The 219418-nt window shown below is 46.7% G+C and overlaps 1 protein-coding gene across 1 annotated transcript; it reads left to right on the top strand.

Annotated features, from left to right (window-relative positions):
• The first annotated feature begins 18028 nt into the window (after window positions 1-18028).
• EXT1 (exostosin glycosyltransferase 1) lies at window positions 18029-181820 on the top strand. Its single transcript, XM_082753389.1, has 11 exons — window positions 18029-19504; window positions 156792-156885; window positions 159587-159694; window positions 163481-163600; window positions 168466-168598; window positions 169917-170035; window positions 170765-170860; window positions 173609-173698; window positions 177338-177498; window positions 178458-178629; window positions 181061-181820. Exons 1-11 carry the CDS (start codon window positions 18549-18551, stop codon window positions 181244-181246), a joined length of 2235 nt encoding a protein of 744 aa, XP_082609515.1. The 5' UTR covers window positions 18029-18548; the 3' UTR covers window positions 181247-181820.
• The last annotated feature ends 37598 nt before the right edge of the window (window positions 181821-219418 follow it).

Raw genomic sequence — 219418 nt, 5'->3', positions numbered from 1 at the left:
GTCCTCCAGAGCTTGCTGTACCTCTGGGCAGCAGCTGCAGGTCACAGCCCTGGCCATGCTGCTTGGCCCCTTGGCTCCAAAGTCACCTCCAAATGCTGGGTTCCTGAATCGAGACCCAGTAACTGAGCCAGTCTGTGCTCAGTTGGAGCAAAGCCTTACACGGTGAGCAAATGCCCTTAGACCACAGTGAAGTCCAGAGAAAGGAGTCCAACCCCAGAAAACACAGGTGATGCCCCCAGCCCACCACTAACATGCTGTCTGGCAAAGAACACATTCCCTCTCCACCTCTTCTCATTCCACCTCCTGACCCATAAAATGGGAGCTGTATTGACCTCGAACAGAGAAACTACAAGTCTGCCAAGAAGCTGCTGCTGCAAAGATTGTAATGCAAGTGGGGTTGATCTGAATGGACCAGGCATTTTCGTACAAATGTAATGTGCTTTATTTGGGGAGCAAGAATTTCCCACCCACACCCCGGGCTTAACTGACGTTCAGGTCTCGCTGCAACCATGCTCTGGCCTGTCAGGGTCTCAGTGCAGGTTGTGATGCTCCAGAAGCATTTCTGTGGCTTTCCTATCAGTCTGGCCTTGGTTTGTCTGAGGTTAATTTCTCCTCTGAATGTTCCTTCGCTTCATTCATGTCATTGCTTTGTCATTGCCTTCCCCTTGCTTTCTGCTCCTAGTGTGATTCCTCGCCTTCCACTGCTGTTAGCATCGAGTGGGAAGTGCACCGAATTACTGCACATGGGAAACATGCTTTCAAGTGAAGTGGTTCTGCTTTAACCTAAATGGCACCGAGGCACTGGCCTTAGGAGGAGATAAAATGGAGACAGACTGCTACAGGTACATTATAGGGCAGCAAGGGCATTCATCTCTTCCTCATACCCATGTTGGAGCGAGAAGCTGAAATGGCAGCAAGAATGATTCTGGCTGGATGTCAGTCAAAGCTTTCCAGGAATAGGGATGCTGAAGCATTGGGAGAGAGCCTGGAGAGATGGAGAACTGCTCAGCCATGGGGAATCCTGACCCTGTGCTGCGGCAGGAGGATGAACTAAGTGCTCTCCTGGTGTTTCTTTCAGACCGATTTTTCTGCAGGTATGACTTGAATGGGAAGCGAAGAGTTAACTTTATTAATTATCATTACTTTGCATTTCAGCTGGAACCGAATTTAGCTCTTCTTTTTTTACCTCTTGGAGGTAGAAGCCTACTACTCTGTAGCTATGAGTAATTCCAGACATGCTCTGGCTCATTTAAGTCAATTCATCAGGCTGTCAGCCGGGAAACTGGGACACGTCCACCGCTCCTGCCGCCCCGGGCGCAGGGGCAGAGCACGGGGTGGCTGCGGGGAGCAGGGCTCCCATCCAGTGTGGTTTGTCCTAGTAAAGGAGAGAAATTATTTACAGGGAGGACAATCAATCACCAGAACAACCTCCCCAGGGACATGGTAGAGCCCCCATCACTGGAGGTTTTCAAGATGCGATTGGACAGGGTGCTAGATAACCTCATCTAGGTTCCCTTTTCCCATAACAGGGTGGACTCGATGATCTTTCGAGGTCCCATCCAACCTGGGCTGTTCTTTAGTTCTGGGATTTTGGCATCATGGTGAGGATCCTGGTTGAGACCACCTCCAAGATCCAGGTTTTCATCTGCTCTTTGCAGGGCATGACCAGGGGATTTGGGGCAAGGTTGGCAAGAGGCTTGGGAGAAGAGGGGTAGATAGAAATGGAGGAGAAAAAAAAAAAAAAAAAAAAAAAGAAAAAAAAATAAAGGGGAAAAATATGTTTTAGCCCATCCACAAGGCAGAAAAGGGGCAACATTTTATAGCCAATGGTCCAAAGCCTTGAAGGATTCATCCATCGTTATCCTTGGCAGATGGCAGGTTGGAGGTGCATGTGGTCACCTCCACCCCCACCAAAGGCTGTAGGTGTAGCCTCTCCTTCACAGGGAGTTTTAAGGCAGAGAAATGAGGTGCTCCAGGGCATGCAGCAGGTCTCGGCTTGAGCATCCTGCTCTGGCACTTTGCAGGGAGAGCCCAGGGGGAGGTGGTCTGTGCTACACGCCCGACGCATGGCCCCAGGGCACTTCAGCTCTCCCTGCTGCGGGAAGGGAAGGAGAGGCTGACAACGTGGGAGGCAGATTGTTTTATGGAAAGTATCGGGAACCATTGTGCTAAGCTGATTAACTCATTTAAACAATTTTATTTAGCTGCAGAAGTTGCCCCGTATGAAAGTGCAGCTGTAAGCGTTTGCACAATGAAATGCTCCCACATGCAGGAAAGCCAGATAAGCCCCTGCCTGTCATTGTTACAGCCAGAAATTGTAGCACTTTGGGGAAAATGAAGGGTTTTTTTCTGCCTTTGTTTAAGTTTTAATGCAGAGCATGAAGAATACAGTCCTGCTAACTGCATGTCCCTCAGTCCCAGCCTCAGCCCGGCGTTGGCAGTTCTTGGCCAGAAGCCTCAGCACTTGGGAGAGCCTGGGGCTCTGAGCACCTAACTCCTCCTGGCGATAACAACTGCCCCTTCCTGCCTTCTGGGAGCAGCTCTTCTTCCCTCCCTCTGCCTCCCGGAGATGTGTATCAAGGGTCGAGGAAATGAGGGTCAAGGAAATGAGGCTCTCTTCATGCTTTCTCTTTCTCTTCGTTATTAGTCTCTGTTATTAGGCTGCCTCTTAATCCCAAAACATGGACCTTTTTTGACAGTGTTCTGCTAATCCCAGGAGGGGCAAGGCAACCGAGAGGAAAACCAAGATTGTCTGGAATATTACCCAAATGTGCTGGACCGAGGACCACCCTCAGTTTTTCTCTTGGGCCGCCAGTCACAAAACCCTCCCCATTAGGCTTAAATTAAAACCACCATAAAAGCAGTATGGTTTCAAGCAGTCAGCAGGGCATTTATATGGGATCTTCAGCCTGAGACTTCTCCACAGGCCATGGTTTGGGACCCCCTGAGAGTAGGATATTGTCTCGAAATATTCTCCGAAAGCCAACGAGAGGCAATGGTATCCGACCACAAAAATAATTGCTCTCTGCTCTACCATCTCTGAAAGCTGTAAGGCAGCGTTACCTCCTCTGTTTGCTCTGCTCACTGCCAATGCTTGGCTCTGGTTTTCCTGGGTTCCCATTGCAGACTTGGAGAGGCAGCAGACCTTCATCACAAAGAGGTGGCCTTGCCTGCACATCTCCTGCCATGGTGCAGACAGAAAACGTGGTCAGCCGTGTCCGTGGCAGTAGGTGCTTGGGAAGCATCTGAGAGATGCTGGGGGCTATGCTCTGCTGTTTGCTTTGTGTTGAGAGGCAGCACTGTAAAAAAAAAAAAATCAATATGTCCCATTTTAAATGGATTAGGAGGCAGTTAAACAACAGGTCTCAGAAGAGGAGTTGCAAATGAAGAGTGATCCCATGGGAGTTTTCATAAAGGGAATATTCAGGAAGCTCTCCATGGCTGCTTACTTTAGGGGTTGTGATGGATAAACAACCGAATACAAGGTCCCGATGTGATGCTTTTGCTAAAGGGGCTAATATGACCCTAGCATGTATAAATGGGAATATTGAGTGTAAGGAAATGTATTAGCTCTATATCTGGCATTAATGAGACAAAACTAGTCCCGTTCAGCTGTCAACACTTAAAAATCACATTGAAAAACTGAGAAAGGTTGGGAGAAGAACTGTAAGACTGATCGAAAGCATATCTTATGATGACCCAAAGGAGCACAATCCATTTATATTATCAAAGAGAAGCATGAGAGATGAATTGACCAAGATCTGTAAGTATCCACACATGGAGGAGCAGTGCTGCATCGGAGGATTACTTACTCCTGCAGACAATGGCATGCAAGCTGGGAAGACTGGAGCTAAAAAAAAAAAAATTGGGTTGAAAATGAGGCATATTTTTCTCCTTAATAGCCTTGTAATTAATCACTGGAGGAGCTGACGTGGGATATGGTAGATTCTCCATCACCCAAAAAGATCTTTAAATTAAGTGTGGATGTCTTTCTACATGATGTAGCTCATGTACTGGTGTGGGAATTGCTGGGCGAAGCTCCACGGTGTGCATTATGCAGGAGGGCAGAGGAAACCACCGCAGTGGTGCTTCCCGGCCATGAAAGCTCTGAAACTATCAAAGCCATGACGTCTGCATCGCACCCGACAGCACACAGCCTGTTTATGCAACACGTGGCATGAAAAGACTCTTTTAGGGATATTTAAAGGGCTTTAAATATTTTATTAGGTAGGGGTTTTTTTTGATAGCTGCTGCCTGTAAAACCAGGTAGATGAAGTAAACCTTAAAAAAAAAAAAAAAAAAAAAAGCCAACTCCAACTCCTGAAATAGATTTCCTATACCCCCAAATCCCAGTATTAAAGGCCAATATCTCAGGATACTCGGGGCTTTCAAAGTGATGCTCCAAGGACTCAGTCCTTCATCGTGGTTTAAAGCTCCTATTTCACAGATTTATAGATGCTGAAGTCGGAAGGGACCACAGTGATTATCTAATCTGACCTTGCACATAACGGAGGCCATGGAGCAGCCCTCAATTACTTCCAGGCTCTGCTGAAGCCTTCCAGACCCTTCCTCCACACCGCTGTCGAGACACAGCCTCTCCCCTCCATCCACACAGCTCAACTTGGCATCGCCTCACGTCTCACCGCAACATCCTTTCCCTGGCACGTGTCCATGCAGATTGCTGCTGCAAAGCTCATCCGCCGTTCCCACCTCCCCCCTGGGACCCACCTCGCCACCTTTTGGGAAGAGAGAGAGGAACCGGGAGGGAAGCTTGTGGCAGATCATCTTCCGGGCAGCCCCATTTGGTTTTCTGGCTGTTGCAGGATTTATGAGTGCTAAGGTAGGTCCTGGGAAGATGGAGCACTAGGAAATGATGGTCATAGACATGTAAGACGTGTGTTCGTGCTTCGTTATCTTACTGCAGAGACATCACCTCCAGCCTTCAGCTGTTTGAGACCAAATCCTCAACTGGTGCATGTGACTGAACCAAAATCAAGGTGCAGATCCTGGTGTGGGGGGAGATCAGTCATGAATTAATTACTAAACGCCTGCACACATTCCCATGCATGTAACAGCATGGTACAGTTTGCATCCAGACAAAACCTAAGAATTTGACGGCTCCTTAACTTTCTAAAGGAACCCAGCTTGGTAAGCTCATGACCAGGAGGTTGGTGCCATTGAGCTCGCACCATGAATAAGGGGAAACTGAGTCAAGGAGCAGGAGGAGTGGGCTGTGTGGGAGAAGTCAGCCCACCAGCAGTCCCAGATGTTGCTTTCTGGAGAGCAGCTCCTTGCTTTTTGTGTGCAAGTAACACTATGTCTTGGGGGAGTAGGGACAGGAGGAGGAAGGATACACATACACGACTGACTGCTTTCACTGCTGCTCTTCTATGGGAGATGAAAAATACCCTCTTTCAAAAGGCCTTAGCATGATGACTTTTTTAACCTAATATTAATACACACAATTGCCAAACCTGTCACCATCTGAACTCAGAATGTGTTTGTTGTGTGCAGGGTTTAATCCTTCTGGAGTTAAATGGCACAAAGTTGCCAAAAGTTTCTGCACATCTCTGCTCGGCGTTGCCTACTGCTGAGCATGCAGCCCTGGACAAAACGAGAGGCAGATATCTGGCAGTAGGTGCTAATGAGACCATCGCATGTAGCAGGCGAGACCAGACCAGCTCAGCAAGATCAGGCAAAATCCGTGCTCTCATCGGGTGTTCACAGCCGCCTCCCACTGTGCTCAGCTGGCTGGGAGCCACTCGCACACGTCCCTCCTTGCATGGATATTTGATGGGTTTTAGACTGCAAATCTGACCTTGCAAGCCCACCTGTCAAAGTAGAGCTTTGGACAGTCCCTTACAGGTGAAAACAGAGCAGTGTTAAAGGATATTGCAAGCATCCTTTTCTCTGAGCCAGCACAGTCCAAGCATGGAGCTGGAAGTGCTGATTTTTTTTAGCAATGAGTTGCAAAATTCAATGCCCCATCACCTTTAAGTCATCCTGGTTCTGTGCCCATTGTGCAGGAAGTCCTGGGCAGCTTCAGCCTTCCTAACTGCCGGCAGTCACAAATGCCTTTGAGCAGTGGTGAGGTAAAGCAAAGGGAAGGCAGGGGAAAAAGGGAGAGAAGGGAAGCAGTAATTTGCAAAGAAATTTTTCATTTAATTAGCTGATTATTTACATCTCGCTATACAAAGCAGAGCTAAGTATATCCACCCAAGCCAATATCTATGATTCACAGTTTGTCAAATGGATATTCTGGAAGTGAGAAGTTACAGAAATAAAAGTCACGAAGCACCAGTTGTTTTTTATGCTCATGGACAGCATCTTTTATTACATGTAAATTCAATTTATAACTATCACAAACAGAAAAAATAGCTAAAGCCAAGTTTGCATGGATAGAAAAGTGATTTAGCTTTGAGAACAACAAATTGCAAGACTAAGGATGGGTTCTAACAAGGTGTTTTAGAGGGATTCACCTGACCAGCAGTCAACATCCGCAGTGTCTTTGTATGGGCTCTGCTGGAGCAATCTCCATCCTGGCCTAGAGCAGCCAGCAAAGATGGCAAAGCTCACCTTAACACCGTTGTTTCCCCTCTGCTGACCATGAGAGGAGGCTCAGAAACTAGCTCAGATAAAGCCTGTGGCTGACTGAAGTTAGGTGAAGCGAACCCTACTTGCTGATGCTCTTTGAAGCCATTTTTATAGACAAGTCCCTAATCATTTTGAGAATTTCTGGTGAGATACCTGGCATGATCCGCGAGCCCTTCCTCACAGGATGCTGAGCTCCTGCGGCACTACCCGACAAGGATAAAAGCTGCAAAACCCTCCCCATGCACACCTTTAGAAGTCGTGCTGCAGAATCTGAGGCTGAATGGCCAAAAAGAAATGGCTCTGCTGTAACGTGGGCTATGTCCTGTGCCCGTTTCAAGAGAGAGGAATCTGCTGCCAAGCCAGGTTTCCTGCAGGGATAACTCAGCCCCCTGACATGTTACCTGGAGTTCCTCAGGTGCTTTTGCCACGGCTGGGAGGACACACACATGAGTTAATTTGCAGAAGTAGGAAGCACATCTCCGGATGTTTCTTTAGCATGTCAAGAAAAGGCAAGGGTTTGGGCAGGCTGCTGGGTGGCAAACAGAGCCCCAAACACCTCAGGCGGTGTGCCCGGCACGAGCAACTCCTGTGCTGTCTCTCTCCTCTGAAGATGCACCAGGCAGGAGGGCTATACCACATATCTTTGGTTCTCTGGAGCATACCTGTAGAGGCAATGAACCAGCAGCCATAAAGCTGGCTGTTTAACTGACTGGATGGTTTATAAATTTAATAAACAAATGTAAATACCTGTAGGTATCTGAAAAGTAGTGTTTCACTTTTTATCTGAGGCAGCACAATGAATGGGGAGCAATATTCAAGCACCAAAAGTTAGCAGACTAGGGACGAAAATATACCGGTTGCTAGGAGATGGCATTTAATCTAGAACTTTAGGCACTAAATAAAAACAAAGTTATAAGAAGAAACACTGTTTAGGACAGAAATCAGCACTAAGCAAGTGGTTGTTTGTGACAGGAACCGAAGCTGCCACGGCTGCTGTTGAGCAAGGCTGGGGTGAACGGGAAGGTTATCGGCCGTGGAAACAAAACCTGGGCCTGTGAAAGGCACCACGGGCAAAAATCGGACCTTGCCAGGGCTGCTGGGAGGTGGGACCCTAAGGCAGATAGGGTTTGTGCTTCCAAATATCCCCTCGGTCTGTGATGGAAGCACCACCAGGACCTGAAAGGTTGTGAAACTCAGCTCGTGCCCTCCAGTTGTGAGAGTGACAGCGCGGCAAAAGTGACCTGCTTGTGACGCTGAACCCTGAGTCCACCCGCCTTTCTCCATGGAGATCCTTCATTTCTTAATAGAATTAAAAATTATATATATATATATATATACATATTTATTTATTTATTTTGAGACGGGTGAACCCATAGCCTAGTCCAGCTGATTGTAAGCAGCTACATCTTGTGAGGACTTGCAGGCAACCCTCTTCTGCTTCTTGTACGAAAGAAACTTACAGGCAGGTCTGAGAAACAACGTTCCTTCAGCACCACGCCAGGGTAATTTCCATCTCAGAGTTCCCCTTGACCAAGGGTGGTAAGCACTTCTGTAATATTTGGTCACGGTGATTGCATTAATTAGTAGGACCAAACTGTAGGGGTCTCAGGGGCTACATGGAAATTCAGACCTTTCATAACTTCAATATTACCCAAAATCCTGAATGCTGGAGCACAACCTGCATGGATTTGCTTAGGATAGTGTTTGTTGGATTGATTAATAATGTTCTCTGGGCAGCAGCCAAAGATCAGAGTCCATGCTGACGCCAGCAATCTGCCAGAGGGCTTGGGTATTATCAACAGTTGATATGGTCAGGCTTGGATAACCGCTGGTGGAGTGGATATGAAGCCCTCTCTCAGCAGAGCCATAGGACCATCCTGTCTGCTGGCCTAGTGTGTCTTCTGAAGGTTAACAACTGCTGTCTTTGGTCTCTCTAGGTAGCCCCGCGTGAGCACGGGGCTTGGACCAGGTGTCCTCCTCTTCCAGCCTCAGCCGGGCTGTGACACTGTGACTTTTACACCAGAAACGATTCCAAAAAGGGGCTGGAGGGAGTGGGGGCAGAAACAGGCCACTATCCTCAAAGGCCTTAAAGGTCCCAAAGGCCCCAAAGGCCTCAAAGGTCTCAAAGACCTAAAAGGCCGCTAGATATCCAACTAGATGTCCAAAGGGAATGGCTTAAACTGCCTGTGTGTGCCTGCGGCTCCCTCCAGCCCCATGTGTGTGCTGAACGAGGCTCTGAGGGAAAGGGAAATGTCAAAGATGCATGCGGGAACTGCATAATTTTTCAGTTTATTTTAGCAGAAGGTGTTCCTCGGCTTCCGGAGGGCAGCGAGAGTGTTTTGTATGTTGGGAGCTGATCACAAATCAGGAGAGGAGCCCGGTGTACCATTACTACTCAGTTTTTAGCCATTTGATTTTTAAGTCCTATTCTGATCTGGGGGCAGGCTATGAACCCGTAAATCAGCATTACGTCTCCTACGAGGCCTGGGAAGAAACTTCTGCTTATTTTTTTGATATCTTGGGCTAAAAACAAAGAACAGCCTGGTAAGATAAGCGCCCTCCAATTCCAGGGACCAGTACACAGACCACAGCAGCCAGCAGGACCCGCAGCCACCCGGGGCTCAGGGCTGAGCGGCAGCTTTCAAACATTAACTGCGATGTTTATCTGCCATCAGAGGAGCTCATGTCCTGAACGCATGGGCTATCAGGTGGGACAATCAATAGGCAAAGCCTGCTGGAGCTGGGTGCCTTATGCAAGCTCAATAAAGCCGGAGTGAGTGCTGCTTTTCGGCATCAGCTGAAGAAGGAAGTAAAACCACAGGGTATTCGTGGGGGGTCTGATGCCAGGACCATGTGAGTTGTAAGAAATAGGAGCCTGTTAGTGTTTCCCTTGTTTCTTATCCCTTGTTTTAAGATTCAAGGTAGATGAGATACATCCTGCTGCAACTGTAATTAAACATGAAAGTCTGGAGGAAGGAGGGGAACGGGGAAACGCCAAGTCTGCTCTTCATGGGAAGAGAAGTTAGGGGAACAGCATAAAACATTTCTGAGATCAGCTAATGGCAGTAGCCAGGGGGATCCTGAACACCCGAGGTTTTCGGAGGTGCTGGTGCATCTTTCCTTCTTTCCCCATCTTTCCTTCTGAAGCAGAGCTGCAGGAGCCAGATATCCTCACGCTGCCAGGAGGCCTCCCCACCAGGGCCATGCCCATGGAATCAGGACCAGCTCCAGGCTCCCCTGCTGCAGCAGCACTGCTCACCCCATTTTGGGGAATCTCCCCTTCCTTGGCTGAGCTTAAGGCTTCCTCTCATTTCCCTTGAAGCAGAAGAGGGATGTGCAACCAGATGCAGAAGCGGGATTGTGATCACCACCGACCCACGCAGGTGGGAACGGGGACTGGCACCTGCTCGCGCCACGGAGGAGCAGGAGCACTTTCATCTCTGCGATTGTGTTTTACCTTTTGATGCCCTGGATGTTTTTTGCTTTATCATGTATTAATTATTGGCATTCTCTAGGCTTCCTTCTATCTTAATCTGATTTAAAACAGACATTTGCATTTGAAAAGTAGCTAGCATGTATAGCAAATCCTTTCCCTTGGTTTCCTATTAATGCGCCCAGCTTTGATGTATTATATTAATGCCATTTGCCAGGGGTGAAATTAGCACACCACCTAGGGAGAGCCACTTCCTTGGCGAGCCTACTGCTTTTACCCACAGGCAAAGCATCTGCCTGCCCTGGCACTAACGCCGGATCCTGACAGCAGCAGCGCGGACACGCAGCTGCTCCTCTCCCCATCACCTCTGCAACCGCTGCGTCCTTCCTACTGCACAGGGAGCTCTGTGCACACCCCAGCCCTCCGACCTGGGGCCAGAAGGATCCACAGGAGCACAGAGGTCTGTGGCCATGGAGCAACAAGAGCTGAGCACGATGAGGTGCACCTCTCTGGTGATGGAGGGCTGGGCAAGGAGAGGTTGTGGAGGGGGGCAGAGGGTTGCGTGGTCAGGGGGGTAGGCGAGATGTGGGGTTTGCCTTGTGATCTTCTCAGGGGTGTAAGCAGAGAGGCTGACAGGCATGTGGACTTCTCACAGCCTCAAAATGATCTATTTAACCCTCCTGTCGCACTATCATGGTCAGTTTGGGAACAGAACAAACCATTCCTCTGGTGAGCTCAGTACCATCATTACTCCCTCCACTTTTTTTTTTTTTTTTGGCTTGCACTGCATAGCTTGCATAATTTAGATCTTTTGTGAAGTTTCCCTGAGCCTGATTGATCTGTTTAAATTGGAGCAAAGGGCCTGCGGGGGTCACGGGAGCAACTGGTTGGTGTTGACTTAGCTGAAAGGACGAGCGGTGGGCATGGGACTGGCTGACCAAAGGTGTGCTCAGAGCTGCTGACCTTAGCGAAACCAAGCTTAGGCAACCAGCCCCAACCCACCTCGGGTGCTTGTAGCTGCTGGGAGGCTTTGCCAGCCTGGATCAGATCCCAGAACCGGCAAGGCTGCAATGTCCCTGCGTGGCACTGCCGTAAGGAGTAAGGAGCAGTGCTGGGGCTGGAGACGTGGCCCTCCCAAAACAGCCCTCTGATCCCTGCCCAGGTTGAGAAGGGGCAGCTCAAAGTGAGCTTGCTTCCTTGCATGGAGTTTTGTGGCAGGCTGAGTTGGTTTTAACAGCATTTACGTTAAAATGATCACAACTTCAGCCCATGGACAAGAGTTCGAGCAGTTTCCAGAGCTCATTTACAAAAGGGGTTGGAAAAGTTATTCCAAGTTAACAGCCTACATTACAGTAGCAGTTATTTGAACAGGTGGGGACTGGGGGAAGTAGGGACATTAGCCAAATGGTGAATCATAAGCTAATCAGATTGCCACCCATATTTGCACCGAAAGGAGGGGAAAAAAAAAGTGGTGCACGAAAATCCCGCACACCGCCAGCTTCAGAACTGACTCAGCAATGGCCCAAACTTTTATTGAGCTTCACTGGGCCGCCTGCTGTGCTCCCACTTGGTACAGGCATGGGCTGTCTCCGGGAGCCACTGGAGAGCCTTGCTGTGCCCCGATGGCCTGTGGCTTGTTTGTTCTCTGTGTTGCCCTCTGCATTTCTGCTCCCCACAAGCAGGGATGAGTCTGGGGCAGCTGCAGCCTCCATCTCCTGCACCCAGCAGAGCTGTGCCGGTGCCAGAGGAAGCCTTTGGCCATCAGGGGACAGGCAGGTGATGGAGCCGGTCCCTGCCTCTTCCAAAAGGCAGGGGAAGAAGAACGACGCTGGGGCCCAGGGCTGCTCTGCACCACTCACCTTCATCCTCAAGGAGTGCAGCCACCGGGGACCCCCTGGAGCAGTAAATAAATAAATAAGCGGAGACGTAAGTGGATTAAAAATAAAATAATGAAATAAAAGAACAATCACATCGCTGCAACTCCGCTGATGTCAATGGGATTCCTCACGCCTTGCAGCAGCGAGCAGAGAATCAGATCTAAAGTGCTGAGGCTGCTGGCAGCTGCTTGCCTGTTTGTGTGTGCAGTGGAGAAAAGTACTTGTTTGGTGCTGATTGCAGACTACGGAATAAGAGCAATTTCTCATCCCACCTCCACAGAAGCTATTTAAATAGTTCTACACCCACTTTGAAAGATGCTCAGTTAGAAAGGGAGTAAATCTGGAAGTTGTTACTCCTCGAAGGAGGAAGAACCAACAACCAGGCTCTGCGGCCGGCGAAGCCCCAGGGCTGGAAAGCCAAAGCCTTATGCAGAGCCCTGATGTGCAAAGCCATTGTGAAACACTGGGGATGGGTCTGTGCCAGCCTCTCCCCTCCTTGGGGATTCGCTTACATCCACGGGCAAGGAGGGCAGCATTTGCTGGCTCTTTCCCACACCGGTGATGGAGATTTAAGCCACGGCACAGGAGCTCAGCCAGGGGCTGAGGATGAGGGCGATGCACTTAGGATTTAAAAGCCTCTGGTTTTTACTAGCTGCTTAATGTCACGGTACATCAGGGCCTGAACAGCTGCCCTTCCACCCCACCTGAAACCCTCACCTCCTTGGGAAAGGGCAGCGATGTTTTTTTCTTCAAAATAAACTAATTATAAAACCGAAGTCAGTTTCTCACATTTAAATAGCCTCTGTAGCAACCAATTATTTCCGAGGACACGAGGAACAGCTGTTGCAGTGCTGTAGCTCAAGCCGTTACATCTTGGCTATTTAAATGGATAAGAGTTGATAGTTTTATTCCCCTGTGATATTACTAAGACATGATAAACAACCATAGTGTTAGTATTAATTTGTGGAGTAAAGATCGCTTTAATTTGCTTCAAGCCGAGGAACAATTTTAATGCAGCATTATCATGCCACAAATTACTGTTCTGTCTTTCCCTCCTTTTTCCCCACTTCCCTTATTTATTTTTATTTTTTTGGATGAAGCAATACAACCCGGGGCAAAGGCGACGTTAAGGCAGAGCTGGTTTGTAAGCCAGCCTTCAATCTTTGCAGACCAGGAAAGCTTTCCAAAGGGGAACCTGGTGCCTTGCCTGGGGACCTTCTCAGCTCCTGTTAGAAGGTGGGGAAATATCACATTTGGCCATGGAAAGGTGAATCTGTGGCATGAAGGCTGGCAGTCAGAGCTCAGTAAGCAACAGGTGACAGTGCTTAATGCACACGTGCCTGTCAAGCCTTTCCAAGTATCCTGGCTGCTCTGTGTTTTTATGCTGTGTTTCTTCCTAGGATCATGACACACTCAACAGCGGTGATAAATCAGCTCTCGTGATGTCCTGTTAGCCAGGGAAATATTATTGACCCCGTTTAGTGAGAAATCTGAGGCCCACAGATGGCCTAATGGTGTCATTACCCCAGGTTGGGCTTCCCATGGCTTCAGCAAGTCCAAGACAGAGCTCAGCACTTCTTGAGGTAGAAAAGAAAGAGAGAAAGAGAGAAAGAGAGAAAGAAAGAGAGAAAGAAAGAGAGAAAGAAAGGAAGAAAGGAAGAAAGGAAGAAAGGAAGAAAGGAAGAAAGGAAGAAAGGAAGAAAGGAAGAAAGGAAGAAAGGAAGAAAGAAAGAAAGAAAGAAAGAAAGAAAGAAAGAAAGAAAGAAAGAAAGAAAGAAAGAAAGAAAGAAAGAAAGAAAGGAAGAAGGAGAGAAAGAGAGAAAGAGAGAAAGAGAGAAAGAAAGAAATGGGTCAGATCAGTGAGATCTGTGTACTCAAACAAGTCAAAAACCCCACAGAGGGTTGGATTCACCACAAGGTTTAGGTGCCACGTACCTCTCATGGGACAGTAAGGTACCAGGGAGCAATGCATGTAGATGCTCAGCAGCTTTCAGGAAAGCTCTGTAGCCTCTTCCCTGAGGTGTGGAAGGCTTTTCCTACCGAAGGCTCACTGTGGTCCTGCCAAAATCAGACCCCAGGCACGCTCATGATGCTGTGGTGAGTGCAACATGGGGCTTGAAGCCAGGGCGCTTGCCTGATGTGGCTCCTCTGGCCACGGCTTAGTAAAAGAGTGATGCATTGAGAGGTGAACTTAGATGAAGGAAATTTCCTTACTGGAAGCTGCCCAAATGACGAAGGTGCTTGCATCACGCCAGGATGTTAACAAGGACCCAGAACGGAGATGTTTTTTAGAAGGGGTGTCCCACAGCTCAGCCTGGGAGGATGCTGTCCTGCGAGGCATGAGGGTGATTCCTGGTCTGCTGCTTGGAAAAACACTTCAAAACAAAGGGGTTGAGGACAGGTGAAAGTGTGGCAGCATGTTATCTTACGTTTTATGTAGATTTCAATCCAAGGAGTACATTCTGAGGCCCAGGATTGAGCCCTGTAGGCAAAGTAGATAGAGGAACATCCAATGCTGAGGGGGTCAGTCAAGGACTTTACCCAACAGCATCAAAATGAAGCTGCACCCAAGCATGTAGAGCAATAAGGACTTTTTCACATGAAAAAATGTTCTGTGGGCTTCCTGCTCAGCCAGAGCAGGGAACTCTGAGTAATTAGGTTTTGGAGGCGCTGTGAGCCGCAGTTGGGCACCACAAGGAAGACCCCAAGGGAGGAGTCGGTGCTGATCCACCTCTTTAAATCTGGCCCCGAGCGACTTGCATGGGTCGGACAGGTGTTAAGAGGCAAGGCCAGAAATAGAAAACCGATTCCCGCTCCTGGCCTTTCGTTTGAAGGCTTGGATGGGTTCCCAGACAACTGCCAGCCCCATGAAGGTACAAATTACTCGGAAGGGTGCAAAAGGGTAATGGACCGGGGTCAAAAGCCACCGCTGGCTTGCAGGCCCTGAGCAGGCAACGTCGGCCACAGTGAACGTGGGGTTCAGCCTTGATGGAGAGTACACGAACAGCTCCTCCTCTCCTCTGAGCTGGGTTTCTCTGTGCTGGTTTGCTCCCCACCTGCCTGACAGCAGAAGCAGGCAGATTTATTTCCTCCGAGGAAGGCAGGCTTGCATCGCCGGAGCACTCTGCTGCCTGGCGGGCAGCTCCCCACCAGCCCCAGTGCCGTCCGCGGGGTCTGAGCGCTGCTGAAAAATGGGCTGGGGAAGGCTGATTTTGTGCTGTTACCCAGGGAAATGACAAACAGCAGCCAGCAGCTGGCTTCTAAAGGCAGTCTTCAGAGTGATAATCGATCGCCGGGGCTGCACAGCTCGGGTAGGGGCACGCACCCTGCCCCTCAGGGAGCCCTGCCCAGCACAACGCGATGGCAGCGGCCGTACCGCACGTCGGGCACGGCAGCGCTGATCCGCAGAGCTTCGTTTCCCTGCCCCGCAACGTGATGTCATTGCTGCCTGTGCCTGGACCCAGGCATTTTAAAGCTTAAGTATTTATTGCTGCTGCTGCTGAGAAGCTGGGGGTGGCCCTGGTTCCTCCAGCGTGCCGCAGTCCTGCTGGAAACCCAGCTGCTTTCGCTTCCTTCCAGCGCCTCTCTGCTGTGGGGAGGCATTTTCATGCCATGGGCTCGCTAGCACCCGATCCTCAAAATCGGCTTGCGACAGCTACCGTCCTTGGCACAGACAGCAAAGCTCGCAGGCTTCCTCTTCTGTTTGAAACTGGTCCCCAGAGGCTTAATTTGCAGACAGTAATGGGATTCCATCTTCCTGTGCTTGACAGAAGGTGCCTCTGCGAGCAGCCTTGGTTCACCTTTCAAGAAGCTGACCTCTTTTTCTTGAACAGCATCCCAGTTTTGGTATGTGGGCTGTGACAAATGTTTCAGGGAAGGATTACAGGGTTAATTAACACATTAATATTTAATCCTGCTTCCTTGCTTTCACGTCCCGGGCCAAAATTTCTGCCCCCGGACCCAAATCTACGGCAGCCATAAGTATCACTTTCGACTAGGAACCTGAAATTTCCATGTTATTACTCTCACTCTTTTCTTCTGCGTGAAACCCCGGCCTCCTTCCTTCAGCTGTCCTCCCTACAGTCAAATTGTTTGTATGGGAATTGTCTTCTCTTGGCGCCAGCCACGAGATCAACCCTCATTTCCCGTCGGTACCGCGTCCTCCTCTGCTAGGCTCTCCTCTGCTGAGGAGGCACGATGTCTTCACGCCTGTTATCTTCACATTTCTTCTTCTCAGCTCCACAGAAGTGGAGGGAGGTGAGGAGGAGACATGACAGGAACCCCAAGGGCATGGAAGAGCATGGGGATGGGCACACTTTTTGTCAAGACAGGGGTTGTGGCCTTCAGCTGGCTTGACCCAACTCAGCTCCAGCACAGCATCAGGAGGGTGGGAGATGGGATTGCAGCAGGGGCAGGCCCACCCGTTACGGCTTTAACACCGGTATGAGCAGCAGAACAAGAGGCTGGCACAGGTTTTTCCATGGGATGGTTCCTTGGTACCTACAGCTTGTGCAACCAGCTTGAAGCCCGCCCCATCCCATTCCACCACCCTCAATTACTGAGCTAGGAAGGCCTGACACCCGTACACCGACACATCTGTGGTGTTGTCGCCCCTCGCAGAGCCGTGTGTGCGCAGGCACTGCTGCCACATGTTCTGCTGCTCTCCTGCCACCTCCTGCAGCCTGGCCATGCCTTTGGGTTCGCCACCCAGCCAGCAGCACGGCTCCCTCCAGCAAACCAGGCTGCTGGTTACGGAGTTAAAACACCGAGGAGCGGGTGAGATCAAGCACAACTCCTAGCCCAAGGGATGTCTGGGTGCTGTGGGAGCTCCCTGCAGCAGCACCCGAACTGGCAGCTGCTCCCCAGCCAGCCTCATGAGGTTTGGGGTGCTCATTCCGGAGCACTCATTGTAGAATCACAGAATCACTAAGGTTAGAAAAGCCCTCCAAGATCACCTGGTCCAACCACCCCCCTACCACCAATGTCACCCACTAAACCATGTCCCCAGCCACCACGTCCAACCTCTCCTTGAACACCCCCAGGGACGGGGACTCCACCACCTCCCTGGGCAACCCGTCCCAGTGCCTGACTGAAAAGTCTTTTCTGAGCAGAAATGTCTCCTCATTTCCAACCTGAACCTCCCCAGGCACAGCTTGAGGCCATTCCCTCTGGTCCTATCACTGGTTACCTGTGAGAAGAGGCCAACCCCCAGCTCCCCACACCTTCCTTTCAGGTAGCTGTAGAGAGCAAGAAGGTCTCCGTTGAGCCTCCTTTTTATTTTATTTTATTTTATTTTATTTTATTTTATTTTATTTTATTTTATTTTATTTTATTTTATTATTTTTTTCTCCCATTTTTGAGGTTTAATTTCTTGTTTTTACAAAATCAAAGTATAGTGGCATGTAACAGGAGGCGGCCGTGGGCAACCACATCTCCAGGGTGGCATCCACCCCTGCCTGTGCTGGCGGGACAAGAAGATCTTCAGGTTTCCTTCCAACCTGAGTCTTTCTGTGGTTCTACAGTACGTTTTACTGTTAGAAAACCCTTTATCCTAGCGGGTTACCCTACCGACCCGTGCAATAAGAGCCAGCTCAGCGGGTGACACGGGTGGCAGGGAGCACGGCTGCATAAAGAACCTCAAGAAGAGCAACCAGGCGTTGGAACCGGCTGCACCGGGGGATGGTGGAGATGGTGGAGCCCCTGTTCCTGGCGTAAAATCGCTCGGTGACACGATTTGAGACACGATTTAGCAGCACCAAGCCCGGATCGCGATGCACAGCACCCTGCACCGCGAGCTCCGGGCGCGCCCCGCCGGCGCCGCAGCGCCCCCCGCGCCCGGCAGCTTTATGAATGGGCGCAGCGGAAGCCCCGCCCCCCCGGACGTGACGCCCAGCCAATGGGGGCGCGGGGCTGCGTGGCTGGGTGAGGTCAGCGCGGCGGGGCCGGGGCCGGGGCCGGGCCGGGGGCGGCGGCGGCGGCGGCGGCGGCGGCAGCGGGCGGGGGGGGGGCGGCGGCGGCGGCGGCGGAGCCGGGAGGGGGGCGCGGGGGGACGAGGGCGAGGAAGAGGAGGAGGAGGAAGAAGAGAAGGGAGGAGGAGGAGGAGGAGGAGCAGGGGGCTGCCGCCGGTCCCCGCCGCCGTTCCGCGGAGGGCAGCTCGGGGCGATGCAGGGCTTCGTCAGGCTGTGAGCGCCCCGCCGCCGGCAGCCCGAGCAGCAGCAGCAGTGGGAGCAGCAGCAGCAGCAGGAGGAGGAGGAGGAGGAGGAGGAGGAGGAAGGGGAGGGAGCGTGGCGGAGCGCCGCGCCGCGAAGGCGGGAGCGGGGCTGCCCCGGTGCCCGCCCCGCGCGGGGGGCCGGCCCCTGAGTGCATGCGGGGCGCCCCGCCGGGCCGCCGCCGGCCCGCTGCCGCCCGCCGCTGAGAGCCCGGCGGCGAGCAAGTCCCGGGCGGGCGGTCGCCCACATGCGCGGCCCCAGCCCGCGGCTTGGGGAACGGCGCCGAGCGGAGGCGGGCGAGGGGAGCTGGAAGCGGCCGGCAACGACGGCAGCGAGAAGATGGCGGAGCGGTGGAGGAGCTGAGAGCGGCGCCCGGAGCAGTGGGGCCGCCCCCGCAGCCTTCCTCCGCAGCCCCCCGGACCCCCCGGCGGCCACATGCAGGCCAAAAAACGCTACTTGACGCTGCTCTCCGCCGCCACCTGTCTCGCCCTGCTGCTCTACCTCGGAGGCGTGCAGCTGCGGGCAGCCCGCGCCCCGCCGCCCGCCGGCCGGCATGGGGCTGCCCCGCGGCCCGGCAGCGAGCAGCGGCCCTGGCCCCGCTTCCCCGACGCCCTCCGCTCCTTCGGCGAGCCGGAGGGGGCCGGGGGGGGCGGCGGGGCCGGCCGGGTGTCGCCCCGGCAGCGGCGGGACGGCAGCGCCGGGCTGTACCGCGGGCGGCGGTGCCGCATGGAGTCCTGCTTCGACTTCGCCCTTTGCCAGAAAAACGGCTTCAAGGTCTACGTGTACCCGCAGCAGAAAGGGGAGAAGATCGCCGAGAGCTACCAGAACGTGCTGGCGGCCATCGAGGGCTCCCGCTTCTACACCTCCGACCCCAGCCAGGCGTGTCTCTTCGTCCTCAGCCTGGACACGCTGGACCGGGACCAGCTCTCCCCGCAGTACGTGCACAACCTCCGCTCCAAAGTGCAGAGCCTCCACTTGTGGAACAATGGTCGCAATCACTTGATTTTTAATTTATATTCCGGCACCTGGCCCGACTACACCGAGGACGTGGGCTTCGACATCGGCCAGGCCATGCTGGCCAAAGCCAGCATCAGTACTGAAAACTTCAGACCCAATTTTGATGTTTCTATTCCGCTCTTTTCTAAGGATCATCCTAGGACAGGAGGGGAGAAGGGATTTTTGCGGTTTAACACCATCCCTCCTCTCAGGAAGTACATGTTGGTATTCAAGGGGAAAAGGTACCTGACAGGGATAGGGTCAGACACCAGGAATGCCTTATATCACGTCCATAACGGGGAGGATGTTGTCCTCTTGACCACCTGCAAGCATGGCAAAGACTGGCAAAAGCACAAGGATTCGCGCTGCGATAAAGACAACACCGAATACGAAAAGTAAGTCAGCGCGCGGCTCCGGGGCCACGGCACCGGTGGCAGCCCTCGGGACAGGGAAGAGGCTCCGTGTACCCCTCTGGCTGGCCCCGAGCGATGCTTTGGGTCGGGGAGCAGGGAGGGAGGCGGTGGAAGGGGCCACGGGGGACGTGGCTGTGGCTCGCATCGCCTGGGGACCGGCGGAGCGCTGGTGCCCTCGGCTCGGCGGGCGAGGATGCTGCTGGAGGATGCTCGAGCACCTCAGGCTATCCTGCATCCCCGTCCTGCCTCTCTGGGTAAATGCTGTGCCCGAGACAAAGTTTGAGGAGGGCTGGAGTTGGTGATAGCGGTGGTTGGGATGGTGTCCGAAAGCACTGCCTGCTGCCCGGGTGGTTTACCCGAGGCAGCAGCTTGCCTCGCGGGCTGGTTTCCCCTTGGCTCGAGCTGATAAAACATCAGAAGAACAAGGAGGAAAAAGAAACGCTCTCTGTGTGAATGCCTCGCGTTGGAGTTCCTGATTTTTGTGTGTGAGGGAACACGTCCGTGGTGTGAGCACAGCTCGCGTTTCCCTTAACGCTCCTGGCTTCCCCCGATACTTATTATTTGTATTTGCTGGCGCCGTCAGGTTGCTGCGCTGTTACCTTCCCGGCGCGCTTCTCAGGTCTGTACAAAGAGCTGCCGGGCAAATCGCTTCCTGGGAATTACCTCCGGAGCTGCGCTGCTGATGAAGCTGTTTGCAGCCCGTTGAAATGCTGACCACCACTGCATCTCCTGCAGGGTGGACGTACGCGAAGTTTTTAGCATGGGAATGTGCCCTGTGGAGCCAGGCGCTGAGTTAAAACAGAGCAGCCTCGCGCCGTGGAAGCTGCCGAGGGCTAGAGGAAGGGGTTTGCAGCGCATAGGGAACGTGGGTGGGAAAATACTCCTGGGGAGGAGCGGTGGAGAAACCACGGTGCCATTAACGCTGATCAGAATTTGCAGTTGGCTGCCTGGTTCCCCACCGAAAGTAGCCACGGGGCTTTGAGAGGGATCGGCCAGGTTAGCACCAAAACACCAGGAGGGCTGCGTGTTCCTGGGTGAACTTGGTTCGCCTTCCCGTTCCTGTAAATTCCCCCTAAAGGGGGAGAAGTCGGCAATGCAAATACTTTGTACGCTTTTCATGCCATTCACTTTCGGGAAACTGGTGATGGAGTGATGAAATGGTGCAAAAAAAATCCAGCGGAGGTACCAAATGATGAGAAATCCAGCAGAGGTGCTAAGCTAAACTCACACTGCTGCTGGTGACCTGGGAGTCCCTTTGGCTGTCCTGTAGGGCACGGTTATAGGGACCCAGGCTGTGGCGGAGAAGAAGGCAGACCTGGCACATTTCTCCAGGTCATGCTGTTGTCTGACAGGGCTTGGAGTAATTTGAGCTAGTTTAAAGATCTGAAAAGTCTTGATTATTTGTTCTGTTGTGCAGAACGTGTGTTGTCAAGTTGTCATAAAGCAAACACCAGCCGGTTGCTTGACGTGAGTATGGCCTTTTTTTTTTTTCCTTTTTTTCCCAGTTACAGCATTTGGCCTAGTAAAAGACAGATCTCTCCTCATATTTTTTGGCCTTCCTAAAATGCCTTTGCAGCTTGTTTCGTAGGGAAGAGCGTACATAACCCTCCTTCGTGCAAAAACCAGTCTGGCTCCGAGATGCAGCTGTATCTGGGGTGGTGCCTGGTGACTTCAGCATTCCCTCACGCTGCTACCTTTTAAGACAGAAGGTAATACAATGATGATTCCAAGCAAATAAGGTTACATGATGAATTGAGGCAGGCCGAATTTGTGGCCAGGCTACCGAGGGAGCCGGCGGGCAGCTCAGTGCGGGTGCCGAAGCTCCTTAACCTCGCATCCGATCCCAGAGAGCACCTGGCAGTGTGCTGCTGCCCCTCGCGCCCGTGGCTCGGAGCTGATTTACAGCGAAGTATGCCATCTGCTGATTCTCCAGGACTGCTTCCTCCTGTGTCCTGCCTCTTCTCTTCCTCTCGTTCGGATGCTGACCGTGCCTGATGCTCAGCTGGCTTCACAAAACCTGACAAGGTCGCGTCCTGAGGGTAGGGTGACCGGTCAGCTGGTGGAGGTGCGTGTGTGTGAGGTCTGCAGGATGCGTTCCTTCCCCGCCAGGAGAGGTGACCTTACCTGTGGGAAGTGCAGGAGTGCCTCACCACGTCGGGAGCAAGGTGGGAAGGGCATGTGTGTGTTAAACTCCATCTCCAAATTGTATTGAGGGATCTGTCTGTGTGTTAACAGCTAATTAATTTGCATCCCGGTTACGCATCTCGGCAGATAAAGCTGATGCAGACGAAAATGAATTGCATTATCACTCTTTGACTACTAGCAAACAGGATTTCAGGGAAAACAAAGAAAATCCCTGGTTTCTCTGCGGTGCCTTTGGCTTGTCAAAGTTGGCCTTTGCCACCGGACCTGCTGAGCTCCTGTTCAGTAGGATTTTAGCACGGAGGTTTCCTTCTCACAAAGGGTTAAGCAGGCAAACTGCTGCTGAAGTTTGAAGACAGCCTCTTAAATATTTAATGACAGTCTAAATATATACATATGTACAAAGTGCTTTAAACAAAGGCAGAATTCATGTACAGGCCTAACTGGTTCCAAATAATTGCTTTTTGGAAGGTAACACAAGTGGCTATGGATACCGAAAGAAATGCAGGAATGCAGCGTTTCAGTACAGCCAGATGCAGAGGAGAGATCTGCACCACAACGGGGATCTTTCTAGGAAAGTCGGTGGTGTTGTCTGTGGTGTTTCCCCCGATGGGTGAACAACCCTGCCTCCAGAAGATGGAGCGAGCAGCAGTGATGGTATCCAAAAATGCCAGGTCTCATCGGAAGCCCATTCGAGTGTTCCCTGCTCTTACCTGTGCAGGATAGCTGAGGTTGGTGTTGGTAATGAAACGTTGGTGGGGGAGGACGCGGCTAACGAGCAGAGTCAAAGAAAGGAGGAAAGAAAAGGGGGAAGTGAGCAAAAAAATGTGGTTTCGGGCAGATGTGATTTTTTTTCTTGTGGTGGAGGGCAGCCAGTGTACGGCACCTTGGCGGGACATGGGGTAGCTGCTGTGGGTTCGTGTGGGAAGGCTCCCAGCTGAACACGTTGCGGGTGCTTTCGGTGATCCCTGGTGCCCTGTGGGCTTACCTGGTGTGCACTCTGCTGGTGGAACGGGTGTCAGCTGCTGCTGCACCTCCTGCCATGGAAGTAGTGTCCTGGGCAAAGGGTACAGGGATGTGTGCTGAGCACGGGCTGGGAAGAAAAGTGACTTTCAGTTTTGTTTCCTTCCCCACCAGGAGTAAAATACACATATAGAGAAAAAAAAAGAAGTGGTAGACACTAGGGGTGAGTTTGCCGCTCACAAGGCTGGCAGGAAAACACGAAGTGAGGCTGAGGCATGCCCGCCGAGCATGTGATGATAATCTAGATGTTGCACGCGCGTGTACGTGCATGTTCTGAGCAAGAAATTCTTGGGTTTTCAGCATCTCGAGCTTCAGCGTGTTGTAGTAAAGCATAAATGCCCCCTTTAATCACTTAAAGCATTATTTTCAGAATTATTTAGAAGGTTTTCTGAGTTAGCAGCTATTTAGGACAGGGCTGAGAAGTCATCCATCATCCACGGTCGTGGTAGCTGATGTCCAGGACAGATCTGTTCCCGAATCCGGCGAGCTGCGCTGAGCCGGGAACCGGCCCACGGATCCGAAATATCACCAGGCCGCTGCTGGAGCTTGGATGCAGCTCAAGAACTACTGAGAGAGCTTGGGCATTTTCCCAGAGTATCTTGGCTCCTGCAGAGACCAGTCCCCATCAGCCTGCTTTTTTATTTTAATATCAATTTTCAAGGATCTGGAGACTTGCCTGTTCTCACAAGGCATTTATTCCAGAGCACAGGGAGCAGGTAAGTATCGACGTGCTCCCCTGCACCTGAAATGTGCTGCACTGCCTTCCTCCCCCTGCTCTCTGTACCGATCTCAGCATCCTCGTGTGCAGGTGGGGAAAGATTCTAGGTTCCCACAGAGGATGGAGCTGCCTGGCGGCCCCGAAAGGCACCAAAGGGACGTGGGTGCTGGCTGTCCACATGTGGCGTGGCTGCAGCTGCCCTGCCCGTGGCCAGCCTCCCTCCTAACCTCAACTCCTTTTCTTGTGGGGCGAGGTGTTGTTATAATCACTTGCTCCAGGCTTTTCGGCATCTCTTCTGCCCAGCATCTAATCCGAGGCTCTGCGGTGACAACAAATTGCAGTGGATGGCTGGCTGGTCCAGCCCCTTCTTTCCTGTAGGCAGAAATGTAGGTGAGAACTGCTTTTACTTTTTGAAGAGAATCGTTCTGGGGTAATTTATTGGTAAATAATCACCGTGTTTGGCAGCACTCGAACCCAAAAGTGGTTATAGCCATCGTTTTCACATTTAGCAGAATTAAATCCCAAACAGGCGAGTTGGAAGCACTCTGAACCCCGAGCAAAGCCAAGCCAAAAGCTGTGTTTGCCTCCTGCTGTCCAGCCACGACTGAGACCTGCTGTGCCCCTGCCTTCTCGCCCTGTGGGGCACATCTGCTGGCTTGGGTTAGTTTGAGTAAGGCCTTAGCGATGTGTCCTCGAGGTTTTGATCAGTAAATAAGGATAAACGTGCTCTCCGAGATGTGTATGATTGCATATCCACGTAGTGTTGGGAAAGTCATTTGAGGTTTGAGTTTGACTGCTGGAAATAATCCTCTTCTCCCATATTCAGCCCACTGGAAAGGCGAACGGCAGGCATCTGTGAGCAGGAAGTGAATGAAGCTGGTGGGCACGGAGCGCGTATTTGCTCAGCAGATGTGAGTCGGGAGACTGCGCCGTAATCTGGTGATTTCTGCAGTATTACCTGCGACTCTTTTCCCGTCCTTGATGCAGGGTTTCTTTTCAGCAAATCCACAGCGTTTTGTGGTCTTGGGTAAACAAACCATTTTGCTAACCCGAGCGAAGTAGTCGGTGGGTACACAGACAGCCGGCTCCGAAGGAAGTTAAGCGACGTGCTGCGAGGGTGGCTGATTTCCCAAGGACTTGGCTGTGGCTGGAGGATGATGCAAGCTGCATCCTCCTGTCCCTGCTTGCACGGAGAGGCGTTCAGCGCTCAGGAATGCGTAACTTTAGGTTACGGTTAAGGTCCTGCAGCTTTCCAGGTTGCTGGGGATTTGGGGCCGTAGGGGTGTCCTGGCCAGAGCGCTCCCTGAAGGAGTGAATCGAAAATGAGAACAAAAGAGAGGAGATTTGTTTCACTTGAGAAAAGGGAAGTAATGCTTCAAGAAATGAAGGCCCTGGCTCAGCAAAATTTTGTGCCTAGCTGCTTTGCGGAGAAAGGAGCGTGTGCAGTTAGATGGCTTTCCAAATGGGATGTGACTTTCTGAAACAGTGTCATGTATTGGAAGTAAGGAAACACAAGTTTCAGCCAGCCACGGGGTTAGGGCTCCTCAGTAATGGGAGGAAAGCAATGCCATTTTCTGTAAACACTGCATTTCCCCTGCTCGTCTCTCCCACCCCTTCTTGCTGAGGTGTAGCCTCGGTTTCTCAGGTGCTATAGTGCCGCCTTCTTGGAGAGGGTGCAGATCTGGAGGTAAGCAGGTGCTGACCTGGAAGATGCCCCTGTGGGGGTGTTTATGCTGGCCAGGTGGGGCTCCTGGTTCATGATGCAGTAGGAAAGGCTTCCCAGTGCTCCTGCAGTCCTGTTGGTGGCTGCTATGGGACCTCCTTCTCTTCCCATGGGCAGCTGCCATCCATGGCCAGCTTTGCCCCTGACCAAGGCATCGCGTTTCCATCCCCCTTCAAAATGGGGAAGAACGCTTTGCTTCCCATGAGCATTTTTGGAGATTACTTTAGAGGGTTTTAGAGGAAGTGTTGCATAAAACTGAAATGCAGTTCATTAATATTTACCATGTCCCCTTCTCAGAAAACATCTGAATTGTGACTTCCCAATAAAAAGGGATGGTCATCCGAGGGAGATGTTGTCTGTGCTGGTGAGTGGCAGTCCCCACAAGAACTTACTTAGGGTTTTTTGGTTTTCATAGATGGGGATGAATGGCCATTTGTAATTTATGAATCATTTGTCTCTCCTCACCTCACTCAGACCTGCCCCACATCTCTGCTCATCCTGGTGCCTCTCCTGAGGGCTCCTGTGCTGAAGCTGCTGTTACTGCTATGGACTTTCATCCCCATGATGGTTTCTGGTTCAGAAATACACGAAAACGAAATAATTCCTGGGTTCCTAAGTGAATTTCCTGTTTGTTCACTTTTTTCCCTCTAATATACTCTTTGTGTTTGTGAATGAAACAGAATTAGGGCTAATTTAGTTGATTGGCTGCAAAACAAAAGTATTCAGCGCGAAGAATGGGAAATGAGAAGGCCTTTCTGCAGTGTTACTTCTTTGCATAATTGTAATGGATTATAATTATACAGTTGGGCGTCGAGCCGTGGGTTTGCCGTAAACACGGGCATGTGAAATGTCTGCCTGCTCCCTCCTGCCGGCTCGAGGCCTGGTTTGGCCCTGCTGATGGCTGCTCCAGGATCTCCAGCATCTCCAGCACCTCCAACATCTCCAGGATCTCCAGCCGTGTCCTCTCCTCCAGCAGGGTGGCGTGGTAGCGGTGGCGCCGCCACCTTCGCTCCCCTTCCCGGCTCCTCCCACAAAATTACCGCCGGTCGATGCGGCCATGTCAGGCTGTTGACACAAATCAATGGGATCAATCACTCCTCAGCTCCTACACGGAGCCGAGAGCTCTGTTTTCCCTTCAGCAAGCACCCCAGCAGTGCTTGCTGAAGGGAAAACATGTGCCACAGTGGTTTAGGGGTAGACAAGGGGACTCTGTCCTGCGAAGGATCAGTTCTCCAAGGCTGTAAAAACAGCATGGTGTATGTATGTGTGGTATAAATGTTTCTTTGCTTCTGCCAAATGCACCTTTTCCTGCGTTTGCAGCTGGATGTGAGTGCTGGGAGCGGGCTGGCGAGGTTCCCCTGCCCGTAGCAGCGGGCTGGTGCGTCCCTTGGGCGTGCAAGGTTAAGGCAGTGGAGCTCATTTTTATTTCATTCACGCGGCCATGGGGCAAGTGTAGTTGCAAATCCTCATTTTCTTCTCTTCTCTTAGAAGATCGTAACTTCTGATCCGTTTTTTTTGCTCTGCAAATGATGGCAGACTTTTATCACAATCCCAGAATTACTGGTGCCATCGTGTAGTTGAGCATGACTGCTAGAAAGCCCATCAAAACCCTACTTGCTGCAGCCTACAAGAAGGAAATCAGAGGCTGCTTCTGGAAGTCAGGACCTTCATCCGAAGGGGAGGACAAATCTTTGGGCTGATGTCTGCTTCTGTATCCGAGAAGGCTTGCTTGGGTGTGCCTGCTCATGGGCTCAATCAGCTGCTGTGGGAAGATAAACACATAAATGTTTCATCCACTCGATTTGCCACCAACCATTGTGCTGGGTGCTAGCAGATTTTTTTAATTAAATATAATTTATCTAATCCTAGTGAGAAACATAATTACAGGATTTATTTTGTATACAGCGAATTTAGAATTACTTAATAAAGAAGAGTAACACTTCCCCCTCAAGGGCTGTTTAAAAACGAACAAACAAAATCAAAAAACAAACTGCACTTCGCTAAAAGTAATAAATCTCAGGCAGGAAGCAAAGAACGGCATCTAATATGTTGGAGCTGCAATAAAGCCGAAAATTAATAATCGGTAAGTTGGTGCTGCAAGAGAGCGACTGCGCTATGGATTTGAGGAAATGCCTACAGTTTACTGAGTGGCAGCAAAAAGTTTTGCATAAGCAGGAGAAAGCCCTGATCAGAAAATGTAAAACCATGCGATCCTCAGCCTGAAGAGCCAGTGCCACAGAGGATGTGGAGCTGTGTGCGCGGCTGAAACGTAAGAAGGTGCTTTGCAAGATCAGGGGCTGAAATTGCATGCTAAACTTCTTTAGTTTCTGCTCAGAGGGGTTTAAGCGTTGCAGGAAGGCACGGCTGGAGTCTCGGGGAGAGATTTAGTGTGCTGTGAAACCCTCACACAGGAAGGTTCCTGTGGCTGTTTAAAATCATGTAAAACAAATAGCAGCCCTCCACCCTCCCGCTCTCCCTCACGCTTTCCTTTCCCCCTGAAACCGAAAGGTAAGGCTACTCCTTGAGTTGCAATGGAATAATATATCAAGTGAGTGATCGCATCAGGCATGGACACTTACCAAATCACAGTGAGATAACTGTGAATAACTTTCTAGTTTCAACAATTTGCATGGCCATTAACAATTGATGGGCTTCCCTCAGAACCGCATTATCTGTGGCAGCAGGATCTATTCCCGTGGACGGCTCCTGCATGCTAAGTGCCAGGGAATTGCTCCAGAGAAGGGCTAATAAAAATCTGACGGCAGCAAGGTGAGCGGAACAGGTAGGGATTTAAGGGTGACATTTTCTTGAAGGCGGGGAAGGATTTCGGGCAGTTGTTCATTTCGCTCTCTCCCCTCCCCAGCTGCTTTTTCAAATACAGCTCTGCAAATCTTCGTGCAGGCTTCTGTGAGCTTTCCCTTGGCTGCTTGGCGTGTTCCTGGGCTGCATGGCTGGCTTTGGCACGTGGATCAGTTTAAGACACGTTTTAACAAACATTTTGGTTTAGGTTTGGATTGGCCACGTGTCTTGAGCAGCTTTCAGGCATATTTGACAAAAAGATGAAGCCGGGGTAAATTTAGCAGCGCTGGGTTGCTAGATGGCTCTTTTATGGGAGCGCTTTTGAGGAGGTGTCAAAAATGTGTTTTCCTTGTGAGAATCGTGCCACCCTTTCAGTGAGCATGCTGCGAGCCCTGCGCTCTGTGCTTTCATCTCCAGCTTGCAGTATGTCAGCTCTTGCCAGATCCCTCTGTCAAGTTGACTTTTGCAGCCCCAAACCTCATCTCTTCTCTCTTTTTCCTTCTCTTGAGCACGCTCTCCCTGCTCCCCCTTTCCTTTTCACGGCTGTTGATGCAAGAGCAAAGAGCAAAGTGGTGGAGGGGAAGCGTGACCCGTCGCAGCGGTGAGCCCCTGGGGCTCATGGAGGAGGTTGGGGATGCACCAGAGCCCGTGGTGCCGGCACAAATAATAAAACCTTACATGTGTTTCGTATAAAATGCCTTCTGCAGGTGTGCCACGTTGCAGTGCTGCACAAGGAGTGCTCATTCCCTCGGAGATGATAAAACCACAGCTCTCCGAGGGGCTTCGTTAAACTCCGCGTGTGTCTCTTGGTGCAGAGCTCCTGATGCCTGCTCCTACTCTGAAGTCTTGGTTCTCAACGTGTTGAAAAACGATTGCATCTTGCACTTGACAGCCTTCACAGGACTCTTCATCACCACCTCCAGCCTTCTGATGGCCGCTTTGGTTCGTGCTGCTGCAAACCAAAATAATAACAACGATAATAATAACAAATGCAGCAATTAGGACCTGTGTCCTTTGGCTTTGGGCTTAGAAATAACTTCCAACTTTAATAACAACTGGTTTTCAGCTTTTGTTCTGTTAGTCGTTCCTGGTGGCCTGTAATAATCCTTTCTAGCAAAAAAAAAAAGTTTCATATTCTTTCATTTTTAATGAAAATTTTTCTGCCACAGGTCATGCTCAATTAATTAGCAGTGAGATCTGTGTTGCATGTGTCTAGAACTGGAGAGTGGAGGATTTAGAGGTAGTGGTGTGGTCCCAGATTGCTCTGACCCTTTGGTTACTGGTTAGAACAAAGCCTCGTTACTTCACCTTTATTCTCGGGATGACCGTCTTTCACAATAATCAATGCACTGATTGCTGTAATTGCCTTTTGTGGTACTGTGGGCTTACAATTAACTGGCTGGGCTAATAAAGTGTGGAATGTAATGAATATTTGTAAACAAACTTCATTAGGAAGAAGCTTAGGTTGAGAATAGGCACTGGTGGAGAGGAGCCCTGTCCTTTGTATTAGTAATTACAGCATACGGAAACCTGGAAATGGACAGGTCAACGTGGAAACCATTCCTCTGTTACATATCTGGCATTTACTGCTGCACAGAGCCTTTAAAATCCCTATATTAAAAATAAATAAATAAATATATATATTTCTAGGAGAAGATTCCCCTGGAATGAGATCCTGCTACAGACTGGAGTTGCGTTTGCAGGATATTAACATTAAAGCTGTGTTGGGCGCGATGCTGAAAGCTGGACCGACAGCATAGGGCTGGCAGTGGCCTTAAGAAAGAAGAGCCCATTGTCCCCCCACGATTGGATCTTAATGCAATTAAAGTGAAAAAGGAAACCACCATTGAAAATAGGAAATGGATTTCCTAGCGGTGCCTCCGCGGGGGTGGATGGCTGACATCTGGCTGTTGCTGAGAAATTGGATGGCTTTTATTTTGCTTGAGGAGCTGCGTCCGATTCTTGCCTTTGTGTTCATGCGTGCTCTGCGTGCCTCCCTCCAGTTGTCCTCCCTGCGTTTCGGATGCACGTTCCTGGTCCCAGGCGTGGGCTTTGGTCCTGCACACTTCTGTAAGACTTGAGTCTAGCGAGCGAAGAGCTGAGGAATCCCTCCCACTTTGGAGTGTCAGCGCTGCCACTTTGGCTGGTAGCTTTATGTTAAGGTTGCCAGAAATCCCTTTACACCTCCTTGCCTTCTCCTGTGCCATCGTTTGAGCTCACAGCCTCATTTTTAAGCTGTTTTGCTGTTTGTTTTTTTTTTTTTTTTTGATAAGCATGGGTTTTCTTGGTTGAGCCTATGTGTCATTTTAGCAGCAGTAGCATTAAATTCCTCACCCTCCTTTTTTAAGCTTTTGGATTTCTGTGGAGTTAGTTATTGCCTTTTTTTTAATGTATTTTTTCCAGAAAAATTCCCATCTAAAGAGCCTATTTTGCAGAGCGCTGGCACAAGGCCCTGCGTGTTAGGCTGGGGGCTGGCTCTTCTTGCCGTGAGAGCTTGGGGGCAAGAGGGTCTTTCAGCAGCAGCAGTTCATACATTTGCTTCCTACCTGCTGGTTTCAAACAGTATTAATTTTTATGCGTTTATTGTGTTTAATTAAAAGCAGTGCTGCTTACGGCAGTGCTCCTGGAGACTCATCCCTCCCCCCTTGCCCCCCAATGAAACAAATAGGCATCTGGTATTTGTTTTGTATAACACAATCCTCATAAAACGAAGAGTAATAAAACATAATTATCTGTAAAGGCTGGTTTTATAAGCCTAAGAATGAGCTCGTTTCTGCCTCATTTTGCTCTGTTTGTAAGATAAAGGGTCTCTTTGTATGGCTTTAGCCCCTCTCCAGGTTAGGAGAGCATCAGTAACAATAGGGTTTTAAAATCCTCGGGGAAGGGTGCAAGTCAGTGGGAGCACGTACACAGGAGAAGGCACCAACATATCTGCAGGGCTGGAGGAGATGCTTTTTGTGTTCCTTTTGGAAAAATTCCCTTCCAGACAATGGGTTTTACTTGAAAGCTGTGGTAAAGTAGGGGGAGAAATCTGTAGACCGTGACGATGAGGAATAAAGGTCAAAGTTTCTGTGTGCCCTTTTGCTTTGCTTTGCCTCGCTGTAACCCCGCAAAAACACTTTCCACCACCAAAACCAGCCAGGCAGGGGGATTTTGTGAACTGCCCCTTAATTGTGTCTGTGCCCAAGGGACTGGGGCTCTTGAGCATCCTCCTCACTGGTTCTCAGCTCTGTGTCCCCTGGAGAGGAGGTGACACCAGGCCTGGGTCTGGTGCTTGGGGTGAGGAGCAGCAGATGGGGCAGTCCCACTGCAGCGAGTGGTTCTGCTGGTGCTGTAACATGCTCCTGGGGTGTTGCAGGGTCTGGTATGCAATGTCAACCTGCTCCTCGGTGTGTTTTTTGTTTGTTTTTTTTCTGGGTAAAAGTGGAACTGGATCATTTAAGCCCATTAGATATTAAAGTGGAATGTGCTAATGGTTCGGGACTGTTCTGAAGGTAAAGTGTGTGTGGAAAAATCCTTTTAGAAAATTCAGTCTGAGCCTGTTTATTTTTCTTTAAAATAATAATGACCAAAATGTCATGTGTTTGTGATGAAAACTAAAAGCTGTGGGGCTGCAAGGCACCTTCAACTCAGGTGTACTTTGCAATACGTTGTCTTAGGCCCTATTCTCATTTACACGATTAATTAGAGCAATAGAAGAGGAAATAAAGCCTCTCAGCTTTTCAGTGAATTGTAGCCTCCTCAGAAGCAGCTACGACTTCGGTATTGCTTTCTCTCTGCAAGGTGAGCCTTGTAATTTTGCATCTTGATTAGCAGCTGCTTTTGTTCTTCCGTGATGCTCAGGATCAACGGGGTTGGGAGTGTGCCCCGAATTGCTGGGCGATTCCCTCACCGACAGGGATGGCACAGCTTGGCTCGAGGCACCTCGGTGCCTGCCAGATAGAGGCTGATGTGGAAACTTGTCGTTTTGCAGCACAGCCTCATGTCACGCGTGAGCTAAATGTGCTGTGGGTGTCAGAGGCTGCAGAGTCCAGTTCCATTTACAAGTCAAATGGTCCGGGATGTTTGACCCCCTCCCATAATACGTAATGTGCCACTTGCATTCCAGACCTCTGATGGAAACTATCTTCCTTTATTTTCTTTCTGGGGTGTTGCTTCTCTCACTGCAGATACCTCCCTGGAAAGTGTGCTGGTCCTTAATTAATTAATATCTACAAAATGCTCTGAGACCAGCGTTGCTTTGCATTCACAACAACAGAATAACATTTGAAAGCTGAGGTAGCTTCTGATTTAACCTCCTCATGTCTCCAGAGTAAATGGGTGTTACTTTACCAGTGTATGGGGGGAAGCCCCCATGCCGTTATCTTCACTCGTGCTATCAGCATGACACGGCCTCTCTTATTTATTCTCTTTCTCATTGCCTATAAAGTGGTAACGCTGGGTGCGTTTTCTTTTAAACATGACATAAAGTGAAATCCTGTTATTTGCACACATTCTGTGGCACTCATCTTCAGAGTATCCAGGCAACCTTTATGTAGATGACACTTTAACTCAAACTCTTCCATTGTTAGGAACGTGGACCTGTGAAGACAAGTAGGGTGGAAAAGGGAGGGAAGAAAGAGCTGGCTTGAACTCACGTTGGGCACCCTGAGTCACCTGGGGGACTCTTTGTGGAAAGTGCAATGCATTGAAGAGCTCTGCTGCCGGGTACTTAAACCCTCCACTTTAAGGTATTGCAGGCTTTTTCCTTGGCAGTGGGCAGGTGGAGCTGGCAGCTGAGCTCCTGTGGTGGAGCTACCAGGAAAGGGGATCTCATCGCTTCTCCAACCTCCTGTCATGCAGGTAACAGGATCACGGAATTGTAGGGGTTGGAAGGGACCTCAAAATCATCAGGTCCAACCCCCCTGCCAAAGCAGGTTCTCTAGAGCTGGCTGCCCAGGTAGGCATCCAGACAGGCCTTGAATATCTCCGGAGAAGGAGACCCCACAACCTCCCTGGGCAGCCTGTCCCAGTGCTCCGTCACCCTCACCGTGAAGAAGTTCTTTCACATGTTGGTGCAGAACTTCCTGGGCTCCGTTTTGTGGCCATCGCCTCTTGTCCTGTCCCCACAAACCACTGAAAAGAGGTTGGCCAAATCCCTCTGTCCCCCACACCTCAGGTATTTATACACACTGATGAGATCCTCTCTCTGTCTTTTCTCCAGGCTGAACAGCCCCAGGTCTCTCAGCCTTTCCCCATAGGGGAGATGCTCCAGGCCCCGTATCATCTTTGTGGCCCTCCACTGGACTCTTTCCAGGAGATCCCTGTCTTTTTTGTACTGGGAACTTCCTTGCCAGGTTCTTGATTTCAGGCCCAGGAGGACGAGTGCTCCAACAAGCCTGCAGCTGCAGCTGTTTTGAGTTCAGCTGCGCTGCCCAGAAATTAAGAGCCCCAGGAAAGGGAACGGGAAGCCCTAAAGACAAGCCCTAAAGACTTGAAGAGGAAGCCACCGGTGCTCTGTTAGTCTGCTGTGACCCCATCTGGGGGGGGGGAGAGGTTAGGTGTGTGACCTCTGGTTGGGAATTGGTTTCTGAAGCCATCATCGAGGGAAGTGTGATTTGTGAGCTCACACCTGGTCTTAATCCGTCCAGTGTAGGCTGGAGGATGACCACGAAGAGTGGGCCCTTGGAGGAGGCTGTGGTGGGGGACAGGGGCAGTGCCTCGGTGTCCCCAGCCAAGGCCAGGTAAGGCTGGCAGGTGTTTGCCAGCCAGGGCTAGGTGAGTTGAATCCTGGTCTTCATCAAAGGGAAAGTTGTAGGAAAAATCCTTCATGTTGATAGGCCAGGATCAATTGCCTGCTTACATATTTTACGATAGATTAATTGCGGTCCTTTAGCTTGACTTGTAGCTTTTTGCTTTAAATCTGTGGGCTAAGCCCATGGCAAGGGTGAGAGAAGATTATTTTTTTTTTGCCACTGCTTTCAGATGGAGAAGCCACGGCTTGTTCCTGGAGCCTTCCTTTAATGGCACAACTCAACTCATGTCCAGACATTCCTGGCTGCCTTGAAGCTGCCACCTTGATCATGTAATCAGCGTGGGCTGTGGCTGATATTTGTGTAACACCGAGTATCAAGTCCTGCATTTTCTCTAATTACCCCATTGCTTTCTTAGAAAAAACAACCACCAAAACCAAACCCCACTAAAACTGATGTCCCCCAAGCCCTCAGCATGCAGCACAGCACATCCCTGCTCAGCCTTCGCACCCTGGCCTGGTGCTTTTCAATCTCTGTGTGACATCTTCCCCACCCAGCCCTAAAAGGTTGGGGCTTTCGGAAGATGGGGTCTGTGCCTGGGGAGATAAGGGGCTGGGTGTCAGGGCTGTACGTTTGCTGGGAGGTTGTTCCCTTGTGCACACATTGCACTCACTGGGTCAGCCCAGATCTTTTTGACCACGATTGACCACAATGCATGTCAGTCTGGAGAACTGATTTATGGTGGTGTTGGTGTTGTTTCTTTATTTTGTTCCCTTTTTTTTTTTATTTTTTTATTTGTTTTTGGAAAGGGGGAAACCTTGCCCAGGGAGCCTGTGCAGCACAGGAATCGAAACTCACACTTCTGACTGCAGTTGCCCTTTCTACCCTTCTTCACCATTCTGGTTTTTATCAATAGCTGAGCCTGAACGTTTAGCAATAGCAGGATGGTGACGGTAGCTGTCTTATCAACTACAGAAAGGGAGGGGACGGGGATGGTTTAGGCAAATATTTAAAAGTGTGGGGAGGCAGACCAATCTTTTCCAGTTATCTGTGTGTGAATGCTTTGGGCTGTAAACAAAAGCTTCCTGTCATAAGGCAAGACAATTGCATTTGTAGCCAAAGGTGTGTGTTTTGTTGTTTTTTTTTTTTCCTTCTGCTGTGCTTAACCGTGATTCCTCATGAGACTTGCTGGGGTAGCAGGGAGGAATTGCATGCAGTAAAATGAAAATTGTGCTGTAATTTGATACAGTGCATGGCGTTGCTGGTAATGTACGCGTAAATAGAGACTCCAGCGCTCAGCTCTTCAGTGGAAGACAGGTCTTCTATATTTATCAGTTTTGGCTATTTTTGCAGCATGCCCTGTTACGCTGTTGTTTAAAAAAAAATCCATATCGGTTCCAAAGTGTTATTGTTTCCTCATTCTGGGATCAATTGTACCAGACCTTTCTCATCGACTCTGACCTCATTGCATTTAAATAGCTGGAAATTACAAGTATTTCTTGTCTGTGGGAGCGGAGGAACAGTTCCATCTGAGTTTCTGCTAATCATCTCCTGTTCTATAGGATCGCTTTCCTCTGCTCGGAGGAGGTTTTCTGCTCCTGCTGAAGCCGATGGAAGCAGCTGCTGTTACGGATTCCCAGTAGGATCGGGGCTGGAGTCCGTGGTGGCCTGTTAACAGGGGCAGCTCGCTGTGCAGGCACCCGTGCAGCTCGATTGATTCTGGTGAAGCTGGCAGGGTCAATTAGCAGAGAAAAGAAGTCCATGGGGTCTGAAATGAAAGAAAAGAAAAAGTATTTTCAGAAATGCAATCTTTTAAAATAGTGCTGATCTGGTAAAAAGGGGAAGAGTTTCTAATATCTTATAGAGACAGCACCAAAGTGAGGAAAGAAAGACAGAAATCTGTAGTGCAGTGTGGTGTAGTAAGCAGAGCCCTGGGTTTTGTTTTCTCCAGCCCTTTTGGTTGAGTAATTTTGCTGTTTCTTTGCAGAGCTGGCATAGTGGATTTTTAGAAGCGCTTTGTGAGCCTCAGATAAAAGGTATCCCATGGAGCTATTTCTCTTGCTTGACGTGGGGTTTTGGTACTCCTTTAGAGGTGTGTGACGCTCCCTTTCACAGGGTCGGGGCACATCAGTGGTGGCAGTGGTCAGGGAGGGCACGGCCAGGTTTAGCTTGGGGGGCACCAGCCTGTCCCTGCCTGCCAGGAACGTGCCATGGGGTATTTCCGAGGTCTTTCTTCAAGAGATGTGTCATCTTTCTGTGGCCACAACCAGAGCTGTTCACAAGTGGCATTTGTGGTTAGTTACGACGAAAAGCTAGAATTTTTCTGGGCAGACTGGTTGTCGAGTGCTGGGAGGTAAGAACAGAAAGGTGGTGGTGGTGAGAAGGGAAGGCAGTGCCTGATGGTCCAAGGCCAGATTAGATGGGGTTTGGGCAACCTGATCTAGTGGGAGGTGTCCCTGCCCATGGCAGGTGTAGGACTAGATGATCTTTAAGGTCCCTTCCAACCCAAACCGTTCTATGAGTCTTACTATGGATAGCCTGGGTGTATATATAGATAATCTTGACTTCATTTCTCTACTACAAACAACAAAAGCAGCTTGGACACCTCACCCCAAGATTAATGACAGCTTTGCCCATGATGAGGACATGCTGGTTATTATCCCCATGCACAACTATTTCTTCACTTGACCTCATGCCCGTGGGTTGGTCACGAAAGCTGAGATGGACACGGACTGCTCTGGTCTCGACTATTTGCTTAATTGGAGCGCAGTAAGAATCAAGTGGATAATATTTCGGGTGGTTGGTGTGGAGAATAAAGCGAGAGGGTAAACTGAGCCCTGGTAGTTCATTTGGGACAGTGCAGTGGATTGTTAGTCCATTATAGTGGGAGAGGCTGCCAAGCAAATAGTACTGTACAATTAAATGGGGCTGTTAGCGGCATGACTGAGCCAATTCATTAATGACAATGGCGTATTCTTGTATCCGCTTTCCCTTACAACTCCTGGGTGAGGATACTCGGGGGAAAAAAGACAAATGGGAAGAAGGGGAGGGGGAAGCCAGAGTGCTCCTGGCGTGACGTCCTCGCGTAGGTGCTGTTTCTGTGTGTCATCTTGGCAAGAAGTGGAGGAAAGGAGCAGGTCACTTCTGTCACGTGAAGGCATCGGAGCGGAGGGACTGAAATAGTTCCTTAGGTATAGTCAAACCTGTTGTCTGACCCATTTCTTTCTATGCTTATCAGTTTCTTTGTTAGGAGTTAAAGTTAGTTCCTGGATCTCTTAATATTTGGAGCTATGGGAAGAAGACCCTGAAATAATCTGCTGTAACGGAGGAGTGGTTTAAAGAAAAAAATCAACACACACTTTACTTTCAACACTAAGATAAGCCCCTGCAGTAATGAGAACATCGGGAGATCAGTGATGCTCTTGGTTGGCGGCCTCCCCGACCACATACATGAAGGTCTGTGCTGCTTGCTGTGCAAAAGCATCGCTGGTCCAGCAGTGGCAGGGTGTGTGGGGTGGCCTCTGCCCTGCCGGGTGGGCACCAGCTCTGCTGGGCATCCTGAGGAGCAGCACGAGCTTCCCGGAGCCAGCGCTGGTTGCCTGGGTCCCAAGGTGGGTATGAATAAAATGCAGTGCTGCAGAGCTGGCTGAACTTTGGCTTGCTGGGTTTTCTTCCTTTGAAGGGCTTTAGGAGATTTAGAGCTACTCGGTGTCATATATTGGCCCAGATTATGTGCTAATGATGGTTTTCTCTGTTTAAGGCTCCTGGAATAGAAGATAAACATTGTGCGTGAAAGCCTGAGGATGGAAGGAGGAAGAGAATTGAGAATTTGCAAAGCAGCAGCGACCCTCAGTGCAGGAGCTTTTTCTTCCCTCCCAGCTCAGTTTGTTTCCTCCTGTATTTGCTAGAAGCAGGGTTATGCTGTTTTGATTTGGGCAGTGGGGAGGTTACCCTCGGTTTTTAATTCAAGCTACAAACTGTAAACCTCCTTGAGGCAGCCAGATCCTGAAAATAAATGTGAAGTGGAGGTGCTCACCTGGCTTAAAGCATATCAATGTCGAAGTGGAGGGTTGCTGGCGTGGAGGCATTTGTGTGTGGCACCTCCATTCAGCAATCAAATAAACCGAGTTTGAGAGTTCCCAGCACCGGATGGTGCAGCACAGGCACCATCCAGCAAAGCACACATCTGCTCTGCTCCACTGATTCACATTTCCTTTAAAAAATATATAAAATCCCCAAAGACTGATGGGTTGACGTAGATCCTGCAGGGTTTCTGCTGAACCACATATCTGCCAGGCTGTCCTAATGTGGCTCAGGTGCCATGTCATCCCCTGAAACCAGTGTCAAACCAGCAGAACAGAGTTTGTCTCACGTCCCTTTGTTGGAGAGCTTAGATGTATGTAATGACTTGATTTAACCAGTCTTATTTTCTATCTTCCTGCTATTATGCAAATTTTCCATTATGTGCCTGGGTGGTTAACTTTATATTGTATTTTTTACAAAGACTCTAGCATGGGTCAGCTTAGCAGCAGGTTTTGCAGTGGTGTGGGCATCACAAGGCAAGGCAAGGGGGACCTGCAGCCTCTATGTGCTCCTGTCCCTGGGATGAGGTGCAGCTCACTGCTGTGCCAAACAGTTAATGGTGGTTAAAACTTCACCATAAATGATATCTTCAAGGGAAGGTTTAAAAGACGAGGCATTTCCTGCTTCGAATCTTTGTATAAGAGAGCAAATTAGGCGAGCAGCCTGACCTCTGAACTTCCTGAGGCTGAAACATCAAAAGGGTTTTATCTCCTCTAGTATTAAGCAGCAATGCTTGAAAGTGTCTCACGACACCTCTGTTTGTTAAATGCCTCAGCTGGAGGACACTGGGAAGCGCTGAGTAATCTAGAAATGTGTGTTTCTGTAACGGAGCACAAATGGGATGGTTTTAAAATATTTTTTTCTCTTTTGTGGAGACAGTTTGTGTGTGTGTGCATGTGTTTGGATGCTCAGTTTGACAAGCAGTGACTTTTTTTCTTCCTAATGACACATAATGTCTGTGTTCTTACTCCACTTTTCTCTTTTTCTTTTTTTTTTTTCAACATTGCACAGGCTGATCCGGTATGCGGTGCACGCTTTCTCTGTTAAATTACACCCTGAAAGTGTTGACCTCTAGCATTTCATAGGAGCTTATAAATTATGTATGGAAATGTTCTGTATTGTTCCTGTATGAACTCCATCGAGGAGGAACGTCTGAGGTGCTCCATTTGTTCCTGAGCTTGGGAAGGTTTCCCTGTTCCTCCCCAAACTAGCCCTGATCTACACTTGCCTATTGCACTGAAGCTAACTTTTGTCTGCACATGCAGGAAACCTGGAGTTGCTCCTAGCCAGATTAAAATAATGGATCACTTGAAAGAATATTGCCTAGTATTTATTGCTGTTCACCGGAGGATAATTTCAATAAGAATTTATCATATTTATTCAGCAGAAGACTAATAAATTCAGATTTGTTTAAACAAAGACTCGAGGAAGAAAATGCTAAACGCTTATGGTTTTATTCATTGCAGACATAAGCTACTCCATTTCACTCAGTGTACTTTTACCTGCTTATGTCACCAATTAATTTGGCTCTTAATATCTCATTTTCAGCACTTTTCTCTCTTTCCTTTGGGTACTGCAAGTCATGTTCACTCCCAGTGCAAGTCTGTTGAGGATAATGGCATCTCTGATGCTTTCTGGCTTTATATGGGTTTGATTTATTGGTGTGGCAAAGTCTAGATAAATAAAAACACTTTTGCAGGAAAGTGTGATCTAATATGCTGAACTTCATCCAGGAACATCTTGAATACGAATTCTCCTATACTGTGCTTGTGGCTTTGATTAGTTCACCAGTTCTTTTTTTCTCCTTATTTAAAAATATGCACTATGCTTAGCAGGTGAAAGGCGTTGCTGTTTAGTATCTATAAGATACAGTGTAGGGGAAGTGTGTGCAAGGGCATTAGTAGTTTGAGATTTTTCTTGAGAAATACCTTAAAAACAAACCAGAAAAGAAATTGGTGGCCAAATGGTGAACAGGAGCTCATGAGGAATGGGTGAGGGGCACATATATCCATGAGCATGGTATCCATGAGCATAAAGCTAAGGGACCTTCTCGTATTCTTTATTCTGCTGGTGTTGGGCATCAGTGCAAGAAACCAGGTAGATGGTTTTAAAAATAAGCTTTCACCCAATCTGAGATTTCTTCTGTCAAAGTTAAATGGGCAAAGGTGTCCCCTGTTTGTGAATGAGCAACTCCAAGGTGCTGGAGTATGTCATGCCAGGCAGCTTCTTCTTTTTTCTGTGTTTGGGGTAATTTTTGTGTGTGGGGACAGGTTTGATAGTGGTGTGTTGACTAGCAGAGTTTAGGGCACAGAGAAAACTTGGACAGTTTGGAAAGCTGCGATGGTTTCTGCCTGATTTGAGGAAGTTTGGTGTTGGGGCCTGCAGAATAGAGAGGGTTAATGATGCTTAGGAAGGAAAAGGGCTGGTGACCTTTTCTATGTAAAATAAGGTTGAGGAATGCCATGCATGTTAACCTAAAAAGGCCAGTAACAGTTGTTGGCTTTCTAGGAAATGTTTGCATGTGTTGGTGGTTTCTTTTCCAGCAGAAGTGAATTCTTCTGTGTCCTAGGAGTGAATCACAATGTGTTTTTCCCACTCCATTTTTTAAAATTAAGAATAAAAGGTAGCAAACCTTTCTATACAAGTGGTTGGAAAGCTGATCAAGCCCTAGGAGATAAATAAAACGGTGAAGATTTACTGAACCAGGTAACAGAAACGACGAATCCCTGTGCCTTCAAATCCTTGATAAAAATGCATTAATACGACTAACAGGTTGGTTTCTTAGTGTGATCTGCTCCTGCATTGCGAACGACTTCACGTGGGCGCTGTGCTTTCTGAAATCCAGAGCAGAACAAAGCAAGGGGTGTCTTGATTTGATCTTTGCGTTAGAAAACGAGGTAAAAACGCTCTGCTGATGCAGTAGGACCTGCTGCTACTATACCTTCAAGCCTTCCTATATGTGTGTTAAGCAGCTGGGTACGCTCACCTGTGTGATTTTAGGGCCGTAAGCAGGGGTAGGGCTTGTGGCCTGCCTGCGGCCCTCACCTTGCACCCTGAAAGCTGCCCGCGCGGTCAGGAGTCATCACGTGGATGTTACGGGCTTTTAATTGCTTTTGTGTCTGGGTTGGTGGCAGTGCTCTCTGATTTATCATCCTTATTATTTGTATGACATTAACGCCAGGAGATGCCCACTGGGACTGAAACGCTGCTGTGCCGAGGCTCCGTGAGGGTGAGGCGGTCGTAGAAGGCTGCTGTGGGCAGGGCAAGAGGCGAAGCGCTGTGTTACAGCGGGTGCTTTTTATTCAAACTACTGTGATGCTGGAGCATCTCACACACTTTTCTTTCTTACTAGCCAGAGGCAGCTTGAAATTACACTTCCCTGCATTGTCAAGAGGGAGTAAACAACTAAAGCCTGGTAGAAATCCCCCACAGACACGCGCTCCAAAGCAGGCCGCGCTGCCCGCTGCCATGGGGCCCGGCCGCGTGACAGGAACGTCCATGCTGTCAATAAAATATAATGCCATAAAATAACGGTGGAAAGGGCCAAAACTGGGGAGCGAGAGGCTCTCGGTGTGTGGCAGCAGGTTTGTTTGGAGGAGAAGGGCTGGGAGCGAGGAACAGAGCTCTGGCACAGCGCGGTTTTACGGGCTGGCTACCCGGTGTAGTGTTAATGAGCATTTATAACCTTTCTCGGTGCCTTCAGCTGTTTTGGTTTCAGTGCGGTAAACGCACAGCTTTTTAGCGCTCTTTTGAAAGGGGACAAACTATTTTTGTCCGATGGCTCCCAATTTGCTCCGAGCGTGCCGTGACCTCTGCCAGTCTCCGTGCATTAACAAAGTTTTTAAAGGCTTTACGGACACTTTCCATTATCCATGCCGTAGCTGCTTCCATGAATGTTTAATGTCAAGAGCGGTACTTTTTATTATTATTAGTTTCTTCAGTCACTCCACTTCGATAAAAGCAACCCCTTTCACCCTCAGAGCCTCAGCAGGCAGCGCCACAGCTCACGTCTTCCTCTGCATCCCTCCCCATTTTGAGCTGTAGCTGTGAGAAAGTTTACCCTAATGCCATTGTGGTCTTGTTTTTTATTATTATTATTTGTATTTTCTCTTTTTCCCTCCTTTTTATCTGCAGTTTGGCAAGGTCTAAACCCTTCCTTCTCTTTCTTTTACTTTTTCTCCTCCTCCTCCTTCCTCAGCCCCTGCTGAGCCGCCTCCTGGTGCTTTTCTGACGGGATTTGGGGCTGAACTCCTCTCCAGCACAATAGCTGCCCGGCATCACCATCCCCTTTCTGTCTGCAGCAGAAGCAAAGGGATGGCAGCAAGGCTGCTGGGGGGCACTCACACATTCACCCCGACTGGGGCAACCTCTCATTTTTTCTGCTGAAGAAAACGCTTTTTTCTGATTCCTAGCCCAGTCCTCTTCCTCCTTTATTCGATGAATATTTGTCCCTTATCCTCCCCTATCCATGAAGGCTGTGTCTTCTACCAGGAGGCAGAGAAAGGCATGCCCAAGATGCCCAGCTGCTTCATGTATACTGGTGGTGCTTCAGCATGAGAATAAGTTCTGCTAAATGGCATCTCAGCTTGCTCCAAACACCAACTGGGGAATTTTTATTGTTTTTAAGTTGCCACGAGCCAACAAGAAGAGTGTACCCCCAAAGCAAATTGGGTTGAGGAGGGCTTTTTTTAGGTGCAACCTCTAAAAATAATGAAGTGGAAACTTATCAATCCATTATGCATGCTGAACACGCCTCTTCATTGTGACTCCTTGTGCTTGGGCTTGTTTTACTTGATTTGTAGACCCAGATACACCCCCCATAAATCACATGGCCTCATTGTTTAGCATCTGCGCTATCTTGAATTTGTGCGGTCTGTAACAGGGAGCACTGGAAACACATCCAAAAGGCAAAGCTGCCACCGTTGGTTTTGGCTCTTGGTATAGATTTCCTTTAATACAAGTGTGGGGGTGAAGCCTGTGAGTTCATTCTGTGTGAACTGCAGTCGCTGACTGATTTCTGCATGTGTGCATCCTGCTTGACGTGTAGGTGCCCAGATAAGGGAGAGGAAAAGGAAAGCCCCAGCTGGCCCTTCTGGCAGAAGTGGGTTCCCCACCGCTGCTGCATTGTATTTGTGTGTATGGGAGCATCTTGCACATCCTTGGGTTTCTGAGGTTTGAGAGAAACTGGACTGCATGCCATCATTATTTCAACCGTGCACGTGGTTATTCCAGCCACGATCTGTTGGGGGTGAGAATGCAGATCTGATGTTGATCTGCGTGGAGAAGCAGAAGCATTGTTCTGGTTAAAGGCATCTTTCTGCTGGAAGGTCTGTTTATTTATTTATTTAGTTATTTATTTTTTTAATTTACTAATCCAGTTACAACTCAGCCTCCAGAGGCCTGGCCAGCCTAACCACATGCCCCGAGTTTGGTGTTAGGGTGGGATTGAATGATGCTAGCAGATTTTTGTGATCGGAGAAAGGCTTGAAGGCAAGAGGCTTTTCCCTTCAATGTGTTCCCGGTGACTGGAGCAGCCGGAAGGCTTTATTCTCCAAATCCCACTGCAAGCCCTCATCCTTTGTGTCTCCTGCTTTTGAAGCCGTGCTCCATTTGATCCACAGAGAGTTTGAAAACTCTTGTTTTGCAAATTGGTTCCTGGAGCCTGCGATCGCAGTCCTGACATTACGGGAGCCGTAACGGCAGGAGCCGTATCTGCCAAATGTCTCTCGCAGGCTGCTGCGCTGGGATGTGAGAATTGAAATGTTCACTTCTGGCTTCGGGAGCCAGCCAGCAGCTCGACCTGCGCACGCCGGAGGGCTGCAGCTGGAGAGGCGGCAGCTCTGCAAATCGAAATCTCCCTGGGATGAGGCTAGACTGAGAGAGAGCTGATTGAGACTGTGCTCTGCAAAAGCCACTTGCAATTTCCCAATTCGCTCCGCAGGTAAGGAATAGCTCCGCAGCAGCAAATGCATTTCTCCTGGCTCCCTCAGATCCGGAAACAGCTGCTGCCCGTGCAGACCCACCAGGCTGGCAGCCGCTCATCCCTGCGGGTGCAGATGTGCATCGGTGGGTGCACTGCTGGTGTCCCCCTGTGCCTCTGGGTGGGGAGGGAGGGAAGGACGCGTCTGCAGGCCCCTTTGCAGCTTCACGAGGGAAGTGCTGGCGGTGTCCTGCAGGCAAGAAGAAGTACACTGAAGCACAAGCCTGTCTAAGCTGTATTGCAGGTGAATATTTAACTATGGCTTCAGGTTTTTCTTTCTAAAAATAAAGGCAAAAATGCTTCTTGGGCAGAGAGCTGTTAAGTGCAAAGCATTACTGGAAAGTGGGTGGTGGTTGGAGCTTGCTTTCTTCATGCAGCCAGCCTTTGTCTCTGTGCAGGGTTCCCCCATCACCCGAGGTTTGCCTCTGTGTCAGATCAAACCGATGCAAGTCGTCACTTCTCTTGAAATTAGGGAGCAAAAGCCCGTGGCTTCTCTCTGCCTCCCTCTCTGTGCTGAGGCAGGGATGGGACCTGGGTGCAGTTTACCAAGGGGCTGCCTCCTGGCAGTTGGCAGCACTGCACTATTAACCCAGCATCTCTGACTTGGACTTGAATGACAAAAACATGCTAACAAGCTCCTCTTTTTAATTACATTGATACGACACGCACTGGAAACAGCGAGGCTTCCCCACTCTTCCGTGCCCTGTCCCTGGGGGGAGAACGTCTCCAATTGCTTCAAGTTGGTTTTCCCTAAATGAGAGTTTCCTAGCAATTGGGACACTTCCTTCATTGTTCGGGCCTTTTATTTGAGATAATATTAAGAGACATCATAACATCACAGTGTCAGAGCAAACAAAGCACTATGTAATTTTATCCCATATTAATGCAGAGTGTCGCAGATGGTGCTATCATTAGACAGCAATCTATAAAAATGGCCCATGAGACAAAGCCCTGGCACAATTATTTATTCTTCAATTATTTATTCAGCCCTTTAGGATGTGTAATACTGACAGACAGCACGGAGCGTACTGCCTACCAATTTGCAGATCTTGACTGACTGAGCCCTCCATCATCTATGGAATAAAACATTTAGAGGGGAGGGGGCCGTATCACGGCCCTGGATTTTATTTTCTGCCTGTTTCCCTGCTTACTGACTGGTTTCAAGGTTGCCTTTCCAAGCAACCTCCACCCCGATTTTCACCTTTTTTCTTTTAGCTTATTGCGAGGAAGGCTTTAAGGAGCCCGGCCTGAGCTTGCCAGCCCCTGGTGGCTTTGGGACCAGGGAGTCACCACTGCCCCTGCATCCAGGGAGCTCTGCCCTCGCTGCCGATTGATTTTTTGGGATGGATTCCGCCCGACGGGAAGCAGGATCAGACCTGCTGACTTCCCGTCAGATTAATGTGCGGGGATGCGGGCTCTTTTGGTTAAGACTGTAAAGCTTGAGACATTGTCTGCTCCTGACAGCTATTACTGTTGCAGCAGCATTTGGGGAGAGGAATTTATTGCCTGCCAAATTTTTACTGTCACTTTACCGTCAAAATGATGTCAGTGCCATCAAAAGGAACGCGTCTGCCTCTGCCTCTACCTTGGCCTCCCCTGTGATAAGACAAATATTGCCGTGGCTGCCCGGTGAACCAGAACTGGGAGCCGATCTCGTTTGAGGCTAATGATGTTGTTACTGGTTTGGTTTTAGGCTTCAGGTGGCTGTGGAGCTGCTCAAGTGTCATTGTCCAAAGGGGCTCGGATTCATCTGGAAAAATCCTCCCAAGCAACTGCATTATATTGTGCTGTACTAACGGGAACTTGAATTCTGTAGGGTTTCAGAGACCCCCTGAAATGCAAACTGATCTGTCACCAGCGTGTCCTGTCCCTAATGTGTTGGTTAGGTTTGTCCCTTCAGTGTGTGCACTGTCACAGCTCCTGCCCCTGGGCACACCTGAATCTACTGTCCCAAAGGTACCTTCCCTTTTGTTTAATTTTATTTTTTTAAATAAATTACAGCCTCCCTTGTCTTTCCCATAGCACTTCTCCCCACACCTGTGATAAAGCCGAGCGATGGCCCTTCCACTCAGAGACACGGTTTTGGTTATTTACAGACCATCCTAACTGCATGTCTTTACAACTAAACTCCAACCCTGCCCTTTTTTTTGCCCTTTTTTTTGCTGGTGAGTCATCCTGGCAGGTCCTTTGCATTAAGCTGCTCAATTGTGGGCCAGTGGAAGCAACCTCCCTGTTGTTTTTTTTTAATTTACTGGGAAATCTATAACGAGTAGCTTGTAACTGACAAGATAAAGGCTCTAATTAGATTAGTTTCTAATTTCTAAAGTGCTCGGTTTAGAGGGCTAAGTTAGCTCGTTTTGTTCCCGATGAGATAGGATCTGGCGGTCGTTCTCTTTAATTTCAGCCAGCCCTTAGGTCCCTTCCAGCCCAAACCATTCTCCAATGAAATTTGCAAGCTGCCTTGGTCTGAAAAGTGGATGGGGAATGTGTTTGTTCCCCGGACAAATGCTGGAGTTTGGGATGGAGATTTTCCTGTTCTGGGAAGCCCCTACCACATTAGTTGCCCACTTCTTCATGTTCTCACCTATTTAAAGAGTGACTCGATGAATTCAGTGGATTCTCGTGACATACCCGCAACTTCAGCTCACGCTGACTCTGTTTTTGGCACGAGTGCCCCCAGGAGAGCTCTGCCCATCCCCAGGTCCCCTCCTCCCACCCCACAGCCAGGTCCTTGGGCCGTGACACTGCTCAGTCCCGCTTCGTGCCCACGCTGGAGGGGTGGCTGGGATTTTATGAGGCGGTTCGTGCCGAATTCACGGCTGTTGGGGAGGACAACTGTAAAACCACGCATGGAAAGCCGGGAGCGTGTGTTTGCACTCGATCCCCGTTAGGCGTTCATCTCATGTTCGAATATATCCGAGTAGCTTGACTTAAGCAAAGAAACTCATGGTGAAGCCTGAAAATCTCTGCTGACACACAGGCTTTAACCCAGGCGGTTGTGCCAAAGGAGCCAGAACAGGCTGAATGGCCGGAGATAATGCCTCGGTGTCAGCATGCATTTTCAGCCTTGGCTGTGAATTTCCTGGCTTTTGTGTACTGCAGCTAAACCCTGATGTTAGCAGCCCACCACCCCCTCCAAGTGAGTCCCCTCGCACAAAGAGACGAGCAAATCCCAGCAGTTTGCACCCTGCTGGGTGATCCCAAGGGACGCGGGGAGCAGTGGCATGGTCTGGGAGCCTCTGTGAAACCTGCCCTGCTTTGGGTCCATGGGGGCGTTCCTGGCCAGCAATTCCCAGAACCAGAAATGTACTTTGCGGATCGATGGCTGGAGCTAACGAGGCTCTGGGACTCAGAGTCGCTGATTATCTTGGTGCTCTTGCCAATAGCAAAACATCCACGTGCGCTAAAAATCGCTCTTGGAGCTCGTTTGGTTGTGTTTTAATAAATGCAGGTGGCGACCGACCAATTTCCTATTTGTGTCAACTGCCCGATCTAATTACTCTAGCAGCTGACCTGTTCCTATAAACCTATTCCTATAACCCGAACCTATTCCTGTAACCATTCACCTGCTAAAAAGGCAGCATCATTTTGACAGCAGCAAAACAAGAAGACGAATATTGGAAAGAACAGCAAAGATACCTCGCAAGATTTGAGCAATAGTGGGATTTGGTTTTGAGGCTCTGATCCTGTGCTGGAATTCGTTTGGTCTGATCCCCGGGTGTCCCACTGACTCAATCTCCTTTAACAAGAAACGTTCAAGAGAAAGGAAAGGGAAATCTCCCTCTTGAACTCGGAGTTGTAGCTGGCGTGCGAGGGAATCCTTCTAATCCAGCAAAGCGGGGGCAGAGAGCAGGGTTTATCGTCTGCCCCGTCTCAGTGTCTGCAGCGAGAAAAGCCGTGCACAAGCATCGTGTTCATGGTAAGCCTCATGTGCCGGGACAGGGTATCAGTTCTGCAGGCTGAATAAGGTCAAGAAGCAGACCTATTGGGTCAAAGCAGACCTGTTTCGAACAAGGTGGGTTGTCTGGATGCAGGAGAGGAGCGAGCGCTCCAGCGTGCGCTTCTTCCCATCCCGACGTGGCATTAAAAGCAGGTCAGATGACTCAGACCTCAAGGCTTGACCGTGAGCCCTGCGGGGAGTCGAGATGGCACGCCGAGATTGTGGTTGTTGGAGGAGGATGCGAACGGTACCTGGATTACACGGGTTTGAGCATGGGGTTTTTTTTGGGCTTGTGCTTGAAACCAGACTAGGCAGAGGTGGTGCTTTCATGGAAGAACAAATATTTCCATTTCTACCGCCTGTGGAAAAGCCGCCTGCTGAGTGTGTCTGGAAAATGAGCGGCTTGCCCTGTTGCTTATTTTGGATGCCAGACTGGGGCAAAGTTCAGAGGTGCCAGTTTTTGTTCTTTCACCATCGCAGATTTCCCGCAGTGGCTTTGCCTTTGTCCCACCCTTGCGGCGGGCGAGCACACCCGTGTGCGTGTAGGACCCTCCGTCTGTCCTCTCCCTTGAAAATGCCATCGTGTCCTCATTATGGCTTTGTGGAAAAGGCCTGTAGGCTTGAGAGCGGGGCCATGAATGTGGTGCAAGTCCCAGGCTCTGCGAGCACGCTGATTTATGGATCTGATCTCTGAAAAGTGCTGACGGCAGCGGTTGCTTACTGCTCGCTGTTACGAGTGATGCAGTCCAGAGTGGGGAATACAGATGGGACAGCACCCACTGAAATTACAGCACAGGAGATTAATCTTCCCTAATTTCAGTAAGCCTCGAATAGTGTGTGAATGATCTCTGCTGTGGTACCGGAGGTACAAGGAGGAAATCCTCAGTTTGGAGGAGCTGGAAGGCGTGCAGCCTACCCATGGCAGCAGGAGTGGAGGAGGAGAGGGAATGGGGCATTTTCCTGCTCCCTGCTCCTTGGGGAGCCTGATGCAAACCTCTTCTTTCACCTTTCAGACAGAAATGGGTAAAATATAAATGAATACTTGGTGCTGTTACTGAGTCAAGCAATCAGCATTTGTTTTTTTCTCCAGTGGGCCTCCAGCATCTGGGCAGTGGGATGTGAGAGAGATTGCACATAGCTGCTGTGCATATGTATAGGTCAGGGAAACCAGAATACTCTAAATTTGAAAGTGAAGTTTATTTCAGGTTACTCCGTTTATGTGAGGTTCCTTGGAAAGCAGAATTTGCCCATTCTTTCATTTTTTAAAGAAGTGGAATATCCATCACCCACTTGCCTCACTTCTCTTCAAATACTACAGATATATAAACCAGCTGAAATAAGGAGAAAGTGTCATCAGTCTACAAGACTTATATTTTTTACAGAAAAAGAAAAGCAGACACATTGGGTGAAGCTCTTGCCTTTGAAGATTTTGCTGCAGAGCTGTGGTTTCTGCAGTTGGCTTCTGCCGTGTGTGGCTCATTCTTCTCGAGGCGGTGGTGGACGGAGGCCATGCCGACTGCTCCAGGCCATGGCTGGTGGCCTGCCTGAGAGCCAGCTCCAGACTGAGCAGAGAGGGGCTGCATCACCTAAATGTGTACCTAAATCCTAATAATAGTAACAATAATAATAATAATACAGGACAGCAAATGAAGATGAGATTTTAAAGAGGACATGCAAGGAGGCAGAATGAGGCCATTTTCCCTTTCAAAGGTAAGGAGAGGAGCTCAGTTTCTCTCTTGGTAGGGTTCCTTGGGATTGTGCATCCTGATGGAGAAAAAAAAAATGCTGTTTTTAACAGGGATAATATGACAGAGCCTTGAGGATGAACTGGGGCGTGCTGCTGGGTTTTGTCGGACAGCTACAAGTCTTCATTCTGGAGAGCAGTGCTTCTGGCCCACGCAGGGAAACAGCGAATAAAGGTTTCAATCTGTGGGAAGCTGAATTTCCCCCGTGTCGTGTGAGGCCTAAACATCACTTAAATCCCATGTATCTGCCAAAATACTTCTTAGGTGGCTTGGAGGAGCATCTCGGCTTCTTGGTGACCCCCTGTGCTGGGGAGGATTCTTTCCCTGGGAAGCAAGCCAGACCTGAGGGAGCAGAAACGTTAAGTGTCTTTGTTTCACTTGGCCAGTCACTTGCCTTTCCATAGCATCTTTTTCCAGGCCTCTACAACGGTAAATCAGGAAAAAAATCCATCTGCAGCTGATGTCTCAGGGGCTGGCTGCATGCAGAGCACGCGGGCTCCTCTCCTTGCCGTAGGAGCTGAGCCCTGTGGGGCAGGATGGTCTCAAGCAGCTGGGGGCAGCGAGGAGATAAGGGCTTGGAGCAGTTGGGTATCAAGCCAGGGTTTGCTCAGCAAAATTACTTGGTGCTTGCAGCTTGCCATGTGCGCAGACCTCTCTGCCTCTCCCAGGGTGAGCACAGCTTCGGTGTCTCTGAAATGAGAGGAAAAAAGGTCTGGTATGTTGTGTTCGTGTTCCTCGCTGAAGCTGTTTTACAGTAGTCCTGCTAAAGGTTTTAGCACCAGAGAGAAAATGGGAATGATTCAATGCTCTTTACAAGGATAGTTTATTTGTATTAATTCTTTTGTGTTACACTGAAGGAAATTTCCTGGCAAAATGTCATTTGAAAGGATTATTTTAGAGTTTAAATGTGTTTTGCCAATCACTTCTTTCTTTTCCTCACCTCCAAGAAAAGGAGGGGAATATATGCTGAAATAAATTTTGGCTTCCTAGCCACTCAGGGCCATAGGAGCAAAAATTAATGCAAAATAAATAAATAAATAAAACATTTGCTCCCGCAGTTCATTGCAGCTGCAGCGATGTGTTATGTTTACATCTCCACTTCACAGTTTTGGTTTCAGGTGCTAGGACACGGGTTTACAGCCAGAAAATGGCAGAAGCTTGGCTTGGATGCTGTTCTTTATTATCCAGTCTTGTCCAGTTCTCGCTTCTTTCCTTGTCCAGAGCCCTGTAGTTCTGTTCATGGAGATTTGGGCGTATGAAAATTCTGCAAACCAACGATGAGTTGAAACGGAATAATAATTTTGCAGTTTGATTTTGAGTTGTTCCTTGACACACTGAAATTAGACTTTTATTGCATTCTATTTTTAATATATTTTAAAAGGAAAGGAAAATAATGACTGTTACTCACCGAATTTCATAAATGGCTTTATAACTATTATTGGTTCCCAAATGAAATAAGCTTGACTTGAGGTATAACAGAAACTATTTTATCGCTTTGGGCAGAAGACAAACAGTACTGCAAGATGTACTTTTCCCAGATGCTGCAGTCCGAGCAAAACTTTGCCATAGCCCATCCCTAATTTCTTGTCTGCTTGTGGTCTTCTACTAATTGCTTACGAAGAGATGGAGCAGTCGGGATTATTGGTGTTTTCTGTTGTGACTTGGTGGGTATGCTTGGTTGGGATTTAGTACCCTTAACCTGCTGGCTCTGCAAACCTAATGCTTTGCTTTAGGGAGTTGCAGCTCCACGGTTGGGGTTGCCCAGTTTTGTGAAGTCAATTGTTGGTTTTGCCACTGTCCTCAGTAGCCAGGGATTGAGGACATGCTTGTGTGACACATTTGTTTCTTAAAAAAAATACTTTAAGCTTGCTTCTTTATGGGGTTTTACCTCTGATAACTTTTGGCCTTGCAGTGGAGCTGCAGCAAGGGCCTACAGGAGTTCTGGTGGGAGAAGCAGTAGGAGACAGTCCTTGCTCTGGTAAGGTCCTGGTGTCCTTCAGACATAGGTGAAGCTCCTGTCCTACCAAAAGAAGGTAGGACATGTCGTGAACATGGTATCGCCATGTTCACGACAGGTTTCCTGTGTAGGATATCGCCTAAGATTTACATCTGGTCCTGTCAGCCAGGTAAGGTGTCTTGTGCAGCATGGCCACACATCTGCTTTGCCAAAATTGATGACTTTGAGACTTAAAGCCAGTTGACAGATAAGTTAATTTGGCTATCTTCTTCAAAAGCGCTCTTTTTCTCTGATGCAATATATAATTATTTTCTCCGCAACATGAGGATTGCAGACACAAATACAAAAATGTGCTCGTTGTTGGTACAGATGTGGGACTATTGGCTAATGTCAAGGAGTGCAATGGGTTTACATGGCAAGGTTTTGGTAGCAGAGGGTTGCAGGGGTGGTCTCTGTGAGCAGAACCCAGCAGCTGCCCCGTGTCAGAGCAGAGACAGCTCCAGCTGCTCCAAAAGGGACCTGCTGCTGGCCAGAGCCGAGCCAGGGAGTGATGCTGGTAGGGCCTCTGGGAGAGCAGTTTGAAGAAAGGGAAAAAACCTGCTGTGCTATCACAGCTGGGAGAGAGGAGTGAGAGAAGCGGCCCTGAAGCTCCAAGGTCAGTGCAGAAGGAGGGCTGGAGGTGCTCTAGGCGCCAGAGCTGAAGTTCCTCTGCAGCCTGTGCTGTACCACATGGAACAGATCTCCACGCTGCAGCCCCCCCATGGGTGGAGGAGCCCCCGGTGGAGCAGGTGGATGTGGCCTGGAGGAGGCTGCGGCCCATGGAGAGCCCCCGCAGGAGCAGGCCCCGGGCCGGAGCTGCAGCCCGTGGAGAGGAGCCCACGCAGGAGCAGGGGGTCTGGGGGGAGCTGCCGCCACCCGTGGGGGACCCGTGCTGGAGCAGTTTGCTCCTGGGGGATGGACCCCGTGGGACAGAGCCGTGTGGGAGCAGTTCCTGAAGAGCTGCTGCCTGTGGGCAGCCCCCGCAGGCTCAGTTCGGGAAGGATGGCATCCCGTGGGAGGGACCCCACGGGGAGTAGAGGCAGAGAGGGACTGTGAGGGAGCAGCGGAGACGAAGTGTCAGGGACTGAGCGCAGCCCCCATTCCCTGTTCCGCTGTGCTGCTCGGGGGAAGAAGGTAGAAGAGGGTGGGTAGGGGGAAGGTGTTTTTGGTTTGCTTTTAGTTCTCACTGCTCTAGGCTGTTAGTAATAGATAATAAATTCTATTAATCTGACTATGTTGTCTGTTTCACCCATGATAGTAATCAGTGAGTGATCTCCCTGTCCTTATCTCAACCCTAGAGCCCTTTTCCATTGTACTTGCTCCCCTTTGAGGAGGGAGAACGAGAGAGCGGTGTGGTGAAGCTCAGCGGCCCGTCAGGGTGAAACCACCACAAGCAGATAGCACACTATCTGTTTTGCTTGTGATTTTCAGGAAATACTTCCTCAGCGCCGAGAGAGAGTGAAAGTACAGCTTGGAAAGTCTGCAGCCTGCCCCGAGGCGCTGCTGGTCCAGCAGCCACCTTGCTGAAGCACAAGGGTCAGATGCTTCTTCTGCGGGGTCAGGTCTGTGCAAGGTGGTGCTGGGACCCATACATCAAGGTTATTCAGTAATGGTGTGGCTGCGAAACTCCATCAGGCTTTCATTGTGCATTTATCAGAAAGAGCCATATAGAGCTGAATAAACAAAAAGAATCCTTAATTTTAGGAGCGATTATTTATATTATTAAAAAAAAAGGGAAAGGAAAGAAAAGCAAACCAAAGGAAAACTGTGCAAAATACGTTTTTGTTTCCAAGGGAAACAGTAATGAGAAAGAGTTAGGTCATTGTGGAAAAAAAAAAAAAACAAAACAAAACAAAAAAAAAAAAAACACATAGAAAACCCTTTTTTTAGTGAGGACATGGAAACAGAGCTTATCTTTTTGGGCAGCTTTGCCTGACAGATAAGGCCCTGGATTAGAAGTGGTTTCAAATCCCAGCTCTGCTGGAGAACTTTTGTCAGTTTAGGCCTATCGTTTTATGCCCTTCTAATTTCTTGTTGTGAAGAGAATACATGTTGTCCTCCCAGAAGTGGTTCGCAGTGAAGATGAGGGCCTGATGTGGCCCCTGTGGTAGCGCCCATCTCTGATGATCCCAAAGACTTGAGGCCTACATGTGGCAGGTTGCCCTGCTCACCATGAGGTCCTGCCTGAGATACCACTTTATTTCTCACCCTCCCCTAAGGAGACTGTTGTCATCTGTATATACATGGCACCTATACACCTATAATATACATGTATATACATGGCAGCGCTCTTGGAGATGCCATACATCACCAAATGCCTCCCCTCCTCACCCCCACCTTCTGAGAAGCCCAGTGCCTATATCGGTTGCCTCAGCACCTGTGGGCCAAGGAGCAGATGCTGATTAATTTAGCCTTGCAGCAAACTTTGGAAATGGCTAAGTATGATCCCAGCTTTTTGGGACGTGAATTAAGCATGGGCAGCCATGTGCTGTCTAGAGCACAACCCCAAACGTGGCTTGCTTGATATTCCTCCCTCTGTCTGAGGGACAAGCTGTAACGTATTGCACACTGCCAGCCCCAGCATTGAGGGGTTAGGTCAGCGTTAAAATAAGGCTTATCAAAGAGCTGGGGAACTGGAAGTGATACGGGGGCTCTGCTTTCTGAATCAGCTGTCTTCAAAACCACAGAAGAAGAAATCCTCAGTGTTTGGTGTTACGAAAGCAGAAGCTTTGCTGAGCCAAACCCAAAGTGATGACTACAACAGGTGCTTGCTTTTCAGTTCTCAGTATGATGCTGCAATCTGTGTCCTTTTTTATTTTCCTGGTATGCATTGTATTCTGCAAGCAGCAGAACAGCTATGGTGTCATGGCATAGCAGTGGCAGAAATCCACGCCCTGACAATGTCGCAGGTACGTTTTTAAAATGCCTGAGGTCCCTGAAGTTCATGGTGATGTTGGACGAGGTAGTGGAGAACTCCTCTTAGAAACAGCCCAGGCACACACTGGTGGACCAGGCTTGTTACCACAGCAGTAAGCCATGGGAGAGTACAAACAATGCCATGAGAGCATCCAAAATTTGTTAAACCAAGTTTAAGTTCAGCATTTAAAGAATTCTCACAAGGAGCGAACCCAAAGCAATGCAACACCTCAAAGCCTTTGGATAAAATGAAGGTGTCTTTAAGACTCACATTTTAGCATCCCACTGGAGAAAACCAGATTTCTTTAGGAAAGATGATTTTCTTCAGAAAATTTCTTTAGAGAGCTAAGGTAAATATTAACTGAGAGACCACAGGGCTGCTCCTCTCCCCCACACCCCCTGGTCTTCCAGGCCGCTTAAATCTCCTAAAGGGACAGAGAGGAATAGTTGATGTATTGAAAAATAAAATTACTAGATAAATAACTTCCTTTTCAGGTATTTTAAGGTTGTCCACCAGTTATTTGTAGTACCAGAAGCACCTGCCACGGGTTTGTCCCTACCCCTGCAGCCCCACGTTCACTTATGCGTGTCTGCTTAATGAGCTGGAAACCATTAAAGGGTGCCCGGGTTCCTCCTGGACTTCTAGCTGTGGTAAATCAAAGCCCAGCTGAGGCTTGGTGAGCTCTAAGCATCTTTTCATTTTCAAGTAGTGGTGCTGGATTGTTGATAGTTATCTTTTTGCTGATAGCATTGTTTTTAAAAAGTGTAATTGCTGTTTAGCTTGTAAGTGAGAGCTGTGGTTGAAATCAGCCTGCTCTGAAGGGAAGAGTGTAAATACTGCTCATTCATCTGTCAGTGAAGACTGACAAAAAGGGACGTGGTTCCATTTCAGAGCCTTGTAATGCCCTGGTTAACCAGCACAGTCCAAAACAAAACCTGACCAAGGCCTGCCTGTTTATATTGGCCACAGCTTTTGGTGTCATCGGAGTATGGGAAAAAATATTTCATACTGACCCTTGTGGAAAAGCCAATGGTTAAGCTGCGGGCGATTTCAAAATGCAGTTACTCCCTACATAAAAAATGTACAGCAGAAAATAGCAGGTCAGCCATGTGGAGAAATAAAGCCAGAAGAGAGAGTATATTTTCAGTAGCAATTTAGTGCATGATTGATCTTACTGGTAGTGTTAGTGTAGTGTTCATAGCCGAGTAAGCCCACTAGCAACAACTTGCTTGTAATGTGTGTGCTGGAAAAATGCAAAGAAAATAAATTAAGTTTTAAGTAAAATTTACATTTGTATTAGAAAATCAACATGTTAGAGTTTAGCATGCTTCACGTTTTATGAGAGCTAATTCCCTTTCCCGAATTGCCCTGTTTATGTGTTTGTTTTGCTCTTTCCTTTGACTCTCCTCCGTGGCTGCTTGTTTGTCTTGATATCTGTACTGAGTATAAATATATATTTTTATTAACACCTGAAAGGCAAAAACAATTATTTCAGGTGCAGTTAACTTTGCCCCCGTATATTTGTTTTCTTATTAAATTCCCCGTAATGCTTCTTCTGATACTTCCTCCCTTCCCACCAACCTCTCTGATAAGACAGCTGATTGTCCTGCGTCATTTTTGCCCCAGGGATGCCCCAAAGCAGATTTCTCTCTTCTTCAACAAATACAGCAGCTCCTGTCTGGAAAACATGGACCAGAAAACCCTGCAGAGATGCGAAGGTGAGGCGTGCAGCGTAGTGGAAGAGTGGTCACACCTCCAGAGACACGATGCGCCTGTGGCGGGGATGGCGCTGAAGCGAGGTGTTGGTTTAAAGGGCTGCAGCCACGAGATGTCAGGGTCTGGTTTTGCTCTCGTCATGCTCTGTGGTCGAGTTCTGCTTTAGGTGTTTGCAAGCGAAGGCTCTTTCCCTCTTGTGGAGGGAAGCTTTCAAGCCGAAGTCTCTTCTTACCCTGTGGAAATCTGAATATGAAAGCTTTCAAAATCACCTGGCAGCGGATGAGATTTCCCTTCTCACCCTGACCTTTCTTTTATAATAACTGAACTTTCGCATAGTCTTTCTGAGCAGTGAAAGTAATCGTGAGGACCGTGTTCAGAAAGGCAGTGGCAGAGGTGGGCAGCCTCCACTGATGCCTTCTCTTTTCCAGCCTGTCCTTGAGTTTCTCCCTTTGTAGCACGGGTGCTCGGGGCAGCTGCCAGCCGGGAACAGTGTAAAACCAGCATTTTTGCGTTGGCTGAGCCTTTTCGTGGTGTGCTCAGCCTTTTTTGTGTGTGTGTCCTGTTTGGCCGAAGGCATGCTGGCAGTTATCTTTTCCTCCCTCTTTGGGCTTTCATGTGCCCCTGAGATTTGGTACATCTTGCTGCAGCTTTTTCAGATGTTACCACCATCAGCTGTTTACAGCTCTGCTTCAGGAGTGATTTTTAGCAAGTTGGGGAACCCCTTGGGTGCACCTGTATTTCATCAGGGCTTTGGGGTTACTGCCCTAAATATTAGTTTAACCCACTAGTAAAAACAGATTTGCTTCCAAATCCAGACAGTAGGATGGAGAGGCCAAGGCACAGCGCAAGGCAATAAGGCAACAAGAACAGAAAGCATCCGGGTCACTGGATGGAGGTCATGCTCACTTTTGATCCTCGTTTGTAGGTACAACAAAAATTCAAAGGCTGAAATAATGATGACGGTGTCTTGGTGCACAGAATGGACCCAGTGTTACCGAATCATAGACTCATTCGGGTTGGAAAAGCCCTCCAAGATCATCTGGTCCAACCATCCCCCTACCACCACCGTCACCCACTAAACCATGTCCCTAAGCACCACATCCAGCCTGTATCTAGATCCAGGCAGCCTGAAGTTTGGAATAGCTTTTTGTATTTTCCCCATTTGCTTATATTCAGCTATTGTTTATTTTACTAAACTTCAGGTTTTGATCTGTTTTATGCCAGGGCTTTTATTTTTCTTTTGTATGCCTACTGTAGTTGAGCTGGGATCTCTAGATAAATAACAGTGCTTCAGTATTTGCATAAGGGCCTTATATATTTCAGTTCCACTTGGGAGAAAGTGGAGATCTAGCTTTTGAGCAAGTATTAAAATATCATTGTGGGTTATAAATTGTTGTTATAGGCTGTTCACATAGCGCCTCGGATTTGCATGCCCTAGACTGAGAAATAAAATGAGTGATCATGTTCTGAGTAAATTTATCATTATCTTACTACTGTTCTTTCGCAAAAGGGCAGGCCTGATGTTGTATGTTGAGTTGTGTATGCATGGTGTGTGCAGCTAATCTCGTTTCATAATAACTCCCTTTAGAGTCATTCTATGGCCGGGTGTTATCTCGAGGCCTTGAAACAGCAGGTGGGTGGTTTCAGCTCGCTCAGCCCAGTGGCAGTAGTTCTCCCAGACAGCCCGCTCAGGTTGAAATCCACGCTTTGCACAATGGGCTCTAGGCTGTGCTCAATTCTTTTTGTGTTATTTCCTCTCTCTTTTACTCATTCATGACTGCCACATCATTTTTCCGCGGTGAAGAAGAAAGTGAGTTATTTCCTTGGGGAAGCATCTTCCGGCACATAAAAAAAGTGAATTTCAGTCGTTCTGTTTCCTGCTGCTACGCTTCCATCGCCAGATCAGCTCCTATTTTGCTTGTGCAGTCTCCTTTTTCAGATGTGCCAAATAGGGCATTGGTGAGCTGTAGAGAATATTATAGGACATGCTCCTCCATGCCTGTTCTGGAGCATAGGGAGGACATAAACCTGCTGCATCTGGCTGACAGACCTGGGGATGTGGTGGCTGGGTGCCACTGACACGTCATGAAAGCAGGGTGCCCTGGTGAGTGTTATTTCCATTGGTAATTTCTTTCAGCATCAGTATATTACGGAGAGAGGCTGAGGGAGTTGGGGTTGTTCAGCCTGGAGAAGAGGAGGCTCCAGGGAGACCTTACAGTGGCCTGCCAGTACCGAAAGGGGCCTACAGGAAAGCTGGGGAGGGACTCTGTCAGGAGTGTAGGGATAGGACAAGGAGTAATGGCTTTAAACTGAAACAGGCTACATTCAGATTAGATGTTAGGAAGAAATTCTTCATTCAGAGGGTGGTGAGGCCCTGGCACAGGCTGCCCAGAGAAGCTGTGGATGCCTCATCCCTGAAGGTGCTCAAGGCCAGGCTGGATGGGGCTTTAGGCAGCCTGGTCTGGTGGGAGGTGTCCCTGCCCATGGCAGGGGGTTGGAACTGGGTGATCTTTAAAGTCCCTTCCAACCTGAGCCGTTCTGTGCTTGTATGATACAAGATGTGCCGAGATGTGTACATGAAAGTGTGTCTCATCTCTGTATGACATGTATGAAGTGCCGGCATTTAGAGGGGACTTTGGTGCTGGGTTAGTCTTCTGGAATGTGAATGTCAGGATTTGTCTGTCCTGTGTCCAGGAGGGCCAACGAAACTCCTCTTCTGGGCAGTAAAAAAAGAGCAGGTCACTGTGGCCATGGACAGATGGAATAAACTGGATTTGGGGGAACACATCCCTTTCTACTCTGCCTCTGTAGCTGGCTTTCAGCTGATGCCTGGCTTTGAGGAAGCTGAAATGAGGTGGCAGAAGAGCCGTGGTGACTGCCTCACTCCAGCAACAGGCCCCTAATGAAGTTACAGGATTTTATTTAACAACTTTGTCCCTCATCAGATTGTTTTTATGTATAAACTCTGGGTATTGTGACTGTAATTGTGTTTTGTCTTTATAATGTGTTACTTTGAGGCAATGTTAAGTACTTTTTTCTCTTGCCCAGCCTGGTTGCATCTACATATGCTTGCTGTGTTCAGTGGAGCTTTTCTTAGAGGAGCACATCGAGAATGTGTGGAGCATCTCAGAAAGCGAACAGAAGGAGATTCCTAAAATGTCTGTTGTGAAGGGAAAGAGGAGCATTTTCTGCAGCAAAAATTAACAGACCTAAAGCAAATTACCATCTGAAATGTGCTGCTTTGGAGAGTTTTCTAAAGACCAAAGGAGATCATGGAAAACAAATCATTCTGCTAATGTAGGACGCAGCTTAGTCTATGAAAGTTATTAGTTTTTGGAAAGTTTTTGTAATCATATAAAACTCTTTCCTAAATCATCTGGGGCTTTTTTCCTTTCTTGGCTCACTTAGCATGTGTAGCCTCTTTTATTTGGCGTGGATAGCTGGGTGGCTGAAAGGAAAGGCTTATTCCAGGGAAGGCAAGGGAGGCCTTTTCCAGAGATAAATTTCACGGAGGGAAAGGGGCGGTGGAGTTTTGCCCCACTCTGGGAAATTGCGTAACCACACGCTGATGTGGCAAGGAGTGAAGGAGGGAGAAACAATCCAGCTAAATCAGCTGCAGGTGCAAGGAGATGGTTGAACTTTGCCCGGAGAGTCATTGCCATGAGTCATGTGTATGTGTCTGCCTCCTAGCAGCCTGAACTAACGAACTTTAAAAACTATTATCTAATTAAGATAACAAGGCATTTGAGGAAGGATCTCTCCCATCTGGATGATTTTATTGGATCAGCTAAATTGTATGGCTTTGTTAGCTGGAGTCTGCCTCGATTTCAAGCTACAGCTGGTGGAACAAGATGGAAGAGGGGGCCTGGAGTGAGCTCCAAATTGCACAATTTCACTCCAGATCTCTTCCACTTCTGAAATGAGCCTGGGCACATGCCCGATCAGGGTGTTTCGCTTGTTTGAAAGCGTGTTTCTCGTTCCTCCGGTGCTGTTGGCTGGTTCGAGAAGCATCTTGCCTTGAAGTGTCTGGGTTCTCTTCTGCAGATGACGAATGTCAGGGGGAGAATGATGGAGGGGAAATTATTCACTGTGTCCAGAGCTCGTATGGATCAACGTTGTGGGTACGTATGCGCTTTCTCCTGAGGAGAAGTCAGATTTCACGTCACGTGCTGTGGGGAAGAGGCACCACAGGGGCCGAGAGGCAGCGAATATCAATACACTGAATATATATCGACAAAAGCATTCGGCGTGCCAGTCAGAAGGCAGCGTTCTCCCCAAGACAGAGGGCAGCTGTCTGCTGCTGACTCGAGAGGTGTTTATGAGCAAATAAATCTTTGTCTTCTTTCCATCTGCTAATGCGGTTGTGCTAAATCAGTGGAAAGAAATAGGAGGAAGGTGTGAGGCCCTACCTGCCAATCGTGGTGCTTTGCCCAGATCCTTTTCTCTTCAGGACTGTTTTTCTTACTGCTTATGTAACGCAGTTAAAATACCCAGAAAAGGGAAAGTTTTATTTCTAGATACCGAGTCAAAGTATGATCTCTGTAGCACATTTTTAAGGCAATTAACCTAGCGTGGTCCTAGTCACCAATGGAAAGGCAGACACGCTTGCCAGGGAAGTTTTTGCCTTGTCTGTCCTGCGGTTTGTGGTCTGCTAATTAGGTCAGTTGGTTTATTTGAACTAGACAGAGATTTGTTAAAGTGCGTGCCTGTAAAAGAAGGCATGGCCGTTTCCTTGCAATGAGGTGGCAATTCTGAGTCAAATGTTGCTCTTCCCTGGTGGTGTTTTCACAAGGCCAAACAACGCACGCTGGGTACCTTCTTAAAGACCTGTGTTACTTCTGATGAATACCACAAGGCAAGTGTAGGAAACTAACACACTCACAAGCTTGCAGCTAATTTTGGGTGGAATGTGTACTGTTGCTTTCAGAGAAAGCAGATATTTAAGAGATTATTGCAATTAAAATATCCATTGTTTTGCTTTTCCTTTTGTATTGGAATATTGGAGTATGTTCTGTTGAAGTTCCCCTTAGCCACTTGAGCAGAAATATATCTAATTTTTCCTTCTGCATCGCTCCTCACTGCTGGTTACCTGTGGATCTCCAGTGGCTAACACTATGTACAGTTAAGAATTTACCTGCATTATTCTGGAGCTTTTTTTTTTTTTTTTTTTTTTTTTTTTTTTTTTTTTTTTTCCTCCCAAAGGTCTAAATAGGCCATGTTTTCATCAGTTTAGATGCAAAAAGAAAAATTACAGTCATTAGCTAGGTCTCTTTCTAAGCTGAGGACCAGGGGGCCATGGTCTGGCCACATTCCCTCGCTCCTTTTTGTATCCCTCCATCTAAAACAAAACCCAGTGCATTCTTGCTGACAGGCAAATTTAATTCCTTGGCATTCCGGGAGGCTCCTTCCTCCCTCTGCCGGCTGTTCAGAAAGTAGTTCAGCATTTAGGACGTCCGTGTTATATGGTCCTTGGCTGTGTTACTAATTTCCCATAATCTCTGCTAAGAACCGGCATTGTCTGATTTGGGATGCATTGCTTAAAACATTAAGAAGCCGTTCCCTCCAGGGCTGCACAAGAGGGAGAACGCCGTGCCCAGTGGCCGGGGTTTATATGATCGGTATAAAGGTTTGAAAGTTCCTTTTGTGCATTTACTGCACAAATTTATTTTGCTCTTGGAATCCCTCTATTATTCTTAAAAGCACATGAAGAATTTATTTTACACTAATTAAAAGCATACTACATCGTTTTGGACCAAGCCAACTAATGTAAGCTTTTTTTTAAACTGGTATTTCGCAAATGTTTTTCAGCTGTTTGTGAGAAAGAAGATAGGTAAAAAGGAAATACTCATTTTTGTTGCTTTTTCCCCCCTCTCAGAACTTTGACTACAATTTTTTCAAGTGTTTTAAGTGATTTTTTTTTGTTTTTGTTTATTTTTTTATATAAAGGAAAAAAATCTGTGTTGTCTTGTTACAAAAAAATAATCTATTATAATTACTAGATAGGAGTTTGTGTAGCAAAAATACTAATCTCTGAGAACTTCTATTTGGAGAAACTGGGAAAGAAATGTCTTATTTCTTATGGAAAGTAAAGACAGCAGTAAGGGTTGTTTTGGGTTGTAAGATGTTATGTATCTCTTAACTTGTTTTCATCGTTAATTTAACCTTAATTCTTTAACTTCTGTTAACAGTTTTAAGACTAAATGTAACATTAATACAGTAAAAAAACACAAAACCAAATTTTGCAGTATTGGCAGCAGATTGCAGATAGACTATCAAATAGAAATGCAAAATTAATTTTTTGCTGTGTAGTTGCTTTGGTTTTCTGATGACAGTGCTGCCAAACGCTGAAGGTGATGGAAGTTTAAAGCTCTTATCACCCCCTTAGACCTTGATTAATCTGAATTTATGCTCAAGCTGTGCCTTATATCCTTGTTTCAAATGAATTTCTGGAGCACAAAATTTTCTGAGGCTGTCCATTTGAGCCTCTTCTGGCTTTTCTGAGGGCTCAGCCCTGAGTGAAGTGACCGTGACAAAATCCGTCCTCTGGGGGCTGGGGGTGGAAAGGAGCCTGGGCTACTTGTGCAATGAAAAGGAATTCAGTGAGGGGTTCCGAGTTCTCTCCCAGGAGTTCGTTACATTTCCTAGCAAAGGCCAGATACTTGTTCCTAAAAACTGTTAATTGGATTTCATATGCTTGCAAACAATCACGGAGCTGATAACAAAGAACTGATGGAGCGGATGGACAATGCCTGGTGCTGAGTTTCAGGATAAGTGACAGTCCCGCGCTCATTATGAACTGCTGGGGTGTTCCTCCGTAGTTAAGGTTGCAACTAGTTCCCCATTGTATTTCATTTCATCAGGTTATTTGTTTTGCTGTATGAGAAAACTTGGATTCGAGGATGTCTTTTGTCAGCTAACTTTATTTTAACAAAGCGTTTCTTGTGTGTTTTCAGTGCTAATTGAAGTCCATCAGTGGCTATATGATTTAATGGTCTTAATAGGAATCTCTGAGCACAAACAAAACAGAACACTGTAAATCACAGCATGTACACAGAAACGTAATTCTCTCTCTATGGAGAGGTAAACAGCAAAATTACTGAGCTGTATTATATTGGGTTCCCTGCAGGTCATCCAAAGAAGCGGGATTTCAGCTTTATCCACTTTTGTAAAATAATGTCGCATAAACAGACTAAAGTATAAATATCAGTGACTTCTTTTGTTTCCTTTGTGTGACCATAACCAGTGCTGCTACTGTTGAAGAGTTACAGCTGCTTACCATGCTCCTGCGAGCTTACACATAGGTACGTGGCTGATGATCTAACTGAGCACGTTTTTTGGCAAATACTGTTTTAAAATAATTGAAGATATGCTGTTTTAAAAATACTCACCTGCCTATGATGCTGGTAACCAAGGTAACTTGCACATGATATTATATGCAGATGTCTTACTGGGACAGCCTATTTTTTGTTTCATTGTCAAGTAGGTGGCAACCATGCAGAAATTTTTACTTGAAGAACTGCTGCGTGATTACTAGTCATGCTGGGCATGTGAAATATAGCTCTACAATCAGTTTTTAAATGTCCTGTATTTTACTTATGGACTACAATATCTATCCTTTTCTCCTACTAGTAATACAAGTTTATGATTTAAATAAGAAGCAGAGCAAACATATTCACAGGCGTATGCCAGCAATGGTTGCAGTTGAATAGGTGTTATTTTCCATCTTTTCTCTTTTGACCTTGTTAGCTAGAAAATCTAGGATGCCATCTCAGACTAATTGTACTGCTGGAGTGTGTGCATTGTACCTGGCTGAGGGATGTCTTTTGATGTACAGAGAGATTTAATTATCAATATATCTCTTGACAGCATTTCAAGAATGGTAGAGAACAGAACAAGTGTGCTATTTTTAAAGCTATCATTGACATCTTCAAAGTCCATGGGATATTGACAAAGCATGATATTAAATAAAATTCCATGGTGTGATATTGAGAGCTACTATTAGACTGAATAAGAAAAAATATATATTACAGAAGCAAGGAAAGACGCTGTGGATGGCAGATTATTCCTTCTTGGAATAATGTGTCAAGGTGTGTATTTTATTGCTGCTCCTTGTGTCTTTCTGTTACCTTATATACAGAACAACCTACTGTGTCGTGTGCCATTCCCTCCTGAAGGGAAACCCATACCTTGTTTATCTGATGCTGAAGCTGGTCAGCTGCTAACCAGTTAGTCCACATGCTGTTTCTTTCTCTATACTGGGGGATTTATGGAAAAGGGAATCAGTTAGTTGCTGCAATGGGAGTAATGCAGAGTGCCCTGTGCCAAATGTTTAAGAGCAGTTCCACCTCTGGGTGGGATCAGCTCTGGAGAATGTACATGAGGTGATCAGGGCTTCCTTTATTGAAGAAAAAAAACAATACTTTTATCTTCAAGTAGATTGCAGTTTGTTTCCTTGGTTATATATTTGTGGTAGGAAGAAATGCAATTTCATATTAATGATGTTATAAATTCATATCTGGAATAATTTAGGAGGAGCTGAAGGAGACACAAGTTAAAAAACCAAACAAACAAAAAAAACACAACACCAACAAAATAAACTAAACTAGGACATTTCCAGTTACGAATGCAGAACCAAAACCTAACACTTGAAAACAGCAAATTACAATTGCTCTCACTTACGTGCTCTTAACTTTTCATGTGCTGTAATGTCACACGTACAGTCCTTGAAACAAAATGCAATAAACTTTCTGCCTCATTTCTTTTGTTCCACTAACGTAGTAAACCATTTAGGATTAACATTTGTAATCTAATGTTACTTCCTTGATTGAAGTGTTGCTGCCTAAAACATGCGTGTTTACTGTTATTCCTCCCTACTTACATGCAAGTTTCAACCTTCATTTGTTGGCGTGCGTCTTGTGACCTGCCTTTGTGCTGCCTTTGTGTGGACGTGAAATTCCTCTGCTTCATTTGCAAATATTTCAGTTTTATGCCACCAAAATATAACCCTTTTTTTTTTTTCACTGAAATGCTTTGATATGGTAATAATCAAAATATGGTGTGATTCCAAATGAGGTATACAAACTTTCTTGTTCTTGGCATGAAAATATTACTCTCTGGAAACACCTTCTGTGTCAAATGATGGATATGTTCCTGTGATTTATGTAAGTGATTGTCAGGAGGTTTTGTGGTTCATCCAATTTTAGCAGTCAAGTACTCTTTCCTTGTCACTTCTGACATACTTGATGAATTTCCATGATTAGCTAACGTGCTTCATAATTGTCAAAACTTTGCAATGGTATTCCTTAGAAATATTGAGAAAGGGGAAATCAGTTCTACCTCCCAGTTTTTCTGAACAGGCTTTTTTTTTTTTTTTTTTTTTTCCTTCAGTTCTCTCCAGTACATTTATCCTCTCCAGTAATCTTCTGCAAACCTCTCAGTTTGCTTTGCTGAATACTCTCTCAGATACATATTTTGTCTGTTTAATGATGAACAATCGTGCTATTCTTTACTTGGGTGCAGTAATACCTGACTGCATGAATACTCCAGTTGTTTTTAATGGGACTATTCTGGTAGTAAGATGCTGTGATACTGAAAATGCGACACAGGACTTTTCTATCTGCTGCTTTATAACTCGGATTTTCTAGAAAAGTCCTTACACGAGGTTTTTTTTCCCCTACATCCAACACTTTCAGACACCCTTGGCCTCCATTTTGAGTGGGCACGCATCTCTCTGCTGCGCTACCCAGGTCATCAGTGCAGATGCTTAAAGACTGCTGGAGTATGTCCTTCCTGTCACTGTAAAGGTGGAGTTGTTTATGGTGCCTTTTCTAATTCTTTATATTTGCAATTCAGTGATTTCTGGCTTCGCGGCTCGTGTGGCCCTTAATAGCCAACCTCCGCCCCATGCGCCATGGCTCTGGGAAGGACCCCGCCATTACGGGCAGCAAGGCCAGCACCTCACTGCCACTTTCCACCCCCTGTCACTTATCTGTCTGCCATGCCTGGTGTTAATTACAGTGCGGGAAACTGAAAAGGAAGGGGAAATGCAAAGGAGCCTCACAGCCCTGCTTTCAGGTCTCTGATGCTCTCAGGAAAGGCGGAGAGGGCACTGCTGGGGCTTACGTGGCTGGTGGTGCTGGCTGATGGAGGCAGTGAGCAGCACAGAAATGATTCACGCCCGTATATTCGGCTTATGGGGTACTGTGAAGTGCAGCCATGCTCGCCTGGGGCTGGGGAAATAAGAGCAGGGAGACTGTGAAGGCTGCTGTGAGGAGACTGTAATGATTTAGAATAAAAGCAGGGAAGACTGGTGAGGAAACTGCTGTAAATCAAGTATAGGGTGATTTTTGGAAAGGAAGAGGAGCAAGGGAGACAATTCCTTTGTCCCTTCACAGTTACTCCACCACCCCATCAAAGCAAAAAGCTGGGGCTTGGTGGAGAAAGCTAGGTCCTGGACACGTGTGGGGAGGGCAGGGCCCAGCTGGGGGCTCCTGCAGCTGAGGGAAATGCTGCTCAATGCCCCTTTCTAAAACAGGGAGACGTCTACGCATATTCCTTAAGCAAAGCCACCTCTGAGAGTGGCAGGATTATTCCCTAAAAATAGCAGGATGTCAGTGTGTCCTGGGCCTGGTGTGGGTACAAGTACTCTCCCTCATCAGTGCAGTGTGAGTGGCTGTAATGGTGCCTCTGCCTGGCTCTGACATTTGCAGCTCCAGTGTGCAAATGTTTGGAGATCCCCATTCAGATATAGTACTTGTGTTTGAGGTGAGAACGTATAAACTGCATCCTGGAAGGTTCTGCGGGTGTATTTTATCGGTCGTTTTTCCTCCTGCCTTCCGTTGCAAACCTTTCTGTGAACTCGAGTCCTCCCTCCAATTTGCCTGAAGGAAATGTGAGTCGACTTTTCTTCTGTCTCATTATTGACTCCTTGTTGCAGCAGGAGTGTTTCATCTTCCGGAGGCAGCGGCTGTGGGTGCCTGGGGGAGGATGCCATGCAGCGCGGGCAGCTCAGCATCCATCAGGAGCTCTGTAAATGTGAGACAAAACAGTAAATGCTGCTGTCATAATATAGCTGACCTGGGCCCCTCTGTGTGCCAGAGATGCCAAGAAGTTACCTGCGTGAGCAAGCGGTGCAGTGCTTTTTGTAGCTGGAATAATTTTATGGGGTTTTTATCTTTTGTGCTTTTCTTTTCCTGGGTAAAGCACTGGAATTGAAACCTTTGTCCTTGAAAAGTCCCCACAAAATAAAATCTCTCTGAGATGAGAAACCAGTAAATGTGCTTTCTGAATTGCTTACATAAATAACTAGAAAACTCATTTTCTTGTCTCTTCAAAACATTGCAGTTCAGTATATCAGAGGCTGTGTGGTATTCCAGTCTTTCCCCCATGGCCGTGCAAAGGTCGGTGTGTAATTATGCCAGTTTGTTGCAGGAAAGTTGTGATGACGAGACCTTTAAAACAGTTTGTGAATGAGAGAAAATATTTCTTCTGCTGGACTCTGCACTACTTCGCCCTGTCTGCAAGGTGTAGCTTCGTTGAATATTCAGAAAAAAATAAATAAAAATTCGGATGTTTTCACTGGGAAAATGGCACCTTTGCAAATTAGACCAACCAAAGCAGAGCTGCACTCTGACGTTGCTTGCTCTGTGAAGAAGGGGCACCGAAATGTTTTTAAAACTTTGAAAATGAATATTTGCAATGAAATTTGGAAATAAATATTCATAGTTGAAGTTTCTCACCATTGTTAATTCCTAGAGGACTGCTGATCAAAGGCCTTGAAGTATTTGCTGTTGATTTAAGCAGGGATGAGTTTATGGCAGAGCAGACTCCTTTTGAAAACCCAGCCCAGCGGTAGCTATGACATTACAGGACATAACAATGTAAAAGTGAAGAGGGATGGGAAGTATTTTAAAGAATGTAAAACAAATACCACCGAACAAATAAAGGCTGTCTAAAACCCAGCAAATGAAGCTTGCTTTTGATGTACCTTGCTGCAGATGACATTTTGAAAGCTGTCATTTTAGCAGAGGAAGGGAACCAAGTCCTTGTAGATGAGTTTGTCATCAAAATTGATTTGAGAAGAACTTAAAATGAAATAAAGAGAATTTCTTGTTTTGCTATTAAAAGGCTTGGCCATACTAACAAAGCGGTCTGACAGCTCTGTAGTAGGTGGTAGGTGCCCACTGAAATGTATCCCATGCGCTGCATCAAAGCCTTTCTGTTCTGCCCTGGCTGCGAGCCCCCCAGGCCACGAGGAGAGGACGGCGCCCCGGCACAGGCATCTGTCACCTTGGCATTTAGGCAGGTCACTCACTGGCTGCTGTGAGACTTCAGAGGGAGCTTTCTGGCTGCCTCTGCATTCCTTGATAATTCCTAAAAAGTCCACTCCCCCGGGCAATTGATCACAGGGCTGCTATCAAGCGAATTCCTGGATGACACCCGGTGTCAGCTTTCCCCGCACGTTTCCTCCCTGCCCCAGCACGAAGGCCGGCCAGGGGCCATGCCGCTGCCTGCAGGCTGCGATGGCTCCGCAGCCGGTCCATGAGGGCCAGGAGCAGGTGGCCCGCGGCTGCCATGCCTCACGTTGCCACCTCAGACCTGGCGGCCGTGTTGGCGAGAGCGGTGGTTGTGCCAAGATGGGGTAGCTGCCGCCAGTCGTGTTTGCGATAAGAACTGCAGCCTGGGCAGCCCTCGGCCTTTCCACCCACTGCAGGCACGGGTGCCTGTGCGTACATGTATGTGTATGCACGTACTAATCTCCAAAGTAGTAATTTCCAGCGGAGCCGTAATCTGCAGTTTCCTTTGTAAAAAGCTGTCTGTCTGGAGAGTAAATTTGAGCCTTTTTTTTCAGTAGGTCACCTGCAGGGCAGGCAGCCAGGGTGAATTTTCCTAGGCCTGCTATGCAGGTGACCTAAATCTTTTCACCTGACTGGGTTTTCCTTCTCAGCAGTGACACATCTGGGAGCCATCCCTGCTCAAGCCTAGATCTCTCCCTTGAACAGACACTATCAAATTTGTCTGAGTGGTAGCTTTTACGCCGGTGCCTGTTCAGCAGCATGGACCATAGCTCCTCGGGGACTGGGCCGGGACCGGCAGCACTGTCTTTGTTTGTTCTGTGTGGATGGTGCTCAATCTACTGCTGTTACTCCACTGGACTTCCCCCTTCTACTCACATTCTGCATTGTTTGATCTTATATTACATGAATTGCAGTCTATATTAAAATACCTAAGTGCTTTATGCTGGCAAATGTTACATTATAGGCTGTGGCCGTACAAGGAGTTGGAAGTTTTCCTCAGTGCTCGTAATAGTGAAATTGGCCCTGGAAGGCGATTTTGCCCAGCACGGCCACCACAGCAGATGATAAGGCTGTGTGCAACGTTTTGTGAGAATGATAGCATTGTCAAGAGTAGGACTGTTGCAGAGTATTTTTTCCCAAGTACATGATACAAAGGGAGGTTAAAGCTAAGTGAGATTCTGGCCAGCACAAGAAAAATGTGGATCACAAGAAGGTCAGCGACCAGCTTTTAAGAGTGACGTTCGCTGCTGGAAAATCTTGGTAAGCAAACCAGTTAGTACTTAGGAAAGAAATAAATAAGATTTTTGTAACGTAGATGAAATTAATTTGATTTTTCTGATGCTTACAGAGTCAGCTTCCTAAATGATATTAATCAACATTGCATAGGAGAACTGCTCGGTTTTCCTGATAATTAAAACAGCTGGGACGTGGGCCACAGCACCGAGTTAGTGGGGTGTAAGAGCTGGAGGAGGATGGGGGCAGTGCTGTGCTCCTCCAGGTGAGACCATAATGTTCTTTGCTGGGAGCTAAGTGTGAAGGGATGAGGTTTCTGCTGCTGAAAATACTTGTAAATAACAGCAGGGCTTCACTGGTATCTGTAGTTCCTCCCCCGCCATCGCCTTCTCCTGTTATTTAACTGTGCCCAGGTGTAGAGGGTTGAGGTAAAAGTTGTGATGTGTAAAACTGAATGCCCCTGTTTTGAAACTTTCTGTTGGGTTCAGAAGGCAGTATTTCCTATCTTGTTTATTGCTCAATTAGCTTGAAGGAATCTTCTGGATTTCTTTTCCACTGAAGTGTGTTAAAGTTGCCTTTCTTCCTTGTCCTCGGAAGAAGTTTTGGATTCTGTCATTCTCTGTGGTTCTCAACATCTCTGTCTTTCAACCCTCACTTGCAAAATTCCTCCGGGCTAACCAGATGGTGTTACCTGGGTTTGCCCTGGGGATCCTTGCATGTGAAAGGATCCTTGCTGGGTCCCTTGCTGGGCAGTGTCAGCCTGCCCTGGGACTCCTTCAGCTAGAGCAGCCAGGAAAGGGAAGGCAAATCAACTCTAGTCGGTGAGGTCAAAGCACGTAAATTAAAATGTGAATGGTTTCACCCAGGTGTGAAAAGGCCTTCAGGAGGAAGTGGTGGGAATTTGGCTTCACATCCTGGAGGGCTGTCAGTTAGTGCCTTTTCCAAGTCTCTCTTAAACCTTGTTTTACATGGAGATGGCTGAAATCTTAATAGTCAAGTCTTAACACCCCTAAGTAAATACCTATTTACGTTGCCAAGTTAAATGCATGAACTGAAGAACATGCAGTAGAGAAAAATCTGAATAATGGTAAAGAGGGCTTGGGTCTCTGTGCTAATGGTTATTCAGTGGTTCAGCTGGGAGCCCCTTGATATGGGGAATTGAGGTGTTGCATTTGGGGCCTGGACGAGCTGGTCCCCTGGGAGGGGAAGGCGGTCTGGGACTGACCGGGTGGTGCAGCAGAGCCGGGGGTCCGGGCGGTCGGGGTGCCCGTTCTGCTGCAAGTTAATGACCATCTGCTACAAGAAAGGCTCGAGAGGTGGTATCCACAGTGACAGTTTACATTCAGGAAGTTCTCACCAATTAAGGCCTTTCTTCTTAATGAAAGTTTGCTTTTGCACAGTGAATGATTTATGGCAGGGTTTTAAATGTATTGCTTTGACTATGCCTATACACTTTGAACACCCTAAATAAAATCAGAAACCTTTGAAACAAACTCATAAATATTGTCTGAGCATTCAGAATATATTGCTTTCTGGAGGATGTGTAATGTAGTTTATCACCCAGCAGTTACAGGAAGATATTTAAACTATGTAGAGGTTGTTGCTTGAGCCCCCAGTAATATAATTATTCCATTAGTTACCGAATCCTGAAGTAACCTCAAGCCCCTGAGATCTGAAGTAGTTAATGCCAAGGGGCACATGTATTTTAGACAAAGCAAGCTATTTTAAACAGGGATTAGTTGCTTGTCTTTTGTCTAAAGCTTTGCAGTCGTATATTTGGAGGAAAAAAAAAAAAAAAGATTAATATTTTTCTGTCTGCTGGATTAATGAAGTGAAATTTTCTTGTTGGATTTTTGTAACCGTAGTAATTTCTAATGAAACACGGGAAAAGGAGAAGCTTCCCCCCTCCACCCATGCCCCCTCCAAATCATCTGAAATCCTCAAATCTTTAGTCACAGATATGTCAGCCTAAACCAAATCTGGCATGCAGCAACCAAATGGGTGGGCAAGACAGGTAAGGTTTTATCTGCACGGGAGGGGTGGGTGAATAGCGGCTGGGTGCTCTCAGCTCCTTAAAATGTGCTAGAGGACTTCATCAAAAGCTTGGGGCTGAGCTGCTTCCAGGCCTTTGTTTGGCAGATACTCTTTATAGTGGGTAATGACAAAGCGGTATTCCACCGGGGAGTCCTTACAGAGTTTCGTCCTTTATCCCAAATTAATTATTGTTGTGAGAGAAGGGACAACAGTAAGAGAGGACTTATTTCGTAGGGGAATTATCATCTTCTTAAATATTCTCATTGTAGACTGTAATTTTCTTTTACTTTGAGCACTGGCTAAGTAACTTTATATCAAGCATTGATCCTATTTTGTTGAAACATTTACATGGTCCATTGCTTTTGATTTGTGCAATAGCATATTTGAAGTCCTGTCAAGCACACCCATTCAGCAAAGCCGTGCCAGCCATTCATAATTTTACTTGATATTAAATGGTACGAGTTGGCTTTGAAAAAAGCAGCTTGTAGGCCTGTGTTCTCTGTGATTCTTTTGAGTCTCTTCCAGAACTACACTTTAAAGGTATTTCAGGTCCTACCTGAAATTTTAACTCCGTGACATTTGCATTCAAAAGCCTTTTTGTGAGACGAGGCTCCGTGTGCTACTGGAACATCCTGAAACCAAAGAGTTAATAGCATAGCTCTGTTTCCTTCTAAACCTATGCATCTTGGGGTGTTTGGCTACATTTTTCTTAATGAGTTCTGACAAGAGGTTGAAAACTTCCCAGTAGTCTGAGTTCACCTCAGTAACTAAAAGTTCTGTGTGACTAACTAAATTAATTTCTTTTTTTTTTTTTTTTACATTAAAGGGAAACAATCTGATAAGCAGAGCATAAACAAGTGCCCAGGTGGAAGACAGCTATTTTCTTATGTTCTTGCATTCTTCTCGGAGATTGAAAGCGCATTCAGATGCCTCCGATGTCAGGTATTAGAACATGTATGTGCAAGATACTGATGGAGGAGACAAACCAAATGAGGACTGGGAACTGTTGCATTGCCAATTATTTCTTCCTTTGATTCTTTGCTGTCTCTCACTGTATAGACTGAGACATCATGAATTAAGATCCTGGAGATAAATATTTCTTTGGCAAGCTGAGAGAAATTAATTTTAAATGTAGAAATGAAACATTCTTATTAAACAAATTTCTCTTTATTCTTATTCCATGCCGTTTTCTGTGTCTGTCTTTTGAACAGTATGATTTTTGTTTGGGACATTTATTTTTTATTTTTATTTATTATTTTTGCAGTTAATGCAGTTTTACATATGACCAGAATCAGGCCTCAGCAAGCATTTCACACTCCAGTGATGATTTGCTTGCTACTAGACCAAACTCTCTTAAGTGCACAGTGCCACAGTGCAGCTGGAAACCTTTTCTAAACCAAAGTGCTTGTGGGTGGAGGTGGTTATTTTTTATCCTCGACTTGTCTGGAGTTGTGGGGTTGTTGTTAAACACTTTCATTTCCTTTAGGTGTAGAGGACTAAACCACGACAGCACCACAGTCCTACAGGAATTAACAGACCTTTTCCCAAAGAGCTTCTTGTCTTAGTCTCAAAATTTAAAGCCTTTTTTCTTTCTTTTTTAAGTGAGAGGAATCTCTCCTTTCCTTCCTTCCCCACCCCACTCTAGGTACTGTCCATTGTTTTTTGTTCATCTTAATAAACTGCAATGAATTGTAATGAAGATAAACACTCCTGCCCTTAGTAATGTAGCTTGTCTTTCTTTGTGTGAAATATTTCTGCCTCCTGTAGCAAAGTGCTGCTTTGATGCCTTGGGATCTGCCACTGCTTTCCAGTGGGTTTCTCATTGCTGGCAGTGAGCACGCAATGGTTTGATGTCCTTTTTTCTTTTTTTCTTTTTCTTTTTCTTTTTTTTTAAAGACGGGATGAGAATCCTGATTTCAAAGCTCAGAGCATCTGCCTGTGCGAGGGGGCAGCTCACATTTTGTGTCTGAAAAATTCAGTACTACGCCAAATGAATATTTGGCATTGGGGATGGCTGTTACCTGTGCCGCTTTGCGTGTTGTGTTGCCATACAAAATATATATTCATAATCTGTGGTTTGAGAGCTAGTAATTATTGAGCAGATGCGGCATACGATGATAGTGAGGATTTTAAGCAGCTTAGTGATATCGCAGTTTAAAGAATGTTTACTGGCTATGGTCACATTACTTCTGGTTGCCTGTCTTAATTCATTTCAGATTAATCTGTCTTATAGGAGGAAGGGAAATGAATTGAGTCAGTAACTTCAAGAGTTATGTAAAATCTGTACGGTGCTAAATAATTGTGCGGTTTTATGTATGCTGCTGAAATTGGAATGTCATTTTGACACAAATTTGCCCAAACAGAATGCTGGATGATCTGATCTCTTCCTCAAATAAAAGCCTTGAAACTTCTATTTATGTACTGCTCGAGAGTTTAGCAATCTCATTGTCTTCTTTTACAGGATGTCTTGGGCATATTAGTTTTTCCATATGGCAATTATCTAAATCTGCCCTCGTTTGTGTGTGTGAGCACAGGGGAGGTTTGGATGTGTGTGTTCTGGAGTGTGATGCTTGGAGGGCTTTGGGAGCAGGCACACAAATAGTGAACCCCATTCCATAACACTCATGTTGAACAAATATCTAACTGAATCAGATAAGGATATGACAAAACAGAAACATATAATTGTATCAAAAGCAAACAGACTAAAAATGACTAAATATTTTGGCAGGGAGCCCTGCTGAGGAAACTAGATTAAGTCTATCTGTTACATTATGTGGGAAGGAAGAGGAGGTCTGGATTCTCCCCTGCTCCAAAACTCTTAAGCCCAAAATATGATTCTCTTTGACTGTTTAGAGCTATTGAAAAATTAGTGAAAGGCAAGCCAGAACTGGATGAAGGACTCCAGTGCCAGCTATTAGAATTAGGAGTTTGGAACCCCTGGCTAAATCCATTTGGTTGTTGAACTCTCTATAGCTTGTGACTGTTGGTTAGTTTTTCCTATTTATTTTAGAAATAGGCCAGTGGGAAAAGTCTGGGCTCCCCGCCCTAAACAAAATAAATTGTGATTTCATCGTGCTTTGGCCTTATCTCTGTTGTTCTTTATTCATCGCAGGCAAATCCGTCCTGAGTGATCGCTGGTTCTCCTCTTTCACTGCATCCAGCTGGAGCTTTGAAAACGTGGCACAGGGTTTTTTTCAATGTGTGTTATCAGCTGCTCTATATCAAGCTTCATCCTGTTTCGTTAGTCACTTGGTTCCTCTGAAACTTACGACTTTCTAAGTTACTGAAGGAAGAATATCTTCTTTTCCTTTGATGCCCCTCCACCCCCTCAGTGGTTAGCGTGAGATGCTGGGATCAGTAAATGCAGAGAATCTCAAATTAGAGGTGTGGTAATCCTCTGGGTCTGCTGCAGACTTAGGGCTTTGTGTCCATCATCGTCTCTGTGAGCATGGCTTCCAGAGCCACGGAGTCCCAGAGGACGAAGGTTTGTGCGTGATTGCTGAATGCAAAGCAAGTGACTGGATAAATTCATTTACATTTTGATATGCACAGGATTGTGTTGCACATAATTATTACCTCTTTTTTATCATTAGTTTCTTTAATATTTTTTTGGGTGGAAGCATCTCTTTGAGTTTTTTTTTGTATCCCTTTGTCTCCCTCACTGCTACAATAAGCAAAAAGGCAAGCTTTGGTGCAGTACTCAGTACCCAATGCGTTAAATCACATCGTCATCAAAAGAGTAAAGGGCTGCTTTGTTGTTCATCTGCTGCTACCGGTGACACTTCACAAGAAAAATTCCTTTACCTCAAAGGCCACGAGTGTGACTTCATTCTCCCTGCCTTAGGACAGCATTATGCTGTGGGTAACTGGGTGTACAGACAGCAGCTCTGTCCTAGGAGCTGAATAATTTGGGGAAATGATGCTTAGCATTCAGTTGCTCCATTGTCTGCCGTATTTGACCTTAGTTTGTAAACTGAGAGGAATGGCATGAAACACGCCGCTGTCTCGGCCTGGTGGAGCCCCAAGCTGATTTCTGCGTGGCGGTGCAGGCTGAGTGGGAGCAGAAGGTCCAGTCGGCAGGCTGAGGGGCTCTCTGGGAGGATGGGGGCTGTGGCAGGGAGAGAAAGAAGCCGTCTGGTTTTCAGATCGGTCTTAGGATAAAGGAAGCCAGAGAGCATGAAGAGGAAACCTGCTCCTTTGGGAATCGGGGCTCGGTGTGAATGGCTGTTTCTGTGTGAACCTGCCTTAGGACCTGACTCTTCCCCCTCCTTGGTTTCTGACAAAGTCTGCCACTCGCACGGCTCCTGCTTCCGTGACCTTGACCTCTGCAAAGATCTTTCCAGAAAGGAAAGAAATAACCATTATGCTGTTTCTTTCCCAAGCTGGATATTTACTCGCAAAAGAAAAAGCGTTGAATAACATGTGCCACCTGGAAAAGTCTCTCTGTAAGTATGTGCTTGCGAACACAAATAACATGTATTATGATAATAATACATCACCTAGAAAGCAGCACTTCAGTGCTTCTCTCTGTCTGCTAGGACATGAATTAGAATGAAGCAACGAAGATTGGGGGGAGCATCCTGTGGGAGGAAAATACACCACTTTCTGCCTTCTCACAGGAGAATTGAGATTTACATTTGAAAACACTTGGTTCATCAGCTTTTGTGTCTCTATTTTGCCGTTGAAAAAGTAGGTGAAAGGAGATAGGTTGGCTGTGAAAAAAGCAGAAATACAGAAAGCCAGCCCAGCCAACATTTGTTTTTGGTTTGTTAAAGCAGATCGTCCAGATGTATGTGCAGGAGTGCCAAAAGAGTAACTCTCAGCAAAGTTTAAGATTTTCAAACTCTTTGACAAACCCTAGCACTGACTTGGTATTACCTTAGGATAGAAAGCTCACTTTAATGAAGCACCAGAGACTTTCTGTAGCACATTGTAACATTTGTAAAAGCATTTAGTCTGGATGCTTGACCTGTCCTGAACCTGCCCAGCTTGCGAGACCTAATGAGGATGGATGCACGTGGGATGGGTGAAGGTGGGAGCGATCAGACGGGCGTGGATAGGGAGTGCAGGAGGGAGCCCTGCACTTCTCAAAGATACGTTTTTCTGCGTTTCTTGGCGATTAGGTCATGAAACCAGCATTAGTGCTGATGGGAATTTGCGTGGCTTAATCTTCATAAACAGCATTAACATGCACCCCGCAGCACTTAACGTGTTAACGGATGGGAACGCTGGCTTTCAGCTCGCGCATTTGAAAGAGGCAAGATGGGGTTTCGGAGGTCATTATTACCACACATTAAAGTAAAATTTATGTTGCACAACTCAAAACTCTCGAACAGATGGAGCTGGAATGGCTCCCAGCATCTGGTCAGAACGCCAGGGCTCGCTCGAGAAGGGGGAGAAGCGCGCTAAGAGTTCAGGCCAGCCCCTCCGCACCTCAGCAAGCCCCAGCCGTGCGTCTCCTGTTAAGGGAGGAAACTGTTGTGCAAAAAAAATCCTTTCTTTGCTACCTGGCACGTCAGGTTTTGTCATTTCTGGGGGATTTCAAGTGAGCAGGACAGTCTCCAGGCTGCACGCGTGCTGGGGTGTCTGGCAAAGCCGCGATGCTGCGGGGCAGGCAGGGTGAAGCCTCCAGTCTCGTGCTTGCTGTCTGCTGCCATCCCCGTCTGCCAGAGGAGCAGTCCTGAGGTGTAAGGAGATGAGGGACTTGAGGTCTTTATTCAGCAGCAGGAAAGCGACGTGTTGGGCCAAGTTAAAGGTGGAGAGGCACGACAGGAGTCTAGTTTCAGTTGTAAATCTGGAAGCATGTCATTCCTCACCCGACCCCGAAGGAAAAGGGCTTTGAGGCAAGGCGCTTGCACAGGAGTTCTCCAGGCTTTTTTCCCTGACGTTAAAGATGTGCTGAGTACAGCAAGTGATGTATAAACTGCTGCTAACCTGGGCAGCTGGGAGTTCCTGCCATGGGTTGATACCTGAAGAGCCAGGCTGGCTTTTCTTCCCATGAAGGACAGCAAGTTACCTTTCTACACAAACCCTTGCTTCTGTTTCTGCTCCCTCTTGATACCCAGGTACAGCTTTTCATGTGGTAAGCCTCAGTGTGAATATAAAAACTCGGGGAGAATGATGCCCGTGGCATTTTTTAACTTAGAGGTAAAATTACTGTAGCCTTTACTACAGGTGATTTAAAATCTCACTCTTCATGCCTCAATGTGCATTTTAACCCCATCGTGGTCCCCTGCTCACAGACAGCATCTTCACAGGGAAGGGCCACAAGCGTTACCTATTAAGCCAGGAATTTTTGTAGTCCCTACACCACATTGCAACTTCTAGCCCGGCCATGTAAATAGAAAAAGGCCTGCTACCCATAATTAGCACTGTATTTAGAGCCCGGGCTGCTTGCATGCCATTGAAAGAATTTAAGAGAAATGAATTTCATCTGTCTTTCATCTTTACTTTCTTTGTAAGTAGAGAGTAAACCAAAAGGAATTTCCTGGGATTGTTGCATGTATTAGATCTGAAGAGCGTTTGGGGTGGTGGTGCGTTTAAAATGCTGTGAAAAGTGAACTTCAGGCACAAAAATTGAGGTCATTTGGATTTTTTTTTCTTCTGAGAAATGATCGCATATGTACCAAAGAAATGAACTTATCTGGATATCTGCCATTACCTCCTACCTCACCCTTCGTCGAAAGTATTTTCTTCCAAACATAGCAGAATGGGAACTAATGGCTTAGAAGAGCCTCGTGGTTTAGATTCCTCTAAAATCACCATGCAGACGGGGGAAAAAGATGCTTAAAATTCTTCATTTTTGACCAAGATCCTGTTACGTAATTCAGGGGCTCTTACAGAAAATGTGAAACAGCTTTAAAAAAAAAAAAACAGCTGCCAAAAGCTGCGTTATATGGGAGTGATGCTGTGTTCATGAGGCCGAAGGCTAGGGAAGAAGCTTCAGGATTAACACACGTTTAATCTTAATTTCTAATTATTCCTTTTTTCTTGGTGAAAAGCTCAGGTAGCAGAGGAGCCTGAGCTAACACCATGCTACTCCTTGTGTGCAGGACTTACTCTAGCGGCAGAAATGAGGGCTCTCCTTGTTGAAGTGGCCCGATGGCCTGCCCACTCCTACACTATTAATGGCACTGGAGGATCTGTGTGCTAGTAGCCTTGGGCTCTTGTTAGTTCTGCTCTTTGGTGTACTATAAAATATACTTCCACGGGTTATAATTAGTAGAAGCCCCCCCAAATAATTAAATGGCATCTGCTTTCCATCAAAGTCAGGCTTAGTTAACCCCAGCGCCGTCGTTCTCCACGGGCTCTCCACAGACGCCCAGGATGCACGGAGGGGACTGTGCAAATTGCTCGCTGCGGCCCATCAGTGCCCGAGAAGATTAATGGAAATTCAGAGTCCTGAGTTGGTTGCTTTGGCAGTAAAGATGTGGAAAGTGGCATCTGCAGAGCAGCTGCTGGCTCTCTGGCTTCTATTAATGCAGCGCAGATTGCCTCCGAGCCGGCATTTTTTCCCTTTGTGCAGGAAGGCGACCTTCTGGGCCCATCGTTTCCCCCTGGCGTTTGGGGGTGGGTTTTTTCCCCTTATCTCCTCTTTAACAAGCCTCGTTTCAGGCCATGGAGGTCCTTCTGCATCATGACGTGTTTGTGCAGACTCAGTGAGTGTGGGCTCACGGGGAAAGGGCTTGCATGCCGTGAGCCTGCGGGTCCACAGCGTCCTGCTCCCATTAGCCACTCTCCGTTCTCGCCTCTGTCCCCAGGAGCTTGTTAGACCCCAGCCCTCTGATGCATGACGAGAGGACGTCTGCCCAAGGCTTATTTCGGAGAAGGAGGCAGAGAGCAGCTGCTGCTGAATCTGTCCTGGAAGTGCAACCGGGCAGTCTTGCTGCTTTCAGGCAAGCTTGCAAGCCAGTTCATCAGAACTCCCACAGATTTCGTCTGGCCCCAGTGGTTTTGCTCTTATCAGCTTTGTTCCCTAATCAAAAAAAAAAAAAAAAAATCTCATTTGGATGGAATTACAATGCAACATCTGTCTGAAAAGCAAACAGCGCTTGCGAACGTTATGGTTATGAAACAGTTGCTCCTAAACAGAAACCAAATACAGAACAAAACAAAGAAAAACCCACAACTTCTGTGGTTTTGCTCCCTAGGTGTAGGATATTTTGGGGAAGGGAAGAAGAGGGTAAACCTAGATGGAAAGGAATGCAGCTCAAAAGTAACCCGCTTCTTTAGCTGAAGAATTTTTCTCATTACTGTTGCCTAGCTGGAAATAGCTTTGAGGATTACGTCCACATGATCTCTGCCGGCTTCATTCAAACTACTTTTTCTAACCAGGTATTTCTTTTCCCTGGAAATGAAGTTCGTCTTGCTGCTTTCTTGCATCGTGTAACCATTTTGCACAGGGAGTGTTTAAATGGAGTTTAATGAGGAATGCTTTTGGCTTTCTTCCCTGCAGATATCAATGTGGGTCTGTCCCCTTCTCCCCCTCCATCTTTTTTTTTTTTTTTTTCTTGGCGGGGGTGGAGGGGAATTACTTAAATTGCTTCAACTTTTATTGCACCACGGAGCTGTTTCTCCTTCACAGCCTGCTCCAAGAGTGCTGGGAAGGCAGAGACCCCATGTGCTGAGCACGAGAAGCAGAAGGCAGATTAGGGATTAATTTTTCTGGATTCTCCTGTAGTCGCTGAAGAACTGTCACCATTTTTGCCACAACTGAAAACTCCAGAGCCCTCCGTCAGTCCCGATCACTTGCAGGAAAAAGCTGAGTGTATATATATAGGGAGATTTTACTTCTGTTTTCCAGGGTTTTGCATTCGTAGGTTGTAAGTGTTTTCAGCTGGCTTTGAGATGTGAAAAAACTTTACTTTGGATCAGAAGAAAGATATGTATGCTGTCATTTTAAATACACTAGGGAAATTACATTAAAGTAGCATTTCCATACAGAAAAAATAATCCATCAAAGTATTGATGTGTTTTTTTTTTTTTCTTCCAAATGTGCTGAGTACTTGTAGATGCTGCTGCTGACTCCAGTAGCACTCGAAGGCTCTGCAGTTTGGGAAATTAATCCCATTTGTACTTCACCTTCAGCGTTGATTTTAGGTGTTTTTTTCCACTTATTTGCATAACTAATCACCTGAGTGAACAGCTCTGCTCTCCTGCCAGGCACGCCTAGGGACCAAAACAAGGTGGCCCTGGGTTTTGGGGAGCCAGCAGGGAATGCACGGCCAGGAGCAGCTCTGATTTAATGCTAAATGCTCCTGTAAGGCATCCTGTTAGAGCAGGCTGACGGGCAGCCTTCTTTTGTTAAGCCCCGGGATAAAACACCACACCGGTTTGCTTGCTTTGTCTCGTTGGGGCCGTGCCTTTCTGGCAGCCCAGCGCAGGAGTCACAGTGCTCCCTGCCCCCAGGGGAGCAGGAAAGAAGCTCAGGGAGCTTCCAGCCTTGGGATTTTATTTTTGGGTGAAAAAATGCAATGTGGAAAGATTACTCTGTGAGCATGCACTGCTGGAGGAGTGCAGAACAACCGCTTTGGGGCTGAGCCTCACGTAGTGACCAAAAATTAGGCAAACCTCGGATGCCTACAGCAGTGGAGCGGGGGAAACATTTGGCACATCCAAGGCATCTTCTTACCCACGGGGCTGCAGCAGTGCAGTGGGGGATAGCAGGATTAACTCCTTGGTGAAGACTGTAGGGCCTCCCGCCTGCAGCCTTGGGTTAATCTGGGTGTTTCACCTCACCTTATGCTCGGTGGTTGAGAGCTTAGACCGTTTGGTGGGAAGGCAAGGGAATAAAAATATCTGTGCGTGCCAGTTGTGTTTGCAAAATCAGACGCTGCCTTTCCCACTCGCTCTTAAACCGAACTGATACCTCCCACAAGGAAAGTGGCAGATCCGAGAGCTGGTCCCAACCCTGTTACATGTGGCAGACCGAAATAAAGCCGCCAACGCGAGGGGTGGTGTGAAGAAGGGAGGAAGCGAGAAAGCCCCCGACTTCAACACGAAGCCCTGCTTGCTTAGAGGGAAATAGATGCCAGCTGCCACCGAGACCCAGTTTCTTGCCCCTGCTTTGACCAGGAATGTCTGTGCACTTCATCAAGGACTTGATTTTTTTTAGCTCTCTCTATATATTCAGTAATGTTTTTCTTAATTTGAACTCATACTTTGGTATGAGACAGATTTTAGTGCCATGGAAAAAGACAACTAACGAAGAATTAAGTAGGGGACTTTTTATGTTCTATATTCTATTCTAGAAAACAGAAGAGAAGGGAAATACTTCTTCATATAAACTAAGCCTAACTAGCCAAGTGGTACCAAAAATCGAATATTTCTAAATTGATATAATGAGGAAGTGATCCTCAAAGTATTGTTTTCAGGTATGCAGGTTATCACTCGGTCTTTTCCTTTGATCAAGAATAATGCAGACACGTTTTAAAGGGAATTTAAAATACGATGTAATTGCTGGTGTGTTACTTTTTCCCAAGGTTCTGCATTTTGGGGTTCATGGGAAGAGAAAATCAAAGGGGAGAGGGAGAAATGACCGATGCCAATGGGAGTGAGTCAGAAATTAAGCGTGATTGCTGCGAGTGTGGGCTTTCCACATTAGCAACCGACGTCTCTGTTCTGTTGGGAGAACGAGGCAGTCCTGAAGCCATCTCGGATGCTTGTTAGTCATGTTTTCCAGCAGCGGAGGAGAATTTTCCCAGTCTCCATGTGCTTCTCTTTCCATCCTGGAAAACTTGAAACCAGAGCGTGCATGGAAGGAGGAGGTGGGGGAAGGTGGACGGGGGGATCGGCCGCTCCGTCCTGCGCTGCGTGGTTTTGGCACCTGGGAAGACGATGGTCCCCTGTGACCAAGGGCTGGAGGGAGACTGCGTGTTTACAGAATGGTATCCAAATGCAAAACAAATACTGGGGATTTGATCTAACGGAGGTCAGAAGGCTTTAATAGGTTTCAGATGGGAACAAATTGTTGAACTTAATTATTTGTATTGGGCAGCTGACAAAGAAACAAAAAAACAACAAACTCTGAGTTTTCAAGAAATAAACTATCTGTACTGAGTGGGTGGGGGGAAAACCCCATTTGCAAGCAGAGAGCTTCTCTACACTGCTATGGCTTACACTTTGTGTAGGTGCTTTTATTTATTTGTTCTCCTTTGTGTATCTTCTGTCATGTAGCATATCTTTAGACAGCCTCTTTCCCTCTCAGAGTCCTGCACAAAAACATTTAATTGAAAATGAATGTAGAAACATCTGATGTTCAGTGGTGCTCAGATTTTGGATTCAGCCCGTCTGCTGAGCTCTGCGTTACGCCAGTGGAAAAATGCTGGCTGTGTTTCATCACATCTGACTGTTGACTAAGTTAGATGCATTTTAGCCATTGCCAGATGCACAAGATACAGTAAAATGAGCATTTCCTGTAGCAAATTAAGACTTGTTGGCTCGGTGACGATATTGGCTAAAACTGCTCGTTTGCACTGGGGATTTGGCCAGATTGTGCTGGTCAATACCGACAATAAAGTGAGTTAGCAGAGGAGCTCTCCTGATCCAGCCTGAATTCTTATTATTCTTCAAATTAGTTGAGTTTGGGAATCGCAGGCTTCTCTTGTCATTACTGTCTGTTGAATGGGTTCTAGATACACCCACCATCAAGCCTGGCCAAATGCCTTGCAACGTTGCTTCGCCAGACTGAACCGGTGGAGATAAACCTCCCTGGAAAGGGGATGCTGGATGAAGTGACCGGGGGAGCCTGTTTCCTGGGCCAAACCCTGGGCTGCTGCAAACCGAGGTGTTGTGGAGTGAGGAACACATCGTGTTGCTTTGGCACAGCGCCTGGAGGCTCCTTGGGTTGCAGACAAGCTGCCCTTGGGTTTTGGCAGGCAGGGAGGAGATCAGTGGCCGGCTGCAGCCTTCCCTGTAAGCTGCTGAGGGATGGGGTGCCAGCCGGACTGTATTTTTGGTCCCAGTGTCTTTCTTCATCGTGCTCGCTGATTTCCAGGAGCAGGAGCTGTGTGCTGTCTGGGTGGGGGGGATCTTGTCCTTCAGCTGTTGGCCTGTACACGAAGGGACACATTTTATTTGGGGTCCCACAGGGACCTGGGGTTTGCTTTTCTCTGTCCCTGCAAGCACTTATCGAGGAGATGGTGCCTGCCACATGTGGCTGCAGTGGGTATGAGAAGTGAATGAAGCAAATGCCATATTAAAACAAAGTTGGTGATGGAAACAGTAAGTAAGAATTGCAGGGAGAGAAGAGGAGCTGGGTTAAGGCAATTCTGTCTCTCCTCTTGGAGCTGACTTGGAATTTTCTGTTTTAAAAGCTTTCGAGTGCTGGAAGGGGCAGGCAAAAAAAGAAGTTTCTTGTGTATAAGCCCTGGTTATGGTTGAGTGTCCGCATCAGAGAGGCCTTAGAAACTTGAGAGGGGTGACGCCATTCTGAATACCTGACATTTAGTGAGCCTTAAGGGGGAAAGTTATCTGCCTCAACAACAACAACAAAAACTTACTCGCCCAGCCACCCACCTTTCAGAGCTGGAGCAAAGGGAATTTTGTTTTGAGCTGGTAGGGCATTAAAAATGCTGCCAGCCTGAAAATGGCTTTAAAAGCACCTTGATGAGGGAGAGGGTGGGTCGCAGCACTACTAGGCTAATCTCACTGCATTTAGATATCCTAACAAGAACCATCCCTGAATCCACTATTGGTGCAGAAATGGAGTGGTCTTTGAGGGGACTGTTTAATCCCTGTCATGCAGACACAGATTTGAGGTGGGGGAGCACACAGGGCTGGTCCTGTGAAACCCCAGGCACTGCGAGACCTGTCCAGGGATGAAAGATTGTGACACAAAGGCAGCAAGGGCCTGTATGTATGTAAGAGAACAGCCAGGCTCCACAAGGTGTCTACGTGAGGAGCCTTCACGCAAGCCCAGACCTTTGATAACTCCTCAAGTGAAGCTTAATTGCCCAAATCCTCCATGCTCGTTGCTCACCTTCAGCTAAGCACAAGGTGTACAGGAACCGTGGAATTTCTCCTCTTCTCATTCAGCTGATGTTGTGTGTGCAGAAAAATAGCTGTATTGCTAAAGTAAATGCAATCCTAAATTGGATTTGTACCCATGAAGCAGAGAGGGACCGATCCCCCCGCCCCACTGCAGCAGTTGCTGAAAGATGAAGGTGCTGTAGATGTGAAATTTTGAGCTTCACAGCATGACAGGAGAGACGCTGAATCCTCCTTTTTCTCTCTGACAGCGCTGATGCTGTCATGCAAAATGGGGGAATGCCAGAAAGTTGAAATTTGGAGACTGGAGGTCTACAGCTGTCTCTCCTCGTGTCACCGAGCCCTGTGCGGCGGTGGCGCAGTGGAAGGCAGACAGCCCCGCGCCACAGCCACCCGAGTGGCTGCGTGGAAGGGAAGTTATCTGCCTGGCACTGATTATCTTGTCATAAGACAAAGGGGCTACAAAGTAGGTGCATGTGAAGTGTCAACAGCGGCTCTGCGGGGAACGGAGAGCTCAGAAAGCCCAAGAAGAAGACGCTGTGCTAATAATGTATGAGGCGCGTAAGCTGTGCCTTGTTTAAAAAAGATGCATGGGTCCCTGAGGAGTGGAGTAAACGGGGCAAAGGGAGGGCTAGGGCCAAGCTGTGCTATTGCTGTATCTGTCTCCTTCAGAAGTGTTAACTAGTCTGAAGAAAGTAGCCCTTTAGAGAATACCTTCAAAAAAAAACCACAATAATTTTCAAACAGTTATCTACCATAGCCAGATCTCTTGGCTATGCAAACCAAAGCTTAAGATTTACAGTAGTGAAACAACTCTGTTATTTAAAAAGAAAGAAATTAAAAAAATATATAAAAATAGTTGTATTGTGTAGGGTCTTTGCAGGGAGGGTATCTCTCTGTCACATTTGTTGACCTGTATGAACACGATATCAGCAGCGCTCGACGTTCAGCCAACGGGGGACTTCATCGATATCTCACCCAAAAGCCCCAAATCCAGTTTTAGATCCCTTTTACCCCTGGAAATAATCCCATGCAAATCAATTTACTTTCATGAGTAGACTAAACAGGATTTGCCTGTAATTAGCATGAAGTGGAACAGATTGCAGGCATGCTTATCTCCCAACGTGGAGGTGCAGCCGGCGCAGGCCCGGCGCTGCCGCCGCCTTGCAGGCCTGCGCCCACCAGGCAGCTTGGGCCATGAGGAGGCTCCTGGCCCCACGTTGTCATTGATTCCCCGCTAAACGCCGGGAAGACAAACACCTCGGAGTGGTTTGCCAGGCTGAGACTGAGATAAAACCTCACATGGGATTAAAATCTGGCCTTTTTACTTTTCCCTGTTGCAGCACTGAAGCCGGAGATTAATGCTATCTCGGTTGTTCTTAGTTGTGTTGTGTTTTTTCAGATTAAAGGCAGCGTGGTTCTTCTGACTGAAACTGTGAAGCATATTTCATCTTTAATTTATTACTTCTAATATGTTATTATTTAATATTTGATCCCCCTATTGGCTTCAAGTAGCTTCTCTCTAATACTTGAATCCCCCAAGTGGTAACAGTTTACTTGCTGGGTAATTCTTCATTTGTTCTCCTTATGCTGTCAGGATGAGGACAACTTTATTTCACAGTTCATGACGGCAACCCTCGTCCAAAATTATCTTCAGATGGGGCTGTTCTTCCGCCTGCTGGGCAAATGTGAGGTGACAATGGCCCCGCCACACAAACCATCACACCAAGTGGGTTATATTGAACATCCCAGTGTATGTCCACATGGAATTGTGCCCCTGGGCGGATTGGGGTAGGTTTCAGTGCCTGCAGTGAAACTTCTTGTGTTGGCAGGATCTGAGAGGACAAGAGGCACCTTGCGTGTGGATGTGGTCTTCGCTTTTGAGGTGGCTTCCTGCTGTTGCGTGTTGTATATTTGGTTATGCTCCCTCACAATGAACATTTTCTTCCCCTCTGGAGGTTAGGCTGGGGCTTTTGGTTCATTGAGCATCTCCTAGTCGCATGCCTGCTTTGACAGGGATGCTAGCTGCCATGTACAGAGAGGGATTTCCCTCTCGCCTGACCCAGATTGGAGGTGACTTGTAGCCTTTTACACTGAAGGTGGTAAAATGCTTTAATAATCTTTATTTCTATTTATAATACTTCAGTAAAGCCTGTTATATGATGGATTCCAGCAGCTGTCCCGGTAAAGGTGCAGTGCCATTGCCCATGCAAGTGAAAACCATCAGAGCCAGGGGCAGCTCAGGTATGATGGAATTCAGGAGCCAGGTCAGTAGAACAGCATTAAATTTACTCATGCAAAACCACCAGGAAATTTTGGCCTTTACAAAGGTTAGTTTTTGCTAGCAAATGCACAGGGAATAGATGGATAACGGTAGCACTTTATGTCACTTTTCACTTCCACTGTTTGGCGAAAGCTATAGTTTCGATGTTTAACTCAGGACATAAAAAGCCTTGGACTTTTCTTTTGCCCTGAATGAAATTAGTAGTGAAATGATACAGAATTTAGCAGGAGTTAAATTTGGTCAGGGATGAGTAAACATACATTTTCATTTCTGGTTTGGGAGCTGCTGGCTCTAAAGCTGGGCTTTTAAACAAACAGAAATGGAATGGCAATGTTACGAGATTTATTTAGGCAGTACATGCAGCGAGCTGCTAACTGAGTTGGTTGAAACCAAGCAAACAAAATTGGATATGTTTGATATATTGGTATAAATAAAGAAAAACAAATCTGCTTGATGAGTTGAGTACTGATGTTTATATCAACTGCATGCGTGCACAGAGGGGTCTGACAGTCACCAGCCTGCCCAGGTTCGCTGCGGGGCAGAAGAACACCTCGTGCTATAGTTGGCATAAACTTTGATACCCTCTGATAGAGAAAATCGAATAGATGTGATGTGATAGCTCGCATTTTGGGGAAGAGTTGTCACTGAGGCAGGAAATGACCCAGCACTTAATATCCGGGCCTGACCTTGGGATTGGTTCTTGGTTTTTCAATGCTGGTAATAATGAGCACTTAATATTCACAGCTAAACCTGTGAATAACAGAAAGGAAATTACAGGCAAATTTCAAATCTGCGTGCAGAAATGAGCAAAACAAAATTTTCATGCCTCATACCGGATAACATAAATATTTTATTTAGCTTTAAGAAATAACCTTTGAAGTGAAAAGTGACAGCTAGCTGAGAAATGGCCTGGAGCTTGGAGCTGAAAGACTTGTATTTGCAGTAGATTTTTAGGGATTTTTTCATTAGGGTCACTTCATATTTTCCAAATACAAACACTCCTGGTCATGTTTGTTGGCTCCCAGATATCTGTACATCTATCTATACAATGCTGGGCAGGGCCTGCCAGCAGCTCAGCTCTTTTCACCAGTTTGGAAGTATCCAAGCAACAGGACAGGCATTGCATCGCTTACGCCTTTCTCACCCCAAATCCCAAAACATCCAGGAGAAGCTTTTCAGGCCGGGGCTGGTGCAGCCCCTGCCTCCTCCCGCATCCATTACTCCCGGGGCTGCTTGGCCTCACAAAAGCTGATAAGACCAGCGATAAAAGCGATTTAAAGAAAAGCCGGGTACCACAATGGAGCCGTTTTGAAATGAATGCAAAACAGATGCCTCCCAATAGCAGGAAGGTTGTGCCACAGCCAGAAGCCAAGCAGCCCGGGCTGCAGACAATGCAGCCGATTCAGCCAGCATCCCGCTAGCCCTAAATTCATTGCAGTGCTAAAGAAAAGGGGGGAAGCAGGGGAGTGTGAACTGAGTGGCCTCTCGGGCTTCACTGGCCTGGCTCTTCTTGTGCTGTTGTGTTGTGGGTTTGGTTTTTTTTTGCAGCTTCTTGTTAATAATAAATGAAGTGGAGGTTCATGGAGCTGCTCTGGAGTGCCTGGGTTTGAAGGCAGCTGGGCTGGTGCTTGCTCCCCGGGCAAATGTTCCTCTCGCATTGCTCAGGTGGGAAGAGCAGCCAGCGGAGAAGATTGGGCAATGCAGAGGTTTGCTTTTCAGATGCCTGTGGCTTTTGTCACCGGTCCCCTGCTCATGTGTAGACAAATGGCCCCTTCCAATGGGGACTGCCACGTGAGAGGCACTCGGGTGCTGTGTCCCTGACATGATAACCTGCCTTGCACAGGGCCACACGAGTGCAGGGACATCAGCAAAAGCTGCCACTGTGGTAAGAGCCTCTCTTCTCGTAGGAAATAGCCATCCACACTTTTATCCCAATTACCAGCGTCTTCATTGCCATGAAAACCTCGGCACTGTTGCCCTTGTCAGAGGCTGGCAGACCTGCTGTAACATTTGATCAGTGGATCAGGAAATGATATTTGTGCCGATGCGTGTTTAGAGCTATCTGTCAGATCTAGATTAATTCTGTAATCGCTACTGCAGGGTTCAAAGCTGCTTCCTTTTTAATTGCATTGAGACAGCTGTAAACTCTGTGAAAACAGCTGTAAACTTCTGAGACCAAGACCAGCACCGCTTAGCACAGGAACGAGTTATTTACTGACATACTCAGTTCTACAGTGTTAGCCAAATCTGTCCTGTTTTGCCGAAATCCAAAACCGAGGAGCAAATGGGAAAATGTCCACATTTACCAGCCCATCTTGCCCTGTTTCTCATGGCATGCAGATGCTCAGAAAGCTGCTTGCTCTGTCCGTCTGTCCGGCAGTGTCCAGGATGCTTGCAGGCAGCAGTGCAGCTCTGCACACCGATGCACTCCTCAACAAAATTTCTCATCCAGGTTTCCACGCCCTCGGACTGAGGCTTAAAACTGGAATTTCTGAACAGCCCCAGCGATGTCTGAACGGCGCCTCTGTCCTAATAGGGAACCTGCAGACAACTGCTCCTTCTGCTGTTGTGCGCTGCGCTGCATGGGGCTGCCCTCTCAGCAGGACCATGTGTCTGTGCAGGCTATAATGAGACGTGGCCCTGCCTGGTTTTGTTTATGAGTGAAGGGCAGGGCTTGGAAAAAAAAAAGTCCGCTTGCTTGAGGTGAGGAAAGCTACGTTGTTTGACCAGAAAGGGAGATTAAGGCATAAATTCACTCTGCTTTTTTTTTTTTCTTCTTCTTCTCTTTTTTTAAGTTTTAATTAAAAAGAGGAAGGTCTGGCCTTTGTGAGCCAAGGCAGCCTTTCAAATTAATTTAAAAGGCATTAGTGAGTTGTGCTAAGGTCTACACGTAGATGACTCTTCTGTCACCACTGCTACTCATTCTGTTCCCCAAAAGCAGGAACGCTAAACTGATAAAATGCTGCCATCTGATAGAGCTTTGAAGCCTAGAATTTAACAGGACATTTATTAGCTAAGCAAAAAATAAATAAAAAAGGCCTTGTTAAAGCTGTAGACATAACAATTTGAATTTGGACTGTCATAGGAACTCTGCATGGGGTCAGAAGCGCAGGGTGGGTTTCCACAGTGATCCCCCAGAAGTTGCTCTAAAGAAGTAGAAGACCAGCGATGCAGTTCTGGCTTTGGTTTTTATCTCATTTTTAGGACGTGCATCTTACTGGAGTGGGTGAAGCAATCCCATGCCATGGGAGTAGCTCCCAGATTGCTTTTCCTTTCCAGCAACTGGATAAAGAGTCATTTTATAGAGGCCTTTTCCCTAATAAATAGCAAAGCAATCTCATAAAGAAAGTAACGTGCTTTTTAGACTCAGTAACCATATTGAATTAAATGTTAGGCACACTGTAATTGCATTTGCCTGTCAGTCGTATTAATGTGAACTTCCTTGATTAATTTTTCAAGTTAGTTGGCATTAAGTGAGCAGGAAGCTGAAGGTCCCCCCTGGACTTCCTGTGCCAGCGCCTCGTGGGCCGCGCGAGGAGATGAGCAGCATCGGTGCCACGTCATTAACTCGTCTGCTTCAGTAAGTGCCTGGGAACCTGGTTTTTGGGTTTGCAGAGCGTGCATCGGTGCAGTGTAAGGAGCACTGCAGCGATGGTGGGACGTGGGTGCCCAAAGCCATGTGTGCCTGTGGGTTTTTGTACACCCTGGTGATGGGGCTGAGCCTCTGGCCGGGCTGCCCGCGATGCTCAAAGCGTGCTGCACCCGCAGATCTCACGCCACCCAGCACCGAGCATCTTGAAACCAGGGGATGTTGATGTGCAAGCCCGACCTTCCCCGAATGAATAAAATACTTGCAGCTATTTTAGCGGGGATGCTGGTGGGGGGCTGTGCGTTACAGCTGGGCTGCTCTCTGCTTGGTGTCTGCTCCCGATTTATCTCCCAAACATCTGTGTTAGCTCAGGGGGCTCGGGGAGCCCTGCTGCAAGTGTGAAGTAGGAATGAACTGAAGCAAGCTCACCTAAATAGGGACCCTTCTCCTTGTGTAAATCAGCCTGGATTAGAGTGATCCAAATAAACAATCATGTGGATGCATACCTCCTGCAGCACTCTGTTTCTATTACACAGCTCTTGGGAGATGAGAAGAGTCTGTTTAGTATCTGCTCAGGAGGAAGAAATGGGAGCAGGGCTGTGGAAAAATTTTTCAAGATTGGGAGTCTGTTTCATGTTCTAGTGGGCTGCCAGATCTGATACAAAATTTCTTAAATATTGGTGCCCGTGTACAGCTGACCAGCAGTTAGCACACGTAAAGCCCTGGGATGCATTTTATTCCCAACGCATGCAGCTTTTGCTCTCAGTTCCTAAAGGCCAGCATTTTAGAGCAGTTTGGGAAAACGTGCAAAACCAAATATAAAGGATCAAGTACGAAGAGAATTGGGCAGAATTGGAGTTGCTGTGCAAGAAGATCCTTCCTGGCTGGCCTGAGGCCATGCCGTGCCATGCCATGCCACGCCACATGTTGTCACCCACACACCTTCTGGCCTGGTTAAATAATAGGATAAATGTAGTGGAGCCATGTGTGTACCCAGAGCTAAGGAATTGCCACCTAAGTCTTTCCTTCTGGAAAATGGGAACATTCATAATTTCTGGACATGATTACTAGGGGTCACATGAGTAACTGTCTGAGCAGTGAGACCGGGATTGCTTGGCTCCGTCATGCCTAATGAGACAAGCACGGGTTTCAGTAGCTGCAGCGTAGGGTGGGATGCTGAGTGGGAGCACAGCCAAAGGGACAGAGGGGCTGGATCCTCCCAGGAGCAGTTTTGTCTTTAAAGTTATAGCAAAATCTCTTTTACTTTTCTAAACAGCCTAAATCTGTTCTTTGGGCCAACTGCTGTCTTTCCTTCATCGGGAAAAAAAAAAAAAAAAAAAAAAAAAAAAACGGAATTGGCCCTGGTCCACTTTGAAGGGGAAGAAAAAGTTCTGGGGGGAAATCCACTCGCCCCAGGGATCGAATGAGTTGAAACCATTTTGAAAAACCTGTGATTTAGATTGTAATGAATGCTAATGCCTGTAGTGAAAAGGTCTTCCAACGCCTCAAGCAGGTAGGGTTGTTGGCAGGTGGTGCAGGCAATAGCAGGTCGTGCCTGGCTGCCTCCACACCTACTTTGGGGAGCCCGGGGTGCACAGCGTGAGAACCAGCCGGGACTGCTGCATGGAAACAAAGGGAAACCTCATGGGAAACGGCCTTGCAGGGGCTGGGCCGCTCTCCAGTCCTCGTTTTTTGTAGGTGCTGGCTGGATAGCACTCGGATAGCCGTCTTCGGGTTGGATCCAGACCATAGCTCTTGCGTTCTTGGGAAGTAAATGCAGGCATGCAGTCAGAGGCTGTAGGAAAAGCTGAGTTATTCGGGCAGCAATGTGCCTTTAGAAAAGGGCTGCAGCATTTTCTTGGGGAAAGTCTGATTCATCACTTGTCTGCATGCCTGGACAAGAAGAGGGTCATATTTCTGCTAGGCACCAGTGCGGGGGGAGGGTGCTTCCAACTTGATTTATCAACTCGTGGAGATGAATTAGAACCCTCAGGGGAGGGAAAACTTCACAGAAACTGAAATATTTTTACATTGCAGATGATTGCGGCCTCCAGACTTTTTCTTGTATGGCATTTATGCAAGCACACATTCCAAAACAAAATTAGACAAACAGTCCCTTGAAGACTCCTAATTAGCCACTTTGCTCGATACTCAATTAGAATAACCGGGTAGGTAAAATATGACTGCAGTGCGGAGACTTTCATTTGAAGTCGCAGGCCGTAAGTGATGTTGGGGAAGGAGTGAGAGAGTTCATCAATGAGTGCGTTTTGCTCGGAGCAAGTTCGGCACTACAAACAGGCGGCAGGAGGGGAGGGCGAGATGCTATAAACCTGACGAAGTCTTGTAATTTAAAGCAGAGGCCTAGAGTTCAGAAGAGCTGGAAAGATCGTGCCTCTGCCAGAAACCTTGATGTGACCTCAGGCGAGTCGCTTCACCTCGCTGTGCCTTATCTCAATAAATATCTCTGTTTCCTATCTGCAAAATGAAGATAATGCCTCATACGTGTTCTGAAACTTGAATGTTAATAAAGTACACAGAAGTTATCAGGTAGGAAGTCCTCCAGAAGAGCAGATTCTGTGAGTCGTATATGTTTGTACAGTACTCGATAGCTGCAGGTTTCTTTTTTTTTTCAGGCCACTTGCAAATACTTACTCTGGTTAGGCTTATTTGGCTTATTCTCCTGGTGAGGAGGACAGACCTGGACCATACATTTGGATTCAAACCCTGTGAAAACCTGAGGGAGAACAGCTGGTTTCTCCAGATCTCGAATGGACTTGGGGTGTCAGCTGCACAGCAAGAACGTGCTGCTCGGAGCCTCACGCCAGAGCCGAGCTCTGATGTGAGAATTTGTGGCTAAAACCCATCTGTATCAAAAAGCATGATAAAGAGCATTAAACAACTTCCCGCTACTTAGAAACTGCCACCTCTGTATGTCTAGTTTTGTTTCCACGAAAGGACACAACTCTCAGAACTAGCAAATTATGTAGTTTCTATTGATATCATCTATGCTCTGCAAGTAGCTAGTGATTTTAGCTGACAGTTTTTCGTAGTACAGAGAGAACTGCCTAGAAGTGCTAACAAAGTAGATTTGTCTTCTCCCCACCCCACATCTCCAGCCCCTCCTGTGGTCACATTACAGTGTCTGCTTTATTCTTGCTTACATTTACTAACTGTTATGAAAACTTAAGGCTTTGCCCAGGGATTCCTCCTTAGAAAGACAGCTCAACAAGAGATAAGTTCGTTTCTGAAATGGTATGTCCCAGGTGAGGTAAAATTCAGAACATTCAGGAAAAGATTAGAGAGCCTCAACACTTCTGGAGAAAAGGCAAGTAAAGTTTAATGCACTTCTGTTGAGGTGTGTTAAAGTCACGGTTTAGCTTTGGTATTAAAGTATTAATACCATCATTTTAGAAGAGATAACATTTAAAGAATCATTTATCATTATACTTTATATATATTATGCATACATATATAAATATCTATATAAAGTGCTATCTTGATTAATTATACAACCCAAGGTTTTAAAAACACTTCTTTGAAAAGCACTGGAGAATTTTAGATCTAGCTCAGATGTTCACTTCACTTGGGGCAGTATCTTTTATTTGTCTTCCTAGGCAATTGTAATTATTAAGACACCTTGAAGACTAAGTTCTTCTTGAAAGTAACCTGCAGTACAGCTCTTGACTTTGATCATGTGTTTCTTCATGTGGATTGACCGACAGAAGCCAAAGGCTGCAGAAGGACTGAAGCCACAAAGACTGGAAGCGCAGGTTTGCAAGGGCTGTTTGAGCACATTCAGGTGTTTGCATTGTTCACAGTGCAGGGACACTGGATAGTCCCTAAAATCCCTTAGTTTAAATTCAAAAGCAACGTAATGATTCTTGAAGACTTCAGTATCATCTGAAAGGCTCTTCTCCAAGGTTGGGTGCACAGGATTTGGGAAACTGAGTCACTTTATAGCGTCCTGGATTTGGGACAAAAAAAAAAAAAAAAAGGAAAAAAAAAAAAGAAACAAACGTCAGAACAATCCAAAGTCATGAAGAAAGTGAAAATTTAGACCTTTATCCATTCTTTATAGTAAATGTAGTAAATGGGAAGGGAGAGTTCATAACTTGTAACAGTTGGAAATCAAATTAAATGTTTTGTACTTTTCCTACCTCTATTTGTAAAACTTAAATCAGGTATTCTACATGCAGAGACCTTCAAACATGTCATTAGGAAAAAAAAAAGCGGTTATGAATCAATTTATTATAAATTTTAATTTAAAATTGCACTTGCGTAATTTTCCAAATGGGTTGGAGCCTTTATAAACTTCAATCACTTTTTTTTTTTTTTTTCCCAAAAGAAGTCAGGTGATATATCTTTTCTTATCTTCCCGATTAAATCTCTCCATGCTGGAGAGAATTATCATTTCCTTCCCAACCTTTCCTTGTCTTTTGAAAAGACCAATAGGTAATTTTACCAACTTAGATAAGGAATTCCATTATAACTGGAAGCCAATTATCTGTCAAGACATTACTGCAATATTATTAGAAAACTGGATACTTAAGCAGCAGGCAGTTTTTTGGGTGTTCCTTTTTTTTTTGTATTTCCTGCCTAACTGTCATGCCCTGTGTTTTGATTAGATCCTAATGATACCAAGAATGTTTTAAACAAATACTCAGCCCATGCAAATGAAAAACATTTTGCTTCTTCAGTTGCACTTGTGCGGCAATGGTAATTAATACGTCTTGGGATATTCAGACTATATCTGATTAAATCAAGGTGCACCGAAGAGGGCTTTATAAATAATCTTCCCAAGAACCCCGCTGTGAGAGAACTAGGAGGAAAAAGGGATTGTGTTAGGCGGCATCATTGTGACTAAAGGTGTCACATCTCCTGATTCCTGTGCCCATAGCCCTGGTTCTGCCCTGGACCACCCCTGGTGGATGGCACAGACCTGATTTTACATAGTTTTTATGACAATAACAGGCTTTGCAGCCACGGGCCCAGCAGACTGGAGGAATGCTATTGAAAAGTGACTGGCGTGGTTTACCCAGCAGTGATGTGGCTTGGCCTGGCAGAGGACAGCATCTCCAAAAGAGCAGTCCCAACACCAGAGCACCTACATGCCCAGCTTTCTGCCCCAGTGTGACCCTCATGGGTCGGTACTAGTCCTCTGCTCTGCTGTAGGTTTGTCTTATGGCATACAGCATAAAGGATATGCCAAGGAGCTTGGAGTCAGCTACCCTGAGGAGCTGTCCCGTGAGGACCAGCACCCAAAGCTTACTTCCAAGTAGCCTCCGGGATCAAAGAACCTGAACTCCTGGCCTCCCGTGGTTAGTTGTAGTATTGCCAATCCCTTACCTCAGTGATGTAATGTTTGCAAGCCAGAAGGAGAAGTTTGTTTGGGTTTTGAATTAAACATGTTCTGACTCCGCCAGCGCCCGTTCTGCAGGCCGCGATCAAGGCCCCGGTAAAAGACGGGATGCGGCCGGCCCAGAGCAGCAGCAGCGAGTCCTGGTGCTGTGCTGTGCTGTGTTTTTTCCCCCGTTCCTCTTTTACAGGAATTTCTTGTGACTGCATGAGTGTAGTGGAAAGACACGGCTGTTTTTCAGCTGATTTATTTCACGTTTGTCAGCCAGCTTTGCTCTTTCGCTGGTGTCGTCAGCTTCCCCTTGTTGTTTGCATAGGTCTTTCCTATAGCTCCAGGAAGCAGGTTCTTAAAAATAGGAAAATATGATGTTAAAACGACAAAAAAGTTGGCAAGGGAGCTGAGGGGCAGGGGACACGAGATGGACGTTGGGGTGGCTGAGGTCTGTGTGTTTGTGTAGAGCCATCTGCTCTCCCTCTCAGCGCTGGGTCGTGGCTGGGTGTTAGCAAGCCCTAGCCTCACACGCCGTGCAGTTGCAAAATCTCCTTTTCTGTGTGTGTTTGGGCATGTTAGCAGGCCTTTGAAGTTTTATTAATAACACCTCTTTTAAAGAGGTACTTTCAGTTCCTGGATTAGATTAGGGAGTGGCCCGTTTACCTCTGCACCACCCGTATCTAACTGTCTCAGCCAAGCCGCTCCAACACCTTTTGTAACAAAACTGCCGAAAACTGACACCAAATCCCCCCTCGATGACAAGCCGTGCAGAAGAGCATCCGTTCAGCAGGCCCCGTGTCAGGCTGCACGCGAGCTGATGCATGCCGTGTGCACAGGACCTGCAACCCACCTCTTCGGTGCGTGCTGCAGAGCTGCAGATCCACCACAGGATAAAGCTTTGGGGTTTGAGGTCTTGGGAGGCCAATGCCCTGCTGTTTTGGCTTTGCTAGGCTTCTCCACCCGCTTGTCTGGAGCACCAGAATGAGCACCTAGTGCTTGTGATTTATTTTTTTCCTTTTGAGAACTCTAAGGCATATTAAGGAGGGCAAAGCATTACAGTAAGTCAACACTGGTTGGACCAGAACATCTCTCTGTAGATAGGGAAAGAAAGAGGCTTGACTGAATTTAGAAGACTCAGTTTAGATGTAGTTTAATAATTCATTGTTAATCAAGCACAATCAGCACTCTTGATAACTCCTCCTTCGTGAAAAACAGTAAAAAAGGAACAACAGAGATGGAAGGGTGCTAAAATACCACCGAAGTGCTGGGCATTAAGCCCAAGTGGTACCTTCTCGGGTCTGGTCCCCATGTTTGTGGTTTCCACAAAGTGTAAAAGTCTTGGATCTCTTTGGATTTTCTGTGGGAAAATAGCTGGGACCTCAGACATAGACAATTTTTTTTAATTATAGCCCGTGGCAATCACAGCTTCACGGAGGGAATTTCATGGGGAGGTTTGGCTACAACTGCCAGTTCTGGCCATCAGTGTAATTAATTTACATTTTAAAAAATATTTTGATTGTGGTTAAATAACTGGTAATCATGTGCAGGTGCTAGATTTTGAGTGTGATCTTCATTACTTCTGGCAGGGAAGGGAAAAGCTATCTTCATGAATAAATACTTCTTTCCTGAACCTAAATACTGAGATTCCATCTTTGTGGGAAAGAGAATTTCTTTTCTCAGTCCATAGTTCATATCTCTGACTTGCCCTTTTTGGGACACACACACTAAACACACTTTTAATCTCACAATATGCCCAGGTGTTCATTTTCTTCTTTTTCTCTCCGTTCTGGAGCTATAAGTAATTCTGGACTCATTCCATCCACCTGGTTGAGTGCTTTTTTCTATTCTTGATTTCTATTTTTCTCCTTCTCATTCCCCATCTCTCTCGTGTTTCATTTCCTAAGCTTTTCTGCCAGAACAGCTTTTTATTTCAATCACCTCCGGGAATGGAGTGGACATAATGAATTGGGTATTTTATATGGGCTCTGTGGGGGAATCAGGTGTGGCAAGGAGTGAGATTAGGCACCGCTGGAGCAGCGCCCCGAGCCCGTGCCTGTGGGCACAGGGCAGCTGCCTTGCAGCGCGGTGCAGCCAGGAGGTGGAAATCTGTGACTTTTGCAATCGCTTATGGTCCATAAAGCAAACAGGGACCCACAATACAACTTTCCTGCAGTTTGGTTGGGGATTATTTTTATTTTTTTCAGGAACTGATATGTATCTGCAGCAGAGATCTGTGCTCTTCCATCTTTGCTAATCAAGACTGCCGATGAAACATTTATTTGTCAGGTCTGGCTGTTTAGCTAAATATAGGAATACACTTCTGCAGTGTGAAGATGAACATCAAGGATCTTGGCATGGGGTAGCGTCAGTGAATTGGCAGTGCAATGAATGTCTCTTGTGAGACACAAACTATTATCCTGGCCAGGATCTGAAGAGGTGCTGCGTGATTCATTATTGTTTGATTGTTTGTGTGTTCTGCCCTGGGCTGTTGCTACCTGTATTACTGCTCCATTCTCAGCCTCCATTCTGGAGCAGGACTCTATTTTAGTAAAAATCCCAAAGCAGCGACACACATTTGCAAGAAATGATCCAGTCTCTGGCACTGGGACAAGAAAAAGTCTTGCCCTGATCTCATTTGTCTAAGCTGCTGTTGAAAACTTCCATGAAGTTAATATTGCAGTGGGTTTAGGAAGCCTTTTTCCAGTGTTCACTACCCTTAATATTGAGTTATTTTTCCCTTGGTATCCAACAAAAATGTGTTTTGTTGCAATTGTAGATGGTTTTGTTTGTCCACTGTTGGACATAGAAATCTTCCACTTTTTTATATATTTAAATTCAATTTCTCTTTATCTTATCTTCTATATTTTGCAGTTCTCTCTTATATTAGACTATGTACATCTAATTCTATTATCCTTTTGTCATCAGTTACATTTCTTAAATCTCTTGTGACTTTTATTCTTCTGTTCAGGGGCTGGGCCATTTTAAATTTGTCTGCTGCTGTATCTATGTGAAAGCGCATTGTCTGAGCCTGGACTCAGGAATGCGACTAAGTAATTAACTCCCATTTTTTATGTATGCCACTCATTTTCCTAAAAATCAGGATTTTGTTTGTTTTTTGGAACGGCATTACTTTGTTGACTCATGTTTATGTTGTGATTCTCCATGACCCCCAGATTCTCGTTCCTTGTTTTGTGTTTGTGCGTCAGTGTTTGCTTCCAGAGTATGTTATTTAGCTTGTTAATTAGCTCTTCTGAGTGTACCGAGTTCTTTGGATTCAAGAGGAGCTCATATTTTCCCGTGTGAAGTTTTTTTTTTCCTCTTTACCCCTGCAATTTCTTCTGTTGCTATGTGAAAGACAACACACAGAAAACAAAGAAACTGCCAGATATTCAGAAGAAATGTGGAAGCAGAGTATATACAAAATAGGCTGAGAAGAGAGACAATTGTTTGTCTTTTTCAGCTGTGGTAATTTTATCTGCATTCCTAAGAATTTCAGGGGAAACAGATATCAAACATACAATTTTTAAGAAATCAAGTGTAAATTGAGTGAATGCATTAAAAAACAAAGTTACAGATGAGCCAGAAAAAGCTGGAAGGCGCTATTAGATATATTGCTTTGTATATCTAGGGATGATGTTGTGATTTAGCCAGCTAAAAATGGTCATAGCTGCTTTTGTAAATATGATGGATAGTAGAATAATTCAGGGTTGACTTTCATTTTTCAATTCCAATATGTTTGCACATGAATTACCGTTTGGCCTGGGTATATTAAAACATCATCTTCCTGGATAAATAGATAGATCAATGCATTCAATGTTAATCATGTCTTCAAATTTATTTTAACCAGGAATCATGGAGCTGAAGCCTTCTAAACACACACATTTCTCGGTAATTTTCTTCTTTAATTCAGCCAGGAAACAGAGAGTTAAAGGAGACGGCTAATACAATGTTATCAGAAAGAAAAATTGGGGTGGGATGAGCTGATTCCAGTCCAGACGTTTTGAAATTCCAACCCGAATGGATGGGCGTCCTCAGCAAGCATCGTCTGATACCGCAGTATCAGCGTTATCGGCCAATATAAGCTCTTCAGACATCTTGCAATGCAAATAAATTCTTTTTACTGGGAAAAATGTAGGAAAGAATAGCTCGGGCTTTCATGCCAAGGTAAATGGTTCACTTTCAGCCTAAATCTGTAATGGGAGAGTTCCTAGGAGCCGTTTGCAAACCGCCAAGCTTGCCTCCAGCCCTTGTCTGGGGATCAGCCGTGGGTGGAGCGGGTGCATTTTGGGAGGGCTTGTCTGTCTGAGATGTCCCCCGAAGGGGAAGGGGGGCAGCAACCGTCTCGACTTGTGGGGTTTTTCTCTGGAAGGACCAGGAAGGCCTCAGAGCTGCTGGCTGGTGGCCGAGTCCTTCATGGGCTCGGCAGAGCCCCTGTGTGAGGCGGCCATGGCGGGGAAGGCCCGAGAGCATGGCACATGGGGCCAAGCAGCCTTGGGGATGGGCTGGAGGCAGCTGTGGGGTGCTGAGTCCCTCAGTCCCTCCATTTTCATCTTGTCTTCCTCTTCTCATGCCTCTGGCTACTGAGTGAAGCTTGTGTTGTGACCCCAAGCTGCCACTGCCATTTACCCTTTTGTTGCCCTCCTTTCTCTTCACGCGAGGAATTTATGGATGCGGCAGCAAGCATCAGGAAGAGAGGTCATCCAAAGTTTGGAGGGCTGCTAATTAGCTTTTTTTTTCTTCATTAATTAGTCAAAGCTAATTAGCGTCTGTCTTTGCGGAGGTTCCGATGCGAACACAAGAAGGGAGCCGCCAAGTCAGGCCTTTCAAAGCACCCTCACGCTCACAGCAGTGCCCGTGGACACTAGGAGCCCTCCTGCCCAGCTTCAGGTGACGAGCCAGGCACCTGGATGTTCCCGAGCCTAACAACGTGTCTAAACCACCACTCGAGCCAGGCACCATAGCAATTCCTCCCATTTACGTGTTGGGGACAGCTTTGTGTCAGGACAAAGGAGTCTGGGGCTGACATGGGGCTGGCTTTGAACCCCGTCCCCGCTCCCTTTTCACCCCTCAGGATGACCTGGCCGTAACGTGTCGGCCTGGCTGGAGACCAAGGCCTGCAGACACAGCATGCGGATGGCTCTCCCTGGGTACCCGGGGCCCTCAGGCTCAGGGAAGGATCTATCTGGGTTGCTGGTACAGAAGAGAGGGTGGCCACGATCCCACTGCCATCCCCTGGCAGCCTTCAGGGGACGGGTTCAGAAAATGAATTGATTTCCAGACACTCCTGTCGCATAGGGCAAGGCTCTGCTGCTGTTCGTCAGTGTGAAAGGAAATAAGGATTTACAGCATTTTACCTCATACTTTTACGGGGGGGGGGGGGGAAATGTCAGAATTTTAAATCACCCCGTTGGGAATCATTTTCCATTTTTAATTAAGAATTAGTATGCAAATGGTCCAAAGTCACTTTGGCTGCTGTTGTAAACTGCAACGCACCGAAAAAGCTCCCTCTGATTGCTTAAGTGATGAAAACACATAGGAACTGCTCCGTAACTGCTCACCGAGGGGAACACGGGACGGAGGGTGAAGGGCTGAGCTTCCTCACAGCTCTGAGGTCTCACGGCACAGCAGACACCCTTTCAGTTTCATCGCCCATGCAACAAACATGTTGGTGTGCCCATTAGTGGTGAGGGCACTGGCATCTATCTGGGGGATGCTCAGGATTTTGCCCTCCCCGTGCCTGTTAACCTCTGGGCACCCAACAGGAGGCACGAGGAAGAAGAGGAAGAGGAAGAGGAAGAGAACCCACATTACTGCTTAGTGGTCAAAGGCAGAACTCCACCTGGCTTCTTTGTTCAGCACAAGGGCGTAGCAACCCTTCCCTCTTCCCCAGGATTAATTATTGATCACAAGAAGCCTTTTTTTTATTATTATTTTAAACACAGGGAGCATTCTGTAATCACTGTTACTTTTATACGCTGCGCTCTTCTGTCTTACTTCTGGCTTCTGGACTGTTGCTGTCACAAAGGTTGTCACATCAGGAAGATGGCTGTCTACAGCTGTCAGCTGAGAGAGACCATTTTAATTACATTTTTTCGTTCCAGATTCAAGTCACAGTTTTAGACATGCTGAGATTTGCTTCTCGGCACGTGAACTTGGAGATTGCTTGTGCGGTGGGGAGCGCCTCCCCGTCGGTGGAGGGCTGTCGGATTTTGTGCCTCCGCTAGAGCTCAATGAGCTGTGACAGAGGTAGATGTTATCATTTTGATACACACGGTATTAAAAATTAGCTGTGAGTATTAAATACCCACTACTCCTGAAACTTTCTAATGTACTCTTTACTCTTTGGCACTGATGATGTTTGAACTGTACCTATCTGTAAAAGGTCTTTTTGTTGAGAACGGCTGATTTTTAATGAGCAAAATGTTCGGGAACATTAACCTAAGCACCAGATTATCAGGAATATTAGCCTTCAAAGTTCCTCCACCGCTCTGCCTGAATATGGATGACAGTCTCTGAGAAACTTCCTCACGGTTATTTAATGAATTGAATGGTGTAGTTTCGTGTTGGACATCTACCGACTGGGAGGAGGGTCGCATTGGATTGGAAATGTTCTTTGTGCTTACAGTTCATCCCCGATGGAAGGTGCTGATTCAGGATCAGCAGAGTGCAGGCTGTGAAAAGTTGCTGGGGAGGCAGGCGGATAGGTGGTGTAACGCCCACAAACAGCCACACCGCTGGCTCGTGGCTCTGTGTCGCTCCAGGAGGGTTCTTGTAAGCCAAAACAGTTCTCCTCAGCCAGTGTGCATCCCCTAGGAATGGGCCTTCCCAGTTTCTGTTCTCCATGCCTCTCACATATTCAGCTGGAGGTAAAAGGCCAGATGCTGATCTCCAAGCCCGGTGTAAGTCTGGAGCACTGTTCCCTTTGAAGTCAGTGGTGTTTCCTCTACATTTGTGTCTCTGCAACCGAGATCTGAATCCGGTACAAGGTGATGGGAGCTTTTTTGCCCCTTTTTTGTGGTTTTTGTTACTGGAGTGTTGCTACTTATAGAACGCATTTCGGTTTCACTGATACCTAAATCAACACAGATGTTTTCCTGCACAGAATTTTCCATTATGGGCTGAAGTTTACAAGATTTCATAACTCAGATATCTCTGAGTCATTTTGGGTTTTTCTGTTTACAAGGGATTCTTGTAAAATCATAAAATATCCCCAGCCACCCCTCTAAGAGGCTTTAATACGAATGCATTATAATGTGCTGCCGAGCTCCCCCTGCCCTCTTCCTCTCCCACCACTTCCTAGATCTTAAAAAAAGCTTCAAGAGCTCTTGATACCTATTGAAAAAGTTCCTGGTGAGATTTTACAGCAAGAGGCTTATTTTTTTTTAATGTGTGTGCTTTTCCTCTTTGTGCCCTGCCGAGTTCTCGCTGCTCAGTTTGCCATGCTGGAAGGAGACAGGCATCTGGAGGAAAGCAGGCTCCGGGGCTGGCGGATCTGGTGGTGGGATCTGGTGGAGAGGCTGGACTGCTTTCTGGCCGCGTGTTTCGAAAACCTAATGCTAATAGCTGGCTAACTGGATGAGATCACTTCGGTATCTAATCCCAGTAGCCTTATCTTGCTGAGATCAGTTTGCAATTATAACAAAACGTGAGTTAATGGAGGCACGGTTAAGCGCGTTAAACCTCTCAGATGGTTTAGGTCCTCGGTGGGAGTCCCCCACATGGCAGCTGCAGGCTCGTCCCTACCCCTTGGGCAGCTCCAAGTGTCCCACCACGGTGTCCCACCTCCTGGGAGGAGGGGCTGGGAGAGCTGGCACTTTCTGGCCGGGAGAACAGGAGGCTTGGGGATCTCTTGGGGATCCCAAGAAGAGGGGTACCAGCGCTGGGGAGGCCTCCTGGGAGCTGGTAGGGGCTGCAGAGCAAAGCCCCTTTCCCACCCATTGCACTTTGCTGGCCGGGCAGCGCACGGCTCAGGCAGAAGGAGCTGATTAATCCCTTTGGATGCCTAAGTCTAGACAGGAGCAGAAGCATTTTAGGCATGTTCTGTTTTGCTGATGTTTTGTTTTTTTTTTAATCCCAAGGAGTGTAAGCTGAGGCTGTGTTCTGTGGTAACAAACTCTTGCTGGTTCTCCCTGCTGGAGCAGAGCAGAACAAGGATGCCCTCCTCGTGGTTTCATGCTTGCTCAGCCCTGCTTGGCTTTCACAAACGCACCTGACACCTTTTTTCTGTGTTTTTTGTTTGTTTGTTTGTTTTGTTTTGTTTTTCTGTTTTGTTTTTGTTTTGAACAGAGCTTTTTTTTTACATATTCCACAGTTCTGTTCTGTTTTTGTGTCTCTGTGTCTCTGTTTTCTTCCTGCTTTTGCCTTTCTGTGATGCCTGCATGGCAGCCTTCAGCAGAGAAGACGTAGAAGCACTTCAAGCCCAGCCTTCCTGAGGTGCAGACACATCTGGCCTGGAGAACCATGAACTGGCAGGGCAGAAATAGGAAATTTTAGGCCAAAGCCAAGGCCCCCAAAATAAATGCCAGCACTCACAGTCCCAGCGTGGGAGCATGTCATGTCCTTAAACACTTATTTAGCTGAGACTTTTGGAGGACATTGCCTAGCTTCAAATAGACCAGAAGTTGAACCGTTGGGCACCTCATTCCCAAAATGCCTACAGAACCCCAAAATTTTCCATGACAAGCTCCTGGTTTTTGTTTTCCAAGCCGAAGAGTGGTCGCTGTGAGGTGCCTGGCCCTGGACCAGGTCCTGTCCCCAGCTGTTGCTTTGCTGCATGGAGCAGCTCGCATGAAGCAGGTGAAGCAAGCAGGAACAGCAATTTCTAAGAGATGGGTTCTGGTTCTGAATTTTCCTGGTTCCTTCCTCTGCCCACCACCTCCCCCTTACCACGGGTCCTGGGCGCATGAAAGTCCTTTGTGGGTTTGAGATTACCCCTCCTAATCTTTGCCAGAGCAGACCTCCTTATTTAAAGCGCCTCGCGTGCTTATTTGAAAGGCAAATAAGGACCAAATAATAGAGGGCCTTTTTTTTTTAAGGAAAAAAAAAAAAGCCATGGCTTGTGTGCATGAAAGAAATCACAAAGCAGCCTGCCTCGCGCTGTTTATACAACCTGGTGTGAGATCTAAACACGAACCCAGAAGTGTCAGTGCCCATACATGGGGCGGGCTAGCGCACAGCTGTGTTATATGGGGGAAGTTAAAGCGGAGCTCACTGAAGCGAGTCTCATAATCCTCTAAGAAGTGAATGACTAGCAGCTGCTTAAGGCGTTATTCCTATTCATGCTGCCCGTGGAAGTGCACTTGAAGCTGGTTACCCTTTCTGGAGACACGAGGCAGAAAACGCATAAACAGCCCAGGGAGGGAGAAAAGCAGGGAGCTTGGGCCCAGGCTGCGGTGCTAAGCTCAAACCTGGTTGCTGCAACACCGGGCAGGGTTAACAGGGTTAAATCTCCTTCGTGGGGACCTCTGTCCCTCGTGGGGAGCTGGCACTGGGAGCAGCATGGCCGTACTGGTCAGTGCCTGCCCTGTCAGTGCTCTCATTGCAGAGAACAGCCCATAAACATCGTTAATCGGCCTTTTTCTTTCCCCGTAATAAATTAAAAAAAAAAAATTCTTTGTACTAGCCTTCCTCCTGTCAGTTTGCAATGAGGAAACTGTGCTGAACACAGTTTAGCCAAATTAAAAAAATAAGCTTTGCTTAAGAATGAGGAACTGATGGAGGAGGGCTTGACGCTCTTCTTGCTGGGGGTGATGTAAATCATGAGTAAGTTTGCTGGAGTGGATTAAATTATAGCGGCGTAAGGAAACGGTGTATAATGAGATGTGAGTCAGGCCCAGAAAGTCCCATGCAGAGATGCCAAATGGCAGCAAGGGATCGTCAGAAAATCCCACAGAGCAACTTGGAAGTTAATTATTGGGGACATTTTCTCATCTGCAGCAAAGTCTGTTGTTTACTGAAACAGGTTATGGACCTGCGCCACGCCGATTTGGCCAGGAGCACACCCCACCATGGAAAAAAGCTTGTTTTCTTTTTCCCATTTGTTAGTCTGACAGTCCTATCTCACACCCTGTGTTTCCCTTGTGTTTCCCCATCTGGCAGCTCCCGCTCTGTGCCTTTTCTAATGGGGAAGGGGGTGGGAAAGGACGGCTCTCCCTGAGGGTATGGGGGAGCAGGAGCATGTCCTGCCTGCCCTCGGCTCGCCAGCAGGTGAAATATTTGGACCCTGAGCACCTTCACTGAGCATCTTCAGAGTCTGCAGCATATTTTTGCCATCCCACATGGGAAGAGGCTCCCTTTGCACGCCTCGGTACATCAGTTCCTAGTGAGAGGAGCTGCGATAGTGTCTTATCTGCCTTCGGCAGCAACCGCAGCCCCGAGCTGGGGCAGGGCTTCCCGTTATGTGATGGAGCAGGGAGGGATGTTACAGCTGGACTTCATCAGCGCTATTTCTGCTCCTGAGCTAATTAATAAGCAAAATTATACCCTGGAGAGACATTTGGGGGGGGATTCTTTATAAATCCACACTTCCTGGTGAGCAAGAAACCATTGTGGTTACAGCAGATTGGAGGAAGCTGTTGGAAGTGCTGCAGGATGCTTGTGTGGCAGGGCTCGTAGGTGTCCTTCGGCGTGTGAGCAACACTACCAAAGCGGACACGGCAAGCCTCATGGGGTCCAGCACGGTCCCAGAAGGAAGCTGTGAAGTTTTGGTGGGGAATCAGCAGGGCTGTCATGTCCCAGGGCCTGTTCCAGGGCTTCCTGCAGAAGGTGCAGGGGTCAGCGGGTGCTGCGAGTGTGGCGGTCACCAGAGCAAATGTTTGTCACGTCGAGGCTGGAAGCTGCCGCTTGCAAAAGTGTTCCCATGGAAATGTTTTGGAGCAGGGAAAACAAAAAGTTTCTGCAGGATCACAGCGAACTGCTCCTAGATGTCTGGCCGGCTGGCCTGGCTGGAGGGCTAAGGGTTTGGGGTGAGGACATAAACCTGGAGCATGGGGAGGGCTGTGGGGCTGTGAGGCTCCAGATACAGGGCATAGAGGATGGGGTAGGTGCTGCCTGGCAGACCAGACCCCCAAAACTTCAGTGGGGATGGGACTTTTGGGGAAGAGCAGCGAGGGAGGGATGTAAGGGGTGGTGCTCAGGCCTGTGCCTTGCTTTGCTCCAGGTTCGCGGGTTGTGCTAAAAGGCAGTACAGCTGTGAAGGAAAAAGAGAATGGAGGAGAAAGAGTGATTGTCTTCTGTTTAAAAACACTGCTGACACCTTAAAAAAGAATGGGTTTTTATGAAACCTTTCTTGCTTCACTGAAAACATGCGCTGTGTGAGGGCAGGTGACCAGGCAGCGCTCAAAGGGCCACGATGCCCTCAGAGCTGGCTCCGGGAGAGGTCGGCAGCTTTCACCAGGGGAAGGAGGCTGCCATCTGAGTTAGATTTACTGTTCTTCAAGCAACAAAGAGTCACACGGTTCCCACGAACTTGTAAACGAGCTGCTCATAGTTTTGGCATTACCTCTTTCGGAGCGAGTGTAGCGATCTCTGGCTGGGGACGCTGCAGTCATCTGATGTGAGTCAGAGCATGACACCGGCCTCCTGCGTGCTGAGCAATCGCTCTGCAGCCGGGCTGTGGGACACCAGCACACCCAGCCCTGCCTTGCTGTCCTCAATTTTTTGCTTTCCCTATTCACAGGTTGCCTTTTTGGCCGGCTGGCTCCGAGCGGATGCCGCAATTCATGCCGAAGTGGGTTGCATCCCAAGCTGCATCCTTTTTTATCAATGCATCCATCGCTGTTAGCACTCATGAGTGCCTCGCAGGGGTTGGCCGCAACCCTTCTCAGGGCTGGAAGGCGAGGGGGGGTCCAGTGAGGGGAGCCAGGGGGTCAGGGGCCATAAATCTGGGCGCTCCCATTCGGATCGACTCCCCGCCAGCTGAGCACCATACATCACGCATCTGGGCTGGAGCTGACGGTTTAATGGCTTGATGAGTTTAGGAAGAATACTTTTATTGTGTGTCTTCGATTATAGTAAGTATGGCGTGAAGTTGTTACATTACCAGGAGCTTACATGGCCTTCCCGGACCCAGCACAGGCTGCGCTTCCCAGCCAGGATCCTACCAGTAAGCTGGTGGAATCCTCTTAAGTGAGGAGCTGTTAAATTAATAAAGCTGTTAATCACATGAAAAAAAAAAAAACATACAAGGAGATAGAGAGAAGGAGGAGAAAATCTTATGTGGAAATGCCAAATCGTAGCTAGAAGGTTTTCACTGGGACGGTCCTGCGGGGCCGGGTGTTGCAGACGGGCTTTTCTTATGGTGATTTCTGCACATCCCCGGTTCCTTACATATCCTCTGTGTCAGAGCTGGAGCCTGGCTCCTAATCAAACGTAACGCCGAGATCGCACTGTGCTTCTTAAATGCTAATCCCAACAGAAGAACCCCTTTATACTGTATAAAAACCCTGTTATTATTATCCTCTGCATACAGGCAAAAATTGCAGGTGGAGAAGGGAAAAAAATCGCCAAAGCCCTTTTGTGGAGGTACTGTCAGGACCAGTTTGGGACTGACAGACAGACCGTGGGACTTGCTTGGATGTGAAGCTTATTTTTAGGACCATTATATTTATATTATATTATATTTAGGACTGGCTTTTAGGTATACTTAAAAGGGATGGAATTTGCAGAAAGGACTTATACTTAGGTCCTGTGAAGTCAATGGGATGGAGGTGGCTTCTCAGACATCTAGGTGCTTCTGAAATTTGGCTTTACATCCAACGTGCTTCAAAGGTGCATGGAAGAAAAGGTGCTGGAGGGGAGCGTGATATATCATCCGCATGCAAAATAATTGAAAATTGACTTTTTCTGTCCGATCAGCTATACGGGGCCGTTATCCAGGCCGATAATGGCCTGGTTTTGATTGCTCTTTATTTGCTGAGTGTAGCTGCAGCAGGCTTTGCAGCTGCAGCAAGCATGAAGACACATGTGGCTGATTGTCGGTGTGCCTGCACCGAACGGCGTCCTTGTCAGGCAGCTCGGTGTCAGAGTGGTTTTCATCTTCGCTGCTTTTTGCGGGGAGGAAGCGATCGCTGTGCCTCAGCCTTTCAGCACAGGATGCCCTGCCTCCAGTGCGTATTTTGTTTGAAATGAGCTTGCTCTTGTCAGGAAGCAGGCGGGATGCTTTGCTTGCGGTCTAGAAAGGTTCTTGCACATCAGATGTCCAGCATATGCCGGTAAATGCAAAGAGAATAATTAAAAATGTATATATATATATATATATATATATATATATAATTTTTATTATTTTTTTTCATTGAGCAGTAGAAGAGTGGTACCAGCGAGCCGCAGAGCGGAGCTGCAATGCTGAGCGGGGTGCAGGGGCCCTGGGAAATGAGTGCCGTGTAACCAGGAAAGCTCCAGGCGATCCTGGGCCAAAAGCCGTGGTTTTGCATTTCCCTTTGAAGTCGGGGGAGCTGTGCTCCCCTAACGTGACCTTTGCATCCTCCTCTGGATCTTATTGTACTGGCTGGAGGCCGGCGGGCCATTAACAAAGCTGCAGAGAAGCAGAGCCGTCTGAGGGGTTTCTTTTGTTGTTTTAAGACCCTTTCCGCTGACAGAAATCGTGGCAAGGGAAACGGAAACAACAGGGCCGGAGCCCCACGGCGAGGGGCGTTTGTGGGGCCGGAGAGGCCTGGCCATCCACGGGGCTTCTCCTTCATGCTGCCCTGCGAGCACCCAGGCTGGACAACCCCAGTTCTGGCCTGTGAAAGGCTGGCAGCAGTACCCAGTGCTCTGAGCTGAATGTTTTTGGCATGAAGGGCAGGGTTTTTGGCCTCCTCTCCCCTGAAGCCCCAGCCTTGGCCTTCTTTCAGAGGGAGGTGCTCTGCGCAGATGCAGTTGACTGAGAAAATCCCGTGCTGGGCTGGTGAGCTGTGGCAGAGAGATGAGGCTTTTGAGGAACGGGGGCTTCCAGCCTGACTTCAGCTCTGCATTTCAGCCTGTCCTGATGTGTGTGAAATGCACCAGGATGAGGAAGGTCAAAAGAAGCACTTCCCTGGCTGTCACGGGGCTTGACAGTGACCCAAAGCCGGTGCCAGCTCTTGGCTTCTGGCTGGCTCCAGGCCATTTTTGTGCCTCTTGCTCCATCCCCACCTGCACAGAGGCTGGCACGTGTGCTGGCAACCTCTCAGAGTTCACAATCAGCTGTGTGCAAGCACTACTTGTGCTCTTAGGGACAAGAGCCCCATCTGTATTGAGACACTGAAGCCGTGCTGCAGAGGTCCCAAGGCTTCAGGCCGTGTCCTGCTGCCCATTGAGCATCGCTGACCAGCTGCAGACCCCACATGGACACTCGGACACACGGACCTGCCTCCTTGGGGGTCTTCCTTCTGCATTTCCCAGCAGAAGAGCACTGGTGCACCTCATCTCTGTCTGATGTTTGGCTGGCATTGGATCCCAGCCAAAAGAAACCCAACCCAAGCGCCGTCAAAGCCAGGGGTCTGTGTTATCTCCTGGAGCTGAAGGGCCCCAAAAAACCCTGAAGGGCCCTTAGCCTACAGCCCAAGGAAACACTTTTGCCCGTGTGTAGTGAAATCAGCCAGAAGAAGTGATGTTGACCTCGGACCCCAGGCAGAAGCAATATCTGTAATCTCATGTTGTAGGGGATCTGTAATCTCCCTTACAATGCTATATCTCATGTACACATATTTCCCCGTGTATGTACAGATAGGGGCTTTATTCAAATATTAATCAGCCTGACTGATGGTGGAGATCTGTGCATCTGACAACTTGACATCCGCGCTCTGCGAGTCCTGTGGTGCAGATAGCCCTGAGCCCAGTGCCTCCTTCAGACGCGGGTTTCGTAGGACAAGCTGTTTTTTTTCAGATGTTAACTTCCCAACTTTTACTTACTTAAAGAAAAGGAGAAGGGACGTGATTCCTTCGCACGTTAATACCGTTATATGTTGACATCTCAAATTTCGTTAGATGCTCGTTGAGGTTTTACAATCCAATTTGTATCAGATTGCCAAAAGCTGTTACGACTGCCTTGGGGATAAGCGGCATTGTCTTGCTTTCTCTCTCCTCTCCTCCCTTCCTTTCTCTCTCACACAGCACGTTATCTCCAGAAGTAAATTTATGAGCAGCCAAAACAGGGCTTGATTGATCGTCCCGCAGGGCTGGCGATAGATGACGCCCCGTGCTGTTGTTGGGGGGATGTGGGGCGCTGTTTCCGCCAGCGTGCAGATAATCTGCAGAGCGAGAAATGAAATCGGGTTTTGTTTGTTCGTTGAGATACCTCTTTTTCCTTTTTCTTCTTCTCTTTTTAATCCGAAGCAACGCACAGAAGCTCCTTGATCCTGACAGCGTGGCTCGGCTGTGCTCCAGCGTGGGGTGGTGGGTCTGGGGCAGGATCCGGCCCCTGCCTGGGCTGCTGCAGAGGCCGGTGGTGGGCTGGGAAGAGCAGAGGGCATCCCATTCCTGGTGCCCCATGCCTGCAGAGCAGCCCTGGTTCATCTGCCGGCCCAGCCCACCATCTGGAAGGTGCAGGGCTGTTCTCCGAACGACCTCTGTGTTTCTTTTTTTCCTTCCAGCCCTTCCTCTGCTACAGCTATCACATCCTGGCTGTCAGCTTAAGAGTTCCTTAAACCGTTCCAGACGTGTCTGTAGGGTATCTGCTCCAAGTGTAATCTACACTCTGCTCCCTGGTCCCCTCTGCTCTATCGCAGTAAAATAAGCTTAATAGAGTTAAAAGCTAAAATACAATATTCACTGAACTATGAGAATTAACTGCGTAAGCCTCCTATGTAAACAGAAAGCACCAATTTGTACAGCTCTGTGGTTAAATGCTGCAGATTAATTTTTTCCAAATGTCAAATGTCTGTATTTAAATTTAATATACATGTTAAGCCTTTTCCCTCCTTCCTTAGCCTTTCATTTGTAATAAGAATCACTCCCATGGAGTCAGCTAGAATTACTCCTTAGAGAAGAGAGAGAAAAGAAGAGTAGAGTAGAGTAGAGTAGAGTAGAGTAGAGTAGAGTAGAGTAGAGTAGAGTAGAGTAGAGAAAAGAGAAGCGAGAAGAGAAGAGAAGAGAAGAGAAGAGAAGAGAAGAGAAGAGAAGAGAAGAGAAGAGAAGAGAAGAGAAGAGAAGAGAAGAGAAGAGAAGAGAAGAGAAGAGAAGAGAAGAGAAGAGAAGAGAAGAGAAGAGAAGAGAAGAGAAGAGAAGAGAAGAGAAAGAAAAGAGAAAGGGAAAGAAAAGGAAAGGCCTAATTTTTAATAAACATGCTACAAATAGAAAAAGAGTTGTTCACTAAACAGGATTTGCTGTATTAGTTCTCCATCTCCTTACTCTACATTATTTTGGGAGCAACACGTGGAAGAAAGAAAACCTCTCCCTGGTTTTTCCTTGCAGGGTCTCCTCGCATCTGTGCACGTCTCTGTTTCAGAAGCACAACAAATACACTTCATGGCCCAGATGTTGCTGGGCTGTAGATGCTGGGATGCAATTCCTGGAGATGCTGACACCCCTCCAGGCGATGCGGGCGTGCGGTGATGCGGGTGGCTGGTTGCATCGTGCTGGGGGTCGGGTGGTCGGATGCATACTGCTGTGATGGGACCTAGCCACCACGGGCAGTTGTAGCCCCTGGGGCTGGTGCCCCCCAGCACACACTTCCCTCTGCTTCTCCCTCAGTTTTTCTGTTTCACTCTAATCACATATTTTATTAACTCGCTCCTTTAGAGTCAAGTAACAGAAATAAACCATCATGCAGCGTCATGCTTAGTTAATAATCTCAGCAATGCTTCTGCTACCGTATCTTTTAGCATGTGTTTATTTTTTAAAGAGTATTGAACAGGATGCATCGTCTGTTGTTTGCTGTTACCCTATCCACTGTTACCTTTGTGCCTGTCTTTACATATTGGAATAATTCCCTTGAATCAGCATGATTGGCACGCACAAATATTTATGTGTATAACTGTCTGCAAGAGCAGGTAACGGGTAGGAATTAATGCTGAAATTCACAGCAGTGTAGCTCAGGGAGAAGGTGGCAAGATAGAAATGACCCTTTCACAAAAGCCCTGAAATGTAAAAACGGCCCGCGCTGCAGCACCTGAATAATAGGGCGGTGTAAAAGAGAAATAAGACAGCGACATTGAACCCAGTTGTAAACACTTCACAGCTTGCCTTTTGCACCACAAACCCTTTGAGCGCCCTTCTAGTTTATGCGCTGCCAGCTGGACCCCACGGTGTGTTTTACAGCCTTGTAGCTCTCCTCCCCGGCATATATTCTTGGTGCGTGTCGGCGTGCCGTGACCCTGCTCCCCAGCTTGCTGAAGACAAATGCCCAGCCAAAATCCAACCCGTCGTCTGTGCCCCAGCTGTGCAGCACCTCGTCTTGGGAAGGGTCCCCTCCTCGCTTGTCTTGCCGGCTGTGTTGCTGTAGCTCAGGAGAGCCGAGCCCATCCGTAGAGATGCTTTATCCTCATGAATGAACAATCAGAACAAAAGGTAGCGTCTCGCCAGCGCTCATTATTTATTTACCTGGGTGTTTGTCCTTGTCTCCCACGCAGCAAGCAGCAGTGCGCTGGGCGATGTCTGATGTGGAGCAGGGCTTGGCTCTCCTGGTGATCTCCTTGGTGTCTTCAGCACCTCGCTTCCTCTTCATCAAGCACCAGGTTGTTGTACAAGCCTGCCCTAATTTTGGTCAGCTAATAGATGCTGGTGGCTCAGGCTCTGCGGTGCTCAGCTCCAAACACAAGTGCACAGCTGGGCACGACAACTGGGTGTGCCATCAACTTCCAAGGCCGCAAGGACAGAGAGGGGCATGCAATTTTTAGCAGGTCATGAGGGGTGGTTATTGTACTGTTGCTGAGTTATAACATCTTCATGCGAGATATGCTTGTGGCAGCGGAGATTCAATTTAGGGGTGACTGATTTATGAGATTGCACCGGTGATGTATGCGGCAATCTATGCACAGGCTGCTCAGAATGGATGCATGGGGAGTACTTCTCCGGGTATAAATGCGCCATATATTACAGATTCGTAATGCCCACACAGACCACTTTATGTCTTCCAGTCGTATGTGGAAGGAGCAGGGAGCGGAGACACCTGCCTGCGCTCCAGCGTGGAGCGTATTAGGGGAGGTGGCAATATCTCAAGAATCAGAAGGGGCTTCTTAAGTGCATCCATTATACATAAATCTCGCATGTGTGCGCAAAGATATATATGTAAATGAGTGCTGGGAGATTGAGTTTTGTGTTCTGTGTATGTAAATGCCTACTCATGCACTTAAAAGTATAGTGTTAGCTGTAGGTTGCAAGTAGAGCAAAACCATATGGCTTAAAAAATAACTTCAGCTCCGCGCTGGGAAATGGATGAGAAATGCAGTGTAATGTGCGGAGCTGCAGTCACTACTTCTACCTCTGGGATTTTGACACATCCATTAACAAGGAGACCTTGGCAGTGCAGTTGTTTTCCATCACTGGGAGCCTTATGGAAAATTCAGGAAAAAAAAGATTCTCAAAAAAACGCTAATATTTTTTTGGAGTGTAATACCGAAACACATTTGTTTCGTTTGAGATATGTATGCCCACATAAATAATGTGTTTATGTAGAAGTGTGTATACACATATATAAATATGAGAATGAACATATTATTCTCATGAGTATGAATGAGTTCATACAGCGACTTCCATTCTGAAGCGTTAGCTCATGTAACCTAACGTAAAGCATTTTAAGATTGGGGGAAAAGTAGTTAAAATTGCATACAAAAATGTTTCTTTTGTTTTTTCTTTGTTTTGTTTCTTTTGTTTTGTTTCTTTTCTCTCATTAATAAAGGACACAACTCCGAAGATGAAATGGGTTTGTTGCTTAACAGTATCTAGAGAGTCATCGTTCAACCTAGAGGGCCCAAGCGGGGTGTAATGTAGTGTCCAGCTTAGCTGGTGACTTGAGCACTGTGTAGGCATTCCACCAGAGCAGGGCTGGTAACCGCAGAAAAGAGTCTGATTTTATATGGAAAAGGCTTTTATTGGCTGTGAGAGTGTCTGGGAACACAAGTATGCATAATGGCATATGCATAAGGAAAACTCAATAATAGATATGCAAAAATAATAAAGAGGTTGAAAAAAAGTAAGATGGAGATAAGTCTCAGCAGCAAAATCCAGATGTGGATTTCATACCAGATACTTTTTTAATGAAAAATTTGGGGAAATGTTTTCCCTTCTTCATTCCAGCTGGCTCTTGCTTGGGCCCTTCTCTAATGTAAGCCACATAAGAGGAATGCCAGTCATAATCTAATATTGCACTTGGTGAATATGAAGTATTAAGAAACAATGGGGAAATGAGAAAAAAGAGACTGTAGGAGAACTAGTTTCCAGGCCTGGCTTCTTTTTAATGGGTTTAACTATTCTAGGAAAGAGGATATGTAATATTTTTCAGTAATACTTTCCACAGTTACTCATTTGCAGTTTTGGTTTTAGCCTGGTTCTTGAGTGCCTGATTTTTTTTTCTTTCTTCATATTTGCAATGTGAGGCTGATATCCGCCATCATCACCAATAACCTGAAAACAAATTGCCTTCATAAACTGGGTGAGTTAAAGCTGTGACGGTCCCTAGCCTCCGCTGCCATTAATAGCCTTTTTGTTCATGCCCCCAGACGCTGGTCTTAAAAAAATCTTTGTGCCTAGACATGACTCACAGGATAGATGTTCCACCATGAATGACAAATTGGTTTATCACAAATATACGGACAAGAAATGAGGTGAGATGATCTTGAGGCTAGATAGGCTTCTGAAAAGCCAGCGTGACCTTGTGCGGTGTGTGTGCCGAGTTGCTAAATTTAACCGGTCGCAGTCTTGTTAAGGAAGTGCTAATGCTTCTTGTCCAGGAGGAAAATGGTCTTTTTGGTTCCCTGGGCGCCTGACCTCTTTTGGTGCAGATATTGAATAGCTTGCACGTCCTGACCTGCTTCTATTTACAAGTGCTGCAGCTGATCCTGTGGAAATACCGGCGGGAGCAGGGGAAGGAGCAGAACGAAGCCCAGAGCGAGCTGCAGGAGCTGGGGAAGGGAGGGGAGGAGGGAACCATGTCTTCTCGTCAGGGCTTCAGGCAGCAGGTTTCCCAGAAGTGGAGGAGAAGGTTGTGACCCGCAGCCTCATCCTGCAGAAGGGTAAATGCTGGTAGGTTGACTTGATAGAAAGAGAAGCTGCTGCAGCATCCGAGCAGGAGCACGCCGCTTCTCTGCCAGAGCACTGGGGCTGTCTTTGGTGTGCCAACACCTCAACCTTCACGTGTTGCCCTGACTGTTCCCCACGGGACAGCCAAACGTTGTCCCGATGAGCCAACTCATCCCAGCCTCATCCTCGTTGCCCCTTCAGCATCACAGCCTTCCTTGCGGATCTCTCCTTCAAGGACTTTCCCGGTTCCCCCTACATACGGTGTGGCCTCACTTGGGCTTCTGCTGGAAACTCGGTTGCCCTACATTTTTCTCGAGCTGCATCACACCGAGCTCTGTCAGCCGAGGCTGTATGAGCTGTTGACACCAGTGGAAAGATGACTTAATGCATCTCGCAGGCTCTGCTCCTGTGTGTGCCTTCCAGCCTGCTGGGGAATTTGGGTGGGTTTTTGCGTTGTTTTGTGTTGTGTTTGTTTTTTTTTTTTTTTTTTTTTTTTCCCAACAGGAGGATGTATTTTGGCTTGTGCTCAGTTTATGATTCACTGCAATCACCAAGTCCTTTTCTGAAAAGCCATAATCTGATTAGTGGCTCTCCACCCCACGCGGAGTGCAGGAACAACAGCGACACTTCAGAAAATCTTTTGTGAACTATGTGTGTGTCACATAGGCACGTTGCAGGAAAAATCTTCAGGAATGCTTTTTACTCGTAAATCTCGGAGCTCTGCAGAGGAGATCAGTATCTTGTTTCCATTTTGCAGTGGAAGCTAGCCCGTGGAGATGACAACGGATTTGCAACCCCAAGGCTTGCCAGAGAGGCAGAGCTGGAAAAGACAGGAGTGGTGTGGAGCTCCTGCCCTGTCCACACTGCCTCTGTGAAGTGTGCGTCTCTTACCTGACCCACTTCTGGGTGTGATTTCCCAGCTAATTCTTGCCTCTCAAGCACTTCACTGCTTTGGGATGTGGGTTCTCATGTCCACGGCCGTACGTACGTACATCTGAAGGCTAAGCGCGAAGTCCTGCTATTCACAAAGGCTTCCATCAGTCAATTACAATTTTCACTTTGGAGAGCCAGGGCTTTCAAGAAATCGCTGTCGTGATAGCTACAGGAGGGTGTGAATGAGCCAAATAAGAAGCTGTGTAGTTTGCAGCCACTCTGCTGGCTGGAGGTGCTTGGTTCTTGCATCGCTAATCATCCATCTGCTTTGCATGCAGAAGGCGGCGCATAAAATTACCTTTGTGCGATTCTGCCCTCTTTTTATATGCCTTAAAGGTATGGCGGTACCAATTACTGCGTTTTCATAAAGCTGCTGGACGGTGCTGCAGCCGCTTGGTCAGATCTCCTATTTATTCTACGTGTTTAGGCTTGCAGTGATAATTATTTTGTCTCTGAAGCGTATGATACAGCCCAGGAGGCCAACGTGAGGTTGCCATGAGCCATGCAACACAGTGATCACTGGCAAATGCTGATTACCTTTGTGCTTAGATGATCGGAGAGGATGTTGCATGAAGGTGTAAATAGATAATTTTCTTTTAGCTTCTCGTTAGCAATGCAGCCAAAGGGATTCCCACTCATTTAGCATTATTCCAGTTCGCTTTGCAGCAGCCTTGCCAGCCAAAAAATGCCCCAGTGAGCTCCTGGTCAGGAGTGGCTTTCTGAGTACCAGTGAAAAAAAAGTAATTTGAAAAATTACTTTTTTCTTGTCTGCATCCTTTGGAAGTAGCTGGCTTTAGCAGTTACACCACACAGGTACAGCTCTAAGAAATATGGTGTAAGGTAATTTCCCGGATTTCCTTTACCCCGATTCACACAAAATCAAAATTAATAATTCTCTTCCACTGGAGGGGTTTTTCTTTTCACTTTGTTTTTTTCCCTCTCCTTTTCTTTAAAGCAAGGCTCCCGGGTCTTTGGAGGATAGAAACGTGGCTGCTAAAACTTGGAAGTTTAGCAAATGGCATGGAAGTCTCTCCAGCAGATTTCTGTTTTCTCTCCAAGTCCAGTTACAGTCCTTCGTAACCATGTTATCTTCCTCGGCAGGACGGCCCTGCCAAGAGTGAGGGAACGTTTCCATTTCTTACGTGAATTTAAGGGAAATTATTAATTGCCAGGGTAGCAGCAAACTATTTTTTTGTATGAACTGCCTCTCTTTCTAAATACGATGGGTAGGTGCAGAGCTCGGCAAAGGGCAGCCCAGGCTGGGGACATACCAGGCTGGTCTTTTAGCTGCAGACACACAATGGGTTACTGCGACTTTCGGCCAAGGTTTGCTCCGTGCAGAGGTACAGCTGGAGAAGACTCAGCCCTTCGACTCGCTGTTGGTACTTGGTCCCAGTGCTTACCCATCAGGTATTTTAATTAAGGAAGTTTGAATTTCAGCTTAGTGAAAATGCAGACTTTACCCCGACTCCCGTAATTTTGGCTGAGTTTATAACCTTCACCAGGGGCCAGGACACTGCCACGTTGGAAATTTTAGGCTTGCAGAGGATGACTGCTGCTTTGAAATTGAGATAAATATCTTTTTACTGCCTTATAAACAGAAAAAAAAAAAAAAGAGCTGAAGGACCAAGGTCGCATTCTTAAAATCTCACGTTTGGGTTGGAAGTGAGTCTGGAAAGGAAAGCTGAAGCCTTCCTGCAGGAATGCCAGGAATGGTGTCTGCTGCAGCAGCACTCCTTGAACCCTCCACGTCCCCAGGCTACTGCCCGTTTGTTCAGCACTGCCTGGCTGCCAGGGACTTCAGGGCGTCCTCTGTCCTCCTCTCTGTCCTCAAAGGTGAGAGAAGTGAGGATATTCCCACCTTCCTTCTGCTGAGGTTGAGGAGTCTCCTTGGAGATCTCCAAAAGCCACCTGGATGTGGTCCTGGGCACCCTGCTGGGTGCCTGCTTGAGCTGGGGTTGCAGCAGATAGATCCTAAAGGTGCTTGGCAGCCTCAGCCCTTCTGGGATTTGGGGTGATCGTCCCCTCTGCTTCCCTTGCTGCCTGGTGCTCCCTCCCACGTGTGCATGGGGGCTGCTTCTGTGGCAGTGCCCACAGTGGGAGAGAACGTGGCAGTCATGATGGACCTGAAATATGGATAAAAAACAGCATTTTTTTTTTAAAGGAAATGCAGGGCAGCACTACCAAGGCTAACACTTCATGCTTTCCTTATGGAACAACTCACTCCGGCAGCATTTTACATTTCATGGTCAGCTTGCAGCTGAGCCTCCCTTGCTTTAATTACTCCCACGCCGATGCCTTTTCCTTGAAGGCTGCTGCTACACACGGGCAGACGCCCGTGGGCTGTAACCCTGCCGAAGGCGAGCGGCGGCGCTGTGGTGACCAGCCCGTGCACCCGGCCTGCCCGGCACCCCCAGCGGGCAAGGAGGAATTATCGCCCCCATTACCACGCAGGTGTCAAGGAAATGAAGCTTTTCCATTAGGAGATCCCAGTAAATCACGTGGGGGGGATGACAGCCTCGTTAGCCGGGGCGACGCTGCCATAATTTATGTATAAATACCTTCTCTGTGGCAAGATAATTTAGCTACCTTCAAGTGCTTTCTCACAGGGTGTAAGATACCTATGATGGGCACTATGATGGGTTGTTATACCCATGCCCACAGCATTTTCATAATTATATATTGGCAATTCAGCAGACTTTGTGCTCATTTGTACTCATGTGGGCAGACCTTGGGGCTGACCCCGTTGTGCACAAGCTCCTGGAGGAGGAGGGATGCCTTCATTCCTTTCTCCTGTGTTTTTCTAGCCACGCTCAGCCTGGGAAACCATCACCTCCCCTTCCACCTGGGCAAGTTCACCAGGTACGAGGCAGATTACCTGCTGCCACATCTTCTGGCCAGCAAGCAGAAGGCCATATGCAGTTTCTCTGCCATCAGGTGCCGCGTGGTGGAAAGCAGCTGTAAGGAACGGGCACGGGCCAGGTCTGCCCTTCAACTTCTGGCTGTGCTGTGCCTGGTGCTTTGCAAAACATAGTTGTGTCTCCGGTGATTACAGGCTGCGCCATCACTTTCCATAGTTTCTCAATAACCTCCTTTGGGAAGGGTTTTCGCTACAGTCAAGCCTGGCTTGAAGACCAGGAGCCATTTCACCGCCTGCCTTTGGTCACATTGTCCTCTCGCTGAGGAGCGGCACGGCTGTCAGGTTGCATTTGGGCTCTGCAGGAACTTGGGGAGATTTGCCTGCCTCCTGGTGGCTAATGCCAACTATCTGAAAAGCATTTTTTTTTTTTTTTTTTAACTTTGTGAGAGGGCTGTGTTTCTAAGGAAGGGTTTAAACCTGCTCGGCATTGCTGCAATTACAAACCCCGTGCTATTTTTTGGTCAGAGAGTGCTTCCTTGGCCCTTGCTGCTACCCGGCACGCCAGGACACGATCAGCACCCTTAGCAGCGTGGGTATTTCTGTGCTAGCAACACTCAAGCCTTCAGCCTCCCAGTGCACCTATGCAGCTGTCTGTTTTTTTAGGGTAAAACCTGAGCTGCTCGCATGGACTCCTCTTCCCTGGAAACTTTGGTGCACACTCAGAAACCAGTTTCCCGGGGGTTTCTCTCTTTCCATGTGGCCTTTTTCTCCAGTAACAACAAATTTCCCACTCACTGGGCCACTCTTGCCAAGCATTTTGCAGGGAAAAAAGTGTCTCAGGGTTTTTAGACTGGCCATGAAGAAAGCTCAAAGGCAGCGGCTGTGCAGGAGAGGGCAGTGAGTTTGGTTTAGGCACTCATGAGCACATGGGCACTGAGAGCAGAAAGAAAGGAGTCCAGGCTTTCTGTACACACACACACAGCAGGTCAGGACTAAAACAGCTGAGCCAGCAGCCTGGGCTGGTCTGAAGCCTTTGTCTTGATGGACAAAATGAGCATTTTTCATTTTCGTTAAACTAATATGGGTGAACTAACAGGATGGGAAACGCTCCCTTTGATGCTGTCGAGACATGTTCCCGGCTGTGGTTGCCCTGATAGTGCTGGAGCCCCTTGAGGACTTCTGGCAGCGTGTCCTTTGCCATGCCGATAAGACTGAACCCAGAGTGTGCTTTTCAATCCCTGGTTGAAGGGGGTTGACACTTTGATGATGGTGTCTGCTGTGCAAATAGTATTTGGGCTGTTTTTTCAATTAAAATCACAGAATATCCAGAGTTGGAAGGGACCCATGAGGATCGTCAAGTCTTGGTTCTTGGCACATGGTGCAACCTAAGAGTTAAAGCATTTAATTCAAAGCATTGTACAAATGCTTCTTGAACTCCTATGGGCTTGGGGCTGTGACCACTGCCCTGGGAAGCCTGTCCCAGTGCCCGACCACCTCTGGGTGCAGAACCTTTCCCTAACCCCCAGCCTGACCCTGCCCTGTCCCAGCTCCATGCCGTTCCCATATGTTCTGCTGGGAGCTTGTGCACAAGCAGGAGAAAGAAAGAAGGAAAGAAAGAAGACAGGGAGGGAGGGAGGAACAAAGGAACAAAGGAAATTAATGTTTAGCTGGGGGGAAATAATAATAATTTTGGAGACTTAGAATCACAGAGTTATCTAGATTGGAAAAGACCTTCAAGATCACCAAGTCCAACCATCAACCTGACCTACAGAGTCCCACCACTTCCCTTAGTGCCATGTCCACATCTCTCTTAAATACCTCTGGAGATAGCGACCCCACCACCGGGCAGCCCATTCCAGTGTTGGACTGCCCTCTGTGTGAAGCAATTCTTCCTAATAATCCAGTCTAAACTTCCCCTGTCCAACCTGAGGGCATTTCCTCAGCCTCATGTTACTTTGTAGGGCCTTGAAGCAGGCCTCGAAGCACGGTGATGGAGCAGGACCTTCTGCTGGGCTGTGAGGGTGCTGTGTGGTGGAAAAAAGGAATAGTTTAGGCACTTTATAGGCTTTTTAAGCTTTCACCTCAGAGATGGCAAGCAGGGGATGGGACTTGAGGAGAACAACATGAGTGTGCTGAGGAGGCTTGTGTTTTGGGGGTGTTTGAAGCCATCCGTGGCCTTGTGGGCACCAGCCCCATGCCCACCCGCTGTGGGGTTACCGGGCCCCAGGGACAGCGGGGAGACGCTGGCGGCATCCTTCAGAAACATACGGCTTTGCCAGGGCATGAAATAGCGGCCTTGTGCCTGAAGCAGTTGAGTTTTTAAGGGGAATTCTGTGGGGATGGAAACAAAAAGCTCTTGGTAGCATTTCATGGGATTTAACAAAAGGCAGCCGGGGTTGGCGTGGGCTGTTTTTTAAACAACGGAGTAGGGGGAATTTTTTTCCCTTCTGTCTCACAGCAAGTTGAGCGCGTACAGCTTACTGCTGAACCAAATGTGCTCCTTTTGGAAACTGGAGGTGCTGTTAGGCTGTGATTCGATGTGCTGGTGAATGAGTGAAGGGCTGAAGCACCGGGTTCAAATGAGGGCTCCAGAGCAGGGCCCGGGCCCATGCGGGTGCAGCAGCCCTCCCCAGGGCCCCAGCACTGCCCCATCACCCGTATGGGAGATGCGGTGGCAGATCCCCCCTGCAGAAAGTGAGCAGGAACAGTTGGGTTAATCACATTTTTCCCCCATGGTCCACTTTCTTTCGTGACTGGGATTCACGGCCAAGACGCTTCTGTAGGTCTCGCCGGAGCTTCTCTGGAAATGATGGAGTAAATTCCAAAAGAGGGTACAGGGAGGATCATTTCTATAGGAATTAATTAGCTGGAAGCTGTAGGGCTGCCATGGGTAAACAGGCATGCTTGTAGGGGGTTACAATACCCCGAGGGCCTTGCACAGCTCTGGAGATACGGAGGAAAAATGAGTTTAAAATTGCAAGCTCACTGCCATGCTGCGCGAGGGCTGCTGCAGCAAGACGTTGTTTAAAGGCTGTGTTTTCGGCATGCTCCCGAAAATGGGTTCTCAGGAACAGAGATTTGTGTCTAAATGGGAATCCAGACATACAAAACACTTCATTTATTCATGTAAATGCCTGCATAAAAATGCAAATGTGGTACCTATGGCTATTGCTTCTGCATCAGGCTACAGTATGCCATATAAAAGGCATACTAATGAGTTTTCAGCAAATTTTCTGAAAATACTTGAACAGTCATGGGCTCTGATGTATAAAGTTACCTTTTAAAGTAATTTAAAGAAATAGATACTGGTTTTTGCATCCCAATGGCTCAGCTTCTTCACAACTTTAAAAATACTTCCAATTTAAAAGAAATCTGAATCTAGAGATCAGTTTTATTTCTAATTCTGCTGCTTGTTAACTTTACTCTTGGGTATACTTCCAAGATACTTCCACCCTCAGCTTATGCATTTATTTACTTAATTCAGGGTTTTGTAATTTTTTTGAAAAGCATGTTTTGATCTTCAGGCAGATGCAGCGCAGCTGAATCCAAAACACCATTCTTTACAGGGTCGGCTGAGGAATTGGGTAGACCATGCCTGGTAAAACCGCAGTGTTGTGCTTACCAACGAGTCATTTCACAGCCGGCAACACATTTTATACTTAAAGTTTTCTTAATTTGATGGGATGCGTTACTATGTCGCGAGCATTGTTGGCTGTACTGCTGCTAGAGCTGCATAAAGGAATATATCAGCTGATAGTTGAACTTGGTGCCAGTGATTTGGAAAGATTTGGTATTGGTTTGTTTTGTGCAACCTGAGCTTGTGCTTAATGCTGGGCTGACGATTCCTTAATCTGTTTTTAAGAGGAAGAGTTAAAATACCGCGCTCTCTGTGCTGTCATTCACACGACTCTGCTTTTGACAAGAACAAGGAGCTTTATCTCAGGGTAAGGCCAGACCCTGTCTGAGCTGTCTTCCCAGGAGAACAAGAAATGAAAAATGAGAATTCAGGAAACTCGGGCACGGGAGTGTGAGTGTGTGGCTGTGGACAGCCACACACTGACCCACAGCTTCCTTTTGGCGAAGCAGTCCTCCTTATCTGCGGATATAATAATAAGGAATTCCTTCTTAATAAGGAATGAGCACGTAGTTTATGAACAGTTTGTCTTGCAGGAGCTGTTCTTTCTCTGTCGTGTCTGGAGATGTCCAGGTGACTTCCCAGGTTTTTGGATGATCCGGAGTGGTTAAGTTTTCAATGTTGGGACTGTGTTTTGCAATAGAAAAAAAAACACAAAAGTTTCATGACTCCCGGTGCTAAATATTTCAAGACATGCCCATCCTACAGGGCTTGTTTTTGCAGTCTAAGCTATTTTAATCTTTAAATTGAGACCCTGTTCTCTGGCGTATTAGGGATAGTGGGGTTATATTTGAATATCTGAACCTGTACATCTGTTCCCATTCTCTTTTCTTCTCCCTCTGCTTGCTTTCCCGATGGCTTTCCCTGCCCTTGTGCCATCTCCTTCCCCAGCCCTGCAAAAACCAGCTGGGCTGAAGTGGAAGGATTTTGTTGTTGAGGGCTGGGATTTCAGGAGCCCTGTGAGACAACCCCAGCCATCACCTGCGTCTCCTCTGCAAAACCACAGCTGTTCAAACTCGCCTTGTCCTCGCTCGAGAAGCTCTCCTGCAGCGAGAGCCTTCGGCTCCCACCCATGCTGCAGGGTGCCCCAAAGCCTCCATCAGCCGCCTGCTGAGAGAAGCCAAACCGCCTGAAGACACCCTAACGAGGGACAAGCCAGGGTTCTTTGTGCACTAATTAATAAAAAAAATAACCTCTGGTTGCTCTGTGTTTCCAGCCCTCCAAGCAGCGCTTGCTTGCAGGGCGGCAGCTATTATTTTCTGCCTCTTTCTTTTGAACTGGTACAAGGGAAACACCCTTGCCAAGAGGCTTTGTGAAGTTATTTTGGAAAGGATGTGAAAGCACATACGTACACCCATATATGCTTTAAATCATCCAGGGATTAAGTGTACCAACATCAATATTTAGTACAGGTTTTGAGGAGGCTTTGTTTCCTTTCCATTTTGCTGTAGTCACAGCGAGCTTGTCGGGAGGAGCTTTTTCTCATCAGAAATTGTTGAAAATCTGTATTTTTTGGTTTTGTTTGGGGGGATATGATGTGACAAGGCGGCTTTGAGAGAAGGACCCTTCCCAGCTTGTGTGCTCACCATACCACAGAAACCAGCTGCTGCCTTGGGTCGGGTACCAGCCGCCGGTGCCCTGCCAGCACTGCTGCTCTGCCACCTTGGAGAAGTTCCCTAATCTGCCTGCTTTACTTTCTAGGGCTATAAATCAACCCTTACTTCCATAGCAGGGAAGGAATTCTTGTTGTGAATTTATGGCAGAGGTTTAGGATCTGACTGCTCAGCTCTGTGCAGCGTTGCAGACGGCAGAGCAGCTAAATTGGTTGGTTTTGGTGTTCGGATCTCTCCTCTTTGATAGTTACAAATATTGGAGGAGATAATTCTTCCTGGGATGCCTAACTGTGTTTTCAGGCTTGTGCAGGATGCTGGGAACCTGAATTTATGCCGTGGCAAGATGATATGAATGCTGTGTAGGCCATACCTCAGGAGGTCGTGTGTGACACCCGTGTTCGAGTGATGAATGGCTCTGTGCTAGCCAGAACTTGGCACCAAACCTCATCTTGGTCTGGTTTTGAATTGCTTCCATGGTGCGTAGTCAGGAGTCTGGGGGAAGGATACTGCATTGTGCTGCTTTTTTGCTACTTTTTTGTGTGTGTATGCACTCACCAGATGAACAACTACCATAAACTCACCCCTCCTATCCTTCCTCAATGTCCTTGTCCACTAAGAGAGATTTTATTTGATGAAGAGCAGAATTACCCAGGCTGGTCAGCCCTCATTTCTTGGTGTGCCGTCTCTTCAAGGAAGGAGTGGTTTCACACAGGCTGGAAAGAAAAGCTTGCAGTCTGCACGTTGGTGAGAGCAATCAGCTTTTATTGCTAGGCAGGAGGAGCCTGATCTTGTTTTTTAATTGCTTTGATTTTTGTTTTCTGCCTAGAGAGGAAAGAAAAAAAAAAAAAAAAACCACCTTTATGGAATATCCGTCAAGGTAAATCAAATTTTGCCAAGAAAGAGGGTTTGGGGAATCATTTTTTAGAACTGAAGGGAGCTATTGGATGAGAAGGCAGCGCTTATTCTTGCCTGATGTATATTTACATGCATATGCATAGAAACAGATATCCTAGCTCGATCTTTTTGTTAATTACTGTTGGTTTTGGCAGCGAAGTTATGCAGGTCTTAAAGCGATGTAGGAGAATATCCTCAGTGCATTCAGAAATCGGGAAAAGAATAAAGGTATCTCAGCAAACTGTGATCTGGCACACCAAATTCCTATCCCTTTGAAATAATTTTTAGAAAGAAAGAAATAAGAATTTAAAATAAATTCAAATGAAGCTGCTCTTTGCTTACTGGGCCTCTTCAGTGTGATCGACATCTCCCCAAATTATTTATTTCACGTCTGCCCCGTGGTTAGCCGCTGCTGGCCCCAGGCACGGTCGGTCCCTGAGGTCTCAGCTGGGAGCTGCCAGCACGGGCGATGCTCCCGGGGGTGGCGGTGCAGGGACATCAGCTTCCTGCGGGCTGGGCTGAGCACACCAGGCTCATTTCTCACCGGACACTGGGAAAGGTTCAGCGCAGGCTGCAGCCCACACAAGCATCCGATGTCGTCTGAACAACCCTAAGGAACTTGCTTAACTCCAGAGTGAAGGTTTTTGGGGGGAGTGTTGCCCTGTGCGTATATGTCCCCGTCCAGAGTGGGAACGGGAGCCTTCAGCCTCGTGCTGTGGCTCTGCAGGTCTCCATAGGGCTTGGTTCGGGTTTGAAGAGCAGATTTAGAAACAGCAGAGATTGCTTCTGAGACTTGCTGTAATCATTCAGCCTTGTTGTGTTTTCTTTTGTTCTGTTTTGTTTTGTTTTTGCATTTTCTGTTAACAGGAAACGTTGTAGTGGACGTAAAACTGGGGAACCCTTTTCCCTGCAACCACAGGAATTTCTTGCATGTGTATCCCCGATGTATAGCGTGCACGTTTCTAACATAAATGTATTTCTAATGTAAAACTACCAGCCCACATCTACGAAATGTATTTTCTACTGGGCTGAGACCTGCATGAAGGCAGTGAGGGTGTTTTGTGCACGCTGCTGGGTCTATACCTGCCTCCATGGGTCCTGAGTCACAGATGTAGCCAAGAATGAAGTTCACTTTATGAACCCTTCTCATTTACGTGAAATTCTGAATTAATTGTGAATTTTTTTTTTAATCTCAGAACCACCAACACATTTCTTTATAACTGTAAGTCAAGCCCTCTGTGGATTTTCTAGTGCCAGGAGTAGCAAAGCCTATTTCAGAAGAGGCTTTTTGCGGCGTTTCTAAATGGGAACGCGGCTTCTGCAGTTGTTCTTCATGAAAAGCACTTTTTGACAATCTCGGAAAATGTAAATTTAATCTTGGTAAGTGCTTTCCCTGAATGCAACCTTTCCTCTGTAGTGGGAGAGTGGATATTACATCCGCATAAGTGTGTTCAGATAGATCTACATCCAGCCAAGTGACCTTTCATCGAAGAGATGTTTTAGGATCATTTGGAAGACCCCATTATCCATCACGAAGTTTGCTGCAGATTAGGGAAAGCATAATAGGGTTTTAAGTTGGGGTGGGGTTTTTTCCTTGCGTAACAAAGCACATCAGGGCTTCCCTGGGAAGGCATTTCCCACCATGTCTTCTGGCTGTCCTTATCTTAGGGCTTGGAAGGGCTGTTCACTCGGTTCTTCTGCCCTCTGCGATGCGTTCCTAGTTAGCAGGAGTGCAGAGCTCTCTGTTGCAAATAAATAGCCCCTACTGGTTGAAAGCAAATAGAAAATAGGGTTGAAAGCCATCCCAAAGTGATGTTTTCCTCAGACACTCAGCATCCCCACGTTATTCTGCTTTCCACAAGTGTAACCGAAAGGGAGGATTTCTCAAACCACTGTGCTGAGTGTTAATGAGTAGGACGTGGCAGCCACAGCTGAGCTGCTTCCCTCCAGAAAGCCAGCTCACAACGTAAGATTTCCCTCTTTCTATTTGGAAAGTGTTTCGTAGGCTCATGCAAGTGGTCTTGCTGTTGGAGGGGTACATGGTACTGCCAGTTCCTGAGCAGCCTTGCTTCCTTACCAGCACCATGAGGACCTCAGGACAGGGCTTCGGGCATCTCAAGCAGTCGAAGTGCCCCCAAGCCACCTGCACAGCCTGGCAGATGGGGTTTGGGACATGAAGACCATCTGCACCCCTTTGGAGGAGCAGGTAGAGGCTGGGCAAAAGACCCTGGGACATGTAAAAGACAGCAGACTCCTGCATTTGGGCACAGGAATTGGTCTCCTGGGGTCGGTATCCAGAAGAAAAGACCACCCCAGCCACCTTTTCAGGGCGCAGTGTCAGGATACACTGACGGCACTTTGTGAGAGATGTGAGTAGGTAGGAACGGATGACTTCTGACTCCCTCCATGCAGGTCAGAGCCAGGCGTTCACGCCAGGTCTGGGAGCCACCAGATCACCCAGCAGGACAAATTCATTCCAGGTGTGGCAGACTCAGCTGATTGCATTTCTCTTCAATTAGCCAGAGCACAGGATATGGAGCCTGCGCTGCCTTTCTGGTTTCATGCCAGCTTCGTACGGGAGGCCAGGTGACAGCCGATGTGCCATAAAGCCGCCTGGTACAAAGCTGGTTTTTTGAGCAGATGCAAGTTGCCAAGGTGAATCTGTGCTGGGTGAGGCTTTTGTGGTCCATGGGCGTGGTGCATGGGTTATGGTAGGAGGAAACCTTAAAAACCTAGATTTTATCTTTATAGAGCACAACTCTGCATCTCGCCTGCTGTCCACAAACCATGACTTCCATTTATGCGTCAGCCGAAAGGGCTTTCTCTCAAGTGCCTTGGGTTAGCAGTGTTCTTGGACTGCTGTAGGGATCCTAAATCTCTTGCTTTTGTATTATTCTGATTGGTTTACATTCCTGTTGAGTCCTTGGAAAATATTTTGTGTCTTTGTTTTCCAGTTTTCTTAGCGATTGTTTGCCTTGTCCGGGCAGTGCCTGTGCCTGCGCAGAAGTCACCCTTGGCTTCTGATCTTCTGGCTCTCCGATCAGCTCGATTTCAAAGTTTGTGGAGACCCAGCTTTTTAACCTGATGACTGCATGGGAGCAGAAAGCTAAGAACTTGGCAGCAGACAGAAGAGTGAGGGGATTCATCTTCTTTAGCTCCGTACTGAGGAGATTTCGGCTGTGAATCTTGCAGTGATTCGTGCGTGTGGATGTGTGGAGGAGTCCCTGGGCAAAGCATGTGTGGGCATATCGACGTGTGAATGCTGTGGTTGGCGGGGATTTGGGTGAATTGCAGGTTTCTGTAGACAATAAGACGGTGAGCTATTGCAAACGAGAGCGCGATTAGCATTTCCAGCATGAAACCCCTCGGTCAGCAGGAACGAGGAAAAGCAAAGCGGTCTGACACATGAGAACAAGAACGTTTCTTATTGCCAGGGCCCTTCCCCGAGACTTTGAAATGCCCCTCTTTGTTGGGGAAGCATGCAAATGTTCTCATTATTTTTGGTGATTTGCATTATTAAGGAAAAGTTATTACCCGGGCTCAAACTTCCTTAGAGCGCCGGCTCAAAGATACTGTTTGACTTGCTGACGCTGCATGTGCGAATGGACCCAATAGCGAAATGCTCAGGAGTGTTTGATTTTTAAGAACCTTTAATTGCTCTAAGGCCCCGTGCTGTAAACAGGCTGAATCTTGGCTCGCTTGTTAGATAAGGCTGAAGGCGCTGGCACAAATTAAGAGTTAATCCTTATTCTTAGACCAAGGGAACTAAGTCCTCAAAAGAAAAAGAGAAAAAAAAAGCCCATTTAGTGGTTTTTAATCCCAACTCTTAGCCCTGGGTGCTGCCAGAGCAATCCCAGCTTTGATTCTGGAATCCCATTTCTCATTGTTCCTGTCTGTAACCGGGGCTTTGGCCCCCATTGCACATGAAGGTGATGGGGTTGTGTGCCCAGGACCCTGCACATCCCACCTACATCTGCGACTTCAGCTGTGGGACTTCAGACCCCAGGCTCAGTGTCCTTCATGTTTTGGCCACTTGGGTCTTCCCGAATGATATCTGTGCCCGTCCACATCCCCAGGGACACCCCGCGTTGTCCTCTGATGGTCTAGGGGAGCCGGGATGGAGCAGGGCTCTCCTGCAGCACAGGGACAGCACGAGGGTGGGTTCCCCTCCACCAAAGCCAGGGGGACCCCAAAGGGAATTGCCCCCAGGGGAATTGTCCTGCCACACTGCACGGGGCTGGCAGGGCAGGAGCAGGAGCCGGGGAGCAGCGGGGAGAGCATTTAAATGCCTTGAATCAAGGGAGGTGATTGCGCTCAGGCCACTTTGTCTTCTTGACTTGGAGCATTTTCTCCTCAAGGGCATTTAAAAACAATGGAGTACAGCCTTCAGCTTCCTAAGCTGCCACCTTATTATCCTATTAGTCAATTATGGCTGCTGAGGAGCAGGAATAAGTGACAGGATGGCAGATTACAGCAATTTATTTGCAGTTCTCATAGTCTTGTACCGCATATCATCAGGCTGTTTAAATTTAATGATAGGGTTTTTGCATGTGTTTCAGTGCAGTTAAAGTTGTAATCAAAATGTTTAGGAAAACCCCCACTGACCTGCATAAATACTCCCATCTTCAGCATTGCTTTAATGCCCTGTTGTAATCTTTATTAGCAGAGCTGACTCACTAATTAGGGGAAGCAACCTGCCTCGGAAATAATAGATTTATTTCTTTTTTACCGCTTTACAAAGCGTTGCGGCATGGAAGTTGCTGGTTACTCTGCCATGGCTCTGCTTCTGAGCTGTTCTCTCACCGCCCACCCGAAGGAAATGAAAGCCTAGAAGCAGGTACACGTTCACGTAATTTTCCTGAAGCCTGGCACAAAAATATTCCAGGCAGGGGAAAAACATCTCCTGCCAGGCTGGAGAGACCAGGAGTGGCGCTGCTCTTGGAGAGGTGGCTGTGGTCAAGCATCAGAGCCTTCAACGTGGCGTATTTGGTGTTCAGGCATTACTGTTTTGAGGAAATTGAGGAAGTACCAGGGATTAGTTTGTCTCTGTTTCATTTGTAGCTGATGAAGAGGGCTGTGAGGTCTGAGGGATGAAGGATGCTCAGCAGCATCAGAGCTCCCACAGCCACGCATTGGAGAGTCCAAGCGAACAGCAGCCCTGCTGCCTCGGGTGCTCAAACACCCGGCTTCTGGAACATTTAGGAGATTTCACTCCAGGATTTGGGGTCTAAGAGGAACACTCGGCAGCTTTTGTTCCGCATGGAAATGAATGGGTAATCAGCAAAGCCGTGAGCACGTCAGTCAGAGCGCTCGAACCCCAGGCAGGGAAGATGGATGAGGCTGCAGCTGCCTGCCACTGTGTGCTCTGATGGAAAACAGCAACCGAAATGAAACCGGAATATGTAGGATGAAATTTAGGGCTGAAGGGTTTCGTGACATAAAGGGAGCTCGAAGAATAGCTGCCGAGCACTGAGTCTGCAAGCCGCGTTGCTTACACAAAGCGGGACGGTTGGGTGGCTGGGAGACAACCTGCGCTGAAAAATACACGCGAGGCGCGGGTTCCTGCTGTAACGCCCTAAAAGAGAGCCTGGATCCCCCCACAGCATGTCAGCGGCAGCGGCTTGGGTTTTACCAAACCACTCTCAACCAGCCCGAAAATGCAGCCCTCTCCATCCCACTGCCAGTCTCAGCCAGTGCCCGTGCCATGCCCGTCGGTCACTGCCTTCCCCCGGGGACTTGGGAAAGGGTGAGGATAATCCTGGCTTTGTTTTCTGGAGGGAAACAGCAGTGTCATGGGATTGGGATGTAGCCATTGCTAATTAGTGAGTACTGGTACGTCGAGCTGAGCTGCGCTCCCAGGGATACGCAGTCGTGTGTCTGATTGAGGGAATGGTTTACAAAGAGTGTTGCTTTCTGCAAGGGCAGGGACAATTAGATGGATTTTCTGTGAGCTGGTAACCAAGAGGCATAATACCATTTATTATCTCCATATTGGGAATATGTCACATAAAAATATAATTGATGAAAGTATTATCTTGCTTAATTGCGAAATCGAAAAAGCCACTTTCCCTTTATTTACAGATTATTAGCAGCAGTATCTCCTGCTTGGGCCGTGGCGGTTTGCACATAAGTCACACGCTCCGCGCAGTGCATTTGGCACATAACTCTCCGAAAGGACTCTGGCTCATCAGTTCCTGAAATCACAACTTCCAGGGACACACGCCTTCGACATCCGACGATATTTTACCAAGAACTCAGTACAACTAACACCTAGGACAATTGATAGATTAGAAAAAGAACACCAACATTTATTTTTCTGTTTCATTAAGTAAGTGAATTCCCTACGTCTTGTATCAGACCTCTTCAAGGGAAGGAGTTTCACCTTGAAGGGTGCTTCGTGTAGCTGGGATAATTATTTTTCCAGTGCTGTTTGGCAGTAAGTCGCTCTCCCATGATTTTGAGGGTGTTCTTCCAGCAACAAGAAACTTACTTTTAATGGGAAAATGTGATTATGAAATATGGGAAGGCTCTGAGGCAGAGATAAAATTCAAGCTGGAGAAAACAGGAAATCAAAGACAGCCAATTGACCCTGTTTTGATTCTAAGCCCTCACTTTTCTTTTTCAAACTTCATTTTTAAACTAAAAGCCTTTTCAAACAGAAAACCAGGCTTTTTCCACCACTTACAATATTAAAACCAAATAGAACAAGAGTTTGACTTTGCATCAAAAAATGTTAAATCCAGTATTTTCACACCAAAAAAAAAAAAAAACACGCGTTGATGTCAATGAATTGGCAGTGCCTGCTGAAAACAAATTAAACAGTGAAGTTTTTTTTTCATAACGAGTTTGAGCAAAGACATTCTGCTCAACGTGAGCAGTTTGTCTTTGGACTGTGGAATATGGTTTTAGAGAACGTGTGAGAAATCCTTGTAGGATGCAGGTGGCCTCATCCAGGTCATTGATTTCAGAGACGCACCTCATCTTGGCGTGATGAGCTCCCTTCAGAGTCAGGATCAATACAGAGATTTTGGGCTCAGGACAGCTCTTGTTGGTCCCCACCAGCCTGGGGATGTTCACAAACAAGTCCCCAAGTGCCCACGGAGGCTGTGCTGGAGGGAGAGGGTTGGCTTTGAAGGCCAGGAGAAGGTGGCAGGAGTGGGACAGGGCACTTGGAGAGGTCCAAAGTCTTTCTCCCATGCACGCAGTCGTGGTGGAGGTGTGCCCCACTTCACCACGGGCCAAACACTTCCAGCCTAAGGGAGCCTGCTCACGGGGTGTGTTGGCCCACAAGGTGCACAAATGCTGCGAAGCGGAGGGTTTGGGAATGTTCCCAGGGGGCCTCGCCGGTGACTTAACCGCGGCACTGCTCGCGCTCCCCGTGGTTGGGTTTGGGTGCTTCTGTGGTGTCTGAGAGGTATTGCCAGGAGAAAAAAAAAAAAAGAAAGAAAAAAAAAGTTGAAAAGCAGTTGGTTTTATTCCATCAGTGTGAAAACAGATTTTAAAGGAACTTCCGAGCAGAAGCTCACTGTCTGAAACATATGGACATTTTTCAAGCAGAGTAATTTATTAACCTCTATTCGAGTAAGCAGAAGCCTACTGAGATGCTGTTTTCAAGCTTGGTATAAAATGAGAGAGAAGCATATTTCTGAAAGAAGAATGACTCATCTGAAGTCCCTGTTGGCTGGTGCACGCTTTTGCCCTTCTGAGCTGAGCAGCCGAGGCGCAGCCATCACAAAAGTGACCAAAAGAAGAGTGTTTTAGGCAAAGAGCTAACACCTGCCAACGGGAAGCCCGGGGAACGTTTCAGTGCCAGGAATCCCTGTCGAAATGGGCTGCAGCCCATCACCAGCATCTGCTGGGAAGCTCTCAGGGGACTGGGGACACTGGTTGATGCTCAGTGCCCGCAGGGACCTTTCACTGCACCTCTCTCAGCTTCTCTTTGCACAACCTTTCTTTCCCTTTGCTCTCGGTGTTTTCCTGCACCTTGCCTGAAATTCAGGTTTGTTTTCTGGCAGTGTTTGAAAATCTGTAGCATTATAATGATAGCAAACAACGGCTTAAAACCCAGAAAGTTCAAAACCGTAGTTCATCAGCACGGTAGAATAAAGCCCGGGTCTCTGAACACATGGCAAACCCTGCCAAATAGCCTTTCAAAACTTGGCCAGCTTCAAAAATAGCCTGGGCCAGGATTTGCTTCGGTTCATCAGATGTTTGTTACTCCTGCTCGTTTGCTGCACGATGGCCTCATCTTTACAGGGGAAACTCCGCTCGGATCGTGGGGAGCTGCTTAAAGTAACTGGTGACGAGACAGAGCCTCTTATTTCCTCCCAGAATAGCCACAGGCATCGCAGGGATGAGATGCCACGCCTCGGGTCTGCTGCTGGCTGTCTCCTGGAGCCCACATCCAGACTCTGGCTGTGGCGGCTCCATGTGAGCGCAGCAGGACCGGGCTGGCAGGGAGCTGCTGGCACGTGGCGGCCACTGCCAGTGCCTCATTTAATCTGGGAGCTCTGGAGTCGAAATAATTAGCAGCATTCAGACCAAAATAAGGCAAGATGCAATGGCCTGACCTGGTGATGTCAGAAATTTTGCATTTATGTCCCTTTATGAGAAGGGATTGTATTAAAAGCTCAAGGTGAGAGTTTGGGCTGCTCTCTCTCCTATCTGTCCCCAGTGATGCTGAGTGGCCGAAACTGCCACTGGTGTGGGACAATCTCTGTCCCACTGTGGGATGAGCTGCTTTGGGGCCACCTGCTGAAAGAGGCCGTGGGAACCCTGTCCTACAGCATCCTTGGGCAACTGGTGGTCCTTAGTGCACCTGCAGTAAGCAGCAGAGACCTTCATGGGATAAAGCAGGCTTGCTCATGGTGACAGTAATAGTGTATGGGCTGCAAAGTGAGCTGTGCACGTGGGGATTCCTCACACACCCAGAAATCCCCACCTCAGCCACTGATATACAGTGGAGGTTAGAGGGGAAGGAGCCTCTGCTGAGTGGGAATTTAGTGATGAGGGCACGAGTCAGAATTTTTAGCTGCTGACCAACAGTTCTCTCCCAAAGTCCAAATAAATAAAAAGCATCCCTATTCATTGCAAAAACCGTTTAAGCGTGAAATAAATTGCTGCTTTGGTTCAGTTCTCAGAGCTATGTTTGTTTGCACCCCCTCTCTAATCTGTGCAATAAAAATCCCGTGCTCTGGGTTCAGGCAGATGCGGCACTGATGTGACCAATGGGAGGAAGCAGGAGGGCTTTTGCTGTGCTGAGGACGTCAGCTCAGCCTTGCTGAATTCTCACTGGGGACCCAAAGGGATCAAATCCGTTATTAGTGCTTTCTGTAGGGCCAGTGCCACTCCAGAGCTCGAGCCTGTGCAAACACTTGAGGCCAGGTCTGCAGGAGCAGTGAGGCACCAAATATTAGATGAGAGTTGTGCTCTCCTTGGTGGGAAGGCTGCCTGGGAGCAGTTCCAGGTTTGCACAGCATTTCATCAGCATTTCACAGGCCCCGTTTCCAAATTGTTATCCCAGGGACTTGTATTCCCAGGTGATGCTGTGGGGCTGAGCCCTCTGCCTGTGGCTTAGCAGTGGAGCCACCTGTGATGCCCTTCCCGATGGCTAAATTTTTTCTCTCCGGAGTTCTTAATTCTTCCTAATTGGTACAGAGCGAAAAAGTCAAGTTGTTGTTGTTCAACCTTTTGGGGGCATTTTTTTTTCCTCTGACAGCATGAAATGTCACACACGTCTCCAAAGAGTCTACCAGTCGCAGAACGAGGTGCCACCGTCTGGGCACCAAAGAGCAAATCTTCATGAGGGGCTTCTGTCCTCCAGCACAGGGCACCCCGCTGGAGAAGCAGGTCCTGTTTTGGGTGGTGCAGAACCTCCCTCGGCTGCTGTAGGAGGACAGAGAAGTCGCAGAGCTGAAGCCAGCAGGCGCTGTGCAAAGGCTGATGGTCAGAGACATGGCCTTTGAGCTGCTCCTTGGCCAGCTGCATTCTTGCATTTTTCTTGCAGTCTTCTCATGTCATTATCCATTCATCATTCGGCATTTCCTAGCCAGTGGCTAGACAAATGCTTAGGGCAAACTGAGGAGCGTGGGGCTCCTAAAATGACTGTCCACGGGGAGTGCGAGTTAAAGGGTTCAGTACATGTTTCTGAGGGGGGTGGAAGGGATTAGGATGAGATTTTCCCTCTGTGTGAAAGAGGAAGCATGTGGCAGATGATTCAGAAGTTGTTTCTGGTACAGACAGATCATTTCCTCCCAGAAATCGTGTGATGGGAGCGCAAGGGCAGATTCTCAGGGGATTCAGAAAACATTCCTGTACAAATACAAAACCTCTGGGTTTCGGGCTTTGGCCTGAGAACCAAACCCAGTGAGCACAGAGGCTTTGCTAGAACATGACCCTGCAGTCTGTTCAAAAGCAATTGGGAAAAAATAATTTAAAAAAAAAACACCCAAAATCAAGCATCTGCTACCAAGGGGCTGATGGGGAGCGAGGGGACAGCCGGGACGTGGGGATGAAGGAGCCACGTGCGGGACTGCCCGTTTCGGCTGGGCCCTGGTGTTCCCGGCGGTGTGCGCTGCTTTCCTCCCCTCTGTCATCATCACCCTCCTTCCAAGTGTTGCTCCTGTAAAAACTTCCCACTGAGAAATTTCGACATGATTTTCTGATCTCTTTTAGAATAAAATCTCCCAAAATAGACCTCGTGGGAACAATTTTCCACTTCCAAGAACAAACTCCTGCAAAAAAATGTTTTCATGCAGATTTGGGACCTAATTATTTTTTTCTCACTCGTAGCTGGAGTTCTGCCACAGAGTGCACAGCAAGGCCACAAAACTCGGGCTTCACGCACAGGGTGTGCTCCTCCTTGGGGCTCCCCTGCAGGGCAGGTCCAGGGCTGGGTGAGGCCATGCTGGCCTTGAAGGCCTCATGCTGAGCCCTGTGGTGGCCACAGCCTCCACCTGGCTGGGGAATCACAGAATGGCTCGGTTGGAAGGGACATTAAAGATTATGCAGTTCCAACCCCCCTGCCATGGGCAGGGATGCCACCCACTAGATCAGTTTGCCCAAGGCCCCATCCAGCCTGGCCTTGAGCACCTCCAGGGATGGGCCATCCACAGCTTCTCTGGGCAGCCTGTGCCAGTGCCTCACCACCCTCTGAGTGAAGAATTTCCTCCTAATGTCTTGTCTAATCTATCCTCTATTAGTGTAAAACCCTTCCCCCTCATCATTATCGACCCGAGTAAAGAGTCCTTATAAGCCCCCTTTAAGTACTGAAAAGCTGCAGTGAGATCACCCCCGAGCCAGGCTGAACATCCCCAGCTCCCTCAGCCTTTCTCCACAGGAGAGGTGCTCCAGCCCCTTGCTCATCTTCATCGCCCTCCCCTGGACCTGCTCTGACAGCCCCACATCCTTCTGGTGCTGGGGGCCCAGCCCTGGGTGCAGCACTCCAAGGCCCCAGGGGAAGGCCCCTGGTGCTGTTGGATTGCCCTGGATTAGGGCAGGGAGTCAGAATACCCGGGCTGGGCAAAGACACACAGCAAGGGAAACACTTTGATTAAAACACTGTGTTTTGAAGCACTCGTTAGCTGAGCGCTGGGAGTGCCCAGTATGTGGTCAAATACCTTTGGAGTTGGTTAAAACACACAGAAATGTAAGGACTGTGTTTTCAAAGGCTCTTAAAAAGCTTGTTCTTAGTGGCAGAGGCTTACCAGGGCTCTTCTGCCTCAACCAATGTCACTTCATATTCTTTCAGAGCAGACGGTGCCCTGCATCCACTGTGCCAGGAGGGGACGGGGTGCTCAGCCCTGGTCAGTCTGAACCCAACCCAGCATGCTGGCTCTGAGCACATGTTGCTCCTAATATGTGCGTGCAGTCGGATGACTGGTAGGGTGAACGGGATGGACAGCATCCTGGCAAAAATATGGCAAAGCATGTGAAAGCCCTTCCAGGAGACTTGCAGGAATATTTCTGTCTGCAGCTTTACATCCAAGTGTCCCAGAAATAGCCAGAATACCAGACTGCATGCTTACTAGGGAAAGTGTGTTGTAAAAACAGCCTTTCTTTTCTTCTGAAGCTTCTGAAAAGCAGAAACCTTCGCTGGCACTGGCTGGCGATTAGCACATCGTGGCGGTGCAGATTAACAGACTACCTTAGCTCCTCCGTGTTAAATGCGTTGGTGGCCTCAGACCTTTACTTCATATTTTTGCATGGACAGATGTCCGGATTGTTCTTGATGGCCTTGGGGGGGAGGCCGAGGTCAGGGCTGGAGCAGCAGCTCCCTGCAGGGAAGGCGCTGGCAGTCCTTCGCTTCCACCACATACACTCATTCATCCATCTGGGCTTGGAGGCTGCTGCAGGCACGGCGGTGTCGCTGTGAGCCCGAGCTGCCACGCACAGCCCCGTGCATCCCTGTGCCACGATGCACAGGATAGGTTCATTTTTGTACTCACAGCACAGCCAAGCCCTTAGCAAGGCAGGAGTGGGAGCTGTGCTCCTTCCCCCTTTCCATATTACAGATGCTTCTTCAATGCCATTTGTAGCTCGGCAGTTCCCGTCAGCATGAAGAGCATTGTGCAGGTGCAAGCAGAAATCGTGCCTGCTTCCAGAAGGCTGTCTAACGCTGCAGACAGCCCTGGGAGAAGCTGGGCGTGGAGGTGAAGGCTTGGAAAATGGCTCTGCCCTCCCCACCTGCTGAAGCCCTCATCCAGAGAGACCTCAGCAGTTCTCAGCGAGGAGCCAGGTCCTCTCCCCAGGTGGGAAGTCGTGTGTCGACGCTTTGCTGCCACTGCACTGAAGCTGATGTAGAAGCCAGGACACGTGTAGGGGGTTCCTTAACAGCAGAGGGACCTGGAGCATCAGTGACCCCCCCTCCCGCTTGAATAAGTAAAGACCTGCACTCTTTTGACCCCCCTGCAGTATGCTTGAATTCAGTAAATAAACCGTAGGCAGCCCCAGACAATTCAATTATAGTCTGTCACTTAGCTTTAAATCATGGCTGCATGATTACAGGCAATGCCCTTTGGTGTTGTGACAATTTCAGACTTTTCCCCACCTTATTTTCCTCTCCCAACAGCTAAAATGAAAATATTGAGCGAGTCTTAAATAAGCTAAAGCTTGTCAGGGAGATCTGAGAGCATACACTGCCATTTCAGAGGCGAGCCGAAAACACTGTGCATATGAAATGTATCATCAGTGGTAGACCCTGCTCGAGCAAGGTAGAAAGTGTCATCAGCTCTGTATGAAAAATGTAGAAGAAATTGTGCTCTCCTTCTGGGATCATGTGCACCAGGACAGTAATTTACTGGGGCTGACATTAAGGCAGATGATCCTGAATATATTTTAATAGCTTCAGCTGTCACTAAAACAGAAGCCAGTTTTGATCAACCTTTTTTAAGTCCCCCAGCCTGCACTTTGAGCCAATGGTGGATGCTTCAGTGTGCTAATAACCCAACTCTTGTCCAGTGGCACCGTTTTAAAGTGGCACTTTTTAGACAAGTATGGCAGTGTGCGCGACTTACAGGACAAGAAAACTTCCAAGTGGGGAGAAACACAGCCATCTCCTGTCCTTATTCAGGGGTTCAAAGGTCTTCAGCCACAGACCGGGGGTTCAAGTCAAAGGCTAGGAATACTTGAGCTCATTTCCGAGGAGATTTTTGTGGTTTATTTATGAAGTCGCAAGAGTTTCATTTTCAGTCCAAAGTGGTTTGGGGTAGCTCTGTCTGCGAGCAGTGCAGCAGGCAAATAAACAGCTGCACTGCTGAGTTCTTTGTTTTGGATACGAGCAAAAATAAATAAATTTAAAAGCTTTTTGGAGGAATAATTGGCCATGTCAAACCACGTATAGAGGTTCTGCTGACGTAATGAGCCATGATAGGAACCTCAAACAGCTCACCTTGCTGCCAAAGCCACCCGTGTGCTTCTGACCTCAGAACTGAGCATTTTCTTTCTGCATGTTTCATGTGCAGCTGGCAAGGAAATAGATCTGGAAATGTATTAAAACTTCTTTCAGGTCCTATATCTGATCTGCAGTCCTCCAAGAAGCTTTTTTCATTTCCTTTGGTGTTCTTCTTCTGTGGTCGCTCTCCAAAAGAAGACCCAGGGAAACAGAAGTCAGCAGTATCAAATGTGGATAACTGGGGACTGGGGCTGTTCCCTTACCAGGTGACATTTATTTTGGTGTAAAAAAACATAGGGGATGACTGGAAAATCACTCTCCTAAGGCCCATCTTGGGTGGTGCACCCTGGAGGCGGAGGGGTTGTGCATCCCTCGCGCTCTGTGTGTGGAATACAACATAGCTGTGATAGTCTTGGTATCTGTTGCTCATTCTTTCTCTGATCTCACAGAAGTTCCTGGCCTCAATTATATTTAGAGACAATTAGTTCCACAGCTTAATTATAAGCTACAGCTTAAGAAAAATTAAAAAACTTTTAGCACTTTAAATCCGTCTTTGTTTTATTGGCTGTTCTTATTGTTTGAATAAAAACAAACGGGAGCGCCAAGTCTGCCTATTTTGTATGCCTTGTTACTGTGCACTCCCCATCTGACTGGCTCTGGGCTCCTCCCTGAACTTCAACACTTTCTTTCCTTCTGTGAAACTGTTTCTGATCACTCTCATTAGCTGTCTTTGGACCCGGACCAAGCTCTCTTGTTGCGTGCCTTTGAGGCTGCACGAGCATCGCCATGAGCATCCCACTGCTGAGCTCTCAGGGTCCTTCCCTCCTTGATTATCCCCCTTGTTTCATATTTTTCTTGTCCAAGAGCGCACTGGGTGCTCTGTGCCCTGCTGAGAGCATCCCACTCTGCCTGCAAACCCCACAGGAGGTGCCGTGCCCACCTGGGCGATGGGGACAGCACGGCCCCATGGCCCCTGTCCCTGTCCTGGGGCTCAGCATCACGCCCAATGCCTTTCTGCAGCTCCTAAACCTACTGCCATGAGCAAGATGTAATTTTTGGAGCAATGTGGGAACGTGTGGCCCTGGTGGCTTGAAGGCAGACTTGGATGTGTCTTGGCAGCCGAGGGCTTGCAGCCCAGGCTGCTGGTCCTAGCTCAGCCACTGACCTGTTGTGTGATGTGGGAGGAGTGCCTTATTTTTTAACGTGTTGCAGATTTAGAGCATCTTTTGTTGTTGGACCAGTCCCCTACTTTTGTATACATACGCCTGGAAGAACAGTAACTTGGTCCTAATTGACTGTGGTGCAACTGTAGAGTAATAAAGTGTAATAAAATGCTAAGTTGCTCGTCAAGCAAAGAAAACAGCTGTTTGGTATTAATGTCTTCAAGAGGTAATTCCATGCCCAATGTATTCAGACAGAGTATTTTTGTTTGTGCTGGTGCGGTATAATAAAATACTTGGATAGTTAGTAGCTAGGGAAGGGTTTTTTGTGATTTTTTTATTGTTGTTGGCTCCTTTTCGCCAAGTACAACAGCACATCTCCAGTGCTTGTAAGAAGGTTGAGTGTAGCTGTGACTGATGCCATGCCACGGTGAATGATACAATCTCTCCAGTAGCCAGCAGAATTGGAACCAGCTGGTGTGTTTTGTACGCACACAGCTATTGAGTTGGGGGGAAAAAATAGCATTTCAATGCTGCAATCAAGAACAACGCATCAGCTCCTTTTTTTTTTTTCCTCCTTTAGATGCGTTTTGCACAAGTGCTGTCAGGGATGACTTGAGATTTCCCAGCAAAGAGAGCTACCTGCTGTGGGAGGCGAATCCACATGGTAACCCTGTGCTACCTCTAGAGAAGGAACCGGGACATCTCTGGGGCTGAGAGATGAGTTTTGCCAGCGCTGACTGTGGTTTATTTATGTATTGAAATTCCGACCCAAGTTCAGCGGGTGTGGAGACCTGCTGGAATAGTCATGTTTCTGTGCTAGGTGCAGTGGCTTGGTGTCGCGAGTGTATTAACCACAGGTTTACACCAAACATGCAAAAACAAATTAGAAATAGGGAAATACAAACACATTTTCTCATTAGGGGATATAAGTATGTGCTGACTGTAGTACAAATATAATTTTTATTCCATTTGTGTAACCTTTGGTATTTTAATGAAGTCCTGTTCCTGTGCGCAGCGTATGGTTCACTGTCAGATAATTTAACACTAAGAAAATCTGCCTTGAATAAATTAGAATATATTTGCAAATTAATTGGTTAATTAGATTTTAGACATCTCTTGAGGACAGGAGAGAAACAGATGTGTGCAAAAGCCACACAGATAGTTTGGGGATGAGTGTTTCTTGTAGGGTTTTATCACTCAGTTTTGTGCAAAACAGCCTTTCACTGGTGCCAAAGATTAAAAACCCTCAGCTTTAAATGCAGAACATTACACTCTAATTTCCGTGGTGCTGCTGGCCTTTTTTGGGGGACCCACGCAGGGCCACTCAGACCTGTTAGCTGCACTCAGAACAGGTGACGAACCTCTTGAGTTTCTTTTTTCTTGCAACTGAAAGCGACCACGAAGCCGTATGGAAACCCTCTGGGCCGAGCACTTGCCGAGCAGCAGGGAGATGCCAGCTGGCTTGGGGAAGGCAGGCGGCTCCTGAGGAGAAGCATATCTGAGATGGAGCCCAGGATTTTAGAAGAGTGGTCACCGAAGAAGGAAAGCCTGGACAGGGCAGGTTGTTTTCTCAGCTACGTCGGTGTAAATCCAGAACAACTCCACTGAGATTCACACCAGAGTAACTGGGAGCAGAATCTGGCCACCATCATCCACCTGACCTCAGAGCAGGGCTCCTCGCTTGCCTGTCTCTCGCAGGCCTTCCTCACCTCATTGTCAGGGAGGCATGAATTCAGTTTTGCTTGGTTTGGGGACTTGGAGCAACCACCCAGTAACAGCCAACTACTAATTAGTAAGAGTAATTAGGTATTCTGCAAGGGAAAGCAGCGCTTGTGTACTGGTTATTAACTTAGACCCCTGCAGAAACAAGCTCTGATTAGATCTTGTTTGGAAATGGAGAGAATTTCAGCTGTAAGAACCAGGATTGCTCCAGAAGCTGAGTGGGAAAGGATTTTCGGCTTACAGGGGCGCAACAGCTCGCTGCAAGCCAGGCTGATGTTCAGAGCAGCAGCAGCGGGTAGGTGATGTTCCTGGCATCCATTTTTCATCCCTGCTAAGACATCCCCACCAGCTAAGCCCAAATCAGCAGGCTGATCGCTCAGTCCCTCTTGGAAAATGTCTGGGGATCGTGTCACTTCCCACGTCCAGTTTTATCTTGGGGATTCCAGTTCGGGCACGTTCAGAACCATTCAGCCAAATCTCATTGTTCAAAGCAATATTTGCAGTGTGCAGCAAGGCGAGCAGGAGCCCATCTGTGTGCGTCACCGATCATTTTGCAAACAGTCCCCGGGCTAAGCACAAAGCTCGCCTTGCGCTGGCTGGTAGGGGTCACAATACCGACGTCAGAGGCAGAAGCGTTTTTCCTGCTGGTGTAACCTCTGGTCGGCACCCAAACCCTGATGCTGCTGGGAAGAGCCTCCGAGTAGTGCTCTTTGTTTGACCTTGGTGTGTTTTTGGAAGCGGCAGCCAGAACAAAGTGACGGCCTTGCTGCTGCCTGTGTGTGAAAACTGCAGCCAGATCTTCCAAGCCACGCAGCCGGCTCGATTTCGGGCCTTGCAGACCCGCACCACGTGTCCTCGAGCTGGTGCTGCTGCAAGCAGCCATGTGCTTTCGGGGACTGAAGGCGGATTTTAGCGGGGCTATTGCAGACGAGTGGGGAGGTGCAAAAATCCTATCCAGCTGACTTAGATGCAGCTCCCTGCGTGGCTCAGCAGTGTGGAGATAAGAGCTTGCCTGCTGCTGGCCTGTCCTTTGGGGACCCAGAGGCAGGGTCCCTGCCTGGTGCTTGGCCCTGCAATCCCGCTTACCCAAAGGCCCGGCTTGGCCTTTGGGGCAGCTCCCGGCGTCTCCTGTTCCCACGCAGCGTCTGGCCGCCCCCTGAGCCCGCTCCATCCTGACCTTGGGGCTTACCTCCTTATCCCCAGCGGGGATTACAGGGCTCTGCGCTGCTGGGAAGTTAAATTGGATGAGGCAGGTGCCAGCTTTCAGCAGGACCTGCTTGGTACACCTGGGGAAGCAGCATGGCACCAGTGCATCCTCCTCCAGCCCAGGCTGCCCTGCCCTGAACCCTATCCCACCCCTGGAGAGGCTTGGAGGGCCACTGAGGCCCCAGGCAGAGGAAATGCTCCTCCTAAATACGAATTTGATAAATGCAGACAGCCGCAGAGGATGCGCACAGACGTTTCCCTGCAGCATTACATCTGTGTGTGCAGTGGTTCGGCATGCTGGTCTCCTGGAACAGGATGACTTTGTGTGCTTGTTGGGAGTGTGGGGGTTGAAGGGAGACCCAAAAATACCATCCGTGATAAAATTCACGGAAGAAAGGGTTAACGTCATCACTTATCTGCCACAGCTCCTCTGTGGGGCTGTTGTCAGATCTCTCATTCAAGCAGTGTTTGCTGAGGCTTTTGACAGTCTGTGGCAGCGCTGGGACAGACAGTAAGGTCATGTGTCACTTTAAAGGCTTAATTTTGTCCCAAATTCCTTCCGAGCTCTCTCATGACTTTCTCGGGGAATCCGCTGAGGCAGCACTTCGGCTGCCCGTGGACACACAGCGGAGGAGGCCGTGCCATGATGGCAGGGAGCGGGAGGCGAGGGGTGCCAGGCTGAAACATGAGGGGTGCCGGGCTGAAACACAACCTGAGCCCGGTACAAGCTGCCCACCCGCTCCCCAGCCAGCTTTCTGCCACAGCCAGGGTCCCCCAGCCTAACAAGAGCAGGGCACAGCAGGAGAAAATGGCTCTGAGATGCCTGATTGCGAAGCATAGGCCTCCCTCCCCGCCAGCACCGGGCGGCCGAACCCGGGCCGGGATCTGCCTTTGCTTTTCTTTCCTGTCCTTCATCTTCTCCTACAAATCTCCCATGCCAGGGCATTAATGCACGATGAGGAAATGGTTCTAAACAGAACCCGCTCGCTGCAAAGGATAATAAATGCCAATGTTCCCAAGTAAATTATAGAGGACTTGGTACATTTCGGTGGAAAAGCTGGCTGCGTTGCTAGACAGAGATCATAAACCTTTGAAAGATGCAGGCAGGAGAAAGCAAAATATTCCGCATAAGGAAAATGTGATTGTCGTAATGACTTCGCTAATCCCCGGGTTTCCACTTTTATCCATTCTTGTTTCCAGTATCTGCAGATGAGCTGTGGAGGGTTTCAGTAATCCATTAGAAAAGAGCACTTTAAAACTTCCACCTAGCCATCAACTGCTGTTGTTTGCTTTTCTCCTCCTCCTTCCCTGCAAATGTGTGGGTGCCACAATTAATTTTACCAAAAGGTTTGTCAAAGAGTGAGCCTTTACGTTTGGTGCTCTGATTGTGCTTGTGGAAGAGTCCTGTGAGGAGTTTTATAGGAATGGTGCCAAGAGGGATGTACAGACACATAACACTGCTCTCTGTACAGCAATAGATACTTTTTAGACTGTCCCTTTCATCAGAGGGATTGTTCTTGAGAAAGTTGAATGCATTGGTCCGAAGGAGCAAAAATCCTGAAAGCTTTTTGTTACTGAATTTGGTCTGCTAATGCGTAGTAGAGCGACATAAGCAGTGCTGTGTAGGAGTTGCTTATCAGAAGCTGCTCTCCCTTTTAGTGTCCCCACACATTTCAGCAATAATCTGATGAAGCGCGTGTGCTAAAATATTGGAGGTAGCAGTTTGGTGCTTGGACAGTCAGAAGGCAAGAGATATTAGAAGCTTTTAGAGAAAAAGGAAGGCCAGATGGACCATGAGATTACTTCAGTGATCTCCTCCCTTCACAGCCCCTTCTGGGTCACCCAGTTTACCTCTGTGCAGAACCCAGCAGATCAGGTAGGGTTGCGGCGTGTCCTTCAGGAAAGCACTCCCTCCCCACCTGAGGAGCCCACCTCATGGGGAAGCCACCGTGTCTCCTGGCAGCTTGCTTCAAAGCTTAAAATGCCTTCAGTGCTGGGACGGATTTCTATTGCTGTTTGTTTCGTGGTTAACTTCCACCCTTTGATTGGTGTTGTGCCCTTTCTCGGCAGGTTGAAGAACTCTCAGCTCCTCTTCCTTCTCTCCCTGCAGAGCCACTTGGTGCTGTAATCAAGCTGCTTCTTACTCTTCTCTCAGATACGCTGAACGAGCAGAGGCCTTTAAGTGTCTCGCTGTAAGGCATTTACTGCAGTCCCTTAAATAAATTTTCTGTCCCTGTTCTCTGTCTTCAATTATTCAGCATCCTTTAAAATGCAGGGATATTAGCATTGAATGTGTTCTGGTGTCTGTCTCGCCGACTCTGGGTACACAGGGAAAATTTCTCCCTTGTTTGTACTCGGTGCTTGATGCATGTAAGGCTTCATTCACTCCTGTGTTACAGCCTCGAGTTGCTTGTCTGCGGCGACCCCGTAATCCTTTTCCGAATTGCTGCTTTCTAAAGTGAAAAGTTTCAGACGCTGGGCACTAGAGAGGATTTTGGTTTCCTGTTTTATAGTCCCTTAAACTGTATGTGAAAGATATCTGTGCTGCATGAGGATGCTAAAAAATCCTGCTCCGGGTCGGCATCTCTTCAGCCTCCAATGTCGGCAGGAATTGCTGACGAGCCCAATGCGGTCCATGAGGCACTGCCGGAGGAAGGTGCCTGTACCAAAACCCATCTGGAGTCTGTGAGAGGGAGCTGAGGGATGACATCTGCCAGGAAGTTTGCAGAGAGAGCTCACGGGCTCATTTGTACCCCCTCGGGGCATGGCACGCTGTGCCCAGTCTCAGCAGGAAATTGGCAGCCTGTTCACCAGTCAGCACAGGGTGCTGCAGCTACTGCTTACAAGAGGTAGGAAGCTGGCGTTACCCTATGTAAAAGCCTCCTTTTGGATATCTGTACATGTGGCATGCTTATCACTGGAAGGTCCAAAAAAAAACCAAAAAAACAGGAAATTGGTTTATATTACAGATTTTTAAATTCGTATCAAAATTAACACACCTGTATAAAAAAGCAGTTGCACGTTGCGCCGTGTCATCGCACAGCCTCTGCTGAAGTCAACAGCACCAGGGCAAGTCTTCCCCTCCATCTGTTAGCTGTTAGCACTTGGCCGAAGAGATGTTGTTCCTCCGACTAATCTGATCACTGCTGGCACCCCGTCCTAAACCCTTTTGTCTGGGCTATCGTGTTTTCCTTGGCAGGCTGCAAGGCGTGCCAGAGCACAGGTCTCTCTCGGACTTGTGCACTTGCATGCCGATGCCTTTCTCTTTCCATTTGTCCTCGCCACTGATGTGCTGGAGGAGGTAGAAAGAGGCAGCACAGCGCAGGGGGCATTTAGATAGCTAAAGGCTCTCTGCCAGGCAGTGCAGGCTTGCCCCACACGCAACCCAGCAGGGCTGGAGGAGATGTCTGGCCATATCCAGGGCTTTGCTGAAAGGTTTTTTTTGGGGTGGAGACTCCTCCCTTCGCAAGAGAGAGCTTTCATGTCTGCTCAATCTAATAAATAATTCCGGGACAGCTGAATTTCTTGCTTTCTTTAAAGAAGTGTAATTATTTTAAAATGACAAACCGGTCCCTTTGTTGATAAATGTTTCATATCCTTGCAGCTATGCCTGAATAGTTTGAGTAAATAATGTATTAGCTCACAAACAGACGTAGCACATTCAGGCACACACTGCCCAGCGGGCCCGGAATGCTGAAAAAACCAAGCAGATGATCAGAGCTGTGCTGAGCGCTGGGCATGGGCAATGATAGGGAGTGAGAATCGGGATCGGGATCTGGATCTGGACATAGCTCAGATGCCTGACACGGCACTGAGGCACTGGGGATTCAGATGTGAGCAGTCAGGCAGGTATGCTCAGGAAGAGCTCTCTCCTTCAAGGTGAGTTTTTCAGTTTTGGGGGTTTGCTTATTCCTCTAACTTTGCCCTCAAAAAGGGCCCAGAGTTTTGAAAAAAAGTCATTCTGCAGAAGTAATAGGTAAGGATCTTGTGTCAAGGCAGGGTGAGGCGAGAGAAGAAGAGTATGCATGAGCATCTCTGGTTTCCAGATGGAAGCCTCTGTAAATAGTGCAAAAGCACGTACATGTGAGTGTGCGTGCAGGTGCCTGTGGAAGTTTTAGATGACAGTTTTGCACACCCAGGCTGAGCCCCAGAAGTCCCCTGTGCCACCTTGGGGGGTGTGCGTGCCACCCTCCCCAGCCAGGCTGGCTGAATATAACTCCCCAGATGCAGTGTAATGCCAGCTGAAGACCACTGGGGCTTCATAAACAGCCCGGCAAAAGGTCAAAACAGCCCGAGGAAAGCCAGCTGCAGTTCCAAGCACACAGTGAGCTGCATGCAGCTCGCATTTTGCTCTGGCTCTAGGAGGGAGGAAGGGAGGGAGTCTTGCTCCGAAGGGAACTTGATGATGCAGAGACGCAGAGGAACTTTGCTCTTCTCCTAGCTGCCTTTTTTTTTTCGCTGAGAAGAGCAAATAATAGGAAACTTACCTTTTGATTTACTAAGTCAGCAGCAGTGAGTGAGCACAGAGGAGGAGCAGGCCTGCTGAGTGACGGATCACATCACGGCTCCTCTGAGGAGCACGGCCCCAGTTCCTAGGCTGGCCTGATTTAGCTTTGTGTAAGCAACACGGAGGACGGGAATGGGAGGCATCTCTGGGAAACAGCTATCAGTGCAGTCACATTTTTCTTCCTGCTATCTCCAGCTTTCTCTATTAGAAAAATAAAATGGTTTTAATAGTCAGCGTTAACTGCAATAGGAAATACATTTGCTGACTTTCCTGCCCTTCTGCATTTCACACCACTGCACTGGCTTTTTGAAGAAGTTGCTCTTCATTAAGTTCAGAAGATCAGAGCACGCTGTCCATCGCTGGAAACCCCCTTGGACTGCAGCAGTGCTGAGGTTTCACCCTAAAATTCAGAGCTATAAAATGAAAGCACACAGAATTAGGGTTTTCTTTTGTTCCTAGCTGGTGTCCTTGTCCTATTTTTAAGGTGCGCTTACCTCATTTATAAAAAAAGAAATAAAATACTTCGAGATCCTGAGATAAAGGCACACGTGAGAACTAAGGAACAACCTAAATATTGACATATCTGGATCTGTTGTGGTGTTGCCACTCATAGGGACTAAGCTGCAGCTGACTTCTTAGGAGTAAAAATAAATCACTTCTCTATTTCATTCAAAGTCGTTCCATGGATTTGCTGAACTAATTTTTCCTCCAAGCATGGTCACATTTTGGGTCAGCGTGCCTAGACGACGTGGGGCTGTGCCAGCAGTTCCTGTGTAAAGTCCCTCTTTTTTTTTTTTTTTTTTTGGAAACAAATCTAGTCATTCATAGAAATGAACTCCTGCATAATTAGAGCTGGTGTTGCACATCATCTCTGCTTTCCATTTTTAGATGCTGCAGCTAGAGGACTATAACTTTTAAAGATGCCAACAAGCCACTTAGGAGCTCGATAGCCGTAATGGGAAAATCTGTGGAGCTGAATAGAAAATGATAAGCCTCATAAGGAGTAGTTTAAAACGTTCGGTAAAGAGCTCAGCCAAACACTCAAAGCAAGAAGAGAAACAATCGCCCCTTCTAAGTCTGACCTCGGCGTTTTGCACTTTCTCTGCTGTCCCGCTGGTCCTGTCCAAATCCTGCAGGAGGTGAAAGGAGAGGATGGTGCTCTTCATGCCAGGAGGCTCTGGTGGGCCCAATTACTGGATTGTGGCATAACTGGGGGCAGAGCCCTGGTTTTATCCTTATTTTCACATGCAGGCCTTTTTGGTGTGATCAGCCATTTATAGGCTAGTTAAAACACTCGGTAACCCCAGATACCGAAGGATGAAACTCTAGAAAACTGATCCTCTTTAGCATTTTTTTACCTCAACTTTTCAATAAAGAGCTATTTAAAAATAATTAAGAAAGATGTGGAAGCCTTTTTTTTTCTGATAGACAGCAGGGAATCATTGGCTTCAGAGCCTGCAGGTGTTGGCAGGTGAGAGGTCTCACAAAGCGCCTTTCTTTTCTCTGCACTTGGAGGCTCTCAGGTATGTCCTGTAATCTCAAAATGAGGCTCGGAGGCAGATGAGCTAAGATTTGCTCCTTTGTTCAGAAAATGCAGTATGGATTTCTCTTTGTTTGGGTCTTTAATCCAAACTGATGCTTTAATAACTACAATTCCAGTAGTAGGCTTTTTTCTTTCTTTCTTTTTTTTTTTTTTTTTTTTGTAAGTTAGAGAAGAAATCAATAAGAAAACTGGTTTTGCAGTGGGAAATTACCTCAAAGATGTTCGCAGCTGGACTGTTAGAGCATTTGAGGTCAGATATTGGGCCAGCTGGGGTTATCTAGGCCAAGTGTTTGATGCTGCTTCACTGCTAGGAGAAGGCTGAAGCCTAACAAATTCGCTCTGCAAAAGAGAGGATATAATATCCCCAATTTTAAAAATGAGCTCTCTGTCAAAATGCCAAAGCACGCTATCGGGAGTTGGATATTACTTTCAACTTAATTCCACATTTCTCGATGCAAATATGGGGGAAGATGGCTCAGCAGCTGGAGCCAAGGTTCAGGGTTAGGAGCTGTTGGAGCTCTCCCCGTGGTGCGCGTGGCCTGCCGCACCGCAGCCCTGTGCCAGCTTCCCCAGCAGTGAGATGGAAATGCCGCTTTGTTCTCCCACCGACGTGCCAAGGTGCTTTATATTAAAATATTCAAAAAGTGCTCTGTGATCTCTGGAAAAATAGCAAGGGGGAGGTACCGTAATGATGCAAAGCGTTGGCGTAATTTGTTGTTAAAGGAAAAGTTGGCCTTGTCTTCACCTTGTCCAGCAGCTTTGAATCACAGAATGGCTTGGGTTGGAAGGGACCTTAAAGATCACCCAGTTCCAACTCCCCTGCCATGGGCAGGGACACCTCCCACCAGACTCATTTGGGTACTCTTGTTAAATAATCTTTAAATTAACCTTAAACATCAAGTTATGCTGGTGAGAAAATATTTGCTCCTGCGTATGACTGCTCGTCCTAGCTCGTGTGACTCCCGTGCTATACGAGCTTGTTGGCTAGCATTTGGCAGTCCGAGCCTTGTGCATGCTTTGCATGAGCCTTACAGTGCCTTCTGTGTGTATATTTAGACAAAGTGTCTCATGCTGAAAAATCATTAAAGCGTTTTGTATTTGTTAGGACATGCGTTGACTTCGACGCCTTGCGGACCCTAATGTTTCCGTGCATAACGTGGAAGTAAAGTGAATACGACTGTGATGCCACTGAAGACTTTAAAGATGATTTAGATTTCGATGGCTACTGTCCATCCTAACTGTAACAAAGCTCCTTTGTCAGCACATTAAACCGAAAACTGTACTTGCCTGTTCTTCTTTGTTAATCCGGCCCTCTGAACTAAAAGGAGGTGTTGGCACAGTTCCTTGCCCAGAAAGGAGAAAACATTTGTACCTTGACGTGAGCTGCTGAGTGCTTGCAAAGTTTCGTGTCCGTTGCTGGGCCTTGCAGCATTTTGCAGCACTTTCATGAATTTTGCAGCATTTTCAGTCCCAGCCCATTCTTGTAATTGCACTCAAGTGTTACCTGTGTGCCGAGAGTGCTGTTGATGCACGCCACCACCGTACGCAGACCGTAGCATCCCTCCTGCAGCCAGGGCAGCATGGCTGGCTGCATCTCCGGTAATGAACCAGGCTGAAAGAAATACTCCAATGGCTGCCTGTCAGCACTTGGCAAGAAAATCCTTTTTATGTTAGTTTCAAGGTCGTCAGATATCATTATAGCCAAGTATTAAAAATTTCAAAGAAAGGAGGCAGTGTGTTTGATTTATAGAATAATTATCTAGCTTTAGCTCTAACTTGGCTTTGGCAATGGTTTTGCAAGCACTCGAAAATTAAATCCATTTTTTATCGCACTACAAGGTATTATCTCACAGCAAATGATAATTAAACACCTGTGAAATCAATTAGCCCTTTAAGCAGGGAAAAAAAAAAGTTTTCCAATTATGTTTTTGCACCTCCAAACTTTCTAATTCCAGAACCAGCACTTGTGGAGAGGGAAATGAACTGTCAGCCAGCAGCCTGCTAACCAGCGGCAAGATCACCCGAGAGCATGGCGTGGCCATAAATCCCAAAGCAAGCAGTCTGTGGGGACGACACCCTTTCAAGCAGGACGCGTTAGCCTTTCGAGCTGCGACTTAGGCAGCTATCTATCTGACACACAGCTGAGCTGTCGGGTTTTCTGCAAAGATGGTTACTCACTTGGTGTTTCCAATGCCAAGTTTTGCTTGACAGTTTATTTAAAAGCCGGCATACCTTAATGGAAACCAAGCAACGAGACACGCTGTGTGACAGAGTGGGTTTCTTTTCAGCCTCTCCAGCCCATAGTTCACAGCCATCTGCATTAAGAATCACCCACAGAAAACTGGCTGATTGCTTAATAGCTGAAACTTAATATACTGGAAAACTAGGGAACGCTCTGCCATTTAGCCTCGCATTATAGGTCTTTAATATCTGTCTTTGTTGTAGCACTTGAGCTGATCCAGCTACTTTTGGAAGGTGCAGCGTGTGTCCATGGGCTTGCAGCCTCAGGGAGGGAGCCCTGGACATACTTGGTAAAGTGCCATTGCGATTTTTGGCTCGTGAAGGAAAAAACAGCTCTAGTCCCATCTGACATCTACAGCGGTATGTGCTGATCCTCCCTGCCAAGATGAGCTCCAGCATCTTCCAAAAGATGGATTATGTGTGGCGCTGCTAAAATATATGCTGCTGGGTTGAGGCCATGGCGTTCAGTTCGGTTTCTGCTCCTGTGCTCTCCTCCATCTGAGGCACCGTACGGCCAGCTCTCGGCGGGTGCTGTGTCCCCAGAGAGGAGGGAGGCAGGCGAGGATGCTGGGGGTGGCATTCCCAGGGTCTGCCCAGCAGTCATCTCTATCTCAGGTTGTCCATCTGTGAAATGGAGCTGATGGTGATGTCCTGTATCAGTGATCAGAGGATTGTGTAGGAAAATACGTACACTGCTTTGTGATGAAGCGTGGTGGTGATAAGCATTACATCTGAGTAGCTGGACGTGTGTGCTGGTTTAAACAGCCTGCCGTCTTTTCAGACCTCTTTTTGGTCAGTGCCGATTGTTGCTTTTATAAACAACACAGTTTATATTAAAATTGGTAGCGCAGACGTTTCCCAGGGTCGTTTATAGAAGTGTAGTGACATGGGGAAATGCTTTAGCTGTGAGGAGGAATGCGTGGCATGGCTGAGTCACGGCGGAGCCTCCGCCGCCTGCCTGCCTTGGGATAACGGGGAACCAGGAATCCCAAGCAGCCGCCTGATCCACGGGCTGACGGATGGCACCCCACAAAAATAAAAAAGTGGGGGGAAGCGACAGAAACAACGCGTTGGGTCAAGAAATTAAAACTGTAAGAGCCCTTTGCTGAGCGACATTTCTCCTCCTGGTAATTGCCTGCGCAGCGTTTCGGTGTTTACACCTGCGTGATAGATGGGGCCGGCCGTGTTTTCCCAGCTCTGGGTGGTAGCAGGGAGGGGATATTTCAATTAAAGCGTGAATACATTAGGATTGATTACAAATAGAGCTATTTGTTTATGCTGCCTAAAAAAAAAGGTATTAGCTGAGAACGCGGTGCACTTAATCATTGTGGAAGGAAACCTGAAAGTTAATAAAACATACTGCTGATCCTTACCGAGGGATGCGAGCTTTGGGTTCATTCCGTAGCTATTTTAGTTTTAAAACCCCAACTGTGACTTTAAAGGCATATGCAGTTTGGATTTTGACATGTCTGGATGATGCAGCTGAGGCCCAGTCCGAGCTGTCCCTAAAATTGGCAGCAAAATGTTACCTCGGTGCAGACGTGCCGCAGGAAGGAAAGCTGGAGCAAGAGCAGTAAGCGCGTGTCCCCCTTCCAAGGCCGTCTTCAAGCCAAGAAACCAGGAGCTTTTGGAAATAAACAGCCTCCAAGCAAAGCAGCAAACTCCTCTCAAAGCTTTTCCTACAATAAATGCTCCGGGGGATCAACCTACCTAAAGGGGAGGACCAGGATGAGGCAGCAGAAACCAGGGTGTGCTGGTTTGCGGGAGGTGGCTGCTGCTCCTGTTTCTTACGTGAAGGTGGGCCCCAAAAACCCTCCCTCATGTCTGGGTTTGCCTCCCAGAGGTCTCACTGAGATCAGTCGGTGAAGATCAGGGGGAAGTCAAGCCCATGATGGAAGCGATGTTGGTGTTTACCACAGGTACCAGGTCAGCACTGAAGGGAAAAGTTCCCTGCAAGCGGTTGTTGTGGGTTGTTCACACCCAGTGAAGGGCAGCGGGGCCCCGTGACTGTGGTGCCTCACAACAGCCCATAGCACATGTTGGCCCCATTCTGTGCACACTCTTTCATACTTAGTGCTGTTTCTGGTTTTGTTTCTGTGGGCCTCTTGTGCCAACACCTCTAGACTTGCCTTGCAGTGGCCCTGAAGCTGCATGTCCACCTCATGGCCTGTAGGTTCCCTCACCACACGATGCTTTGGTAGCTAATGCCGTCTCCAAGCCCATATTTAAACACCTGGGGCTATCTTCTCTCTTTCAGTTACGTCAGTGCTGCCCACAAACTAGTAGTAGTAAAATTGGCCTGTAGTATTTAAGGGTTTCAAAGCAATAAGTACCTCGTCCCAGGGTGTTGGCTGAGGGGAATTAAACTGGGAACCAGTCCTTTCGCACTGTGCTCCGAGATGGTGTTGAGTCACCTTAAAAGATTCAGGCTGAAATTGCAGAGAAATTTGTCCCTGAGAAGAAAGCCAGTGCAATTCATGAACTGCAGCATCTCTTGATGGAATTTGCTTTACTCCGGGTCTGCTCGTGTTACATTTGCGGGTTCTCCCTGAAGTGAGTGGAAATTTTGTGCCCATACATCAAGGTTAGGATGAGGCTCTCTCTCCCTGTATGCATGATGTAGATAAATTACTTGATGACCATGAACCATGCTATTCCAGAGCTAAGCAATAAATCACAGGTTCAGCTTTAAAAGGAACAAACAGGAGCAAGATCCTAACTGGTTTTCGGGTGGGAAATGGTCGACAAATGCCTTTTACTTGCTTTCGAAAATCTATCCTAATACCAGCAAATCAGATATGAAAGAAAGAGGGCCCGATATAAAACCCCGCTGACATATGGAGGTCTCACTTCCACTGCCCTTGGCCTCTGCTTTTCCTTTGTGCTCTGATTCTGCCATTGACGTTTTGTGGATATCGTTGCATTCCGGGGTATTAACAGGATTTTACATTTTTAGCTAGCTATTGATAGCTACCATTAGAATCCACCAGTCCCCAGGAGTTATATAGGAGTTATGACTGGTGTATTTTAGCCCTACGGGGTATTCTATTTTTGGTATTTATTAAGATTTTCTGTCATACAATATACAGTAAAAGCAACGAGTCTCAGACCTACTATGCGAAAATGAATGCTTAAAAATGGCAAGGGTTTTTTTTTTTGGCATTCCAGTTTCTTGATGTTTTCCCCCATGTGCTGTGTCACTGCTGACTGCTGAGCTGAGACTTTAGGTGCCGATCAATGTCCCGCACCGAGAAAAGGAAATTACTGCCACTCACATGGGATATATATATATGTGTTTTAACCAAAGTTGGGATACGATTTAAAAAAAAATGTACTTTGAAGTCTGTTTTGTAGTTTTAATTAATGCAGCGAGGGTTTTTATTTTACTCTCAGTGGAGATAATCTTAATCCATTCACAGTGACCTTTTCTTGTGCAAATTAGTTGTACACGCTTGTTTAAGCAAATGGGCCTTTGCAAGATGTCTCTTCCTAAAGACGGAGCTTATAATTGAAAATTGGCTTACTCCCATCTGTCTGGCCTGGGTGAGAATACAAACATAGATCTGGAGTTTTTTATATATAAAAGTGTAATCATATACATACTTATATATATATCCGTATCCATATCCACAAATGCAAAAAACTTGCTGTGCCTGCAGGCTGTGATTAAATTAGATTCTTAGTGTTAGGAAATTTCGGTGTCACAAGTTGGTGTCAAAATAATGTCTTGTCTCCAGAGTTGAGGAAACCCTTCAGAAAGGAGGGGTGTTTAATCCTGAGCCCTTTGTCTCAGGAGGAGCGTTGCAGCGAGGTCAATGCCATTTGCAGTTGTACAGGTTTGCCAGAAGTACAATTAGCTAATAACTGGCTGGAAACTGTGGGGATCTGATGGTGGTTTTTTTTTTGGTAAATGGTTTTGTAGTGATTGATGGAATCGGGGGAATAAACAGAAGTATCTTAAAGATGTAATTCGGAGGAGCAGGGGTCACTGCAGCTATGTGGTTAATTGCTAAAATTTGGCTGCCAAAGCAGTTTATCCCTCCTTCTCCTCTCACCACACTCCACAATAACCACCTAGAGAGTCATTGTGGCCCCCTTCGCTTTGTCAGTGCCTGGTTGATAAGGGAAGACTTGTGTGGCAGAGTTTGAGTATTTTTTTGCTTTGTACAAACCCCTTATGCGGAAATGAACACAGTTGTGCGTGACTTGGACTGAATCTGAATAGAAATCAGACTCACAGGGGTGCAGTGACGACGCTTTGGGTATAAAAGCATTTAATCTAAGTTTATTGTTAAGAGTTCATGCACACCTACTTACACAGACGTGGCTGATTTCTGCGAAGGCGGAATGATTCCCTTCGTTCTCGGTTTCAGTGCTGCTGTCCCAGTGCTCTCCCGTGGTGGCTGCTCCTTGGGGAGACCAAAGAGGGGCGAGCACGATGGTCACACACGTGCACACACACGTGTGCACACAGGGGAGGGAGCTGGTTAACCTGATGGAGAGCCATCCTGGTCAGAGATGATTTTATCCAGACGTGTCTCAACAGCTGTTTGCATTTTCATGCCCAGTTACTCGAGGACTCGCCGCTAATTGAATTTTCTCTTTTCTCCCCTGTTCTTGTTAGGTATGATTACCGTGAAATGCTGCACAATGCCACTTTCTGTCTGGTTCCCCGTGGCCGCAGGCTTGGCTCGTTCAGGTTTCTGGAAGCCTTGCAGGTAAGAGCTGCAGCTTAAAGCACTGCCTGTGCTGGCTGCAATTCAGCATGCAATAGCAGGGAGGTGGGGAGGGGAGAAACGTGTTTCATTTCCCTCATGGACAGTAATCCACTTTGCGAAAGCCTCTATTCATACTTCTGGAGCAATTGGCAGCTTCTTCCCGGGGGGGCTGAGCACTGCACTCGTCTGCAGGCTGAGTTGCGTTACCTCCAGCAAAAGGGTTTCCCTGGAGGTGGTGGGGCTGGGAGGTTGGACCGGCCTAGAGCACAATTTTGTCAAGCTGCGAGACTTCCCGTGGGGGACACTGACCTCCAGCAGTAAGGCCTGGAGCAGTGAAGTAGCTCTTCCTTTCCACTTAGCCAAAAGAGACCTGCACCTGCATCATCTCCCTTGCATTACTGCTTGCTGAACATGCCAAAGGCGGCCCAGAGGTTGTAGACCCCAGATGGAAGCATCACATAAAGGTGGATGTAGGGAGCATACAGTGTGTTTGGGACTTCACCCAAATCCCCTTGACCTTTTAAAAGCATTTTGGTTATAATTTCCCTTTTTTTGCTGTTGGCTAGCCAGGCTCAGCAGCACAGCCATCAGGTTTCTGTCCCAGGCCTGACACTGACCTGAGACAGCTGTGGACAGCATGACCTTGTTTTTTTGCCAGCATCAGCTCATCCCCAGGGTCCTGGATCTTCAGTCACCTGTACTAAGCATCTTGGGAGGTGCTGCGGCTGCCCTCTGGGACTTGCATCTGGATTTCATTTACATGGGAGCCAGAGCTGAGGGAGGTGGAGGCTGGGGAGCTTCTTGGTGTTGGTTAGAAGGCAAACGAGGACACCTTACAGGGCCCTGATGTCATTTTGCCATTTGGGAGGTGTCCCAGCATTGGCAGTAAAGCTGAATGTCATCACAACACTTTTCCTCATCAACCACAAAATGCCCCAGCTGTGATGACAGGGCATTGTTCACTGTAATGCAGAGCAGGATTCGGGTACCTAAGTTTAGATGTATGATGTCATTTTTGAAGCCCGGGGGTACCCTGCTGGTTTTCTGGGGCTTTTCCCCAAGGATTCAGGTCCCCCATTAGGTTCTGTCACATCTTCCAGCTGTGGATGGGTGTCCTGGATATCCTAGAGCATCTCAAATGCATCAGACACTTAGGTTTAGCTGCTGAACCCCACATCTACTGGAGATCCAGGTTCTGGGCTGTCAGTTCCCTAGCAGAAGGTAAAGAGCCCACAAAGTGCTGTTCCTTCCCCAGCCTCTTCAGAGGAAGAAGTGGGACCAGCTTCTTCGGGATGATAAGCGGCTTCAGATCCTTCCAAAAAGCACTGCTCAGCTCTTTTCTTGAGTAGGCCACCAGTCATGTAGCTGCTGTTGGATAAATCGTCTCGGGAGGAGACTGCAGAGAGCATACCTCACTGCACGGAACTTGGAGGCTCCAGGTCGACCATGATAAAATGCAGGCACTGAGGATTTTCCTAGCAGGCTAGCAGCAGTATACACTGATTATGATGAATTCCCAATTTTTGTCTGGCTGCAGGGCATGTTGAAAGACATAATCCACATTAGTGGAATGTTTTAAACATGAAAACACATTGCTAAGTGTTTTCTGCTTGGCTTTTTTCATGCGCTAATGTCATTTCCTTGCAGAAGATCACAGTTCTTTGCACATTGTAAGCACTGCTGTAATGCAGAGACGTGACTAGTCTAAGATCCTCTGTGTAATATACGTTACAAAGGAAGGTAGAGCAGTCTGGAAAGTTCCCCTTAATGCTATCTTTCGTGAGGTACAGGGGGACAGACCCCAGTCTAGGCTAGACTCAGAGCATGCAAGCTTGGCTTGATCCAAAAGAAAATGAACCAGAGCACGGGCTGATGCCGATCCTCTGGTAAGAGGTTCTTTCATCACTTCAACAGGCTTTTGGCTGGGATCTTACACTGTCACCCAGCCGACCAGAATGCAGTGGCAATCGTTTATTTATGGAAATACCGCACTGTTTACTGAATATTTGCAAACTTGCTCTCAGTGCAAAGGAACTTGCATGACTCGTAAAGGATAAAACAATTTAGACAAACCATACTGGTGAGAAATAGATACTAAACTTACACACTTTTTGTTTCTTTTAAGACAGAAAGCAATTATTATTTTTGTAGACAGGTGATGACGGATGGGTTGTGTTTGTGCAGTTGCTTCTATTCAGAGAGCTGATATCAAACAGGATGGGGAATTCACTCCTCCTAGGTGGAAGAAGTGCTCTGGAATTAAATTTGATATATATTTTCTGTAGGGTTGTCTTACAACATATTATAAAAATTGAGGGAGCTAGCTCCCCGCTGAATGGTTCACAAAGCAGCGAAGAAGGCAATCATTTTGTGTTAAATTCTCCAGGGTTATATTTACAGAATTTTAACAGCTCTGTCCTCATCTGTCAGCATAAGCACTGGATTTCTAATGCCGCTCTCCACGCAAAGCCCACCTTTTGAATAAGCCCCAAATGGAAAACGGTGAACATTTTGGCTGTGGTCTCTAGCTTCTTTGCCATATTGCCTTGCCTTCTGACGGCGTGGCGCGAGCGCTGGGGCAGAACTGGTGCAGAAAGCAGGAATCAAACAGGAATCTCATTGGCATGAGCCTTGAGGCTTGTGCCAAGTGTTGGCCGGCCACGGGTAAGCCCGCTAACGAGTGCAATGGCTCTGTGTGCAGGCTGCCTGCGTACCCGTGATGCTCAGCAATGGATGGGAGCTGCCCTTCTCGGAAGTGATTGATTGGAAGCAGGCTGCCGTCATCGGGGATGAGAGATTGCTATTACAGGTAAGAAAAAGACGGCGGCCTTCAGCAGATCGGTGGATTATTGCCGCCGCCGTCTAAATGGATGGGGAAGATGAATCCGAAAGGTCAGGGCTGTAAAAGAATTTTTATCATGAAGGGAGTGTCTGTGTCACGCCGGCGATGAACTCATTTAATGTGACATCATTCACGGCCTGACCTGAAGGTCATTGCAGCCACCAGGCCGCGTGCTTCAACACAGGAGGCTTCTTCATTTTCCCTCTGGTGGGGAGCGCCTGGGTCACTCTCTGAGGCAGGGCCATCCCACACTGGTGCTGCAGTGAGGGAGAAGACATCTGAAGGGCATTTTTGCTCCTGTCCTTCAGAAAAAGTTGGATCCTGGGGCTCCACCAGTGCCATGTATCTGGCTGGAAGGGGCTGGCGGGGCTCCTCACTCAGGCAAAGGGGTCTTGTCTCAGTCCCTGTAAATGCCTAACAGTTTTGTGGAAGCAGAACCTTTCTGAAGAACAGCTTTTTGAAAGATGTCTTCAGAAAGACACCGTTGTCTTTCTGAGGCAGTGTTCACATCACTTTATTGTTAATCTCCCTGAGATCATGCAACAAAAGTGAGCCAAGGAATTAGAAATGCCCTGCTTACCTTCAGTATCTGCTTTTGTCTTTAAATTCACTAGATATTTTCTTCTGTTTCCCTGGCAGACGTATTTTTTTTTAAGGTATGGAGAGAAATGGGTATTAGGAAAAGTTCTTGAAAAATTGGCAGCATTTGCTGAAATGCCATCGCCCAGCGTGAAGCTGAGATCCACGAGATCGGGAATAGCCACCAAATTGCTGTGCGTCTCCTATCTAGTCATTTCTGTGTCAGCACCACTGACGTGCTTCCTGACCTCTTGAAAATGTTTTTCTAGGGAGACAGCAACGTTTCAAACTTTTTTTTTCTTCACAAAAAATGGATTTTACAGCTTTTGGGTAGCTGTCTGCACTGCACACTGTGCACTAGTGCACGCTGGCTTATCCCACAGTAAGAGAGGTTTTGTTATTACTAAATTTAGCTCATTTCCAAAGAGGCAAGGTATCACTATCCATGGAGAGAAGCATTCAAAGGCACGAGTGTGTTAGGACCCAGAAATTGAAGTACCTTTAAAAATCTCCTTAGATGCCTTCTTACTTGTCCGAAGATGTAAATATTCGTAAAGAGCTGGCCTAGCAAGCCTTGCAAAGTGCTGCCTGTTGCCATTAATGAGACACAATCTGCAATTTAAAAAAAAAAAAAGAAAAAAGAAATTTGATTTTTTGCTTTCATGGACAGCATGTTTTTCCGAGCAAAATTATTTCTGCCTTTAAATCATAATAATTTGCTGATCTTCACGCTTTCCGGTAACATGCCATTCGTTCTCCTCACAGCTGCTTCCATATTGAACAGCTACTGCACCATTATTAACAGTGTTTTTAAAGAGCTGGCAGAGGGCCTGAATGTCTGCTCTGGGAAATGTTTTTGTGATGTTACAGTTTTTCATTTCCTGTTTTAGAGCAGCTCGGATGTTTTTATTTGCATATTCTCCTCATCACAGCGCTAGGAGACCTTAATCCAGCCTTTCTGCATTTATTTTTGTGGGGTGGTTTTTCTCCTTCCCCCACTTCTTACTGAAATGACCTTTTATTAAGACGTCATCCAGTTCTAGTAATTCCAGTGTAATCCTGCCAGATTAGTATTAATACATCATTTTCCCCACCTGTCTCTCTGGACAAGTAGATTAATAACTAATAAGCAAATGCAGTTAAAGTGGGAGCCCTGATTTTCCTTTCCAGCTGTTGCAACAGAGCAGGCACCAAGGCTTTTTTTAAACCTTGGCACCGTGTTTGCAGGCACTCGCAGGCACAGGCTGGTCTGGAAAACCTGAGCTTCGTGCAGTAACCTTCACTGGCAGGGCAGCCTTCGCGCTCAGGGGCCCTAGCAGCAAAAGAGTATTGATTTCACTTCTTGCTCTCACATGTAGCACACATGCAAGGTTGCACAAAATGCAATAAAATGATTAACTTTATAGAAAAAGTGCCATGTTGCCACCGGGAAGGGACTTTGATTGTCTCTTTACTCTTGGTAATGAGCATGGATGTGGTCTGTGGACAGCCGGTACAGATAGCATTCATTATCCCCCTATTTATTGGAACTTACTGGAAAGGTAATGAAAAGAAAGAATATTCACCCCTCAAAATAAAATTTCATACAGTTAAATATCATTCTGCCACAGTGATGGAACTGATTAGAAAAACATGCACTAAAGCCTGGCTTTGGCTTCCGTCTTTCATACTTGCTTGAAAGGAATGTTTTAGCTAAAGACATACAGGGACCATAGCAGAGGAACAAAACGCACCACCCTTGACATTGTGACCATTTCCTTCTGCAGCCCTTGCTCTCTGAAGCTCAAATTCTGTTTCATACTTAGCAGGTCTTAGAGAGTGAATGCAAACAATGCAGTTACAAATTTACTGATTCTCCTGGAAATTCATTACTTATAAATTCTTAGAATCTCAAATTTTCCCCAGGAAAATGTTTCATGTGAAGTCGTTTGATTCAGAAGTTCCTGTAACCAAATACTGATCCTTGCCACTTCTCAGAATATTTTAGGAATAAGCAAATGTGTTTTGATCAGGAAAGGGCGGATGTGTTGGGCTGCAAGTAACCTTCAGAGCGAGCTGGGATGTGCAAAAAAGCAACACACGACAAAAGTACACGCTTTTACAGCTCATGATTGAAGTAAAAGCTCTGTGAAAAATGACTGTCTGAGAATGAGGTGGCCTAATTTGAAATCACAAGAAAGTAGGTGCAAAAGCACAGCTCCTCGTTCCTAGAAGAAAGGAGTACAGATAAGCAAAATATCTTAGAGGCCTTCCTGGTTCTGTGAGTAGCCCTTGTAATTGAAGCAAATTGCAGTTAAACTCCCTTGATGATGTCAATTTGCATTGTCAAAGTAGCGTGCTGGAGGCATTGGTCGAGGTCCTAAGAAGTTAACCAGTGGCACATACACCCATTAGCTTCCCTCCAGCATGGAAGGGGGGTGTGGGGATGGGGAGAGAAGCAGAAGGGAAGCCCTCCCCTTCCGATCCAGTCATCTTTACATTTTGTGATCACAAAGCATTGCAGCAGGGCGATTTGGTTTTCCTTTGCAAGGCAACTTACACCAGAATTAGAGTGTTGCTTCAACGGAGAAGGGAGAAAAAGCAGCAGTGTTTTCCCTCGTGAATAACAGGTGTTGTGGGAGACATTATTCCTTCCACCCACGATAATTAGTAAAATGCAGTTTGATCCGCAGGCTCCCCAAAAGCGAAGTCTTGCTTCAGATGTTCTCCTCAGGGCACTTAGCGTTGCCATGCTGCGGTAAATGCAATCGCAGATCCCTTTAATGTGCTCTGAGAGTGGGGATTATTGCTGGGCCCAGAAGTCCTGCAGGTACCAGTTTGTGAAACTGCCGGTCCGTGAAACGCGTTGTGCGGGAGGGATCTGCGCAGAGCTCCTCGCTGTGCCACGCCGCAGTGCTGGGGAGGGGGGAGAGAAGCAACCCAAAACCGAGAGAAAGCAAATAAAAACAAATAAATCGTGTATTCCACAGCGGGCCGGTACCAAAGGTCGTGAGGGGCTGTGTTTCATCTGTGTCTCCGTCGGGGTTTGGGCTGTTGACGCACACGTCTTGCTGGATGGGAGCGCTGAAGCTGTGCAGCGTGCTAATAGAGGAGGGAACTTGTCGGCAGCATATTAATTTGATGAGATTGTGTTGTTTTGGGAAGCTTCTGACTATATTACATCTTGTATTACAGATTCCTTCTACAATCAGGTCTATCCATCAGGATAAAATCCTAGCACTTAGACAGCAGACACAGTTCTTGTGGGAGGCTTATTTTTCTTCAGTTGAGAAGATTGTATTGACTACACTAGAGGTGAGTAAAAACTGTCTGGGACCATGCAGAGCAGCCAGCTTTCCATAGCCATCGGGCTGCTGCTGTGCTCAGCTGGCACCAGACCTTGGTTTTCATGACATGCAATTGGTCACTTGGAAAAAAAAAAACACCTCGGCGTCTTGATAAGTTTTCTTCCCTAAGGAAATACTTCCTTCATTATTGGTGTCCGCATTAGAAAACTGACACGGTGAAGAATGAGAGCTATCGGACACGTGGAAAAGTTGTCATGTGTGATCTTGCCTTCGCAAGGCTTTATGGCCAATGAATCACTCTCCTTGTCAGTGGTAGTGAATATGTTTCTTTAAGAAACCTTTCTGGAATTCATTTTGGGAAAAAATACTGCTCTGAAGCTCCTTGACCATTCGATGCCTTGTGATGGGCTGTAGGTCTGGCTGAGAGAAAATGGGGGCTTGCCGGTTACTGTGTCTTACCGTCACACCCAGGGTAAGGGAAAGGCCCAATCATCCCTAGAAAATAGTAAGAAATAATCATAATTAGATTGCTATTAAACAGGGAGACAGGAGATCTCGAATGTGGAGAGAATCCTTTCTGAATTCGAGAGACAGAGGAGAGATAAAAGGCTCTTCAGAAGCAGAGCCCAGGATACAGTTTCAAAAGCAGGTTTCTCTTCTAATTGTTCTGCCGTTTTGCATTGAAATTTTTGACACACTTTTACCACTGGAAGTGGCTGGCTTTGGAGGTGCAAATGCATTTGTCTTATGCTAATTCTCCTGCAGCTGCGTCTGTCTGTGTGCGTGGTTGTAAAGTTCCACGTTTCCTGCTCTGCATTCGCCTGCAGACTGCAAGCAAGTGCTGCTGCCTGTATCTTGGCCTGCAGTGGGCTTGTTCATGGCTGACCCACCTCCAGCTGCAAGACATTTCCTTAGGTTTTCCTGCACCAGTGAAGAAAACCAGCCAGGGGATATTTTTGGAGCCCCTGGCATAGCTGCACTCGCAACGATCTCTTCTACCCCTAATGAGCTTGGCTTCGTCCGTGCTGCCTGTGGGGAATAGCTCGGCGTCCTCAGGCTCCCCAGGAGCACGGAGGAGGTAGTGGTACTGTCACAGCCCGTGCCAGGATCAGGCTAACAGAGCTGGCAGACCACGTGGCAGTGCTTGCACCCCTAGAGAATTACCCCTAGAGATAATCAGGGTGCCTCATCTCATGTCTGCCCCTTCCCTGCACGCACCCTGGTATTGCTAAGGGTTGCTACAAGGGGAAGGCTGTGCAGCTCTCCTCACTGCCCCTCTCCTACCTGTGCTGGGCTGGTCCCGAGGGGACTTCACCTGCAGCCCCACAGCCTTGGTGTCCATCTCATCGAGCTCCAGCGCTCACAGATGTGTTTTTAGGGCTGCCTGGACCTCGTGGGACATTGGCCAATGTCGTAGGTGCCCAGGGGAGAGTAAAAACTGTAATAAAGCTCAGGCAGCTGGGCATCCAGCAGGCTGCCGCTTCTGCTCAGAGGGGAAAAAAAGAGAAAACAAAAATCTTCCTGCAAGGTTTAATTTAATGGAACCGAGTAATGTATGCCTGGCGTTGAAGTTATGTTCTGGGTTTTTCCATTTGTTTGCAAGGGTGGTTTTGGTTTGAGGGGTTTATGTTTGTTTGTTTTTAATTCAGGACTCTCAGAATTTGTAAAGACAGCTAAGAGGGATCCTGTTCATATGAGCAGATACTCATTTCACATTTCAGCTTTCCAGAGTGAAGTCCAGAGTTAACTTTCTGTAGGAAAGGAAAAAAGCAGCTGAGAGTGATTTTAGGTGTCAGAAATCTGCACGCAGTATATCCTCTTTTTAAAATTTGATGCCTGTAAGTAAATTCCTAGCAGGATTTTTTTTTTTTTTCTGGTGGATGTTATCCATCTTCTGTTGTAACACTGTGGTGTCACGGTGCTCTGATGATACTAGATATCATCTGAATAATCACCTCCCTGCTGCCTGCAGTGCTGTACCATGTCCAAGTATGAGGACATCAGTGCAGCAAAAGGCTTCACCAACTCAGATGTCTACAAGGGCATCGTGTCTCTGCTCTGCCTGGTATCCTGGACACCTGTGAAAACATTTGATCACATCTTCAGGTCCCTGACAGCATTTGGAGACCAGAGCCAAATAGCTCCTAGCCCGGTGTGGGAGCTTTGAAGCATTTGCCCAGCTGTCCGTATTGCAGCTGTAGGTGCCGTGGGCATGGCGTGGGTCAGGAAATGTTGTTCGTGTGGGTCTGCTGCAGTGTATCTGCAATTTTTCAGCTTGTTCTTCTGTGAAAACAGGCCCAAAACACACCTAAACCCCTGGGCTATATGCTTAGTCTTCTGCTCAGGAGGAAGGGAGGAGGACAGCACAAAGGCACACAATAAATGTGCAGTGCTTCGCTGGGGCATGTTGAGAAGAGACAACGTTCAAGGCAATATATGAACTTTTGGAAGTGTGAAGATGAGGGAGAAAAAATATCGGACTGTTAATGAATTCCAAAGAGAAAAGGGAGATCTTGGCAGAGTTCATCACCCCTTCTTCCTCTTCCTAAACTCCTCCTGTCAGGCCTCACCATTGGAGACCCTGTGTAGCTGCTGCCTGTCCCTGCAGTATGTGCCATGCTGCGTACCCTGAATTTTAATCAATTGGTCCCCCATGTTACCCTTTTTTATACACTTCTGTGTCTTCTCTACTGTTTATCATGACAGACAGAGAGATTTCTTACATAGACCAGGAGTGTGATAAATTAATCTGACGCTTGTGAGCTGTGATATAGGACAGGCCAGCTCCCCAGCCTGTTGAGGGAGTTTATGTGAGATTTGTGTGCCTGCCATGCACCAAGGGCCGCCTACCCTGCGTGGCATCAGGGGTCTGCTTCGTGTTAGGGCTGCTCCAGGCGCACTGCAGCAGCGCTGAGTGCGAGCCATGTGTTTCCCCTGCAGCCTTGTTGGCTACCAGCGCAATGGAAAACTCTGCCGCCTGTGAAAACCTCCTGACCGTGTAAATTCACAGACTTCCCCTTATCTGATCATGCCCCAGTTCTGAGAAAACAGGAGGAAGGAGCTGTAGTATTTGGGCTTTGTGGTAAACGCTCGAAATTATGTAGTTTCCATGTCCTGTCTTTGTTTAGTGGCTTAACTTGCAGCTGGAGAACCAGTAGTCATCTCTCCCTGCTGCCATGCAGGAGGTCTGGCAGCTGGTACCCCTAACTTCCCAAACAAATATTCAGATGCACTCTTTTTAGTGGAGATATGGTCCTTAGGTCCTTTATATCCACATAAAATTAAGTTTAAAACTTAGGCATGTGAGTGAATTACTGCATGTTAGCAATGCTAATTGGCTGCAGGCAAAATTAAGACCAGCGTGCAGACACCTAACATTGACCTGAAGTTAACTGTGCTGACGTGGCCACCAGCAGTGGATCGTCTAGCACAAGGTAACTTGTGATTTGGTGGCTTTGTTTTGTCACAGCCATCAGAAATTCCAGGAAAAGTACTGGTCATGCTCCATACTGACCGAATGTCCTTGAACTCAGCTGCTGACAGAGGTTTCTAGCTTGCTTAGACTCTAGCAGCTGCTTTTATTTGGCTTTTGTTATGTTGGGTCTTTTTGCTTGCTTTTGTTTGTTTTATTTTTTTTTTCTATGCTGTGGGTACAGAACTTCTTTAATTCCATAGATTTTAAGGAATGGAGCATGGGATCGGATTTACTCCAGCTTCAGAGCCATTACTTTCACCCAGATACGTCTGTGCTAAGGCCAGAGATGTTAGGTTAGGAGAACCAACCTGTTCTCAGTGTTGGAGCCTTGTGCAATGCATAAACCACCAATTGCAACAAATCCCCTTAGGAGATCCTAGAAGATGAGCTGCAGAAGGCAAGGAAATCCTGATTAGCTGTCTTAGCAGAAAATTCTTCCTCCACAATCCCAGCCCCTTCCAGTGTCCCATCCCCAGTCCTGCCAACCTCTGCTGCTTCAGAGGAAGACAAATAGATTATGTGGCCCAAGAGCAGATTTCACTTAGAAAATTGTGTCTTGCTTGGATGCTGAGCTTGTCTAGTCTTAGCTTCCCACTGCTGAATCTTATTATGACTTTGCAGCAAGTTGGTGTAAGAACCTGACTGTTCTTACATGCTCCCAACTGGTCTGAAGTAATTATTATTAGTGTTACAAACAACACTCATTATATGGCCCTGTGTCGTTTTTGTAGTTTGTGGTATTCCAGATGACAAAGTAAACGACCTAGCAATCTGGTCTGCCCTTACAAATCTAGGAGTCTACGTTTGTGGCCCTCAGCAAAGACAGAAAATAGTTACCAAAAGATCTTCTTCTATTCCAGCCAGCAAGGAGCTGTTATGGAACCGAGATGTAGAGTCAGTGATGTATCTGAATACTAATACCCCTTCGTAATAAGCAAAATGAATAATTAGTGCAGCCTGATTTGCTGAAAGCCTTTGTGGTTTTGAACGCTCTCGTTATCTCAAAATAATGCCTAGCTTTGTAATGCCATCCTCGAATAATTATCTTCTGTGAGCTCTGGATAGTAAAAACTGACAGTGCACTAATCGGGCTTGCTGCTGCCGACGTCCTCTCGCAGACAAAATCCTTGACTTGAAATACGGGATGCAATGAACTGCAAGGTCCCCGCATCCACGGAGCCTAATGAGGGGCTCTGAAGCCTGAGCTGCTGAAGTGGTGTTGAAGTACACAGCTTCTGTGTCATTTTAGGAGAGATTAAGCAGGAACGTCTCATCATTTGTGTGCCTCAGCTTGTTGCAGACTGGGTGAGGAGGACTCCCGTCGGATGGAGTCCCTGAAACACCCACCAGTGGCTCTTGCAGGCTATTTAACAGTCATCGCCTCTCTTGTTTTCCAGATTATTCAGGACAGAATATTTAAGCACATATCACGTAACAGCTTAATATGGAACAAACATCCTGGAGGGTTATTTGTACTGCCACAGTATTCCTCATATCTGGGAGATTTTCCTTACTACTATGCGAATCTCGGTGAGTGAATCCTTCCTACCCTCAGCTGGCACTTGGAATATCGTTGATCTCTGAGCAGCACGTGCCTCGGGACTCGCCATTCATTCCTAGTTAACAATGATTTCCATTTAGCCTGTCTCAGTCTTCCCTGCCCACTGCAGACTGGGATGTCTCTGACTCATCGACATGCACTGTGGGCCTTGCAAATGATGTTTTTAAAAAAATCCCTGTCCCTTCATACTTTTCAGTTGCCAGTAATTAATGCCTGAGTTACTGACCCATTTATGGCCCAAGGGGACGCAAGAGGGATAGTTTTTTGCTTTCTTTGTTTATTTGTGCTTGGCAAATTGGAAAAGTGGTAATTTACCCATGGCACTTGTAAATGGAGCCCAGAGTTGGTACGGATTTATTCTCCGTACTCTGTGTCCTCTCATGGATCCTGCTAGAAGGAATGCAAAGGCCTTACGAACGTGGCTTTTTCCCAGAGCAGATCTTAAGTGATGAGTTCTGCAGGGGAATGTGCCTGCAGCCTGAAATTATCCTGCTGATGACACTTGCTTCCACTTTTGGCTCAGCCTGTGCCATCCCACTTGTGTGTATCTGTACTGCCCACCTGCTAAAAATTCGCTGTTACCGTGCTTTTGGTAATCTCCAAAAGGAGAAGAAGGTTTCTGTGGGAATTTTGATGAAAAATGACTCTGACCCCACACAGATGAATGTAGATAAGACTGAGAGCAGTAATTAAGGGCAGAAGTAGGATCTGTTATTTCAGGCAGGGAAGGCAGGCACAGCAAGACAAAAATGTCAGAATTGGAAGGGAAGGATGCAAACTGAATTATCAGGTCAGAAAGTAATTGAAGACGTATGTGGATGGGGATTTATCCAGAAAGAGCAAAAATCTGACAGAGGCTGTGATGGAAGTGTAGAAACTGAACACGCCTCTGGAAATCGTGGATGCATCTAGAAAACGCCACGTATCCAGAGCCAGGCAGCAAAACCAGGCAGAGCCAGTGTCAGGAAAGAAATTTGGCTGAACAAACTAGATATTATCTGTGGGCAAACTGGAAGGAAAAAAGAGATTGAAGGACATTTGTGGAAATAGTGAGAAAAGGCAGTAATTGTGTTGGAGTGAGGGTTTTCAGGGGGCATGGGAGTTAAAAGGAAGTGTGATCTCCTTAGAAGTGTCTGGGACTTAGTATCCAAGACTGAAGGAGATGACCTAAGAAAAAAAAAGCCAAGGTTTGCATTAAACACAGATTATCCTTCCACCTCCAAGTCCTTTAACCTGTACTAAATGGGGCAATTTTGTCTTTACTGAGCACATCTCTCTCTGCTTCAGGTCTGAAGCCTCTCCCCACGTTCACTGCCGTTATCCATGCAGTAACTCCCCTGGTTTCCCAGTCTCAACCTGTGCTGAAACTCCTGGTTGCTGTAGCCAAGTCCCAGTACTGTGCAAAGGTAAGGAAGGAGCGCTGTCTGGCTGTCAGTCACATCTGAGACAGAACTGCTGTCCCGGGAGTGAGGAGGCTGTTGACTCCAGCTCTTCTCACTCTAGTTCCAACCCCTGTTTCAGTTCTCGTGTTTCTTTTCTCTGAGATTCCTGGTGTCTGTGACCTGCGTGCACAGGAAACAGAAATTCTGAGTATAATGCGAGTGGAATAGAGACAATAATTAAACCCCTTTGTTTCATGAGACAGGTAGAACAAAGCCTGCACTTTAAATATCTGAGCCGTGTATGCTGCAAATTGCAAAAGGATGTCTGTGCCTCAAGAGCCCCTGCGTGATCTTCCTTCCTTCTGCTGTGGCTCCTAGGCTCACAGTGCCGGGATTTTGGCTTGCCTAAAAGAAACCCTGGGGAGTTCCGCAGGAGCACCCTCTTGCAGTGGAGAGCCACAAGTGTTTTAGCCTTCAATGTGAGCCAAAGTAAATCAATGACGTCCGTGTGACCTGGCCTAGACAGAGACTTCCTGAGTTCCTGTCCAGCCTACATTTGTTTAGGAGGATGTGTACAGTCAGGATGGGTGAAATTACTGTAGGAAGTGTTATTTTTATGCAGATTTATATCATTCTTCTTGATTTGGAAAGCCCAGATATGAATTCAGCATTGCTGTCTGGAGATCTGAGTCTGTAGGGCTTGGACTGCATTGCCACAAAGGAGTCTGACCGTGGTCCAACGTTCTCTTCCAGATCATTGTCTTATGGAATTGTGATAAACCCCTCCCAGCCAAACACCGCTGGCCTGCCACTTCTGTGCCTGTCATAGTCATTGAAGGAGAGAGCAAGGTAAGTGGAGAGGAGCACCATAAAAGATTGCATGTATTCTCCGGTGGGACCAGAATTTGTTTTTCGAGCTGCTTCGGTGAAAGCTTTGTAGTTCGCAGCTGTGTGACAGCTCCTCTCTGTTCCTCGTTCCTCTGCACCAGCTCGGTCACCGATTCGCATTTCGTGCACGAGGCCCGTGCTCCCAGAAGCCATCAGCATGGCAATTAATGCCGTGAGATTCACAGGTGGGGCCCTGCTTTGAAATGTGCTCCCAAGAGTAGGCAGCGCTGCCCCCTTCTTTGGAGATCTCTGTCTCTGCGGGGACATGAAAGCAGCGATGCAGCTGATTACTGAGTCTGAGCAGTCAGAGGCAAGGCTTGGGGATCAGCTGCACACCCAAACGCAGAGGAAGAGATGAGAGTGGGTAGTGCCAAGCCACTGTTCAGAAAGTGCCTTCTCCATGGCCTTGTAGCAGACTGCTGCCAGCGATGGGACCCCACCATAAAACAAAGGAAGGGACGAGGGGCGCTTGCGTGGGAACAAAACCACTGCATCGTCTCCTGCTGTGCAGCACACTTGTTTGTTCGTGCTTCCCCAAAGCTGAAACAGGCAGCACCCAGATGAGAGGAGAGGCTTCTGTTAAATCCGTGCAGAAGCAAACGATTCCTTTCCAAAGTCAGGCCTGAGAGAAGCGGGGCTTCTTGTTCCACGGCTGTGACTGAGACACATCTGGGCTGGCCCCTCGGCGATCTGTATCGTTTGGCTCTTGAGCTCTGCCTTTGCAAAGAGAACTTTTAACTGCTTGGGCTGCGCGGTCCTGTTTTGAATTTATGGTCCTGTCCTTGGTCTTGTACCCCAGTCACCTGAACAAAGGGAAAGCGAGGGCCCTGCAAAGTTGGCAGCTGAAGGCTTATGCCTTAGCTAGCCATGTAAACAGTATCAGGAGAGTCGCTGCAGGGCCAAGAAAGGCTGTCTGTAGTGATTTCTGAGTCTTTTGAACATTGCAGAGCTGTTTTTTTTCTTTTTGGAGAGCTTGCAGAGGTGAGATAGAGGAGAAAACCTCTGACCAGTTCTACAGGATTTGTAGAAATTGGCCCAGGCACTGTTTAGATTACAAATGAGTCTCCTGAGTACACAAAGGTGTGTTTGTAGTGGACAGTCTCATCTCTCTAATATCCCAATATATGCCAAATGGCTTCTTGCGCAGAAAAGCTGCTTGTTTGGACAAAGCTAGCAGAGCCAGAGCAGTCCAACTCAAAGGCTGTGCAGAGGGTCTGCTTTTCAGCTCCAGACCTAACTGAAGCATCCTGGCAGGCGCAGTCGCTCTGGCCAGGGGCTCTCAAAGGCCTGCCTTAATCAAACCTCCCGCTCCTACCCTTGAAATCATGGTATGTTATCGCAGGCATTCTGCAACAGGGAGCTTTAGCTGTGAAAGGAAAATCCATGGGTAATCCTGACTGTTTCACTGTGTCTTCCACCGTCTGTAATAGAGCTAGGGTGAGGAGCTTGGTCTCCTGACTGCTGCTTGCTTGGCTTTGCCTCTGCATAAGCAAATCAAAGCTGTCAACACCTGCCAGATCGTCTCTCCCTCACAGCCACGGCGTTCCTGGGCAGAGGCCCGTCGCAGCGATGAAGGGATGCTCTCCAGACAGACGCTGTGAACCTCCTGAGTATGGGGACAGAGCTTTCTCTCAGTCATGGCATAGGTTTAGGGACTTGCCTCCGAACAGGTTGCAAGGGGTGCAGAAATGATCATGTCCATTACGAGCTACATGAAAAACTTCTCCATGTCCTTGTTTCCAGACAGTGATCTCCCCTAGCCAGGCCCGATTTTTGTAGTGATTTCTTCAGGTAATGAGTTTGAAAAGAAGTCTATTAACTAGACAGGCTATTTTTCCTAGCAATTGAGGGAAGCAAATAGTGTCATGTCCTTATTACCACTCATCAGTTCTCCAAAGGTGCTAATTAGTCTGGTAAAGAAACCATATGGATTCTCATCTCATCTCGGCAACATCTCTCGCTGTTACCTTTTTGATCCCACTTTTCTATTTCTTATTGCCTCGAGAGCTGTCCTGCCGTAGTTTTTAAAAGCCTATTCTGCATTTAGATTTTATATGTATATATTGTGGCACTGAAGAATGCGATTTTTAAAAATGCCACAGTATCAATGTAATTCTTGATGCAGAGGAAGCTCCACTGGTACTCGTGTTCCTTAGCGTGTTCTCCTTTTCTGATGGAAACATTGCACCATTTGGCAGCAGCTCCCTGCTGAAGCAGCAGCAGCGCACAGAGATGGAGCTGTACCACTTGACAGGGGTACAGTCCTGGCAGTGTAACATCCTTCACACTCAGCCTGGGCTCCTCAGTTCCCAGCTGTGTCGCTTTAGGAGTGCTGCAAAGTCCCTGTCAGGGCTTCGTTGTCTGTGATCCTCACACCCACGGGAGGGCAGAGGGAGCACGTCCTGCCTCAGGAAGCTGTAGGTCCATCTAATTCTCAGCGTGGACCATTACAGTTTGTCACATAAGGAAGGCAGCCTGCCCCAAAGGGAGAGATCTGTTCAGAAATTACTCCTCAAGCAGAAGGTGTAAGCTGACTGCTGGAGTGATGGAAGTGACAGTCTTTCCCTCCTGAACTAAGTAGTCCTTTCTATCAGACAGACATGCGATGTACCCAAGACAAAAGGAAATCAGAGTGAGGAATGAGATAGAGTATTTCCATGGAAATGACTCCTTTAAATGATTTTTTTTTCCTCCCTTGGATGCCCACAGGTTATGAGCAGTCGCTTCCTACCCTACGACAACATAGGGACAGATGCAGTGCTAAGCCTGGATGAGGACACCGTGCTTTCAACCACTGAGGTAAGGGGCTCTGTCATCCCGAGCAGCTCCCGGGCTCATCTTGAGCACAGCGGACAGGCTCTTCCCTTGGCCTTGCCAGTGACCAAGTGCTGTAAGGTTTCCCTCAATACTCTTCGGATTTTATGTGTCATGCTTGTTTCAGAAACCCTGCCACTGCCTACCATCAGAAGAGCTTTTCACCCTGGTTAATTGGCTCATCATTAGCATATGGTTCTTCCGTTCTTTATTATTTTAGTAACATAGCTGCAGGCGGGTGTAGGCAGCCAAGAGCAGTCAGCTTCAGTGCTCTGTTCTCACTTTCCTGATGAGGGTAGCGTTCCTTCCCCCTGTATTACCAGTAGGGTGTAGGTGGGGAAAGTAGGGGTGTCAGCAGCAGGGAACTGCTGTTGCTCCAAAACAGTGTCACCACCCTAATGCAGGATTTCACTGAGGAGTGCTCTCTCACTGACTGTTCTGTCACCCCAGAAAGTTGGGAGATCTTTGCTAGTTCAGTTGTTGGAGTGTTTGTGCCAAGAGCAAGATAGCACTAAGAAAGAAAAATACTGTAGAAAACCAATTTTTACAACTGGGATGAGTATTGATTTCTGGAGCCTCTTCCTGAGAACCACGGGAGCAACCGATGACAGTTTATATAGAGTGCAATATTTGGGAAATGCATTATTAATGATGGCCAGGGAATAGCCTGAAAAGTTCGATTTTCTTTTGTTTTCCCCGTTTTTTCCTCCATGGCCGCGGCCATTCCTTTCTCCCCACTTCACCTTTATGAAACTGCATTCTTTGTTGGTGGTGTGGACTTTTCACTGATGCAGTTACTGCTTGTGTGTTAGTGAGGAAATGCCTAACACCAGCCACCAGTAACTGCTCTATGTACCCTAAGATGTCACTGAAATTGTTCTAAATGGATCAGATTGCAGCTGCTGTTCTCCCAATTATGGTTTTGTTGGGCTGTGGTTAAACTGCTCCAGAAGGAGCCTTGGCAGCCCTCTCCTGCTTTAGAAATGGCATTGAACCTGTGTGATACCAAGGTTACATCTTGATAGTTCCTGCTAGATGAGGAAGAATACAGCTGCTGGCAAATCATGTGCAAAGCCCTGCACAGCCAAAAAACCCCAAACCAAAAAAAAAAAAGGCATTTGTCCTAGGGCTGGAGTTCCTAATAGGTTGTTGCCCAGGATGAAGGGTCCTGTCTCGGCTGCCCTGAGGGCTGTGGTAAGACCTGTCAGTCTGCACTGAGGTGGAAGTGACAGCAATCCAACCTGCGGATTCCGTGAGGATTTGGGGCTGTGTTTTGTTTTGCCTGGTATTTGTCATCATCCAAGCTTTGTAGTCACTCAGGCTTTTGGAATGTATGTGAAATAAATAGTGTTTGGGTTCGACTTGGCCTTGTTTTACACTCAACATCCTGAAATGCAAACATTTGTTCTCGTATCAAACAACGTATGCATTTCTTTGGGAATTCTTCCCTTGTGTGAGCAGCTTGCTGCCCATACTGCATGTGTGCGTGGTGGTTTTGGCTCTGTGAGCCTCACACCCCCATGCTGCAGAGAGATTCAGCTGGCCACCTCTCTCCTGCCACTTTGCCATGCCTCAGCCAGGATGCTGGGGTCAGCAGCTCTCTTTGGTGGCTCTCCGTGAAGAACTGGGGCCTTTCTACTTCTTCATTTCCTTCACCATGCAGCTTACACAAAGAAACAGCCTGTTTCAAACACAAACATGAAACTGGTATGAAACTTCCCCTGAAACCGGCTGCTCATGGGTGGTTGTCGTGGCAAAGCTTCAGGGACCAGAAGAGGCAATTTAGCAACGTGGTCAAACACGGGCATGTTCCTGTTGGGAGGAGCAGGCACCAGACACATCTTCTGCTCTGTCCACTTCTTGTGCAGTAAGGATTTCCTATTCACAGCAGCATGGCAGGCAGCCGCTCCTGTGAGAGGACCTGTGTCATGTGCACAGAGGGATGTTTGTGTGGGAAGTAATTAGAAATCAGCATGAGTTAGAAACGATACGGGGATTTAAGAGAGTGGCAGCCAGGCTGGCTTTTCCTGCTGATCAGCTGTGTGGTAATGCTACTAAAAATTACACAGGATAAAGAATAGTGATTTTTTTTTCTCTGTTAGGGTGATTGCTTTATTGTGTTTCGCCGGTACAAGGACAGATACTTGAATGCACAAGCGAGGACACTGGGTGTTGCCGCTTTATTATTTATTTAAGTTTGAGGTTCTCAAACATCTCGAAAGAAAACAGGTGGCAGGCTTTATGGGAAAGGCCTTCACAGGAAAAAAAAAAACTTTTAGCTTTTTCATGTGGTATTGATTTGGATGAGATCAGAACTATCACAACGGTAACTGGTTTGTGCGCATTGTCTTTCTCGTTGGCCTCAGATTCCTTGAAACAACTTGAAAGAAAATAGCTAGTTCCTAACTTTGTGTTCCAGTACATGTGTGACTCTTCTGTTTCATAAAAATGCTTGTAAATGAGAGAAGTCTGACAGTAATCACACAAAATGTGACTCTTCTCATAGCAACTCTTCTTTATCTAACCCCTACACCCTTGACTTTGGCTCTGTTCTTGGAAGGTTTTCCAAGCATTTTTGAGCAAGGTTTTAGGTCCCTCTGGTATCGAGAGAGAACTTTGTATGCAATGCAGAAACAAATGTCTCTTTTTCTTGGTTTTGACTGGGACAGTTAGGATTGCCTTTAACTATTAAAAATTTCAGTCTAGCTTAAGCTCCAAGGACTGCCAACCAACTTTACTGTAATAAAAACCTTTCTATATGTATTTTTACCAAACTCATTTCAAACCAAATTCTGATTAGCCTCCTGCAAACTACCCCAATCATCCCTTTCCTCGTATCACCAGTATTTGTTTGGTGGGATCCTGGCACAGCAATCTCATATCACTCCTATCATAAAAGAAAAATAATACATAAATAAATAGGTGTAAGAAACTCTATTGTCAGCATTTAACATCTTGTGACTCATATAGTATCATTCATTTCTTTAAAGTGCAAGCTCCTAAAGCTGTTTAGTTCCATGGAATCTATCTTCCCCCTTATTAAGCTATACGTTTAACCTTCTTGGTCACACAGTCTTAAAAGTATCACCTGCATGTAACTTAGTGGCTCAGAACAGATGGAAAATAAAAGAGGAATCCACACTGCTTGCTTGTTTTAACCTCGCTGAGCTACCCCTGTAACTTTAAGGTGCTTGACTCCCAATTTTCCACGCTTTGTGTTGACAGTACTGAAATGGTAGCGAAGTGAAATGCATGAATATGTGCAAAAGGTTTAGTTTCCCACATGGCTATGACCACTCTATATTGCATCTAAGTATAAATGGGTGCACCTACACCTATTCTTTCTGTAACTTGAAAAGGTTTGATATGTAAAGGGCAAGCTTGAAAATGTTAATGTAATGCTGTGATGCTCTAGACTCCCTTTAACAGGAACCATTAAAATGTGCATAATTATAGGGCAAAATGTCAAGCAGTCAGTTTAATTTACTGATGAATACATAGAATTAATGTTTTGCAACAGTTCCAAGATGCTGAATTATGAATTAGTGGCAAGGTAATATTTTGTTTTGTTGACATTTGTTGAAACAGTTTTGGTATTCATTTGGCCTATGCTTCTGTCTGCAGGTGGATTTTGCCTTTACAGTTTGGCAGAGTTTTCCAGAGAGGATCGTAGGGTACCCTGCTCGCAGTCACTTCTGGGACAACACTAAGGAGAGGTGGGGCTATACCTCCAAGTGGACTAATGACTATTCCATGGTATTGACAGGAGCTGCTATTTACCACAAGTAAGCATCTAAAGCATCTGCTGTCCTCCTTCTGCATGAAACAAAGTTGGGGGAGAGGGGGATGAAGAACACTCTTCCGGGGAGGGGAAAAATTGAAAGATAATAAATGGGTCTACTTTTTATGGGGTAATAATTTAAGTTCTTGGTTTAGCTCTGGGGATCTGGTAATCATTATTGCGCTTGTTGGGTCTCTTTGAAGTCACTTGTATTTTGAGGCAGTCGGACTGCTCTTTTTAACATCAGGAATTACACACTTCAAAGAGTTCCCGAATTCATTAAGCGGCTCGGCTGAATGGCCTGTAGCATAGCAGAAAGGAGGTTACTTCCAGACCAGCTCTGGGTATGTGTTGGCTGACAGCTGCAGTCTGCAAAGTTTTCTGGCTACTCTAAAGATGTAGCACAGTGGACACATCACAGATCAGCATATTGGGGAAAACCCCTGTTGTTAGAACTTCCTCAGACCAAAGGCCTCTCTAGATTTTAGGAGAAGGGTATCATATTCTGCAGTACCTAATCCACATCCCAGCAAAGAAGACCGTAGGGGATGTTACAGGCCCAAAGGAGAATAATTTGAACACTGAGGACAGTAGCAGGCTAATTTAACAGAATTCCTTCTGACTGAACAGTTTTGAAAGAAATAGAGGATAGATGCATCAGTACTGGCTATCCCAATAGAGCAAGGAGAGTGCTCTCTTTACTACTTTTCATTATCTTAACACTTAGGTCTGCATTATTTCTTTTAACACTTAAATATATATATATATATATTGTTTTGCTATTAGTGCTGTTTACTGTTTTGATGATATACTGATTAGTTTTCCCTTCTTGTTGGAGGATGAGACAAGAAGAAGGGATCTGGTGTATCCAGAGTTGAGACAAAATTTCTCTCAGCTGAGACAGAGTTCATAGTCCCTGAAAGCCCAATGACTTGTCTTAATAACCCTGCTGTTGCTTTCCAGATATTATCACTACCTGTACACTCATTACCTGCCTGCCAGCCTAAAGAATATGGTGGACCAACTGGCCAATTGTGAGGACATTCTAATGAATTTTTTGGTGTCAGCTGTGACAAAATTGCCTCCAATCAAAGTAACACAGAAAAAACAGTATAAGGAGACCATGATGGGACAGGTATGTATCCACAGCATGTTTTAGCTGTTGAGATGTATTGACAATATAACATTTTGAATTTCAAATCAGGCTTACAGAATGCATAGCATTCTGTCTTTTTTTTTTTTTTTTTTGCAGTTTTTAGCATGGCAGAGCTATAAGTAGACTATAGATTTGCTTATTATAATGACGGGAAGTCCAGAGGGAGAAATGGCAAACATCTACTATAGATGACAACTTCTCTTCAGAATTTCTCACACTACGTTATTCATAGTGATCTCACAGTCACGGAACTGATGATGCTGGTGACTGAATTTTAGTTAAACTCCAGTTTTCTAATTAAAGATTCTAGACCTGACTACATGCAATGCTAGAAGCAGAATTAAATTCTCAAAAGGTTTTATGTTTTTAATTATTAATAATGAATATATAATGTACCAGGCCATCCCTATGTAAGTGTAGTCAAGTATATACTGTGATTCAGGCACTGACATTGGACTGTCACAACAGAGGCAAATCGTGATTTTTAAAGTTTTTTTTTTTTTTTTTTTTTTCCCACAAGAAACATTTTGTCCCATGATGACACCATCACTCACTAGCAGCCATGAAACGTGTGCTTTGGGGCCTCTTCCAGCTCCTGGATAAGTATTCTAGTATGGCAGAAATAGGTGTACCTTCTAGTAACAGGGATATGTGTTAACTTGGGGGCACATCTACTCCTCCCTTGTGTGACCAAGTGATGAGAGTAATAAAAAGTCCTATAAGATATTCAAGTCCTAAACAATCTTCTATCTGTGCTGCCACAGTGTCTGTGATCAGTACTACCAGGATTACTAGGGTAAGGAGGAGAGAGGAGAAAGAAGAAGCCCTCTATTTTCCTCTCACATTTTCTCCTATTAGCATTACCTAGATCTTTGAGTGGGGAATGGGCATACCAATTTGTAGATTCCCTTATCTGTATGCCATTGCATTTTCATCTCATGTATAGGTAGTATTCAGCGGTTCAGACTCATCTGGGTACCTGGGAGACCTTACATGAGCAATATGGTGTCATCCAGAAAGTGCCTGTTGCTTCCAGTTTGAGCTTCACCTCTCCACAGGGATGTGCTTTGGCTGTTTGGCAAAGCCTGAACATTCATTTTTCTTTTTTTAGTGCGGGTGGCTCGAGTCATCCATGAACTATAACTCTCTAAAAGACAAGTTGTTCCTGCAGCTTTGGGAAATGTAATGGACTATGTTCATAATTCCTTGAAAGACAAATAAAAAATTAACATAACCTCCGTGTCGTGACAGAGATTAATAGCCATATGGAAATTCACTGCTAATGGACAGAATGTCTGCTATAATCCTCTAGCAACAAGCTTTTGCTTGCTCTTTAGTGCCTCTGTATAGTCAAGAGTCTGTAATCAATGCACATTATAAGCTACCACTTGAACTAAACTGGACAGGCCTTGGATAAAGATCAAATCTTATACAACAATCATTTGGCAGTTCCTTGATTTTATCAGTTTCCTCACATTTTAATTAGCACACTTTGAGCTTATGAGCTTGTATTTGTTTTTAAAGTGAAGTGGAAACATAAGTGCCATAGAGATGCATGAGACATGGCATAAAACAAAATTTAGCAGTTTCACAGCATTCATAGTTTCTCGTAAGTAATAGTTCTGTTGTGTTCATACAGATAGTCCAGGCACAGAGAGAGAGCAATAACTGCTTTAAAGCTCTTAGGGCTTCTTTTCTCAGAGATTTTGATTTTCAATGGACTTTTCTAGGAATTACAGCTGCCCTCAACTTTGGAAAATTAGTCCACGGGATTTTGTATATATACAACTTGTGTTGACTTTTACCAACCTCAGTTAGAAGCCAGTTGAAATTTGTATAAATTTCCGCAAGTCTGGACTGCAAAAAATGTGGTTTTGACCTGAAAAAACTAATTTCAGTGTATTTTTCTCCTGTGGCTGCAGGCCATGGGCAGCAGCTTGACTGTAGGATGTGCACATCCAGCGGAAAATAGCAGCCATCTTTCCGTTCCTGTTGGTTTTTAATGACTTGTTCTCTCTCCTAAATAGCTTGAGGGTTTCAAAATAAAGAGAGAGAGAGAGATGGCGTGAGGTAGCATGCTGGCAGGCTCTGGGAGGCCTGCCTAGGGGCGTCATGCTCTGGGTGAGGCCAGACCACAGTTGGACTCAGGTCGCCATGCTGTGCAGCTCTCAGTGGTATTTTGAAGGCTGGCATGTCCAGCCTGCCATCGACAGCTACCACCACAGATTGGGCGTCCTTCCCTTGTCTTCAAACCCCTCACAGAGCAGACTTCATCCCCTGTGGCTGCCACCGAGCCGGGTGCTATCAAGCCCTGGTGACACCTCCCAGCATGGCATCAGCCTGGCTGTGGTGCCCGCCATTTTGCTTCCTCACAGCCGCCGCCTAACTTCTTGCTCTGCTCTCCACACAGACGTCCCGGGCCTCGCGCTGGGCTGACCCTGACCACTTCGCCCAGCGGCAGAGCTGCATGAACACTTTCGCCAGCTGGTTTGGCTATATGCCGCTGATCCACTCTCAGATGAGGCTCGACCCTGTCCTCTTTAAAGACCAGGTCTCCATCCTGAGAAAGAAGTACCGAGACATTGAACGACTCTGAGGAGCGCTGCCGAGGGGGCCGAGCCAGCCCCAGCCCCGCCTGGAGCCAGACTGTGCCACGGCATGGCCGTACCCAAAAACGGCGAGCGGCGCCCGGGTGCGCGCGGCTCCGGACTGCTTCACCCGCCTGGCAGGCTTCTGTTGCTCACGACTAGGTTGTGTACAGTTTCATTATGGAACATTAAATAATTATTTTTGAAATGATTGCTATGCAGGTTTAAACTTTTTTAATGATCAAAAAAAAAACTATTAAAAACAGAGTTCTTTCTTTAATCAAAATTGTGTTGGTTGTGAATATTTCAAAGCTGCCATTTCTTTCTTTCATGCGTTTGATTGTCATTGCAATTTTCATTCATTTTCCCCTGCAAAGTTAAATGCTTGAATCTCACAGGGAGGAAATGCAGCAGTTTCAGAAACAAACTGAGCACAAGCAGGACAGAAATTAAGTATTATGTTTCTCTTACTGCTGACTTTTTAATATTTTGTTTCTCCGTTTTCCGAAAACTGGAGAGCCCCCAGTGAGCGATGTGCGAGCGTAGATCCTGCTGGCGGGGGGCCCGTGTTGGAGCACACCCGGACCTGCTCTGAGCAGGGAGAGGAACAGCCCTGCTGAGAAGCAGACTGCCGGCGCTTGCTGCTTCTGGCAGCAGAGCCTCATTCCTCATGGCCCTGCCAGTGGGTGACCATGGCATGGCCAGTGTGGGGCACATGCAGCCCACCTGAGCCACTGCTGCTGCCTGGCCACAGCAGCCAAGCCTCTAGAAATAGGTTTGTGTTGAGGGCAAGAGGGATGTTGGCAAAAAAAGGAAGCATGTTAGTGCTTGCAACACAGGAATTCGGCCTGTAATGAAGTGTTTTAAACAAAATCGATCCACGGGCTTTTCTTATTTTATTTTTTTGGTGCAAATAAGTGGAGAAATTCCCTCCTGGAGTTCTGACACCTGAAGTAAAGTGCATTGTCAGATATCGGTGCTGGCAGCAGTGGGTTCTCCCAGACTTGCTTGAGGCACGGTAACTTGGGCAAGAGCCTGCCCCAAAAATACCAGCGTTGCTCACGCTCCAAAATGGTTTTATCATTTCAGATGGACGTATTTTTTAAGTGAAAGTATTCCAGTTGTTTACTTCTTTGTACTGCTTTGCTTATTTATGTGCTTCTTTAAATTGAAGAATGAAAACGGAAGTGGTGATCTAGGTCAGGAAGGTGCTGTTATGGTTTGCTAAGACAATAAGCACTTTAAAAACATTTCAAAATCTCACATTTTTATGAGGTGCGTTGGGGCGTCCTGTAACAATAGGCACCCTAAGAGCTCTTCTGGAGTCACAGCAAGAGGGCGTAGCATCATGCTCACACACTACAGACCAGTAAGCCTTTCTATACCTCATTCCTTTGCATCCAGGCTGTCCCAGGGGTGAAGAGTAGCTGCAGAAATAGGAAGGATGGACCAGAATTACGTTTCATGCAGGCTCAAGCACTGGCTTACTACGCAGCTTTAAGCAACTCCCATAACCAAGGCATGCCTCAGATCCTTGCTTGTAAAAGTAATAGTTATTGGTATTAGAGGGAATGCCATAAAGCCTAAACATTTTTTCTTGAGATGGAAAGATCAAGATCCCTAGCCTGAAAGTTGCTTTAAAACTGCAAAGTACATATTACTAAATGTTTGTATGCAATTTGGCATGTAAAGACTTGCAAAGAGAGATTCGCTTTGCATATGTATTGCAGTATTTGAACAGAGCACAGCGAGTTAGGGCAGGAACATCAGGTTCCTGACATTTTGTGTTAAATCTGAACCAAATCTTTAAAGGAATCTGCCAAAACATGTGTGAGACTGCAGCCAGTGACTAACTGCTGCTGAAAGGAAGAGGTGCCACATTCCCCCGCTCCCCACCCCTGGCCGTGCAGTCTCGCTTCACACCTTCTGCCACTCTGGTGCCCTTCTGATGCTCCCTGTGAGCCCATCTAACTAAAGTCACAGAAAACTGACCATTTGCTCCATTTTTAATGCCATTTTAGAGAGTTAAGTCAGTATGTGGAGAGAGGCAAGAGGAGGTAGATGGGGACAGGGAGCAGGATATCTACCTGTCTTTGTATGGTGAGCTGCTCCTTCAGCTCCCCAAGTCCCATAAAGCAGCTCCTGTGCCATTTTGTCCTCTTGAGAATCAGGCAGCTCTTCCAGGGACTGGAATACATCTTCTCAGACAGTTTTTGGAGCTTGTGTCAGACTCTGGATGAGGTGGGCAGCAGTCATGCTTTGCTCATGGCCTGGCCTGGGGGCAGGTTCATAGATGTGCCCACAGGAGCGCCTGCAGCTACTGGTCTAGGGCGAGCAGGGAGAGGGAAAGAGGGGATCCTATAAAAAACAAGAGTCCTAATTCTGCTTAGTTAGTGCCATTTGGGGGCACATGGGTAGGGTTTTGAGTAACGGGAGCAGCCAACCTGTTTTGGAGTGCAGCGAGAAAGGCCGTTTGACATTCCGTTACCATCGCTTTTTGGGGTGGCTGAAAGAGACCATGCTAAAGCTTGCTCTGAACGCGGTTCGAGGTCCTTTCTGTTTACAGATCACTAATTAAACAAGAAACAATGGCAGGGTTAGCTCCAGAAGGGATCAGGATAGTTAGGCACATTCCTCTCTGCAGTAGGTTACCCGGGCATGACCATCTCTCTAGGAAAGCATGCGTCTCGTGGCCGGTAGGAGAATGGCCATAGGTCTGCATCCATGGCCTGGGCCCCACGGGAAGAGCTGGACGCAGATGCAGCGTAGAGACTCGGCGTGTTACACTCGGTGTGGATGCTATCAGCGGGTGCTCCTGCGGACACTAGGCGTGCTTCCAAGTCTCCTGTGCGTGTCTGTGTCAGATAGAGCCATGTTGTTCCTTTAGTGAGTGAAATCACCCTTTTATCACATCCTATGTGCGAGTTAATGGTTCTTTGTCCTTCCCCTCCCCCCCCCTTAATTCAGATGGTGCTGAAACAAGGTTCACTCCTTGTTGCTCCTTTTGTAATTTTTATTATAATTTCCTTTTCTTATTTTATTTTATTTTTCATTAACAGCAGGCTATGTTAGCCTTTACTTTACAGGTACTTGAATGCCTGATGACTTGACTGAGTGTTATGCATGTGGCCTTTTGTAAAGGTTACTGACCTTAATTTAATCAGGGGTGAGATGGATGGATGAATGTGAACAGATCCATGCCATTAAAACAGAGTAAAAATAGGGACTAGAGTTTGGGAGAAATTATGAATTTTTAATTGAATTTATTAACGGGGGGAAAAAAAAGAAAAAAAGAAAAAGAAAGAAAGAAACCCTCCCCAGTCATAATTTGAATGAGATCTATTGCTGGAGGAGGGTTTCACAATGAGAAAAATGAGACACAAAACCAGGGGCAAATTTCCAAGATAGAAAGTGCCTGGCTCTCCATGCAGTCCCTTGGGCCTGTACAAGATTTTATTTGCCCTCTTTCTATGTTGTCATAAACTCAAGTTATCACCGTAACTTTTTCCAAAGGTGAATGTTTAAGCTATGCTCCAATTTCATAACGAACACAGTGGTGTGCTAATGCATGGCTATCGAGCGCTTTGATCTTTTCCATTTGAAAACACCATGGATTTGATCGCCTTCAGATTTCAATTTCTTTTGTAGAAGCAACTTTGACAAAGGAATTAATCTTTCACCAGTGAGCGCCTTTTAAAATAGCTCATTTACCAAAAGATGTCATTTCAAGAACGGAAGTAATCATTTGACACTGAAACAATAAAAAACAGTGTGAAGTAGACTAGTTTTATTTGTTAATTCTTTAAGTTCCCAATGTAAGAAACAGTGTCTTCCTCTTTCTCTCTCTCCCCACATATCCCAAATAAAAGGCTACTCAGTGTTTGTCATAATACCTGTATTGATGGACAGCAATTTCATTAATTCCCCCAGTTAAACGTGCTCTCACAGCACAGGGGGGATTGGTGTTTGGTCTTTTTTCCAGGCTGACTCAGAAATACAGAAATTTAGGGGTGTCATCCTGACAGGGTCGTTTTTCATGGGTTTTAGTGGGACCTGGCAGGGACGGGCCTGTGGTCTCCTGCCCCACGCGGGCCTTAGCTGGTGTCTGCTGGAAACAAAACTGCATCTTCCAAAGTTTTGTACATCTCACCCTTGTTTAAAACCAAGTCAAGCTGGCCTTTATACCACTATTCTAACTGTCTTCACACACATTTCTAAAGTTGGAGTTAAATTAGGGGGGTCAATGGGAATCATCAGAGGCTTTGGGATGCCCCCTCCCTCCTTTTCATGATTTTTTAGTGACTCTTTCTCAGTGGGTTAGTGATGATCCAGTGGGCCCTGTGGCCTTGTACATAATCCTGTATATTTATTTTGAGAGACAATATGTATAGTGTTTGGATGATGAGAATGGAAACATGAAATGGGAATTCTTAGGTGGGAAAATGTAAAGCAAAAAAAGCAAACAAATACAATCTTATTTTGTATAAAATGTACATTTTTGAGAAAAATTTTCTAATGCATTACCAATGTTTTCATAGTGCTGCCACATCTTTTTTTAAAGTGTTTCTCCCTCTTTGTTTGACTATTGAAACATGGTGCAATTAAACCTAAAGCAAGTGTGTGAGTGAGAGAAAAAGAGAGAATGAGAAATTAAAAAGCCATATAATTTGGTTTATTTCATTAACCTGTATAACATCATAGGTTTACCATCTAAAATAGGTTGTTTTTATAGATAGTGTCACCAAAGACTTTTTTTCTTCAGATTTATTTTGAAAAGTTGTTAATAAAGGACGTACATTTCTGCTGCAGTGTGTTTTTATTTTTAAGGTAAAATAACAATTGTTGATTGTTGTTGAAAATGCAAATTTGGGAGCATGATTGCCATGTGTCTCAAGTTCAGGGTAATTAAATGAATGGCTCTTTCTCCTCAACTTGAGCCAAGCAAACTCTATGTGTATATCTTACAAGTCTGTTACACAGATAACATGAATAGTACAGCATCTATGCACAGTCCAGTAACATTGACGGGTGTTTACTGTCTTACCCGAGGGCAGACAAAATTTGGTCTGTGTCATTTACGTATGGTGGGACAGTATCCCTGTGTTGTGACACAGTAATTGGTAGATAACATTGACTTTTAATAGGAGTCACTATAAATTCCTATGTGCAAAAATGCTCCACCAGCCTGGAGGCCGTGGAAGGCTGATCCCTGAAGGCTGAGAATGTAATAATTTATTGAGACATATTTCTTGTTCAAGGGGTTTCAGAAGCTCATCACAGTCACTGGGGATTACATTCATCCCACCTAACTTTAGATACCTCCAAAACACTCCTGGCTGTCTGAGCCGGACCTCACTGTCTCCTCGTGTAGTCAATGGACAGAAAAAAATATTTCTGGGGGTTATCTTGCTCACCTGCTTTAGACATGGACCTTTACAGGAAGTAAATTGCATCTCATGTGTACTGGCTTTTCCGCGCTGACAGTACAAGCACACTCATTGCAGACCCTGCAGCACAGGTACCAGCATCTGCTCTGATGAATCCCATGCTGGGAAAGTTCCTGATAACATCACTGGCCTAGAAATTTGAGGGATTTGTGATTAGTCTGTTTGGATCAGAGATGCCCAGGGCTGGCCTTATCCCTTGTGGGGTTCAGACTGTCAGAGCATGGAGAGGTCCTTACATCCTGTCTATTCTTCTGGTTTTCTGAGGCAGGACAGGTTTCTCCAAAACAGACCATACCTACAGGCACTGATGATTTTGGCTATGGGCTTCTTCCCTTCAGAAAATAAAAGAAAAAAAAAGAAATGTTACCCTGAAAATAATCCCAGAACAGCATTCTTACTCCTTCAGCACTTCAACACTTGGCTTCTGGCCATGTTATTTATACAAAACAACTTGGGGTGGAATTAATTTGATTAAATACAGAAAGCTACAACTGCAGGAGCTACCAGGAGGCAGTTGTCTACATCAGCAAGTAGCATGGGCTAGTTGGTGTAGAGCTGTAGCCTGAAACCTGAAAAAGGATCCAGTTCGTGTGCTCCAGCACTGCTCCATGATGTGAACCAAAATGAGGTAAGTGGAAAAAAGTGGGATAATCCCTTCAGAAGGGCAAACCTGAGCTGAATCAAGCCACTGCTATAGCTGAGCACCCCTAGCGGCCTATGCAGTCAGTGGCGATCAAATGCAAAATAAATCAGGTGAAATGGTCCCTCAGAGAATTTGTGCCTGCTTAATCTCTGTAGAGATGTATAGAAAAGCAGCCTGTCAGAGGATGAGCTTCACTGGAGATCTCTGCATTGTACTGGCTAGGTGAGAGGCATCCCGCAGTGCATGCAAAGTTAGCCTTGCATGCTAACCTACCACCCTGGGAGTGAAAACATAGCTGGAATAAATCAAAGCCAGGCCAGGGAAGTCCCTGGGACTTTGCTTACTTGCTCAAACTGAGGATCTGGCCCAAAATATGTAGCGCGTAATCAATTCAACTCTAAACGCACTTTTGACTGTAGGGCTATTTTGAAAAATCTCGCTGAAACTCATTGTGCTGTCACTTGAATGGAGACAGATAAGAGAGTTGGCACTGATCATCTTATTTTATTTTCTCTTTTAAATGTTTAGGAAAGAGAAAAGGAACGGGTCCCTGCTTTCCCTTTCTAAAGCCATTAGCTAATTGCATCCACAATCTTATCGGAGAGAAACAGATTTTGCTCAAGATTTTGAGCAGTGTGGCGGTGACATTACAGTAGCTGCATGATGAGCTGTATTCCACACTTTTGTTTCTCTGCATCGCATTCAGGGCTGTACATGAATTTTATGAGCTGCCTGCTCCAGGTAGTGTAGCTCATTTTGCACATTACCTGCATTTCTATGGCGCATTAAGGATGAATGGGTGTTTGCCTGCTGCAGTGGCTCTTCTGTTGGCTCGAGCTCCTCCCCGCTTCCATTCTGTAATTAACTGTTGTTTTGCTGGTGGCGGTGAAGTGAATTAAGGAACAGACACTTTTCTTTCCAGAAGACACAGGATAGAGCCATTCCTGAGATTTCGCAAGAGGGTATTTGAAGAACACAATGTTAACAACAGCTGCTGAGGTAATGACTGAAACAAACAAACAAACAAAAAAAAATCCACAGCACTCTTTTGAAGTTGCAACAGAAAAGAGAATTTTGACCCTGTAAAATCTTTCTTCCTCAAACTTCTCCCTTCCTCTCTACTTAGAAACAGCTCACATTCATGTTCGCCAAACAAACACAAGGGATTTTATTCCTTTCTGAAAGAGATCCGCGTTCAGTTCTGGTTCTTAATAAACAGCCTGAGGTCTGTGGCATCACCAGTGGGGTTCTCTTTTGGTAGCCTTGTAGAAGACTGAAAAGATCTTGATTTTTATTTTTTTTAGGAAGAAAATAGGGCCTTTTTTGTCACCTTGACCTGGAGCTGGAAAAACAGAGTCATCTGCAGCCACTCTGCTCTTTTGAAGATACAAGCCTGAAACAGACTCGTCAGCTACTCAAACATTCAGTTTTTAGTTCTACCACAGTTTGCTAGTCTGCTATGTAGGTACTAGGGTTTTTCTGAAAATCTGCCCCATTTTACCATCTCGTCGCCTAAAGCTGCTGTGAAGCCACATGGTGCAGTAGATAAGGTACTAGTGTCCTGATCACCATGCCCACACTGTTGCTACTACCGATGGAGCATCAGGGAACTGGGAAGAAAGCATGAAAATGGGCAAGGTAAGAATATCTGAAATGGGCTTTGAAAACCAAGCATACAAATCATAGCATACAAACCAAGCATAAATCATAGAAGGGTTGATACATCAAAAAGAAACAGATTTTCCTCTTTCTTGAGTTGGTATAAATCCCTCTTATTTGTGTTGAAGACAATGGATGGTTTAGGCCTTGAAAAAGAGCAGAATTAGACTTTTAAAGTTACAATAACTTTTTATTCAGTGATGTCTTGATCCTACTAGATAGCAAAACCACATTTACAGTGTGAGCACCACCTTGTGAGATGCTGAAATCCGACAATCCTCCTGAAACAGCTGTGCCTGGAAAGGTCACGGAATAGATCCTCCTGGAAGTGATGTCAAGGCACATGCAAGATGAGGTGATCTGAGACAGCCAGCATAGCTTCACCAAGGGCAAATTGCGTTTGTCTAATCTGGTGGCCTTCTGCAATGGAGTGACTGCATCACTTTACAAGGGAAAACTGACCAATGTCATCTACTTGGACTTCTGAAAGGCCTTTGACATGGTCCCACATGACATCCCGATCTCCAAATGGGAGAGAGATGGATTTGAAGGGTGGACCATTCAGTGGATAAGGAATTGGCTTGAAGGCCATACCCAGAGAGTGGTGGTCGATGGCTTAGTGTCTAGGTGGAGGCTGGTGATGAGTGGTGTCCCTCAGGGGTCAGTCTTGGGACCAGTACTGATTCATATCTTTATCAACGACACAGACAGTGGGATTGAGTGCACCCTCAGCAAGTTTGCAGATAACACCAAGCTGAGTGGTGCAGTCAATACAGCAGAAGGAAGGGATACCATCAAAGGGACCTGGACAAGCTAGATAAGTGGGCCCATATGAATCTAATGAGGTTCAACAAGTCCAAGTGCATGGTGATGCACCTGGGTTGGAGCAATCCCAGACATGAGGACAGACTGGAAGAACTCACTGAGAGCAGCCCTGTGGAGAAGGACTTGGGGTTCTGGTGGACGAAAGGCTCAACACGAGCCAGCAGTGTGTGCTTGCAGCCCAGAAGGCCAACTGTGTCCTGGGCTGCATCACCAGAGGGGTGGCAGCACGGGAGGGGGGGGGATTGTGCCCCTCTGCTCTGCCCTTGTGAGGCCCCACCTGGAGCCCCGCGTCCTGGGCTGGGGCCCCCAGCACCAGAAGGATGTGGGGCTGTTAGAACGGGGTTGGAACTTGGTGGTCTTTAAGGTTTCTTCCAACCTAAGCCTTTCTCTGATTCTGTGGTGAAACAGGTAGCTGAAGCACTACGTTAATGCCAAACAGTGACTGCATTAAGATTATTTTTAATACCCAGCAAAACCTCAAGAGAAGGTGAAATAAAACATTTGTCACTTTATAATTTTTAAGGAAAATGTATACCAGTTCATTGCAATTCCATCTCCCTCGCAGCTGTAATAGAATTGTTGCTATTAAGAGTAAAACTGAGTGTAGCTCAAGAAGATCTAAAAATTGGGAATTGCTTGTGATACCAAGCAATAATGTTGTTTTCAAAATCCACAGATGATTTAAATGCAATCCCCTTAAGTATTGAAATCTGTCTAGTTCACTCCAAAGGCAAATAAATCCAATACATATTTTTCACTCCTTCTCTTAGAGCAGGACCAAATTCTGTTTTCAGCAACAGTGGAGTGAATCCAGAATTGCTGCAGTTGTCCTCGTGCCTGCCCTGAGTCCCAGACCACAGTCCCACAGGGAGCTTCTTTAGCTGTGTACCTTGGGGTGATCGTGGCTTGAGGTCACCTTGGGACTGGATCTTCCCTCAAAGCCAGTTGAGAGGGAGCAGTGGCTTTTCTGTGTGGGTTGTGGTGATTTGCAATACAGGCCCACAAGTGAGATGTGATGAACTGGGTGGGGAGAGGGCTCAGCCTCCCTGTGTAATTTTTATGATGCTAGGAACAGAAGTCAAGTCTGATACCTTGGGAGGAATAATGTCTGTGGTAAGTAAAGTGCCAAGGGAGACAGTTTTTGTGTAATGAGACAGAGGAAGGGCTGGTAAGATTCTTGTCCCAACTCCTCCAGTGATTTATTCTGAGGTAACAAGCCATTTAACCTCTCTGCACCTCACTGTACCTGAACAGCAAGCGAATATTCATAAATAACCTAATTTTACAAGGAAGAATGTGAGATGTAGGGGTTCGTGCCAGTGCTTTCTGCTCTCCAGATGAAGCACTTGGATTAAGAGTGAATCTGTGTTACAGCACATGGGAGGAACTCAGGAACTGGTACCAGTAGGTGGGAGCACTGGAGGTGGCCGCCTCAGCCCCCCATCTTGTTACACAGGGTGCACTGCAGTCTCCACTCATTTATTCTATTTAACCTCTAAATGAAGAAAAGGCTTGGAAAAGCATCGTGATTAATGGTGACACACAGCAATAACAACATCACAGTCACAACCACTTACAAAAATGTTTTGAAATCATTATTCCTCCATAACAGAGGGGCAGATTTTGAGGTCTGGTCTTGTACGACACGGGCACCCCAGCCTGTGGAGGCCCAGCTCATTACAGTTATGGGTACACCCTGTCTGCAGCTCCAGCTGTTCTGGAGGTTACCTGTGTCCTCAGCACCAATTCAGGAGACTCAGAGGCCAGGGTAACATTTCACCATCCGCTAGCAGCTTCTCAACAGACTGCCCTGAACAGGAGGCACCACAGGGATGCAGGGGGCGGTGGAAAAGTCCACAGCAGGAGCCCATCAGGCACAGAGCCTGTAGAGCCCTGCAAACCCCCTGAAAAAAACACCCATGGGGGCTCTCCACTACCCAGTTTGTTCACAGTGAGCTGGGTTAGATAAGCTCACAACTTCTGCTCTTGGGGTGGGTGGACAGGGGCAGAGAAACATCTCTACTGCCTGGATGGGAATTTGTGAGGATGGGCAGGGGGCAGCCTCTGGGATGAGTAGCCTCTCCGTCCCAGCACAGTTGGGCCCAATGAAATCTGTCAAGGGATTTCAGAGATGCTCAGAAGGTCTTCAGCATCTTCCCTGACTGCAGGCGGAGGAAAAAAAAAATAAAAATAAAGCAAAGTGATGCCAGGACAAGATGAACCCAGCTTTCTCAGCAGCTAGCTTCTCTCTAGGACTGTGTTGCCCTTCTTGCATCCCCACTGCTCTGGCACTGGGTATTCCCCAGGGTGCCGTGTCAACGAAGAAATCCGAGCCCTCGTGTAGCCCTCAGGGTTGAACTTTCTGAGGACAGCCGGCCTGGTTTGTGTGTATGGACAGATGCCATGCAAGTGAGTGAAGTCCCACTGTATCTTTCAGCTGGCAAACTTGAACGCTTATTTAATTTTCCAAGATTGCACCAAGTTTTCTTGCACTTCGGTCTGAAAAAAAAAAAAAAAAAAAAAGGAACTTGTGCTGTTTCAATCAAACCAAACCAAGAAAACTGTCAGAATTTGTGCAGGGCTGGAGCCCTGACTGCTGATCATAGCGAGGCAAACCCGTTGTGAGCACTAAGTCAGTGTCAAGGTGACCTCCGAAAGGCGCTGTCAGAGCCCGCGTGCCATGCAGGAAAGTGCGTGTGGGGTGCGAGTGTGTGCGTGTGCAGAATTGCTGAAAACCTGAGGTGCCCAGAGAATTTGTTTTGCATCCTGAGACTTTCCAGAAATGGCCTCTAGTGCTTTTCATGTGTTATGCATCAAATGTAATCAGCCACACAGCACATGGTATGATGAAGTAAATGCATTGGGTCACTGAAGTGCATTAAGTGCCATTTACTGCATCGATTTAATTCGGTCCCTAGTCAAACTTATAATAACTGTCTCCATCCCTTATTGCTGCTTCCCCTTTCCTTTCACTGCCGAGCAGGCAATAGCATCCATTTTCTTACCCAAGAGAGGGGCTCAGCCCCGCTGACACCCAAACGCACTGTCACCACCCCTGCCTCGTGCAGTGCACTCGATCAGAGGGCTGCAGGCATCTCAGGTGGCAGCCCACGAGGACTCAGTACAGGGCAAGTGAGCCTGCAAAGCCCAAGGCTTTCTCACTGCCAAAGCATGGCAGCTCGGGCGCTTGAGAAATTCAAACCCAGGCGCATCGATTTTTTGCTCTTGCAAGCCATGCTTCGTGAGGGGAGCTTTCCATTAACAGCGCAGGAACTGTGCTCCATGCAAGAGGCAAGTGTATTGGCAGGGTGGGTTCGAGTCTGGGGAATGGATGTCTCCATCAGAACGGTTTCCTCTGCAGGAATTTGTTTATGTCATTTGCACCATGTCTGCATTTTCCTTTGTGCAGCCGTGTAAGTGCCAGAGCAGGTTGAAGGTCAGTGCGCAGATTAATTCTCCACGTAGAAAAAATGCTTTTTCTTTCATTTATTTTCCTCTCAAGTGCTTACACAACCTCCTGCTTTTTGAAGAGTGCTGAGTCTTTCTTTTTCTACTTTAAATTTCCAAAACACTGGTCTGAGTGTGTTCTGTCATGCATTCTTTTGTGATTACCCCTTTTATCGGGCTGCAAATTTACACTACTTCAAATTTAAATCACATCACATTAGGGGGTTTTGCAAACCTCGTGTGAGCAATGAACTTTCCACATGTAACTCCAGGCTAAAAGCATCTCTTTGACATTGTGTTAGAAAGTGAATGTATGGATACTTAGAAGTAGGCAACACATCAATTTACTTCACCCCATAATTAATTTCAGTGTTCAGACACGGGCAGGGCTGGGCTGGGCGGTGAGGGAGATGTTGCTGGGTAAGATCATTGCTGTACTGCCGGTCTGGGGAGCCTCAATTCTCTCCTCTGTGCTCCAAAGCAGCTGACTTCTAAGGGTTTCCCATAAAATACTTGCTACTGTGTAATATTATACTGAGAGTGCATCATTGTCTTTAACTGATTTCATTGTATTTCTGCTCGGGATGGACAATTTCCCCTCTTGCCATCTGAAGTGTGCTGATAAAATGAGGTCTGACGAGGCCTCAAGAATATTGTAGGGGCCAGTTTTACGGGTACACTCCAGCTGCTTTGTGCCAGTTTGGTAACACAAAGCAGCTGTAAACCCAGTCTGACTGGGTTTATGTTTACTCTGCTACAGCAAAGTGGCTCTCAGCTGCTGGAGCACAGCAGAAAATGGGGTCCTCGATGTTTAATATCCAGTATATGTCCTCCATCTGGGGTATACATCTTGCCCTTGGAAGGAAATGTTCTCATAGCAAAAGCCTTTCATCTGTGGCTGTTGTGATCATGTATTCAGTGCAAGCATCCAGAAACACCCTGTTAGGGGCTGCAGCGTGCTGCTGCCTTGCTGTTGACAGGAGCGCAGGGGTGGGATTGGCCTGCTCCTCACCAGTCACCCAGCGTATTTACAAATACTTAGCCAGAAGAGACAACCTGACGACTCTGAAGGTACAAATTAAAACATAAAACTTGCTTCAGAGCAGCTGAAGGGCGAGGGGACGGAGCTGCAACAACCCCGAGCTGGCTGGGGAGAGGCCCTGGGGTATGAGAAGGGCCCGGCCTGCGCTGTCCCCTCACAGTGCAGCGGGGCAGTGGCACTCTTGCAGGGCCGTTATGGATTTTGGGAAGCCCGATCTGCTTCATAGCACTTCAGAGGGGGATTTCCATGCAGCCATTTCCACAGAGGAGGAGAAGGGGTGAGGCAAAAGCTATTCCCCTTGCTGGCAGAGCCATCAGTAGCATGGACACTTCCAAAGGTGAGAGCTACCAGAAAGGAGGCTCCCAAGCTTTGGCCTCCCTGCTCTGCTGCAGAGATGCTATTTGTCAGCTTCTTCCTCCTCATTCTTTTTTTCCCCCCATTTCTCTTGGAGAAGTTCACTTTTAATGACTAACAGTTGATTTGGTTACAGGGGAAGAACAGAAAGATTTGGCAGAGCAAATAGAAGAACACACCTTGCTGGGTCCCTGCAGGTCTGAACTGAGAAGCAAGGTCCAGAAATGATCAGAATAAACTGGGGATAATGCTTGGAAGAAGAAGAGAAGAGAAATGAGAGTGGAGATTCACATCATTTCTCCCTGAATGTGGAGAAGATAGAAATAAAATCCCTGAGGATTCATTAAAAAGATACGGAAGCAACCAGAGAAAGCAGAAAAGGGTTGCACATGGAGAAGGAATGGGAAGGCAAATGGAGTCAGATATTTTTGTAAAGAACAAAAGCATCAGAACTATATTTGCACAGCCATGAGAGGACAGAGGGCATTCTGTCCCTGAAGGCTTCAGGGACCAGAAGCAGACAAACCCAGGACCTGCTGGTGGAGGGCAGAGAGAGGGGAGAATGAAGTGAGCAGAGAGAGAAGGTCACATTTCACTTGCTTAGCCTCCTCTGAAAGAAATCACAGGACACAGAAGTTAGATGGGAAGAGCTGAAGGTTTTAAAGAGTGGGAGAAAAATGCCTGTCTGGGATTGTGGGCCGGGTTGTATCAGAGACAGGTTGTTTAGCAAAAGCATCAGAAACAGAGGATGGGAAATGTCTCCGAGGCATAGAAATGTGACTGGCTCACATGATTTCCAACAGCAATACTCTGCAACATGCTGACGAAAGCAGTGACTCTAGCTGCCAGACCCAGACCTGGAATGGCAAATTTGGGTGTTTGGTACAGAGAAAGGGAACGCGGGGTACAAAGAGGAGCAGAGGAGAGGAGAGCTCACTGACACGCACGGGCTGGGAATGGGGAAAGACTGGAAAATGTCTCCAACCATGCAGTACTGGTAGGGACCAAAATGATTCATGGGCAATGTCTGGGAGACCAAGTTAGCACAGGCTGAACCTATGCCAGAAGACCTGTGAGTGAAGAAACAGCATGGACAAGTGGATGCTCTGGAGCTGCTTTACTTAGTGGTGAAAATACTCCCATGGCCAAGAAGGGGATCTACAGCACAAACCCAATGCTTGGTGATGCCCAGGGTGCCAAAAAGCTGGAAGGGCCACTGGAACAGAGAACGTATTGTACAGACAGCTTAGTGCAGGTGGTTTTTTATGGTTTAGTGCAGCCTGCTTTTGCTGTGTATATGTGTTTTGGTGTTGGCCATATTCAAGCAGTGTCTCCATGCCCCCAGGAGGAAGGGGACTGCCTGGGGTACTGAGGCTGTTGGGTTCCTCCCTTCTCCTCCTGCTCATTTTAGGATGCCTGAATAATCTCCCCTCCTGGATCACGGAGAGCTCCACAAGGCCAGGCTGCTCCCAGTGCTCCTGCCTTGGTCCAGGCTGGATCACATCCAGGATCTCCTGACACAGGCTCCCAGCCATACTCACTGCCACTCAGAGGTGTGATTTTCCCCCAGGGCTCAGCTCCTATTTAAGCACCTGCAGATAAGGGCTAAATTTCTTGAAGTGCTCATCAGACAGCTGCTTCCATTGGGACACTTCACAGCAGATTTTTTTTAAAAAAGGAAAAGAAAAAAAAAAAAAAAAGAAGAAAAAGAAAAAGCCATGCTGAAGTATTTGGAATGATCCAGCTGCTTGTAAGCCCCTGGGAGCAATGACTACTTTATGCCTGTGCCTCGTACCATGAGGATTAGTGTTGGGCACATGTCCCGATGATTTATATAAAGTTAACTCCTTTGTCCCCACCTTGGAGCAGTTGATAGCAGTGTTTTCTTAGTGTTTTCTTTGGAAGCTGATGATGCTGATGGAGGATGAAAGCTTCAGGTTCCCTCCCTGCTCCTTCCTAGTGCCCGAAGAAGCTGTTTGCTCAATTGGTGTGATCAGGTGGAAGTGAAATTGTGATTTTGCTCTATGCTAACAGATGGATGCTGGAGGACAAAATGTTAATTTTTAAACACATCTGAAGATGGCAGAAGTCCACACGGACAGACCCGTTTACGTTTTAAAGGCAGGTTAAAACCTTCTCCTGGGCTGCTTCCTACCAGGGAGGGAAAGCAGGGGATGCAGGGCTGGGCTCACAGAGCAGATGCTGCAGTTCAGCTGGCTGGTGGCCAGCTGGGAAACCCCCTGGGAACAAAGGGCAGCCCTGCTGCAGCCTCGCCACGTGCTCTGCCCTGAGACCTGCTCATGGCTGGGCACCCGTGGGGAAGGGCAGCTTTAAAACCCTTCCAGCTGATGGTTATGACACCAGCTCTGAAATCCTGGCTTGCAAGCTGAGGGTTTGTTTCTTTCCAGCGGGGAACGTGGCTGCTGGAAGCAGCGTTCCCTTGGTCAGAGCAGGGCAGTGGGGAGTAGAGTGAGGTCTGGAAGCCGTCAGCCTCTCGGCCACAAAATGACAAGCCTTGCTGTCCCAGGGAGGAACATCCGATGACTAAAGCGATGACTAAATGGCCTAAAGCAGTTGTGTCCCATCTTTCGTCTGAGGCCACACAGCTTAATACAGAGACACTTGAGCTCTGCATTCCTTCCCATAACATGATTAGATGAGTCTACATTACATGAAATTATCCATCCCTTGATCACACGATGGGGAAGCAGCCTTCACAGAGGTAGACAAGAAGTTGGCTCTTGCCAGCATGGACCTTTCAGTCTGACTGCACCTGGGTTGTAGCGGTAGGTTTACACCACGTTTACAGGACACAGCACAACGGGATGTGGGGAAGGGATAATGATGCAGCGGGGCCACGTTCCCTTCTCTGGTCTATTGCTGGGCTGTTGCAAGGATTTGGCCAAATTGCTTTTCAATTTCTGGGCATCGGTTTCTCTGCCAGTAAAAGAGGAATGATGCCATCAGCTTCCTCTGAAAAGCACTCTGAGATGGACGTTACAAAGCACTAATGAAGAGCTGGCTATAATTACATCCAAATTTAGAAAGAAAAAGGGCTTTTGTTCCATTGGACTTAATGTAATAAATAGATGGAGCAGTCCTGGCTTTATTGCCAGTTCCATCTGATTAGATGGAACTTAATTTCCGACATCTTTCCTGCTGGTGGCCGCATTATAAAGGCACCCCACAGAAGCAGCTTGACCTCCGGGTGCCTTGTAATTTTCCTGGGTATGAAGTTACTCTCCTCCAGGATTAGTTTCCTCAGCATGCCTTGCTGGGGCTAGGGCTTTAAATCAGGCAGACCCAAGCAGCTGTAGCCCCGACACGGTCATTTTACAGCTGGCTGCTGTTTGTCGCCTCTCCCCCTTTCCCAGCTGGTACGTACCTTTCTTACTGCTGTGGAGATGCCATTATCTTACACCAGAGAATTTCCCTGCCATACAGTTGTTCTGGGTAATGTTTGTGTGCAGATGATGTTTATGAAAGCCAGGGGGCAATTTGCTTCCTGCGGTGGGCACCCCTGCAACACGTAAAATCCTCGTACACAAATACCAGTGACTGAACAGCTCCCTTTCTTCTCGTAAGTCATTATTGGAGCAGGTTGCTCAGGGGTGGGAGGGAGTCGCCATCACTTGGAGCCCGTAAATCAGGGCTGGCTGTCTTTCCAGGGAGTGTGCTCTTGCCAAACTGTGTGGCTTTGGACTGGATGTGGGCATCAGTGGGGAAAAGAGCAGGTCTGTCTCACGCAGGTGAGCAGATGAGACGGCCAGAATGATCCCGATGGCTTTAACACCTGTGAATCTCCTGTTGCGGCCATGGGTATGCCAATGCAGAAATCAGAACTGCCTGATAAAATATCTCCTCCCTCCTTCCTGAAATCCCTCCAAAGGCCAGGCCTGTGATACGCATTGAGCATGCTGGCCTGTTCCAGACATGGCAGATCCAGCTTCCACGGAAAACTTAATTACTTTCCCTGCCTGGGCCCCTTGACTTGTTGCCGTCTGTGGAAACCTGAGTCAAGACTGTCCAGATCCATGACAGTCGATGGAAAAGGGCTCGCTCCTTGCCAAGAAGAAAAGGCTGTGCTGAGCCAAAGCCCTGGCTCTGGATGCTTTGCTCTCCCAAATGCATCTGCTTATTGTGGCCTGAGGAGGGGTAGAAGTGCTTTGCACTTACTCTGAGAAGCCTCTGCAATGGCTTCTTGCTTTGAAACACTTTCCCCAGCTCCTTTGCCAAGTTCATGGTGGGGCTTGTCTATCCCAAGAACAAGCTCTGACTGCCTGCAATCGTTCCTCTATTGCTCATTGAACGGGGAGCAAAGAGCAGGCTGAAACTATTTTATAAGTGTGCAAAGACCAAGAATAAAGCTATTATCTGTGGCTGGGATATTAATTCATACTCCTCGTGATGTATGTGCCCCGTCTGTAAATTCACCAGGGCAGGGGAATTCCTTGCTGGCACCTACCAGGGTGAAATGGGGACCTCCTGGCTCCCAGTGATGGATTTCCTCCTTATCTCAGGTGTGATGTTTCTTTGCCACCAGACTGTGACAAAGACAGTGTGTAAGGACTGAAACGGGCAGATTTCTGCTGAGTTTAGATTCACCTTGTGCTGATGGTGAGCCTTCCCTGTGTGCCAGCCCACTGCAGCCTCTCTGAAATGCCAACGTCCACTGCTTTCAAAATACAACCCAGCGGCATCAAAATACCATCTCCCAGCACAGCAGAGATGTTCTGGGCATGTGGCTGCTAAAGACTTAACAAGCATCAGCCCCTTGGTACCCGGGGACGTGGGAAGCAGTATTAGCCCTATTTTACATACAGAAGGCAAGAATTAGCTTGACCCACTTGTGAAGCCTGTGCACAGCTGGGACCTGAAGCCACATGTCCATAAGACCAGCTCCATCTTGGTTTTGGCTCTGCCAGTGTTTTCTAGTGTCGGGTCTGTGTGTACCACTAATGGCTGTGCCATTCCTTGCCTCTGCATCTGATACAAAGCAGAAAAATCCATTTACACCTAAAACTAAATACGCACCGTGTGGTTGGAGTTTGCTGTTTATGTGAAGGGTTACTTAGGTTTGGGGTAAGATAAGGACCGTGGGTAGAGGTTTTTTTATCAGACCACACCCTCAGGTGGCCCTGCCACCAGGATCCCTGGCTGTGGCCATCCCAGACATTTGTGTGGCTGCTAAGGCAGTCCAGAGAGCTGGTGGAGCTGGGGAATGGACCTTCCCGTGGGTGGCATTGGCCTTGTTCCTGCTGGCTTGCCACGGGCAGGCTGGTACCCGCAGAAGGCAGGCGTGGAGGGGGGAAATAAACACGGGGTGGCCCAGTGCCACGGTTGTTGGCCCTAGGTCGTTCCTGGGCATCCTGTCAGCCTCTAATCAGTATAATTTGGAAGGTTAGCAATTAATTAGCTGTAATGTCAGAACCACAGAGGTGATTTCTAGCAATAGGCGCCCAGATTTTCTCATCCCCGCTGTAAATCCCACTTCTGTGCTTGGAGGTCTGGCCAGCAGCGCAGGCGAGGTGTGCAGCATCACGGGCACTGCAGGATACGTTCCAGCTCACTTTTAAAGTGTGATTTTTGGCTACACTGACCAGGAGGGAACAGCTTCACTCTCAGCCTGAACACAGTAAGTCTGTGCTTGCTGCCTTTTGTCCTCCTTTCCATTTAATAAGAAGTTTAGTACCCGAGATCTCCTCTGAGAAGCGCCGAGAGCAAGAACTGGAAATGAATGTTTAATTTCTTCCACACAGATCATAGTAGGAATATGAAAACTTAGTCTCCTTTCTGAAAAATAGAGGTTTTTAAGTGTTTAAAATGAAATTTTCTTTCACCCATATTTTTTTTGTCAGAAGGAACAGAGATGTCATCAGTAATTTTTATTATCCTCCATTAGGGAAAAATGATAAAATCAAGCACAGAAAAGTCTGCAGAGATTAATCGGATTGAAGAAATCACCCCGCTGGAGCTTGGTGTGATGGGTACAGTATGAGCTGTTGGGTTGGGTCAGCTTCTTGCCCAGCACTGGGAGGATGAGCTGCTTTCCAGAAGCTGCCCCACTTCATCTGACCCATGTGGTTACATCAGGCAGCTATTAGTTCTCCTCCAGCAGGATAGAGACAAATAACCTCATATTTAGGAATTTCTGGACTAGTTTGTATATCCTGTATTTCAGCTGTTTCCTTGTGATGGTCCAAATACATGATCCATTGCAGCATGCTGTTAAATGCTGGTGGTTTTTAATGGGGTGGTGTGTGCTGGACAAGCAGCCCCTTCACTTGGGGAAGGCACCACCCAAGTGACTTTGGGCTGAGATCGTGTAGTTTTACAGACTGTCTGCATCCTATGAACGTGGCCATTTGCTGGCATGGTACCATGCTTTTCTAAATGTCCCTGAGCATTTATCTCTGCAATCCTAACCTTCAGACCACCTGTGTGTGTAGCAGTAACTCTCCTCGTTTGGTGCTGCATGCCAGCAAGGAATGAAGAACACAAAGTGTTCAGCAGTGATCCCAGGGCTAGAGGAAAGAATGGCCTGATAACAAATAGTCCTATTAGAGCTATACAGGACTTTACCTGGGCATTAATATTATTAATCTCTCTCATTTGTAGCACAGGATTCAGCTCCAAAGCACAGAGCAAGCACCCATGTGTTTCTTCTTTCAGCATCCGTCCTTCAGCACATGTAGCTGTCCCTCTTTTATGACTGGGAGAAAGAATATGTGAAGAAGCAGACCAGAGAGGCCACTGGTCTTGTTCAAGACCTCAGTGGTCCCATAGCAGATCTGTGTGAGTCTCCACCTTCTTTTGCTTTTGATTATTATTATTGATTTATTTTATTTTATTTTATTTTATTATTTTATTTTATTTTATTTTATTTTATTTTATTTTATTTTATTTTATTTTATTTTATTTTATTTTATTTTATTTTATTTTATTTTATTTTATTTTATTTTATTTTATTTTATTATTTTTTAATTCTGCCCTTAGGTGAAACAAGTGCAATTGCTCTCCATAAGAAGATGTGTGGGTTCAAATGGCCATATCTGGTCATGATATACCTTAAACTTATTTCTTTTGGAGCCTGGCATTCACAAGCACCTCCCAGGTTTGTCCTCCTCTTCACTACTGATCACTTCTTTTGTTCTCTAAGGAGTTCCAAGGACTTTCCCCAAAAACCGACCTGCAAACTCCACTGTTTCGGATCAGAGGGATCCAAAAGACTTGGTGTTTTGCCAGACCTGCCAGATATCAGGGCTCACACGCAGCAGGATTAGGAAGCTCTGATCGGGGCACTCCCCAAGGAGTCTCCCCCATTACTGCATAGTTTCCCGTGTCTAGGTACAGCTCTGGGGCCCTCATATGTTCGCGCTCCTTTGAAGGACAGCAAAGCTGCAGGGCAATATGGAAAGTTATTTTTGTTTGTTTGTTTGTCTGTTTGCAAACTATGGAAGGAGGCTGAACTGTTCTGACCCTGCCAGGAGCTGAACACATGTTGCTGAGATAATTGTGCAATATCAGTTGTGTGCTTTGAAGTGTCTCCTGCTGGCACACAAACCCTCTTTTCCTCATTTTTGTGTCTTCATCCAATGCCTTGCTCTGCTCTAAGATTGCTAACCTTTTCCACCTAACTTGTCCACTGTTTGTAGCTACAGAGACATTGCAAAGTGGCGTGTTATTACATTTTGAGCAGATATGTATGTTGGAGTGAGTCCTTTGTTCTCATCTTGAACAACCCCCAGCACCACAAACACTGACAGAAATAGCTCCTTGCTACTTTGAAGCAATCCTCTTCCCCTTCCATCACCTGTGCAGCAGAAGAATGATCAAATGCTCTTCACACTTAGAGTCCTGGCTGTCATTTACATTTACCCAGTGCTTTACACCTCATCATCTTGCAGCCCTTTGTGTCACCAGGGTGTTTTTTTTTTTTACCTCTGCTGTGCAGATGAGGAGAATGGGGATGACAGGGACAGCCCCAGGCAGTGGAGGGGCCAGGAAGCTGAACGTGGCTCCTTCTGGAGTGCATGGGAAGTCCAAATCACCAACAGGTCATCCAGTTGGCCTCTGTGCCTCTTCAGTGGCAGAGATGGGATCCATCCATCCATCTCCATGCATCCTCTGAAACCTTGTCCAAACCCTCACCTCCATGGTGCATTCTGATCATGCACGATTTTGGAAAGGTGATGGACTACGCCTTCAGGCAGCAAGTCAAGCACAGGGTTGTAAACCATGCTGTGTTTGCTGGCATCTCTTGTGTCATGCTGTGTAGCAGGAAACCCATCCTTGCTGCTGGAAGTGCCTTCCCAAGAAACAATGCACCTGCTTCGTCGGGGCCTCATTTTACTTCATCTACTCCTCTGTCATGAGCAATATTCCCTTAATATCTCCAGTGTTTTACTGGTGCTAGCATTCATATCCCCTCAGAAGAAGAGCTGTCTTTACCAATGTACTGCACTAACATTCCTATACCAAACCCTTCAAAAATATTGACTTTTCAGAATAAAGTGGAAGAGGTCCAGAATTGCATGAATCAATGATCTTAGGTGTATTTACTGAAATTCTCTTGGGCAAGAACTGACACATCTGAAGATTCACTTAAAAATCTCTGACTGTACAAGGCACATTATGATCCTATTGAATAAAAATGAGTCTATCCAGGAAAACAGTACAATTCTGTTAAGTACTTTCAGATCCTGTGGGACAAAGGTGTTCTACAAACACGGAATGATGTTTATTACGACTGAACTAGATAAGATCATGTAGCGCGAGTAACTCACTAAACAGTTGCTTGTGTTAAAAAGAGGCAGAGAAACAGCATCTACAGCTCATGCTCTGTAATAACAACCTGTGAGGATAAATACCTGTGAAGGCTTGGTATTGCCAGACAATGAGTGGTAGAGACTAACTTGCTAAAGGCATGTGCGGTTCCTATGATATATCCCATACTAAAACTAGTGCTTTGGAGGTGGAGGGCTGCAAATTTCGGGCACATTCAGTCCTTTCACCATTTCAAAAAATCATTTTCTCATAGGTTTGCGGTGCTTAGTGTGTGTCAAGTGTCCTGCACTGTCTGTCAGGTCTCTGAAAGCACCCACAAGTGTCCCAGTGATGGGACTAAGAACCCAATTCACATGGGGGCTTCGAAGGGGAAAGGCTTTTCGGAACACCCCAGCTGATGTGATATGAGGGTGAGGAAGAAAGAGCAAAACATTGGCAAGTGTGTAGAGCACTGGGACTACTCAGCACCTGGCGGTGGCTGGAGGAAGACCCTCCAGTGGCAGTAGCAGACAGTCCTTGCAGCTGCCTGGATCACCGCTGTGTGCTGGCAGCTATGACATTTCCAGAGAGCAGAGTGAGAAAAACTTGTGAGTGCAAAGGTCAGAAAAACATTTTTCTCCTCCTTCCTGTTCTGCTTTCCTGCAGGCTGGTTCTGGATCCAGCTGCTGGCTTGCAGGCATGGGGAGTGAGATGCCTGGCACCACAACACTCCTGTCTGAGCACAAAGGTGTGCCCAGGTTCACGGGAAGGCATTTGGCCATCAGGGCAGCAGGTGTAGCTTGAACAGCTATTTTCCATCTTTCCCTGTATACAGTTTACCTAGTCTATGAGCTTTCAGGCAGACTGTGTGCATGGATTAACACACAAGAATAAGTACAAAGGTATTTCTCCTAATAAACACAATGCATTTCTCTTCCCACTTGAGGAGGGGAGTTCTGCTGGTTCTGGTGGAGTTCCTCCTGGCTACACAGGCCTCACGGAGCGAAGACTCATATACTACTTTATTTTCATCCTTTACAACCTGCACACTGCATTTTACTGTATTTCTGACTCAAAAGCAATATCCACGATGCAAATCACTGGCAGAAGCAGAGCATTTCGGATCCAAGGTCAGCACAAGTTTACACTGAATTCATTATACTGCAATTGGCCTGGGAAGGTTTTTGAATACTAAGATTGTTTATACATTTTCCTTTATCTTATGCAGAGCTGGGCTTACACCTAGAAGGATGTTTTGATGTTCTAATGGAGCTCTTTGGTCTTTTTGCACAGGGAGCTGGGAAGAAATAGGAGTGCTGAAAAGGACTCTGTCCCTTGTTATTCCTCTCTCTCATTCTGCCAACAAACCAAGTGTGGCTTGCAGCACGTGCAGATGCAGGTTTTGCATATGTACAGTATGCAGAAGCAAATGAAAACAGTGATTTAGCAGCCCCACTGTACTGATGGCTGCTAGGCACATGCCCTGAGCAACTCTGAGTCACTGTGTCAGGCAGGATCTGTCACGGCAAATAGCGTGAGTGATACCGGCTGACATGTTGTGTCATCCAAGGAATCTGGAAAATGAACAATGTGATAAAATTCCTTCCTTTTTTTATTAGTCTCTCTATCAAGAATAACCTCCTTAGTTATACCACCTGAGCAGCTTCTCCCTCTTTCTATTTTTGAGGAGTTTCCATCTTGTCAAAATGGAAAATCTCAGTAACATCCCACTGAAAATTTCACACACATACACACACACAAATAAATAAATAAAAATAATCCCCAAACCAGTTCAATTTGGATGTATGGATTTTATTTATTTATGTATTTTTTAACCACATCAGCATTAAACTTAGCTGAGTAAAAAGTTTCTTTGGACTGGGGAATTACCTATCAGGCCACATGAGAAAAATGACTTCCTGATCACACTTTTATGCAACCGTTACATGAATATGGTTGCCCTGTAGCAGTCTATCTTTAGCAGGATCATTATGAGATATTGGATATTGAATCAACAAAATGCCTGCTGGATTCCAAAAGTAGAAGGGTGTAAATCGATAGGAGCTGGAAATAAAAAGTGTTGTCTAATAGCTAGATGACGAAAACCAGAGCTCACATGTTTAGATGCTTCACTCAACCTAGCTACTGACTCATGTTGTGACCTTGGGCAATCTTTCAGCCTCCCCATGTTTGGTTCAGTTTTACTGCATGATTGAGAAGAGGCAAGACTTTTCCAAGCCCAGACAAAATTTTGTATATTTGGGGAAACTGATTTCCAGAAACATGTCTTGTTTGTTTGTTTGTTTGTTTCTGCTGTTGTCCTAAGCAAATGATTCTTCGGAGTGCTATTTTGTTTCTTAAATGGGAGTGTAGAGTAAAAGAAGGAATCTATCAAGGACTAATATGAGAGAAGAGGAGATTAAGAATACTAGGAACAATAACCAGAGGCTGCCATACTGAGACTGCGTTTCTAGGAGGATGTCTTCTTGATCAGGTGCAGCCATGTAGAGTTGTGTTAGCTCCATCTGGTCAGGAATCTGTTTAATAAGTCAGCCATTTATTGCCCTTATTCTTTACACATAACCCAGAGGGACAAAATATATTAATGCAGGCCCAGACATGGCGCAGACTTGTCCTGCTTGCCCTGCCTGCTCAGGCATACTCAGAGCAACAGATGAATTTAGAGATGCTTCAGGGAACACCATCCCTGTCTGGTAGCCTCTTGCCAGGATCCTTCCTGCAGCAAGTTGTAACTGAAAAAGTGCTGGGGCAGTGTCAATGCAGAACAGGACAGTTTCAGGGAAAAACAGCAGGTCAAGGAGAAAAGAAATTGAAATGACATATTGCCCTGGCTACAGCACACAGACATTATGAAAAAACAGCACCAGGAAACCTTAGCAAGCATGGTTCTGGGTTTATGCGTTAAGTTAATATTTCTGGTTTCTGGAGAGATTCTTGGACAATATTGCATTACAGGCTCCAGATCCCTTGCTCAATTGATTAACAAGGTTAATAACTTATTTGTGTATTTTTTAGTTTTTTTTTGTTTTTTTTTTTTTTTTGTTGTTTTTTTTTGTTTTTTTGTTTTTTGTTTTTTTTTTTTTGTTTTTTTGTTTTTTTGTTTTTTTTTTGACCAAAGTGTGTCACAGCTGCAATGAGTCAGCTGTTTAGGGGAGGGATGGGGCTGGTACCACACTTGACATTTTCAATACGAAGATAAGACAGATATTGTCTGTTCATAGCATCGAAAGGAGTTGCAGCAATTCGCTCTCCTGAAACATCTTTTGCAAAATAATTGAGGGAACTGGGTATTATTTCTGGGTCTCACTCCCTTCTCTGAATGTTGAAGGGGACAGGTTAGCCATGGTAACACTTAGTGAAATATGTTAAGGTAGATAATGGAGTCTTCTCCCCAACACAGACCAAGCACTCTCACGTCATGGTGCATGGCAGGCAACACAAATCTTCATTTCTCACTGTAAAACAGAGCTCTGGTGGCTGCAGAGCAAGCCCCACTGTCTGCCCTTGAGAAATAATAATAATAGTTCTGTTTTAGGGCCTCAAGAGTGTTTCATGGGGCCCAGAGGAGGTGTGGGGACTGCTGGTTTGCAACAGGCATTGAAGGTGGAGGTGGCTGGTGTGCTCTAGAGGGTGGCTGCAATGAGCTGTGGGGCTGCAGTGGCTTTGCACCACTGGGGTGGGGACTCAGTGGACATGGCAGAGGTTTTGTTTAGCAGTGCAATATATCCCAAATGTCCTACCTGCCGTAGGTGCTGCTGGCTGCCCTGTTTCCCACCTGTGGATAGTCTGCATGGAGAGCGCATTTCCTTGCCACAATGGAGCCTCTTGCAGGATTGCTTTGCAGCAGGAGGTGAATGTGGATTTGAAGAGAGATGCTGGGTCTTCCTTTCATTGGCATAGGCACTGATTTTTCAAATACTTGACTGAGGCAGGAAGGCAATCCCTCATTCTCCCAATATTTCAGAGAAATGCATCCAAGAAGGTCTTTCAGATGAAAAAGAGGAGTCAACGAGCAAGTTTACCCCAACTATTCAATGTAAGTGGAAATCACAGATAGTCACGTGGAAGAAAAGGAGGAAAAGGTAAAACAACAACAACAAACAAGCAAACAAACAAAACCAACCTTTTATTTAAATGGTACCCATAGTAGAGAGGCTAGTGCCCTCAGACAGCAGAGAAAGATACTGGAGTTGCGCAGAAGAGAGCCTCTTGGCTTTGATATGGCTTAAAAGAAAGCCATTTAACATCAACAATGGAAGCAAAGGGCGTTTAATTGCTCAAGAAGTCAAACTGGCTTGCAGGTGGTTAGAGACCAGGACTGTTCAAGCGTTGCTCTATCCATTAACACCTGGCTCTGGTGCCTCCTCCAAATAGCTGTGTGTGGAAAAAAGGTTCTGAAATATTTTAGATTTATTGCAGTCCAGATTCGCCGTTCTCCCCAAAGTACCATCAAGACAGTGAACAAGAACTTAGCACCTTGGGAATAATACAGCTTTCACAGCGGGATGATGGTCTCAGGTTAAACTAATTTAGTCGACTGTATTACCGAGAAGGGCTGAGAGGGGGGAGTGCTGAGATGGAGGCTGTGACAGCTCTGAAAGCATGGAATGGGCTTTAGACATGGAAGCAGAAGATCTGGTAGGGAAGACGTGGTTTCCAGTTCAGTTTTGTAAAGATATTTAGCATATTAAGATTTACCACTTATTTTTTGTACAATTGGGAATTTGTCTGTAGTGTTAGCTGTGTCTTTCCTTGATCTTGTCCCAGACAGTGGCTGTGACCAAGCTGACAGTTTTTCTTTGATCACATGGGATCTCCTCAAATAATGTTGTACTATTTTTATTTATTAAAATAACACCTTTTAAAAATGAGATGAAAAAAAATCCTTGTTTCAATTTCTATCCTCTCCCTTTTTTCCCTTTTGACAGGAGGGCAGGTGAAATTAAAAAATGTTGAGTATTTACATGAAGAGGACTACTTTTGACTGTGTTTTTTTTTTTTTTTTTTACTTGTTTACTTCTTTAAAAGATATAAGGTCATCTGTGTGTTACACAAACTAAAATTTAGACTGGGGCTTCTTAAACAAAAAACACTGTCTTTCCCAACATCTTTTTTTTCTCCCCTTTTCATTTTCTTTCTTCAAAAGAGAAGATTTACTAAGTAAAATATATGTGGTACTTTTGATCCAGTTTTGAATTAAAATATTTTTCCTCAGTAAAGAGATTTTCCTTTTATTTTTTTCCAGTTATTAAAAAGTACACAATAGATCCATCTTCAATATCTGATTTATTTTTGCTTTCAAAAGTCTGCCCATGCTGATCTTTTTTTTTTTTTTATTTTTTCTAATTTAATTCCACGCAACCCTTTCAGATTGAAATTCCTTACTTAAAATAAAAGATGTTCCTGGCATATTTAAATTTACCCTGCCTGTAAGAATAAAATGCTCACCCATGATAGTAATGCCAAGCTTATATAGTGTACCTGAATGTGTGCTTTGAGAGACTGGCAGCATACTAAACCTCAGAGTACGATGTGTAGGAAAAGGGTGAGTGAGATTTTCATTGCCTTAGACTGAAGCTCAGCTCTCAGCATATTACAGATCCGTTTCTCCTTCCTGCATCCCCCAGCTTCTCCCCTTGCATTGACTTCTATGCCCTTTCTGGGGGTTATAACCCAAAAGCTCAGCTGTGCCCATTCAACCTACTTATTCTTCCTTGATCAGTTCTGTTTCTGCTACACCTTTTCTGAAATGAGGTGACCCATGTTAATGCTGTTTTCAGGATAGGTTTGGTGGCTTGTTTTTTTGTGGGCCTTTTTTTTTTTTTTCTTCACCTTTTTACTCTTTGTATCTCACCTCTAACTGAAAACATTCTAGAGCACAATTATTGTACAAAGGGAGATCATTTCAGTGACTTTTCTGCAGTGTAGCCTGTTGGTAGGTCACAGCAAAGCTGAGCTGGATTCCCCCATGTATTCACACCTGACTCTACAACTTTGTGGATGGTATCTAGCTCCTCTCCTCTTATTTTCTTCATCTGTATACTGGGGATAATGATAATTTTCCACCTTTAAAACTATGAATGCAAATCCAGATGGATTCAGCATGATTATTTCCCTCTGCCTTTGACTTCATTCATTTGAGGTTTAGCTACTTTTAGCCAATTTTCTTAAAGCCTGATTGGAGAAGCATTAAAGCACATAATTTCTGCTGCTCTTCTTAACTGAGGCTTTCCATTAGTATTGCTGTTTGTTAACTTGGTAGTATCCGTCCATCTTTTCCCTCCCTTTCAGTCTGCAAATCTACCTTATCACTGTCTCTGTAAAACTGCATATATTTGCCAAGGCCTTGACAGATTAGCTATTCAGCTAAATTGCTTCAAGCCTGTCAGCATCGTTCTGCTTGTTTGTTTCACAGTTTCTCCCATTCTACACAAACATACAGAAAATGTAAAGAAATAATCTGTAACCCCCAAAGCATATAGACCAAGTGGAAAAAAACTAGGCAAAACATAGGATGTGAGAAATTGGCACAGAAATTTGTAACAGCTGACTCTGAACCCCCACTGCTTCACTTGAGGTCTGGCCCTGCAAATGCTGGACCAGTGGCTATGATTCCCCTGAGGCTAACCTCTGATAATTCATTATATATAGATTTTTCTCAATGCGTGTGAATGCCTACCCACAAACAAGCTTAACCATCTACATCTGCTTCCCATTCAGCAGTCTGAGCAGCATTTATCTTTCTTTATCTTTAGCTCTTCTGCTCCCTTTTCTCTGGTCTTTTCTCAGCAGGAACTCTCCATCACTGGTGGTGTACTGCAGCCCTCACCCAGACTTCATCTGAGCCCTTTGCTCTTTACTCAATTTGTCAACAGAGAATCGAACTTATTTCCCCTTGTTATAATTTAATTCTGCAATTAGGCTGCTTTAGTTTGCAAGGCACTTTGGGCTGTGGATTTCAGGAGAGGTGGTGTATGAAATAAATGCCTATTGACTTGGCTAGGCTGGGGATGTCTCATTGATTCCAGTGTTCTCTGCATTATTCTTTGACTGTTCCATGCTCAATATCCCCTAGCACATTTTTTTTTTTTGATTGCTGCTGCACACTGAATGTCTTCATTGAGCTGTCCACAATTATGCCTTTATATGTTTCTTTGGAGGTTACAACTAATTCAGAGACCACAAATGCACCCAAGTAGTTTCAAGCTGTTTCCCACAAACTACATGTCCAGGCTGAGTTTTATCTAGCATGCTACTGTCCAGTTACCTCGATTGGTCAAGTCTATTTGGGGTTTCTTGCAATCTCCTGTCAGCTACATTGACTTACTTTTGTTTCCTCAGCATATTTTATCCCTTCCCATTTCCTTTATGCAGGTTAATTAATTTGTATTTTTTATGATGAGTTGCAGTGTGATATATTGCCATTTCTTGGAAGAGAGATGTGACAGCGATCTATTGAAAATGACCCCACTCCTAGTTTATAATCTCTGGGTAATGTTTGCTGATCTCTTGGGAATGGGTTTATTGACTTCTTATGGCATTTTAAATTGTAATTATTTGCAAGCATTAGAACACATGCTTTTTGTGTGTGTGTGTGATCTTCATTTATCTGAAGATCTAAGTGCACCTGTTTCTTGTGACTACAGCCAGAAAAAGTCCCTGAATTACCAGAACAGAAAGTTTCTCCTCCGTTTCATGTCTAGAAATCAAAATCACTGGGGGAAAAAAAAAAAAAAAAAAATACAATAGATAAGAGGAAAAAGGTGTACCCAGCCCAAAGCCCTGTGCCATACAGGAATAGGACAGGAAAGTACTGATGCTTTCAAGACACATTTCCAGCCTTCAGCAGCTTGGGTTTTCTTGGGGATTTCCATAGGCAAAGTTGGTGTTTGGTGCTCGATTGCATTTATTTAGCTCTGCATGGCAAGCAGATGATTAACGCAGGAATAGGAAAGCTGGTTAAAATGGTGGAAGTTTTCTAAGTAGTTCCTGCTCTGATGGCTGCTCCTTCTGGTGAGGTTCTCTGGGTAGCTGCTCTGTGTGGTTTCTCCAGAGGTAAGAAAATTGTTCTCAGGCAGGTCCAGACCTGGATCACAGGTCTCTCCTGGAGAGGACATGCCTGGAGACATACCTATGTGTCTCCAACACTCTTGGCCCCAGGAAAGCTGCCCATGCTTTTGTAGGCACTCCCTTTGGCTAGATTGTTGCCTGTCCCTTTCAGAAAGCAGGAAATAGCATGTCTTTAACCACTGGGGAGAGCTTTCCCTGAGACTTCTCCAAGTCTGCACAGCAGGTCAGGGACGGTGCTGATGGAATCATCTTTTCTGCCTGAAGTGTTAGCTCTGCCCTTAGCCCTACCTGACAATTCACTCCTTTCCTCTCTTGTTGGCTAAGCCACAGACCTCTGCTCCTAATTTTGACTTTAATTGGCATTGCTACTACTTCTCTTGCCAGGGTGTCTCAAGTGGTTTATTATTCAGGATACTTGAGTTTCCAAAGTCAAATGGGGTTTTCCATTTTTCAATAGTGTCCTCAGCTGGCTCCTCCTTGAACTACACAGATCATAGGATTGTAGGACAATTCAGGCCTAAAGGGACCTCAGGAGGTCTCTGGTCCAACCCTCTATTCAAAGCAGGGTCAGCTCTAAGATCAGGTCAGATTACTCAGGTCTTTACCCAGTCTAGTCTTGAAAAATTCCCTGGATGGAGACTATGCAAGATCTCTAGGTAAGCTGCTCCAATACCTGACTGTCCTCATGGAGAAAAAGTCTTTCTTTCTACCCAGTTTGAACCTTTCTTGTTCCAGTTCATGCCTGGTGTCTCTCACCCACCCACCACGCATCACCATGAAGAGCTTGGCCCCATTTTCTTGTCGACTTCCTCGCAGGCCCTGGCAGGCTGCTGTCAGGTCAGCTCCGAAGCCATCTCTTCTTTGGGCTGAACAAATCTGGTCCTCACACAGAAGAGCTGCAGTTTCCACGTTTTCTCCAATTTTTCAAGTCTTTCCTGTATTGCAGGGATTAAAATCATCTCGATGTGCTCTAACAAGAGCTGAATGGGAGGATAATCCCTTCCTCAGTCTCCTGGTGGTGCTCCTGCTAGCACAGCCCAGGGTGCTGTGAGCCTTCCTCGCTGCCAGGGCACACTGTCCCATGGGCAGTGCTGTCTACCAGGACTCCCGAGGGCCTTCTCAGCAAAGCCCCAACATCTAATGGTGCAGGAGGCTCTCCCTCCCCAAATGAAGGAAACTTTGCATTTGCCCTTGCTGAATTTCCTAAGGCTCCTGCCAGCCCTTCAGCCTGGGTCCCCCTGTATGGCAGCCCTGCCTGTGAGTGTATCGACTGTTCCCTCCAATTTGGTGTCATCTGCAAACCTGAGGAAAGTGGACTTCAGTACTCCTCCAGGTAACTGATTAACTTGATAAATGTGTAACATTCATGTGGACAACATGGACAATCCCAGTGTAGAGACCGCTGCAGCACTTCACTTGTCCTCTGTGCAGAGAACCACCCATTAACCACTGTACCCTGAGCCCAGCCATCTAACCAAGTTTTACCTTTCTGGTTGTCCACCCATCCAGACCATAACATCCTAACTTGGCTACAAGAATGTTGTTGGAGGCAATGTCAAAAGCCCTGCTAAAGTTGAGACAAATTACATCCACCGCTCTCACTGTGTCTGCAAATCTGTTTCTCAGAAGCATTCTCAGAATCTAATTTCTTTATCACCTTTTATTCTTTGACCTTGAGCTCTTTTTTTGTGTTCCATTTTCCTCACTCAGGAAAGCACATTTCTCTCTCTGGCAACAGTTCACCCTCCTTCCTCTGGAACAGTGAAGCAAAAAGTTCATTTAATTTTTCTGCAATGCCTACATCTTCTCACATCTAGTCCCTGCTCTTGTACCTCTGGGAGACTCTAATGATTCCTTTGTTGATCTCTTCTTTATACGGTTGAAAAAAAAAAAAAGAAGATCTATTATTTACCTGAATTTCTTGTGTGGCCTTCATTTCATCCTTTCCTTATCTTCTCCTGCTTGGTTGGTTGTGGGTATTTTTATGTGTGTGTGTTTTGTTTTGTTTGGTTTCTGTATTTGTTAGTTTTTGTTTTGTTTTGTTACAGCTCTCACCTCATGCTGCAAGCTTTCTATGTATTCCTTAGTACAGTACCTGCTGGGTTTTATGACTTATATTCTTATTTTTAATTAATTTATCTTAAATCTTAATTTGCTGCACTTCATCTAGCAGGAGCACAAGAACATTTGACTTTTTTATTATTTTTGGCATCACCATCAATCTTTTTCCTTTTCTAAGTTGTTTTCTCATATTGCTGTTCTCCAAACTGCTGACTACAGGGAGTCTAATCGCTGTGTTAGGAAACCTGCAAGTACATGACTCCATTTTCTTTTTAATCCTGTTCCTTTCTCCTGTTTGGGGAACATGGGAGCAATGAAGTAAACCAGGAATCTTTCTACCAAGTGGGTTGCATTGACCGCTGTGCAGTGCTGCTATTTTATATGCTTATGATATCTCAGCTACCAAAAGGCATGGGTATGGTAATATCTGTTCAACATCTTTCTTGCACAAAAAGCTTTTGAGGAGGATAGCAGCATTTCACCTATTTCATGAGCAGTGGTCTGAAGAAGAGAAGACAAAATAATATATTTAGGCCATGGAAGACACAAAATCATAAAACTGTAATGACTAGTTAATCTGGGGGTTGCACAGTAAACCTGAATCCATTGGTTTCTTCCTGTAACAAAGCCTCAGATAATATACGTTGAAGTACCAAAATGTGTTTGCCAGAACTGAACAATTGCCAAAACAAAGGTCAAGTATCACTCCTGACTACAGATATAGAGAAGAGCTGGAGTGCATTTTTGGAAGGGTGGGAACAGACTTCCAGTCTTGTTTTCTTGAAGGCTACATGGAATAAATCATAATGTCCTTCCTAGAGAAGTACCAGACATTTGCTCATGTTTGTTGTTTTATTGTGCTGTGTTTTCTTTTTAAAGAAATCTCTGTTATGCTTTCCACTTCCTTAGTATTTGTACTTATGTTATGTAGGATCTCAGCTCCATGTGCTATTTATTTCAGTCAGGATTTTCCTTCTTAACAGTACATGTTACGGTGTAGAAGGCTACTCCTTTGCTAGAGGATAGATATTCTCACTGTTGGGGTATTCCAAACCATTTGATAAGTTCCCTGTAATTAATTCATGCAATATTTCATAGAATACCTATGGATTTCTAGAAAAGACTGGAAGAATTCAGCACAGAGTGAAAAAAAAAAAAGAAAAAAAAAGAAAAAAAAAAAGAAGAAGCAACTAATCATAAATTAGATACAGTCATAATCTGATGCCTCTCCTTGTCTTATCAGAAACCCATCCTGCTCTTGGATATCTAGTTTCATTCTTGTTTGTTTTTTTAAATGGTGTTTTTGTGGGTTTGTGTTTGCATGTGTGTGTGTTTTTCCCAGTTTGCTTTTTGCTAGGGAAGAACAGTAATTAAAAAATAAGGCACAACCACTTCAAGTATTCTCAACCAATACTTGAATATGTATATACACACTTTAAACTTTCTGAAAACCAAGGCATGCAATATATATATATATAATGTACACATACATATATTATATATTGTATATTATATATTGTATATATTGCATATAATATAATATTTACAGAGATCCATTTGTCTAAACGCAGGCTGATGAAGTCAGCCTCAGCTCTGTACCCCTGCAGATAGTTATTTGACAGGGTTCCTGGATGGGCCAAGTGGCAGTAGCTCCTTCCTTTGATGCTTGGAAGAGCTCATTGCTGGAAAGAAGCACAGTTGCTTCCTTTCAGCAGTCCCCCATGTTGCCCATCCTTACCAGGAAGAAAATGTGAGGATTCAAGCAACTGCTGGAGGCACCCCTTGTAACCTCGTGCCAAAGCAGGAGGTGGCTCCTCGCCAGACTGGCAGCCCCCAGTCTGGTCATCAAGCTTGTGTTTATGGATTGCTCATGCATGGCTCTCTCATTTCATAAAGGAAGGCATTAATAACGCCCAGCAGGGGATGAGTATTTTCCCCTCCAGCTCTTTACCTCCCAGGAAGATCACAGAACAAAGCCCCCAGTGATGGACATTGTCTGACACTCAAACAGCAGCGACTTTTGTCTGTGGCCCCACAGCAGTCAATGGGCAGCTGTGAGAAGATGCCCAAGACTGGCACTTCTCATGCCTGCCCGCGCTGTGACTCTGGCTGCCTCGCTGTCTGTTGCCCACAGAGTAATTTTGGTGGCCGTATGAGGTGACACAACAACCCTGTAGGTACTGGTGTCTGCCCAGGGACTGAAGGATGCTGCTGCCAGAGCAGCTGCTGCTTTGGCCACACAGCCCACGAGCTGGTGGTCTCCCAGGTGGGTGGCCTCTCCAGCAGTATGCTGGACAGATGTCCCTTTCCTTGTCCCAGCCACAGGCGTTTTGTGCTTCTGAATTCATGAATTCATGGCTGTGTGGCATTTTTGAGAGTAGCCTGTCTTCTGCTTCTAACCTGGTCTCTGCTTTTGCACTGAGCACTGCAAGGAGGTGTTGGTGCATTTGGGGAAGGAAATTGTCCCCTTCCACTTAGCCTGCACCAGGCAGAGATGTCCCTGGCATGTACCCAAAATGCATGGTACAAGATGCAGTAAAAAATTCAGAGCTTACCATTACCCTATAGTGTAAATGCTGCCTCAGGTGCCCTTTGGCCAAAAGCTTTGGAAGACCAGCTGAACTCTATTGCTGTGTTGTACGTATCTGTAATAACTCTTATTCTATCCTCCTTATAAACCTTAACTTTCTCTACATGAAGGATCTTAGTGGCTACCTTCTCTGTCAACACTGTTTTAATTTCTGAAGGAAAGAAAGGGGGGGAAAGGGGGAGGAATACAGAGCTTGAAACAAATCACTGAAATTTCCAATGCGAAGCAGAAATCCCAAGTGCTCATGATGTTGAGGTTGCCTGTGGGGAAAGAAAAATAAAATGTGTTTTGCTATTCATGGATTCAAAATAAAGATGTTGCTCACCAGCACAATAGAAAAATTATCAGGCAATTCTTTCAGAATTGTTTGGTAACCTTTCTAGCCTGTCAAAAGTTAGTGAAGACATTTTAAAAACAAAAAAATATCAAATGTTATGAGAATTGGTATGAAAACCAGAAGAACATTTTTTTGTCATCATGATGAATTTCTTGGCATGGGAAAACAAGAAGTAGAATGAATTTAGCTCATCCAGAACGATGCATGTACTTAGAACGATGTGACAGAGAAAGATAGACTCCCACCAGTCACGGACCCACTGTTTGTGTCTTGCTGGAGATGTTTTATATATACTGGCCACAGAGCTTCTTTTCTCCTTGGTTGATGCTCAGTCCATGAAATTATACATGTCATTTTGGTTTACATATAAATATTTTATTGCAACAGAAACACAGACCCTCCGCGCAGCCCGTGGTTCCCTCTATGAAATTTTAGATCGTTAGGTTTAACATTATAGGGCTTCAGGCACTGCTTTGCAGCATGGTCTAGCAAGCGACGTTACCCATTGTAGTTAAAACATGTAAGACTGCTTTAAAAATGCAGTATTTGTGAGGAATAAAGCAGCCGCTCAACTCTGTTGGGAAAATTTGCCGACATAGCTACAATATCTTCTCGTCTGCTCTCATCTGCTCTCTGCTTCCGTTATTGATCGTAATGGGGAAAATGCATTCAACTGAAATTACTCACACTGGGCTTGTGTAAGGGAAGGTCACAGAACAAATGATTTTTTTATATCATTAAAAAGTAATAAAAGCTATTCTAAATATTTCTAGATTATTATTCTTTGTAACTTGAGACAGATCCTTGACTGGTGTAAAATGGCAAGTTTTGGCAAAGCTCAAGAGCTATAAACAAATTTACTTGGCTGAGCTACTCTGGAGTATGAGACTCGATCACAGACATGACCATTTTAAGTCATATAAGTCTGAAATTTGCTGCCAATCATATTTATCCATCTATCTCTTAAATATATATATATTTTTTTTCAAGATCAGTTAGGTTTCACGGAAGAAATCCCAGCCCTACTGAAGTCAATGGAGAAAAATAAATCCTGCTGTCTCCCCTGGAGCATATGCAGAATCAGTGCCTTCATATGCTGCTAACAAAAATGAAGGGAATGGAGGGAGGAAAACAGTCAAGTGGCTGAGCTGCAGTCCTTAAGTCAGAAAATAACCATGCAGCTCTTAGCATTTGTGCTTGCATAAGATGTAGGTGCCCTGATCTCATTCACACTGAATGCCTGATGCCCACTGAATACAAAGGTGAGCTGTAATAGTCTCAAAAGCCAAAAGCTTGCACTTTGGTAGTATATCATGAAAATACAGACAAGAGCAAAGAACTACATCCACTGAGGATGTGGTGGTTTAAAAAGCAGACTGGAGAAGTGGCCATAAAGACATAAAGAAATGCTGCGTCCATGTATGACCGCTGAGTGCTTGGAGGCTTGAATGAAAGGCAAAAAAAAAAAAAGCAGCGGAGAGCTTACCAGTAGAGTCTGCCTGTGCTAAACCCCATGAAGCCCTTTCAAGGTCTCACGCACTACACAAACTATGCGAGTGCTTATATAATGTTGCACACGCTCCTTTTGGTGGGATAAATTTTAACTTTTTGGAAGTCTTACTGCTCTTTGAAATATCTTGTTTGTTTGTTTTGTGTTTGCGTTAGAGTGCTTTTTGGAGACTGAATTTCTAGAACTGCACAATCTGTTTCCTAAGATGGCCTTGCAGATGGCCTTGCCCATAAATCTGTGCATAGGGTGTACAAAGATGTCATGTAAACTTTGCAGCCTGGCAAGCTGTGGTTATTCCACTGAGGGCAACTGCAGCTGCTGGTATCTGTGAGTCAAACAAACCTCTGTTTTATTATCACATCACTATTTAAAAATATGGAACAAACATCTCTCTTCAAATAACAGCAGAAGAGCCGATCGTTCCATGCCTTGGGGGCATGAGTCGCTAAGGTCAGTAGGAACAGCAACAAAATATTGAAATGAAATGAAAATGTTGGAGGTTTGTGGATGTCTCTGAAAAATAACTCAGCTTCAGCTTCATTCCAACAGAGCCCTGGGATCTGGAAAATATTCTTGATCTGCCAGACGTTTGCAGAGTTAATGCTCTTAAAAAAATGTTTTCATATGATTCCTAATTATATTCTTTTCTAATGAATGGAGACAATTTCAGATGATTTGTGGCAGGGGATAGACAGAAATGATGAAAAATCAAATGGGAACAATGTACGCTGATGACTTCCCTTGAATCTCTGTAGGGTGATTATTATTGCCTTTTACTAGGCATAGTGAGGAAAGTGTATCAGTGAATAGGTAAAAGGTTGTTCTACATTTCTTTCCCATTTCCCTAAGAATACAAAGATTAATCTTTATTTAGCTCCCTTCACTCTAAAGTAGATCCATTAGAAAGTCAAGAATCAAGCTGTCATGATAGACATCCTTAGTGCTCTCACACACTGATGCTTTCCTTTCCCTCTCTCCATGGATGGGAGGGAACTGGTGGCATCCAGCACTGTCTCTTCTCCCACGCTGAAAGCCCTGTAGGACCCAGGGCTTTTTTCCTTCTTTCCTTCCAGCATCTCACAGAAGTCTCACTAATACTATTGGTATTAATATTTAACCTGGTGAAGCACATGAGGTTGTAGGGTACATATGACTGGAAGGCCCAGGTTCCTGCTCAAAGCCAGGCTGATTTAATCCAGGTTGCTCAGAGCCTTGTCTGGGCTGATTTTGAATACCTCTGAAGATGGAGCATCTCTGGGCTCCTGCTCCCTCTGTGCAATCTTTGCTTGTGCTGGGTTGGAGTTTCCCTTGCTGCAGACTGTTCCTGTGTCCTCATCCTTTTGCTGTCACCCTGAGGAGATGGACGCTGGGGATCAGCCTGGTGGGGCTGGTAAGGAGCACAGGAGGC

Source organism: Aythya marila (genome assembly GCF_965140915.1).
Source record: "Aythya marila genome assembly, chromosome: 2".
NCBI classification, from domain to species: domain Eukaryota; kingdom Metazoa; phylum Chordata; class Aves; order Anseriformes; family Anatidae; genus Aythya; species Aythya marila.
This window is presented reverse-complemented; position numbering and strand designations above follow the sequence as displayed.

Excerpts from the sequence above, each read along its gene's own strand:
- EXT1 (XM_082753389.1), top strand. The coding sequence starts at position 18,549 with ATGCAGGCCAAAAAACGCTACTTGACGCTGCTCTCCGCCGCCACCTGT. Across the intron at positions 170,036-170,764 it reads AGTCCCAGTACTGTGCAAAG|ATCATTGTCTTATGGAATTG; the intron begins GTAAGGAAGGAG and ends GTTCTCTTCCAG. Across the intron at positions 178,630-181,060 it reads AGGAGACCATGATGGGACAG|ACGTCCCGGGCCTCGCGCTG; the intron begins GTATGTATCCAC and ends CTCTCCACACAG.